Source organism: Pongo pygmaeus, chromosome 10 (genome assembly GCF_028885625.2).
Source record: "Pongo pygmaeus isolate AG05252 chromosome 10, NHGRI_mPonPyg2-v2.0_pri, whole genome shotgun sequence".
NCBI classification, from domain to species: Eukaryota; Metazoa; Chordata; class Mammalia; order Primates; family Hominidae; genus Pongo; species Pongo pygmaeus.
Genome location: NC_072383.2, coordinates 46,311,099 through 46,513,021, shown reverse-complemented (window position 1 = coordinate 46,513,021; position 201,923 = coordinate 46,311,099). Strand labels below are relative to the sequence as shown.

Genomic DNA, 201,923 nt, shown 5'->3' with positions numbered 1-201,923 from the left:
ATGGCTACTAACTGACAGTCCGTGAGGCGGTTCGGCCAGTTCGGACTGACTATGAGAGGACTGCATTTATGGTCTGTCAGGGAAGCTGACCCTCTCCACAGGGTACCAGTTATTCAATAACCCTTATAAAGAAATCCCGCCCCTTCGCCCAGATTTCTTTCTCTCTCTCTCTCCATATTTTCTCTGAACCTTTTCCCTTTTGCCCTTCCTTTATCTCTCTACCTCCCCCCCCGCCCAAACACACACACACACACGCACACACACACACACACACCTCCAGATTCTTCTCATAGCTTCACAGATCAGCTCTGGGATGGATGCAGAGGCTCCTGTTTCCATGGTGACGCGGGGAGGCTGGTACACCGCACGCCAAGTGTAGGCGAAGCAGAGAATTGGCTGAGGATCCAAAGGTGCCGGCAGTAACCAGGCTCTGGGAAAAGGGATCGATGAGAAAGCCAAGTCTGGATGACTGGACCTCCCTTGAGCTCCAGAAGGACCTCCACCCCCCCCACGCCCCCTGCCCTCCCCAAGCTCCTAATTTGGAAGTCGAAGACGGGAGAGCCGGGAAGAGAAGCGAGGGGGCTCCAAAGCAGAAGCCACCACCTCTAACTTGTTTTGAAGACGAAGCCTAATCGTCGGTGAGAAGACTGCCCAGTGGGCGATGGCCCCCTCCAGAGGCGCCTCCGCCTCGCTCCCTCCCTCTCCTGGCTCTGACCTCAGTCGGAGCCACCGGGCTCTCGGCCGGGCGCTGAAGGGGAGCCGGGCAGCCAGCAGGGGGCAGAGTCCCCCGCATTAAAGGCGTGTGTGGGCCTGCTTCCTCTGCTTCCACCTCGCCCCTGCTTTCACTGGGATTATTTTCAGCTGACAGGCTGCAAAGGCGCAGTAGGTGGATTTCAGGGCAGGAGATGGGTTCTGACAGGCGCTGTGAGCCTGTGAAGCGTTGGTCTTAAGCTGTGGGCCCCACTGAGGAGCCGCGTATTTGGGACCACAGAGTCAGGGGCTGAAGCAACGGGCACTTTAACTTTTTCTGGCAAAGGTTTCTTCTGAGGTTTTTCTCAATCCATTGAAAACATTTAAAACACTGTAATTCTGAAGAGGAGGCTCATTCATTCATTCAATAATGTTTATTGAGTGTCACCTATTATTGTCACAATGGATGCATCCAATCAAAAACAAGTGTTTACAGAAAGCTTACACACACTGCTTCTTAACCTTTTTTAGGGGGCAGGGGTGTCACATATCCTTTGAGAGTATGATATAAAAAAAATACAGATTATCTCCCAAAAAGAATGCACTATAAGCCTACAAACATTTTCGTGTGATTTTGGGAGCATCATGAACCCCTGGCAGCTCATCCACGGGCCCCAGGGCATAAACCCTGGTCTATTTTGAGCTGGGCTCTGGGCTAGGCACTAGGGATGCAACAGCAAATTAGATAAGCATGCTCCCTGCCCTGCCTGAGTTCTGCAGGCAAGTGGGAGGCACAAAGAGATGCTTAAAATATAGCGCCAATACCTGTGCTGGAAGACCCCAAAGGAGGGCCGCTTACCTAGACCCAGGGGCTTCACAGAAGGCTTCCTGGAGTGACAGGTAAGCTGAGAGACCTAAAGAAGAAGTCGGAGCTGGCCAGGCGAGGACCTGAGGAGGAGCACTTTGGGCAGGAGGGAAGCACCTGGAAAGGCCCTGAGAGGGAACAGCAGACCTGAGAAGCTGGCAGCAGGCCCTCGTGGCTGGCTCAGAGATGCCAGGAGCAGGACTGGTGAGAAATGAGGCTAGAGTGGTAAGTGCCATATGTAGGCCCTGGGATGCAACAGAGAACAGGCAGACAGCTGCTCCCCTCAAGGACACTGACAAGAAAGCCGGTGGTTATGATGCAGAAGTGTTAAGTTCCACATTGGGAATGAGCATTGGGTGGTATGGGAGTATGTGGATGAGCACTGAATTCAGCCATGGGGATCAGGACCAAGGCTCAGAAAGCGGGGCTCCAGGTGCAGATGGATCAGTGATATATTTAGTGTATTCAGAATACTCTCAGACCCTGAAAACAGCTGGAGGGAAGAGGTGAGGGGAGAGGAGGAGGGAGAGAGAAGGAAGGGGATTCACCAATACACCTTGATCTGACTGCAACCTACCATTAGGAATATCTGTTATTCTGGGGGTGAGGAGGGCTGGGTGGGGATGAGCTCAGGTCTACCTATTCCCTTTTTTATGTTGCCCAGGCTAAACTCAAACTCCTGGGCTCAAACGATCCTCTCCACTCAGCCTCTTGAGTAGCTGGGACTATGGGTGCATGCCACCACACCTGGCTGTTTTTTTAAGTACCAGAGTTGTGACCGGAGGAAGCCTTGGACAAAAAAGTGGTGAGTAGCGATAACAGCAAGCTGGGCCTCTTGCTCCCTGCTGTAGACCTAGAGATGGGACTGGGAGAGCGTGGGATGAGCTAGGAAAACAGGAGATGTTGTAGTGATTTATTGCTGGTGATTTCGTTTCAGAAACACTCTGAGTTGGGCACAGTGGCTCATGCCTGTAATCCCAGCACTTTGGGAGGCCAACGCAGGACGATCACTTGAGCCCAGGAGTTTGAGACCAGCCTGGGCAAATAGTGAGACCCTGCCTCCAAAAAAAAGAAAAAAACAAAAACACTCATATACAGTAGCCCCTTCTTATCTGTGGTCTTGTTTTCCATGGTTTCAGTTACACGGATAAAAAGGGGCTACTGTATATGTCTATGTATGTAGTCTCACCTTCTGTGGTCAATCATGGTTTGAAAACATTGAATGAGGCTGGGTGCCATGGCGCATGCCTGTAATCCCAGCACTTTGGGAGGCTGAGGTGGGTGGATCAACTGAGGTTGGGAGTTTAAGACCAGCCTGACCAACACAGAGAAACCCTGTCTCTACTAAAAATACAAAATTAGCCGGGCATGGTGGTGCATGCCTGTAATCCCAGCTACTCGGGAGGCTGAGGCAGGAGAATCGCTTGAACCTGGGAGGTGGAGGTTTTGGTGAGCCGAGATCACACCATTGCACTCCAGCATGGGCAACAAGAGTGAAACTCTGTCTCAAAAAAGAAAAAAGAAAACATTAAATGGAAAATTCCAGAAATAATTCATAAGTTTTAAATTGCCACCATTCTGAGTAGCGTGATGAAATCTCACACCATCCCACTCTATGCTGCCTGGAATGTGAATCATCTTTGTCCAGTGTAGCCACACTTTAGATGCTACCTACCCATTATCACTTAGTAGCCATCTCAGTTATCAGATCCACTGCCTTGGTATCACAGTGCTTGTGTTCAAGTAACCTTTATTTTGGCCAGGCATGGTGGCACACACCTGTAATCCCAGCTACTTGGGGGACTGAGGCACAAGAATCACTTGAATCCGGGAGGCGGAGGTTGCAGTGAGCCGAGGTCGCGCCACTGCACTCCAGCCTAGGAGAAAGAGCAAGACTCTGTCTCAAAAACAAAACAAAAGAAAAACCCTTATTTTACTTTATAATGGCTCCAAAGCACAAGAGTAGTGATACTGGCATATCATTATAATTGTTCTAGTTTATTATCAGTTATTGTTGGTAATCTCTTACTGTGCCTAATTTAAAAATTAAACTCTATGCCGGACGTGGTGGCTCACGCCTATAATCCCAGCAGTTTGGGAGGCCGAGATGGGCAGATCACGAGGTCAGATCGAGAGCATCCTGGCCAACGTGGTGAAACCCCATCTCCACTAAAAATGCAAAAAATTAGCCAGGCATGGTGGCACACGCCTGTAATCCCAGCTACTCGGGAGGCTGAGGCAGAAGAATCACTTGAACCCGGGAGGTAGAGGTTGCAGTGAGCTGAGATCACGCCACTGCACTCCAGCCTGGGCAACAGAGTGAGACTCCATCTCAAAAAAAAAAAAATTAAACTTTATCATAGGTATGTATGTATAGAAAAAAAATACATGGTCCATATATAATTTGGTACTATCTGCAGTTTCAGGCATCCACTGGGGGTCTTTGAATGTATCCCCTGAAGATAAGGGGGGACTATTCTAGTACTTATATGCCAGGCTCTGCCCTAAACACTTAGCAAATATTACCTTATAACACTCCTAGAAGATAAGCATGGTCATCCTCATTTTACATATGAGGCATGAAGCAGTTCAGTAACTTGGCAAGGTTGAACAGCAAGTAAGTGACAAAGCCAATGTCTGAACCCAGGCAGTCTGGCTCCAGAGTTTGTGCTTTCACCACCAAACAACGCTACCTCTCGAGAGGGAAGGCCTTTGCAAAGGCAATGAATTGAACCTGAATGTCCCACACAAGACATGAGAATTCTACCACTCCAGCTCCTGGGGACACTCATAAAGTACAAGGAGCACCTGCTACCATGAAGAGGTCCTGGGGAAGCAGGAGGAGCCATGCGGAAATGGTGAGGCCTTGCACCTGCAGGGAGCTGGCGGAGACCAAGGCCTAGAGGCCTAGGACTGGAGAGGGACAGCTAGTTAAGAGATAAGGTCAGGCTGGGGGCGGTGACTCATGCCTGTAATCCCAGCACTTTGGGAGGCCGAAGCAGGTGGATTACCTGAGGTCAGGAGTTGAAGGCCAGCCTGGCCAACATGGTGAAACCCCGTCTCTACTAAATACAAAAAATTAGCTGGGCATGGTGGTGCATGCCTGTAATCCCAGCTACTCAGGAAGGAGGCTGAGGCAGAAGAATCTCTTGAACCCGGGAGGCGGAGGTTGCAGTGAGCCAAGATTGCGCCATTGCACTCCAGCCTGGGCAACAAGAGTGAAACTCCATCTCAAAAAAAAAAAAAAGAGATAAGGTCAAGTTGAGCGTGGTGACGCATGCCTGTAGTTCCAGCTACTCGGGGGCTGAGGCAGGAGGATCGCTTGAAGCCAGGAGTTTAAGGCTGCAATGTGCTATGATTGCATTCATGAATAGCCACTGCATTCCAGCCTGGGCAACACAGTGAGACCCTCCCCCAACATTTCTAAATATTAAAAAGAGAGAGAGAAAAAAGGTCAGGGTATTAGGCAGCATGGAAGCTCCTACTGTCGCCTATGAGATCTAGCCCTGCCTCCCTTGTCAATGTCATCTCTCGCTGCTCTCCCCTCACTCACAATTTTCCAGTCACACCGTTCTTTCCTGCCCTAGGGCCTTCTTCATTGACGTTGCTTCTACCCGGAACCCTTCCCTATAAGCATACACATACACCTGCCCTTTTCCAGGCTGACCCCACTCATCCTCCAGATCTCGGCCTCACGGTCAGTTCCTCAAACAATCCCTCTGGATTAGATCCCTTCTCTTAGTCTCTCATAGTAGTACCCTATTATTTTTCATTGTAATCTGTATCACAATTTGAAATTATATATTCAGTTGTGGGCTAGGTGTGGTGGCTCATGCCTATAATCCCAGCACTTTGGGAGGCCAAGACAGGAGGATTGCTTGAGGCCAGGAGTTTGAAACTAGACTGGGGAACAAAGCCAAGACCCCTGTCACTAAAAAATAAATACATAAAAATAAAAATATATCAGTTGTATTTATTCAATGCTTGACTCTCCCATTAGACTATAAGCTCTATGAGGGCAAGAACCCCTGCTATAAACTTTGTTTCTGGCATAGTGCTGGGCACATGTAGATACTATATAACATTTTGCTAAATGGGTTTATAAATTTAGAGAAATCTTAGAAGTCTACTTGTCCAATGCTTCTTTCCTTTCACCATATGTTCAATAGGCTATTTACCTTCTCCTTGAATATTCCCAGCAGCAGAGAACTCACTACTTCACCAAGAGGCCCATTTGCTTTTGGAGAGATTTAATAGTTAGAAAGTTCTTCTTATTGAAGAAAACTCTGACCACCTGTCACCCCTCATTCCTAGACTGGCCCTCTGGACCTATGTCCTTGAAACAGGCACAGACAGCTGTCCTGCTGGCCTCTCCCTCTGCCCTCAGCTTTCACTGTGCCATCTCAACCGTTCTTTCAGCTTAGGAAGGCTTGGATTCTCAACCCTTTCCTCCCCTTCTCAAGAAACTCCCTTCTCTGCCCTTCTCAAGAAACTCCCTTCTCAACCTTTCTTCTCTTTCTTTTTTATTTTATTTTTATTTTTTTATTTTTTGAGATGGAATCTCGCTGTGTCACCCAGGCTGGAGTGCAGTGGCACGATCTCGGCTCACTGCAACCTCTGCCTGTCGGGTTCAAGCAATTCTCCCATCTCAGCCTCCCGAGTAGCTGCGACTACAGGTGCCCGCCACCAAGCCTGGATAATTTTTGTATTTTTAGTAGAGACGGGGTTTAACTGTGTTGGTCAGGCTGGTCTCAAACTCCTGACCTCAGGTGATCCACCTGCCTTGGCCTCCCAAAGTACTGGGATTACAGGTGTGAGCCACCACGCCCGGCCTCTACCCTTCTTCTCTACCCTTCTCAAGAAACTCCCTTTGGTCAGCACCAGATTTGCCATCTATTCTCATTCCCCCAGGCTCTCCAGTAAATGCAATACAGATGTGGCAGGATGAGGGAGGAGAAAGTGAGAAAAGAATGCTGTTTCTTTCTCACTTTGTAACCAGATATATTTCCCAGAAAACACCATTATTACTGTTGGCTGGGTCCCCAGGCTAATCCTGAACTAGATGTAGCATTGTCGGCTAATTCTGGGTCAAGTGGCCTTTCTGGACCCATTTAACTTTTTTTTTGTTTTGTTTTTTTTTTAGATGGAGTCTCACCCTGTCGCCCAGGCTGTAATGCAATGGTGCGATCTCTGCTCACCGCAACCTCTGCCTCCTAGGTTAAAGCGATTCTCTTGCCTCAGCCTCCCAAGCAGCTGATATTACAGGTGCGTGCCACCACTCCAAACTAGTTTTTTGTATTTTTAGTACAGACGGGGTTTCACCATGTTGGCCAGGCTGGTCTCGAACTCCTGACCTCCTGATCCACCCACCTCGGCCTCCCAAAGTGCTGGGATTACAGGCGTGAGCCACCGCGCCTGGCCCATTTAACATTTTATCTCTGGGAAAAATGTGTTTGGGTTCCAAACAACCAAGTTATATATAAACCCTTTAAATAACCAGCTTGCAAATTGGGAACTGCTTCTAGAGAAGTATTTAGGTAACACCGAGTGGGAGAGGGAAGGGAGAGAACAGAGTGGGCTCGTTTAGAAAAGTTTCCAAGAAGTTTTTGAAGCAAATGTAGGAAAAATGGGAAGATTCAGACAAACCTGGGTTTAATCCCAGCTCTTCCACTTACTGGCTGTGAGTGAGTGCCTGATTTACCTAAGTTCCCCTCAGATTCCTCTGTCTAGTAAAAGAGGACAGTCATTTTTTACCTCACAGAGTTGTAGGGGGCATTAAGCTAGAGACTGTATTGCCTTCAGCACAGTACCCGGCACATAAGTGGATGATCTGTGTTGTGATGTTTTCCAAACGGGAGTCTCTCCTCTCAAAGTGAAGTAACAGGATCCATGACCTGACGTCCCTGAACCCTGCATGCAGCTCTCCCACCTGTGGGAGCCCACGCTTATAAAAGAGAGGACTGCCCTCTGCCTTCCATAAACATTCCAAAGGAGGGAGACTAATGGGCTCCAGAGGAGAGGCTGGAGACAAAGGAGCAGGGGATCCAAGTGTCCTCAAAGATCAGTGTTTCTGTAGGAACACCTGTGTGTCCTGTGTGATCACTGTGACTGTGTGTGTCAGTGTGGCAATGTATGCAGGCCTGCTGCTTGTCCTGCTTGTTAGTGGGACCATGGAGATTCCCCTTGTCTCTGGGGCTCCATTACTCAGCTCTCTGCGGTCCCAGGCCTTATCACTTAGCTGTCTGCCCTCTGGCCTCTTCCCTTTGTTTACCAACTTGGCTGGCTTTCTCCTCTGGGAACAAAGGAGGTGTTCAGTTCTGGGCAGTGCCTGGCTCCAGCTACCCGCCCCCATCGCCTTCCCTTTCCAGGAGGGTTGCCCCTGTCTCAGACCCCTTGGCTCTGACAGACCCATTCCCACAGCTCCAGGGAGAGAGGAGGCTGAGCTTCTCATTTGGCACCCCCTTTTTTCTCACCCTCTGGCCCCATTCCTGTCCCCAGCAAGGCCCCTGAAGCTTCACTCGTCTAGGCTGGAGACAGCTCCTCTCCCCGTTGTCTGGCCAGGATTTGGAAGCTCTGGTTTCCATAGCAACTCCTGGGCATTTAATTAAGGGAGGAGGCCTTCATCTTCCAGGCTGGGCAGTTCCAAATCTCAGCCCGAAAAAGGATACCCTGAGGGGGTGAGGAAGAAGTGTTGTCCTCCAGTATAGCACAATTCTGGCTTCCCCACAAAGTCTGTTATGGCTTTCCCAGCCTACGCCCTCCCAGCTGCCACCCCGATCGCCACCTCATGCCAGAGCAGGCTGGGGAGGCCTCTCAGATCAGCTAGGGCAAAACCCAGGTCGCAGGCCAGTAGAGATTTCAAGGAAGAGATGGTGTGCAATTGCTGTAAGCCACCCCTCCCCCATATGCACTGTCGCTTTGTTTACTGGACTGTGGGGTCAGGGATAAGGGTGGGACACCATTCAACACTGGCCTAGTGTCCAATTTCTTGGCTGTGGAATGGGCTGCAGGGCTCTTTGAACTCCCTGAAATTGAATGTAACATGTATAAGTTCATTATAAGGCTTTTTCCTAGGTACTGGGTACATAGCTTTCATTAGATCCCCAGGAAAGGGCTCTGTGATCTCAGAAAGGTTCCTAGCACTGCCATTTGCAGGCTGTGAGACCTCAAATTGCTTAACCTCTCTGTGTCTCTGTGTCCTCATCTATAAAGTGGGGATGATACTACTTCACAAGACTGTTGGCATCTTAGTAAGGGGTTATTGTTAAGACAGTTATGATTACTCTGAGAGTGGGCTAAATAGAGGGTCCCCGCCTTATCCATCCTATACCCACATTCCCTGGAGGTAACAGGTCTGCCCTCTCAATAGGGGGCATTCACTTCCTCCTGGCTCCTTCTCTTATTCCCTCTCTGCTCCACCTCAGGCTGCTGGAAAGTGCTCCAGACGCTGATGGGAAGCAGTCGCTCTCCAGAGACTCGTCATGGGGTGGAATTTCCAAGCTCAGGTCACTGAGTTATCCCAGTTCCTGAAACTCTTGTCTCAGATTTCTGAGCCATCGCTGTGATCACTTTTCCCCATTTCTGGTTAGGTTAGTTTGTGTGTGTGTTTCCTTTTCACTGTATTTTTAGCCTTTGGAAAAAATAAACACATTTCACACGCTAGCACCTTCCTGATCTTTCGGTTCTCCGCAGGCATGGGGGTGGGGCCTCTTCTTCCCCTGACCTTTCTTCAATCCTGTCTCCTGTTCCCAGACTCCCACCCCCCAGCACACATCCTTATCTTCTGTTGAGAATTCCCAGACTTACCCCACCCTCCTTCCATCTCTCTGTCTCTCCTGTCCCCTCAGTACTGAGTATATCCCCACCCAGGCTGGACTGATATGTGCAGATTGTGACACAATTCTGAGTCTCTGGGTTCCTTATCCTTTTTATCTTGTCTCCCTTCTAGAAATTCCTCCTCCTTTCCCACTGTGACATTTTCCCCTTGTTTCAGAAAAGGCAAGTCTATCCCTGCGGTTCTGGCTTGTCCCACTGCAGTAGCACCCTGATTCAAACGAGCTGTGAAGTTGTTGCCAGAAAAAGGGGTCCTCATCCAAACCCCAAGAGACGATCCTTGGCTCTTGTGCAGGAAGGAATTCAAGGCAAGCCACAGGGTGCAGTGAGAAGAGATAGTTGATTGAAAGCTACTCAGTTACAGAGTAGGGCATCCTTAGAAAGCAGTAAGAGGAGGAATGTGCCGACTCTTCTTTTTTTTTTTTTGAGACTGAGTTTCACTGTTGTCACCCAGGCTGAGTGCAGTGGCATGATCTCTGCTCACTGCAATCTCTGCCTCCCGGGTTCAAGTGATTCTCCTGCCTCAGCCTCCCATGTAGCTGGGATTACAAGTGTGCACCACCACGCCCAGCTAATTCTTTTTGTATTTTTAGTAGAGACAGGGTTTCACCATGTTGGCCAGGCTGGTCTCAAATCCCTGACCTCAAGTGATCTGCCTGCCTCAGCCTCCCAAAGTGCTGGGATTACAGGCATGAGGCACCATGCCCAGTCAACTCTTCTTATATATGGGTCTTATCTATGTAAAAACTAAGCTATGTCTACATATGGGTGGGCCGATAGCATGGCAAATTGTGTTATTCTGTTGATTTAAAGAAAACTATCCTTATTATTATTACTTTTTTAGGGCATAAGTACATAAAAGCATAACCATGACTATCTTACAAGCATAATTGTTATCCAGTCTCAGGGTATCTAGACATTCTGTTGTGATAGGAGTTTGTCCTTGCAGGCATTATTAAGCTGCTTCCTTAGCCATAAACATCTTATGACCATGGGTTGTGACTGGCAAGGAATGTGCCTTGCTAGTTTTATTTTTATTTATTTATTTATTGAGACAGGGTCTCGTTCTGTCACCCAGGCTGGAGTGCAGTAAGTGGCATGATTTCAGCACACTGCAGCCTCCACCTCCTAGGTTCAACTGATTCTCCTGCCTCAGCTTCCCAAGTAGCTGGGATTCCAGGCGCCTGCCACCATGTCCGGCTCATATTTGTATTTTTGTAGAGACGAGGTTTCACTGTGTTGGCCAGGTTGGTCTCTAACCTCTGACCTCAAGTGATCTGCCCCCCTTGACTTCCTAAGGTGTTGGGATTACAGGTGTGAGCCACCGCGCCTGGTCCATGCCTGGCTAGTTTTAATATGGAGTTGATTTTAAGATGGTGTCACCCTGGTTCTCCTATGCTGTTTCCCTAACAGAGTCAGATGAACCTAGAACTCTGTACCCCACCAATTATGTTTAGGTTTCATCATTGATACAATAGTATTATACTTAGTAGAGTTGCAGAAAGGTTTATATGAGATCATGCAAGGAGGGCACTGTAGGGGCCACGAGAAACTTTTCCCTTCTTCCTCTAAGGGTTCGCTGAAAAATCAAATCACAAAAGGCAGATTAATTGGAGGAAAAGCATACAAATGTATTTAACACATGTACTTGAGAAGAATCACAGTGATTGCCCACTCCCTGCTGGGATTCAGGAGCTTGTATCCCATCCTGGCAAAACAGACGATGGGCGGCAGGAGAAGAGGAATTCTGTTGAGGAGATTTCTAGGGAGAAGGAATACATCCAGGGAACAGAAACTACCTGTGCATTATCTTGCAAAAGGGTCTGTTCAGGTGTGGTTACTTAGGTTCCTGTTCTTACAGAGAGGGGAAGAAAAAACAGTTGTTCCTTTTGGTGGGTCTGGATCTTAGGCAGATAAAGGAAGTTCACTTTGGGAGACGATGGGTGGGGAGAGGGTCAGAGAGACCTTGAGGCTTCTTCAGTTCAGCATGACAAAACACTGTATTTTGGGATATTGGTTTCTAAGCCCCAACAGCACTTAGCACAGTGCCTTTCAGGTGGCAAAGACCTCAGGAATGGAGCCATTGATTCCCTGGATCTGAGAGGTCTAAGGGACACAGGGTTATTTCTCAGCCCTCTTGCTCAATTCAGTTCAAACCCCAGCCAAAGGGGTTTGAAGCTGGACTTGGTGTTGTCAGTGTCAGAAGACACAGGTGATACAGGGAGATGGCAAAGGAGAGATGTGGGAAAGGACTGAGAATTAGATTTTTGAGGGCAAGAGAGGGATTTTTTGGTTGGGCGCAGTGGCTCACACCTGTAATCCCAGCACTTTGGGAGGCCGAGGCGGGAGGATCACCTGAAGTCAGGAGTTCAAGACCAGCCTGGACAACATGGTGAAACCCCATCTCTACTAAAAACACAAAAATTAGCCGGGCATGGTGGCAAACACCTGTAATTCCAGCTACTTGGGAGGCTGAGGGAGGAGAATCACTTAAACCTGAGCCGAGATTGTACCGCTGCACTTCAGCCTGCGCAACAAGAGTGAAACTCTGTCTCAAAAAAAAAATAAAGAAAAAAAAAAGGATTTTAATTATTCAACCTGGAGAAAGCTGGAAGAGGAAAAAAGATTTTTTTTTTTTTGGAGATGGAGTTTCACTCTTGTTTCCCAGGCTGGGGTGCGATGGCGCGATCTTAGCTCTCTGCAACCTCCACCTCCCCAGTTCAAGTGATTCTCCTGTCTCAGCCTCCCAAGTAGCTGGGATTACAGGCACCTGCCACCACGTCTGGCTGATTTTTGTATTTTTAGTAGAGAGTAGAGACGGGGTTTCACCATGTTGGCCAGGCTGGTTTTGAATTCCTACCCTCAGGTGATCCACCCACCTCGGCCTCCCAAAGTGCTGAGATTACAAGCATGAGCCACCAAGCCCAGCAGATTTTTTTTTTTTTTCAAGACAGGGTCTCACCGTGTCACCCAGGCTGGAGTACAATGGTGCCATCATGGCTCACTGCACCCTCAACCTCCTGGGCTCAAGTGATCCCCCTGCCTCAGCCTCCTGAGTAACTGGGACCACAGGTGCTCACCACCATGCCCGGCTAATTATTTTATTTTTTGTAGAGACAAGGTCTCCCTATGTTGCCCAGGCTGGTCACAAACTCCTGGGCTCGAGCCATCCACCCACCTCGGCCTCCCAAAGTGTTGGAATCAAGAATCTTGGCCAAGCCACCACTCCTGGCCAAGATTCTTAATGGTAACAGAATTTAGGGCTCTCTGTGGCAATTCTGTTTTCTCTCCTTCAGGGAAGAGAAAGTGTTGAGGTAGGGGAGACTGAGGCTAGCTGTCAGAACTTTCCAGCTGTGGATAAAACCCTGGCACAGAAAATCCTAAGTGCTTGTGAGAAAACTGAGGCTCCCAGAGGTTGTGGCTTATCTAAGGTCACAAGTTAGTTAAGTGCTGAACCCTGGACTCAGACCTCAGCTTTGAGCCTTCCAACCGGCAAACTGTACTCAGAGGCCAGCAGCCCACAGGGTCAGGTAGGATGGAAGCCAATGGGAGATTCCAAGTTTGTTTAGCATTCCTAATCCCCAGGAAAGCTTTCCAGAGATGTGCTGGAAAGAGCATGAGTTAATGCAATGAATGTACCCCCATTAAGACATAAGAAAGCTAACGCTGGGTGCTGTGGTTCACGCCTGTAATCCCAGCACTCTGGGTGGCTGAGGTGGGCAGATCACTTGAGGTCAGGAGTTCAAGGCCAGTCTGGCCAACATGGCGAAACCCCATCTCTACTAAAAATACAAAAATTAGCCGGGCGTAGTAGCACACACCTGTAGTCCCAGCTACTTGGGATGCTGAAACACGAGAATTGCTTGAACCTGGAAGGTGGAGGTTGAAGTGAGCTGAGATCGCGCCGCTGCACTCCAGCCTGGGTGACAGAGTGAGCGAGACTCCATCTCAAAAATAAAATAAAATAAAATAAAATAAAAAAGAAAAAAGACATAAGAAAGCACAGTGAGGGCCAGGCATGGTGGCTCACACCTGTAATCCCAGCACTTTGGGAGGTCAAGGCGGGTGGATCATGAGGTCAGGAATTCGAGACCAGCCTGGCCAACGTGGTGAAACCCCGTCTCTACTAAAGATACAAAAAATTAGCCGAGCATGGTGGCGTGAGCCTGTAATCCCAGCTACTCAGGAGGCCAAGGCAGGAGAATAGCTTGAACCCAGGAGACAGGGGTTGCAGTGAGCTGAGATCGCACCATTGCACTCCAGCCTGGGCGACAGGGTGAGACTCCAACTCAAAAAAAAAAGCACAGTGTGAGGTTGAGTGATTTACTCAAAGTCATACAAAGTCATATAAGTAGTAACTGGCAGGGCCAGGATTTAAACCCAGGTATTGTGGCCCCAGCCTGCATTCTCCACCTGTGCTGCCTCTGCAAGTGTTGTAGTAGATTTTGAATGTGATCTGGCTGACTCCAGAGCCAGAATGCATCATGATGTTTGGTACCACCTCTTCCACCCTCAGAGGACCAAGCACTGAATGAGACAATGCAGGCAGAGCATTTAGCACACGGGAAGTACATCAACACGGTTGTCTTCATGATGTCTGGCTGGCCCCAGTTCTGCCTTTCCATTCTTTGTTTTGTGCCTGGGTTTATATCCTTGGCTTTCAGCAGCCTGGAAGCAAGGCCTCCTCTCAGTATCTGGCTTCAGTTAACTGCTTGGCCATCTCTGTCCCACCCACTGGCCCAACGCTGGGTTTCTGGAGCACATCCTCTGGTGCTTCTTGGAAAACTGGGTTGATAGAGCTGGAGGGGCTCTTGGGGAGTGGCTCCAACCTCACACTGTATAGAGGAGAATGCCGAGGCCCAAAGAGAGCAAGAGTCTTGACTAGGCCCATTCCCACAGTCTACTAATAATACCAAGTACCTGCTATTCCCAGGCACTGTTCTAGGTATGATACCAAAGTGAGAAGGTCACTGCACCTACAGAGTCCACCTTATCATAATGAGGGAGAAAGACAATCAACAAAAAAATAGGTCAACAAAAAACATAAACTAGAAAAATATCAGAGTGATAAAGGCCATACTGAGAACATGAAAGAGAAGGATCAGGTGGCTACTTCAGGCTAGGTGACTTCTCTGGACAGGAGACACTTAACCTGAGATGTAAAGGATGAAAAGGTGCCAATGGGGGCAGTCAGGGGAAGGGCATTGTTGGTAGAGGGAACAGCCAGTGAAAAGGCCCTGAGTATAAGCTTGGTGCGTGAGCACAGTGGATAGTGGAATCAATGTAGTGAGTCCTGACAAACATTCAAAAAATGAAGTAGCCAGGCACAGTGGCTCACACCTGTAATCCCAGCACTTTGGGAGGCCGAGGCGGGCAGATCACGAGGTCAGGAGATTGAGACCATCCTAGCCAATATGGTGAAACTCCATCTCTACTAAAAATAAAAAATTTAGCTGGGCATGGTGGCGCACTCCTGTAGTCCCAGCTACTTGGGAGGCTGAGGCAGGAGAATCACTTGAACCTGGGAGGTGGAGGTTGCAGTGAGCCACTGCACTCCAGCCTGGTGACAGAACGAGACTCCGTCTTAAAAAAAAAGGAAAAAGAAAAAGAAGTAGAAAAGAAAATATCAGAATGCATTGTAAAGGTAAATGTTTGAGGAAACTTTAGGAGACATATATATATATATGCATGCAGAGATATATATGGTGTGATATATATTGATATATCTATATCTCTAAATATAGCATGAGTGTATGTTTTGGATTGTGATATAATATGTATTTCTGACTGTGACTTGTGAACAGAAAAGTTTTAAAGCCATTATTGGAGGAATTTTTAAAAGTTCAATATGGCTGGAGAGAGAAGAACTGCAGGAGATGAGGTCAGCCATGGGGCAAGCATAAGTCATGTATGGCTCTAGGAACCATGATAAGAAGTTAGATTTTATTCAAAATGGACTTGATGGCTGGGCTCGGTGGCTCATGCCTGTAATCCCAGCACTTTTGGTGGCTGAGGTGGGTAGATTGCTTGAGCCCAGGAGTTCAAGACCAGTCTGGGCAACATAGGGAGACCCCTGTCTCTACAAAAAATACATTAAAAAAATTAGCCAGTCATGGTGGCTCATGCCTTTAGTCCCAGCTACTCAGAAGGCTGAGATAGGCAGATTGATTGAACCCAGGAGGTTGAGGCTTCAGTGAGCCATGATCGTACCACTGCACTCAAGCCTGGTTGGCAGAGTGAGACCCTGACTCCATTGAAAAAAAAAAAAAAAAAAAAAAAAAAAGCTAGGCAAAGTGGTTTAGGCCTGTAATCGCAGCACTTTGGGAGGCCACGGTGGGAGATCCCTTGAGCCCAGGAGTTCGAGACTAGCCTAGGAAACATACTAAAACCCCATCTGTACAAAAAATACAAAAATTAGCCAGGCGTGCTGGTGCACGCCTGTGGTCCCAGCTGCTTGGGAAGCTGAGGTGGGAGGATTGTTTGAGCTCGGAAGGTGGAGGCTGCAGTGAGCCGTAATCAAGCCACTGCACTCCAGCCTAGGTGACAGAGTGAGACTGTCTCAAAAAAAAAGTGGACTTGATGCCACAGGAAGACTTTAAGCAGAGGATGAACGTTATCTATGTGGTTTCTTGTGTTTTGTTTGTTTGTTTGTTTGTTTGAGACAGAGTCTTGCGCTGACGCCCCAGGTACAAGTGATTCTCCTGCCTCAGCCTCCGGAGTAGCTGGGATAACAGGCACGTGCCACCATGCCCAGCTAATTTTTTATTTTTAGTAGGGGTTTAGCTGGGATTACAGGCATGAGCCACCGCGCCCAGCCTCTTGTGTTTGTTTTTAACCTAGCCATTTAGAAATAGAGAAACTAAATCTCCTTACAGCCATTTTCCTACCATAGCTGGTTTACCTCGCTTTTGCAGGCGAGAAATCCAGGGGTGGGCAGGGGAGGGTTAGACTTATGTCCACCTTTGCCAGATCAAGAAAGACCTCCCAGAGGGGCCCAGGAGAGTAGATGCAAAAGCTTCCCCAGGGAGGCTGTCACAGGGGGTGAGAAGAAGGAGGATCAAAAGAGGGTAAAACAGGCCAAGCACCGTGGCTCACGCTTGTAATCCCAGCACTTTGGGAGGCCAAGGCAGGCAGATCAATTGAGGTCAGGAGTTCAAAACCAGTCTGGCCAACATGGTGAAAACCCATCTCTACTAAAAATACAAAAATTAGCTGGGTGTGGTGGCACCTGCCTGTAATCCCAGCTACTGGGGAGGCTGAGAAAGGAGAATTGCTTGAACCCGGGAGGTGGAGGTTGCAGTGAGCCAAGATTGTGCCATTGCACTCCAGCCTGGGCGACAGAGCGAGACTGTCTGAAGGAAAAAAAAAAAAAAGAGGGTAAAACAGGCTGAGGGAATTGCTGCTACCTGGGAGGATGAGGAGGTGAGAACTGAAGAGGAAGTAGGCCTGGCTCAGGGTCCACATCATTTCCCAACTCACTTCTGTGCTCCTGAGGTCCTTTCCTGCCTTGGAATTACTCTCTCCCACTCACCCAGCAAGTGTTCACCTTAGTCTTGGCCAAGCCCTGGGGTACTGGCAAGAGAAGGCAGGAAGGCCTGCATGTGTGGTCTCCAGTCTCCTGACTCCAAGTGTGGCTACTCTGAGCTCCCTTCAGCTGCCCTCTGCTCCTCTCTGTGCTTCCATTCCCTACCCCCAACTCAGCCAGAACCAGACGGAACACAGGCTTCTTCACCACCACTATCTTCACCGCCTTCTTCTGTTTTTGTTGTTGTTGTTGTTGTTGTTGAATTTAATTTTATTTTTTGAGACAGGGTCTTGCTCTGTCACCCAGGTTGGAGTGCAGTGGCTCCATCACAGCTCACTGCAGCCTTGACCTCCTGGGCCCAAGTGATCCTCCCACCTCAGCCTCCTGAGTAACTGGGACTACAGGTGCATGCACCACTGGGCCCGGCTAGTTTTTCATTTTTTAATTTTGTAGAGACAGGTCTTACCAGGTTGATCAGGCTGGTTTCCAACTCCTGGGCTCAAGCAATCCTCCCGCCTTGGCCTCCAAAAGTGTTGGGATTACAGGCGTGAGCCACTGTACCTGGCCCCTTCCTCTATTTTCACTCTGGCCCCATCCTCGGCCACCTCCATACCTTCCTCCTAATTTTTTTTTTAGTTTGAGAAGGCTCCAGTCTTCCCTCCTCATTCTTCTTCTTCTTTTCTTCTTCTTCTTCTTTTTTTTTTTTTTTTGAGACAGAGTCTCACTCTGTCGCCCAGTCTGGAGTGCAGTGGTGCAATCTCAGCTCACTGCAAACTCTGCCTCCTGGGTTCAAGGGATTCTCCTGCCTCAGCCTCCCGAGCAGCTGGGATTACAGGCACACACACCACGCCCGGCTAATTTTTGTATTTTTAGTAGAGACAGGGTTTTTCCATGTTGGCCAGGCTGGTCTTAAACTCCTGACCTCAGGTGATCTGCCCACCTCAGACTTGCAAAGTGCTGAGAATACAGGCATGAGCCACCGCGGCCAGCCTCCCTCCTCATTCTTAGTCCAGCTCAGGTGGCTTGTTTTGTTTTGTTTTTTTCTCCTCCTATTCACACATGCATACACACACATGCACTGGTCCTCTTCCCCAGGCCTCCTTCTCCTGCTTCCAAGCCATCCCATTCTCCTAGAATATTCCCTGTACTCTGGCCCACCTCTCAGCATCCTATTCTTGCTTTGCCTCATAGCTCAGTGCTACTTTTTCCAGAAAGTTTTACTGGAAAATTCTCCTTCTTTTTGTTTTTCCTTTAGCTCTCTCACCACTTATGTAATAATGCTCAGCTCCCAGGAAGAGGAGCAGAAGAGGAGCTGAGAAGGAGAAAGCACCTCCCGGCAGCCAGGAACTTGCCTGGCAGTCTCAGCAATGCTTTGGTTTTCTCGTAAGCATTTCACAGAATACCAACATCAGGCAAGGCAATGCTGTGACCGACCTCGAGAGATCCAGACAGAAACAAGATCTCTCAGTAATCATATCTGAACAAAGACAGAAACAAGAACATTGTCCAAACCACAAGAATAACCAACCATCTATGCATCCAAGCTAACATGGGCCAATGCTGCTTCTTTACCAATCACACTTAGCCTTGCTTCATTCCTCCCACCTTGTACAGAAGATTTATTGATACTCCACTTTCTTTTTCTTTTCTTTTCTTTTTTTTTTTTTTTTTTTTGAGATGGAGTCTCGCTCTGTTACCCAGGCTACAGTGCAGTGGCACGATCTCAGCTTATTGCAGCCTCTGCCTCCTGGATATCTCACTTTCTGACCAGCATCCAATCCTGAGAAAAGCCTCACTTCCTTGACCTCTCCCCCAAATCACCAAATGTAAGCTCAGATTCTAAGTCCTTTCTAACACTAATTTATTGGATGTGCCACAGTTCCACCATGGCATGTGTTCTTATTGAAATTAGTCTGCCAGGCACAATGGCTCCCACCTCTAATCACGGTACTTTGGGAGGCTGAGGTGGGAGGATCACTTGAGCCCCAGGGTTTAAGGCTATAGTAAGCTATGATCTCGCCACTGCATCACTCTAGGCTGGGCGATGAATTGAGACCCAGTTTTTGCTTTGTTTTTTGTGTTTTTTGAGATGGAGTCTCGCTCTGTCACCCAGGCTAGAGTGCAATGGCACGATTTTGGCTCACTGCAACCTCTGCCTCCCAGGTTCAAGTGATTCTCCTGCCTCAGCCTCCCGAGTAGCTGGGATTACAGGCAATTGTCACCATGACTGGCTAATTTTTTATTTTTAGTAGAGATGGGGTTTCACCATGTTGGTCAGGCTGGTCTCCAACTCCCGACCTCAGGTGATCCGCCTACCTCGGCCTCCCAAAGTGCTGGGATTACAGATGTGAGCCACTGCGCCCAGGCTTTGAAGTGCTTTTACAGATATTTTAGCTGGTCACGGTGGCTCATGCCTGTAATCCCAGTACCTTGGGAGGCCAAGGCAGGTGGATCACCTGAGGTCGGGAGTTTGAGACCAGCCTGACCAACGTGGAGAAACCTCGTCTCTACTAAAAATATAAAATTAGCTGAGTGTGGTGGCACATGCCTGTAATCCCAGCTACTTGGGAGGCTGAGGCAGGAGAATCACTTGAACCCGGGAGGCGAAGGTTGCGGTGAGCCAAGATCGTGCCATTGCACTCCAGCCTGGGCAACAAGAGCGAAACTCCGTCTCAAAAAAAAAAAAAAAAAAAATTAGCAGATTTTTCTTTCTTTCTTTCTTTTTTTGAGAGGGAGTCTCACTCTGTCGCCCAGGCTGGAGTGCAGTGGCATGATCTCGGCTCACTGCAACCTCCGCCTCTTGGGTTCAAGTGATTCTCCTGCTTCAGCCTTCCAATAGCTGAGACTACAGGCATGCGCCACCACGCCTGGCTAATTTTTGTATTTTAGTGGAGACAGGGGTTTCACCATGTTGGCCAGACTGGTCTCGAACTCCTAACCTCAAGTGATCCACCTGCCTCTGCCTCCCAAAGTGCTGGGATTATAGGCGTGAGCCACTGCTCCTGGCCGGCTTCTTTCTTGTCTCCCTGCTTAGCTGTAAACTCCCCCAAGGCAGTACTGTGTCTTAGAGTGCTCAGTTAAAAGATCAGCAGTCAAAAGGTCAGGTGTTCCCAGGTGCCAGGGACCAGAGACCCCTGAGATCACAAGTTAGTGCTTACGACTGAGGAGTGGAGCACCTGCGTCATATGAAGGGAAGGGGATAATGGGCCTTGTTCTGGGAGATGCAGGTGGCAGCGTGCCTGGGGGCTCTTTGCAAAGAATCCCTAGGGCAGAGAAAGTATGGGGCTTGTGTACTCTCTAGTACAAGTCAGCATGAATATTAATTTGTTACAACCCTGGACATCTTTGTATATTATGCCACTGTCCCAGATAGGGAACTTATCAGAGTAATCAGAACCAAAAAAGATAGGGCAGCCCTGAACTTTGAGCATGTGGTATACACACACATATTTGTGCTAGAGGGTATTATCCAGACCAGTAGCTTCATTTTATTTTATTTTATTTTTTAAATTTTATTTTGAGACAGGGTCTCACTCGGTTGCCCAGGCTGGAGTGAGGTGACATGATCACAGCTCACTGCAGCCTCAACCTCCCCAGGCTCAAGCAATCCTCCCTCCTTAGCCTTCGGAGTAGCTGGGACCACCGGCACAGGCCACCACGCCCAGCTAATTTTTGTATTTTTTGTAGATACAGAGTTTCACCATGTTGCCCAGGCTGGTCTTGAACTCCTGAGCTCCAGCGATCTGCCTGCCTTGGCCTCCCAAAGTGTTGGATTACAGGCATGAACCACTGTGCCTACCCTGAATTCACCAGTTTGAACTACACAATTCGATGGTTTTTCAGTCACTCCCCATTTCCTCCTCAACCCCACAGACCTAGGCAACTATTAGTCTACTTTCTGTCTTTTTGGATTTGCCTATTCTGGACATTTCATATAAATGGACAGTCTATATGGTCTTTTGTGGTTGGCTTCTTCCACCTTGGCATAATGTTTTCAACTATAACCTTGTTTTAAATTTTTCTGATCTTGATAGGGAAGAGCCACCTTTCCTTTTTTTGTTTGTTTGCTTGTTTGTTTGTTTTTTTGAGACAGCATCTCCCTCGGTCGCCCAGGCTGGAGTGCAGTTGCGCAATTTCGGCTCACTGCAACCTCTGCCACCCGAGGTTCAAGCTATTCTCCTGCCTCACCCACCCGAGTAGCTGGGATTACAGGCACCCGCCACCAGCCTGGCTAATTTTTGTATTTTTGTTAGAGATGGGGTTTCACCATGTTGGCCAGGCTGGTCTTGAACTCCTGACCTCAAATGATCCACCCACCTCGGCCTCCCAAAGTGCTGGGATTACAGGTGTGAGCCACTGTGCCTGGCCCGGAGGAGCCACTTTAATGTATTAATCTGGCTACAGACTTTTATTTGATTTTTAAATTTTTCTTGTAGAGATGGGGTCTCACTCTATTGCCTAAGCTGGTTTTGAACTCCTGGGCTCAAGTGATCCTCCCACCTCAGCCTCCCCAAATCCTGGGATTATAGGCGTGAGCCACAACACCTGGTCTTGGCTATGGAGTTTGAAATAAAGTTATTTAAAAGAGGTTTAAACAAATTTGGAGGAGCGAGTCTAACTGCTAAAAAATAATAATAATAATAACATCTAGGCCAACCGCGCTGGCTCACGCCTGTTATCCCAGCACTTTGGAAGGCCAAGGTGGGTGGATCACCTGAGGTCGCGAGTTCCAGACCAGCCTGACCAACATGGAGAAACCCCGTCTCTACTAAAAATACAAAAATTAGCTGGGTGTGATGGTGCATGCCTGTAATCCCAGCTACTCGGGAGGCTGAAATAGGAGAATTGCTTGAACCTGGGAGGGGGAGGTTGCGGTGAGCCAAGATCGTGCCATTGCACTCCAGCCTGGGCAACAAGAGCAAAACTCTATCTCAAATAAATAAATAAATAAATAAATAAATAAATAAACTAAATAACATCTAAAAACTCCTTCTCTAGTTAAATCCCTCACATTGCATTTAAGGAAATAGGCACCCAGAGAGGGAAGTAACTTACCCAAAGGCACACAGCTTGTTAAAGGCAGAGCGAGGTCCAAGGCCTAGACCTGCTGAACCTTAGTTCCATCCTTTTCCTGTTACCTCCCTGCCCACTGATCTAACACACACGCTTTCATACACATAACACCCTTTCCACCAAAACTCATAAACATATGACCCACAAAATATCTTTGGAGACACATCTTGGGCCTCAGCCATGGTGGAGGCTGCTCTGTATAATGGCTCGGGCCGGCCTTCTGCTACTTGACCCTGAAATGCAGCCACCCAGGGAAGTATCAGTGTTGGCACCAGCTCTCAGAATTTCTGTCTTGGAGGAGCTCAGGAATAGCAATGTTCTTAGAAGCCAGAAGAAGCTGTTTGCTTAGCAGGAACAATTTTTACTTATTATTTTTACTTATTCTGAAAGTTTATTTGGAGTGGTGGATGAATGGTGTGTGTAGGGGGAGGCTGGTAGAGAACATGGAGAGAAGGCTAACACCTGTGGGGCTGTGATTGGAGGGAACTCAGTTAAGGGTTACGAGGATGTATGGGGGATTGGACGCGGTGGCTCATGCCTGTAATCCCAGCACTTTGGGAGGCCAAGGCAGGCGGATCACAAGGTCAAGAATTTGAGACCAGCCTGGCCAACATGGGGAAACCCCGTCTCTACTAAGAATACAAAAATTAGCTGGGCGTGGTGGCACATGCCTGTAATCCCAGCTACTCAGGAGGCCGAAGCAGGAGAATCGCTTGAACCTGGGAGACGGAGGTTGCAGTCAGCAGAGATTGTGCCACTGCACACCAGCCTGAGCAACAGAGCAAGACTCTGTCTCGGAAAAAAAAAAAAAAAAAAAAAAAAAAAGAAGATGCATGGGAACTCTACTGATGCTTCCAGAACTAAGTCCAGATGAGATTGAAGGTAGGGGACAGGAGGATACCGAAGGAGAAGGTCAGGCTGAGGGAAAGGACTCCAGATTGAGGCAGTCTATGATCTTACAGCTGTTCCTGGAACTCTCCCAAACCCCACTTAGAGACAGCTCACAGAAGCTGTCAGGCTGCTGGAAAAGGGCAAGAAGAGGACAAATTCTATCCACAGAACATTATCTGAGGATGGAGGATGAGAGGAGGTAAAGGGCAGATACCTTCAGAAAGCCTGGGAGAGACGGCAGCCAGCTAATGGCAACACCTGGATAACGCCTTTCCACCCTGAAGTTTCCCTCAGGCAATTCCCCATCCCTGGAAGTGAATGGAGCTTAGGACATGGGTGGAGAGCAGGTGTAGGCCTTGGCCCCAGAGCCACGAGGTTTGACTGGAGGAACACTGGTTAGGCTGTATTCCCAAAACAACATCCACTCTCCTACTGCCTGTGGTGGGCACTAGAAATCTCACTCTTAGAGATCTGTCCCTTTGGGTCTGTGAAAGGCTTTCAAGCATCCTTTATCACAGGGAAACTATCCCTGGGTGGGGCAGCAACAACTGTGAATTAAGAGTAAAGCTCAGGCTGGGGCACAGTGGCTCACGCCTGTAACCCCAGCACTTTGGGAGGCCGAGGCAGGTGGATCACCTAAGGTTAGGAGTTTACGACCAGCCTAGCCAACATGCCGAAACCCCAACTCTACTAAAAATACAAAAATCAGCTGGGTGTGGTGGCAGGCACCTGCAATCTCAGCTACTCGGGAGGCTGAGGTAGGAGAATCGCTTGAACCCGGGGGGCAGAGGTTGCAGTGAGCCAAGATTGCGCCACTGCACTCCAGCCTGGGTGAAAGAGAAAGACTCTATATCCAAAAAAAAAAAAAAGTAAAGCTCAGATGAAACAAGGGCCGGGTCACACTTCAGAGACGCTGGGCTTGACAAGGTAAAGGGACTACTCCCAATTTTGCCCAAAGTTGGTCTTCCTTCAATCACAAATCTCCAGGAGTCCTTATTTGTATGGTCTTGATTCCTGGACAATCAGTGGTTTATTTAAGCTGTGGACAGCCCATCGTTCTGTCTAGTAGAGGCTCCCCAAAATACAGGGGCCCCACCGGTCAGGGCTGTTAAGAAGTTATGAAGCTCGGCTGGGCGCGGTGGCTCACGCCTGTAATCCCAGCACTTTGGGAGGCCGAGGTGGGTGGATCACCTAAGGTCAGGAGTTCGAGACCAGCCTGACTAATATGGTGAAACCCTGTCTCTACTGAAAGTACAAAAATTAGCCAGGCATGGTGATGTCCGCCTGTAGTCTCAGCTACTCGGGAGGCTGAGACAGGAGAATTGCTTGAACCTGGGAGGCAGAGGTTGCAGTGAACTGAGATCGAGCCACTGCACTCCAGCCTGGGTAACAGAGCAAGACTCCATCTCAAAAAAAAAAAAAAAAAAAAGTTATGTAGTTCATCTCAACCTTAGATTGTCCTCCAGCTTCTAATCCCAAAATCCTAGGCCCAGTCTGGACTTTAACCAGGTGACACACATTAGTGCGTCAGTTTCAGTGGGCGTTAACATGGAAGTGGACCTGTGCCTGATTCATCCAGGAAGCTGAGCCTAGGCCGCAGAACAAACACCCCTAAGCAGCTTCTGCTAGGCATGGGTGAGAGGCTGTCTGGCCAAACAGTGACTGTGTTTGCTTTGTCTTCTTCCTCTCTCTCACCCCCACTTGCCAGAGTCCCTCATTTCTCTCTGCCCATCACTGGGTCAGGTGCTGTGTGTTTTTTTTCTGGATGACTCTAGAAAGCTTTCTCTTTCTCTCTCTCTCTCTCTCTTTGGTGGTGAAGGTGATTCTTGAAGAAGAGAAGACTTTAAAAGGGGCACAGGCCGTGCATGGTGGCTCACGCCTATAATCCCAGCACTTTGGGAGGCCAAGGTGGGCGGATCGCCTGAGGTTGGGAGTTCGAGACCAGCCTGACCAACATGGAGAAACCCCGTCTCTACTAAAAATACAAAATTAGCTGGGCATAGTGGTGCATGCCTGTAATCCCAGCTACTCGGGAGGCTGAGGCAGGAGAATCACTTGGACCCGGGAGGTGGAGGTTGCAGTGAGCTGAGATCGTGCCATTGCACTCCAGCCTGGGCAACAAGAGCGAAACTCCGTCTCAAAATAAATAAATAAATAAATAAATAAATAAATAAATAAAAGAGGTACAGCAGGAGCTGATATTGGGAGGGGAAATAAAGGGAAGTAAGAACTGGTTTGGATGCGAATTAGAAAAAACAAAAAAGTCAGACATCAGGCCAGGCGCTGTGGCTCATGTCTGTAGTCCCAGCACTTTGGGAGGCTGAGACAGGTGGATTGCTTGAGCCCAGAAGTTCAAGACCAGCCTGGATAACATGGTGAGACCACTGTCTCTACTTAAAACAAAAGATGTAAGGAAAAAAAGAAAAAAAATGTCAGAGAAGTTCTGGGCCACCTCCCCCACCCTCCCGCAACACACACACACACACCTGTCTATAGTCTAAGCAGGTCCTGCTCTTCTAACCCACCCGGGACAGTCCCTGCAACTCCAGCCTGACCTCACTTCCTGCTTCCATGGCTAGTTTGTTTTTCTGACACTTATTGGTAGACACTCCAGATCATTTCATTTTGTTTCCAGTACCGTTTCCCCTTCCTAATACAAATGCAAAACAACGTGGGAATCCCCTTTCAGGGGGAAACAACGGTGCAGCTTTAAGAGAAAGAGAAGGGAGGAAGGGGGCGCTGACTCAGATCCTCAGATCCATTGGCTGTTGGAGGGAATCCCACCTCAGGGATTGGGCGTAACAGAGTCCGCCTCCTCTTGTGATTGGCTCAGCCAGAGAAATAAAAGGCGGCTGTGCCGGCCTCATCCTCAGTCGGAGGGAGGCAGGGAATCTGGCTGGATTGGGGTGCTGAGACGCACCTGGCGCAACCCTCCCTTCTGAATCGAAGTTCAAGTCCCGCGGACACTGCAACCATGAAGGAGAGACGGGCCCCCCAGCCAGTCGTGGCCAGATGTAAGCTCGTTCTGGTCGGGGACGTGCAGTGTGGGAAGACCGCGATGTTGCAAGTGTTAGCGAAGGATTGCTATCCGGAGGTGAGCTGCCCGCCCGCCCGCTGGCCGGCTTTTCTCCCTGCCTGCCCGCCTTGGGGTAGATTTCCACCTGCCCAGGAGACGTGGCTCCCCCAGCCCCAGCCCATCCTCAGCCGCTTTCTGAGGCTTTACCATCCTCAGCTGCTTTTTGGCTGGAGGACTGCCCTGCCTTAGCTTCCCCTGAGACCTGTTCCACTTCTGCCGCCCCGCTGGCTCCTCCTCACCTCTTCACCCAGAGGACCCATCAGATCCCCTCCACCTTCCTGCGTCCCTGGAGTCTGCTCTCAGGAGAGGGCACTGGAGGCATTTGAGAGTCTGGAGTTTCTTCTTGACGTAATCCCTGCCTATCCGCTCACCTGCTCCTCAAAGGCTCTATGCCTGTGCCTCCAAGCAGGCTTCTGCAGCCCCTCTGTTCACCTGGCCGGGAGTGGTTTGAGAGGAGATGAGCTAGGATTGGCTTTGGCCTGTGGCTCTCTCAAATTGGGAAACACAAATCTGGGGATGGGAGGAATCTGTGTGTGTGTGTGTGTGTGTGTGTGTGTGTGTGTGTGTGTGTGTGTGTGTGTGTGTCCCTGATCGCTTAGGATATGGGGGGCTTACCCCTGGTGCGGTGGTGTGTGTGGGGGGGTGTCATTCACATTTCTCACTGCTGCAGAGCAAAGTGCCTGGTCCTCCACAGTCCCTTCCCTCCTGCTCCAGGCATCTCCTCTGGTTTCTTGTCTCCTGTGACTTTACTGCCTCTCTGGTGAGTGTGTGTGTAGCCAGCACTAACCAGGGGATCTGAGGGTAGGGGTTCCCGGGGTGAATGTTTCCTCTCTTTTCACAGACCTATGTGCCCACCGTGTTCGAAAATTACACAGCCTGTTTGGAGACAGAGGAACAGAGGGTGGAGCTTAGTCTCTGGGATACCTCAGGTAAGAATTCGGCTCCAAATGCCCCTTTCCCACCCCCACTGGTCTGCTGTGTAGCTGCTGTCTTTTAGAAATTGTTTTCCCCTTTGGTGGGGAGAAGTGAAAAAAGAGGATCCGAAGACTCATTAGTTGTGGGGAGGGCTGACAGTTGGTCGACTCAGTTGCATGGTCCAAGGGTGCAGAGTGGGTGAACCCCAGGAGCCACTCTCTTCCCTGGGTCTAGTTCCACCCTTTAGAGGGCTGGGATGGTGAGGCGAAGGGACCTATAAATAGTCCTGGGGGTGGGCAGTAAAACAGGACTTCTCCATTTCCATTCCCTACCACCCAACACGTGCGTGTGCACACACACACACGCACAAACACACACCTTTTACTTCCCCAGAGCAAAGCCAAATAAGAGGCAAGTGGCAGTGCTGCTGGAGGCAGCGTGGTTGGGGCGAGGAGACAAGTCTGCTTTGGGGAAAGATTGCTCAGACTCAGTTTTGTCTCCTGCATTCCATCTTGGGCCACTGCTGTCCTCCTGCCGCAGCCCAGCCCCACTCGTCACACCGCTGCAGCTCGGGGATGAAGCGATATCATCGATGTTTTGGAGGGTGGGGGAGATGGCTTAATATAGGGCATAGTCAGTTGTGAATAGTGGCCGGCAGGGCAGAGGGGAGGTTGGCTCTGACTGCTTTCCCTCTACTGGGGTGAGGTAGAATATGCCCTGTCTCTCTAGAATGTAGAAACAATGTTTTTCCAGCCTCTCAGCCCCAAGCCTTTAGTGCTAGGCTATCCTTTGCCTTGATTCTGACCCCTTCCCATTATCTCTTTACCCCAGACCTTTTTCAATAGACTGGCTCAGAGTCATAATTAAGGAGTAAAAGCCGGGAATAAGAGAAAGAAAATAAAATCCACCCCTCCCCAAAAATGCATATTCAGGCTGAGTTTAAAAAGGGACCATAAATCACTAGGTGTTTCCTGCTACATATAATAAATATGCTGTCCTGCTCCTCCAACAGCCGTTGTTCCCATGCTCTAATTCTGAGGTCTGAAAAGATTGGGGCTAGGGAATGGTTAGAAAGAAAATGAGCCTTTCCTCCCCAAACAAAAATTCCCCAATCTGGTATGCTTTTCCCTGTTGCAGTTTCAGGGCTTGGGAGGCAGGGTTCTGGTTCTCCTGGGCTGTGCTATGCTGGCTAGATCGGACTAGAATGCAGCTTGACTGCATGAGGTATAATTTTTGGTTTTTCATCTACTGTACCCTCCCACCTTCCAATCTTCCCAGAATCTTACTGCCGCTCATCTCTTTCCACTACCACCGCCCAAACGCCCTCCCCCCACGTCCTCCCTCCTTCGACAGTCAGAATGCAGCCCTCAAATCCCAAACCAGATCATGGAAAATCAGCAAGTGTTGTCTCTATTCCCTGTGTCACACCCCCACCCCCCAGTTTCCGAAAGGATAAAGGCTGTCAGTTATTCTCAAACTCCCTCTTTCAGATTAGGTTCCCATAAGGAAGGAGGAAGTGGCCGTGGTGTGTGGGATAGGGTTCCCCAATGTTGGGGTCAGGGTTGACCCTGTTCCCATTATTTACTTGCTAGTCTTAGGGGAGGGGGATTGCTTGGAGCCAAAATGGAGGCCTCCTCCCCTCCCCCTTCCCCAGTGCTGCAGTGCTTCCGCTCCTTAGTGCTGCAGTGGTAAGACCCCACCTCAGAAAGGGATGTGGGAGGCTTGCTAAAGGAGCAGGCAGCTATCCCAACTCCCCTGTATTCCTTTTTTTTAATGACCAACATCCCCCCACCAGCCTGGATTCCCCCGTTTCCATGGCGATTGCGGTGCAGGGAGAGGGGCTGCTTGCTATTCTGAGCACGGATTGTCTGGGTTCCAAATCCGCTACTGCTCCTTCCCCAGGGTGGAGGGGTAGGCTCAGCCCCTAGCATTCTCCCATATGGGACCACCTGGGTCTGCATTGCCTATTTCCCTCCCAATGAAGGACTCTTGCTCTAGCCTCTGAATCCCCAGCCATCGGTGCTGCTGTCTTTGAGACTGCCTTCCTGAGATGGGGTGGGGGGGGCGGTCAGGAGGTACAGCTTTCCTTTTGCCCTTTTCAGTGTAAGCCGACCTGGGTGGGTGAAGAAGTGGGGCACTGAACCCTTGATTCTCTCCCTCCCCTGCTAGCCTCCTAAAGTTCTGACCCCATGGAAAAGCAGCAGCCAGGTTATGTAACAAGGAGGTTTGTCTCTTCACTGGGGAGACCCTGGAGCAGAAGGGAGTGAAGTTGGGCAGCAGGCAGGCTCTAGAAGAGAGGAACCCTGAAATAAGCGCTGTCTCTCTACAGGGCTGGAAGCATCTTCTGGGACTCAGAAAACTAGTAGATCTCCAATTAAGCCTGCTGTAGGAGACCCAAACAGGGCCAAATTATACTCCACCCACTTTATTTTGTCTTCTTTCCCTTTTTCTGGACTAAGGGGGATGATATTCTTTCATGACCTTCTGGCAGGCGGTCAGGTCCCAAGCTTCCAGCCGCAGCACATTCTCCCTGGGAGATGGGTGGATCCTCAGGGATCAAGGATGGTATTCCCAGGGCTTTAGGGCTTAGGCCTATTGGGGAGGGAAAACACCATGGCTCACCATCAGCTATTTCTGGCCTACACCAGGATCTCCCTACTACGATAATGTCCGTCCACTCTGCTACAGTGACTCGGATGCAGTATTACTATGTTTTGACATCAGCCGTCCAGAGACAGTGGACAGTGCACTCAAGAAGGTAAGACTAGATCAACTCTCTAATCTCTAACTCAGCATGAGGACCAAGAAGGAATCGGGACCTTGTCATGAATGCCCTCTTGTATAACATCAAGAAACGGAAGCCAGGGAAGGAAGAGATTTGCCCAAGGCCACACCGTTAGCTACAGCTCTGGGACTGGAACTTGGGTCTCCTTACCCCGCTGCCTCCCGCCCTTTTTGTTATCCCATGCTGCCTTGCCAGAGGCCCCGCAGGGGAGGGTGGTATTGAAGACTCAGGGAGCAGAGGATGGAGAGTCAGAGAACCTTTAGGTGATACGGTCTGAGGGTCAGGCATGGGACATTTGGAGGCAGCTTCTGTGGACCCTGATCCCAGTCCCACTGAGAATGGGCAAGCCAGGCAGGTCTGAGCTGAGCTGCTGGTATGAAATACTTGGGTCTGGGCAGATCCGCCAATGCTGAGGAGTCCTAGGAAACCTTGCATATCTAGCATAGTATAGAAGATGCTGGGATCATGTTCTTCCCTTGAGAAGAGACTGGTTGGCTTCCCCCTGGCATTCTGGACTTGTGAGGCCCTTTGGGGTGAGGGGGCAGATCCATGCCTGTATGGTTGGCAGACAGTGGGAGGAGAATTGCCCTTGTGCCCTCTCTGGTGACTGGGCCACAGACTGGGGGAACAGGCTCCTGGGTCAGCACTCTGGGGGCCCCAAAGGCCTCATGGGCAGGAAAATGATGTAATTAGTGCAACAGTGATGCTGTGACTCAGAGGGAGGACTGGGCTGGTGATAAGTGAGGTGATGTGTGTGACGTTGCCAGCCAAGCTTCTCCTGGTATCTGTCTGCCACTAACTCTCCTTCCTTCCTCCTTCTCCTACCCTTCTTCCTGCTCGACCCCTCAGTGGAGGACAGAAATCCTAGATTATTGTCCCAGCACCCGCGTTTTGCTCATTGGCTGCAAGACAGACCTGCGAACAGACCTGAGTACTCTGATGGAGCTGTCCCACCAGAAGCAGGCGCCCATCTCCTATGAGCAGGTGTGTGCTTGCGCAAGTGCGTGTCGTGGGGTGGAGTGAGGAAGGCTAGAGGCAGACAGCTTGAAATATGGCCCTGGCTCAAATTCTTCCACTATGGCAAGAGAGAATTGCTGTTATAATTAGCAAATGAGTCACCTGGAGAGAGGTGGTGGGCACCTGCTTACCCAGATGTATGCTATCAGTTAGCAGGTGAGTTATTCCTGTGTGTGCCCACATTTCTAAGATTGTATTCTGACCACCTGCATTAGAATCATTAGAGGTGTTCGTTAGAATTTCACACACACAAAAAAAGAGGCCAGGTGCAAGGTGGCTCATGCCTGTAATTCCAGAACTTTGGGAGGCTGAGGCAGGAGGATAGCTTAAGCCCAGGAGTTTGAGATAAGCCTGGGCAACAAAGCAAGACTGTCTCTACCAAAAAAAAAATAGCTGGGTATGGTGGTGAGTGCCTGTAGTCATAGCTACTCAGGATGCTGAGGTGGTAGGACCGCTTGAGCCCAGGAGGTTGAGGCTGCAAGGAGCTGTGATCATGCCACTGCACTCCAGCCTGAGTGACAGAGTGAGACCCTGTCTCAAAAAAAAAGAAAAGGAGGAGGGGCACTGGGTGCGGTGGCTCACGCTTGTAATCCCAGCACTTGGGAGGCCAAGGCCGGTGGATCACTTGAGCTCAGGAATTCAGGACTAGCCTGGCCAACATGGCAAAACGCTGTCTCTACTAAAAATACCAAAATTAGCTGGTTGTGGTGGCATGCACCTGTAATCCCAGCTACTCAGGAGGCTGAGGCAGGAGAATCGCTTGAACCTGGGAGACAGAGGTTGCAGTTAGCTGAGATCGTGCCACTGCACTCCCACCTGGGTGACAGAGTGAGAGACTCTGTCTCAAGAAAAAAAAAAAAAAAAAAAAGGCCAGGTGTGGTGGCTCATGCGTGTAATCCCAGCACTTTGGGAGACCGAGGCAGGTGGATCACTTGAGGTCAGGAGTTCAAGACCAGCCTGGCCAACGTGGTGAAACCCCGACTCTACAAAAAATACAAAAAATTAGCCAGGTATGGTGGTGCACACCTGTAATCCCTGGGCAACAGAGTGAGACTCTATTTCAAGAAAAAAAAAGTGTGATCTGCCTAGGCTGGAGTGCAGTGGCACAATAGTTGTTTATGCAGCCTTGACCTCCCGGACTCAAGTGATCCTCCCTCCTGTCTCCCTAGTAGCTGGGACGATAGGTATGGGCCCCACGCCTAGCTAATCTTTAACATTTTTTGTAGAGACAAGGTCTCATTATGTTTCCCAGGTTGTTCTTGAACTCCTGACATCAAGTGATTCTCCTACCTTGGCCTCCCAAAGTGCTGGGATTACAGGTGTGAGTCACCACACCTGGCCTGGAATCTGCATTTTTTATAAGACCCCTGGATAATTTCTTATGTGCATGAGAGCATAGGGTTCGGGGACCAAGTTTTGCTCTTGTCACCCAGGCTGGAGTGCAGTGGTGCGATGTCAGCTCACTGCAACCTCTGCCTCCTGGGTTCAAGCGATTCTCCGGCCTCAGCCTCCCGAGTAGCCGGGATTATAGGTGCCCGCCAACACGCCCAGCTAATTTTTGTTATTTTTAGTAGAGATGGGGTTTCACCATGTTGGCCAGGCTGGTCTTGAACCCCTGACCTCAGGTGATCCACCTGCCTTGGCCTCCACTGCACCTGACCTGGGGAGCTCTTAAGAATACTAATACCGGCCAGGCGCGGTGGCTTACGCCTGTAATCCCAGCACTTTGGGTGGCTGAGGCAGGCGGATCACAAGGTCAGGAGATCAAGACCATCCTGGCTAACACGGTGAAACCCCACCTCTACTAAAAATACAAAAAATTAGCCAGGCGTGGTGGTGGGCACCTGTAGTCCCAGCTACTCAGGAGGCTGAGGCAGGAGAATGGCGTGAACCCGGGAGGCGGAGCTTGCAGTGCGCCGAGATCGCACCACTGCACTCCAGCCTGGGCAACAGAGCGAGACTCTGTTTCAAAAAGGAGAAGAAGAAAAAGAATACTAATGCCTTGGCTCTATACCCAGAATTTTTTTTTCCTTTTCCTTTTTTTTTTTTTTTTTTCCCGGAGACAGGGTCTTACTCTGTCACCCAGAATGAAGTGCAGTCGTGTGATCCTAGCTCACTACAGTGCAGAACTCCTGGGCTCAAGGGAGCCTCTCTAGTATTTGAGACTATAGTTGTGTGCCCACTTCCAGCGAATTTTTAAACATTTTTAAAAACTGTTTATTATTATTATCTTTATTTTTGAGATTTATTTTTGTAATTCCAAAGTGCTGGGATTATGGGTGTGAGCGACCGCGCCCGGCCGCCTAGGCTGGTCTTGAACTCCTGGCCTCCTCAAGTGATCCTCCCATCACAGCCTCCTGAGTAGCTGGGATTAGAGGCACTAGCCACTGCCCCAGCTATCCCCAGAAATTCTAATTTAGTTTGGCATCAATACAGTTTTAAGAGTATTCCAGATGATTTATAATGTGCAGTCAGGCATCGTCGTAAGAAAAAGAGGCATCATCAGACAGGGTGTATGCCAAAAAAAAAAAGAAAAAATAATCGAATAATCTGCAGAGGGTGGTGTTTGGAGACTGGCAGCTGGGTCCCCTCTGGAGTGGCCCTGGGGAGTGACACACAGAGGCAGCGTCCCAGAACCATTTTGGCCCACTGCATTAATGCCCTCACCCCCTCCTGCAGGGTTGTGCAATAGCGAAGCAGCTGGGTGCAGAAATCTACCTGGAAGGCTCGGCTTTCACCTCAGAAAAGAGCATCCACAGCATCTTTCGGACGGCATCCATGCTGTGTCTGAACAAGCCTAGCCCACTGCCCCAGAAGAGCCCTGTCCGAAGCCTCTCCAAACGACTGCTCCACCTCCCCAGTCGCTCTGAACTCATCTCTTCTACCTTCAAGAAGGAAAAGGCCAAAAGCTGTTCCATTATGTGAAGTGGAAATTGGAGGGGGGAGACAACCCCCTACTTCCTCCCTTGGGGTGCAGAGGCACGGGGAGAGGGAGGATGAGACAATTTAGGACACTGGACATGAGTTTTTCAGATGGCCACGGTGAGGGCTTGGAAGGAGACAGGAATGGGGCGAGGAAGGAGCCAGGCCCGGCATGAGGACCTGACACTGAGAGAGAACCATCATACCCCAAGCCAGGCACTAGATTGTGGAGGGGCGACTACCCCAGTGCCCCGCCCCCGCTCCAGAGGAAGGAAAGCTGTGGGGGATGGGGGGCATGCTGGCCTCATGGGCTTGGGGGCCTACAGCAGCCTCACCTTCAGCATCATGCCTCTTCCACACAGCGTTTCCATGCAGGTCAGGGGATGGGAGGGGTCCCTAAGCCCTTCCCTTCCCCTCTAAGGAGGCAGCAATGGAGAGTGGGGAAGCCGCCGAGCGGCAGCTCCCTTGGGGGCTTAGCCCAGGTGCTTCATAACTGCAATTGGAAGTGCAGGAGCTGGTCAGAGCCAATGAGAAGGAAACCTCATCTTTGCATAGCCCATGCCTCATGGAGAGGTGACATCATACATTCACATGCTTCTCACCTAAGTCCCCAGGGTCCAAGGGAGAAGCCCCAGACCCCCTTCTCTTGCAGAGTGTGGGGGTGGTGGTGCTGCAGGGGCAGGGCTGGGTGGGGGTCACCAGACTTTTTCTGCCCTTAGGGCAGTACAGCTGGCATTTGTTTTATAGACTCTTGTCTTTGGAATTGGGGGGAGGGAGGGAGTGTTTCAATCTGTTATATGTTCTGTGTTTAATGAAGAAAACCTATTTATTAATGAAAAATATAATACATATAAAGAATTTGGCTCCGTATTTTTTTCTGTTTTCTTTAGTTGTTACAATTGGCATTTTTTTTGTGTGTCTTTTTTTTTTTTTCCTTTTTGTGGAGAATGGGGTCTCGCTATATTGCTCAGGCAGGTCTCAAACTCCTGGGCTCAAGCTATCCTTACATCTCTGCCTCCCTAAGAGCTGGGATTACAGGCATGAGCCACTGTGCTTGAGCCCTTTGGTTGATGATAATGAGAGAAAAGCTGTCCTGGGGCCCTTTCTGTGGGTTGCAGAGGGGCTGCCTCCACCATTCCCCAGCTCCTCCAAGAAGGAGCTTCTCGCTTCCCCCATCCCCCTGCCCTAGCCCCACGCAAGACCTACTAAACCAAGGAAGGGCTCCTTAGCCCTAGAGCAGGGGTGCAGGGGTTCTCAACCTTGGAACTATTGACATTTTGGACTGGATAATGCTTTGTTGTGAGGGACTGTCCTATGCAGCCCAAGATGTTTAGCGGTGTCCCTGATCTGGTGGATGCTAGAAGACAGCACCCCACTCTCCAGCTATCACACCCAAAAATGTCTCCAGACGTTGCTAAATGACCCCTGTGGAAAAATTCGGGTTGAGAACCTCTGCCCTGGAGAGTCTAGAGGAGAGAAAAAGGTTGGATGAAATCATCAGTAGAGGATCCAAGCTGCTGAGATCCCACCCCACATAGAAGGTGGACAGACTAAGCCAAAGCTGGGGGAGACTCCTGGGATTCTGGTCTCCTCTGAGTTCAAGGAGAGGTGACATTTGCCTTCATGACCTTCCAATTCTGATGCCTACTGATGGCAGCTCAGGGACCTTAACTCTTAACTTCCTTTCTCAGTGACTTATAGCTCTTGTTTTCCAAGTGCCATAGTGTAGTGCTAGTGCTAGAAATAAAGTTAGCATGTACTAGGCCAGGCACGGTGGCTGACGCCTGTAATCCCAGAACTTTGGGAGGCTGAGGCGGGTGGATCACAAGGTCAGGAGATCGAGACCATCCTGGCTAACACGGTGAAACCCCATCTCTACTAAAATACAAAAATTAGCCAGGCATGGTGGCACGTGCCTGTAATCCCAACTACTCGGGAGGCTGAGGCAGGAGAATCGCTTAAACCCGAGAGGCAGAGGTTGCAGTGAGCCAACATCGCGCCACTGCACTCCAGCCTGGGCAAAAGAGGTAGACTCCATCTCTAAATAAATAAATAAATAAAGTTAGTATGTACTTAATGAGTGTTCAGCACTGTGCACTGTGTTGAGGGCTTTACATGATCACGTTTAGCCTCATAAATGATAAGAGCTGACATTTGTTAAATGTTTACTTCGGGTCGGGGCACTTACGAGATTTTTTTTTTTTTTTTTTTTTTTTTGAGACAGGGTCTCACTCTGTTGCCCACGCTGGAGTACAGTGGCATGACCACTGTTCACCGCAACCTCACCCTCCTGGTTCACTGTCCTGATCACCCTCCTGACCCTCCTACCTCAGCCTTCTGGGTAGCTAGGACTACAGGAGTACCACAGTAGTAGTCTATTTTTTGTGGAGATGGGGTTTCACCATGTTGCCCAGGCTGGTCTTGAACTTCTGGGCTCAAGTGATCCTCCTGCCTTGGCCTCCCAAAGTGCTGGGATTACAGGCATAAACCACGGTGCCCGGCCCCACTTATGAGTTCTTTCTACGTTATTTATTCCTGTGATAACCCTATAAGCCTATGAGGTTCTTTTTTTTTTTTAGACGGAGTTTCACTCTGGCTGGAGTGCAATGGCGCGATCTTGGCTCACCGAAACCTCCGCCTCCTGGGTTCAAGTGATTCTCCTGCCTCAGCCTCCCAAGGGACTACAGGCATGTGCCACCATGCCCGGCTAATTCTGTTTTTGTTTGTTTGTTTGTTTGTTTTTTAGTAGAGACGAGGTTTCTCCATGTTGGTCAGGCTGGTTTTGAACTCCCGACCTCAGGTGATCCACCCGCCTCGGCATCCCAAAGTGCTGGGATTACAGGTGTCAGCCACGGCGCCCGGCCGCTCTCTACTTCATTTTACAGAAAAGAAGACTGAGGTTCAGAGAGATTAGGTAATGTGCACAAGGTCACACAGCTAGGAAGTGGTTGAACATGGATACAAATCCAGGCAATCTGGCTTCACATCATGCACTCTAACCTGCTCTGCTGTCCTGTCCTGTGAGGGAAGTGGTATTATTATCTCTGTTTTGTAATGAGGAAAGAGAAAAGCCAGAGATGCCATATAATTTGCACAAGATCACAGTACTAGTAAGCAATTGAGCCAAGATTCAAACCAGATCTCACTGTTCACCAAAATCCCATGGACACCTTACTGGTAGGCATGTTGTACCTAAATAGGTATCTCCAGTTATGGTTCTTACTAGAACACCATCCCTCTGTCTCTATCTCCAAAGATGATGGTTTGGGTGTGGTGACTGGTGCCTGTAGTTCCAGCACTTTGGGAGGACGAGCCGGGCAGATTGCTTGAGGCCAGGAGTTTGAGACCAGGCTGGACAACATTGCAAGACCCTGTCTCTACAGAAAATAAAACGATTAGCCAGGCGTGATGGGGCGCACCTGTGGTCCCAGCTACTTGGGAGGCTGAGGCAGGAGGATCACTTGAGCCCAGGTCAGGGCTGCAGTGTTTGTACCACTCCACTTCAACCTGGGCAACAAAGTGAAACCCTGTCTCAAAAATAAATAAGTAAATAAGCCAGGCACGGTGTCTCACACCTGTAATCCCAGCACTTTGGGAGGCCGAGGCAGGTGGATCACGAGGTCAGGAGATCGAGACCATCCTGGCCAACATGATGAAACCCCGTTCTTACTGAAAATACAAAAATTAGCTGGGTGTGGTGGCACGTGCCTGTAACCCCAGCTACTTAGGAGGTTGAAGCAGGAGAATCGCTTGAACTAGGGAGTTGGAGATTGCAGTGAGCCAAGATTGCACCACTGCACTCCAGCCTGGCGAAAGAGTGAGACTCCATCTCAAAAATAGATAAAATAAAATAAAATAAAAATACAAACAAATAAGAAAACAAAGATGCATGTTTGTGAGAGAACTAGTGGGGCAAGACAAATAACAAGTATCCTTGAAGGCCAATGTTTTACATGTGTCACGAGACGTGTGCACAAGTACTAGAGGAACTCTGCCACTATGAACTGGGACAAGCTTTATCACCCTCCAGGAGCTCAATTTAAAGAGAGTTGAGATGGCAGCCTGAAAATGGGGAAAGGTAATGGACTCTGAAGTTAAATGAACCTGAATTTTGGCTCCATTCTTTTCTTTTCTTTTTTCTTTCTTCTTTTTTTTTTTTTTCCAGTCAGGGTTTTGCTCTGTCACCCAGGCTGTAGTGCAGTGGCACGAGCATGGCTCACTGCAACCTCAACCTCCTGGGCTCAAGCGGTCCTCCTGTCTTGGCCTCCCAAAGTGCTGAGATACAAGCATGAGCCACCTCACCTGGCCCATTCTTTTAACTATGTGGCCTTTGAAGGCATAATTACTCTTTCTGGGCCACAATCTCCTTACCAGTAAAATGGAGATAACACTCATCTCATACTGCTATGAGAACTAAGTAAAACAAATAAGGTAGGTTAAGTGTCCAGCCCAGAGTTTAGCACTTAGAAGATTCTCAATAAAAAGTGGCTGTAGTTTTTGAAGATTCTGGCCTACCATGGTTGGTCTGATTCTTAGTTTAATCTGTGAATCTGTGAATCGAGCGCCCTCTCGTGCTTTTGTGGTGAATTACACCTAACAGATCTCAGAGCTCTCTTCTTTCCCTTCGGTTCTCTGGAGAAGCTGAGAGGTGAAAGGCTGCAGGTTCTAAGAGAAGTGTGTGTCTCCGAGGGTTACTTTGGACCATTGTACGTGATGCTCAGGGCTTTAGGATTACTTGGGTCTATCCTGAGGCTCTGCTTGAGAGCTTAAGGCATATTCAGAGAGAAAAGGCAGACCTACAGCCATGTGGAATTGAAGCATCAAAACTGCTGCTGGCAAAATGGGAAGGGAGGTCCGAGATACTTCTGGTTATATAAACAGTTTCCGCAATTGCAATGTTTTGTTTTGTTCTGAGGGAAAGAGTTATGAACCCATAAGACCAAAGAGAAACACAAAGTGAACTTACGATTTGAGGTTAAAACAACAACAACAACAACAACAACAACAGCAACAACAACAAAACTCAGTGGAAGACTGAAGTAGGGGAATCTGGGGGAAGAAAGAAGCAAAAATACCAAGATAGCTCAACAGTTGGTCACATTCCAAAGGGCAAGAAATTGAGGAAACCAGGGTTCTATCTGGAATGCTGAGAAAACAGGTGCTAGAGCCCAGGAGATACCATCCTTCCGGGAGGACTTTAGAGTCCATTGTGTGGGCTCATTTGGAGCTGTAACAATAACTGGGGGTTGTTACGGTATTCACTCGGCTGCAGGGGCCAAGGTTGCTAAAATGTCCTCCTAAGCCTGGGATAGTTCCACAGACAATGGAGAATTGCATCACCCTCCTTGTGAACCTACTCCTGTAACCTAATCTTTAGTTTGTCCAACTGTAAAATGGGGCTAGCCCCATTCTCACAGAATTGTTATAAAAACCGCTTTTCCACAAATGGTATTTATTGTTGTTACTGCAGTTGTTAGCTATAATTACTTGCTATAGATATCTCAGGAAGCCCTTAAATTCCTCCACTGTAAGCCACGGGCAACGATAGTCACCGACTGTAGTTTCTAGGAAGACCAGCCGATTCCAAGAAGGGTGCTCGGCGGGAGAACCTAATGCCGGAAGCCTATTCGCGAAAAACTCTTCCTTCCCGGACGCTAACGTCTGGCAAACCACATTGCCCGGCAGACCCCCGCAGCCTGGGGCCGGCGCTCAAGCCGTGCATTCTGGGATTGGTAGTTCCCAGGCCTCAGTGTCGGTCTGTGCCGCCCAGCTCCAGGAACTCGCCTTACCAGCTTGCCTCGCGGCCGGGGAGGGGGGGGTTCATCTCCGCGACCAGGAAACGGGAAAGATGGCGACCGCTCCGCGACGTTGAGGCCTCGCTGGGCGTTCAGACTCAGGGTGGTGAGTCCCGGACGGTGGAGGCGGTTCCCACGAGCTTACAGAGAGGGCTAGAGTCAGGGCACGGCGGTGGCCCCTGCCTCCTGGACGAGGCGGGAAAGAACGCCTCAGAGAAGGGGCATGAACCCAGGAAGCTCGGGCGGGCAGGAGTGAAGGGGCGCGGGCCCCAGGGGTAGTGTTGGCTCCTCCGGGCACAGGCCACGTCCCTGCACGATATTTTCCTCCCAGGACTCTGCCTATGGGCACAGCGCCTCTGATACCCCCAGTCTGACCTTATTCTTTCATGCTTAAAGTAGCCTTTGGTGCAGCCAAACTGGAACTCTAGCTTTTCTCTCGCAGTCAGTCCATGTTTTCCCGCCTCTGCGCTGCCCGTATTATTTCTTTTGCCGGGAATGACTTCTTTTCCGCGTCCTAAGTTACGTATCTTCAAATTCTACTTATACTTAAAGGCTCAAGCGTCACTTCCTCTACCAAGCCTTCCATATCACCTTTTACAAGTGAAAGGAAACGCCTTTGAACACCTGTATTACTACATCTGAGCCTTGATACTCTTCTTGGTATGTGTCTCATACCCCCTATTGTTCTTTTTTTCTTTTTGAGACGGAGTCTCGCTCTGTCGCCCAGGCTGGAGTGCAATGGCACGATCTCGGCTCACTGCAACCTCCGCCTCCCGGGTTCAAGCGATTCTCCTGTCTCAGCCTCCCGAGTAGCTGGGATTACAGGCGCACGCCGCCACGCCCGGCTAATTTTTTGTATTTTAGTAGAGATGGGGTTTCACTGTGTTCCCCAGGCTGGTCTCGAACTCCTGAGCTCAGGCAATCCACCTGCCTCGGCCTCTTAAAGTGTTAGTATTACATGCGTGAGCCACCGCGTCTGACCTCATAACCCTGTTGTTCTAAACACTTCCTGTGAACAGAATTTATTTTTGTAACTCACATAGCACCTAGCACTGTGCCTTGCGTTCAGTAGATGCTTGTTAAATACGTCATTGAATGAAAAAAAAGAATGTGCCCCTGCCCTGCAAGAACTGAGGACCTGAAGATCTGGAGGTTTGAGAGGAAGGCTGCTGGGAAGCATGGTCAGAGTCAGCCTGGTTATTTGGCCCTTGTGATAATAGAACCTGTAATAAAAGTTGCCTGTATTTACTGTCTTCTTCTCATTTTTCATTCTCTTCCAAACTCATTCCACTCAGGCTTCCATTCCCGCAGTGCCACTGAAACAGCTCTTGTCAAGGTCACCAATAATCTCCATTTTTCCAAATTCAGTGGTTACTTCCGTGTCCCTTATTCCCTCTCCACTTCGGTGGTACTTGACACAGTTGACCCCTCCTTCCTTGAAACACGTTTTTGGCTTCTTCGTTGCCATGCTTTTCTTTCTCTTTTCTCACTGGTTGCTATTTCTTTCCAGTCTTTTTCTCTGGTTCATCCCGTGGCTAACTCCTGTAAAAGTGTTCCAGAGCTCACTTCTGGAGCTTCTCTATTTTTTTCTTTCACTATGCTGCCTACTTAGGTAATATCATTTAGTGTCCCGTGGCTTTAAAAGCTATCTGTGTATTGGTGACTCAAGTTTTTGTCTAGAGACCCCCTCCCCTAAGTTCAGATTTGCATTTCTCTTTGCTTTCTGGGAATCTCCACAGGTATTCTCACACTCAACCTGGCCAAAATGAAGCGTTTGATTTCCTCTTAAATCTGTTCCTTCCCTGGTCTTCTCCAGTTTGTTTGCTATGGCACCACAAACTATTAGGTTGCTGAAACTATAAATTTAGGAGCTATCTTTGTGTCTGCTCTTTCAGTTTTTCCCTTCAGTAAGTCCTGTCAGCTTTGCCTCCAAAATATACTCTGACACTGCCTACTTCTTTCCATCTCCATCGCCACGTTCCTAGAACAAGCCACTGCCATCTCTTGCCTAGAGTACCATAATAGCACTCTCAGTGGTTGTGTTTTCACTTTGTCTCTCTACTATATATTTTCTTGCAAGTCACCAAAGTATTAGATTGCTTCCTGTTTAAAGCTCTTCTAAGATCCCCATGGCAGTTAAAATCCAAGTTAACTCTACTCTGACCTGTAATACATTTTCATTATCTGACTCCTGCCCAGCTCACTGAACTCATCTTGAATTAGTATTCCTCCTGCATCAGTGCTTCCCAGGGTCAAGAAGTCTTTCCACCTCAGCCTGGGCTCAGGTGATCCTCCCCAGGCAGGAGCAAAGGGGCATGGGCCCCATAGGTAGTATTGGCTCCTGGGGGCACAAGCCGTGTTCCTGGATGATATTTTCCTCCCAGGCCTCTGCCTATGAGCTCTTGAGCACTTTTGAGCTCAGGCATTCCACCCACCCTCAGCCTCCCAAAGTGCTAGGATTACAAGTGTGAACCACCACACCTGGCTGATTTTTTTTTTTTTTTTTTTTTTCTTTCTCTCGAGGCAGAGGGTGTCTTGTTCTGTCACCCAGGCTGGAGTGCAGCGGCGCTATCTCGGCTCACAACAACCCGCACCTCCTGGGTTCAAGCAGTTCTGCCTCAGCCTTCCGAGTATCTGGGATTACAGACGCCCGACACCATGCCTGGCTAATTTTTGTATTTTTAGTAGAGATGGGGTTTCCACCCTGTTGGCCAGGCTGGTCTCGAACTCCTGACCTCATGATCTGCCTACCTCAGCCTCCCAAAGTGCTGGGATTACAGGTATGAGCCACTGTGCCTGGCCTCCGGCTGTTGTTGAACTGTTTATAAATGTAAAATTTTATTGTTCAAAATAGACGGGAAGTCTTGCTGTATTACCCTGGCAGGTCTCGAACTCCTGGGCTCAAGTGATCCTCCTGCCTTGGCCTCCCAAGGTGCTGGTACTACAGGCATGAGCCACCAGGCCTGGCCACACAAATATGTTTTTAACTAACAAACATGCAGTTGGGTTCACACCTGTAATACCAGCACTTTGGGAGGCTGAGGCAGAAGGATCCCTTGAGCCCAGGAGTTCAAGACTAGCCTGGGCAACAAATTGAGACCTTGTCTCTAATAAAAATTTTAAGAATTAGTTGGGGCTGGGCACGGTGGCTCATGCTTGTTATCCCAGCACTTTGGGCACTCAGGGCGGATCACCTGAGGTCAGGAGTTTGAGACCAGCCTGGCCAACATGGTGAAACCCCGCCTGTACTAAAAATACAAAAATTAGTCAGGCATGGTGGCACGCGCCTGTAATCCCAACTTCAGGAGGCTGAGGCAGGAGAATCACTTGAACCTGGGAGGTGGAGGTTGCAGTGAGCCGAGATCATGCTGTTGCACTCCAGCCTGGGCGACAGAACAAGACTCCATCTCAAAAAAAAAAAAAAAATTAGTCAGGTGTGGTGGCATGCGTCTATAGTCCCAGCTACTTGGGAGGCTGAGGCAGGAGGATCGCTTGAGCCTGGGAAGTCAAGGCTGCAGTGTGACGTGATTGTGCCACTGCCCTCCATCCTGCGTGAGAGGGTGAGACCCCATCTCAACAACAACAACAACAACAACAACAACAAAACAAACCTGACAAACATGCTAAGCTAGTTCACATTTCTTGTATCTAACAAGGGTTTTTTAGCCTGATCTTTTCATGGCCCTCTTTCCCATCATTGAAGTCTCAGCTTAAATGTCAACTAAAACTTCTTCCCTGAGCCATCTATCTCTTGTTTATACCCCTACCTGTCATATCACTGTTTTATTTTCTTCATTAGCATTCATTACGATTTAAAATCCTTTCCGCTACACTAGAATTTAAGCTTTATGAAGTAGGAGACTTTGTTTTCTTTTTTTTTGTTTTGTTTTTGAGATGGAGTCTCACTCTGTCACCCAGGCTGGAGTGCAGTGGCACGATCTCAGCTCACTGCAAGCTCTGCCTCCCGGGTTCACGCCATCCTCCTGCCTCAGCGTCCCGAGTAGCTGGGACTACAGGCGCCCGCCACCATGCCCGGCTAATTTTTTTGTATTTTTAGTGAGATGGGGTTTCACCCTGTTAGCCAGGATGGTCTCGATCTCCTGACCTCTTGATCCGCCCGCCTCAGCCTCCCAAAGTGCTCAGATTACAGGTGTGAGCCACCGCGCCCGGCATGAGACTTTGTTTTCTTTACTGCTTTGTCTCCGTTACCTACAACAATTTCTGGCACCTCGTAGGTGCTTGGTGAATATTTGTTGAAAGAATGAGTGATATCCAGGATGCTGTACAGAGAAAATAGCCTTCCTTTGGGATTGTTTTCTTAGGGCTGTAAGTGTTCTTTTTTTTTTTTTGTGACAGGGTTTTGCCCTGTCACCCAGACTGGGGTGCAGTGGCACAATCTCGGCTTACTGCAGCCTCTGCTTCTCGGGCTCAAGCAGTCCTTCCACCTCAGCCTCCTGAGTAGCGTGTACCACCATGCCTGGTTAATTTTTTATATTTTTAGTAGAGATGGGTTTTTGCCATATTGCCCAGGTTGGTCTTGAACTCCTGGACAAGCGGTCCACCCACCTCAGCCTCCCAAAGTGCTGAGATTACAGGCATGAGCCACCACACCCAGTGAAGACATAGGTATTTCTTTCTTTTTTTTTTCTTTTTGAGACGGAGTCACGCTCTGCTGCCAGGCTGGAGTGCAGTGGTGTGATCTTGGCTCACTGCAACCTCTGCCTCCTGGGTTCAAGCGATTCTCCTGCGTCAGCCTCCTGAGTAGCTGGGACTACAGGCACGTGCCACCATGCCCGGCTAATTTTTGTATTTTTAGTAGAGATGGGGTGTCACCGTGTTGGCCAGGATGGTCTCAATCTCCTGACCTCGTGATCTGCCCGCTTTGGCCTCCAAAAGTGCTAGGATTACAGGCGTGAGCCACCATGCCCAGCCCAAAACATAGGTATTTCTGTGTGATATCCATGATGTACTGATACAGAACAGTCAGTCATTTCTCAGGTGATTGTGAGATAAAATGGGTTGTCTTCACCTTTTGAAAGTGCTTCTTGTTCATTTTTCTTTTCTTGTCTTTATACAATCTTTCTTAAGGATATATGGCAGGGAATGGCATGAGAAAGGGGACTTGTAAGCTAAAGCTTAAGGAACCATTGGAGCTGAACCATTTGGGGATAAAATAAGTTGCAAGAAATGTATCCCAAGTCTTTGGGATGATGATGAGGTGGTTGCAGATTCAGGCTTGCTGCAGTTTTAGCTCCTGGCTGAACTAGATTTCATAGTCCAAAGAATAGTTGACAGTGTGGGAGTGGTGTTCGGTGTCTCCCAGGTAGGAGGGAGACAGAAAAAATTCTGCTGAAACCTTTCACAAAACTGGGTTATGCAGATGACCAAGGTTGTGAAAATCTGAATAGGGAATGTCAGTCAGGACTTCTGCAACCTCTAGTTTTGGGTATTTAAAATATATATCTTTGAAATAATTATAGTTTCACAGGAAGTTAAAAAATGTGTCTAGAGGTTCTGTGTACCCTTCACCAAGTTTTTCCCATTGCATAATTAGAGGTACATTTCTTTTAATCTGAGTAAAAATGTGTTTCTCCACTTAAATTCAGGTTTTCCTTGTGGTGCTGCTAATTATAATGTAATCCAGATCTCAAAGTTAAACTTTTTTCTCCATTGAGCTTTCTTTATGAGCTCAAGAAAATTTCTCTCTCTCAGATGTATGAGTGCTAACTGATCCTAGTGGGTTGGCAGACCTAATAAACTTCAAAGTAAGCAATATAGGATGTTTCTAGAAATAGTTGGTACACTGTTCATACACTAACACTTCTTTTAATACTCTTTTGTAGTCTAATTACAAAAATATGGTATATTCACTGTACGTATTTAGAAATGAATATATAAAAAGGAATCGGCCAGGCACTGTGGCTCACGCCTGTGATCTCAGCCTTTTAGAGGCTGAGGCAGGAGGATTGCTTGAGGTCAGGAATTTAAGACCAGCCTGAGCAACATAGTGAGACCCTGTCTCTGCAAAGAATAAATTAGCCAGGTGAGGCAGGAGGATGGCTTGAGTCCAGGAAGTTGAAGCTGCAGTGACCTATGATTGCACCACTGCACTCCAGCCTGGGTGACAGAGTGAGACTCTGAAAGGAATTACAGGGAGACAATATAGTGAGTAACGATGCCTGTGGAGGCAGACTGCCTGCAACTCTGCCACTACCTGTCTGCCCTCAGACAAGTTCCTTTATATACCTGAGCTTCAGCGTTCTCATCTGTACGGTAGACATACTAATACATCCACCTCATAGGGTTGTTTTGAGGGTAAGTGAATTATATATAAGCAGTTTAGAGCAGTGCCTAGTACATTGTAAGTACTCTTCCTACTTTATATACCTGAGCTTCAGCGTTCTCATCTGTACGGTAGACATACTAATACATCCACCTCATAGGGTTGTTTTGAGGGTAAGTGAATTATATATAAGCAGTTTAGAGCAGTGCCTAGTACATTGTAAGTACTCTTCCTACTTTATATACCTGAGCTTCAGCGTTCTCATCTGTACGGTAGACATACTAATACATCCACCTTATAGGGTTGTTTTGAGGGTAAGTGAATTATATATAAGCAGTTTAGAGCAGTACCTAGTACATTGTAAGTACTCTTCCTACTCATTACAGATGGCAGGAGAGCTGGCTGACAAAAAGGACCGTGATGCATCACCTTCCAAGGAGGAAAGGAAGCGATCACGGACTCCTGACAGAGAGCGGGATAGAGACCGGGACCGGAAGTCTTCCCCATCTAAAGATAGAAAGCGGCATCGTTCAAGGGATAGACGTCGAGGAGGCAGCCGTTCTCGCTCTCGTTCCCGTTCCAAATCTGCAGAAAGGTAAAGTAACTTTGTATGTTATTACATGGGAAGGGAGAGTACGTTTCAGATTTCTTCCTTCTTGGTTCTTCTGATGCCTCCAGTATTAGGCATCTACTTTTTTTTTTTTTTTTTTTTTTTTTTTGAGACAGAGTCTCGCTCTGTTACCCAGACTGGAGTGCAGTAGCGTGATCTCAGCTCACTGCAAGCTCCGCCTTGCAGGTTCATGCCATTCTCCTGCCTCTGCCTCCCAAGTGAGTAGCTGGGACTACAGGTGCCCGCCACCATGCCCAGCTAATTTTGTATTTTTAGTAGAGACGAGGTTTCACTGTGTTAGCCAGGATGGTCTCGATCTCCTGACCTCGTGATCCGCCTGCTTCAGCCTCCCAAAGTGCTGAGATTACAGGCGTGAGCCACCGCGCCCGGCCTTTTTTTTTTTTTTTAAAGATGGAGTTTCACTCTTGTTGCCCAGGCTGGAGTGCAATGGCACAATCTCGGCTCACTGCAACCTCCACCTCCCGGGTTCAAGCAATTCCCCTGCCTCAGCCTCCCGAATAGCTGGGATTACAGGCATGTGCCACCACACCTGGCTAATTTTGTATTTTTAGTAGAGTCGGGGTTTCTCCACATTGGTCAGGCTGATCTCGATCTCCTGACCTCAGGTGATCCACCCACCTCAGCCTCCCAAAGTGCTGGGATGACGGGCGTGAGCCACCACGCCCGGCTAGGCATCTACTTTTTGTACATTAATCTACTCCTAGCCCAGTTGGACCTGCAGGTGTTTTCAGTTTTCCTCAGTGACCCAACTCTTAAAAGTTGAGAGGGAGCCGGGTGTAGTGGTTCACGCCTGTAATCCCAGCACTTTGGGAGGCTGAGGCAGGTGGATCACGAGGTCAGGAGATCGAGACCATCCTGGCTAACACAGTGAAACCTGATCTCTACTAAAAATACAAAAAAAAAAAAAAAGTTGAGAAGGAACTTGTAAGGTAAAGGTCCAGGTTATCAAGGAAGGTTCATCTGTGGCTGGGCGCATGGCTCATACCTGTAATCCCAGCACTTTGGGAGGCCGAGGTGGGTGGATTAGTTGAGGTGAGGAGTTTGAGACCAGCCTGGCCAACATGGCAAAACCCCGTCTCTACTAAAAATACAAAAATTAGCCGGGCATGGTGGTGCACGTCTGTAATCCCAGCTACTCGAGAGGCTGAGGCATGACAATTCCTTGAACCCGGGAGGCAGAGGCTGCAGTGAGCCGAGATCCCACCACTGCACTCCAACCTGGGCGAGAGAGTGAGACTCCATCTCAAAAAAATAAAAAAGGAGGGTTCATCTGTTCACATAGTCCGTGACCTGTCATTGCCATTAATATTTAACAGTACATCTCTGATCTATAAAAGCTTCTTAGAATTCCCTCGTTATTTCCGTGAGAGATACATTCTCTAATTTGTAAAACATTACTTTGGGACGAGAGTATAGGAACTTTCTCAGGGCTGCAGTGAAGCAAGATACTTTGGAAATACCAAGTGAATTCTTAAATTTGCGGTCTTCCAGAGAACGACGGCACAAAGAACGAGAACGAGATAAGGAGCGGGATCGGAATAAGAAGGACCGAGATCGAGACAAGGATGGGCACAGACGGGACAAGGACCGTAAACGATCCAGGTACATGAAGGAATGAGAGGGGGCTTTAGGGGAATGCTCCCATTTCTTCTCTGCACCTGAGTTGGCTTAGCTTCTTATGAAAGTAGATTTCTCGCCAGGCGTGGTGGCTCACGCCTGTAATCCCAGCACTTTGGGAGCCTGAGGCAGGCAGATCACGAGGTCAGGAGATCGAGACCATCCTGGCTAACATGGTGAAACCCTGTCTCTACTAAATATACAAAAAATTAGCTGGGCGTGGTGGTGGACGCCTGTAGTCCCAGCTACTCAGGAGGCTGAGGTAGGAGAATGGCGTGAACCTGGGAGGCGGAGCCTGCAGTGAGTCGAGATCACGCCACTGCACTCCAGCCTGGGCGACAGAGCAAGACTCTGTCTCAAAAAAAAGAAAGAAAGTAGATTTCTCTTAACAGATTCTGTTGGTAGTTATTACAGAGCTCTCTTTCTTATTTATTTTTATTTTATTTATTTTTTTGAGGCAGGGTCTCACTCTTTTGCCCAGCCTGGAGTGCAGTGGTGTGATCACAACTTGCTGCAGCCTTGACTTCCCCAGGCTTAGGTGATCCACCCACCTCAGCCTCCTGAGTAGCTGGACTACCGGCATCTGCCACCAGATTTTGGTTTTTTGGGGGGTGTTTTTGAGACGGAGTTTTTGTCCTGTTGCCCAGGCTGGAGTGCAATGGCACGATCTCGGCTCACTGCAACCTCTGCCTCTTGGGTTCAGGCAATTTTCCTGCCTCAGCCTCCTGAGTAGCTGGGAATACAGGCATGCGCCACCATGCCTTGCTAATTTTTGTATTTTTAGTAGAGACAGGGTTTCTCCATGTTGGCCAGGCTGGTCTCAAACTCCTGACCTCAAGTGATCCACCCACCTCGGCCTCCCAAAGTGCTGGGATTACAGGCATCAGCCACCGCGCCTGGCCTCTTTTTTTTTTTTTTGAGATGGAATCTCTCTTTGTCACCCAGGCTGAGTGCAGTGACATGATCTTACTGCAACTTCCACCTCCTAGGTTCAAGTGATTCTGCTGCTTCAGCCCCCCAAGTAGCAGGGATTACAGGCGCGAGCCACCACACCTGGCTAATTTTTGTATTTTTAGTAGAGACAGCCATTTCGCCTGTTGGCCAGGCTGGTCTCGAACTCCTGACCTTAGGTGAACCGGCCACCTCGGCCTCTCAAAGTGCTGGGATTACAGGTGTGAGCCATTGTGCCTGGCCTGTGTACAAAGTTCTTATCAGGCCCTGAAAGTATAGGTTAGAATTCAAGGCAGAGGACAGAATGCTCCTAACAGAAACTCAGTGGGGTTGTTTGAATTATCTTGTAGATTAAGCTTAGAGCAGGTATGGGGAAAGGATTGTTGGGCTCGATGGGAATGAAAAATGATGAGGGAATATAGATAGCAGTATCTTCTTGGCTTGTGGTGGTGGCCATGTAGGCTAAATTCATTGTATATTAAAGAGTTAAGGAGGGCCAGGCGCTGTGGCTCACACCTGTAATCCTAGCACTTTGGGTGGCCGAGGTGGATGTATCACCTGAGGTCAAGAGTTCGAGACCAGCCTGGCCAACATGGTGAAACCCCGTCTCTACTAAAAATATAAAAATTAGCCAGCGGCGGCAGTACTTGCCTGTAGTCCCAGCTACTCAGGAGGCTGAGGCAGGAGAATTGCTTGAACCCAGGAGGCGGAGATTGCAGTGAGCTGAGATCACACCATTGCACTCCAGCATGGGCGACAGAGTGAGACTGCGTCTCAAAAAAAAAAAAAAAAATTTCCTCTAAACAACCACGCCTGGCTAATTTTTGTGTATTTAGTAGAGACAGGGTTTTGCCATGTTGGCCAGGCTGGTCTTGAACTCCTGACCTCAGGTAACCCACCTGTCTTAGCCTCCCAAAGTGCTGGGATTACAGGCATGAGACACCGTGCCTGGCCTAGGGGAAATATTTTTGGCATCAGTAGTAAAGTCCCACTTCCCAAAAGAGATTAGTCTCAAAAGGAGATTTGGGTAGAAAGGGGCCAAGACAGGGCCGTAATTAGGTTTCAGAGCTGGCAGAATGACCATGCCTGCTAAGAGTTTCAAGACATGATAGATGACCATGGGCCAGTCTTGTTGAGTCATGGGGAAACTTCCATTCTCTTTTTGGGGCTCTACTTGAACCTCATCCAGGCACTGAAGTAAGAGTGATGTGGACCTTTCTTGTTCCTTTTCCTCAAAGCTTATCTCCTGGTCGAGGAAAAGACTTTAAATCTCGGAAGGACAGAGACTCTAAGAAGGATGAAGAGGATGAACATGGTGATAAGAAGCCTAAGGTAAATGAGAGGAAGGATATTTTTCATCTTCAACTCGTGAGTTGCTTTGTTGATCTTTAAAGGGAGAGAGCCTTTATAGACTAAAGTTCTGTGTTTTATCTTCAGGCCCAGCCATTATCCCTGGAGGAGCTTCTGGCCAAGAAAAAGGCTGAAGAAGAAGCTGAGGCTAAGGTAAGTACTTGGGGGTCTTCATTCATCTGCTCAGGCTGCCATAACACAATACCACAGACTGGGTGACTTCAACAACAGAAATTAATTTTCTCACGGTTCTGGAGGCTGGAAGTCTGAGAGCGGAGTGTCAGCAGGGTTGTTTCTTCTGAGGCCTCTCTCCTTGGCTTATAAGGCTGTCTTCTTCCTCAGCTCTTCACTTGGTCCTCCCTCTGTACACATGTACCCCTTGTGTTGGATTAGGGCTCACCCTAAAAGGCCCCCCCCTCCTTTTTTTTTTTTTTTTTTTTTTTTTTGGAGACAGAGTCTCACTCTGTTGCCCAGGATGGAGTACAGTGGCATGATATCGGCTCACTTCAACCTCCACCTCCCAGGCTGAAGCAATCCTCCCACCTCAGCCTCCCAAGCATCTGGGACTACAGGTGCGTGCCACAACGTCCAGCTAATTTTTGTGTTTTTTGTAGAGTCCAGATTTCACCACATTGTCCAGGCTGGTGTCGAACCCCGGGCTCAAGTGATCTGCCCTCCTTGGCCTCACAAAGTGCTGGGATTACAGGCGTGAGCCACTGTGCCCAGCCTAATGGGCTCATTTTAACTTAATCACCTCTTTACATGCCCTGTCTCCACATATAGTCAAATTCTGAGGTACTAGGGGTTAGGGCTTCCACATAGGAATTTTGAGCTGGATACAGTGGCTCACACCTGTAATCCCAATACTTTGGAAGGCCAAGATGGGAGGATCACTTGAGCCAGGGATTTTTAGACCAGCTGGGCAACACGGTGAAAACCCATCTCTATAAAATTTAAAAAATTAGCCATCTGTAGTAGCATGCGCCTGTAGTCCCAGCTACTCAGGAGGCTGAGGCAAGGATATTGCTTGAGCCCAGGAGGTTGAAGCTGCAATGAGCCATGATGACACCACTGTACTGCAGCTTGGGCAACGGAGCGAGAGTCTGTCTCAAAAAATATATATAACACATACATTGTTTGTTTGTTTGTTTGTTTGAGATGGAGTCTCGCCCCATTGCCCAGGCTGGAGTGCAGTGGCATGATCTCGGCTCACTGCAACCTCTGCCTCCCAGGTTCAAGCAATTCTCCTGCCTCAGCCTCCTGAGTAGCTGGGATTACAGGCACGCGCCACCATGCCTGGCTAATTTTTTGTATTTTTTTAGTAGAGATAGGGTTTCACTGTGCTGGCCAGGCTTATCTCGAACTCCTGACCTCGTGATCCACCCATCTCGGCCTCCCAAAGTGCTGGGATTACAGGCACAAGCCACCACACCCGGCCACATTTTTTTTTTAAGAGATAAGGTCTTGCTCTTTTGCCCAGGCTGAAGTACAGTGGTGCAATCACGGCTCACTGTAACCTCAAACTCCTGGGCTTATATGATTTTCCTGCCTCAGCCTCCCGAGTAGCTGGGACTATATGCACATGTCATCATGTCTGGCTGAGTTTTTTTATTTTTGTAGAAACAAGGTCTGCTATGTTGCCCAGGCTGGTCTTGAACTCATGGCCTCAAGCAGTCCTCCCATCTAGGTCTCCTAAAACACTGGGATTACAGGCATGTGCCACCACGTCCAGCCTGAAAAAACATATGAATTCTGTAGGGGACATAGTTCAGTCCATAACCGAGTCCAAGGCCTATTTATGTTTTCCTCAACAGGCTTAATGCCTGAGCAAATACTTCTGGGTTCCCTGCCATCTCCCCATCAGTGATGTGATTGTACCCTGCTCCCAGATCCTTTTTTGACAGTTCCAATCTCTTTTGTAGCCCAAGTTCCTCTCCAAAGCAGAACGAGAGGCTGAAGCTCTAAAGCGACGGCAGCAGGAGGTGGAAGAGCGGCAGAGGATGCTTGAAGAAGAGAGGAAGAAAAGGAAACAGTTCCAAGACTTGGGCAGGAAGATGTTGGGTTCGTTTTTCTACCCCGTGTAGCCCCTAGATGGAAGAGGAAAGAGTGGGATGAGATACAGTGTCTCTTAGGAGAGATAGAAACCTGTTCACTCTGGAGTTTGGAAAAGGGAAAGATGGTGGGAGTTTATGAGAAAACATTTTTCTGTTAGATCTCCATTTACCCCATATCATGAGTCTACCCCTTTTTTCTTCATTTGGTGTTCCTCGTCTGGATTCCCTCCATTCTCTCTCCTCTTTTCTTCCATGAGCTCTTCTGCAGCTTTGCTTTCTTTGGTCTGCAGAAGATCCTCAGGAACGGGAACGTCGGGAACGCAGGGAGAGGATGGAACGGGAGACCAATGGAAATGAGGATGAGGAAGGGCGGCAGAAGATCCGGGAAGAGAAGGATAAGAGCAAGGAACTGCATGCCATTAAGGTGCAGGCCTTGGCTCCATCTTCACTTCTCTCCCACACAAAAATGAGGTTTAGTTATTTGGCCATTGTGATCTCTGCATGTGAGAATTGGGCCTCAAAGCTCATGTGCTTTGTGTTCTGTCCCTGGGCAGGAGCGTTATCTGGGTGGCATCAAAAAGCGGCGCCGAACGAGACATCTTAATGACCGAAAATTTGTTTTTGAGTGGGATGCATCTGAGGACACATCCATTGACTACAACCCCCTGTGAGTGGCTTCAGGCCTGAGTTCTAGGTCTTTTCCACTAGGCAGTCCTAGGGAGCTGATGACTACAGAGGTGGAGAAAGTAAGATAAGCTGGGATGGAAAATTGGTAGACTGGTAGTCAGCCAGCCCTCTGGTGGAAGAAAGACCCTGTCCAGAAAGAACTGTTTCATACTAGTAGTCTGCCCTTCCCTTCTACTGCCGTAACAGCTCCTTCTTTTTTCTTTTCCTCTATCTCAATCCCAGGTACAAAGAACGGCACCAGGTGCAGTTATTAGGGCGAGGCTTCATTGCAGGCATTGACCTCAAGCAGCAGAAACGAGAGCAGTCACGTTTCTATGGAGACCTAATGGAGAAGAGGCGAACCCTGGAAGAAAAGGAGCAGGAGGAGTGAGTGATCAAGGCTAGGGTGGCTGGACAGAGCCCAGAGGCTCTACAGAAAGGAGTTGGAGGGCACTGATTCTACTTACTCCTCACACTCTGCTCCAGGGCAAGACTCCGCAAACTTCGTAAGAAGGAAGCCAAGCAGCGCTGGGATGATCGTCATTGGTCTCAGAAAAAGTTAGATGAGATGACGGACAGGGACTGGCGGATCTTCCGTGAGGACTACAGCATCACCACCAAAGGTGGCAAGATCCCCAATCCCATCCGATCCTGGAAAGACTCTTCTCTGCCCCCACACATCTTGGAGGTCATTGATAAGTGTGGCTACAAGGTAAGGAGGGATAGATTGGCCCAAGAGATCTGACATGTTCCTACACTAGTTTGGGAATAGAGAACTTTGTTCCTTGACTATTTGGAACCATCGCTGCTAGTGGGCACCAATGTGACCTTTTCCGTCACTTTCTGGTAGAAGTGTTGGCTTTTAGTGATTAGGTTTCTTCTTGGGGTCCCTATTTCTGTGAACTGTACTTGGCATCCTTCCATTGTGCTAGCAGATGTGCCTACTACTATCAGTGGTTGCCCAGGTGGTATAACTCTCCCTGTACCTATTACTCTTTCTTGGGGTCACTGCAGGAACCAACACCTATCCAGCGTCAGGCAATTCCCATTGGGCTACAGAATCGTGATATCATTGGTGTGGCTGAGACTGGCAGTGGCAAGACAGCAGCCTTCCTCATCCCACTGCTGGTCTGGATCACCACACTTCCCAAAATTGACAGGTGAGGTCAGCTAGCACCAGCTGGAGTGGGTTTGTCTGGGTAGGAAAGGTGAAAGTGGCAAATGAATGTTTGATTTTTGTTTTACGTCTATAATCAGAAGCTTTCTTCTTTATTCTTGGTTGGATATTAGGGAATAATTGGATCATGATATCAAAGAAGTATATGTTGCTGGCAAAGACCTGGAGAACTTTGCTGACCTGGAGAACTTTGCTATCCTGGAGTCTCTGTTTATTTTATTTTATTTTATTTTATTTTATTTTATTTTATTTTATTTTATTTTATTTATTTTTTTGAGGCAGAGTCTCTGTCACCCAAGCTAGAGTGCAGTGGTACGATCTCGGCTCATTTCAACTTTTGCCTCCCAGGTTCAGGTGATTCTCCTGCCTCATCCTCCTGAGTAGCTGGGGATTACAGGCATGTGCCACCACATCCAGCTAATTTTTGTTTTTTTGTTTTGTTTTGTTTTTTGAGACGGGAGTTTCGCTCTTGTTGCCCGGGCTGGAGTGCAGTGGCGCAATCTCGGCTCACTGCAACCTCCTCCCAGGTTCAAGTGATTCTCCTCCCTCAGCCTCACAAGTAGCTGGGATTATAGGCGCCCGTCACCACACCCGGCTAATTTTTTTGTATTTTTAGTAGAGACGGGGTCTCCATGTTGGTCAGGCTGGTCTCTAACTCCTGACCTCAAGTGATCTGCCTGCCTCAGCCTCCCAAAGTGTTGGAATTACAGGCGTGAGCCAGTGTGCCTGTCCTTAATTTTTATATTTTTAGTAGAGATGAGGTTTCACCATGTTGGCCAGGCTGGTCTCAAACTCCCGATCTCAAGTGATCTGCCTGCCTTGGCCTCCCAAAGTGCTGGGATTACAGGCGCGAACCACTGCACCTGGCTGAATCTCTGATTTTTATTTATTTATTATTTATTTATTTATTTATTTTTTGAGATGGAGTCTCGCTCTGTTGCCTAGGCTGGAGTGCAGTGGTGTGATCTTGGCTTACAGCAACCGTTGCCTCCCAGGCTCAGATCCTCCCACCTCAGCCTCCCAAGTAGCTGGGATTACAGGTGTGTTCGAACATGGCCAGCTAATTTTTGTATTTTTTGTAGAAACAGGGTTTCACCATGTTGCCTAGACTGGTCTCAAACTCCTGGGCTCAAGTGATTCACCCATCTCAGCCTCCCAAAGTGCTGGAATTATAGGCTTGTGCCACCTTGCCTGGCTTCTGGACTTTTTTTTTTTTTTTTTTTTTTTTGAGACAGAGTGTCTCTGTCACCCAGGCTGGAGTGCAGTGGCGTGATCTCAGCTCACTGCAACCTCCGTCTCCTGGGTTCAAGCGATTCTCCTGCCTCAGCCTCCCGAGTAGCTGGTATTACAGGTGCCGGCCACCACGCCTGGCTAGTTTTTGTATTTTTATTAGAGGCAGGGTTTCACCATGTTGGCCAGGCTGGTCTCAAACTCCTGACCTCAGGTGATCTGCCTGCCTCGTCCTCCCAAAGTTCTGGGATTACAGACATGAGCCACCATGCCCAGCCTCAGCCTCTGATTTTTAAGTGAGATCATTGCATTCTTTTCTCATCATCCTCCCCATTCCCATCGCTCCCCGTAAGAGTGACTTTGTCTTGCTCTGGCTTGTGGTTGGATAAGAACCAAAGCTCACGAAACTGTGGGACGCCCCATTTACCACAGGATCGAAGAGTCAGACCAAGGCCCTTATGCCATCATCCTGGCTCCCACCCGTGAGTTGGCTCAACAGATTGAGGAAGAGACCATCAAATTTGGGAAGCCGCTAGGTATCCGCACTGTGGCTGTCATTGGTGGCATCTCCAGAGAAGACCAGGGCTTCAGGCTGCGCATGGGTTGTGAGGTTTGTTTTTCTATCTAGCAGCCAGCGTGCTGTCTGGGAAGGCTATCTTGGGGCTTTGTTTCTAGTTTCTGGAATATATGTGCAGTAGTATGAAGAAAGGAGCTGGTTTATATATATGTGCTATTTATTGAGAACTTATGCACCAGGGTTTATATCACAAATAGTATATATCATATATATTAGCTCATTAATACTCACAATAATGTATGAGAGTGGTATTTCCTTGTTACAGATCAAGCTGAGGTTCAGGTTAATAACTGTCTGAAGTCACAAACAGCTGGCAGTGAGCAGAGCTGAGATTCATATCCATAGCCTGTGCTTTTAGTTACTCTTTACTCTGCCAGACCAAATCTTTGACTTTGTGCATTGCCTTCATCTCAGGAAAGTGGAGGAGAGCTTTTTATGAGAAGTCTGCTGTAGAAATTTAGTCTTTTTACAATTTTTTAAAAAAATTTAGTCTTTATACAACCCCCGTCATAGTATCCCTTAGTCTCTCCCATCTAAGAAATTCCTTCTTCAGGATCTGAAATGATTTGCCAAAAAAAAAGTTTCTACTGATTTTGCCTCCTCTGTCTAATCCCTGCACCTTACTCAGAGACCTCATTCATTCCTGAGAAAATCCAGGCAACAAGTGATTTTATGCCAGTTTGCAGGAGCCTTTACTGCTAAACATAACCAGAGGTTGAGGTCCAAGTTCCTCAGCATTGGAGGTCTGTCACCCAAGTGGGTGGATAATTCACAGGAAAGAAAAGAAGGGGCACCTGCTGGGCTATAAATGATTATACTGTACTCCTCAGATTGTGATTGCTACCCCTGGGCGTTTGATTGATGTGCTGGAGAACCGCTACCTGGTGCTGAGCCGCTGTACCTATGTGGTTCTGGATGAGGCAGATAGGATGATTGACATGGGCTTTGAGCCAGATGTCCAGAAGATTCTGGAGCACATGCCTGTCAGCAACCAGAAGCCAGACACGGATGAGGCTGAGGACCCTGAGAAGATGCTGGCCAACTTTGAGTCGGGAAAACATAAGTACCGCCAAGTAAGGCTGCTTCCCTGGGCTGGGAAAAGTTGGACAGGCCAAGGTGGGTGGATCACTTGAGCTCAGGAGTTTGAGACCAGCCTGGGCAACATGGCGAAACTCCATCTCTACAAAAATTACAAAAATTAGCTGGGCATTGGTGGTGCACACCTGTGGTCCCAGCCACTCAGGAGGCTGAGGTGGGAGGACCTCTTAAGCCTGGGAGGCAGTGGTTGCAGTGAGCTGAGGTGGTGCCGCTACTCCATTCCATCCTAGGCAACAGAGTGAGGCCCTATCTCAAAAAAAAAAGAAAAGAAAAGTTGTACAAGTTTGCCAACCTCCTGTTGGGCCTTTCTTGCCTTAGGTGGACTCAGAGTACATGTTTCTAGAATGAAGTGTGCCTAGGTACAGTCCTCTGACAGTCCTAAGGGTGGAGCCATTTAGCTTAGCCCTGGAAAAACGATTCCAAAGACTCATGCTGCTACCAGGACCACAGGTGCTAGCAAATGCTCTCAGTCCTTCCTGTCATCATAAGATGGAAAGTGCCTTGATGAACAGGTACTCGGGAAGGATGGGAATTCAGAGGACACTATTTTCTAAGGTGGTGGCTATCAAAGCCTATACTGTGGCACATTTTAGATTCTTTAGTCTGGGCTGACCTGCCTTCGGTGACAGTGGGATATATGATTATTCCTGCCTGGGTGCAGGGCTGAGCCTCCTGTTTTCGTAGACAGTCATGTTCACGGCCACCATGCCCCCAGCGGTGGAGCGTCTGGCCAGGAGTTATCTTCGGCGACCTGCTGTGGTGTACATTGGCTCTGCAGGCAAGCCCCATGAGCGTGTGGAACAGAAGGTCTTTCTCATGTCAGAGTCAGAAAAGAGGTATGAGGGCAGCTGAGCCAGGGGAAACAGGATGGGGAATGAAATGGCTCTGAGAACTTTTTTAGTGCAAGTGCAGGGCAGGGCAATTGCTCTGCTGTGTTGAAGAGCTGCTGTTTTCTTGGGCAGAATGTCATGGGCATTGAAGACCCTGAAAGTAGTGTTCATAGATGAGGGTTGGGCATTTCACTTGGAGTGGGAGGTATTATGCATCTTGTTTTTCTCCTCTTCCCTCCAGGAAGAAGCTGCTGGCAATCTTGGAGCAAGGCTTTGACCCACCCATCATTATTTTTGTCAACCAGAAGAAGGGCTGCGACGTGTTGGCCAAATCCCTGGAGAAGATGGGGGTGTGTCTGTCAGGGGAGAACAAAGTCTGGCCTCTGTGGCACTGCTTTCTGAATCTAGCAGGGCCCCCTAGGCTCTTCCTTTTGATTCTCACCCTTTCTTTAACCTGTCCAGCAATCAACAAGTTAGGACCAGGGTGAAGGGTGGTTTGAGGGAATAAAGAGAATGGAGTCAATTGCTGGGACTCCCTGTCTGCTGCAGTAATGCCAGCCAAAGCTGCCTTGGGTCTTCATCCTGGTGAGGTGGAGCCAGGGAAAGGTTTGAGACCCATATCCTGGCAGAGTCTGAGGATGTAGAAAAGAGTAGGTGAAAACTGTGCTTAGGTATGTTGAGGAGATGTGGTGATATGGTCAGAAGGGAGCTGATAATCAGTGTCCTTTACTCCTGTTACTTGTGCTTGAGGGGAAGGGTGTGTCCCTGCCACTCAGCTCTTCAACTTCCTTAAACTTCTTGATCCCTGCTTTCTACCCTGATCTTGCCCCTAATTCTCTTTGAGGACTTCTCATCTGTCTGGCTCCACCGCTCTCCCAGCTGTTTTGCCTTTGACCTTACTCTGTGTGTCCCTGCAACACCACACCTTTTTCTCTCGTCCCTCTCTTCAGCTCACTTGTTCTCTCCTTCCTTTCACTGCGGTCATTCTTTCTCTTGTTTCCTTTCCTTTCTCCTACTCTGCTGCTGTCTCCAACCCTCCCTTCATCTCTGTCCCATTCCTCTGAACTCCTGTGTCTCTCCTTGATCGCATTGCTCACTCTTCACTTCACCATTCTTCCAACAGTACAATGCTTGCACACTGCACGGTGGAAAAGGCCAGGAGCAGCGAGAGTTTGCATTGTCCAACCTCAAGGCTGGGGCCAAGGATATTTTGGTGGCTACAGATGTGGCTGGTCGTGGTATTGACATCCAAGATGTGTCTATGGTTGTCAACTATGATATGGCCAAAAATATTGAAGGTAAGTTCCAGGGAAAGCAGCTTCAATCCAGGGTGAAGTCAGATTCCTTATGGTGTTCCACTCGAAGTCAGGGTGCTGTCTATGGAAGGCTGTTACTGCCTCCCTCAGCTCCAAGTCTGGGATTGCTTGCTCCCATGAGAAGCACTCCTGTCCTTTATCTTACCTGGGTTTGTTGTCCCAGCAGCTGGGATGACACTTGTGTCCTCAGGAGTGTGAAGAATGAAGCTAGGCAGCTGTGGGTCTTAGTGTGGTAGGGACCACAGTCAGTAGGAGGACAGGGGAGATGAGCACCTGGAGAGGGCACTGTGGGCGCCTCAGGTTCAGGCAGCACGTGCTGTATTCCTGCCTTTGGAGATGGGGTGGGAAGGATGCCTCTAGAAGTGGAGGCATCAGACACGGCTCCCCAGGGCATCTGGGCTATGCTGAGTGACGTTCTTCCCATTCCCCAGATTACATCCACCGCATTGGCCGCACGGGACGAGCAGGCAAGAGTGGGGTGGCCATCACCTTCCTCACAAAAGAGGACTCTGCTGTGTTCTACGAGCTGAAGCAAGCCATCCTGGAAAGCCCAGTGTCTTCCTGTCCCCCTGAACTAGCCAACCACCCAGATGCCCAGCATAAGCCAGGCACCATCCTCACCAAGAAGCGCCGGGAAGAGACCATCTTTGCCTGACACAGCACTCTTCCTGTGGGCTGAGGGCATCTCCGAAGCTGCCTGATGCCTGTTCTTCAGAACCCTCACATCCCTCTTTCCAGGTCCTCACTCTTGGGATATGGGGGCTTAGGAAAACAATCCAACTCCCTAGCCCAGACTCTCAGGTCAGGAGGCCTGCGTGTGGGGCTGCAAAAGGAGAGGACGACGCTGTTGGAAGCAGGGAGAGCAAATTACCACAGCTTTTTGGCCCAGTTCTGCCCTTCTTTGCTTTGGGATTGCACTGGGCCATCAGCTCATGCCAGGCTATGGGGGCAGCCAGTTGGCATTGCTCCCCAGACTGAACAGAAACCTGGCTGCCTGATGGGACCTCCTGTGGCACAGACTTGACTGTGTAACTGTATAAACTGCAGCAGCATCATTGCCCTAGATGCCCCAGGAGACCTGGCACCATGAGGATTACGGACAGTGGAATCTTACTGTCATCTGGACAGCTGTTTTCCTGTTTGGATGGTAAAGAAAGTCGAGAGTCTTTAGATCTGTGCACAGCCCTGCACCAAGGGGTGCTGTATGTTCTAGGCATCCCCTCCCCCAGGGGATTTTCTAAGTAGATGGGGGGACAGGGTGAACTGGCTGTGTCCATCTTTGTCACTGAGTGAAATCTCTGTTTTCTATTCTCTGAGAAGATAAGTTTGTATGTTCTGAGAATAAATACATGAATATTAAGGCTGTTAGATCTAGTTCTAGTTAAATTTCCCAGCTTCTCCCTGGCAGGAGGGACACCACTGGGTGCAGGGTGGGTTGGCTTGGAAAATGAGAGACAGCCACATTAAGAGAAGAGTAGAGGGGTCTCTGCTGATAGTCTTGAGTCCATAGGTGGACTTGAGGGGAGATGCAGAAGCCACACAGGAATGTAATGCATCTTCTGCCCCTGCTGTAGCCTCGCGTAATGTGTGGCCCTGGCCTGGACACCCTCTAGGGAGCTTTAGGCAAAGGTGAGAAGGGAAGGCAGTTGTGAAATTTTGGCAGGTGAGGCAGTTGGAACCACTCTGCCGCTGTGTGCCCAACGCCTGGTCTCAGGATCTTTGCTTGTGGTTCTCTAGTTGGACCCATTGCTCCTGGGAGGGGATGGTGCAGGACGGGTGGACCCAGCTGTATTAGGCTGTGGTGAGAGGAACGCAGGGCTGCAGTCCTCCCCCCATACCCCTCTTGTTGCACCAGGCCTTTTTGGCCTGGTGCAAAGATACTGTAAAGCCGTGACCAAGTGTCTTCTTCCCCACATCCCAGGACAAGCCCCTTCCATGCTGCTGGATGTCTCCCTCTTGACACCTGGGCATGAGGAGTGGGGATGCCTGGGAGTGGAGTGCCTCCTCAGCTCTGCCTTTGTCCCCTTCCCGCTGGACAGATCCTCTGAGAGAAGGGCGGCCCAAACACATCTTTCCCTCCACTAGACTTGGGCCGCATCACAGACAGAACAGAAGCCGGAGGGACTGTGCATGATGTTTATTAGTGATGACAGTGAGGTGAGGCAGGGGCTTGTGGAGCATGCTCTGTAGGTCACACACTAGAGCCATAAGGCAAGAGTAGCCGGGGAAACAGGTCCTCTGTGCCCTGTCTCTCCCCATCTAACCCTAACCTAACAAGCGGCAGCTATGAGTCAGGGAACAAAGTCTGGAGCCCGGTTCTCCCAGGATGTATGAGGGACAAGAACAGAAATGACAGGATGCAGGGCAAAAGAATGAGAAAGGCAAAGAGGCCCCCCTAAGTTCTCTGCTACACACGCCTTCCTTCCCCAAACCCCCATCCAGGTTGGCTCCCGTCTGCCACTTGGCTTCACCATGCTCCTGGTCCCTGGTCCTGTCACATGTTAAGAAGCTTCTTGGCAGGGTGAGGAGAGCCCTTCCCTCCAAGAGCTTCGGCTGTGAGCTCTCTCTGGCCCGAGTGTGGCCAGCCTGCTGCTCCAGTCTTGGATGTGGCTGCCACACCCCAGCAAATGGATGGGTGTGCCACCCTGGGGGGCTATGATTGTCTCATTTCTAATGTGTGGCAGTGAGGTGACTGGAGGCCCTGGATGCCAAAGCAGTCCCTTGATTGTCAGGACTTGTGCCTGCTCAGGGACCTTGTTTCTTCCTCATGCCATGGTGCCCACACCCCACCTTTTTGCCACTTTAATGGGGCATCCCTTCCCTGAGTCTGGTGGGAAGGACCCTGCTAAGGGGATCCTGGCCTGAGGGCACTGCCCAGTGGGGCAGCTTCCTGTGTGGGAGGAGAGGAAGGTGCCAGGGGTGCAGAACACACAGCTAGTACCTGGAATGGGAGCCTAGTAGGGGTCACTGCCCAGGAGGTGAGGGGGCCCCCTGTTTCTCCCAGAACCTTGGGACCACAGGCAGCCCTGAAGCTGGGGCTGGGCAGGGGGTTTTGGGGGCTGAGCCTAGTGCCAGCCTAATGCCAGTCTAATGCCACCCTGCCTGGAGTGGGCCCCCCAGCCAGCTGCGCCTGTGCCTGCCAGGGTAGGGCAGCAGGAGGCTGTCAGTAGCTATCCTTGGGCCAAGGCCGGTTGCGCTGCCAGTTCCGGTCATTGTGGTTGTGCTCCGAGTCCTGGGCTAGAAGCCGGTCTTGGGGGTCATGCCCGTTAGCACTAGGCAGCCCCGAGGTGTGTTGGCGGTGAGGCTGGTACAGGTCCTGGTAGGCATCTGCATAGTCCTCCTCCAGGTGGCGGGAGCTACGCTGTGAAGATCCTGTCCAGGCTTGGCGGGAGCTCTCGCTGGCCTCATCAGAGGGCATCAAGCTGTCCCGCTCGAGGGGGGAGTGCTCCTCGCCACGCTCCCCCAGCAGCTGCTGGTTCTGGGGGCCATACAACAGCTCTCAGTGAGGCAGTACAGACCTCACCTTGTCTTCTGGTGAGGTGCGAGATTCTTCCCCCCTCAACTCTCAATTCCCTGGTACAGGAAATAGTGCAAGGAAGAAGCATGCTGGAGCATTTTTCCTCTTCCGAGAGAGAAAACTGGAGCTTCGACTCCTGCAAAATTCAGGCTCTGCCTTCAAGGCAGCCTGGGAGAAGGTTTGGAGATTGTGTTTCTCTTGACCCCTAGGAAACTAATCTCTGACGTATCCATCTCATTGATTGATTCCCTCTCTCCTCAGGAAGTTCCTTTGCCCGTCTGTACTAGCTCTGTAGAGCAGAGCTGAGAATTGTACAATCCTTTGGCATGCTGAACTGGAGGCCAAGGACAGTCCTCTGGGCAGGGAGGGGCAGTGCCTTGGCTGGCTTAGCTTGAGCATCTCTGCCCACTGGAAATGGTTACCTGAAGTCCGGGGATGGCACTGGGAGGACCCAGAAGTCCGGGGCCAGGAGCTGGGTGGTGCGTGGCCCGCCAGTAAACCTCCAGGTACTCAGCCAGGTGCTCACAGGCATCCTCCAGCTGGTTCTCATCCAGAATCACATCAAATGACTCCTGGGGAGGGGGAGGAAGGTGCAACGTTGGTTTCCCCTCAGCAGCAGCCCCCCACCCATCTCTATCACTGCCGCAGCCCTGGGGGAGTGGGCACAGGAGCAGCTGACCCAGGCACTCACCGGTGGGCACTGAACCAGCTTATCATATGCCATCATCTGTACGGTCAGGTGCTTCATCTGTGACTTCCCCCGGGAGCGAATGAGACGCTGGAGTACCTGAGCCAGGAGGGCAGAGCTAGGCCTGGAGTCTCTCAAGACTCTGGGCAGAGCTGAGCCCGGGCAGAGCTGGGCATTTCCTCCACTTGTGGCATCAGTAGCAGGTGAGGATGACTCAGAGTTGTGTTAAGGGCAGCAGGAAAAGGGAACTCAGGTGCCCCAGGCAGGGACCAAGTAGAGTCATGCCACATTCTAGTAGGACAGCCCTGTGGGCCTCCTCCATGAGCCCAGCTGACTTACCTTTGGTGAGGACACTTTGACAAAGACGATGATGGGGGCCAGCGAGGTCTTGGCCAGCTGTGCTGGGTGGTTGATGGTGTCAGCGTCCAACACTACTAGCTGCAGGGATTTGGCCAGCTCAAATATGCGCTCGATCTCACTCTGCACTTCCGCTATGGAGGGAGGCAGCAGCAGTGCTCACCAGGAGCTCTGCCCACTGCTCGCTCCAGCAGGCTTTGAGGGCTCCCGAATGGTGGACATGAAGGAATTGGAGGAAAAGGGCATTCATCAAAGCCTGGACAGGCAAAGGAATGGGAATTGAGGAGGAGGGGTGTGTTCTTGCCAATCCTGGGGGCAGGTAGAGGAGTTGGGCAGAAAGACAAGGAGGTAAGGAAGAGAAAAGGGAAGAGGGGCCAGGCATGGTGGCTCATGCCTGTAATCCCAGCATTTTGAGAGGCCAAGGTGGGCCGATCACTTGAGGTCAGGAGTTCGAGACCAGCCTGGCCAACATGGTGAAACCCCGTGTCTACTAAAAATGCAAAAATTAGCCAGGCGTGGTGATGGGTGCCTACAGTCCCAGCTACTCGGGAGGCTGAGATGGGAAGATTGCTTGAACCCAGGAGGTGGAGGTTGCAGTGAGCTGAGATCTCACCACTGCACTCCAGCCTGGGCGACACAGCGAGACTCCATCTCAAAAAAAAAAAAAAAAAAAAAAAAGAAAAGGGAGGAGGAAGGTTCTCACTGGCACTTGGGTGGGCACAGAAGCAGGTGGTGGGGACTTCTCACCAATGCTGGAGCGGGCAGAGGAGCGCTCAATGATGGTCCTCTTGCCAGGATTGTTGAGCACAGATCGCTTTGCCAGGGAGAGGTCGGCTGTGACTCGGGTGATGGAGATCCTGGGGTGGGAGTGGAGAATCACAGCTTGCTTCTAAACCTGTGCTTCAGCCTCTCCTTACTCAGCTCCCACTAACTCTTCCCTTAGAGAAGACTAGCTACAGGCATCTGGAAGTAGGCCATGAGCTTCTCCTTGGTTCTCAGGCCACCTCAGGCCAGGGCAGCTTACCTGCCATCAAATCTGTGTTTGAGGAAGTCGAAGAGAGCCTTCTGCATCATGTCTGTGACCTGGGGGAGGGCATGGCACTGATGAAGGGCCCTTTTGGAGAGAAGCAGCCTCCCCATGCATGGCTCCAGAGTCAATGCCCTCCACATACACACCGTGGAGGGAGGAGACACACCCCTTCCACTTTCCCTAGGGACTTCCTGTGGCAGGCTTGGTAGAGGCGACTCTTTGGGGTCAAGGACCTCCTCTCACCTCGTAACCTTTCAGAGAGGGTCCCACCAGCACCACAGGCCGCATAGAGGGCACCACGTCGTATGGGGGAACATGTTCCGCCTGCAGAATGGACATGAGGTCAGTAGAAACCATGGCCCTGGTGCCTGTCTCATGCCTGGTTGGCGTCAGGGCAGATCCAGAGGTTCTGGGCTCCCTCCCCTCTCTGTTCTACCCTCCAACAATGACTGCCTAGAACACTGTCCCCAGAGTCATAAGCCATGATCCCCCCAGCCCAGGTCCCTTCCTTGACTCACCTGCTTTTGCTTCTGCTTGGCTTTTTGGAAAAGGAAATATAAGATTAAAGTTGGTGAAGGGGGAAAGGTCCCTGGGGGCATGGTATCCCCGTCCCCAGGGGACATACTGGCTTCTCCCCACCCCTTCTGATCCCTCCACAAACCCTTCCCACACAGTTCACTTGGGCAGGATCCCCCCTTTCCCTGTGTCTTAGCTACCCACCTACCCAAAATGGGTGGGTTGGGGGGAGGCTACCTAGAGATGGTGGAGGCGAGCGTCGGTTGCCAATGTCACTCAGGCTGGAAGGGTTCCCAGATCTCCTGAGAAGAAAGGGAGGCGAGAGAGAGGGAGAGAAGAATGTGTCTCTGTGTATGTATGTTCTATGCATTATTTAATAATTGTACACAATTCCATATGCTTTATCTAGTGAGACAGGTGTACATGCAATGTGTGTGTGTGTTTGTAGATTTATTTAGTGTGAGTGTGGAGAGCTGGGCATATGTGTATGTGTATTTCAGGGGGATATGCATGTGTATGGCATGCACGGTGACGTGTCCTGTGGGTGCAGTGCAAGTGTTTGGGGTGTGTTTACTGACTCATAGCTCAACTCTCACCTGGCCTTCTGCTCCTGTTTGAGCCGGATGCTCTCCAGGCGCTGGGGGCTGGGGATGAAGGCGATGTCCCCGCCCTCTTTCACTAGCCGCCCGATCCACCAGTCATTGCTGTACTTCTGGGGGTAGGTGGAGCAGGAAGAGGTGGTGAGAGGAGCGCCCCGCCCCAGTCCTGGCTCTTCAATGTGAAGGAGCCAGCGAGGCAGTCACTGAGCTGGTCTGAGGAATGCAATGCAAGGGGCTGTGGGCAAAAGGGGCCAGGGGAAAGGACAGCCAAGTTCGGGCCACCCAGGATTTCTGAGTGAGGCACTGCAGCTGTCACAGGGGACCTCGGAGGCAGCTAATCTAACTGCTCACTTGACAGACATGAGGACTGATGCCCAAGCCAGGTCTCAGAAGGATGGAGACCCTGGGGATGAGATCTTAGATATGAGGGGTGGACAGGTGTGTTAAGGAGAAGAGCTGATTAGCTTGGGGAATTAGACTGAGGATTGAAGTCAGAAGCATTGGGATCTGGAGCAAGAGCAAGAAAATGAAGTGTTAGAGGCTTCTGGAAGTAGGGGGGTCGATCACCTCTTTAATGTGCAGAAAATCTTTGGCCTCAAAGTTGACTCCAGAGCCCTGGACTGGGCACTCCTCATCCAGTACGCCACAGTAGCTGACATTGGTCCTCACCGCAAATGCCACAGGTTTGTGCTGGAGAATTTGGCCATTAGTGCAAGTGAGAGAAGCCTCGAAGCACCCCTTCCAGCTTCAGTGCCCCAACAGCAGAAGGCCGTGGCCTCCGCCCATCATATACACCCTCTCACACTCAAGGACATCCTGCCCAAGGACCCCTTGGGACTTAGGACCGAGTGCAGGTTTCCACCTAGCTTGGCCTCCTGTCTTGCCCCATGCCCAGAAAGTATACCTTGGCCCTTTCGAGCTGCTGCTGAGCCTGGCTCTCTACTTCACGCCGGGCACTCTCCCGGTCCTCCTCCAGGGAGACGTCTGAGTCCAGAGATGGGCGGCTGGTATAGGAGTCGGCTGAACCCTGGGTTGGGAAAGAGGCTGTGACTCCCAGGCTCTGGCATGAAGGATGCTATGGAGGCACCCTCCTCACCTTACAGTGTTGCCTCTATTGCCCCCAGTTTCTCCATCTCCAAGGGGGTGGCTGGGTCCCTATGGCCCCTCCTATCTCCTGAGAAGGGCCCCAGTGCCTCTGAGGCTACAGGAAAGCTGGCCCAATCCATAGGTGCAAAGATCTGGGCCCCTCCTCCCCCAAGCCTATTAATAATGCAGCTTTGAATAGAGCCTTCACTTCTCTCTTTCCTCCCTTTTCTCCCCTCTAACATGTCCTCTGAGCCGAGGGAAGGGAGGTATGCTGAAGATGATGTATTAGAGATGATTCTGGATCCAGGAGACCCAGCCCTCTTGTTCACAGCAGCCTGCAAAGCAGCCTGGACATCATCCCTTTAAGATGCCTGGCAGGAGTCCAGCCAGCCGCAACAGTCAAGAGACACTGGTTGGCACAGCACCAGTCCTGAGTATGGGGATCCAGCCATCTGCCCCCTAAGATCCCACTTTCCCTACTCCAATAAGGCTCTGAAGGCTCCCAAATGGTGAGTCCTTACCCTTCCAGGGTGAAGAGGAGGACACAAAGCTGCCAGCTCCTAGAAGTTGCCTCCCCTTTGCTCTCCCCACCCCCTACTTTTCTTCCTCCCACACCTGCTGGGGCATCTGGCCAGGTGTGGGCAGCAAACAAGACACAGACCAAGAAGAACACAAAGCTGTCTCCCTGGGCGCAGGTGAGGCTGGGCCACGCCTACCACTTGGCCTACATCTCCCCACTCCTTTCCCAGGCCCAGGGGACATCAGCCCTAGAAGAAGGCTATGCTAGTGCCAGGCAACCTAGCTACGGAGCAGGACCCCGGGGATGTGGGGAGGGGGTAACATGAGCAAGGAGAGTCTCTGAGTCCTGCCCATAGGAAAGGTCTTGGGCAATGAGGGTGCATTTGACGGTCACAGAGCTCAGCTTCAAGGCCATGAGGGAGAGGCACAAATGAGTAAGGGACGCTGGACTCCGAGACAAGAGCCCAGAGGTTAGGATGTCTGGGTTTCCTCCTCTGTCTAGGGAAAGGGAGTCTTTCGTTTCCTGCCTCAGTTTTCCCTCTCTGTGGGGAGAAGCCTCAAGTGATACTTCCCACAATTCTGAGATGCCAGTGGCAGAGAGAAGGGATAAGCCTAGATAAGGGGTTCATGCAGGAGTATGTGTGTGTATAGGGGAACGGCCTTTCGAATGTCCTCGGGTGGAGGAACATTCTCTCACGCTCACTGGGCATGACCACCTACGGAAGGCAGCAGAGGCCAGACTCTTAGAGGAGAAGGCAAAATCACATACCTGCTGTCCACCATGCCCTCTACCCCCACCTTGCCTTGGGCAAGAGGGCTGTTCAGCTAGGGGTCAGCTCAGGCTCTCGAGCCTTAGGCTAAAGACAGTGTCTATAGTAGACCAAAGGCCTGAAGATAGCACAAGGGGGAAAGATCTTTCATTTTACAGAAGAGTAGTCCGCTGGCTGTTCCTCATCTCTCCTGAGAACAAAATGAGGCTGGATGGCAGCAGGATAAGTGGGGGTTGAACCCCAGAAATAATGTTTGCACAGGGTGAGGGACCTCCTTCCCAGGGGTCTTAGGACACAAGAGAAACCTCTGTGGGATGTTGGTGTCTGAAGCGACCAGACAGGGGCCAACAGGCTGGGAGGCAGGAGGCAAGGCAGATGACCACTCACTTTGGTACAGATACATCGGGTACGTCCCAGAGGCCCAGCACCGTGCTAAAAGAGGAGTCTGACCTTTTCTGCCTGTGCTCCAGGCTCTCAGCCCAATTTAGTAATCTTTATTTTTATTATTTTATTTATTTACTTAGAGACAGGTCTTGCTCTGTCACCCAGGCTGGAGTGTAGTGGCACAATCGTAGCTCACTGCAGCCTTGAACTCCTGGGCTCAAGCGATCCTCCTGTCTCCTGAGTAGCTAGGACTACAGGCATGCGCTACCATGCCTACTAGTTTTTTGTAGAGACAGGATCTTGCTATGTTGCCTAGGCTGGTCTCAAACTCCTGGGCATAAGCCATCTTCCTACCTTAGCCTCCCAAAGCGTTGGGATTATAGGCATGAGTCTCTACGCCTGGTTTAATTTAGTAATTTTTTTTTTTTTTTTTTTTTGAGATAGAGTCTCACTGTGATGCCCAGGCTGGAATGTCGGCTCACTACAACCTCTGCCTCCCGGGTTGAAGCAATTCTACTGCCCTAGCCTCCTGAGTAGTTGGGACTACAGGCATGCGCCACCATGCCGGGCTAATTTTTATATCTTTAGTAGACACAGGGTTTCACCATATTGGCCACGCTGGTCTCCACCTCCTGACCTCAAGTGATCTGCCTCGGCCACCCAAAGTGCTGGGATTACAGGCGTGAGGCATTGCTGGCGGCCTAATTTAGTAATCATAACGCCTGGGGCATCTGGGTTACCTGACCTCTCACCCTGGGATGGGAATCACAGGATCTCTCCCTAAATATTTAATGAGTTGTGCTCAGAATGGAACCCCCTTTCCATTACTCCCAAGTCCTCCAGGCTCACTCATCTCTAGTGCTCCAGTATTACTTGGGGAGGCCAGGGCTGCCCTGCCAAGCATGATCTAGGGTCTTACCTTTCCTGTACCCTGCTACGCCAAAATAGCCAGAGTCTCAGTACTTTGGAGCTGCCAGGAGTTGGCACAGTGCCCTGGTGGTGCCCCCCTTGCCTAGTGAGTGTGTGGGCAGGCTGCAGCTCCTCTCTTGCCTGGCACGGGGGAAGGAGAGGAGGGAGATGAGCCGTTGGATTTATTTAGAGCCTGATCTCCCTCCTACTGCTTCAGAGGGGGCCTCAGGGAGAGCAAGGAGCCAGGCAAGAGAAAGGGAAGTTGGGGAGGGCAATCAGGAGCCAGAGAGAGATGGGAGGGAGCAATGGGTCAGCAGGCTGCCCTCCAACACCATCCACATGTCAGTCTGTTCCTTGCAATAGCCCTTGCCTTCTCACCAGGGATGGGAAGAACCTCCTAGGGCCATCCAGCCCCACAGAGAGGTTTGTTCTCAAGCTCACCTTGGCACCCTGGGCTATACCAGCTGTCCCTTCAACTGTCACAAAGAGGTGTCCACCAGAGCCTTGAAAATGATCTGCTCTAGCGGCAATGTAATTAGCCGCAGAGGCCCCATGGAGAATTGGGCCCAGAAGGAGCCCAGTCCCAGAAAAGGACAGTTGCCTATTCTGAACATCAGCATTCATCTATCCTGGGCCTGGCAGCAAGTGATGGGAGAAGACTTGAACATGAACTCCTCTTTCCGACCCAGGGGTGCTCCAACCTATCGGGGCCCCTTCCAAGTCATCTAGTGGTCCACTCCTAAGGAGGCCTTCTTACAGGACATTTGAGGGAAAGTTGGCAGCTCCAAGGGGCTGAGAAGCTGCTCCGCATTCTTGCCCCATCTTTCCAGGCACTCTCCCTGCTGTCTGAGCTCCGGGAATCACTGCTTAATGAGCTGATTTGTCTCAGTGGGTCAGGAGATAAAAGCAGAGAGGAGAATTAAATATTTATCGGTTGCCTGTTCCTCTGAGCAAAGCGCTTCCTCTCCATCCCCAGGCCCTCAGCTCCTCTGGCCTCACCTCCAGGCCCTCCATGCTGGGCAAGAGCTCAGGATGCCCGCTGCTCAGAGGAAGCCTCAGCAGGGGGCTGTGGAATAGATGGGGCTCAGTCACCTGGCCTACCCATGTGCTGGGCGCCCAGGTTTCAGCCTGGGAGAGAAACTGGGCTAGAGAAAGGGTGAGGAGATGAGGCAATGAGCAGAGATGGAGGGGGTGGAAGGGAATAATGGAGCTCCTCAAGTTTTAGGATCCGTCTGTCTGAAGACGCTGGTCCCTGGCTCCCTGATGTCCTCTCAGCTCCCTGATGTGTCGTTTGCTTGAGGCACAAGAGGTCTGGAATGTCTGCCTCCCCAGCCACCTCGGCGGCTCTCCTAGCTGTTGTGTTCAGACCCCAGAAATCCAGAATTTGGAACTCCAGACATGGCGTGTTCCCTCTCCACAGCCTCTGTGCCCTTGGCCTCCAGCCCTGCCTTCTCCCACCCCTCTTTCCTGGGCCGTGGAGCCACCTGCTTGAGCCCTTCCCCTATACTGCCCCCTCTCTGCACACACCCGATGCCTGAGGGTCTGAGTCTGGGTCGCTGGGGAACGCTTGGCATGAAAATCCATCTCCCCACGTTCTTAGAGCGCCCCCCTACAAACCCTGCCCTGCCACTGAGGCGTTTTTCAAAGTCCTGAACCGGGGAGAGGGTTGAAGGGAGAGGAGGTGTCACCCCAACTTCCCCGCCCCCACCCTCACCGTGGGCACTCACCGCCTCCGAGTCCTCAAACCCGGGCACGTAGGAGTCGTCATACATGGGGGAGTCCGGGTGGGGGGAGCGAGCGGCGCCGGGGGCGGGAGCGGCCCGGAGGCAGGGGCAAGGACTGCGGGCCGCGCCCGGGAGATGCCACCGAGCCCCGCAGCCCTGCGGGCGGCGGCAGGGAGCGAGAAAGCGCGAAGGAGGGAGCGAGCCGCGAAGACCAGCTGCTCGGAGCTCAAATCACCGCTCCCCCCACCCCACCCCCCAAACCCAGCCGGTCCCACCCCGAGCGCGGCTGAGGAATCTGGCGCCGGCTCCTACAACAATAGTGCCCGCCCACCTGACCCCCTCCCCGGGAGAAGGCGGGGGCGGCGGCCACAGGGGAGCCCGGGCCAGGCCGGGAGAGGGGAACGGACCCGTGCTGGGTGGAAGGTGGGTCCCCGAGCACCTACGGGGCCGTAGCGGCGGGGAGGAAGGGGAGGAGAGGCTGCGGGCAGGGCGGATCCAGGCAGGGAGGAGGCGGGGCGAGGAGAGATGCGGAGACAGAGACGCTCGGCAACCCAGGAACTACTCCGCCGGGAAACAAAGGGCTGCGGCGGGGGAGGGAGGGGGCGCTGAGACCGCGAGGGAGACGCGACCAGGGCGGAGACTGGAGAGGGCGCAGGTGTCGAGGAAACCGGAGAGAGAGAGGCAGAGGGAGGACGGGGAGGACAGGAAAATGGGGAGACCCTGGGAGACAGAAGAGGCGCGGGAACGAGCGGCAGACGGGGGAGGGGTCCCAGGCGACAGCAGTGCGGGTCTGGGCCCGTGCGTCCCAGAGGCTCCGAAAGCAAACCCAGCAGTGGTCCCGGGGGGGAAATGGGCTTGGTGCCCCCAGGCTAATGACAGGACGGCAGCTCCTGCCCAACAGGTGCCCGGCCCCCTCAGTACGGGGACGCTGCGGCAAAGGCGGTGTTGCCCAACCCTTGAGAAGGGGGGAACTTTCCGTGAGCTGGGTAGGCCTCCCCACACCTGTTGCACGGATAGATTTTGTCTTAGTCCTGCCAGGATGGGGCTTCCCTTCCCCACTTCCCTGCCAAGGATTGTGCCAGACAGTGCCAAGGCATCCTTGGGAACTGGGGCAGAAAGGGGCTGTTTTAGGTGAGCCTAAAGGGAGGGGGAAAGAAGCCAGAAGGTGGAGGTAGGGGGATAGTTGTGGGTGGGATCCTGGCTGCACTGGGGTTGGGAGAGGAAAGGGCCAGTCTCCTCGGAGTCACTAGGGTAAGGCCAGATTCTCCCCTTAGCAGAAGGGCTTGTACCACTCTGCACCACTCAGTCTCCTTCACAGGAGCATTGAGATTTGAGGTAAGAGAGCCGCAGCCCTTATCTTGAGGAAACTTTCCCCAAAGATCCACCCATTTGAGCTTCTCCTTTTTTCATCTCCTGAGCAAAATTCCTTCTTTGATTTTTGACTGCCTACCTTTGTGCCCCACGAGGAGGATGTGCGTAGACAGGGGTTACACTTGGAGGCCTCCTGGTGCCCATGGTCTTGGCCCTGAGCTCAGTCCTTTTCCTTTCCCAATTTCTCACACCCAGGAGTTCAGCAATCTGCTCATCCCTCCTAGGCTTGAGGAGAATCAGAAATCCAAAACTCTGACATGGCTTAGTAAGATCTATGGTAGAAAGCACTGTGCATGGGAGAGAGAAAGCCCACCCAAACCAGGTGGCTTTCCACCTGGGTCACTTATCGGTGTTATCTTGGCAAGACAAAGAAGAGCTGCATCTTCAGACTGACATCTTTAGTCCGTCTACTGTGGGTGGCCCAGAGCAGCCTTGCCCAGCACCTTCCTCATGCTGGGTTTGACAAGCAACTTTGTTGCAGCCCCTGTGGCTGAAGGGACCGTCTCCTCTCCTGAGTCCAGCACCAACTGGGGTTTGGTCATATACTGGATTCTTCTGTATTGGAAGTTCCCAGACACTGCCCACTTTTGTGCCCTCACCCAGTTACGCAGTATTCCTAGTATCCCCCTCTTTCATCCTTTCTCTTCAATTCCCTCTGCCTTTCAGGGGCCTGGAGAGGTGTCAAAGAGTAAGACCCTCAAGGTGCTCTTCTCCTGGGAGATGGCTCTAGTGAAGAAAGCAGTGGCGGAGGCAGCTGTTTCTCTTCCCATCCCTGCGTCCACTCTCCTGGCCTCTCCTTTTGGGACTCTCTCCACCCACAGAAGATCCTGGGGCTGTAGGTAACAGCGGATCTGCCATCGGCAGCACTCCTTCCTCACACTCCTTGTAATCTCCCGCGACAAGGTTGTCTAAGTCTGCTCCTGAGGCATGTGTTGCCATGCCAACCATCCCCAGGAGATGGGTTCAAGTTCCTCATACCTGGGCCCATCCCCTGGGTCCTGCAGGAGCTTCAGAGCTTCCCTCCTTCTTCTCATATCTCTGGGTTGCTATCCAATGCCCCTTTCATTTCTCATCTCACCCACACCTGCCCACTCCAGTTCTAATGCCAACTTGGTGACTTCTTGTCCTGTGACAGGACATGTGCCTGTCAGTATCCATGTAGCCCTAACCTTTTTTCTTTTTCATGGCTGGACATAAAGGGAGAGAGCTGAGGGCAATAAAGGATCAGGGGAGAGGCTCCTCCTGCTGATTCTTTCTAGGAGACAGTTGTTAGACTGGCAGCTGGCAGGTACCCAAGTCATAGAAGCAAGACATAAGAGGAAAAGCCTGAATAATCAGGTTTGGGAGCTGGAATATATGGAAACCTTCTTGGGAGGTTTCAGAATATATTCTAGCTTCTCCTCTAAGTGTACCAGGAAGCTAGGCAGATCCCAGTCCCTGGGCACTGAATGGGGAAACTGAGGCAGAGGCTAGGCCTTCTGGGAAGACTTAAAGACTCCTCCCCAGCAGTTTTTAAGATCTGGACCAAGTGGAGGCCCCTACCATTCTGGCTGCTAGGCTGCCAGGGAACTCAGGGACAGGCGCTAGGGGAGCTTGGCAGAGCCCTTCTTGTAATCTAGCCCCTTTTTTCTGGCTACTCAGTCAGTCCTCTCCTCCCATCCAATCCCAGTACTAGGAAGCTGCCAGCTCTGGCCGCTCCCTCCTCTCTAACCCGGTGCCTCTTCCACCCCTGGCCTCACTTCCTCCGGTTTCTCTCCCTCCCCATCGGTGCAGTCTCCCCCAAACGCGTGCCCCCTTCCTAGCTTGGAGCGGAGCTCTCCTCCCGCCCAGTGGGGAACCCCTTCCCACGACCCCGCCCCCCCCCACGGTTACCTCGTTCAGCAGGAAGGTTGCACTGGAGTCAGAAAAAGACATAGACCAGGCTAGCGGCCTCTCCCTCTCCCCCGGGCCGGGGGCTCCGAGGCGGGAGCACAACCCGGCCGCTGCTCTGCACGCTGCTCCCGCCTGCACGCCTGGCCTCGCCCCATGCCCGCCCGGCTCCGCCGCCTGCTCTCTTCCCTCTCTCCTGGTTCCCTCCCTCTTTCTCCTCCCTCCTCCCTCCCTCCCTCTCCCTTCCTTTCTCGCCGCCTCTGTCAGTCTCTGGCTCTCCCTGCCTTTCAGCCCAGCCTCTCTCCACTTCCGTCTCTCCTGTCTAAGGTCCCCGTTCTGTTTTTCCGTGTGCCTCCCACTGTCCTTCCATTCCCACGTCGCACCCTCGCTCCTCGGCTTCCCCTGTCCCTCTGCTTCTTCCCTAAAGTCCTCCCGAGAAAGAGTAGGGACTCTGGAGCTTCCGTCGCCGCAGGCAGAAGGGCAGGAAGAGCTCCAGGGCTGTCCCAGCTCCTGAGCTCTTGGCGGAAGCTTCTGCTCCCTCCTGGCCCTGCTCCGTGCGCCGGGCGCCCATCCTCCGGCGGCGGCTGCTTCGACCCCGACCTCGGCGGGGGAAAGGACCGAAAAGCAAGAGTGCTGGTGCTCGGCTCGCCCTCCTAAGCGTCAAGGCGCCCATCCACCCGTCCCCGGCTCGGCCCTGTGTCTCCAGCGGGATCGGCATCCCTGTGGGGAGAACCCAGCTGGGATCGCCCCGCGCCTTTGGAGTCTCTGCCGTCTCCCCTGTCTCCTGGGTTCTGGTGCCGCGGGTCTCAGCTCCGCGAAGGGGAAGGGCGAGGCGAAGCGACGCGGCTCCTTCTCGACCGGCTACAGCGCCCCCCTGGGCTCGCTGGCCCGGCGGCTACACGCGCCCTCCAGGTGGCGGCACCGCCTGGTGTCCGGTCCCCGGGCCGCGGGGTCCGGCCCTGCCAGCAGGCGGCGCTGCCTGGGCCAGAGCAGGAGGGACGCACCCCGGATCCAGACACCGCCCAAGCCCAGGACGAACCCCTCTCCCCCTCCTTTCTCCAGGAACTGCAGTCCCAGCTCGAGACCCCCAGTAGGAGACCCCAGGCTGCGCTCTACTTATTCCCACCCCGTGGGGCTCCTTCGAGACACCCGCGCCCTTCCGGGACCCTAGCCCGTCCCTACCTCCATCCTGGTCTCGAGGGGCGCCTCAGCTAAGCCGGGCAGCGTCCTGGCCGGGACTGGGCAGCAGGGAGTACAGAGTCGCGGGACCGCTCCTCGGGTCATTACCCCTCCCGCCCCTTTCTGCGGGTGCGTCAAACAGGACAAGCCCAAGTTCTGGCGGGGGAAGGGGGAGCGGGGGTGTAGTCCCAGCTGGCTCTCTCTCTGGACACTTCTGAGCGGACAGACCGCTGATTGGTCCCTTCACACCCCCAACGCCCCCAGGCTGGACCCTTCTCCAGACCAAAGACGGCGCCTGGGGCGGGGAGAGACGGACCCCCTTCATGGAGACAGACGCACGCTGACTCCGATTGACCCAGGTCCCCAACTTCCCCTCAGCATTAACTAGAACGCTCTCCCTTTCCAGTGGAGGGCGTCCCACCCTTCTTCCCGGCCGTTCTTTTAACCCACTTCCCCTGGGAGTTTCCGGGACCCCTCCCCTCAATCCTCCCATCCCCGGGATCTCGGGAGACTGTTCTTCCCTCTCTGCTCAGCTGACCCTCCACTTGCCCCCATTTCTGAGGGAGGTAAGTTGGGGGAGAGTAAATTCTCTCTCCACTCCCGGCTCCTCCTGAGGCTGGATTTAACCTGGAAAGTGCTTTGAGAAGGCACCTCCTCCCCAACTCCCTCTGCAGTCAATTGGATCACGGAGCCCCTACCACCCACCCACCCCCAAGTTGCTCAGCTTCGACCATTCAGAGGAAAGAGGTTATGTTATGTGTGCGTGTTAAAAATGTGTGTGGAGGTTTTTTATGGTTTTGTTTTGTTTTTTGACTCTAGTAGAGGGAGCAAACGCTTTGCCTTTCATTTGGCAAGAAGACCTGGAGGGAGAGAGGGCCCTCCCCACCTACACTCCCCTGCTGACCACAGCTAATGGACTAGCTCCGCTGGGCCCTGCGGCAGCTTAAGTTTCCGTAGGAGAAGGGAGGTGGGGGAAGAGGGGATGTTGGCCCAGGCAAGCAGTTGTCCCTGGCTTCCCGCACCTTCTCTCCTTCCCTCCCTCCACATTCTCTGCCTGAACCTATAGCATAGAAACCATCTCTCCACCTTCCACTTTATTTTTATTTATTTATTTATTTTTGAGACGGAGTCTCACTCTGTCGCCTAGGCCGGAGTGCAGTGGCGATCTCGGCCCACAGCAACCTCCCCCTCCCAGGTTCAAGCGATCCTCCTCCCAAGTAGCTGGGGCTACAGGCGCGCCACCACACCAGGCTAATTTTTGTATTTTTAGTAAAGACGAGGTTTCACCATGTTGGCCAGGCTGGTCTCCAACTCCTGACCTCAAGTGATCTGCCTGCCTCGGCGTCCCAAAGTGCTGGGATTACAGGCGGGAGCCACGGTGCCCGGCCCACCTTCCACTTTAAAATAGAAGTATCAATTACTTCTCCCTGAGGTTGGCGCCGAGGCTCATGCCTATAATCCCAGCACTTTGGCAGGCCGAGGCGGGCAGATCACCTGAGGCTAGGAGTTCTAGACCAGCCTGGCCAACATGGTGAAATCCCGTCTCTACAAACAATATAAAAATTAGCCGGGCATGGCGGTGCACACCTGTGGTCCCAGCTGCTTGGGAGGCTGAGGCAGAGAATTGCTTGAACTCAGGAGGCAGGCCGAGATCGCCCTACTGCGCTCCAGACTCTGGGGGACAGAGTCTCTGTCTCAAAAAAAAAAAAAAAAAAAAAAAAAAAAAAAAAAAAAAATTACTCCTCCATGAGCCTATCACAGGAAATCTGAGGTGCACAGGGGCAGTTCCCCACCCCTTACTTTTCTCATTTCCTCTGCTCTGCAGAGAAGGTAGGAACTTCAGAGCTAGAGCCAGCAGCCCAGCCTCCAGGTCCCCAGAACTGCCCTCTCCCAGGCCCTTCTCTGTGACGTGACTGGTAGGATTATCCTTCTCCAGGGCCTGCCCAAGACACATATCCTCTTCCTCCCCACTCAAGCTCCCTCAGGGCCCTCATCTCTGGCTCAAACCTCATAGTAGCTGGGCAGGGCACCCTGCTGAGAGGGGCCTCTACCCTGGATCCATTCCTGGAAGCTATGCCCTCTAACTTGGCCCATATAGGCCCTGAGTTCTAGCAAACAGGCCCCTAGGGCTTCCCAGGCAGCCTTCATCCCTTCTCCCTGCTCACCTTGTCCTCAGACCCCCAGATTGTCAGGACTTGGGATATCTGGCAGGGCGCCTGCAAGCCACTCTGGCTAGTCTGTACAGACACAGCTCTGCAGCAGGAGATAACTGATCTAGAGCTGGATTTCAGTCTCCGTTTACCTCCTCAGCAAGGCATAATCTGCAAAACTGTGCTTGATATCAACAGTGGCCTTGATATTTGAAAGTCTGTATACTACAAAGATAGAGATCACCATGTCCATCCCTTTTTATCTTTTCTACCTAGACCAGAAAAAGGTACCTATCCCTTCTCTTCTGAGAAAATCCTGTGGAAGTAGCTTCCACAGGGAATCCCCATTGCAAGTTCCAGATACTACTCTGGGGGAGGTTCCTCCAACATCAAACCTCAATCTCTCCTGCTGCAGTGCCTTCTTTTTCTGGGCTCTGCCTCTGGACTCATGGTGTTATTTGATGCTTCGAGGCACTTTCAGATTCCATCCCCTGATGCAGCATTTGCTATAAATATGTCTGAAGGGTTTCTTGCTGACAATGCCCAGCAAGATTGCACCCTCTTTCCCAAATTAGGCCTCTGGATGGACTGGGGAGTCAGCTGTGGGTTCAAGACCTAACTCTTGCTCACTCTGGGACAGATAGTATGACTGCTGTGTGCATTTGGAGGTTCCTCCTGGTACCTGGGAAGGAGGGGAAGGTGAGAGGGCTGAGGTGTTTGGCTTCATGCTCTTGCTGCCCAGAATCCGGCTCAGCCTAGCACATAGTAGGTGCTTGATAATATGTTTCTTTTAGTCTTAGGTCCCAGTTTCCCCTCTGAGTCTGCTGATGCACATGATAGGTGATTCCAGTCTCACAGAATGGATTGCAGTGAGCAATGAGCCTGGAACATGAGTGGAACTCTAGGGCTTCCCCACATGGAGGAAGGGGTATTGATGGCAGGTCTCTAGGGTGGCCAGGAGAATGTGGGGGCTGGCCTAGAATTTACCATCTTCTCTCCCTCACTAGAAGCAAGGAACTGCTCTTGCTAAATTCCTAAAGCTTTAGGACTCTGAATCACAGCATAGCCCAAGGGGTCAGTTCAAGTCCTTCCTCCACCCCCACACGTTTACAAGCTTTGTAAACATCAGAGGTTAGTCAGGGAAGCTGGGCTGAAAAGAGATGGAGGTGGGGGTTAGGATCCTTGGAAGAGGTTCTGCGATGTTTGACTCAGATTACAGGCACATGTGGTGGGAGTTCTTTGGGGAAAGACTTCCCCAAGTGGGGGCAGCTGAAACATGCCAGCTGGAGCAGAGAGGACTTGGGCCTTTAGGAGGGTGGGGCTGCTGACAAGAGGCTGAGGATGGCCTTGAGAAGGTCAGAGCCGTGAGGGAAGAGGCTGACCCTGGCATGTACAGCTGGAGGGAGGGGGAGTGAGGCAATGTGTTTGGATTCTTCCTCTCTGCCCCTCTGGCTCATGGCAGTTTGCGTGTTCCTTTATCTCACGGGATCCCTGCTCTGAGCCCACATCAGGGCCCCTCTCTAACAAAGAGGTGCCAGTGTCTGGCCTGCAGGCTGGGCACCTTTCTACTTGCTCCCACTAGCCTCTGCCCCACCCTTGACTCCCACCTTTCTCAGTTTAAGGATCTGAGCTGTGGTAGCCATCTCTAGCTCAGGGTGAGGGCATGGTGCCTGCAACCTCCCTGGGAATGAATTATTGAAGACAGAGTTGTGCTAGCTGTTCACAGCTGCTGCCCCTTGGGCCCACCATTGCCTCTTACTGTGCTTCTCACTGCTGTAAGGGGGTATGAATCCTGGGGCCTGGGAAGAGGGTATTGGGGAGAGGCAGGGACTGAATAAGGTTGAGGAGGTGGGCCTTGGAGAGAAGCCTCCTGGGGTGGAGGGAGGTGGGCTGGCAAAGACTTGTGGCCCCTCATCATGGATCAGGAGGGTAGTCGTAGGACAGAGGGAGCTGGCAACCACTTGGTTGCAACCAGGTTGGGAAGTGAGACTGGAAGACTTGACCGGAGTGGTTTCCCAGGGTTGCAGGTCTGGACTCTCATATGCTTCTGGGGTAACAGAGCCAGAAGGAGTCTGGGTTTTTCCTTGAATGACCTGAAGTTGCACCGGTAAGGGTCATTCAGGGATGCTCTGTGCAGAGAGGCCTCTGTCTCTTCCCTGCAAATAAGGTCTTGCATGTGTGGTGTGAGGAGTGTAGTTAGTGTCACGGTCCTAGACAGGCCTCATCTGGCACCTTGGAAAGAATGCAGGATTTAGAGCCTGAAGACCAGAGGGCAAGTCCTAATTCTGTCATTTGCTGATTGTGGGCAAGCCATTTATTATCTCAGAAACTCAGTTTCTTACTTTTATTTTTTACTTAAAAAAATATTTTTTTAAGACTAGTTAATTGCAATAGTGAGAAGGGGGGAAGAGTAGAACAAGGAGTTTGACTGGTACCAAACTGACTCTGAACAATCAATTCAGATTGCTTGCTACCTTTGGACTAGCCTCAGTTTCTTTTCTTTTCTTTTTTTTTTTTTTTTTGAGTTGGAGTCTCACTGTGTCTCCCAGGCCGGAGTGCAGTGGCATGATTTTGGCTCACTACAACCTCCACCTCCTGGGTTTAAGGGATCCTCCTGCCTCAGCCTCCCGAGTAGCTGGGACTACAGGTGCGTGCCACCACACCCGGCTAATTTTGTATATTTTTAGTAGAGATGGGGTTTCACCATGTTGGCCAGGCTTGTCTCAAACTCCTGACCTCAGGTGATCTGCCTGCCTCGGCCTCCCAAAGTATTGAGATTACAGGTATGAGCCACCGTGCCCGGCTCCCACAACCTGTTTCTTATTATTATTTTATTTATTATTTATTTATTTATTTTTTTGTTGCCCAGGATGGAGTGTGATCTCGGCTCACCACTGCAAGCTCCGCCTCCCGGGTTTAAGCAATTCCCCTGCCTCAGCCTCCTGAGTAGCTGGGATTACAGGTGTGTGCCACCACGCCCAGCTAATTTTTTTGTATTTTAAGTAGAGATGGCATTTCACCATGTTGGTCAAGCTGGTCTCAAACTCCTGACCTTGTGATCCATCTGCCTTGGCCTCCCAAGTTCTTTTAAAACTGGAAAAGAACGATGGTGGCTTAACAAGAGGTTCTGTGAGAACTCAAGAGGAACACTTGGGCTTCATGAGATATAAATTGCTGTACCAAAGTTAGTTGTTATTGCGGGTAAGAGTATCATAAACAGGGAAGCAGCACATAGTGGAAAGAACCTGCACAGGGTCAGTGGCCTAGGTTTTGGCACCTGCCCTGTGACTAACCCATGGAAAGACCTCTTAGGTCCCTTCCACTTCTGAGATTAAATGACTTCTCAAAGGCCACAATTAGTCAACGCTTGGATCTGGATTCAGACCCAGATCTTCAGAATCTACCTCCTGGGTTTTTTCCCATTACAGCCCATGGGCTGGGTACTCTAGTCCACCCTGACCTTCCATGGGCTCAACACACTGGGACCTCCCCTGAAAGTCCCCTACACACGGATACCACAGTGACTAGCATTTCATTCCTTTGTATTATGCATGGGAGGTGCATAATACAGGTGGATCCTCCCACCTAAGCCTCCCTAGTAGCTAGGGACTATAGGCACATGCCACAATGCCTGGTTAGTTTTTTTTATTTGTTATTTTTTGTAGAGATGGGGTTTTACCGTGTTGCCTGGGCAGGTCTTAAACCCCTGGGCTCAAGCAGTCCTCCTGTCTCGGTCTCCCAAAGTGTTGGGATTACATTCGTGAGCCACTGTGCCTGGCCAATTTTCATTTCATCTAATCGTAGTCTATATTTAAATCTCCCTGGTTGGCCCCAAAATGTCTTTTTTTTTTTTTTTTTTTTTTTTTTTTTTGAGATGGAGTTTCACTCTTGTTGCCCAGGCTGGAGTGCAATGGCGCAATCTCAGCTCAATGCAACCTCTGCCTCCTGGGTTGAGGCCATTCTCCTGCCTCAGCCTCCTGAGTAGCTGGGATTAGGCGCGTGCCACCATGCTTGGCTAATTTTTGTATTTTTAGTAGCAACAGGGTTTCACCATGTTGGTCAGGCTGGTCTCGAACTCTTGACCTTGTGATCTCCCCTCTTTGGCCTCCCAAACTGCTGGGATTACAGGCATGAGCCACCACACCTGGCCAGCAGCCTACTTTTAAGGAAGAGAGAGAGAGAGAGCATAGAAGTCACAGTCTTTTTGTAACCTAATTTTGCAAGTGGCATCTGATCACTTTTGCTGCATTTTATTTCTTAGAAGTGAGTCACTAGACCCAGCCCATGCCCAGAGTGTGGGAGTTACATAAGGGCCTGAATATCAGCAGTCAGAGATCATTGGAAGCTATTTCAGAGCTGCCTACCAGTATATTATAGGTAATATTCCATATTTTATCACATGGGAAGATACATAGCAATTTATTTATATTATTATTATTATTTTTGAGATGGAGTTTCGCTCTTGTTGCCCAGGCTGGAATGCAATGGCGTGATCTCAGCTCACTGCGACCTCTGCCGCCTAGGTTCAGATGATTCTCCTGCCTCAGCCTCCCGAGTAGCTGGGATTACAGGCATGCGCCACCATGCTAGGCTAGTTTTGTAGTTATAGTAGTGAAGGGGTTTCTCCATGCATGAGCCACAGAGCCCAGCCTATTTTTATTATTTTTTTTGAGATAGAGTCTTGCTCTGTTGTCTAGGCCAGAGTGCAGTCGCACGATCTCGGCTCACAGCAGCCTCCTGGGTTCAAGTGATTCTCCTGCCTCAGCCTCCCAAGTAACTGGGATTACAGGCACGCACCACCACGTCTGACTAATTTTTGTGTTTTTAGTAGAGACAGGGTTTTGCCATGTTGGCCAGGCTGGTCTCAAACTCCTGACCTAAAGTGATCCACCTGCCTCAGCCTTCCAAAGTGCTGTGATTACAGGCATGAGCCACTGCACCTGGCCAGATACATAGCAATTTAAAAGGGCCTTTTGGATATATGTTATTTGAACTTTAACAACTCTGTGAAGGCAGATATTGTTACCTCCATTTTATCAATGAGAAAACAGCCTTGAAGAGAGTTTCCTTTTTTACCCTACCTAAAGTAGGCCCCTTCAGTTACCCTTTATCAGACATTAATTTCCTGCAACACAGTTTTTAAAAAATAGACTCTCTTTTTTTTGAGACATAGTCTTGCTCTGTTGCCCAGGCTGGAATGCAGTGGCGCCTCTAGGCTCACTGCAAGCTCCGCCTCCCAGGTTCATGCCATTCTCCCGCCTCAGCCTCCTGAGTAGCTGGGACTACAGGCGCCCGCCACCATGCTTGGCTAATTTTTTATATTTTTTAGTAGAGATGGGGTTTCACTGTGTTCGCCAGGATGGTCTTGATCTCCTGACCTCATGATCTGCCCGTCTCAGCCTCCCAAGGTGCTGGGATTACAGGCATGAGCCACCGCACCCGGCCTAGAAGTTTTAAATTCACAGCAAAATTGAGCAGAAAGTCCAGAGTTCCCACCTACTTCCTGCCCTGACACGTGCACAGCCTACCCCCATTAACATCCTGCAGCAGAGTGGTAAATTTGTTAAAATGAACCTACATTGACACATCACTGTCACAAGTCCATAATTTACACTAGGCAGGGGAGAGTTCTAATTCTACCACTGAACTGCAAGTGCTACAGTTTTACTAGGGTTCACTCTTGGTGGTGTACATTCTGTGGGTTTGGATAAATGTCTAAATGACATGTATCCACCATTATAGTATCACACAGAATAGTTTCACACTGCCCTAAAAATCCTCTGTGCTCTTCCTCTTCATCCCTCCCTACGCCTAACCCTTGGCAACCATTGATGTTTTTACTGTTTCCAGTGTTTTGTGTTTTTCAGAATGTCCTATAGTTGGAGTCATGCAGTATGGTTTTTTTTGTTGTTGTTGTTTGTTTGTTTGTTTGTTTTTTTGAGACGAAGTCTTGCTCTGTCACCCAGGCTGGAGTGTGGTGGCGCGATCTCAGCTCACTGCAAGCTCTGCCTCCCGGGTTCACGCCATTCTCCTGCCTTCCTAGTAGCTGGGACTACAGGTGCCCACCACCACGCCTGGCTAATTTTTTGTATTTTTAGTAGAGACGGGGTTTCACCGTGGTCTCGATCTCCTGACCTTGTGATCTGCCCTTCTCGGCCTCCCAAAGTGCTGGGATTACAGACATGAGCCACCGTGCCCAGCCATCATGCAGTATGTTAACCAGATTCTGCGACACACTTTTCAGGCTGTATAATCTCATTCCTTTGTCTGCTTGTTTATTACCTGCCTCTCTGGATGAGACTGCAAGTTGCCTGAGGGCAGAAACTTTGTCTGTCTTCTTTACTTACCACTGTATCTCCAGTGCCTAGAATTGTGCCTGCCACCTAGTGAGCATTAATGAATGTTTGTTGAAAGGAAGAATGTTTCTGGCTGGGCATAGTGCTTCGCACCTGTAATCTCAGCACTTTGGGAGGCTGAGGTGGGCGGATCACCTGAGGTCAGGAGTTCAAGACCAGCCTGGCCAACATGGTGAAACCCTGTCTCTACTAAAAATACAAAAATTAGCCGGGCGTGGTGGCAGGCACGTGTGATTCCAGTTACTCAGGAGACTGAGGCAAGAGAATTGCCTGAACCTGGGAGGCAGAGGTTGCAATGAGCCGAGATTGTGCCACTGCACCGCAGCCTGGGCGACAGAGCAAGACTCCATCTAAAATAATAATAATAATAATAATAATAAGTTTTGAAGTTTGTCCTTGTCACATTCCAATTGGTTGGAATCCAGGTCTCCTTGACTTGACAGCCTAGACTGATCTGTTCATTACACCACACTGGGAAGGAAGAAAGCTGTGTCTGAGGGATCGGGTGGGAATAGAGCCCAGAGAAGGAAGACAGCAGGAGGAGTGACAACCAGAGAGGAGGAGAGGAGGGGGCAAATGGCTTTTCTGTAAAACACAGTTGGCCAAGGGGGCAGCTCAGAAGGCTCTCTTTTCTCCTTAGAATTCTGCCCTAAAGTGGGCATAGTCCTCCTGTCTTGGTCCTTCTCGACATACTGAGAGAGGCTCACTTTAAACAAGTGAGCAAGAAACTTTACCTAATACTAAGGAAACACAAAAAGAAAATAAGCAATGAAAATACATGAACTCTAAAACAGCTCAGCGTTGTCTGAAGTGTAAAGTTTCCATTCTTACTCCCTGGACTCTCAGACTCGGGTCCTTTGTGCGTCTTGCCTCCTAGATAACTGCTGCCCAATTCCAAAGGGCTTTTCACAATTTTCCAGTCTCCTAGTTTCCCTGCCTCCCAGCTCCCAGCCTGTTTGCCAGGACGGGTATGGGGATACATTAAGACTTTTATTTATTTTTAAAAACATTTATTTTGAGGCAGGGTCTCACTCTGTTACTCTGGCTGGAGTACAGTGGTGCAATCATAGCTAACTGCAGCCTCAAACTCCTGAGGTCAGGCGATCCTCCTGCCTCAGCCTCCTGAGTAGTTGGGACTACAGGTGTGTGTCACCATGCCTGGCTAAAGACTTTTAGATGCACTAAGAACTCAAGAGACTATGATGATCCCCATGCAGTTGAAAACAATTTAATTCAACAAACAATTCAACTGTAAAAAAAAAATTTAAGAATGCTAAAAATGTTCTGAAAATTTCCATGACAAATTTGACATTTTGGGGAAAATGTCAAGTATCACATTATTTCTAAATAAATATTACTCAGTGCCCCTGCTTTGCTGGCACTTAACACTCAGGGTGCCTATTAGGTAGATACTCACTCTTGCCCCTATGCCCACCCGCATGGGAAATATGAAATGTAGAGAAATCACAGTACACTGTTAATTTCCTCATTTGGAGTACTTTCCTGCTGGCATAAAAACTGTGAACGCTTGGCATCTCCCTAACTTTTTATCTTGAACATTTTAAAAATGTAATTAATTAATTAATTAAAAAAAATTTTTTTGAGACAGTGTTTCACTCTGTTGCCAAGCTGGAGTGCAATGGCATGATCTCAGCTCACTGCAACCTCCACTTCCTGGGTTCAAGCGATTCTCCTGCCTCAGCCTCCTGAGTAGCTGGGACTATGGGCATGTGCCACCACACTCAGTTAATTTTTGTATTTTTGGTAGAGATAGTGTTTCACCATGTTGGCCAGGCTGGTTTCAAACTCCTGACCTCAAGTAATCTGCCTGCCTTGGCCTCCCAAAGTGCTGGGATTAAAGGCATGAGCCACCGTGCCTTGCCTTGAACATTTTTTTTAATTTTTAATTTTTTTAAGAAAGAGGTGGAGTCTTGCCTTATTTCCCAGGCTGGTTTGGAACTCCTGAGCTCAAGCGATCTGCCCGCCTCAGCCTCCCAAAGTGCTGGGATTACATGGTGCCTACCCATGAACATTTTAAAACCTACAGAAAAGTTGCAAGAATAATACAATGAACACATAAACCTTTCACTTAGATTCACTGGTTGTTAACATTATCCCACATTTGCTTTATCACTATGTAGGTGTGTGTTTTTGCTGAACTATGTGAGAATTAGTTGCAGACATTAACTTCCTTCCTAAAGACTTCATTTGGTATTTACCAAGAACAGGGGCATTTCTACATAACCACAAGATAATTATCACACTCAGGAAATCTAACAGTGATATACCATTATCTAATCTACATTTCCCCAACTGTCCCAATAATGTCCTTATAATTTTTTTAAAAAAATCTGGGTTCTGACAAAGCATCATGTGTTGTATTTAATTGTGTCTCTCTAGTCTTATTAAAGTTTCCCAATTTTTTTCTTCCATAACTTTGATATTTTTGAAGAATACAGGCTAATTGTCTTAGAGGTGTCCCTCAATTGATTTCCTCGATTCAGGTTAAACATTCTTGGTAAGAATACCACATAGGTGGCCTGGTGAGGTGGCTCACGCCTGTAATCTCAGAACATTGGAAGGCCGAGGCGGGCGGATCACCCGAGGTCAGGAGTTCAAGACCAGCCTGACGAACATGGTGAAACCCAGTCTCTACTAAAAATACAAAAAATTAGCCAGGTGTGGTGGTGCACACCTATAATCTCAGCTACTTGGGAGGCCGAGGAAGGAGAATTGCTTGAACTTGGGAGGTGAAGGTTGCAGTGAGCTTTGATCGCGCCACTGTACTCCAGCTTGGGTGACAGGGCAGGACTCCCATCTTAAAAAAAATACTACGTAGGTGATGTTGTGTCCTTCCCAGTGCCTCACACTGGGGGCATATGATATCGGTTTGTCCCATTTTTGGCACTCTTAAATTCGATCACTTGGTTAAGGCAGCGTCTGTGGCATTTTTCTTTTTTTTTGAGACGGAGTCTTGCTCTGTTGCCCAGGCTGGAGTGCAATGGCATGATCTCGGCTCACTGCAACCTCTGCTTCCCAGATTCAAACGATTCTCCTGCCTCAGCCTCCTGAGTAGCTGGGATTACAGGTGCATGCTGCCACACCCAGCTAATTTTCGTATTTTTAGTAGAGATGCGGTTTCACCATGTTGGTCAGGCTGGTTTTCAACTCCTGACCTCAGCTGATCCAACCCACCTTGGCCTCCCAAGGTGTTGAGATTACAGGCGTGAGCCACCGTGCCCAGCCCGCCTGGCTAATTTTTAAAATTTTTTTGTGGAGACAGAGTTGTGCTCTGTTGCCTAGGCTAGTCTCAAACCCTGAGCTCAAGCAATCCTCCCACCTGAGCCTCCCAAAGTGATGGGATTACAGGTATGAGCCACCACATCTGCCTCTGCTCTTTGGTATCCTCATTTCTCTCCTTCTTTCTAAGGTAACATCCTCTGTAATTAAGAAAAATACCACTGGCCCAGCACGGTGGCTCATGCCTGTAATCTCAACACCTTAGGAGGCCAAGGTGGGTGGATCAGCTGAGGTCAGGAGTTGAAAACCAGCCTGACCAACATGGTGAAACCCCATCTCTTTGGGAGGCCGAGGCGGGTGGATCACAAGGTCAGGAGATCGAGACCATCCTGGCTAACATGGTGAAACCCCGTCTCTATTAAAATATTAAATTAAATTAAAATAAAAAAAATTAGCCAGGTGTGACGGCGGGCACATGTAGTCCCAGCTACTCGGGAGGCGAAGGCAGGAGAATGGTGAGAACCTGGGAGGCGGAGCTTGCAGTGAGCCGAGATTGCGCCACTGCACTCCAGCCTGGGCGATAGAGCAAGACTCCGTCTCAAAAATAAAAAATAGGCCGGGCACGGTGGCTCACGCCTGTAATCTCAACACTTTGGGAGGCCAAGGCAGGTGGATCACCTGAGGTAGGGAGTTCGAGACCAGCTTGGCCAACATAGGGAAACCCCCTCTCTACTAAAAATACAAATAGCAGCCGGGTGTGGTTGCGGGCGCCTGTAATCCCAGCTACTTGGGAGGCCGAGTAATGAGAATAGCTTGAACCCGGGAGGCGGACGTTGTAGTGAGCCAAGATCGCGCCACTGCACTCCTGCCTGGGCGACAAGAGCTAGAGTCCATCTCAAAAAAAAGAAAAAATAAAAATTAGCCAGGTGGCCGGGCACAGTGGCTCAGGCCTGTAATTCCCGCACTTTGGGAGGCTGAGGCAGGTGGATCACCTCAGGTAGGGAGTTCGAGACCAGCCTGACCAATATGGAGAAACACCGTCTCTACTAAAAATACAAAAATTAGCTGGGCGTGGTGGCAAGCGCCTGTAATCCCAGCTACTCGGGAGGCTGAGGCAGGAGACTCGCTTGAACCAGGGAGGCGAAAGTTGCATTGAGCCGAGATCGCGCCATTGCATTCCGGCCTGGGCAACAAGAGGGAAACTCCATCTCAAAAAAAAAAAAAAAAAAAAAAAGAAAAAAAGCTAGGCATGATGGCACTTGCCTGTAGTTCCAGCTAATTGGGAAGCTGAGAGGAGAAGATCTCTGGAGCAGGAGCTTGAGGCACCTCTGCACTCCAGCCTGGGCAACAGCGATGATGCCCTGTCTCTAAAAAAACAAACCATCACAAACAAACAAAACAAATAGGAGAGGCCCAGAAGGGAAAAGCTGTGATTGTTCATAGTTTTTCCTGAGGACATGACTGCATGACGTGACTAGGCAATTCCTGCTCCTTGCTGCAAAGGCAGTGAGCCTTGGATCCAGTCTGAAGCAAGCCCAGTAGTAATTGAAAATCTTCCTCTTCTTTGCTTCTCTTTTCCCAAGCTCCAGTCCTAAACTAAGGACTGAGTTCCAACTGACTGAAAACCAAATTAAAAGAGGAGCCTTGCTCCCTTCCTTGTGCTTGGCGTTGAGCCCCTGCCGCCGCCTCAGCGGTCGTCCCTGCCCTGTCCACCCCGGGCTGCACCCCGCAAGGCTCCTGCTGTTGTCCCCGGAGCATGGGAGGCTGCTGGGCATGAGTGGCTTGGTCCTGCAGAAGCTGTGTGGCAGGGAGGGGGTCCATGGCTGCAGCCAACAAGGGCAGCAAGCCCAGATTCTGGAGTGTCCACTTTGTGACAGGCCACGATGCAGAGGGCTGCCAAAGCCACGTCCACTTTGATGAGAAGTTGCAGGACTCGGTGGTCATGGTCATCCAGGAGAGCGACAGCAGCTTTCTGGTCAAGGTTTCTGAAGATCCTGCACAGGTATGAGATTACCTTTGCTCCGCCCCAGTGCACAGGCTGAGCAAGGACGTCCGCCACGCACTTGTCCCCAGCCCGCACCTGAAGCTTCTCAGCGTCCTACCCTTCCCTGAAGGTTATAGTGTCAAGTGCGAGTACTAGGCGCACAAAGAGGGGGTCCTCAAAGAGGGGATGCTGCTAGTCTGGGAAGGTGGCACCGGCACCTGCGTGCGGGGGAGGTGCAAGCCTGCATCATGGGCTGACAACACGGCACGTGCATGCTGCTGGATGGTGTCAAATGCGTGGGTGCCAAGCTGGAATACCACTCGGAGCACAGCGACTGTCACGGCTTTGACTGAGGCCTGAGGCCCTGCCTGCCCTGGGCCGCCCTGCCTGCCCTGGGCTGCTCAGCCTTAAACCCTGTCTTGTTCCCCCATACCCGACATGTTGCCTGATGGTGTGGCTTCCTTGCCCCTCTCCAGGGTGGGTGGGACGGAGTGGCATTGCCCGCACCTGTCACCTCTGTCTTCATTCGAGCCACCACCCTGCCTCTCCTGCATCCTCCTCTTCCACTTCCTCCTCCGTGTGCCTCATTTTCCTGCCAGAAGAAATGGCTTGAGCCCTCAAGGAGGCTGTCTGAGGAAGGGAGGAGAGGGCCTGGGGTGGGTACTCCCACTCCCCACCCCAAGCCATAGAGGCTTCAACCAGGGTCTGGGAGAGGACGGAGCTGGTTCTCTGAGGTCGTGGCCCCGTTACCTCTGCTGCTGCCTTGCTTCAGCCACCTCTCCTGCCCCTCCCTTGTTCACACTGCTGTCCTCCACGAGTGGCAGGGAGGTGCAGTCCCCAGCTCCTACCCCTCAGGCCTGTGTTACTTGATTTTTAAGCGACTTGTTGGGATAGAGTCCTAAAGAAATAAAACTTCCAGTGTGGGGGGCGGGGTGGGGGGGAGACGACCCTTGTCCCCAGTGTTACTCCCAAACATTTGTGTGATATGCTGGCAAGGATCTGGGAGATAACCGATTTCAGTTATCTGCACTCAGATACAGGCCCTTTGAGGCTTGTGAGATAAGAAAGTTTGATATTGTTAATCTTTTCAGTCTCTCTCACCTCTTACACACATATACAGAGCTGGCTTCCTGGACCACTTCTGGAAACAGCAAAATCTACTTTTTCCATGGCAACTATTTAGCCAAGGAGACTGGGAGTAAAAGGGAGGATGTCCCTATGACCCTCTCCTTACTACACTAAAATATCTTTTTTTTTTTTCTTTTGAGATGGAGTCTCATGCTGTTGCCCAGTCTGGAGTGCAGTGGCGTGATCTCGGCTCACTACATCTTCCGTCTCCTGGGTTCAAGCGATTCTCGTGCCTCAGCCTCCTGAGTAGCTGGGGTTACAGGTGTATACCACCACACCCAGCTAATTTTTGTATTTTTAGTAGAGATGGAGTTTCAACATGTTGGCCAGGCTGGTCTTGAACTCCTGCCCTCAAGCCATCCCCCCACCTGGGCCTCCCAAAGTGCTGGGATTACAGGTGTGAGCCACCATGCCTGGCCTTTCTTTTTTTCTTTTTTGAGTAAAATATCTTAAAGAAAAGTGTGGGCATCATGATAGTCCACCAAGAAATACTTTAGTAGTATCACTCAGAAAGAACATATTTCAACCACCATATGATCTGGCAATCCCACTATTGGGTATATATCTGAAGAAATAAAACCAGTATGTTGAAGAGATATCTGCACTCCCATATTTATTGCAGCTTTATTCACAATAGCCAAGATATAGTAACTGGGCACAATGGCTCACATCTATAGTCCCAGCTACTCTGGAAAGCTGAGGCAGGAGGATTGCTTGAGTCCAGGAGTTGGAAGCTGCAGGGCACTATGATCATGCCTGTGAATAGCCACTGCTCTCCAGCCTGGGCAACAAAGAAAGATCTGTTAAAAGCAACATCTGTTTTAACATCTGTTAAAAGCAAGATCTGTTAAAAGCAACAAAGCAAGATCTGTTTAAAAAAAAAAAAAAAAAAAAAAAAGGCCAGGCGCAATGGCTCATGCCTGTAATCCCAACACTTTGGGAGGCCAAGGCAGGCAGATCACAAGGCCAGGAGTTCAAGACCAGCTTGACCAATATGGTGAAACCTCGTCTCTACTAAAAATACAAAAATTAGCCTGGTGTGGTGGCGAGCGCCTAGCTACTCGCGAGCCTGAGGCAAGAGAATTGCTTGAACCCAGGAGGCAGAGGTTTCAGTGAGCCAAAGTTGCGCCACTGCACTCCAGCCTGGGCGACAGAGTGAGACTCTGTCTCAGAAAAAAACAACAACAACAACAAAAAACAACACACACAATAGCCAAGATATGGAATCACCCTGAGTGTCCATCAACAGATAAATGGATAAAGAAAATGCAGTATACGGTATATACATTATGTAATAATATTCAGCCATAAAAAAAGAGAATGAAATTTTGTAATTTATGGCAACGTGGATGAACCTGGAGGATATTATATTATGCTAAGTGAAATGAGCCCGGCACAGAAAGACAAATGCAACGTGATCTCTGTTTTTTTTTTTTTTTTGAGATGGACTCTCTCTCTGTCACCCAGGCTAGAGTGCAATGGTGTGGTCTTGGCTCACTGCAACCTCCACCTCCTGGGTTCAAACGATTCTCCTGCCTCAGCCTCCCAAGTAGCTGGTACTACAGGTGCATGCCACCACACCCGGCTAATTTTTGTATTTTTAGTAGAGACGGGATTTCACTATGTTGGCCAGGCTGGTCTCGAACTCCTGACCTCATGATCTGCCCGCCTCAGCCTCCCAAAGTGCTGGGATTACAGGCTTGAGCTATCGCGCCTGGCCGTGATCTCATTTATATGTGGAATCTTAGGAAGTTGAACTTGTAGAAAAAGTAGAATGGCGGTTACTGGAGGCTGGGGAGTGGGAGGATTGGGCCGAAATGAAGTTGGCCAAAGGATACAAAATCTGTTAGACGAGAGGAATAAGTTCAAGAGATCTATTGCACAACGTGGTGAATAGAGTTAATAGCAATGCGTCCTATACTTGAAATTGCTGAAAGAGTAGATTTTAGGTGTTCTTACCACCAAAAAAAAAACATAAGCATGTGAAATGATGCATATGTTAATTAGCTTGATTTAGCCATTTCACAATGTACACATATTTCAAAACATGTTGTACACAATTTATGTATATATATATAATTTTTATTTGTCAATTTAAATAAATAAATAAATGTTAAAATTAGGGGGAATTTCTTAGTGTCAAAATAACATTACCCAGCCAGGCGCGGTGGCTTACGCCTGTAATCCCAGCACTTTGGGAGGCTGAGGCGGGCGGATCACACAGTCAGGAGTTCGAGACCAGCCTGACCAACATGGTGAAACCCTGTCTCTACTAAAAATACAAAAATTAGCCGGCCATGGTGGCGCGCGCCTGTAATCCCAGCTACTCAGGAGGTCGAGGCAGGAGAATCGCTTGAACCCGGGAGATGGAGGTTGCAGTGAACTGAGATCGTGCCACTGAACTCCAGCTGGGCGACAGCGCGAGACTCCGTCTAAAAAATATATATATATATATAAAAATAACATTACCCTTCCCTAACACAATTAAATATAATTCCATCTAATATCCAGTACATTTTCAAGTTTTATCATTTGTAAGAGGGGTTAACTTTGATGGGTTTGGGTGGGGGAAGAATTTAAAAAGCCCTCAAGAAGGAAGTGGCATTTTGAGGAGTCCTTGAAAGATGACTAACAGCTACCACATTGTGGCAGGCAAACCTGAGATGGCCACAAATGATCCCCACCTCTTGGTATTCATGCCCTTGAGTAATCCCCTCCCCTTGACTGTGGGCTGGCCTAGAGACTTACTTCTGATCCATCAGAAAGTGATGGACGGCACTTCTGTAATGAGGCTATAAGAGACCATGACTTCTGTTTGCTAGCGGACTCTCTTCTTGCTGGCTTGGATGAAGACATACTGCCATGTGGCAGAGGCCTAAGGGAAAGGTGCCTGAGGCCCTCAGTCCAGCAGCCCAGCCCATATGGAACTGAATCCTATCAACGACCACATAAGCTTGGAATTGGATCCTTCCTTATTCCAGCCATAGATGAGACTGAAGCCTCAGCTAACATCTTGCTTGTAGCTTTGTGAGACCTTGAAGTAGAGGACCCCACTGAGCTATGCTCAGTCTCCTGATAGACAGAAACTATGAAACAGTAAACGTGTGTTGCTTTAAGCTGCTAAATGTGTGGTAATTTGTTACACAGCAATAGAGAACTAATACACTTGTTTAATAAAAATGGCCTTGTGCAGGGAAGTCATTGCTATCCTCCCTTTTTTACTAAGGGGGAAACTAAGGCCCAGAGAGGCTTGATGAATTGCTCAACATACCAGTCATCTTGATTGTAAAAACAGAAACAGACTCCAACTAATGTGAGCAGAAATGACATTTGTTGGAAGGATAGTGAATAACTTGCTCACAGAACTGATAGAAAGGCAAGAGTATCAGGCATAAAAAACAGGCAGGAACAAAGAGAAATTAGGCAGCAGGAATGCTAGGAGGGTCAAGTTCGGGCTTCTGACACTGCTGCTGAAAGCAGAATGAATTCTAAACTGCTCTTGCTTCTTCACACCCCCCAGCTCCAAACTCTAAGCTTTTGGTGGGAGGGGCCAGTCATCTGAGCTTGGGTCAGCGTGTTGGTGACTGGGATCAGTTCACAGTAGGTGCTCAAACATGGTTAATTCAACTCATAAAATACGAATCTGGCATTGCCTATAAAACTAGATGGAGGGTTAGTTAGCTCATCCCTCCAACACCCAGAGACCAGTGTTCCAGCCCTTCCCTGATTTCCAGAATTTCCCATACTGCCCCTAGGAGCTGTGAGCCAGACTGAGTAGTGAAAAGTTGGGGACTAACTATGGGCTGCAGTGCCACGATTGTGCCACCAGAGGGCATACAAGACCCAGACATTTACTAAGGTGGGGACGAGGGTATAGGTGCCGGCGGAATGGGATAGTGAAGACTGAGGAAGTCTGGGCTCTGGAAACCCAGAGAAGGACTAGCAGTGGTGTGGGCACCAAGAATTGCCTCATCCTCATGGCCCTAGCTGTACTCCTCTCCACTCTGGAAGCTTTGGGCTCTCCTGGTCTTTGCTCTGAGACCTTAAAGAGGACTTTGGACTCTTCTTTTTATGGCATCAGTTCTCCAGCTGTAAATACTACTCCCACCCCATCAATTCCAGATCGGCATTGGAATAGAGTGCAGGGGTGGGTAGGGTGGGGTAATGGGTGTGCCTCTCGCCCTGCAAATGGGGTGGGGTTGGGATGGGCAGTAGCTTCCTCAAACTAGAGCTCCTATGGCAGTAGGGCAGAAGGAGGTGGAGTGGGCCTTCTCCTCTGGGCTGTAACTTCCAGTGCGTAGCACAGTGCCTGGGACGTGGTAGGAACTCAATAAATATTTGTCGATTGTTGATAATTATTTGATATGCATAAACCATGCAGAGAGAGCCAAGGCAGGTCATTAGGGTACTCCAATTCCAAAACATTTCCTGAGTCCTTCCACTTCTCAACAGCCCCGCCCTCTATCACCATCCTTGTCCAAGCCACTGTTTCCACCTGGACCACTATAATAGCTTTCTAAGTGGTTTCCCTTGCGTCCCTTGATCCCACAATTTATTCTCCACTCAGCAGCTACCATGATCCTTTAAAACCATAAATCAGATCGTGCCACTTCCGAGCTTAACACCTTCGAAAGGCTTCTTATTACACTTTGAATGAAATCCAAACTCCTTTCCCTGGCCTAAGAGCTTCTCCACTAGCTAGGGCATGCCTCCCTTTCTGACCTCATCTTATACTTTCTTCCTTCAACACATGGGCTTCAGCCTCACTGACTTTCTGTTTCTTAAGCACCGTGAGCTTGCTATTGCCTTAGGGCTTTTGCATTAGCTGTTCCCTCTGACTGGAATGCTCTTTACCCAGATTCTTTGCATGGCTGACTCCTTGTCATTCAGGTCTGCATGTACATAGCACTTCCTTATAGGGACCTTTCTTGACAGCCCCAACAGGCAGGAACCTTTCTTGACCCTTCTAGGCTTCTAGGTTTCTAGGTTGCCTTTCTTGACCTTTCTAGGTTTCTCCCCCAGTCACTTCCTATCGATCCTGCGTTCTAATTGTCATCATAGCACTTATCATCAACTATCTTCTCATCTATTCTTTTTTTTTTTTTTTTCCGAGATGGAGCCTTGCTTTGTCACCCAGGCTGGAGTGCAGTGGCGGGATCTCAGCTCACTGCAACCTCCGCCTCCAGGGTTCAAGCAATTATCCTGCCTCAGCCTGCTGAGTAGCTAGGATTACATACACCAGGCTAATTTTCGTATTTTTAGCAGAGATAGGGTTTCACCATGTTGGCCAGGCTGGTCTTGAACTCCTGACCTTGTGATCCACCTGCCTCGGCCTCCCAAAGTGCTGGGATTACTGAGCCACCGTGCCCAGCTTTTTTTTTTTTTTTTTTGAGACAGTGTCTCGGTCTGTCACCCAGGCTGGAGTGCAGTGGTGCAATCACGGCTTACTGCAACCTTGCCCTCCTGGGCTCAAGTGATCCTCCTGCCTCAGCCTCCTGAGTAAGCTGGAACCACAGGTGCACAGCAGCACATTTGGTTAATTTTTAAAATTTTTTAGTCGAGATGAGGTCTCGCTATGTTGACCAGGCTGGTCTCAAACTTCTGAGCTCAAGCAATCCTCCTGCCAAAGTGCTGGGATTATAGGCACGAGACGCTGCACCTGGCTCATCATTTTTTCATAAGTTTTTAAATAATTTTTTTTGTAGAGATGAGGTCTCACCATGTTGCCCAGGCTGGTCTCAAACTCTTGGGCTCAAGTGATCCTTGTGCTTCAGCCTCCCGAAGTGCTGGGATTGTAGGTGTGAGCTGCCACGCCCAACCTCATCTATTCATTTATTTCTTGTTTCCTCCCACTAGAAGGTAAGCTTAATGAGACTAGGAATTCTGTTTGCTGAGTTCAATTACTGTATCCTCAGCACCTATTAATAGAAGAGTGCCTAACACACAGTAGCGAGAGTAGGTGACAGGGCGAGACTCCATCTCAAAAATAAATAAATAAATACATAAATATTTATGGGATGAATGAATAATGGATCTAAGAGGATGGGGAAGGGATTTTGTATCCTTCCCCATGAATGGGCTCACATGGAGTTGAGCCCATTCTCAAGGCTGGTGGTGGTGGTGGCGGTGGAAATGGAGTTGGCCAGAGCCTATTCCAACCCTGGGAGTAGAAGGGGTTGTGAGTCTCTGGACTGGTGATGGTGGTGGTGGTGGTAGCAGCAGTGATGTTAGGGGTAGTGAAATGGACAAGGCGTATTTGCTAGATTGAATGAGTGTGTGTGTTTTTTGTTTTTTGTTTTTTTTTGAGACAGAGTCTCACTCTGTTCCCCAGGCTGGAGTGCAGTGGTGTAATCTCGGCTCACTGCAACCTCTGCCTCCCGAGTTCAAGCTATTCTCCTGTGTCAGCCTCCTGAGTAGCTGGGACTACAGGCGCGTGTCACTATACCTGGCTAATTTTTGTATTTTTAGGAGAGACGGGGTTTCACCTTGTTGGGCAGGCTGGTCTCAAACTCTTGACTCAGGTGATCTGCCCGCCTTGGCCTCCCAAAGTGATGGGATTACAGGCACCAGCCACCGCACCCAGCCGTGAATTGTTTTTATATGTCTTTGTTTTTCTTACTTTCAGAAAATAAAATGTGCAGACTTTTGGTGTTTTTTCTTTTCTCTTTTTTTTTTTTTTTTTTGAGACAGAGTTTCGCTCTCGTTGCCCAGGCTGGAGTGCAATGGCGTGATCTCGGCTCACCACAACCTCCGCCTTCCAGGTTCAAGCAATTCTCCTTCCTCAGCCTCCCGAGTAGCTAGGATTACAGGCATGCACCACCACGCCCGGCTAATTTTGTATTTTTATAGTAGAGACGGGGTTTTTCCATGTTGAGGCTGGTCACAAACTCCTGACCTCAGGTGATCCTCCCGCCTCGGCCTCCCAAAGTGCTGGGATTACAGGCGTGAGCCACCGCGCCTGGCCAAATTGTGCAGACTTTTGATCTTTAAGACAGAAAAGCTAGGGAATGGTTGTTTGCATTGTAAAAGAAATCTTTGCTTTGTAAAAGGGCGTAGGCAGAGGCTAGTTTAGCTGTAACCCAAACAACCCAAGGAAGGCTCAGGGCACTCAAGCCTATCCATTAGTTACATTGCAGGGTGTTTTCAACGCTGCTTATTTATAGAGTGTTGTCCAGATACACTTTTGGCTGTGTGAAGCTTGCACTTACATATAATACATTCTGCTTGTAAGAGTTTCCTCTTCCTGAAAATGAGAGATTGAAAATACATCACTCTTGTGACTATGGTCTGTATTATTAAAAAAAAAAAAAAAAAAAAAAAAAGGTCATTGAGATCAAGCAAGCTAGACGTGGAGAAATACAGTTCCTGCTGACTGCCTCTCTCTCTTTTTCTTCTCTTTTTCAGAGTTAAAACCTTCCAATTGGCCAGGCGCAATGGCTCATGCCTGTAATTCCAACACGTTGGTAGCCCACAACGGGTGGATTGCTTGAGCTCGAGTTTGAGACCAGCCTGGACAACATGGTGAAACCCTGTCTCTACTAAAAATATAAAAATTAGCCGGGCATGGTGGCAAGCGCCTGTAGTCTCAGCTACTTGGGAGGCTGACGTAGAATCGCTTGAACTCAGGAGGCAGAGGTTACAGTGAGCTGAGATCGTGCCATTGCACTCCAGCCTGGGCAATAGAGCAAGACCCTGTCTCAAAAAAAAAAAAAAAAATAAGTCCTAATATTCTGTAGTACTAGAAATAGATTTGATGGTGGCCCTGCCCTCTCGGAACTTAAGACTGTAATATTCATGTCCGGCATGCACCTGTAATCCCAGCTACTCAGGAGGCTAAGGCAGGAGACTCACTTGAACCCAGGTGGCAGAAGCTGCAGTGAGCAGAGATCGTGCCACTGCACTCTAGCCTGGGCAACAGAACGAAACTCGGTCTCAAGAAAAAAAAAATGATTCTAAGGCCAGACACGGTGGCTTCACGCCTGTAATCCCAGCACTTTCGGAGTCTGAGGCAGGTAGATCACCTGAGGTCAGGAGTTTGAGACCAGCCTGGCCAACATGGAGAAACCCTCTTTCTACTACAAATACAAAAATTAGCTAGGTGTGGTGGTGGGCGCCTGTAATCCCAGCTACTCGGGAGGCTGACACAGGAGAACCACTTGAGCCTGGGAGGTGGAGGTCACAGTGAGCCTGGGCAACAGAGCGAGACCTTGTCTCACAAAAAGAAAAAAAGAAAAAGAAAAGTCATAATATTCTATAGTGCTAGAAATAGATTTGACGGTGGCCTGCCCTTTAGGAACTGAAAATGGAATGCAGGACGCCAGACTAACACACCAATCACACACTAGGGTAGAGATGGCCGGTGTGATTTACAGTGCCTAGAGAAGGACCCCTAGCATATTTCTCCAGCGTACTTGGATGGTGTCCAATTTTTTTTTCTCATTTTAAAATAAAATGAAGGACGAGGCCTTCCATTCCAAAATACAAAATTTCTTTGTTTTTGAGATGGAGTCTCGCTCTGTTGACCAGGCTGGAGTGCAGTGGCATGATCTCTGCTCACTGCAACCTCCACCTCCCAGGTACAAGTGATTCTCCTGCCTCAGCCTCCTGAGTAGCTGGGACTACAAGCATGTATCATCACGCCCGGCTAATTTTTTTTTTTTGAGACAGAGTCTTGCTGTGTTGCCCAGGCTGGAGTGCAGTGGCGCAATCTCGGCTCACTGCAACTTCCGCCTCCCAGGTTCAAGCGAGTCCCTTGCCTCAGCCTCCCTAGTAACTGGGATTACAGGCGCGCACCACCACTCCCCGATAATTTTTGTGTTTTTAGTAGAGACGGGGTTTCACCATTTTGGTCAGGCTGGTCTCGAACTCCTGACCTCGTGATCTGCCCGCCTTGGCCTTCCAAAGCGCTGGGATTACAGGCATGAGCCACCGTGCCCAGCTAAAATTTCATTTTTTTTTTTTTTTTTGAGACGGAGTCTCGCTCTGTCGCCCAGGCTGGAGTGCAGTGGAGCAATCTCGGCTCACTGCAAGCTCCGCCTCCTGGGTTCATGCCATTCTACTGCCTCAGCCTCCAGAGTAGCTGGGACTACAGGCGCCCGCCACTACGCCCAGCTAATTTTTTTTTTTTGTATTTTTAGTAGAGATGGGGTTTCACTGTGTTAGCCAGGATGATCTCGATCTCCTGACCTCGTGATCCGCCCGCCTCAGCCTCCCAAAGTGCTGGGATTACAGGCATGAGCTACCGCGCCTGGCCTAAAATTTCATTTTTTAACGCATATTTATCTCAATTGTTTTTTGCATTTTCCCCATGTGGCTCATGAGCACATTATTCTAAGCGTAAGTGGTAGATAACCTGATTCAGGTATTTTGAAGAGGAAATTTTGATAGCAAAAACAATTTTTTTTTTTTTGAGACAGCGTCTCGCTCTGTCTCCCAGGCTGGAGTGCAATGGCGTGATCTCGGCTCACTGCAACTTCCGCCTCCCGGGTTCAAGCGATTCTCCTGCCTCAGCCTCCCGAGTAGCTGGGACTACAGGCACCCGCCACCACGCCCAGCTAATTTTTAATAGAGACGGGGTTTCACCTTGTTGGCCAGGATGGTCTCCATTTCTTGACCTTGTGATCCGCCCGCCTCGGCCTCCCAAAGTGCTGGGATTACAGGCGTGAGCCACCGCGCCCGGCCAGCAAAAACAATTTTTAAGGAAATTTTGAATTGAGAAGTCCGGCAAAGAGGCCCCAAAGATCAAATTACAGGCCAGGCCCGCACAACTGAGAAAATGAGAAAGTACCACTTTCCCATTTTCAAACATTATAACAAACATTTCTCTGTCTGATTCTGAAAACCCTGTAAGAAAGACAAGGCAGATGGTTTTATTCCCATTTCAAGAGAGTGATGATTTACCCTAGGTATATAGTTTGCAGGTACACGTGGCTGATAAATGTTGGAAAGTGGCTTTCCCAACTCTTCTCTTTTCCTTGCCTGAAGCTCTGTCCTGGACTTAGGAATCCCAGTGGTGATTTGGAGTGGACAAGACTTGAGCCTTGTAGGACAGGACTGCAGGGAGGGCTGGTCTTGAGGAGGAAGCATCTTCAGATATCTAGGTCTTGGGATCTTGGGTGGGGAATAGGCTGCTTGGGGAAGGGCTGAACTGGGAGGAGCTAGAGGTCTGACTGAGGGAATGGAGAAGGGGCCTCAAAAGGAAGCCAGGCAGGCTGCCTTCTTCCCAGCTCCAGAATGGCACCCCCTCTAAAGTCAGACTCACCTACCTACATCCTGGGAGTGAAACCCCTTCTCCTTTCTGCTTCCACCATTATTCTAATCCTCAAAGGGTTAACCAGCTTTCACACGATTTTCCCATCTCCCAGGTAACTTGGGCAGCTGCTCCGTGCTGGAAATAAATAAAAGTCCCAGTTTCTCAGTTCGTGCACTTAGCAATGCACCCCAGCAGCCCCTCCAACCCCCAGCAGAGAAGCACAGCCCTTTGGGTAAAAGGTGCCTGGGGGTGAGGCTGCAAGTTGGCAGGTGCGGGGGAGGGGCTCCCAGAGGGTAGGGCGGGGGGGTTGCGGGGGCGGCAGGGAGAGTGCCCCTTCCCTGGGTCCCTCCACTGGGCTCTGGGTCCAGCAGGTTCGCCTCGGGGCCGCTGCCCCAGAGGCTGGGGGGAAGAGGAAAGAAGTGTGCGGGCAAGCAGGCCGCACACACCTGGCGCCTTGTGGAATGAGAGCTTAATTAATTATTAAACTGAGTTCCCGCGGGAGGGCGCAGGGCCGTGACAGGCAGGGCGGGAATGGCTAGGTGGGGGCTGGCGCTGGGGCTGGGGCAGGGGCAGGGAGGAAGTGGGGATGAAGAGTGTGCGCGGGGCGCCGGCCCAACCCCTGGGACCCTGACAGGAAGGAAGGCGACCCTCGGTGGGCGGGGCGGGGGATGTAGCCGTGAGGGGTGGGTTTGCGGGCGCGCTCGGGGACCCCCGGAGTGAGGGCGGGAGAGGAATGCCGGAGGAGGCGGCCGGGGTGAAGGGAAGGGGACCGGGCTGCGAGGTCCCCTCCCCCCGGGGTCCTGATCCCAGAACAGTAGCTGCTTGTCTTCCCAGGACTGGGGAAGGAAGCGGCCGGAGGAGAGGAGGGGGCGCGCGGAGGGAGGGGTCCCATTATTTGGCCTCCTTCGCCCTTACCCGGCTGCTAGGAAGGGGAGTGGGCGACTCGGCCCCCGCTTCTGGGGAGGGGGAGGGGGATGCCCAGACAAAAGGAGCTTGTGCCTTTAAGGCGGGGAGTCCGGGAGCCAGCGGGGAGGGGACTTCTGGATCCGGGGTAGAGGGCGGCTGCGCTGGACAGCTCGGGAGGGGGCGAGGGCCGGGCGGACGGCGGACGGCGGGCGGGACGGCCAGGACGCGCGGGCTCGGAGGACCGCGGGACTGCCGGCCGGCCGGCCGGAGCCCGCGGGGGCGGCGGGGCGGGGGCCCAGGGCAGGCGCGGAGCCGGGCCGGCAGGTGAGCGCGCTGAGGGCTGGGGGAAGTGGCCGCCCGGGCTCCTGGGGCGCCGGGATTGGAACGCACCCGAGCGGCTCTCGACAAGAGTTTGTGGGTGGGGGCGCCGAAGCCTGGGACGGGTCGTCTCGGTAGTGTTGCCCGAGGGAGTTGGGGCTGGCAAAGGGAAGTCATGGAGGCAGTGGGATCGAGGACTCCTAGGTCCGGCGCTCGCCACCCGCGTCGCCCGCCGCCTGCCTCCCTCCACGGGGCGAGTTCCAGGCTGGCCCAGAGGCCAGGAGGATCTGGCACGTACTGGGGGAGGGGCTGGCCTGAGTTTTTTGCTGCGGGGCTGTGGGGTGTCTCCGAGTTTGGGGGAGATTCCATTTAGGGGAGAGGAACCGGCCTGGGCAGAGGGAGGTATGCCCTCTGTCTGCGGGAGTCCCTCTCCTTCCCCTCACCCCAAACCTTGGGAATGAAAGGGGTGGGGTCGGCTCCCCACATGCCCCAAGGCCTGCCGCAGGCTGGGCAGGGGAGCTGACTTTATTCAAAGCAGACTCTGGGGCTCGACTGAAAGGCTAGAGGTGGAATCAGGCGTGGGAGCCTCTTTGCCCATATCCTCCCCTTACCAGATTACCCCTGTGAGCTGGAGGGACCTGGTGGGGGTTGCATAGTAAAGGGTGATGTGGGAGCCCTCTGTAATCTTTAGGGAGAGTGAGAACTGGGGATGGGAGAAGGCGGCAGCGGGCACTGGACCGACAGATACAGGCCCTGGGTAGGCTCCTCTACATCTGGAAAGGCCCAGAATTGAAGAATTGAGGCCCACGTCCGAGTATGGTGGGTGGTGCTGGCACTGCTGGGCCCCGCCTGGGCAGTGCCTCTTGCCATGAACTTTCTGAAGTCGTTTTTAATCCCCTGGAGCCTCCTTTTGCCAAGGAGGGCAGGGGCAGATGGGCCCTGGGGATGGGATAGACAGGAGGTGGCCAGGAAGGCTTGGCAAGGCAGTGGGCAGAGCCATCCTTAGGGCTGGGCCTTGGCCTTAGCTGGTTCCAAACTCTGGTCTCAGCCTGATCAGGGTTTGGGAGGGACTTGAGGTCTGGGAGGCACTGAGCCTGGGCCTGCCAGGCTGAATGGGACATGGCTCTGGCTGTGGGAGCCGGTGGTATGAAGAACAGCAGATCTGTGAGAGAGCAAATGGACCAACACTCAGGGGAGGAGGAGATCAGAGGCACAAGGCTTAGGAGCCTGACTCTGGGGAGGACGGAGGTGGTCTGTGTTCCCAGGGCTCATAGTGATGGGTTGCTGGACAAAGTGGGTTGGGGGACCATATAGAGAAGTTTTGTGGCTTGGAACAGTGCTCTCCCCTGTTCCCTGCCATACCAGTCTGGCATGGGGTGCCAGAAATGCTGGGAGGCCGGCAAGTTCTGCGGGATGGGCAGTGCCTGGAGTGGAGCCCAGGGTGAGATGGTTGCAGTTGGTTGGACAATTACACAGCTCTGAAGCTATCCCCTTGGGGGGGTCAGAGTGTTCCTGGGAGGGTCATGCATTCTCCTGGATAGTGTCTGCCCCTTTCTCTGTGAGTATGAGCCAGATGCTAGGATGTGTTTCCAGGGGGCTTGGAACATGGCCAGAAACTAGTCCTTTGGGAACAGGTCCAGGCCAGTGGTGGTGGGGGGCGGGGGGTGGTGTGTGGGGGGATAAGAACAGGGAAGGGGACTGGTGATGGAGGAGGCTGAAGCAAAATGTTGTGGGTGGTGGATGGTGGTGGGAAACCTGCTCACTCTGGGCTCTGTCTCCAGCAGCTCTGGGGACTGACAGCCAAGGACACGGGGACTGATAGAACCAGGCATCTGACTGGCTAGAAAGACGTGTGTTCTTGCTCATGATTTTCTCATCTTTCCATCTCTTGACGCTGACAGAGGTTTGGGTTTAAAGTATTGTAGAGTGAGGAGAAAAACTAATATTTTTCAAGTGTGTACTTCTTGACAGGCATTATTAGATTCTTTCCTGAGGACCATTATCATTTCCATTTTGCAGATGAAGGTACTGACACAGAGAGGTTAAATAACTTGCGCAAGGCAGTGCGGCTAGCAAATAATCACGCTAAGGTTTGGAACCTGGTCTCATGCCAAAGATCATGCTTCTAATGAAGTATTTTGAAGAGCCAGGCTTTCTTTGGTGACCTTTTCCAAATGCCAGCCTGACCAAAAGTCTTGTATTCCTGATCTGTCCTTCCAGATGGTGCTGTTGGTGATGTTAAGAGGTTGAAGGGGCCAGGCATGGTGGCTCATGCTTATGCTCCCAGCACTTTGGGAGGCCGAGACAGGCGGATCACCTGAGGTTAGGAGTTCGAGACCAGCCTGGCCAACATGGTGAAACCCTGTCTGTACTAAAAATACAAAAATTAGCCGGGTGTGGTGGTGGGTGCCTGTAATCCCAGCTATGGGAAAGCCGAGGCAGAATTGCTTGAACCCAGGAAGCAGAGGTTGCAGTGAGCTGAGATTGCGCCACTGCACTCCAGCCTAGGTGGGGCAGAGTGAGACTCTGTCTTAAACCAAAAAACAAAAGGAGGTTGAAGGACATGCTGCTCTGTGGGATATAGGAGAAGGGGTGCCGACAGAACTTGGCTGAGGGTGACCCAGGGATGGGAGGTTTGGGGTGTGCAGAGAATTCCCCAGCCTGCCTTCTGCTTGTGGGTCCCTGGGTGTCTGCTTCGAGTGCTGCCCATCTGGCTTGAGCTCTCATTCTGTGGCCACCTGGGGCAAGTGCTGAGTATTCCTCCATCCTGTCCCCTAGTGAGTACAAATGTCAGTGCTGCTAGCTCAGCAGGTTTAAGCACAAGGGACCCCTCAGGGTACTCTGTGAGCATAGAGGAGTGTGGCCCTGGTGGGGACACAGGCATGCATGGATGACAGTGCTTTCAGCCTCATCTTATTCTGACCTGGGCTCAGCCAGGAGTCACATTAAAGGTATCATCATGGAGTCCTCCCACCTCAGTTAATGACATTTCCTCCAGGAAATGTGGGATCTGGGACTGATTTGGTTACCATGATGTCTATAACTTGGGCCAGCCATATAAAACTGCCATGGACTTCAGTTTTTGTTTATATATATTTTTCCTTTCAAATTTGTCTTGTGCCCCAGGGGGCGACAGGACCAGTTTCTCAGGGTTTTGGTGAAGATCTGACGGAATTAGGGACGTGAAAAGATCTTGAACAGTTTAAAGCATAGAGAAAGTGCATGGAGTATCATTCGTCCATCCATCCAGTCATCCATCTACTCAATGAACATTTATTATTATTATTTTATTTTTTGAGATGGAGTTTCGCTCTTATTGCCCAAGCTGGAGTGCAATGGCGTGATCTCAGCTCACTGCAACCTCTGCCTCCTGGATTCAAGCGATTCTCTCTCCTCAGCCTCCTGAGTAGCTGGGATTACAGGCACGCGCCACCACGCCTGGCTAATTTTGTATTTTTAGTAGAGATGGGGTTTCACCATGTTGGTCAGGCTGGTCTCGAACTCCTGACCTCAGGTGATCCACTTGCCTCGGCTTCCCAAAGTGCTGGGATTACAAGTGTAGGCCACCATACCTGGCCTCAATGAACACTTGTTTAGGTCCTTCTAAGGGGTGTGGATACAGCAGTGAGCACAGCAGGTCAAAATCCTTGCCTTCATAAAGCTGACATTCCAGTCAGGAGAGACAGAAAATGAACACATAAGAAAAATATATAGAATGGCAGTTGCTGATTAGAGCTATGGAGAAAAAGCATAAAGCTGGGAAAAAGATAGAGAGCTCCAGGAAAGGGGGTTGCTATTTTAGTAGGGTGGTCAGAGAGAGCCTCACTGATAAGGGGACATTTGGGATGTGACTTGGAGGAGCTCTTGTTCCAGACAGAGGGAACAGCAGGCACTGAGGTCCCAGGCTGGCCTGTGCGGGGTGTGTTGGGAAACAGCAAAGAGGTTCTTGTGACTAGGGTGCAGTGAGGAAGCTGAAGAGCCTTAGGATTATCACTGTTAGCTGGTGGCAGATCATGAGGTCAGGAGATCGAGACCATCCTAGCTAACACAGTGAAACCCCGTCTCTACTAAAAAATGGAAAAAATTACCCGGGCGTGGTGGCAGGCGCCTGTAGTCCCAGCTATTCGGGAGGCTGAATGGTGTGAACCCGGGAGGCGGAGCTTGCAGTGAGCCAAGATCGTGCCACTGCACTCCAGCCTGGGTGACAGAATGAGACTCCGTCTCAAAAAAAAAAAAAAAAAAAAAAAAAAAAAACTCCAGATTTTTTCTTCTGCTTCTGTTGAGAAAAATCAGATCGGGCCCCACTGGGACCCAGTGGCAACAGTCTACAGCTGCTGGGTGGTGCCTGCCCCATGCACAGGGTATGAACTCTTTTCCTCCCAGTTCTGAACCATAAGCTGCTTCACTCATTGACTTGAGCACTTGAGTTTGTGACCACCAATAAATCAGTGCCTTTTAGGGAAATTTTCAAGTATACTGGCTTTGGGGTCAGACAAATCTGGTTTAGAATCTTGGTTCTCTCCCTTATGTGGCTGCTGGATCTTTGGGCAAGTCTTTCTTATTTTATTTTATTTCCCTCCCTTCCCTCTCTCCCTCCCTCCCTCCTTTCTTCCTTCCTTCCTTTTTTTTTTTTTTTCAGGCTATGGCTGTAGCCCAGGCTAGAGTTCAGTGGCGCACAATCCTGGCTCACTGCAGCCTCCACCGCCTGGGCCCAAGCAATCCTCCCGCCTTAGCCTCCTGAATGGCCCGGTCTATAGGTGCATACCACCACACCAGGCTAATTTTTATTTTTTTTGAGATGGAGTCTCACTCTGTCACCCAGGCTGGAGTGCAGTGGGACGATCTCGGCTCACTGCAACCTCTGCCACCCGGGTTCAAGCAATTCTCCTGCCTCAGCTCCTGAGTAGCTGGGATTACAGGTGCCCGCCACCACGCCCGGCTAAGTTTTGTATATTTAGTAGAGACGAGGTTTCACCATCTTGGCCAGGCTGGTCTTGAACTCCTGACCTTGTGATCTACCCGCCAGGGCCTCCCAAAGTGCTGGGATTATGGACGTGAGCCACCACGCCTGGCCCAGGCTAATTTTTAAAAATTTTAATAGAGGCAAGGTCTTGCTGTATTGCCCAGGTTGCTCTGACAATTCCTAGCCTTAAGCTATCCTCCTATCTCGGCCTCACAAAGTGCTGGGATTACAGGTGTGAGCCGCTGTACCTGGCTTTGGGCAAGTTTCTTGTCCTCACTGTGTCTTGGGTTCTTACCTGTTGATTGGGGATACCCTTGTTGCCTACCTCCAAGTAATTGTATGAGGATGAAACTCATAGCTTGTCAGTGGGAAGTGCTTAGGTAATCAGCTACTAGTGGTGGCAGTGGCTGTGATGGTGGTATTAATACTACTCCTATTGGATGGTCTCTAATACTATCTCCTTCCTTCCCTACCAGCAACATGTCATGGTTTAGTGGCCTCCTGGTCCCTAAAGTGGATGAACGGAAAACAGCCTGGGGTGAACGCAATGGGCAGAAGCGTTCGCGGCGCCGTGGCACTCGGGCAGGTGGCTTCTGCACGCCCCGCTATATGAGCTGCCTCCGGGATGCAGAGCCACCCAGCCCCACCCCTGCGGGCCCCCCTCGGTGCCCCTGGCAGGATGACACCTTCATCCGGAGGGGCGGCCCAGGCAAGGGCAAGGAGCTGGGGCTGCGGGCAGTGGCCCTGGGCTTCGAGGATACCGAGGTGACAACGACAGCGGGCGGGACGGCTGAGGTGGCGCCCGACACGGTGTCCAGGAGTGGGCGATCCTGCTGGCGCCGTCTGGTGCAGGTGTTCCAGTCGAAGCAGTTCCGTTCGGCCAAGCTGGAGCGCCTGTACCAGCGGTACTTCTTCCAGATGAACCAGAGCAGCCTGACGCTGCTGATGGCGGTGCTGGTGCTGCTCACGGCGGTGCTGCTGGCTTTCCACGCCGCACCCGCCCGCCCTCAGCCTGCCTATGTGGCACTGTTGGCCTGTGCCGCCGCCCTGTTCGTGGGGCTCATGGTGGTGTGTAACCGGCATAGCTTCCGCCAGGACTCCATGTGGGTGGTGAGCTACGTGGTGCTGGGCATCCTGGCGGCAGTGCAGGTCGGGGGCGCCCTCGCAGCAGACCCGCGCAGCGCCTCTGCGGGCCTCTGGTGCCCTGTGTTCTTTGTCTACATCGCCTACACCCTCCTCCCCATCCGCATGCGGGCTGCCGTCCTCAGCGGCCTGGGCCTCTCCACCTTGCATTTGATCTTGGCCTGGCAACTTAACCGTGGTGATGCCTTCCTCTGGAAGCAGGTAGGTGGCCAGGGAGGCAGGGATGGAGGGCAGCAGGTGGGGAATTTCTCACCTCATAAGCAGGTGGGGGCTTAGTGAGGAAGGGCGGGTGAGTCATGGGTGGAAGCTGGGTGCAGGGATGTCTGGCTGTATCTGGGAGGAGGAGCAGGAGGTGGGAGGCGAGGGTTCAGGGGTCTGCCTCCATGTGGGATCTGGGGTAGAGGGCACTGCTGAGGGAAGGGAGGGCCGCAGGACCCAAGCCTGAACTCTGTCACCATGGGCCCTCGTCTTTGGCTCTTTAGCCCGCTAAAATAGTGCAGTCTGTAGAGACAGAATGTGGGGCTGGAGGCAGGGGTGTGGTATATAGCCCCAGGGCCACCGTGGGGCTGAAAAGGCAGTGCAGGCTGTGTCCAGGCCTTAGCATCTCAGCTGGCAAGTTGACACCAGAGACTCAGGCGCTGGTGCTATCCCTGAAGAGCAGCTCTAGGTGGTGATCTGGAGATACAGAGCAGGTTTTGGATGTTGTCAGCAAGAGAGGAGTCCCCTCTTTCCTGGACCAAGGCCACTTCTGGGAGGACAGGGAAGGTGAAGAGCTGGGGTCAGTTCTCTCTGGGCTGGATGTGGTTTGAATGGGGTTGGACTGTTGAAGAGAGGAGCGTTAAGTCTGATTGTATCCCATGTTCCCCATGCTGGGCACCAGGGACCTGGGCGCCTTTCCTTGAGGTTCTCCGTCCATGCCTTTTGCTGCCTCCAGGCTCCAAGTGTGTGTGAGGTGGGACTCCACGGCTCCGTGTGGAGTGGCTGTAGGCTGACCTGCTTATCCAGTGGGCTGTATTCTTTTCTGTGGGATCTTAGACAACTAGCCTCACCTCTCCTAGCCTTAGTTTCCCAGTCTGCAAAGCTGGAATAGAAATAACATCTAGCTCATGTTGCGGTTGGGGCCCCACCCTTTCCTAGAGTGGAGTAGAACCCGACTGGGCAGTGTTCGCACCTGGGGGCAGGGAGGTGTGGGGAGTGCTGGAAGGCATGGTACCCAGCGAAGGGGTTTCTGGGAAGTCCCTTTCAGAGAGACATTAGTTTGTGGATCTGCCATCTCATGTTACCCCCCTGCCCAGGGAGCTGAGGCCAGGGTCCTTCAGGCGCTGCTGTAGGCACAGCCCCACCATCAGCACAGCGCCTTGGTCCTCCACTGGACCCTATCTAGAGAGTGCTATCTTGCTCAAGGTTTTGAAGGCTTGTGGCCTGTTACCCACCCTGCCTCAGCCACAGAGAGGAAGTTGCCTGGGGATTCCAGGGTGAGAAGCTAGGTTCTCTGGCATGATGCCCTTCTCCACCCAGCCTGTGCTACAGAACAGAACTTACCTGTTTTTTTTTGTGGTTTTTTTTTTGAGACGGAGTCTTGCTCTGTCGTTAAGCTGGAGTGGTGCAGTGGCGCGATCTCAGCTCACTGCAACCTCCGCCTCCAAGGTTCAAGTGATTCTTCTGCCTCAGCCTCCTGAGTAGCTGGGACTACAGAAGCGCGCCACCATGCCCAGCTAATTTTTGTATTTTAGTAGAGACAAGTTTCACCGTGTTGGCCAGGATGGTCTCGATCTCTTGACCTCGTGATCCACCGGCCTTGGCCTCCCAAAGTGCTGGGATTACAAGCGTGAGCCACCGCACCTGGCCAGAATGCCAGAATGCCAGAACGTACCTTTTTAAAAGTAACTTTATAGCCCGTTTGTTTGTGGAGCACGTGCCCTTAGGGCACTGTCAGACATCTTAAAGGGCCAGGTCCTTCCGCCCCAAAGCTTCTCTTCCAGGCTGGCTCTCAACCAGGGCTTTATGGCTGGACTGCCCTCCTGGGGAAGGAGCTTAGAGGTGGTGTCTCCTTTTCCCCTTCCTCTCTGGCCAGGCATGGGCTGGGTGGGCATCTGTTCCCTGCAAACGACTGGCATGGTGCCCAGAGCCAGGCCCGGTGCCTGACTGGGGAGATGCAGTCCCAGGGAGGCCAGGACTGTGCCTGTCTCCCCAGGAGTGCCCAGGAGTGTCTGGCTACAGCCTCACCTAATGGATCTCGATAGGCACATTCTTGGGGCAGTGGCGAAAGTCACTGCTGCCCCTGTGCCAGTCCTTGGGGCCAGGGCTGCCCGTACAACTTCTCTGGGCTGAGAAACATTCCCTGTGCCCATTCGGGTATGTGGGTTTCTAGATGGGTGTGGTTTGTGGCCTTCTTCCTCGTCTACTTGGGCAGCCCCTTCCCAGATCCACCCCTACTCATAATCACAGGAAGGAGCCTTTGTCCCCTACCCACCCACTCATTTAGACATACTGAAAAGTGTCATCCAGTGACCCAGGCCCAGCTTGGAGTCTCCTCCGGTCCCCTGGCATCCATTTTTTCTCACAGTCAGATAGGGACATGTGTGTACAGAGTTATTTCAGTCTCGTCCCCCTTCCCCTTCCCTCCACCGTGACTCACATTTTCCTCTTGGGCTCCTGGGGCCAGGAAGGGAAGTTGCCTGGTTTGCCCCCCTTCCCTTCTCCCCCACTGGGGGCTATTCTTAGAAACCCCCAAGGGAGATAGTGTGCCCCTCTCTTCACCCCTGCTGCTGGGAGGGGGAGCTCAGCCTAGTTGATCCTGGGCCTGTGAGCTGGACTGGGAAGGGAAGCTAGGAGGCCCATCCCAGAGGCTGGAGCTGGAAATGGCTAGGGGTGAGCCAGGCCTCCCCCTCAGTTTTACCCAAGAGGAAACTGAGGTCCCACAGTTTAAGTGACCTGCCCAATTTTGCAGGACTAGTTCTAGTTCAAGGCAGAGCCCAGAACCTCTGGCTTCCAGGCAGTGCTTCTGCCGTTTCCCTCCCTTCTCCTTAAACCAGAGCCTTGCCCCATCCAACTCTGGGGTGGAGCTGCAAGCTGCAGGTTAATTCCTGAGTTTCCAGAAACACTGAGGCTTGCTAATTTTTGTATAGTTTTTTTTTTTTTTTTTTTTTTAAGATGGAGTCTCACTCTGTCACCCACACTGGAGTGCTTCCTTAGACTTGCTCTCTAGCCAATGCCACTGATGATGATTGGGGGCTGAACATTCCTAAGGTGGAGGCCCTAGGCCTAGGGCCTGGCAGGGCTGAGTGTCAGAGGAAGTTATACCTTGAGGGGTGACCAGGCATGGTGGACCCCATCTCCAATAGGGGACATCCTTTGTATCAGTAGAATTGATGACTCTCAAGCCAGGGCTCTGAGGTTGGGCTTGAGAGCTTGACTCAGTAGAGTGAGTAGGAATCTTGGAAACCTGGAATGCACTACACTGTATGGAATGCAGTAGATAGATAGTAGGATTAGGTCACAGGATTTGGAATCTGATTGTCCTGGGTTCAAGTGTCACACTAGCCACTAACAGCTGTGTGATCCTGGGGAAGTTACTTGGCCTTTCTGTGCCTGAGTCCCTTACCTTTAAAATGGGATGTTGTTACCTATTTCATAGAGTTTTAAGAAATGGGTTAGGGGCCAGGCGTGGTGGATCATGCCTGTAATCCATGCCCATAAGCACTTTGGGAGGCCGAGGTGGGCGGATCACTTGAGTTCAGGAGTTCAAGACCAGCCTGACCAACATGGTGAAACCCCGTCTCTACTAAAAAACTATACAAAGGCCGGACGCGGTAGCTCATGCCTGTAATCCCAGCACTTTGGGAGGCCGAGGCGGGCGGATCATGAGGTCAGGAGATCGAGACCAGCCTGGCCAACACGATGAGACCCCATCTCTACTAAAAATACAAAAAATTAGCCGGGCGTGGTGGCGGGTGCCTGTAATCCCAGCTACTCGGGAGGCTGAGGCAGGAGAATGGTGTGAACCCGGGAAGCGGAGCTTGCAGTGAGCTGAGGTCGCACCACTGCACTCCAGTGTGGGTGACAGAGTGAGACTCCATCTTAAAAAAAAAAAAAAAAAAAACTATACAAAAATTAGCCAGTCATGGTGGCAGGTGGCTGTAATCCCAGCTACTCCGGAGGCTGAGGCAGGAGAATCGCTTGAACTGGGAGGCGGAAGTTGCAGTGAGCTGAGATCAGGCCACTGCACTCCAGTCTGGGTGACAGAGCAAGGCTCTGTCAAAAAAAAAAAAAAAAAAAAAAGAAAGAAATGTGTTAGTCAGTGTATAGAAGACACCTACAGAATCCTGGCACATGGTAGGCAGCCAACAAACTAGCTACCATAATAATAATGACAATGGTGATTATTGTTACTAAGTTATGTCAAGTCAGGGAGAGGCTTTAGAGATCTTCTCATTCTTCCTCTTTGGGTTATAGATGAGCAAACCCAAGAGAGAGAGGAGGTGACTTGTCCTGGGTCACTCACAGGAGGATGTAGAGCTCAGATCTCCTGGGTGCTGTCCTTAAGGAGGAGCACCTGCAAAAGGAGCAGCGTTTGTCTTTTGTGTGGGGTGTTTGAGGAGCAGGAGATACAGGGTGCTGGGGCTGGGCCCCATGACTTACCTGGCCCTAGTTGGTCTTCTGCTCCCAGAAGCTGTGAAAAGATCTCGTTTCTAGTCATGGAGGATTCAGGCAGTTGGCTGGGATCTGGGGTCCTGTGGGTAATGGGAGAGATATATTGCAGGTGTGGCAGTAGCTTGAGGACAGACAGGGTGCAGGACCCTGGCTTTCTTCCTCAGAGAACCTTGCTAGCAAGTTGTGTGAATGTGTGTGTGTGTTTGGGGGGGGCGGGCAGAGGAGATGGTCACCGTCTGCCTCTGCCACCTCCTGCAGCTCGGTGCCAATGTGCTGCTGTTCCTCTGCACCAACGTCATTGGCATCTGCACACACTATCCAGCAGAGGTGTCTCAGCGCCAGGCCTTTCAGGAGACCCGTGGTTACATCCAGGCCCGGCTCCACCTGCAGCATGAGAATCGGCAGCAGGTGGGGCTGCTCCCCATGACCAGGGCCTGCCCCCACCTTACCCCCAAATAACTTGCAGATTGGATCTCCTGCCTTGTCCAGTTCCGTGCAGCACAGTGTGATGGTTCCCCTGGGTTGTGCGTCACAGAGGCCCTGTGATACTGGGGTTTTGTCCTGTCCAAGGGAAGGAGGGTGTAGACAGGAGCACATCTGGGGGCTCAATGGAGGGTGGTCAGAGGGGGCTCTGATGGAGGAAGGTCAGGCCACAGTCCAGAAGGGAAGATCAGGTCTTCAGAGAAGTCTAGGAGGGCTCTGGTGATGTGGAGAGACCAGGAGGGATTGAAATGTGAGGCCAAGAGTATAGTGATGCCCTGTTGGAACCACTGGGCTAGGAGCGGCTGCTGCTGTCGGTATTGCCCCAGCACGTTGCCATGGAGATGAAAGAAGACATCAACACAAAAAAAGAAGACATGATGTTCCACAAGATCTACATACAGAAGCATGACAATGTCAGGTAGGGTGAGGGTAGGAGGATGCCAAGCAGGGCGGGGGGTCTGGAAGTCTTTGAGGGCTATGTGGCCTGTTCATCCTCTGTTGTCATCTACAGCATCCTGTTTGCAGACATTGAGGGCTTCACTAGCCTGGCATCCCAGTGCACCGCGCAGGAGCTGGTCATGACCCTGAATGAGCTCTTTGCCCGGTTTGACAAGCTGGCTGCGGTGAGGGTGCTGGGCCTTGGGATTGGGCCTGGGTGTTGACCGTGGTGAGAGCATAGCTTTGCTGGCAGCAGCTGGGGATTTGAGGGCAGATAGAGTGTGCGTCGAGGGTGGTGGGCCATGCAGGCTGGGTGGGCAAGAGAGTAAAGGTTACCCTTCTCTCCAATTCTTTCCCATTCAGGAGAATCACTGCCTGAGGATCAAGATCTTGGGGGACTGTTACTACTGTGTGTCAGGGCTGCCGGAGGCCCGGGCCGACCATGCCCACTGCTGTGTGGAGATGGGGGTAGACATGATCGAGGCCATCTCGTAAGCAGTGCCCCATTCCCAGGCTTCCTGGAATTGCGGGCGCCCCAGACTGCTCCTACTTTTTGATGAGACCTCAGGAGATTTCCTCAGTTTTGGCTTTCTCTGTCTTTGAGGTCTGTCTGTCACTGGGAAGGGGAATCTTTCTCCAACCTGTGCAAAGACCCATGTGGACCCTTAGACTCCCAGCCAGCCGAGATGGGGCCGGGAGAGCCTGTGCAGTAGGGCAGTTGGGCTAGAGGGAATGCCATCTGTGCAGGCCAGAGGGGATAACAGTGATTCCTCTTCTCCTAGCTCAGTTCCACAAGATGCTGCTGGGCCCCTGCTGGTGAACACAGCCTTAACATTTGTCCTTGAGCCCCATGCAGCCTTCTGCTCATGTCCAACCAAGGCTGTGCTCCCGTCCCCTGCATCTGGGTCTGTCCTTGCCCGCTGGGCCCTGAGGGGAGTGAAGGGCCTGGGTTGTGGGCTGGGGGAGGGGAAGACTGCCAGGAGCTGATCTGGGGCTGCATCCTCCCAGGCTGGTACGTGAGGTGACAGGTGTGAATGTGAACATGCGCGTGGGCATCCACAGCGGGCGCGTGCACTGCGGTGTCCTTGGCTTGCGGAAATGGCAGTTTGATGTGTGGTCCAATGATGTGACCCTGGCCAACCACATGGAGGCAGGAGGCCGGGCTGGGTGAGTAGGGGGGTCCAGGTTGGGGGGATGGGAGCAAGGTGGAAGAGCCAGGGTCTCACCCTCTTGGCCGCATATAGCCGCATCCACATCACTCGGGCAACACTGCAGTACCTGAACGGGGACTACGAGGTGGAGCCAGGCCGTGGTGGTGAGCGCAACGCGTACCTCAAGGAGCAGCACATTGAGACTTTCCTCATCCTGGGCGCCAGCCAGAAACGGGTCAGGGCCAGGGCAGGGCTGGGGGCAGGGGAGCAAGAAGAGGGACAAATGGGGAGGAGCAGGCCAAGGCCTCCTCTGGGCCCCTCTTCTGAGCCTGTACCCATACTGCCCGCACAGAAAGAGGAGAAGGCCATGCTGGCCAAGCTGCAGCGGACTCGGGCCAACTCCATGGAAGGGCTGATGCCGCGCTGGGTGCCTGATCGCGCCTTCTCCCGGACCAAGGACTCCAAGGCCTTCCGCCAGATGGTGAGGGGCCCTCAGCACCAGACCTAGGGCCTCATTTTCTTGGCTCCCTCAATACCCTGTCCCTGACCCTGTCCTTTCTTGTGACTGCCATTTCCATGTATGCTTTCTGGTACTGGGGCAGTGAGAAGATTTCATCTCAGGGGTCCCAGTGCCTCCAGAGGATATGGTGGGGACACCCTCAGCACAGTGTTGGGGTGGGGGAAGGGGCTGCAGAGATGAAGGTTGTTGGCCCTTCACCTCACTCCACACTCTGTCCCTTTCTCCAGGGCATTGATGATTCCAGCAAAGACAAGTAAGTCAGGTTACTGAGGAGGGAGAAGGCACTTGCACCCTGGGATGGGGCTGGGGGAGCCAAGATCCTCCTTTTCCCTGACCTTAGGAGTGTTGTGTGGGAGCAGGAGCCACCCCCCTGGCTCTCCCTCCCTCCCTCGGGTGCTGCCCATACCTTTCCTTTCATTGTTTCTCACATGGCCATGCCCATGCATCTGGTGAAATCATGTCTCCTGCCCTCAGCCGGGGCACCCAAGATGCCCTGAACCCTGAGGATGAGGTGGATGAGTTCCTGAGCCGTGCCATCGATGCCCGCAGCATTGATCAGCTGCGGAAGGACCATGTGCGCCGGTTTCTGCTCACCTTCCAGAGAGAGGATCTTGAGAAGAAGGTTTGAGTGATACAGGGCAGAAGGACAAGGGCGGGGAGAGGGGCAGGTCGCAGCAGGGAAGGCTGAGCACAGGTGAGGGCACAGCTGTTTCTGGGGGATGGAGAAGGGACCACAGAGCAGAGTGGGGATTTCGTCAGTTGAGCCAACTGCATCTCCTCCCTGTTGAGACCCCTGGTAGTGCCCTGTCCTTGCTGTCCCTGCCTGCCTTAGGGAGGGCCCAGCACTCAGCTCAGCCTCCTCTCCCTCAGTACTCCCGGAAGGTGGATCCCCGCTTTGGAGCCTACGTTGCCTGTGCCCTGTTGGTCTTCTGCTTCATCTGCTTCATCCAGCTTCTCATCTTCCCACAGTGAGAGCCCTGCCCTTCCTCTCTTAGCTTCTGTCTTCTCCACCACTTCCCAGAAGCTTCCTAAATACCCACACGAGCCCACAATCCCTGGAGCCTGCATCCCTGCTTGTTCCGGAGGGTGGGACAAGAATGCCCAGATCTTCCAGAATTAAATGATTTTTCTGGCCCTGTTCTGCCCCAGCTCCACCCTGATGCTTGGGATCTATGCCAGCATCTTCCTGCTGCTGCTGATCACCGTTCTGATCTGTGCCGTGTACTCCTGTGGTTCTGTACGTAAGGGGACTTCTGAGGCTGTTGGGGAGGGCAGGCTGGACCTCACACAGGGAGGAGGTCACATGGGGAGAGGGAGGAGAAGGCCATGCCTCTTCCACTGGGCCCCATCCCTGGTTGGCCTTCCTCCTTGGCTGATACAACCTTCAACTCTTGGTCTCTTGATGCCTCTAGCTGTTCCCTAAGGCCCTGCAACGTCTGTCCCGCAGCATTGTCCGCTCACGGGCACATAGCACCGCAGTTGGCATCTTTTCCGTCCTGCTAGTGTTTACTTCTGCCATTGCCAACATGGTAAGGGTCCAGTGGGAATTCTCCCACCTCTGCTCTGTGCCAAGCACTGTCCTGGACTCTGGGGGTACAGAGGAGAAAAGGACATATTTTCTGCCCTCAGGGAGCCCCCTCCCAGAATAGGGGAAGGTTAACTCCAGTTCTCCTTCCTTGTTCTCCCAACCTCCTGTCATCCCTGAGTGAGTACTAAGGCCCATGGGGTATAAGGTACCTGGGCATAGCCCAGGTTAGGGTACATGGCTTCACCAGGTACCTTGCAACCCTTTCCCTCCTTGGCTACCCTGATATACCCCTCCACTTTTGCAGTTCACCTGTAACTACACCCCCATACGGACATGTGCAGCCCGGATGCTGAATTTAACACCTGCTGACATCACTGCCTGCCACCTGCAGCAGCTCAATTACTCTCTGGGCCTGGATGCTCCCCTGTGTGAGGGCACCATGCCCACCTGCAGCTTCCCTGAGGTGTTCGAGCAGTGCTCAGGTGGTGGGGGGGCTGTTCTGGCACAGACATTGGCCCTTCTGTGCCAGGCCTGGTGATGGGCGCTGGGGACCCAGGAACTCACCAGAGTCTTCCACACTAGGAGCAACCAGGGGCTCTGGTGTGTTGTAGGGGCTGGGCATGGAAGGTGGAGGATATGGGGGTTTGAGGGGTGTGGCGGGAAGGTTAAGTCAGGCAGGAGAGTGCAGGGCTCTCCCTGCCCAAGGGTGCTGTGGCCTCTGCCTTCACCCAACGCTGCCTCTGCCACCCCCGCAGTACTTCATCGGGAACATGCTGCTGAGTCTCTTGGCCAGCTCTGTCTTCCTGCACATCAGCAGCATCGGGAAGTTGGCCATGATCTTTGTCTTGGGGCTCATCTATTTGGTGCTGCTTCTGCTGGGTCCCCCAGCCACCATCTTTGACAACTATGACCTACTGCTTGGCGTCCATGGCTTGTGAGTTTATTCTCAAGTCCTTTAATACACCAGGAGCTTCCCTCACCTTGCTAGGTCACTGTGAGCCTCTCTGGTGCCCAGGCCCCTTGTGCCTTGGAATACCACAACTCCCCTGTTGGGGAAAGGGAGGAGATGGAGGAGCTCCCAGCATGTGACCCCAAATAGTTACCCCCAAGGAAACCCTAGTCCTGGGAAATCCTTGTGTCTTTAGGCTAGACATTAAAAAAAAAATTCCCTCTTATATTTGCATGGTGCTTTCATATCCACCATCTTAACCACCCATGGGACATACAGCTGCTTGGTGGCAGGGCTCTGGTTAGGAACCAAAGCTTCTGACTCCTGCTTGGGGGCTTTGCCTGGGATACCACACTGGCTTTTCCTCTGCAAAACCCCATTCCTTTGATATGTGGCCATAGCTGCTTGTAGTAGAAAAAGCCTCTGGTGTCTGCTGGGTTTGAATCCCTGCTCTGCTGCTCATTAGCTGTGTGACTTTAGACAGGTGAGTTAGCTTCTCCAAGCCTCAATTTCTTCATCTGGAAAATGGCAATGTCACCTAAATCACAGGGTAGTTGTAAAGATTATAGTAACTAACATTTATGGAAGGCTCACTATATGGCAGGCACTGTGCTAAGCCTTTTACATAAATGATTTAGATCTGATCCCTGTTGTACTGATGAGGAAGGAGGCTTAGAGAGTTAAGCGACTTGTCTCAGGTCACATAGCTGGTAAGTAGAGGAGTCTCTAAGGGCAGAGGTTTTCTTAACCTCTACTCTTAATGAGTTAATTAATGTAAATAAAAGCCCTGGCCCAATGCCTGACTTACAGTGTGTGCTCAGTAAATGCAGTCTCTTGTCTCCCTTTCCATGTGCCCACCCAGCAATCCAGGAAGCACTGATGACCTTGTCTCTTCTATCTTCTTACCAGGGCTTCTTCCAATGAGACCTTTGATGGGCTGGACTGGTAAGTGAGGGCTCCAAGGCAGCAGAGGGTAGAGCCATTAGATGCCTCCTTCAGACACCAAGCACGTCTCTGCTTATCCTTAGTCCAGCTGCAGGGAGGGTGGCCCTCAAATATATGACCCCTGTGATTCTGCTGGTGTTTGCTCTGGCGCTGTATCTGCATGCTCAGCAGGTGGAGTCGACTGCCCGCCTAGACTTCCTCTGGAAACTACAGGTGACTGTGTGGGCCTTTGGGGGAAGAGGAGGAACCTAGGGGTGGAGCCTGGGCCAGGCCAGAAATGTATCTTGTGCTAGCTGGCTAAGGCTCAGGCTGCACCTAGGCCCACCCTGTTTCCATTCCTTCTCTGTGCCCATCCCTTACTCCCTGCCCCATCCTGTACCTGCCTCCTTTACCCCTTTGCCTGTTCTTTAGGCCTCATCTGTCTGGGCCTTTCTTCCTCTATGTGATTCCCTCTGATCCCCACTTCCAAGCCTTGGCCACCACACCCACCCCTTGTGAATGTCGGGCAATGGGTGATGGGTGTGGTGTCCACAGGCAACAGGGGAGAAGGAGGAGATGGAGGAGCTACAGGCATACAACCGTAGGCTGCTGCATAACATTCTGCCCAAGGACGTGGCGGCCCATTTCCTGGCCCGGGAGCGCCGCAATGATGAACTCTACTATCAGTCGTGTGAGTGTGTGGCTGTTATGTTTGCCTCCATTGCCAACTTCTCTGAGTTCTATGTGGAGCTGGAGGCAAACAATGAGGGTGTCGAGTGCCTGCGGCTGCTCAACGAGATCATCGCTGACTTTGATGAGGTACTTTTCCAGTTGGCTGGTGGTGGCAGAGAATGGGGGGTACTTGGAGACCTGGGATTGGAAGGGGTGAGTGGAACTGGGAAGAGAAAGAGAGATTTGATGGGACCCAGAGGCATCAGGGGTAAGGGTAGGCACAGTGGAGGCAGAGGCAAGAACCCATGAAGGTGTCAGAGGCAGCAAGGGGGTCAGCCCTAGTGGGGCAGGGTCATCACTGTTGGGGAGCAGGGGAGGACTTGATCTGTAGGGGGATAGGATAGGTACCAGGTGGATGTCACTGAAGAAGAAGGCAATAGTCTGTGGACAGAACCTCATGAGACCAACCAAGCAAGATGGTCCTCTGAATAGAGAAAATTGAAGCAAAATGTGAGGTAGTGTCCTGAACATCCAGATCAGGAATGGGCTGTTCACTGTTCTGGAGGGAAGTCACTTGCTCACCCTGGGACTCAGTATCCCAAAAGGTAAGGATTGGAGAAATTGCTTAATATCGCACCTGTGGGTCTGTGTTCTGTGAGTGAGCTACTGGAGGGACCTTCTGAAGCTGTATGCCCAAGTCCTGCCTGGAGTCCTAGGCTGCCTGTTTTCCCAGCTCCTCAGTCTTACACTGATAGCAGCAGCTGGAAGGGGGCTCTTGAGACAGGGAAGTGGGGAAGGCAGCCAAGGTGTGGCAAGAAATGAGTGTTGGGGCAGGGCTGGGTCTGGGGTCTTTGCCTTGACAGCCAGGGCCCCTTGTGTTGTTCAGATTATCAGCGAGGAGCGGTTCCGGCAGCTGGAAAAGATCAAGACGATTGGTAGCACCTACATGGCTGCCTCAGGGCTGAACGCCAGCACCTACGATCAGGTGGGCCGCTCCCATATCACTGCCCTGGCTGACTACGCCATGCGGCTCATGGAGCAGATGAAGCACATCAATGAGCACTCCTTCAACAATTTCCAGATGAAGATTGGTAAGAGGGCTTCGTTGCTTGGCAGGTTTTCCCAGAACTTTTTCTGGGTGAAGCTGGGATTATAGTCTGGGGATGGGATCACAGATTTCCCATCAGGGCTCCTGTGGGGTTTTCTTCCCTCTGACCTCCTATATCAAGTCTGATATTAAGAACAGAGATCATTGGGCACTGTCCTATACATTTTTGAGCATATTTTAATCCTGATATTATTATCGCCTTTCATTGGTTAGAGACTGACTCTCAGAGAGATTAAATAACTTGCTCAAGATCAAACAACTAGTAAGTGGCAGAGCTGGGATTAAAAATCAGGTTTATATAAATTTGAGTACTTCTGTCCTTATCTGTGACCAGTCCAATAAGAGGTATTTCCTCTCAAATGAACTGGTGGATGGGAGTGGTTAATAGCATGGCTACTAGAGACGGACTATCTGGTTTGAATTCTGGCTGCTCCATTTACTGGCTTATTTGAGAAGTCTTCTAACTTCTCTAAGCTTCAGTTACCTTATCTATAAAATGGGGATAATAATACCTACCTTTTAGAGGTGTTGAAAGCCATGCCGGGCACGGTGGATCATGCCTGTAATCCCAGCACTTTGGGAGGCCGAGGTGGGCAGATCATGAGGTCAGGAGTTCAAGACCAGCCTTACCAACATAGTGAAACCCCTTCTCTACTAAAAAAAAAAAAAAATACAAAAATTAGGCCGGGCACAGTGGCTCATGCCTGTAATCCCAGCACTTTGGGAGGCCGAGGCAGGCGGATCATGAGGTCAGGAGATCGAGACCATCCTGACTAACACGGTGAAATCCCGTCTCTACTAAAAATACAAAAAATTAGCCGGGTGTGGTGGTGGGTGCCTGTAGTCCCAGCTACTCAGGAGGCTGAGGCAGGAGAATGGTGTGAACCCAGGAGGCGGAGCTTGCAGTGAGCCGAGATGGTGCCACTACACTCCAGCCTGGGTGACAGAGCGAGACTCCATCCCCCAAAAAAAAAAAAAAAAAATTAGCTGGGTGTGGTGGTGCATGCCTGTAATCCCAGCTACTTGGGAGGCTGAGGCAGGAGAATCTCTTGAACCTGGGAGGCAGAGGTTGCAGTGAGCCGAGATCGTGCCACTGCACTCCATCCTGGGCAACAGAGCAAGACTCCATCTCAGAAAAAAAAAAAGAAAGGATGAAGCCAGGTGGAATGCTTACTAGAGTGGTTGATGTGGAATAGGCATTCAGGAGATTACTGTTATAGCATGGCTGTCTTGACTCGGGGGAGCTCCTAAACTGAGGTGCTCAGGTCTTTGGGTATTTTTGTTTGTTTTTTGGGTTTTTTTTTTTTTTTTTTTTTTGAGACTGGGATTTGCTCTGTACCAGGCTAGAGTGCCAGGGCACAATCACAGCTCACTGCAGCCTCAACTCCCAGGCTCAATCAATCAATCTATTCTCCCACCTCAGCCTCTAAAGTAGCTGGGACTACAGGCATGTACCACCATTGCCCAGCTAATTTTTGTATTTTTTTTGTAAAGATAGGGTTTCACCATGTTGGCCAGGCTGGTCTTGAACTAGATCGTTCTTTACAACCAGGAGACTTGTCCTTTTTCCATTTTTTTCTCTGGGTCCTTCTACCGGTGCCAGGAGGTGGGATGATTCCCTGGGTTGACCCTGGAGCATCCACTAGTCTCTTGCTGTTCTCTCCACCTCAGGGCTGAACATGGGCCCAGTCGTGGCAGGTGTCATCGGGGCTCGGAAGCCACAGTATGACATCTGGGGGAACACAGTGAATGTCTCTAGTCGTATGGACAGCACGGGGGTCCCCGACCGAATCCAGGTGAGGGGGATATGAGCAGGGGCTGGGAGGAACATGGGCCCAGAGGGCTTCCACAGGTGTCTCTGCAGTCTGCTAGGACAGGGGTAGGGTGGCTAGTGTTCTGTGTATGGTGGGGCAGGGGTTGGGGGAAGGGAGCTAGCCTGACTAGAGAACCCCTGGGCCCCTGCAGATGCAGCAGGAAGGATTCCAGGCTAAGCGGGCTACCCTCCCACTCCCCCAGGTGACCACGGACCTGTACCAGGTTCTAGCTGCCAAGGGCTACCAGCTGGAGTGTCGAGGGCTGGTCAAGGTGAAGGGCAAGGGGGAGATGACCACCTACTTCCTCAATGGGGGCCCCAGCAGTTAGCAGGGCCCAGCCACAAATTCAGCTGAAGGGACCAAGGTGGGCATTGAGTGGACTCTGTGCTCACTGGGTGGAGCTGTGGCAGGGGGCACTGAGCCTCCAGACCCTGCTAACCACAAAAGGGAACATCCCAGCAGGCTGTGCTTGGATCATGCTCGTCTGCCCTCAAGCTGGAAAACAAGGGGCTACCTACCAAGAGGATTATGCCAGTGACTTTCTTTCTTACTTGGGGTAGGGCTGTTCCCTCTCCAATCTTCCAGCCGTTAGGAGCAGGGGAGGGGTCAGTAGCAGAAGCAGAGGGAGGCCTCTTGCCTGAGGGATTAAAATGGCAGCTTGCCATGCCTACCCTTCCCTGTCTGTCTGGGCAGCAGGTTCAGGGCTGAGCCCTTCTTTTCCCTCTTTTTTCCTGGGAATATTTTGTACAATATTTTGTACAAAGACAGGCATGAGGAGTGCCTATTCCATGCTTGCCTTTGCAATACCTGCATCCCCAGCACTGGTCCTGGGCACTTCCCCACCCCGGCCAGGTGTCCCTCCTACGCACAGGGCAGAGGAGGGGGAAGCTCTGGGGAGCCAGCTTTGGCCATATTTCAGGAGAATGTTTCCATGTGCCAAATCCTAGTCCCATGATCTGTCCCCAAAGGGGAACAAAGGGACCTCTGACAGCTTAGATTTAGCCCCAGTTCCTGCATGCTCCAGGGAACGGGGTGTCTGGTCTCACTGGTACTGTGAAAAATGCTCAGAGAGCAAGCCTGTGTGTGGGGATGTCAGGTCAGGAGCTGGAAGTTCACCTGCAGGTGCCAAAGAGCAGGCCGGCCAGGGCTGGGGCAGTGCCAGACTCTGATCTGAGGACCCCGTCGGGGTCCGGATCAGGTCACTCTGCCCCAGTGCTCTCTTGCTGACTGCTGGCAAGGGGGCGTGGAGCATCTCTTCCTCTTCTGTTGCCAAATAGAAAAGGGTCAGGGCGTGGAGAAAGATGACCCTGATCCCAAACCTGCCCTCCCAAGTCTCTGGTGTTGGGGAGGGCCTGTGTGTTTGTGTAACCGTGTGTGCATGTTGGTCTTTGTGTGCATATCTGTTTTCCAGGTCAGTGTGAGTCCTTGTGCTCCTGCTCCTCAGCTCTCCACCCCAGGTTGCCTCTCTCCTGTGGGCCTCTGTCTTCTGGGAATAAAGCAGGATTTCCTATTTCAGGGGATGTAGAGAGATGCCCAGGTTGCACAGGAGTGGGATAGGGTGTGGTAGCAAAAGGAGGGAGAGGAGCCCTTTTTGTGCCAAATCCCTAAGTGCCGTTTGGGGGCCATGTGTGCAGCATGACTCTCCCTGTCTGTGGCAGGGACCCAAGCGCTTGCTTGAGCCCCAGTGCTCCATGCCAGCACTTCAACTGTCTGGGGTTTGATGGGCAGAGGCTCAGGAATTTCCTGGCTTCCCCAGATAGTGTCCTGGGACATGGTATGCTTTGGGGCTGGGGTAGCATGGAATCCCTCTGAGGACCTGGATACTGGTACTACGGGGTGGGGAAGAGGAACCTTAAACTTGGCTTTCCCCAGTCTTCAGCCTGAGTCTAGCATGTTTCTGGCTCCCCAGCCCCTTGTGAAGCCTTGAGGGCTAGCCGAAGGGTTAGGAGGTTGAACTCTAGATTCCCTTCCTATCTTTGCCTTCCTTTTACCCCTTTCCCTGCAACCTCCTTGACTCTGGCCTGAATTTGTTGGTGCCTCAGTTTCTCTGTCTGTACCTATTTAAGCCAAAGGCACTAGCCTGAATTTTGCTTGAAGATCACTTTGTCTTGGAAATGACTAGAGAGGCAGAGGAGAAGGGTTTCCAGAGTTGCTAGGTTTGGGAGTGGAAGGGGCAGGCAGTGCGCTTGCCCCTCCTATGCCTCTTCTGACACCAGCTCCCTGTGGAGGCCTGGTTTCTGGGTACTGCCTCCCTTGGGCATCTTCATGCATCAACCAAATGGGCCATCAGGTACTTCATTAGTCATGGCAGAAGGAGGGGAAAAGACTTGTTTTTCCAGACAGAAAATCTACTCCCCTGTCCCCAGCCATATCCCTGGATAGGAAGGGATAGGAAGAGACTACTTGGTGCCATGAAGTAGGGGTGAGGGGATAAGTAGATCAGAGTGGGAAGACCTCCGCCTTGGGTGGCTTGTCTCTGCTTCTTGCCAGGTGGGAGGGCCTGTCCACACCCTGGCTCCCCGTACCACAGTGCCAGCCATGCCCTTCCCCTGGGCTACCATTGTCCCTTTCCTCACCCAGTTGGTAGAGGAGTCAGGAGGTGGGAAGCCATGGGCTTTGGTTTTATAATGTAACCACTGTGGGGTGGGGGAGGATGGTGAACCATGTATTTCAGTGAAATATTTAATATATTTAAATATCAATAAAATCAAACTCTTTGTAAAATTCTCTGTTCTCTGTAGCTGTTCTGGGCCCTGGGTGGGTCAGAAGTGACAGAGCCTGGTGTAGGAGGCGACCTCCTGCCCCAGGGCTCCGTGGGCCTCTTGTCTGTGGTCAGAGGACTTCCTGTGGCTTTCTCCCTGCTAAGGAGAAGCTGCAGTATCTTCAGAGTGTGACTCCTCAAGGCCTTTCAGCATCATGAGCTCCAGTGTGTGCCTTCCCAGATTTGTGTGTGACCCCTGCCATGCATGAGGCCTGTGGTTCTTTCCAGTGCCTTGGCCCCTCACAGACCTCTCACTCCAAGGTCTGGCTTATTCAGGAATCTTCCACACACCAGCTCTCACAACAATCTGGACACTGGAATCACTCCCACCCTGACCCCACAGCTCCCCCCGTGCGCACAAGCAACTTTTAGTCCAATCTGTTTACTCTGCTTTCTACATCTCCTCCTCCCATTAGTCAGCCATCGGAACTGGGAAACCTCCTTCTTTTCCCCTCTTCACTCTTGCCACAGTTCATCTTGTCTTTCTGCAGCCGTATCTTCTTAATACAGACTGAAGGTTCTGTCATTGAGAATAGAGTGATCCATAAACCTGGAAAGAAGAGATTCAGAGAGAGATTCAGCCAGGCCAGGCTGGAGAGCAGGAGATCTTTAAAAATAGCTCCCAAGAGGCTGGGCGCGGTGGCTCACGCCTGTAATCCCAGCACTTTGGGAGGCCCTGGCGGGTGGATCACAAGGTTAGGAGTTCAAGACCAGCCTGGCCAAGATGGTGAAACCTCGTCTCTACTAAAAATATAAAAATTAGCCGGTCGCGGTGGCGGGTGCCTGTAATCCCAGCTACTCGGGAGCTAATGTAGGAGAATTGCTTGAACCTGGGTGGCAGAGGCTGCAGTGAGTGGGATAGTGATGGAAAAAGTAGGGCTACTGCCAATGAATGGTGATTTGAGGGGTGGAGAGGTAGCGACGAAGGCAGCATTGGGCTGCCACAGGATTACTATGGACACTTGTTTTGCACTAGCTCAGAAGTCACACTCACAAGGAGGAATACAAAGACACAGACAAATCTCTAACTCCTTTGAATGCCATCACGGCCCAAATTCTGGGGCCAGTTTTCTCTGGTAAGACTCAAATCTCTCCTAATTCCCTAACTGACTGGAGATGAAGTAATCTCTAAGAATTGAAGTGAAGGGAAGGAGTACTCCCCTTGACCGCCCCACCCTTACCCCTCCCAGCCTAACCTGGTCATTGCGCTTTTTATGAGACAGTGGCATGGGCTCCGGATCCATGGCATGGTTTCCTCTGGACGCACTCCTGGATCATGGGACCACCAGAAGCTGAAGTTCTGAGCATCAGTCAAGGGGATTCTGAAGACCTGATTGGGAACTGAATGGGTGAGGGGAAGGGCAGGTTATCTAATTTCCTTCAAGTTCTCTGCTCACTGTTCTGCCTCAGGGCAGCAATAGCCCAGCCCAGCCCAGCAACTGCTTGGCTGGACCAGGTGCTGAGAGGTCCTGGGAGTATGGTCACCACACCCTGCTTCACTTCCGGATTCCAGCATCTCACACCCTTCATGGTCAAATGAATCAGTCTTGGTTCTTCCTGCTGCTAGTAAGCCCATCTCCAAGAGAGCTTTCCCCAAGTGCTAAGATGGTAGAAAAACAAGTGGTCAACCCACTTGGGAAATGTGTAAGATGGGGTCCACTGATCTATTGTTTTTCTTTTTTCTTGGCTTAATCATCCTCATTCTCTTCCCTCGTCTTGGAAAAAAATGGCTTCCTTTGCTCACTCCAAGTAATTCTCTGAAACCTAACTAATACCACCTCACATTTAGATGCTGTTAATAGATGTCATTTATCTAGTGCCTATTATGTTCTAAATGTGGTATTAAATATTCTTAAATTTTCGTAATAATATCAGACTTTGATGCTGTTTGAAAAAGTACTTTTGGGCTGGGCACGGTGGCTCACGCCTGTAATCCCAGCACTTTGGGAGGCTGAGGCAGGCAGATCACCTGAGGTCAGGAGTTCGAGACCAGCCTGACCAACATGGAGAAACCCCGTCTCTACTAAAAAAAAAAAAAAATACAAAAAGTAGCCGGGTGTGGTGGTGCATGCCTGTAATCCCAGCTACTCGGGAGGCTGAGGCAGGAGAATCACTTGAACCCAGGAGGCAGAGGTTGCGGTGAGCCGAGATTGCGCCATTGCACTCCAGCTGGGGCAATAAGAGGGAAACTCCATCTCAAAAAAAAAAAAAAGTACTTTTGGCCGAGTGAGGTGGCTCATGCCTGTAATCCCGGCACTTTTAGAGGCTGAGGCAGGTGGATCACTTGAGGTCAGAAGTTTGAGACCAGCCTGGCCAACATGATGAAACCCATCTCTACTAAAAATACAAAAATTAGCAGGGCATCGTGGGGGGTGCCTGTAATCGCAGCTACTCAGGAGGCTGAGGCAGGAGAATTGCTTGAACCCAAGAGACGGAGGTTGCAGTGAGCTGAGATCGTGCCTCTGCACTCCAGCCAGGGTGACAGAGCGAGACTGTCTCAAAAAAAAAAAAAAAGTACTTTTACTATTTATTTGGATAAGTCTAATTCTACCAGTATAAAATTTGTATATATTTAAAACTTAGAATTATAGCCTAATATTCTGGATTGCTATATAGTGTTTATAATAATTTTTTAAAATCCCTAATAATTCATTGAGTAGATGTTACATTTTTGGCTTATTTTCCTATTAATTAATAATAAGCTATTAAAAAGTTTTGCTATTAGAGGCCGGGTGCAGTGGCTCACACCTGTAATCCCAGCACTTTAAGAGGCAGATGGATCACTCCAGCCCAGGACTTCCAGAACCAGCCCAGGCAACATGTTGAAACCCCATTTCTACAAAAAATACAAAAATTAGCCCAGTGTGATGGTGCACGCCTGTAGTACCAGCTGCTCAGGAAGCTGAGGTGGGAAGGATCATTTGAGCCTGGGAGGTTGTTGAGGCTGCAGTGAGCCATGATTGTGCCACTGCACTCCAGCCTGGGCAACAGAGCAAGATTCTGTCTCAAATAGATAAAAATGGAAAAATATTAAAGTTTTGCTATTAGAAATAACTTACTACCCCTCTTTCCACATGTGCCTGTTTTGATTTCTGAAAGTATTTTAGGTTTTAAACTTTAATTTTGTTATAATTGTAGGTTCACATACAGTTGTAACGAATAATACGGGGAAACCAGGTGCAGTGGCTTATGCCTGTAATCCCAGCACTTTGGGAGGATCACTTGAGCCCAGGAGTTCAAGACCAGCCTGGGCAACATAGCAAGACCCTGTCTCTATTAAAAACAAAAACAGGGAAATCATGTGTACCCTTTACTCTTCCCCACAATGGTTACAGCTTACAAAAGTACACTACCACAACATGATATTAATATATTGAATATATTGATACAGAACAGTTTCATCACCATCCATCCTGGAGTTGGCATTTTATAGCCATCCTCCCCCACTGCCCCGCTTTGGAAATCAGTGATCTGTTCTTCATTTCTGTAATCTTGTCATTTCAAGAATGTTACAAGAGCCGGATGCGGCTCACGCCCATAATCCCAGCACTTTGGGAAGCCGAGGCAGGTGGATCATCTGAGGTCAGGAGTTCAAGACCAGCCTGACCAATATGGTGAAACCTCGTCTCTACTAAAAATACAAAAATTAGCCAGGTATGGTGGCGGGTGCCTGTAATCCCAGCTACTTAGGAGGCTGAGACAGGAGAATCGCTTGAACCCGGGAGGCAGAGGTTGCAGTGAGCCGAGATCGCACCATTGCACTTCAGCCTGGGCGACACAGCAAGATTCTGTCTCAAAAAAAAAAAAAAAAAAAAAGGCTGGGTGGGGTGGCTCACGCCTGTAATCCCAGCACTTTGGGAGGCCGAGGCGGGCGGATCACGAGGTCAGGAGATCAAGACCATTCTGGCTAACACGGTGAAACCCCGTCTCTACTAAAAACACAGAAAATTAGCCAGGCATGGTGGTGGGCACCTGTAGTCCCAGCTACTCAGGAGGCTGAGGCAGGAGAATGGCGTGAACCTGGGAGGCAGAGCTTGCAGTGAGCCAAGATCGCACCACTGCACTCCAGCCTGGGCGACACAGTGAGACTCTGTCTCAAAAAAAAAAAAAAAAAAAAGAATGTTATGAGTGTTATATAAGAATGTTATATAAGAGTGTCATATAAGAATATTATAAGGCCTGGCATGGTGGCTCACACCTGTAATTCCAGCACTTTGTGGGGCTGAGGCAGGAGGATCGCTGTGTGGGAGATAGCCAGACCTTGTCTCTATTAAAAAAAAAAAAAAAAAGCTGGGCATAGTGGCACATGCCTGTAGTCTCAGCTACTCAGGAGGCTGAGGTGGGAAGATCACTTGAGCCCAGGAATTTGAGACTGTAGTGAGCTATAATTGCACCATTGTACTCAGCCTGGGCAACAGAGTGAGACCCTATCTAAAAAAAAAAAAAAAAGAATGTTATATAAATGGCATCATACACTATATGATGTTTATTTTTATTTGTATTTTTTATCAGCTTACATCATGCTTTGATGTCCTACGTGCTTTTTAATTTTTTTTTTTTTTTTGAGACAGGGTCTTGCTCTGTTGCCCAGGCTGGAGTGCAGTAGCACTATCACAGCTCATGTCAGCCTTGACCTGCCAGGCTTAAGTGATTCTCCCACCTGAGCCTCCTGAATAGCTGGGACTACAGGCGAGCACCACCATGCCCTGCAAATTTTTTTTTTTTTTTTTTTTTTGAGGCAGAGTCTCGCTGTGTCCCCCAGGCTGGAGTGCAATGGCACCATCTCAGCTCACTGCAACCTCTGCCTCCCGGGTTCAAGCGATTCTTCTGCCTCAGCCTATCAAGTATCTGGGATTACAGGCGCCCGCTACTATGCCTGGCTAACTTTTTTTTGTGTTTTTAGTTGAGACGGGGTTTCACCATGTTGGACAGGCTGGTCTCGAACTCCTGACCTCAAGTGATCCGCCTGCCTTGTCTTCCTAAAGTGCTGGGATTACAGGCATGAGCCACTGTGCCCAGCTGTATGCTTTATAGATGGGATTTCACCATGTTGCCCAGGCTGGCTATATGCTTTTTAAAATGTACCTGTTCTCTCTTGACAATAGTGCTAAAAATTATTCTTCCAATTTCCAGATGGTTCAGAGAGGTTGTGGTTAAAGGAACTTGCCTAAAGTCACAGAATTTGTTTGCAGTTTAAATCCAGTTCAATAAAATGCCAAAGCTGGTGCCTACTATTCCTCAAAGGGATAATGCTGATAATATACAATATACTTTTTTCTCCCAACAATTTTGAAAGATTAGTAAAACAATAGCTCAGGCATTTTCTCTTCCCAATATCCTCACCTTTAAACCAATGAGGGGCCCGGAGTGGCGTCTCACACCTGTAATCCCAGCACTTTGGGAGGCCGAGGGAGATGGATCACCTGAGATCAGGAGTTCGAGACCAGCCTGGCCAACATGGTGAAACCCTGTCTCTACTAAAAATACAAAAATTAGCCAGGTGTGGTGGCGCACTTCTGTAGTCCCACCTACTCAGGAGGCTGAGGCACAAGAATCACTTGAACAGGGGAGGCGGAGGTTGCAGTGAGCCAAGATCGTAGCACTGCACTACAGCCTGGGCGATAGAGTGAGAATCTGCCTCAAAACAACAAACAATAACAAAAACAGCAAAACCAATGAGGGAGTAGGTTAATAAAGGGTAAATGGGCCGGGTGTGGTGGCTCACACCTGTAATCCCAGCACTGTGGGAGGCCAAGGTGGGAGGATCACGTGAGCCTGGGAGTTTGACACCAGCCTGGACAACATAGCACGACTCCCTCTCTACAAAAATGTTTTTAAAAAATTAGCGAGGCTTGGTGGTGCATGCCTGTAGTCCCAGCTACTCAGGAGACTGAGGCAAGAAGATCACTTGAGCCCAGGAGTTCGAGGCTGTAGTGAGCTATGATTGCAGCACTGCACTCCAGCCTGGGTGACAGAATGAGATCCTGTTTCCAAGAAAAGAAAAGAAAAGGTGAAACATCAAAAAAGAGGCAGAACTAGGACTCAAACATGGATCTTCTGCTTCCAAGTCTAATTCAAATTTCATTTTATTGATGGGCATGGTGGCTTACACCTGTAATCCCAGCACTTTGGGAGGCCCAAGTGGGTGGATCACCTGAGGTCAGGAGTCTGAGACCAACCTGGACAAACAAACCTCTACTAAAAATACAAAAATTAGCCAGGTATGGTGGCAGACACCTGTAATCTCAGCTACTCGGGAGGCTGAGGCAAGAGAATCGCTTGAACCTGGGAGGCAGAGGTTGCAGTGAGCTGGGATGGCGCCATTGCACTCCAGGCTGGGTGACAAAGCAAGACTTGTCTCAAAAAAAAAAATTTTTTTTTCATTTTATCATATCGTGCTTACCCCACCAAGTCTACTTTCTCCCTTTTCCTCTCAGTCTCTTCTCTTGGCTCTTTTTTTTTTTTTCCTGCCTGATAACCATACCCAACCACATCCCAGCCATTCTTTTTTTTTTTTTTTTGAGACGAAGTGTCACTCTGTTGCCCAAGCTGGAGTGCAGTGGCACGGTCTTGGCACACGCAACCTCCAACTCCTGGCTTCAAGGCCTCTTGAGTAGCTGAGACTACAGGCACGCACCACCATGCCCGGCTAATTTTTGTATTTTTAGTAGAGATGGGGTTTCACTATGTTGGCCAGGCTGGTCTTGAACTCCTGACCTTGTGATCCGCCTGCCTCGGCTCCCAAAGTGCTAGGATTACAGACATGAGCCACCAAGCCCGGCCTCATTCCAGCCATTCTTTAGGAACTCAGACATACCTTTTTTTCTCCTAGCATGATGCCCACCCCAAGGTACTTACATGTCTTCAACAACACCTTCCGGACAGCTTCGTGGTATCTTGTATGGCTATTCTGGTGCACAGAATAATTCCCATCTTTTGAGATAATGGGGGGAAGCCTAGTAGGCTCTGGTTCCTTCTGGTCTGAAATTAGAGTAGACTTGTTCTGAGTACTTGGCAAATGACTATTTGATTCTCTGATTCCCTGGTCTCCATGCTAACCAGGTGCATGGCAGGGATCTCTCCTAGCCACTCACATCCAATTTTCAGGACCTCAGGAATCCAATCACCATGGCTGTGACAGAGGAGAGGGAGAGAACGCAGTGATCACAAGACCTCCCTTACCACTCTCTTGCTTCTCCCTGACTCCTGGATTTTAAGAGGTCATCTTCTGGAATCAGGATATTGGACACATACTTAGGGTTAGTGCAAGTGAAAAAGGCCCTTATCTGGGTAGACATTCCTTTCCTGGGATTGGCATATTTGCAGAACTTCAAATGGTCTAATAGTGGAAGTCATGTTTGAGCTAAGTCTTGGAGGAAAAGAAGGAGGTAGGTTACAGTAGAATCAGGAAGAGCATTTCAGACAGCAGAATGGCAAGTGTTTAGAAGCATTAGAAAGGCATCAGAGAGCTATTTGATTTGGAGCCTGGAGTGCTGGGTGAAGAGGAGAAGGACAGGAGATGGGGCTGGTAAGGTAGTGTAGTATAGCGGCTACCTAGCATTCATTATATTTGGGAATCACTCCCTATGAAGCAAAACCTGTATCTCACAATACAGACTGAATAGACTAGTTCTTCCTTATCCAACCTCTCTTTCAGCAAGGATATGGACAAAGAATTTTGGCTCGGCCAATCAAACACATCTGTTTCAGATTTTGAATCAAAGAAGGTTGCAAGGAAGCAGTGGCCATAGAAAGTTATCTGCTGGCGACAGGAGGTGACAGCAGTGAAGCTGCATCCTGTTTCCAGCAGCAGTATTCAGGGCCCAGCATCCTCGGTGCCAGTAGTGCCCACCACAGCATTGAATGCAGTAGTGTCTGTGCCAGACCAGGTCTGTGGCATGATTCTGAGCATTGTTTCTGGTTACTATCCACCATGTGTAGTTTTCCATTCCTACTGCAGCTTTTCGGTGCTTCCCAATATTTTCTTATTTTCTTTCTCTTTTTATTTATTTATGTATTTTAAGAGGGTCTCCCTCTGCCACCCAGGCTGGAGTACAGTGGTGCAATCGTAGCTCACTGAAACCTTGAACTTACGGGCTCAAGCGATCTTCCCTCCTCAGCGTCCCGAAGTGCTGGGACTACAGGTATGAGCCACTGCATCCATCCCCACATATATATAGTTTTTCTTTTTTTAAGATGGAGTCTTGCTCTGTCACCCAGGCTGGAGTGCAGTGGCATGATCTTGGCTCACAGCAACCTCTATCTGCCGGGTTCAAGCAATTCTCCTACATCAGCCTGCCAAGTAGCTGGGATTACCAGCGTGTGCCACCATGCCCAGCTAATTTTCATATTTTTAGTAGAGATGGGGTTTCACCATGTTGGCCAGGCTGGTCTTGAATTCCTGGCCTCATGTGATCCTTCTGCCTCGGCCTCAAAATGCTGGGATTACAGGCATGAGCCACCGCACCTGGTCCCATATATATATATAATTTTTTTTTTTTTTGAGACAGAGTGTCACTCTGTCACCCAGGCTGGAGTGCAGTGGTGTGATCTTGGCTCACTGCAACCTCTGCCTCCTGGGTTCAAGCGATTCTTCTGCCTTAGCCTCCCAAGTAGCTGGGACTACAGGCGCTCACCACCACGCCTAGCTCATTTTTGTATTTTTAGTAGAGACAGGATTTCACCATATTGGCCAGGCTGGTCTCGAACTCCTGACCTCATGATCCACCTGCCTCCACCTCCCAAAGGGCTGGGATTACAGGGGTGAGGCACTGCGCCCAGCCAATATATTTTTTAATACATTCATATTCTGCTTAAATAGGCTAGATTTGGCTTGCATCTCAGACTCCTGAACAAGGGAGGATGAGTTTGAAAAAAATTTAATTTTTTTTTAAGTCTTTCAGACACTTGGTGAGGGAGTGAGAAAAGGAAAGCTGTTTAGGGTGGCTTCAAGATTTCTGTCTCTTGGCTGTTCCATCCATTCTGTCACCCAAGCCAAAAAGGCACTAGGCCCCTTTCCCTATCTCCTCCAGCCAGTCTCAAATGCAGAGTAAAATCCAGCTCTTGGCTGGGCATGGTGGCTCATGCCTGTAATCCCAGCACTTTGGGAGGCCGAGGAAGATGGATCACCTGAGGTCAGAAGTTTGAGACCAGCCTGGCCAACATGGTGAAACCCCATCTCTATAAAAAATACAAAAATTAGCCGGGAGTAGTGTGCACGCCTGTAGTCCCAGCTACTGGGGTGGTTGAGGGAAGAGAATCGCTTGAATCCAGGAGGTGGAGGTTCCAGTGAGCCAAGATGACACCACTGCACTCCAGCCTGGGAGACAAGAGTGAAACTCTGTCTCAAAAAAAAAAAGAAAAAAAAAATCCACCTCTGCATCTGACGTTTTCAGTGCCTCGATTCTGTATTCCTGGAGCAGAAGTCATCCCATTCCTCAAATTTTTATTTTTTATGATTATGGATGCTTGTCAGGAACCGGATCAGTTTACCATTCTCTTTGGAAATTGCCGAGGATTGCTGACTAATCTCTGGTGGAGTGCGGCGATGCCACTTCTGTTCTGGAGTTCTTCCCCAGCTCCTGCCTTTTTCTTTGCTTCCTGGCTTGGCCTCACTCATTCATCATCTCTGTCCCTCATATCTCTCGTTTGCCCTCCAGTTAAATCTCTTTTAACATTTTCTATCTGAAATAATGGTACCAGCAGAGTGGGGCACAGTTTGAATCCCCTCCCTGTACAGTTGAGGACTTGGAGAAGCAACAGTACTGAAGCCTTGGTTAGCATATAAAGTTCTGGAAGCCTGGACTTCCAGAGTCCAAACCACAGGGCTGATTCGTGCTTCATCACAGGTTATAGCAACGAGGTCATTTCCTGGAAGCAATATTATTGAGCTTGGGCAAGGCAGGGGTGGTAGGATGTCCTTGGACAAATAGAAATAGACTGAGAAGGCCGGGCACGGTGGCTCACGCCTGTAATCCCAGCACTTTGGGAGGCCGAGGCAGGCGGATCACGAGGTCAGGAGATGGAGACCATCCTGGCTAACACAGTGAAACCCCGTCTCTACCAAAAACACACACACACAAAAATTAGCCAGGCGTGGTGGCCGGTGCCTGTAGTCCCAGCTACTTGGGAGGCTGAGGCAGGAGAATGGCGTGAACCCAGGAGGCTGAGCTTGCAGTGAGCTGAGATCACACCACTGCACTCCAGCCTGGGCAACAGAGCAAGACTCCATCTCAAAAACAAAAAAAAAAAAGAAATAAACTGAGGAGAAAGAACAAGCATATTCCTAGTGGCCAGTGAGACCTAGACTGAGAATAATTATTGGTCTGAGCTCAGGTGACAGTTAGGAAACCTGTCTGTTCCCGAGGCCTCAGGCTGATTGTCAAGGGTACAGGCAGATGATGTTCTCTATTATCTCAACGTGTCCAAGTAGCAGGGTCCCGGCTTCCCATATGAATGGTCAGTGTGTGCTTGGAGGTGTGCTGGACAGTATCACTCACCTGGATGCCTTCATATGGAATCAAGCACCAATTGGCATATACCTTGCATCCATTTTTGGCAAGCTGGGAGATATTCTTGATAACCCATAACTTCCCCAAGCTGCCAAGGTTTGGAAGATACCTGGGGTGAAGGGGGCAGGGCTTGGAAAGAATCATGCCACAGCTACTGGGAAAGGGCATGTTCTGGGTAGAGGGACGCAATGAGCTCTTTATAACCAAACTCCACTGTGGTAAGGTAGATGAATCAATTATTCTGTCAGTAGGTGATACAATAGAGGTCCTTCATCCACCCAGTTAACGCCATGCTCTGCATGGTCTTTGTTGGTAAGTAGATATGAAATACCCTAAATAGCTTCTAGAACTGGGCCACAAATTGGGGGTTGCCATAAAACCACCTTTAATGCTTTGAACAGACTATGAAGGACATGTAGGGTGATATAAAAGTACTTGAGTGGATCTTCCATCCCTCCAAATTAATGGTGCAGATTTCTCAGTATTACAAGCTTCCCTGTGACTTGGGGTGGTCACACAATCTTAGTTATTCACTACTTTGCCCATTGCCTCTGTTTGTTGCAACTGGGGCTGATTGGCCACATGTTTTCAGGTTGAAGAATTTTTAGAATGAGTCTACCTTTGTGCCTCCCAGAAATCTACCTTCTAGATTAGGGTATTTGCAGCCAGCCATGGTGGCTAATGCCTATAATCCCAGCACTTTGGGAGGCTGAGGTATGGTGGCACGAGCCTGTGGTCCCAGCTACTTGGGAGGCTGAGGTGGGAAGATCGCTGAAGTTCAGGAGGTTGAAGCTGCAGTGGGCTGTGATTGTGCCACTGCACTCCAGCCTGGGTGACAGAGCAACACCCTGTCTCAAAAAACAAAAAACAGGCCGGGCACGGTGGCTCACGCCTGTAATCCCAGCACTTTGGGAGGCCTAGTCGGGCGAATCATGAGGTCAGGAGATTGAGACCATCCTGGCTAACACAGTGAAACCCCGTCTCTACTAAAAATACAAAAAATTAGCCGGGCGTGGTGGCGGGCACCTGTAGTCCCAGCTACTCGGGAGGCTGAGGCAGGAGAATGGCGTGAATCCGGGAGGTGGAGCTTGCAGTGAGCTGAGATCATGCCACTGCACTCCAGCCTGGGTGACAGAGCGAGACTCCGTCTAAAAAAAAAAAAAAAAATGCCTCAGGCTGGGTGCAGTGGCCCAGGCCTGTAATCCCAGTACTTTGGGAGGCCAAGGCAGGAGAATCACTTGAGTTTAGGAGTTTTAGACCAGCCTGTACAACAGAGTGAGACCTCATCTCACTCCTGGGCTCAAGTGATCCTCCTGCCTCAACCTCCTGAGTAGTTGAGACTACAGGCATGTGCCACCATGCCTGGCTAATTAAAAAAATTTTCTTTTTGTAGAGAAAGGGTCTTGCTATGTTGCCCAAGCTAGTCTAGAACTCCTGGGCTCAAATAATCTTCCTGCCTCGGCCTCACACAGTGCTTGGATTACAGGCATGAGCCATCACACTCTCACACTCTGCCCCAAGGTACATTTCTCTAACTTCAGAAGGTTTATCCATTTGGAAAGGCAGAGGGGCTCAGTGGCTCTGGCCAATTCATTCTTGGCTGAATTGTGCCACTTATGCTCCTGTTTAAAAAGCCAGAATGGGCCGGAGACAGTGGCTCATGCCTGTAATCCCAGCACTTTGGGAGGCTGAGGCAGGTGGATCACTTGAGGTCAGGAGTTCGAGACCAGCCTGGCCAACATGGCAAAACCCTGTCTCTACTAAAAATACAAAAATTAGCTGGGCATTGTGGCACACACCTGTAGTCCCAGCTACTCCGGAGGCTGAGGCAGGAGAATCGCTTGAACCCGGGGGGCAGAGGTTGCAGTGAGCCGAGATTGCGCCACTGCACTCCAGCCTGGGCGACAGAGTGAGACTGTCTCCAAAAAAAGAAAAAAAAAGAGAAAAGAAAAAGAAAAAGTAAAGAAAAGCCAGAACAACAGTTCCCTCTGCTGGAGAAGAATGGGATCTCCAGCTGTCTCCTAACAGGTGGTTCACCAAAGAGGCAGCTCAGAGAGGCAAGGAGACTAGGAGATTGAGCAGAAGACATTCCAGCCAGGCTTGGGAAGACTACCTTTTGTGTCCTCTAACAGGATCCAGGAAATGAGAACGTAAGTAAGACGAATTCAGCTTTTACCAGAAACTCAAGGTTGAGCCTTTCTTTAAAGAAATTCATTTGGAATTGGAAATGAGAGCAACTCTGAGGACTCATTAGTGAATTCCTCAGGGAAGGGGAATGATAAGGGCAGCAGTGGGATAGGCTGGAGTGAGGCCCTTTGGATGTGCACAGCATGAAGGTCAGCGTGTCTGTGGCTAGAGGGCAGTCACTGGAGAGTCTGGCAAGGAGAGGTCATTTGTCTCAATTGTCTCAAGACAAGAACACCCAAATCTCGCAGAGATTTTCTCTGTGACTCCAGTCAATGAACAGTATTCTGCGTGCCTGGACTTGTGTTATGGTGAGAGCTAGGCTGACACAAGATTTTCATACAACAAGGCAAGGAGTTGTCTCAAAGAAGGGCCAGATTAGACGGAATTTGTCTAGAGTAAAGAACAGGGACCTCCTGGACCAAGAGGAGTGTCAGGTATGAAGCTAAGAATAAATAGGGTGGCCGGGCACAGTGGCTCACGCCTGTAATCCCTGCACTTTGGGAGGCCAAGGCGGGTGGATCACCTGAGGTCGATAGTTCGAGACCATCCTGGCCAACACGATGAAATCCCGTCTCTACTAAAATACAAAAAATTAGCTGGGTGTGGTCGCATGTGCCTGTAATCCCAGCTAGTCAGGAGGCTGAGGCAGGAGAATCGCTTGAACCCGGGAGACGGAGGTTGCAGTGAGCCGAGATCGCCCCACTGTATTCCAGCCTGGGCAACAAGAGCAAAACTCTGTCAAAAAAAAAAAAAAAAAAAGAATAAATAGGAGAGCAGTGTTCAAAGCTGGTGTTGAGAGAGATTCAGCAAAGGAAAGGACTGATACAGGATTGTGCTTCCCTGGGCAGGACAGAAGGGAAAGCTTGGGCACTCAAGACCCCAGAGTAGAAGGTGAACGAACCCTGGAAGCTGGGTTGAGTCTGCAGAAGCAACCAGTATTAGAAAGAGGAAGGGTGAGCCTGGGAGGGACAGGAATCTCCCAACGGTAGACATAAGAGTTCTGGTCACTGGTCGGGGTGCTCTTCTGTGGGCAGTGAGTTGACTAGCCTCTTTCAGGGCCTAGATGAAATATCCTTTGAAGCCAGCCAGCATTTTTTGTACCTCAAGGAATCTTATGGTTAAAAATATTGTTTTCCAGGTATCCTATCCTGGCAAGTATGTCTTGAGTAGTGGACAACGATATTCTAGTCACAGGAAAGGTATATGTTCTATATGTAATAGTGAACTTACATATGATTTATAACTTTTCCTCCATCATCTGTTGTAAAGTTTTATGTGCTAGGTCTTAGGTACGTTACATACATTATTTTATTTAACGTCCACAATACATCTTTTTTGTTTGTTTGTTTGTTTTTTTGAGGCAGAGTCTCACTCTGTTGCCCAGGCTGGAGCACAATGGCATGATCTGAGCTCACTGCAACCTCTGCCTCCCAGGTTCGAGAGTTTCTCGTGCCTCGGCCTCCCAAGTAGCTGGGATTACAGGCGCCTGCTAACACATGCGGCTAATTTTTGTATTTTTAGTAGGGATGAAGTTTCACCATGTTGGCCAGGCTGGTCTTGAACTCCTGACCACAGGTGATCTGCCTGTCTCGGCCCCCCAAAGTGCTGGGATTACAGGTGTGAGCCACTGCACCCGGCCTCTCCACAATAAGTCTATAGGGCAGACATTATTGTCTCCATTTATAGGTGAGGAAACTGAGGCACTATGAATTTGCTTAGTGTGAGTTAGCCTCCTGAATTTGAACATCTTTGGATCCTTGATAAACTGAGTTTCTTTTTGTTTTTGAGTCAGTTTCACTCTGTCACTAAGCTGGAATGCACTGGTGCAATCATGGCTCACTGCAGTCTCAACCTCCTGGGCTCAAGTGATCCTCCCGCCTCAGCCTCCCAAGCACCTGGGACTACAGGCATGCGCCAACACACCTGACTAATTTTTTGTAGAGACAGGGTCCCACTGTGTTGCCCAGGCTGGTCTCAAACCCCTGGGCTCAAGTGATCCTTTTGCCTCAGCCTCCCAAAGTGCTGGGATTACAGGTATGAGCCACTGCACCTGGCTTAAACTGAGTTTCTGAAGTCAAGGATAGACCAAAGTATGTTTTCCACACCCATTTGCTTCTTTGATTTTTCTATTTTGATTCTTTATCAGGAGGAAAAAGTAGGAAGGAGGCAGGGACTGGCAGAATGTTTGATTATACGTGTTGACTCACCTCTGTGAGTTTTCATTATGACTCTAATAAGGAAAGCTTGAGTGGGCCCTTTTGAGTTGAATGTTAATACACTCACACCTACTAGGAGGAAAAAAAGCCTACCGTTCTTCAAGGAAAAATTGTGAATGACTTAAAAATATCATGATAGTTAGAGTGTTAAGAATGAAAAGTGTGACTATTAATAGGTTCATTTTTGTAGTTGCTGTTAAAGGCCTAGCTCAGGGACCAGGCAAGGAATGTGGCTGATTTGAACCACGGAATGGTTGAAGTGCTAAAACCAGATGGACAGAAAGGTGTCAAGCAGTTTGAGTGAATGTATTAACAAGGTGAAATCAACCAGGAAGAAACTGGGACCAGGGAACCATTCTGGAGACAAATGAGAGTCTTTCAAGATTGTTTAGCTTGTGGAAAAGGGTGAGTAGAGATTCAGGAATTGTGGGTTCCCTGAATTAATGGACATAGAATTTGGGATGAGAAAGACCAGGGTAAGCAAGGTAGATGTGGGCTTGCTAGGAGACGAAGAGAATGCTGTATTTTACCCATAATCTCCCTGCCCCACATTGTGAATTTCCCAAACCAGTTCTGAGGTAATAGAAAAATAGGAGGCATGTTCCCCATGGTGGTCCATAAGGTCAAACCCTTCCCAGCTAGCCACGTATTTCAAGAAACCTCAGCAGCACCAGGATTCGGAATCATCTGAGCTCTGTTGCACTTTTCTGCCCATATGTTAAAGAAAATGAGAACTAAGAGTTTACCATTTAACTTAGCAATATGTGAGTCATTGGTAAATGGATACAGCAGGGTTTTGTTTTGTTTTGTTTTGTTTTGTTTTTTAGAGAGAGAGAGTCTCATTCTGTTGCTCAGGTTGGAGTGCAGTGGCGTGATTATAGCTCAATGCATCTTCAATCTCCTGGGTTCAAGTAATCCTCTCTCCTCAGCCTCCCTAATGGCTGGGACTAAAGGTGTGTGCCACCATGCCCAGCTAATTTTTTTGATTTTTAGTAGAGATGAGGTCTCACTCTGTTGCCCAGGCTGGTCTAAAACTCTTAAACCCAAGCGATTTTCCTGCCTCGGCCTTCCAAAGTACTGGGATTACAGGCCTGGGCCACTGCACCCAGCCTGAAGCAGTTTTAATGGTGTGGTGATGGCAAGTGCCTGGGTTGGTGTGGGCTCAAGAGAGAATGGCAGATCTAGAGACAAGCTGGGCATGGTGGCTCACGCCTGTAATCCCAGCACTTTGGGAGGCCGAGGCAGGCAGATCATGAGGTCAGGAGATTGAGACTATCCTGGCTAACACGGTGAAACCCCATCTCTACTAAAAATACAAAAAATTAGCCGGGCGTGGTGGCGGGTGCCTGTAGTCCCAGCTACTTGGAAGGCTGAGGCAGGAGAATGGCATGAACCCGGGAGGCAGAGCTTGCAGTAAGCCGAGGTCACGCCACTGCACTCCAGCCTGGGCAACAGAGCAAGACTCCGTCTCGAAAAAAAAAAAAAGAAGAACCAGAGACAGAAAAAACAACTCTTTTTTTTCTTTTTTTTTGACACCGAGTTTCACTCTTGTTGCGCAGGCTGGAGTGCAATGGCATGATCTTGGCTCACCGAAAGCTCTGCCTCCTGGGTTCAAGCAATTCTCCTGCCTCCTGCCTCAGCCTCCTGAGTAGCTGGGATTACTGGCATGTCCCAACATGCCCGGCTAATTTTTTATTTTTAGTACAGACAGGGTTTCCCCATTTTGGTCAGGTTGATCTTGAACTTCTGACCTCAAGTGATCCACCCACCTCGGCCACCCAAAGTGCTGGGATTACAGGCATGAGCCACAGCGCCCAGCCAAAACAGACAACTCTTACGTCTACGGGAAACAGGGAAATAGGAAATGAGGGATTTTAAGATGGAAGAATTTTTTTTTTTTTTTGAGACTGAGTCTCACTCTGTCGCCCAGGCTGGAGTACAGTGGCATGATCTCAGCCCACTGCAGCCTCCGCCTCCCAGGTTCAAGCGATTCTCCTGCCTCAGCCTCCCAAGTAGCTAGGACTACAAGTGTGCACCACCACGCCCAGCTAATTCTTGTATTTTTAGTAGAGATGGGGTTTCTCCACGTTGGTCAGGTTGGTCTTGAACTCCTGGCCTCAAGTGATCCACCCGCCTCGGCCTCCCAAAGTGCTGGGATTACAGGTGTGAGCCACTGGGCTCAGCCGGAAGAGGAAATTATAGATGGACAAATTAATGCAAGAGTGAGAAGAATTATTGGAGTGGTGTTTTGGAGAAGGCAAAAAGAAATGGGATCTGGTCAAAAATGGAGGGGGTTTGTCTTAATAGGTGCGTGGGCCATTCATTCATGATAATAGGAGATATATGAGCACAGATGCAGGTAGATGGATAGATGTGGTTTGTGATAGCTTATGGAAATTATCTACCAATTGCTTCTGTTTTCTCTGTGAAATAGAAGGCAACTCATTATGTGAGAATGAGGATTGGGGAGGAGGTGTTGGAGGTTTGAAGAAACAGGAGAAGGTAGGAAAAGGCCTCCAGGAGACTAGGAGAGTGAATGGAACCAGGAAATGTAGTTTGACTTCTGGGCAGCGATAATCACTAAACTCAAGCGGACAACAAGACCCGCTTGAGTTTGGTGATCATGAATTTAAAGCAAGGGCAATGGGCATGCTTTTTTTTTTTTTTTCTAGACTGTGAGTATAAACTTCTCTTTCCAGGAATTTTGATATAATCAGGATGGTAGTGGGGAGAGGAGGGTGGAGAAAGAAATGAGGGCAATAGCTTGAGGGGACCACGTGGCCAAGGGAGGTTTCTTCCCTTGCCCTTCCCCTGCCAGATGGAAGAGATTATAGCATATTTGTATACTGACGGAAATGATCTGGGAAGAAGGAGAATCTTGAGGGAGAAGGTGATAGTTTTAGGAGCAAAATCCTTGAGTAGATGAGAAGGGATGGGCTCCAGTACACAAAAGGAATCAGTTTATTCACTGAACCAGAGGGAATGGAGTGGAATGTTAGATGGGATGATGGAAAGTCTCTGATTCCTTCTAACTTTCTTAGTGAAATAAGGAACAAGGAAGTTAGCTCAGAGTGAGAATGGGAGAGGGGCTTCAGAGATTCAAGGAGGCAGATGTGAAATAGTTGACTTGAGGACTGGGAGAGTGACTAGGGGAATATGATAGGATTGTCAGGCTGCCCTGAGTTCCCACTTGACATCTGTGGTTATGGTACTCATCACTCTAGTAAGACTAAACATCTTAGATAAAAGCCAAATACAGTCACCTTTGTCTCGACAGGTTTCTCTGGAGCACAACACTTTTCATGGCCTTATAATGAACTCCTAGAGGTCAGCCTGTGTAGCTCACAGCTTGGCCATGTGGGCACAGACTTCAACTCTGGGGCAATTCAAGTGGCTTCAAGAAAATACTAGGAATAGAACAAAATTACCACTGAATGTAATTTTCAGGTGACGATTGAATGATATGGTTGAAGCCAAACTTGGCAGAGGGTAGCCAAGTTGCCTGCGTGTCTTTGTGAAAAGGATAGTGGCATCAGAAATACTATTCTATGGTTCCTTTTGTTATGAGGTCATGGATGATGGGCACAGTGCATAGCTATGCTAGGATCTGAACTATTAAAAAGGCTGTCAGAACTGGGAGATGAATGTCAAGGCTGGGATGCAATGAAAGCAGTCTGATCAAAGTGGGAGGTGGAGGTAACCTGCTACAGTTTTGGCTTTGAATTTTTTCCCAATTTTGAATCTGCTCTTATGAAGATGAAGCCCTAGGCTTAGCTCTATACATGACAAGCCCCTCATTCTTCAGGCTGTTGCTTAAACATTAATTCATTGAATTCTCTGTCTAAAGAGGGCCTCTTGTTGGGCATGGTGGCTCATGCGTGTAATCTCAGCATTTGGGGAGGCTGAGGCAGGAGGATCACTTGAGCCCAGTTTAAGACCAGCCTGGGCAACATAAGGAGACCCTGCCTCTCCAAAAAAAAAAAAAAAAAAAAAGTTAAAAAAATAAAATAAAATAAAGTGGGCCTCTCCAAGTTACTCTTCATTACGGCATCGTCAAACTCAGTTGTCCGTAAGGGCCAGGCAGATAATGCTTATGAGTAAAGCAAGCTGGATAAGAAAACTGTACCATCTGAAGGGGAAGCTGCTACTTTATTCTAGCTGTTTGTTGTCACTTACAGCCACAGTTTAGGGCCAGTGTGGCCAAATCTAATTTTTTTTTTTTTTTTTTTTTTTTGAGATGGAGTCTCACTTTGTTGCCCAGGCTAAAGTGCAGTGGCACAATGTCGGCTCACTGCAACCTCCGCCTCCTGGGTTCAAGTGATTCTCCTGCCTCAGCCTCCCGAGTAGCTGGGATTACAGGCATGCACCACCATGCCCAGCTAATTTTTGTATTTTCAGTAGAGACAGGGTTTTGCCATGTTGGCCAGGCTGGTCTTAAACTCCTGACCTCAGATGATCCACCCGCCTTGGCCTTCCAAAGTGCTTGGATAGGCTGGGCATGGTGGCTCATGCCTGTAATCCCAGCACTTTGGGAGGCCAAGGCAGGTAGATCACGAGGTCAGGGGTTCGCGATCAGCCTGACAAACATGGTGAAACCCTGTCCCTACTAAAAATACAAAAATTAGCTGGGCATGGTGGCAGGCTCCTGTAATCCCAGCTACTCAGGAGGCTGAGGCAGGAGAATTGCTTGAACCTGGGAGGCGGAGGTTGCAGTGAGCCGAGATCGTGCCACTGCACTCCAGCCTGGGCGACAGAGCGAGACACCGTCTCAAAAAAAAAAAAAAAAAAAAAGGAATTATAAAGTGCTTGGATTACAGGTGTGAGCTATTGTGCCCGGCCCCCAAATCTAATTTTTAAAGAGAAGTCAGAAATGTTGGTTTTACATAAAATCTCTGGATTTTTAGATGTTGGTCTAAATTTTTTTAAAAAGCACTCTGCAAGCTGAGCATGTCATCAGGCTACATGTGGCCCCCAGGCCAGCAGTTTAGGACTTCTGTTCTATTGCATTGCCCCTTTATTTTCTCCCTAGCACTCGGCACAATTTGTATCTTGTTTATTTATTTACTAGTTTTATTGTCTGTGTTAATCGCTGTTGTATTTCCAGTGTCTTACACAGTGGCTGGCACAATCAATTCCCAATAAATAAATAATTGATGTTGGATTAGAGGGGGAGTCTGGCTTGGTGCTTTACTTAGAAGCTTTTTATATATTCTTAATATTATTGCATACATGATTTATACACATGAATATATAAGTATGTATGGGTTTATATATGTGAGTATATGTGCGTGTAGATGTACACCCATCTATATATGGCAAATATTTTCACTCAGTCTCTCTCTTGATTTTAACTTTATGATGTCTTTTGATACACAATTAAATAATTTTTTAGTAAAAACTGTCAATATTTTCTTTTAGGCTTCTGGGCTTAATGTCTAATAAAGAAAGATTTGCAAAACCCTGCTAAGAATATGCAAATATTCTATGTTTTCTTCTAATATTTCTGTAGTTTTATTTATTGAACTCTGTAATTCATCTGAAATTGATTGATTGAGACAAAGTCTTGCTCTGTCACCCAGGCTGGGAGGCGCGATCTCGGCTCACTGCAATATCTGCCTCCTGGGTTCAAGTGATTCTCCGGCCTCAGCCTCCCAAGTAGCTGGGCTATGGGCATGCACCACCAAGCCCAGCTAATTTTTTTGTATTTTTAGTAGAGACGGGGTTTCACCATGTTGGTCAGGCTGGTCTCGAACTCCTGACCTCAAATGAACTGCCTGCCTCAGCCTCTGGAATTTATTTCTGTGTATGATGTGAGGTAAGGTGGGAGGTGTTTATTATGCTAAGAAACATTTTTTTATTCTTTTTTTTTTTTTTGAGACGGAGTCTCAAACTGTCCCCCAGGCTGGAGTGCAGTGGCGTGATCTCGGCTCACTGCAAGCTCGGCCTCCTGGGTTCAAGCCATTCTCCTACTTCAACCCCCCCAACCCCAAGTAGCTGGGACTACAGGCGCCCACCACACGCCTGGCTAATTTTTTTGTATTTTTAGTAGAGACGGGGTTTCACCGTGTTAGCCAGGATGGTCTCGATCTCCTGACCTCGTGATCCACCTGCCTCGGCCTCCCAAAGTGCTGGGATTACAGGTGTGAGCCACCACGCCCGGCCTCTTTAATATATTTTTAAATTTGGTCTGCCAGTGGGTTTGTTCATTTATATTTACATTGATCTATGGCTTCCTCTTTTCTACATTACCACTGCTGCTGCTGCTTCTTTTTCTTTCTTTTCTTTTCCTTTTCTTTCTGCTTTCTTCTTTTTTTTCTTCTTTCTTCTTCTTCTTCCTTTTTCTTCTTCTTTCTCCTCCTCCTCCTCTTCCTCTTCCTCCTCCTCCATCTTCTTCTTCTTCTTTATTATTATTATTATTATTATTATTATTTTGAGATGGAATCTCACTCTTGTCACCCAGGCTGAAGTGCAGTGGCACGATCTTGGCTCACTGCAACCTCCGCCTCCTGGGTTCAAGCAATTCTCCTGAGTAGGTCGGATTACAGGTGTGTGCCACCATGAAGCTAAGTTTTGTATTTTTAGTAGAGATGGGGTTTCACAATGTTGGCCAGGCTGGCCTCAAACTCCTGAGCTCAGGCAATCTGCCCACCTCGGCTTCCCAAAGTGCCAGGATTACAGGCGTGAGCCACCGCAACTGGCCAGCCCACAAGTGCCCACAATCTTTTGTTTGTTTGTTTATTTTTGGGAAACAGAGTCTCACTCTGTCACCCAGGCTGTAGTACAGTGGCGCGATCTCAGCTCACTGCAACCTCCACCTCCTGGGTTCAAGCGATTCTCATGCTTCAGCCTCCCAAGTAACTGGGATTACAGGCGTGTGCCACACTTTTTTTTTTTTTTTTTTTTTTGAGAGGGAGTTTCACTCTTGTTGCCCAGGCTGGAGTGCAATGGCACGATCGTGGCTCACCACCGTCTCCACCTTCCAGGTTCAAGCGATTCTCCTGCCTCAGCCTCCCTAGTAGCTGGGATTACAGGCATGCGCCACCACGCCCGGCTAATTTTATATTTTTAGTAGAGATGGGGTTTCTCCATGTTGGTCAGGCTGGTCTTGAGCTCCCAACCTCAGGTGATTGGCCCTGCCTTGGCATCCCAAAGTGCTAGGATTACAGGCATGAGCCACCGCGCCTGGCCAATTTTTTGTGTTTTTTTTTTTTTTTTTTTTTTTTTTTGAGATGAAGTCTTGCTCTTGTCCCCCAGGCTGGAGTGCAAATGGCACTGCCTCAGCTCACTGCAACCTCTACCTCCCGGGTTCAAGCGATTCTCCTGCCTCAGCCTCCTGAGTAGCTGGGATTACAGGCACCTGCCACCACGCCCAGCTAATTTTGTATTTTTAGTAGAGATGCGGTTTCACCATGTTGGCCAGGCTGGTCTTGAACTCCTGACCTCAGGCGATCCGCCCACCTTGGCCTCCCAAAGTGCTGGGATTACAGGTGTGAGCCACAGCACCTGGCTATTTTTTGTATTTTTAATAGAGACGGGATTTCATCATGTTGCCCAGGCTGGTCTTGAACTCCTGAGCTCAGGCAATCTGCCCGCCTTGGCCTCCCAAAGTGCCAGGATTATAGGTGTGAGCCACCATGGCCAGCCTCTCAAGTTTTAATTCATGCTTGCCAAAAGTCAGTTGTGATTCCCCTTCTCCCCCGACAATTTATGCTAGTTTTACCATGTACCTGCAATTTTGTAATTTAATGAAATAATATTTGATTGTTTGTTTTTAGTTTTAGGTTTTTTTTTGAGACAAGGTCTTGCTCTGCCACCCACGTTGGATGGAGTGCATTGGTGCCATCACGGCCCACTGCAGCCTTAATCTTCCCACCTCAGCCTCCCAAGTAGCTAGAACTACAGGTGCTTGCCACCACGCCTGACTATTTTTTTTTTTTTTTTAGTAGGGATGAGGTTTTGTCACGTTGGCCATGCTGGTCTTGAACTCCTGACCTCAAGTGATCTGCCCGCCTTGGCCTCCCAAAGTGTTGGGATTACAGGCATGAGCCACCACGCCCAGCCTTATTTTTGTATTTTTAGTAGAGACAGGGTTTCTAGTAGAGACAGGCACCATGTTGCCCAGGCTGGTCTTGAACTCCTGGGCTCAAGCAATTGGCCCACCTCAGCCTCCAAAGTGCTGGGATTATAGGCGTGAGCCACTACACCCAGACAAATGAAATATTTGAACTGATGGAATATGTGTGGAGAAAAAGGGCTGTGGCTTTTATTTTAATTTTATTTATTTATTTATTTTTTTAGATGGAGTTTTGCTCTTGTTGCCCAGGCTGGAGTGCAACGGCACAATCTCGGCTCACCGCAACCTCTGCCTCCTGGGTTCAAGCAATCCTCCTGCTTCAGCCTCCCGAGTAGCTGGGATTACAGGCATGCGCCACCACGCCCAGCTAATTTTGTATTTTTAGTAGAGACGGCATTTCTCCATGTTGGTCCAGCTCTGGTCTCGAACTCCTGACCTCAGGTGATCCACCTGCCTCGGCCTCCCAAAGTGCTGGGATTACAGGCGTGAGCCACTGCGCCTGGCCTGGCAGTGGCTTTTATAAAAATGAAGCTGAGGCCGGGCACGGGCCTGTAATCCTAGCACCTTGAGAGGCCGAGGCAGGCAGATCACGAGGTCAGGAGTTTGAGACCAGCTTGAGCAACATGATAAAACCCCGTCTCTAGTGAAAATACAAAAATTAGCCGGGCGTGGTGGCAGGCGCCTGTTATCCCAGCTACTCGGGAGGCTGAGGCAGGAGGATTGCTTGAACCCGGGAGGTGGAGGTTGCGGTGAGCCGAGATCGTGCCATTGCACTCCAGCCTTGGCGACAGTGTGAGACTCCATTTCAAAAAAAAAAAAAGAAAAAGAAAAGGAAAGAAAACAAAAATGAAGCTGAATGTTTTGGAAAAACTCAGAAAAGGTGGGTCACTTAAAAGCTGGGAGCTAGGTGAGGTGGCTCATGCCTGTAATCTGTGCTTGTGCCAGGCAGAAGGATTGCTTGAGGCCAGGGGCTCGAGACTAACCTGGGCAACAAGTGAGACCCTGTGTCTACAAAAAATTTTTTAAAAAATTGTAGTAAACTTTGAGTTAAAATGGATTGGAGTTAGAAAATCACCATTTTGCAATTATCACAGAAATAACAGATTCACACAAAACCATCAATGGATACTAAAATCAGTGGGTGAAAGTTTGATGAAGAATAGGATAGTTGGCTGGGTGCAATGGCTCACACCTGTAATTCCACCACTTAGGGAGGGTGGGGCGGGAGAATCGCTTGAGCTCAGGAATTTGAGAATAGCCTGGACAACATAGCGAGACCTTGTCTCTACTAGAAATCAAAACAATTGGCTGGGTGTGGTGGTGTGCATCTGTAGTCCCAGCTACTTGGAAGGCTGAGGTTGGAGAATTGCTTGAGTCTGGGAGGTCAAGGCTGCAGTGAGCTGTGATCGTGCTACTGCACTCAAGCCTGAGCAACACAATGACACCTTGTCAAAAAAAAAAAAAAAAAAAGAATAGAATACTTACATTTTTCCAAAGAATCTTACCAGAAATTATTGGTTACAAAAGAAGAATGGTAACTTGACAGTGAAGAAAACCAACAATTACACCTTAAGTGGTCAAAGTTCACATTACCAGTAATGGGACAAAATGACATCATGAGCCTCCCGATATGATGTACTGAAGATATAATATCGCTTATTCCTGCCAAAGGTGTTTAAACTCAATCTAATCATGAGAAACATCCAAATTATGGAATATTCTACACAATGTCTTGCCTATACTATTACAAAAATGTCAATATTGGCCGGGCATGGTGGCTCATGCCTGTAATCCCAGCACTTTGGGAGGCTGAGGTGGGTGGATCACCTGAGGTTGGGAGTTCAAGACCAGCCTGACCAACACGGAGAAACCCCCATCTCTACTAAAAATGCAAAATTAGCCGGGCCTGGTGGCGCACGCCTGTAATTCTTGGGAGGCTGAGGCAGGAGAATCACTTGAACCTGGACTGAGGAGGTTGTGGTGAGCCATTGCACTCCAGCCTGGGCAACGAGAGCAAAACTCCATCTCAAAAAAAAAAAAAAAAAAAAAAAAAAAATCAATATCATGAAACGAAGGTGGAGGAACTATTCCAGATTAAAGGATACTAAAGAGACATGCTCACTAAATGCAATGCTTGATCCTTAACTGGATCCTGGAAGGAAACATTTTGCTCTAAAAGACATTAATGGCCAGTCTGGGCAACATAGTGAGACCTCATCTCTTTTATTTTTATTTTTTAAGATGGAGTCTCACTCTGTCACCCAGGCTGGAGTGCAGTGGTGTGATCTTGGCTCACAGCAACCTCCACCTCCCAGGTTCAAGCGATCCTCCCACCTCATTGTCCTGAGTAGCTAGCATTAGAGGCACCGGCCACCACACCTGGCTAATTTTTGTATTTTTAGCAGAGACTGGGTTTCACCATGTTAGCCAGGCTGAGACCTCCTCTCTTAAAAAAAAAAAAAAAGTTGGCCAGGTGTGGTGGCTCATGCCTATAACTCCAGCACTTTGGAAGTCTGAGGTGGGAGAATTGCTTGAGCCCAGGAGCTCAAGGCTGCAGTAAACCATGATCACCTCAATGCACTGCAGCCTGGGAGACAGAGTGAGACCCTGTCTGAAAAAAAAAAAAACACAAAAAACGAGAGACATTTATGAAACAATTGGCAAAACTGAGAAATGCACTGTAGGTAATTATATAACAGCATTGTATCAGTGTTAAGATTTGCTGAATTTGATACCTATATGGTGAGTTGTTGTTAGGCGATATAAGCTTATTTAGAGGGAAAGAGGTATAATATGAGCAACTTATTCTCAACTATCTGAGAAAAAATAGATATTAGAGTAGAGACAAAGCAAAAAAGAGAGTGGCAAAATTAACAATGGGTTAACTTGGGTAAAGGGTGTAGAGAAATTCTTTCTACAAGTCTTACACATTTTCTATAATTTTGAAGTTACATTAGCAAGAAAAGTTTTTTAAAATGGTAGATTGACCTTATTGGTTTATTTCCTTTTCCTCCCAAATTTGCTAAAATGACATTATCATCATCATCATCACAATGATATTAACCTTCAAGGGCAAAGAGAATGGTCAAGGATACAAGAGCATATGAGATATTTCAGTAGAAATATCTTTTGGAAAATGCAAAGTGGACAGAAGGGTGGCAACTAACCTAACAGAGTAAAGAATGTTATTACCTAAGTTTCTGTAGTGGAGGATACATCTAGAATTGAGCTAATTCATCTGAGGAATCACATGATTCACTGTGAAGGCTGCTGATATGGTTTGGATTTATGTCCCTACCCAAACCTCATGTCAAATTGTAATCTCCAGTGTTGGAGGAGGGACCTGGTGGAAGATGATTAGATCACGGTGTCGGCTTTCCCCCTTGCTGTTCCCATGATAGTGAGTGAGTTCTCACAAGATCTAGTTGTTTAAAAGTGTATAGTACCACCCACCACCCCTTCTCTCTTCTCTTTTTCTCCTACTCCAGCCATGTAGGACATGCCTGCTTCCCCTTCGCCTTCCACCATGATTGTAAGTTTCCTGAGGCTTCCCCTGCCATGCTTCCTGTACAGCCTGTAGAACCATGAGACAGCTAAACATCTTTTCTTTATAATTACTCAGTCTCAGGTAATTCTTTAAAGCAACGTGAGAACCGACTAATATAGCTGGCACAGGTATAGGACAGAAAATCTGGTGATTAAGTTAAAAAAGTCAGGATCCTCAAAATTAAGACCCTCAAAACCTTCTTCTGTCCTAGCCGCAGCATGCTAATAGATAAACATATAACCAATACCCAGAGAAGGAATAATAGGATTCTTCCCTGGAGAAATTATAGAGAGCCAGAGGAAAGCTCTGGAATGAAGCCCATAATGGACAACTCCCTCCATCAGCTTCTAGTTAGCTTTTTTTTGTTTCTTACTCTTAAATCAGAAGGAAAGCCAAGGATCACTAGTTATTTGAGATGAGTAATCACCGAGAAAAACAGAGACCAAAATAAACTCATATGAAAAAGGGCTCAGAGGGAAAAAGAGTCAATGCAAGGAAAAGAAGAGAACTTCAAATAAAGTATATATTCATGGAGAAAAGAGAGAAAATATAACAAAGGAAAATCAGAGGACCAAAAATGGTCCTTGGAAATTAAAATATAATAACCAAGATAAAATGTTCTTATCTACTGCATGAAGAAAAAAAAGCAAAAAAAAAAAGTTCTGATATGAAGGTGTGCTGTTTTTCACATATTTCCACAAATCCTTTGATATACCTCCCCTCAAGAAGTGGAGCTTAGTTCCCCTTCCTTTGGGTATGGGCTGGATTTAGTAATTCTCTTCTAACAAATAGAAGAGGTGATGCGACAGTCACTTCTGAGACTAAGTCATAAAAATGCATTTTGGCTCCCTTCTTTCTGATCACTTGCTCTGAAGAAACTTAGGTGCCATACATGGTGGCGGGCGCCTGTAGTCCCAGCTACTCAGGAGGCTGAGGCAGGAGAATGGCGTGAACCCAGGAGGCGGAGTTTGCAGTGAGCCAAGATCGCGCCACTGGACTCCAGCCTGGATGACAGAGTGAGACTCCATCTCAAAAAAATATATATATATGAATATTCAAACAGCTTATGGAGAGGCCCATATGATGAGAAACTGGGGTGTCTTGTCAATACCTACAGAGAAACTAAGGCCACCAGATATCCTGGAAATGGCTCCTTCAGCCCCCACCCACTCTTCAACCATTATATGGCTACAGCCCCTGCTGACATCCTGTCTGCAACCATATGAGAGATCCTGAGCCAGAATTATCAGGATAAGTTGCTTCTGAATTAACAGAAACAGTAAAATAATAAATATTTGCTGTTATAAGCCTGTATATTTTAGGGTAATTTGTTATACAGCAATAGCTAATTAACACAAGGTTGCAAGATAAAATTAAGGAAGCCTTCCAAAGAATAAATAATAATAATGATGATGAAGATAAATAAAATTAAGCCAGACATGGTGGCTCACGCCTGTAATCCCAGCACTTTGGGAGGCCAAAGTGGGCAGATTGCTTGAGCTTAGGAGTTCGAGATCATCCTGGGCAACACAGGGAGACTCCGTTTCTACTAAAAAATACAAAAATTAGCCAGACATGGTAGTGTGCACCTGTAGTCCCAGCTACTCAGGGAGGCTGAGCTGGGAGCATCGCTTGAGCCTGGGAGGTTGAGGCTGCAATGAGCCATGGTCGTTCCACTGCACTCCAGCCTGGGTGACAGAGCAGGACCCTGTCTCAAAAATAGTAATTAATAATAATTATAATAATAATATCAAGATTAATGTTAGAAGATCCATTTGGGAGACTTTATAGCTGACAAATGGTAGTTTGAAAAAGAATAAAGGAAACAACAAATTAAAAACTAAGGCCGGGCACGGTGGCTCACGCCTGTAATCCCAGCACTTTGGGAGGCTGAGGCGGGCAGATCACGAGGTCAGGAGATCGAGACCACCCTGGTTAACACGGTGAAACCCCGTCTCTACTAAAAATACAAAAAAATTAGCCAGGCGTGGTGGTGGGCGCCTGTAGTCCCAGCTACTCGGGAGGTTGAGGCAGGAGAATGGCATGAATCCAGGAGGCGGAGCTTGCAGTGAGCCAAGATCACGCCACTGCACTCTAGTCTGGGCAACACAGTGAGACTCCATCTCAAAAAAAAATAAATAAACAAATAAAAAATAAAAAATAAAAAATAAGGCTGGGCACGATGGCTCACGCCTGTAATCCCAGCACTTTGGGAGGCCGAGGTGGGTGGGTCACCGAGGTAGGGAGTTCGAGACCAGCCTGGCTAACATGGGGAAACCCTGTCTCTACTAAAAATACAAATATCAGCTGGGCGTGGTCGCAGGCGCCTGTAATCCCAGCTTCGTGGGAGACTGAGTAACGAGAATCGCTTGAACCTGGGAGGCGGATGTTGTAGTGAGCCGAGATCACGCCACTGCACTCCTGCCTGGGTGACAAGAGCGAGACTCCATCTCAAAAAAAAAAAAAAATTAAAAATTGAAATAAAATTTCTCAGAAATGGAAAGCATAAATTTCCAGAATGAAAGAGCTCACGGAGTGTTCATAACAATGAATGAAAAAAGACTTACAATAAATTCCATCATTTTGAAATTTCAGAATACTACAGAACAAAAAGAAAGTCAAAAGTTTCCAGAGACCAGGCGAATTGGCTCATGCCTGTAATCCTAGCACTTTGGGAGACTGAGGCAAGCAGATTGCTTGATTGCAGGAGTTTGAGACCAGCCTGGGCAACATGGCAAGACCCCATCTCTAGACAAAAATACAAAAAATTAGCCAGGCATGGTGGCGTGTGCCTGTAGTTCCAGCTACTAAGGAGGCTGAGGTGGGAGGATCGCTTGAGCCCAGGAGGCAGAGGTTGCAGTGAGCCAAGATTGTGCCACTGCACTCCAGCATGGGTGACAGAGCAAGACCCTATCTCAGAAAAAAAAAAAAAAAAAGCTTCCAGAAAGAAATGAATTAGTTACATACAAAGGAATGTAACTGGAAGCTAGAGGACAATAAAAACATAGCTTCAAAATTTTCAGAAAATGATTTTCAACCTAGAATTCTCTATCTGGAAAAACTGTCAATCAAGTGTGAGTGTATAGAATAAGGCCATTCTGGACTCATAAACATACCTCCTATGCATTCTTATAAAGCTTCTTGGCATATTGCAGGAACAGGAGGGAGTAAGCCAAGAAAAAAAAAAACATGGGATCCAGGAAACAGGGAATACTACCTTGGAGAGAGGCAACAGGCTTTGAGAATGAACAGTCTAGACTACCGCAGGATAGGCAGTTTGGGAAAAAATGGAACTGACAGATTGCTGTGTTTTGAGTGATTGAAAAAAATATCATTGGGCTTTTGGCAGAGCTGTTGAAGTGTTGGGGAAAGAAGTAACAATCAGTACATACAGAACCAACAAATGAAAACATGATGGCAGTTCTTTTTTTTTGTTTTTTGAGACAGGGTCTCACTCTGTTGCCCAGGCTGGAGTGCAGTGGTGGGCAATCTCAGCTCACTGCAACCTCTGTCTCCCGGGCTTAAGCAATCCTCCTACCTCATCCTCCAGAGTAGCTGAGACTACAGCCATGCATCACCATGCCTGGCTAATTTTTGTGTGTTTTTTTGGGGGGTAGAGACGAGGTTTCCCCATGTTGTTCAGCCTGGTCTCTAATTCCTGGGCTCAAGGAATCCACTCACCTCGGGCTTCCAAAGTCCTGGGATTACAGGCATGAGCTACCATGCCAGGCCAGGAATTCTTAACTCTAGGGATAAACAAAAAGTCTCTAGGGATAGGAAAAATGAAAGGAAAAGTTACAGTGACATTATTTGGCTTAGCAGTGAACCTTTTTTACATAGTTATAAGACTGCAAGACTACTGATTTAATATCACATTAATTTTCTATTGCTGCATCACAAATTATCATAAATTTAGTGACTGAAAACATCTATTTTATTTTGTTTTATTTCTTAATTATTATTATTATTATTTTGAGAGGGAGTCTCCCTTTGACACCCAGGCTGGAGTGCAATGGCATGATCTCGGCTCACTACAACCTCCACCTCCCGGGTTCAAGCAATTCTCCTGCCTCAGCCTCCCGAGTAGCTGGGATTATAGGCGTGTGTCACCACGCCTGGCTAATTTTTGTATTTTTAGTAGAGACGGGATTTCGCCATGTTGATCAGGCTGGTCTCAGGTGATACAACCTCCTTGGCCTCCCAAAGTGCTGGGATTACAGGTGTGAGCCACCATGCCCAGCCTTATTGATTTGTATTTATTTATTTATTTTTGAGATGGAGTTTTGCTCTTGTTGCCCAGGCTGGAGTGCAATGGTGCAATATCAGCTCACTGCAACCTCCATTTCCTGGGTTCAAGTGATTCTCCTACCTCAGCCTCCTGAGTAGCTGGTATTACAGGCACCTGCCACCTTAGTAGAGAGGGGGTTTCACCATGTTGACCAGGCTGGTCTCAAACTCTTGACCTCAGGTGATCTGCCCACCTCGGCCTCCCAAAGTGTTGGGATTACAGGCGTGAGCCACTGCGCCCGGCCTGAAAACAACATCTATAATCTCACAGTTCTGTAGGTCAGAAGGCTGGAGCGGCTTGATTGAGTTCTCTGCTTAGAGTATCACAAAGCTGAAATCAAGGTTGGCTGGGCTAGGGTCTTATCTAGAGACTGTAGAGAAGAATCTACTTCCAGGCTCATTCAGGTTGTTGGCAGAATTTAGCTCCTGGTGGTTATAGCGCTGATGCCTTGCTGGCTCTCAGCCAGGGGCCACTCTCAGCTCCTAAAGGCCACTTGCATTCCTTGACATGTGGCCCCCTCTTTCCTCCTCCTCCTCCTCCTCTTTTTCTTCTTCTTTTTTTTTTTTTTTTTTTGAGACGGAGTCTCGCTTTCTCACCCAGGCTGGAGTGCAGTGGCGCTACTCGGCTCACTGCAAGCTCTGCCTCCCAGGTTCATGCCATTCTCCTGCCTCAGCCTCCCCAGCAGCTGGGACTACAGGTGCCCGCCACCGCGCCCGGCTAATTATTTTTTGTATTTTTAGTAGAGACGGGGTTTCACCGTGTTAGCCAGGGTGGTCTCGATCTGCTGACCTCAAGTGATCTGCCCGCCTTGGCCTCCCAAAGTGCTGGGATTACAGGCGTGAGCCACCGCACCCGGCCAAACTCTCTGCTTTTAAAGAGTTTATGTGATTAGATAAAGCTCATTCAGATACTCTCCCTCGTTCCATATAAATTAACAATCACAGAGTGGTATCTCAGTTTTTCAGAGGTTCTACCCACACTCAAAGGGGAGGTGATTACACACAGGCAAGGTTTATTGAGGATAATTCTTAGAATTCTGCTTATCTTGAACCTAAAATTATGATATACCTATACTGGAAAAAGAGCGGGGGATGGAAAGTGTGTGGTATAAGAAAGCTAAATTCTTAGCTGTCATAATGGCAAGGCAATATATAAAACCCAGAATGAAGCTGGGCACAGTGGCTTGCTCCTGTAATCCCAGAACTTTGGGAGGATGGGACAGGAGGATTCCTTGAGGCCAGGAGTTGGTAACCAGCCTGGGCAACATAGTGGGATCCAGTCTTTACAAAAAAATTAGCGGGGTGTGGCTCTGCTTAGAGTATCACAATACCTGTACTCCTAACTGTTCAGGAAACTGAAGTGGGAGGATCACTTAAGCCCAGGAGTTCGAGGCTACAGTAAGCTATAATAGTGTCATTGCACTCTAGCCTGGGTGACAGAGCAAGACCCAGTCTCTAAACAAACAAAAAACATCCAAAATGGATAAATAAATATATACCACATAGGCTGGGGGGGGGGGATGGCTCACGTCTGTAATCCCAGCACTTTGGAAGGCCGAGGCGGGCGGATCACTTGAGGCCAGGAGTTCGAGACCAGCCTGGCCAACATGGTGAAACCCCGTCTCGACTAAAAAATATAAAAATTAGACAGGTGTGGTGGCATGTGCCTGTACTACCAGCTACTCGGGAGGCTGAGGCAGGAGAATCATTTGAACCTGGGAGGCGGAGGTTGCAGTGAGTAGAGACTGAGCCACTGCACTCCAGCCTGGCGACAGAGTGAGACACTCCATCTCAAAAAAAAAAAAAAAAAGAATCTGCATTTACACATACAGTAGTCCCCTCTTATCCTCGGTATGCATTCCAGACATTCCAAGACTCCCAGAGGATACTTGAAACTTCAGATGGTACCAAACTCTATATACACTATGTATTTTTTCCAAACAGTAACAGGTGGATAGTGAATATGCTAGACAAAGGGATGATTCTCTTCCCAAGTGGGATTTTCCCAAGTGCAAAATTTCATCACTCTACTCAGAAGGGCATACAATGTAAAATTTGTAAATTGTTTACTTTGGGAATTTTCCGTTTAATATTTTTGGATCACAGTCAACCATGAATAATGGAAACCTTGGAAGACAAAACCATGAATAAGGAGGGACTACTATATTAAGTCAAAGTAAAATTTAAAGTTCATTATGTGAGCTGGGCTTGGTGGCTCACATCTGTAACCCCAGCACTTTGGGAGGCCGAGGTGGGCGGATCACTTGAGGTCAGGAGTTTGAGACCAGCCTGGCCAACATGGTGAAACCTCATCTCTACTAAAAATACAAAAATTAGCCAAGCGGCGTGGCAGGTGCCTGTAACACCAGCTACTCGGGAGGCTGAGGCAGAATTGTTTGAACCTGGGAGGCAGAGGTTGCAGTGAGCCCAGATTGCACCACTGCACTCCAGCCTGGGCGAAAGAGCAAGACTCAGTCTCAAAAAAAGAAAAAAAAAAAAAAAAGGTTAAATTGTGGATTAAGAAAAGACATACACTGAACTTTTCTCTTTTTGAGATGGAGTTTTGCTCTTGTTGCCCAGGCTGGAGTGCAATGGCACGGTCTCAGCTCACCACAACCTCCGCCTCCCAGGTTCAAGCGATTCTCATGCCTCAGCCTCCTGAGTAGCTTTGGCCTCCCAAAGTGCTGGGATTACAGGAGTGAGCCACCGCTTCCAGCCACAATTTAATCTTTTAAAAAATTAACTCACAAATGATTAGACTGTGATGAGTCTACTGTAATTACATTCAACTTTCTTTCTTTTTTTTTTTTTCAGATGGAGTTTTGCTCTTGTTGCCCAGGCTGGAGTGCAATGGTGTAATCTAGGCTCATTGCAACCTCTGCCTCCTGGGTTCAAGTGATTCTCCTGCCTCAGCCTCCCAAGTAGCTGAGATTACAGGCGTCCGTCACCACAGCCAGCTAATTTTTGTATTTTTAGTAGAGACGGGGTTTCACCATGTTGGCCAGGCTGGTCTTGAACTCCTGACCTCAGGAGATCTGCCCACCTCGGCCTCCCAAAGTGCTGGGATTACAGGTATGGGCCACCGTGCCAGGCCTCAACTTTCATCATATAGTATTTGTTAATTGATCCAAGCTTGCTAGCTTGATGCCTAGTAGCAAGATTATGCCAGGGGTGTGTAGTTGGTAGGAATTCGTAGGTGCTGATTAGGTGAGCGAGCCAGACCCCAGCAACAAATTGGTCACATTTAGTTCAAGATACCTCTCAGAAGGATGGGATTAGTGGTAACTGGTTGCCATGTCAAATGGTGATTTCACTAAATTCTTGTCCCAGAAGGAAAATTCCTATTTTCTTTGGAAGAATATGTTTGAACTCCTATATTGAGTTTTCAACAATAACTCCAATGGAGTTTGAGGGGCTTTTTTTTTTTTTTTTAAGACAATCTTACTCTATCGCCCAGGCTGGAGTGCAGTGGTGCAATCTCAGCTCGTTGCAACCTCCACCTCCTGGGTTCAAGAGATTCTCGTGCCTCAGCCTCCAGAGTAGCTAGGATTACAGGTGTGTGCCACCACCCCTGGCTAATTTTTGTATTTTTAGTAGAGACGCGGTTTTGCCATATTGGCAAGGCTGGTCTTGAATTCCTGGCCTCTAGTGATCTGCCCGCATCAGCCTCCCAAAGTGGTAGGATTACAGTTGTGAGCCATTGCGCCTGGCCAAAGTTTGCGTTTTAAACACAGGAAACAAATCAAACTATTGTTTTGGTATTTGCATATAGTAGTTGGACTATATAATTATGATTCTCTGATGTGTGTGCAGATGTGTGTGTATGTAAAAGAGAGAGGGAGAGAGATGAGGGATCACAAAGAACCCATCCAGTTACTCTTTCTCTTGCAGAACACTATTCTGAAGTTGTAGAATGTTGTTAACTCTCAGGAAGTTGCCCAGGGGTTATGGGAGGAGGCTGCAAGGTTTTGACTCTATACAGTAGTTAAGTCAAGAATTCTGGCCATTAGCAAAGTTACCTTTTAGCTCCAGTGAATGGTGAGCTCCTAAGAACCACTTGCTGGGGAGAAGTGAATAATTCTTTTTTTTTTTTGAGATGGAGTCTCGCTCTGTCACCCAGGCTGGAGTGCAGTGGCACAATCTCGGCTCACTGCAAGCTCCGCCTCCTGGGTTCACGCCATTCTCCTGCCTCAGCCTCCCCAGTAGCTGAGACTACAGGCACACGCCGCCACGCCTGGCTAATTTTTGTATTTTTAGTAGAGAAGGAGTTTCTCTGTGTTAGCCAGGATGGTATCGATCTCCTGACCTCATGATCCGCCCGCCTTGGCCTCCTAAAGTGCTGGGATTACAGGCGTGAGCCACCGCGTCCGGGCGTGAATAATTCTTTATGAAAGCCCAACCGACATTTGAATTCAGGGTTTGGGGGTTAACAGATTCACCTAGAAAGGTTGACCATCAATCATTTGTACAGTGGCCTGCTTACAGGAAAAAGACCTGCATCATTTGTCCTCATAAATAATGTGTTTAAGAGCACAGACAGATAAGTTAGACAATTTGGAATCAAATTCTGGCTCTATTGCTGTGGTCTTGCATAAGTAAGTTAACCTCTTTGAGCCTCAGTTTTCTTTTCTTTTTTTGGGGGGCGGGGACAGAGTTTCGCTTTTGTCGCCCAGGCTGGAGTGCAATGGTGCGATCACGCCTCACTGCAACCTCTGCCTCTTGGGTTCAAGCAATTCTCCTGCCTCGGCCTCCCGAGTAGCTGGGATTACAGGCATGTGCCACCACACCTGGCTAATTTTTGTATTTTTAGTAGAGGTGGAGTTTCACCACATTGGCCAGGCTGGTCTCAAACTCCTGAACTCAGGTGCTCCATCCGCCTTGGCCTCCCAAAGTGCTGGGATTACAGGCGTGAGCCACCGTGCCCGGCCTGAGCCTCAGTTTTCTTATTGATAAAAGGGAACAGTAATACCTACCTCACAGGAATGTTAGAGTATTAAATGAAATTAAGCATGTAGCGTGCTTAGTACAGTGCCTGGTATACTGCATAATAAGTAGTTGTTTATTATAAAGTGCTTGAGCCAACAAAAGTACGGATTAATTAGAAACTGGCAAGTTGAAATCCTTTGTCCATATTTTGAGAGAGTAACTGGAGGATGTAAAATTGGGGTGGAGGGGAAGTGAGCAGGGAGTAGGGGTGGCATATTTGATGTTCAATCTTCCCTCTAACTTTACATTCCACAGGTTTGGCCAAGCCTCCTGCCTCTGATTTTCTGCCACCAGAATGAGAAAACTTAGATAGTAGATGATATCGGGATACTTCTCTGTCATCCCACAGAGGGCTCTGGTTTTTATAAAGTAAAATCTTCCGCTTTGTCTAGTCTATAAATAAATGATGCCCAGGCCTCTTTGGATTAGTATCAAGTCTTGTTCAACAGTGCTTAAGTAGCTAACTGGGTAGGACAACTGGTCAGCTGTATACTCAGTTTCTTCGTGGTGAGAGAATTCTATCTAGTAGGGGTAGGTAGGATTGGAGCAGCCAGGAGAGGCTTAATCTTGGCCTGGAAAAAGGGAAATTTGTAGGTTTCCCAAAGAGTTTGTTTTTCTGAAAGAGGGTAGAGAAGAGCTCCTCTTTATTTGGAGATAAAGACAGTCCCATGGCATAATGCTGGGACTCAGTTGGGGTTGGGAGGGGAAGGGCTTGTATAAGGATATTAAGGGGTCTCTAAGGTCCATCAGGGGTACCCTTTGTACAAATCTTGCCTGGAAGCTGGATAGTAAAACAGAACTTCTTTGATGGAATTGCAGAGGACAGAGAGTGACCAATGGAGGCCTGTGTAAGATTGTTCTTTACAATCTTTTTTTTTTTAGATGGAGTCTTGCTCTGTTGCCAGGCTGAAGTGCAGTGGTGCGATCTCAGCTCACTGCAATCTCCGCCTCCCGGGTTCAAGCGATTCTCCTGCCTCAGCCTCCTGGGTCGCTGGGATTACAGGCATGCACCACCATGCCCAGCTAATTTTTTTTTTCTTTTTTTTTTTTTTTTTTTGAGATGGAGTCTCACTCTGTTGCCTAGGCTGGAGTGCAGTGGCTCAATCTCGGCTCACTGCAACCTCCACTTCCTGGGTTCAAGCGATTCTCCTGCCTCAGCCTCCTAAGTAGCTGGGGTTACAGGCGCACACCACCATGCCCGGCTATTTTTTGTATTTTTAGTAGAGATGGGGTTTCACTATGTTGGTCAGGCTGGTCTCGAACTCCTGACCTCGTGATCCGCCCACCTCGGCCTCCCAAAGTGCTGGGATTACAGGCGTGAGCCACCGTGCCCGGCTCTTTTTTTGTATTTTTAGTAGAGATGGGATTTCACCATGTTGGCCAGGATGGTCTCAATCTCTTGACTTCATGATCTGCCTGCCTCAGCCTCTCAAAGTGCTGGGATTACAAGCGTGAGCCGCTGTGCCCGGCAACAATTCATCTTTTAAGATGTAAATCAATTGTCATATCTCCTGTAAAGCCTCCCCTAGCTTCCTGTTTTACAATTATTCAAACTTATTGTTTCATCCATTCACCCTACAAATATTTATGCAACCTCTATTATGTGTGAGGCATGGCTAGGCATTTTGAATTTAACGTAGATCTGCTCACTGCCTACTAAAAATTCAATGGCTCTCTATAAAGTTAAAATGCTTAGCATGGCTAACAGCATCCTCAATTATCTGGCCCCTTCCTAGTTTTCAACGTCTGCCTCCCAGCACCCCTCCACTTTACCCTTTATCTGTACCCACGAACTTGGAATTCACTTAATAAGGTTCTCTCTTAGGTCTCTGTTCCTTTGTCTGTGCTATATCCCCTTCTTTTTTTTTCTTTTTTTTTTTTGAGACAGAGTCTCGCTCTGTCGCCCAGGCTGGAGTGCAGTGGCTCGATCTCGGCTCACTGCAAGCTCCGCCTCCCGGGTTCACACCATTCTCCTGCCTAAGCCTCACAAGTAGCTGGGACTACAGGTGCCCGCCATCACGCTCGGCTAATTGTTTGTATTTTTAGTAGAGACGGGGTTTCACCGTGTTAGCCAGGATGGTCTTGATCTCCTGACCTCGTGATCCACCCGTCTCGGCCTCCCAAAGTGTTGGGATTACAGGTGTGAGCCACCGCGCCCAGCCATCCCCTTCTTTTTAGTGAACTCCAATCATCCTTTAACACCCAGTTCTGGAAGCATTTCCTGTGTGAAGTCTTCTCTGAAGGATTCCCCCATCCTCCACTCCACCGTTCTTATTCCAAATCCAATAGTATCAGGTACTTCCTTCTTAATGGCTCTAGAACATTCCATATTTAATGTAATCATACAATATATTGCAATTTTTGTTTGCACATTTATCTTTCTCATCAGATAGTCGCTTTATAGCAGAGGTCTTAACCCTAGTCACCAACATAATGCCTGGCACATAAAGCCTGGTGCTTAACAAGTGTTGGTTAAATGAGCAAATGAATGACTAAGAATACACTTATTTGGTTGAACAAATTGTGTGTCTTTTTTTTTTTTTTTTGAGATGATTTCACTCTGTCGCCCAGGCTGGAGTACAGTGGTGTGATCATGGCTCACTTCATCCTTGACCTCCTGGGCTCAAGTGATTCTCCCACTTCAGCCTCCCAAGTAGCTAGGACCACAGGCATGCACCACCACACCCAGCTAATTTGTGTAACTTTTCACAGAGATGGGGTCTTACTATGTTGCCCAGGCTGGTCTGGAACTCCTGGACTCAAGCAATCCTCCTGCCTTAGCCTCCCAAAGTGCTGGAATTGCATGTGAGCCACTGCACCTGGCCCAAATTGTGTGTCTTAATAAGGATAGTAAATGACAGGAGAGCAAAGCTGAAAGGATATTGTCCCTATTCCACAATTTTAACTAGTGTAACTGTTGGTCTTGGAGGATAAATCTCTAACCCCAGGTAGGAAAATAAATAGCTAGGAAGTGGCTATGAAGCGTCTAGGTAAAGAAGTGGCCCTTCTAACCCTCTACCCTATGTTCCCCTTACTTGTTTCTTCAGTTGTGTTCCTTTTCTTGTTCCGAAAGGAATTTTGATATCCCAATAGATACAAGTTGAAGAAGGCCATCTCAGATCCTCCCTGGCCTCTTCTGGAATGTCCAGGTTGGGGCACTGGACTCTGTGCCTGGTAACCATGGTAATGTCCTAAGAATTACCACAACTGACACTCCCTTTGTCTAATGAGGCACAGGATTTATAGGTTCACAGTGGAGCTGGAGTGGGAGTGCGTTAAATAACTTCAGGAAAATGGAGGAATCAATTGTCAGTACACCTTTTCTTGACCTAGTCTTCCAGTGTAAGCTTCAGAAGGCAGTGAGTAGAAAGAGCACTGACCTGGGCTCATATCTTAATTATGCCATATTCTAGGTGTCTGCCTTTGAATAGATTAACTAAGCCTCCATTTTTAATTTTAAATTAAAAAAATGACAATGACAATATCTGACAGTTATGAGAATCAAATGAGATAATATATGCATATTTCCTTAGAACAGTGTTCAACACATAATGGAAACTTAAATTTTTTTTTTTTTTTTTTTTTTTTTAGAGTCTCCCTCTGTTGCCCAGGCTGGACTGCAATGGCGCCGTCTCGGCTCACTGCAACCTCTGCCTCCCAGGTTTCAAGAGATTCTCATGCCACAGCCTTCCGAGTAGCTGGGATTACAGGGGCACGCCACCATACCTGGCTAATTTTTGTATTTTTAGTAGAGACAGGGTTGACCAGCCTGGTCTTGAACTGCTGACCTCAAGTGATCTGCCCTCCTCGGCCTCCCAAAGTTCTGGGATTACAGGTGTGAGCCACCATGCCCCACCAGTATTTAAATGTTAATAGTTATCCAGCCTTATATTCAGGAAAAAAAAGAAATCTGAATAGGATACTTTCAATGAGTCTTTGTTTCAGCAGTGGTGTGCCAATCCATAGTGACTTTTGAAAGCTTGTTAAATTTTCATTAATTTTGTGAATTGGTTGTTAAACAAGGCATTATTAAAAATCAAATTAACTAAACTTACAATTGAATGTTATATTAAAAATAAAGGTAGTACACCGGATGTGGTCTCACACCTGTAATCCCACCACTTTGGGAGGCCGAGACAGATGGAGCTCTTGAGCTCACAAGTTTGAAATCAGGCTGGGCAACATGGTGAAACCCTGTCTCTACAAAAAAATAAAACCCACAGAAATTAGTTGGGTGTGGTATGTGGCTGTAGTCTCAGCTACCTGGGAGGCTGAGGTGGGAGGATGGCTTGAGCCTGTGTGGTGGAGGTTGCAGTGAGCCGAGATTGTGCCATTGCACTCCAGACTGGCAATAGAGCCAGATCTTGTCATAAAATAAAATAAAATAAAATAAAAGTAGTAAATACTAACAACTCATCTCTTCCTGATTATTTTACTCTTATCTATGTTCGTGAGTTTATTTACTTCCATTGCATCTGGATATTCCACTCTTTTTTCAGTCGTTTTTCTCTTTGCTTTTCAGTTTGGGAAGTTTCCTATTGACATATTTTCAAGCTCACTGATTTTTTTCCTGTGTCATGTCCAGTCTACTGATAAGCCCACCAAAGGCATTCTACATTTCTGTTACAGTGTTTTTTATTTCTAGCATTTCCTTTTGATTCTTTAGAGTTTTCATCTCTTTGCTTACATTACCCTTTGTTCTTGAAGTTGTCCTCTTTTTCCATTAGTGTCCTTAACATATTAATAGTTATTTTAAAATCTCAGTCTGATAATTCCAAAATTTCTGCCATATGTGAGACTGGTTCTGATGCTTGATTTGTATTTTTTGAGATGGAGTCTCACTCTGTCACCCAGGCTGGAGTGCAGGGGCACAATCTCAGCTCACTGCAACCTCCGCCTCCTGGGTTCAAGCAATTCTTCTGCCTCAGCCCCCTGAGTAGCTGGGATTACAGGTGTCCGCCACCTTGCCTAGCTAATTTTTGTATTTTTAGTAGAGAAGGGGTTTTGCCATGTTGGCCAGGCTGGTCTCGAACTCCTGACCTCAGGTGATCCGCCCACCTCAGCCTCCCAAAATGCTGGGATTACAGGCATGAGCCATTGCTCCTGGCCTTGCTTTGTCTTTCTAGATTATATATATATATATATATATAGTTTGTTTGTTTACATTTTAGCATGCCATATAATTGTTTTAAGTTGGACATTATGTATTGGGTAAGGGTCAGGTTTTGTGTTTATACGGCTAGGAATTAGGTTGTGTTTACTGTTTGCTATAGCTGTAAGTGTTAGATGCTAAAATTTCCTCTGGTGTCCTTGTTTTTGCCTCGCCTGCTCTTTGACTTTCCTTAGAGACTCTTCCTGAAATAGGGTCTGGGCCTTGCAGTTTTTTTCAGTTGTAATCCCATTATTATACAGGAGCCCTATTAAGGTGGATGGGGGGAAGGCATTCCGTAATTCTATTATTAGGTCTGTCTTTTATTGCACGTGTGTCCCTGGGCTGTGACCTTCACAACTGTCTCATTTTTTCCCTCTCTCACATGAAACAGGAAGACTAGAGGAGGCTTCTGTTGAGTATATCCTTTCTCCCACATTGGTTAGGCTCTGTTCAACAGTTTCCCTTGAAGGCAGGCCTTTGTTAAGGAGCACAGAATGCTCTGGGTGTATTTCAAAATGGCTGACTTCTCTCTCTCCCTGTTGGAAGCAAAACTCACAAAAATGTGGGGGACTGCTTAACACTGGGTCCCTAGGAGTTTAAAAAAATATCTCAAGCTAGTCCATGTTCAGTCTCCAGCAATTAGTCAACTGTCCTATAAGTATTTCTACCAGTTGCTGGTTCCAGTAGTAGTTTTTCCTCCAACTAAGTCATGATTCTCTGTTCCACCTATTTTGAGTCCAAATGTCTCTCCAGATTTTGGGGTGAAGGTTGGCCCTGGAACGTTGATTCTCTGAAGGGTCTAAGAAGGGTTGTTAAGTTTCAGTTTGTTTGGCTTTTTCCTTCTTGTGAAAATGGGAGTCATGACTTCCAAGCTCTTTACCTGTCAGACTGGAAACTGGAATGTCCTATCTATTTTATCTGTCTGGAGAAAATACTATGTGATGGTGTGTGCCTCTTTTCCCAATTTTATGATCAGTGATGTCATATGGGCATATTGAAATCAGGCATGGTGGGAGGATTTATATCACAGAAATTGGCAAATGTTACGAACAAAGCTTGATTTATTCATTTAGTTGATTGTTTGAACTTTAGAAAGTGATAGAGAAAATGTTAATAATTCAGATTAAGTTTTAAAGCCTGTATCATGTCTGGCTGGGGGTGGTCGCTTACGCCTGTAATCCCTGCACTTTGGGAGGCCGAGGTGGTTGGATCCCCTGAGGCCAGGAATTCAAGACCACTCTGGGCAACAAGTTGAAACCCCATTTCTACTAAAAATACAAAAATTGGCCAGGTGTGTTGGTGTAGGCCTGTAATCCCAGCTACTCAGAAGGCTGAGGCAGGAGAATTGCTTGAGTCTGGGAGGTGAGGTTGCAGGGAACCGAGATTGTGCCACTGCACTGCAGCCTGGGTGACAAAGCGAGAGTCTGTCTCAGAAAAAAAAAAAAGTACATCATGTCTAAAGCCATTACATTGTTACATTGTTGCTAGCACAAAAATTTGACATATTGTTCCAGTATTTAAAAGCTATTATCTAATTGGATGTGGTGGCATGTGCCTGTTGTCCTAGATATTTGGCAGGCTGAGGTGGGAGGACCACCTGAGCCTAGGAGTTTGAATCCAGGCTGGGCAACATAGCAAGATCCCATCTCTAAAAACAAAAAGGGGGGCACACATTCTTAGGACCTTCTGAAGCTGTTTCACAGAAAAAATAAAAATTTAAAAATAATAAAAACAAAACCTCGGCCAGGTGCGGTGGCTCACACCTCTAATCCAGCACTTTGGGAGGCTGAGGCGGGTGGATCACCTGAGGTCGGGAGTTCGAGACCAGCCTGACCAACACGGAGAAACCCCGTCTCTACTAAAAATACAAAATTAGCTGAGCATGGTGGCATATGCCTGTAATCCCAGCTACTCAGGAGGCTGAGGCAGGATAATTGCTTGAACCCAGGAGGTGAAGGTTGCAGTGCGCCAAGATCGCACCATTGCACTCCAGCCTGGGCAACAAGAGCGAAACTCCATCCAAAAAACAAAACAAAACGAAACAAAAAAACAGACAAACCCAAAACACCATGAAATATGGTAGAATCCTATACCCAGAAAAAGACTAGTCTCTAGTAAATAGGAGGAGTAGCCCTATAGGTATGGCTTATAAGAAATGGAGTAATATTTACATTTTTTAAAAAAGGAAAATTCCTCTGGTTTAAGATTTTGTCAATTGTTCTTTAAGAGTAATGTATCTAAAGGTTAATGTATGCCCTAAAGAGTGGCATACTTAACCAAGATAGCAGACTCAATATGGAGTAATTAATCCAAGAGATTAAGTGGAGAACCAAGCACAGGTCAGAAAATTAGACAACAGGAATCTGGAATAAATGATCTTGGCTATTGATATGGTTTGGTTCTATTTCCCCACCCAAATCTCACCTTGAATTGTAACTCCCACAATTCCCACATGTCGTGGGAGGAACCTAGTGGGAGGTGATTGAATTATGGGGCAAGTCTTTCCTGCACTGTTATCATGATAGTTAATGAGTCTCACGAGATCTGATTGTTTTAAAAAAATGGGAGTTTGCCTGCACAAGCTCTCTCTTTGCCTGCCACCATCTACTTAAGATGTGACTTGCTCCTCCTTGCCTTCAGCCACGTGGAATTGTGAGTTCTCCATTAAACCTCTTTCCTTTGTAAATTGCCCAGTCTTGGGTGTGTCTTTATCAGCAGTGTGAAAATGGACTAATACAGTAAATTGGTACCAGGAGTAGGGTGTTGCTGAAAAGATACCCAAAAATGAGGAAGTGACTTTGGAACTGGGTAACAGGCAGAAGTTGGAACAGTTTAGAGGGCTCAGAAGAAGAGAGGAAAATGTGGGAAACTTTCAAACTTCCTAGAGACTTGTTGAATGGCTTTGACCAAAAGCCTGATAGTGATATAGACAATAAGGTCCAGGCTGAGGTGGTATCAGATGGATATGAAGAACTTGTTGGGAACTGGAGCAAAGGTGACTCTTGTTATATTTTAGCAAACAGACTGGCAGCATTTTGCCCATCCTAGAGATTTGTGGAATTTTGAACTTGAGAGAGATGATTTAGGGTGTCTGGTGGAAGAAATTTCTAACCAGCAAAGCATTCAAGAGGTGACTTGGGTGCTGTTAAAAGCATTCAGTTTTATAAGGGAAGCAGAACATAAATGTTTGAAAAATTTGCAGCCTGACGTGATAGAAAAGAAAAACCCATTTTCTGAGGAAATCTGCATAACTAAAGAGAAGCTGAATGTTAATACCCAAGACAATGGGGAAAATGTCTCCAGGGCATGTCAGAGGCCTTCATGGGAGCCCCTGCCATCACAGGCCCAGAGGTCTAGGAGAAAATGGCTTCAGGGGCCAGGCCCAGGGTCCCTGTGCGTGCTGTGTGCCGCTTAGGGAGTTGGTGCCCTGCATCCCAGCCACTCCAGCCATGGCTGAAAGTGGCCAACGCAGAGCTTGGGCTGTGGTTTCAGAGGTGCAAGCCCCAAGCCTTGGCAGCTTCCACATTGTGTTGAGCCTGCAAGTGCACAGAAGTCAAGAATTGGGCTTTGGGAACCTCCGTCTAGATTTCAGAAGATGTATGGAAACACCTGGATGCCCAGGCAGAAGTTTGTTGCAGACGCAGGGCACTCATGGAGAATCTCTGCTAGAGCAGTGTGGAAGAGAAATGTGGGGTTGGAGCCCCCACACAGAATCCCTACTGGGCCACTGCCTCATGGAGCTGTGAGAAGAGGTCCATGGTCCTCCAGATCCCAGAATGGTAGCTCCATTGACAGCTTGCACCATTTACATGGAAAAGCCACAAACAGTCAATGCCAGCCTGGAAAGGGAGATAGGAGGGAGGCTGTACCCTGAAAAGCCACAGGGGCAGAGATGCTCAAGACCATGGGAACCCACCTCTTAGATCAGTGTGACCTGGATGTGAGACAGGGAGTCAAAGGAGATCATCTTGGAGTTTTAAGATTCGACTGCCCCGCTGGATTTCGGACTTGCATGGGGCCTGTAGCCCCTTTGTTTTGGCCAATTTCTCCCATTTGGAATGGTTGTATATACCCAATGCCTGTATCGCCATTGTATCTGTGAAGTAACTAACTTGCTTTTGATTTTACAGGCTCGTAGGTGGAAGGAACTTGCTTGTCTCAGATGATACTTTGGACTGTGGACTTCTGAGTTAATGCTGAAATGAGTTAAGGCTTTGGGGGACTGTGGGGAAGGCATGACTGTATTTTCAAATGTGAGGACATGAGATTTGGGAGGGGCCAGGGGCGGAATGATATAGTTTGGCACTGTGTCCCTACTAAATCTCATCTTGAATTGTAACTCCCACAATTTCCACATATGGTAGGAGGAACCCGGTGGGAGGTGATTGAATTATCGGGGTGGGTCTTTCCTGTGCTTTTCTCATGACAGTGAATGAGTCTCATGAGATCTGATGGTTTAAAAAAAATGGGAGTTTGCCTGCACAAGCTCTCTCTTTGCCTGCCGTCATCCACATAAGATGTCACTTGCTCCTCCTTGCCTTCCTCCATGATTGTGAGGCTTCCCCAGTCATGTGGAACTGTGAGTTCTCCATTAAACTTCTTTCCTTTGTAAATTGCCCAGTCTTGGGTATGTCTTTATCAGCAGCATGAAAATGGACTAATACAGCTATTTAAAAGATAACATACATGACTACATAACTGAAAAAGTGCTTATTCTACTAAAAAATCTATTTTATAAGTGCTTATTCTCTTAATAGTAAAGAGTCTGTGAGGGAAGAAATTTGAAATCCCAAGTTCTTTTACTTTATAACTAGAAGTAAGTCATTTAAATCTTCCTGAACCTCAATTTCTCCAGGGTAAAATGGAGCTAATACTAACTACAGGCAGTATATGGCAGAGGTGACCTGAATGGAAAGAAACACTTCTGAGAATGAATGACAATCAAGCATAGTAAGATCACCCATGCCTAGAAATGACAAAACGCAAAATATTATCAAAGCAAGATGAAGGATTCTAATATTATCCAAATCTATCTAAAATTACCCATCTTTAATCAAGGTAAACTGAATATGGTTCCAGAAAAGCAGGAATACAGCTTGCGTGAATGGAAAGATCAATGGAATTAGATTTAAGATCTACACTTATTAGTGGTGTAGTGAGGGCAAACTCCCAGAGCCTCAGTTTCTGTATTGTGGGTGTTTTGCACATTTATCTGACAAAGATTTATGGACTATTTACTAGGGCCAGGGCTTTACTAGGTAGGTGCCATACAAAAATGAAGGCATTGCTCTTGCCTTCAATTTCAATACAATGTAACAAATATTATAACAATAAGGGCTATTGAATATTTTCTAAGTACTAGGTACTATTATAAATACTTTTTACTCATTAAATCTTTACTCCCTTTCACAATCTAAAACATAGGTATTATCGCAGAAAAGAGGCATAGAAAGGTTAACTATCTTGCCCAGCACCAAACAGTTATCAGACGCTGGAGCTGGGATATATCTTTCTTTCTTTTTTTTTTTTTTTAAGAAGGAGTCTCGCAATGTAGCCCAGGCTGGAGTGCAGTGGCGTGACTTCGGCCCACTGCAACTTCTGCCTCCCGGGTTCGAATGATTCTCCTGCCTCAGTCTCCCGAGTAGCTGGGAGTACAGGCGTGTGCCACCACGCCTGGCTAATTTTTGTATTTTCAGTAGAGATGAGGTTTCACCATGTTGGCCAGGCTGGTCTCGAACTCCCGACTTCAGGTGATCCGCCCGCCTTGGCCTCCCAAAGTGCTGGGATTACAGGCGTGAGCTACCGCGCCCGGCAAAGGAGCTGGGAAATATCTTGACAGAGGGCAAGAACTTGCTAATCTGTGCAAGTGAGGGGTAGTGGTGGAGGCTTTCCACACTCAAGGAGCAGTTTCAGTTCACCCATTCGCAAACATACTTAAAAATTACCTCTTAGAGTTGTGCTGAATAAATGAAACAGTATATTTAAGTCAGTATTGTGCCTGGGACATGTAAGCTCTTAATTAATGTTATTAATTTCATTTTATTCCTTTAAGTTGGATCACTGTGGCGAAACGTGAGAATGTTTTCATGCCTTTGGCTACACATTAAAGCGACCTCTCCAAATGGGTTGTCGCATTTTACATTGCTACCAAAAATGTAACAGCTTTCTAGTTGCTTTATGTTCCGATATACGAAAGAGCGCCACCATTTCATTCTGTTTTTCAGTTTCCGACAGCCTCACCTACTTTCTCTTTCAAGTTCATCTGCCACATTTTTATTTATTTTATTTTATTTTTTTGAGACGGAGTCTGGCTTTATCACCCAGGCTGGAGGCTGGGGTGCAGTGGCATGATTTCGGCTCACTGCGCTCCTGCCTCAGCTTCCCGAGTAGCTGGGACTACAGGCGCGCGCCACCACACCCGGCTAATTTTGTATTTTTAGTAGAGACGGGGTTTCACCACATTGGCCAGGCTGGTCTCGAACTCCTGACCTCGTGATCCGCCCGCTTTGGGCTCCCAAAGTGCTGGGATTACAAGCGTGAACCACCGCGCCCGGCCCGTCTGCCCCATTTTATATCACCACTGCCGTCACAAACGAAGTTCTCGTAAGAACCGCCAAGCGGCGCGTGGGCGGGCGCCTCATTCCACTACAATTGCGGCCTCGCAGCCTAACCCGGGGCGCCAACGCTCAATCCGGTTCTCGCGGGAAGATACACGGTTTTTAAGCGAGAACTTCTAACCCCACTCCGCCTCCCAAGGGTCACGTGACGCGCCTGTGTCCTCGCCTCAAGGTTTTTTCTGGTCGCATATTGGCTGTTAACTCGGCTACGGGGTGTCGCGAGGTGCATTCCGGAAGTAGGTCCTTTGACTTTTTCTTCTTCTACGGAAGCGAGTCACAACCCCGCGGTGGACGCTTAGCGGAAGTTCGTCAAGTCGCAGTTGCCACTGCACAGCGGATGTGGGTCGCCTCTTAGGTGACGCTGGGAAGTGCCTGCAGCCTTCGCCGCTGCCTTCTGGTTGAAGCACTATGGAGGGAGAGAGGAAGAACAACAACAAACGGTGGTATTTCACTCGAGAGCAGCTGGAAAATAGCCCATCCCGTCGTTTTGGCGTGGACCCAGATAAAGAACTTTCTTATCGCCAGCAGGCGGCCAATCTGCTCCAGGACATGGGGCAGCGTCTTAACGTGTATCCTTGCGGCCTAGGCCTTCGGCCTTGGAGTTGGTCCCGCCATGCTCTGGCGTCCAGGTCTCAGGCTCTGGTGGGGGACGAAAGTGGGGAAGAAGGTGGGCAGAAGCTGGATGTCTAGTTGGGAGAGCCCACGATGGGGCGGGCTGAAACTCAGTTCGCGCTAGGGAAGCGAGGCGGAGTTGATTTCCCGCTCGCTCACCCGTGCCGCCAACCTTGCTGGGAATTCGTATCCTTCCCGGCTTTGTGTTTTAACTAGCCCTTCCAACTCTCTCTTCATTGTTTTCTGATCTGCTATTCTCATTTTCCGCTGTGCCCTAGGGGACTGGGTCTGGCAGAGGTTTCTCTGTTGACGGCTGCCTCCCAAACCTAGTGTGTACATTTCGAGAAATTCAGTACCTGAAAGTCTTATAAAGGGTGGACTAGAATTAATGCCTCAGCCTTCGTCCAAAATCCATTCCTCATCTACTAGCTGTTTAAGTGACCTCTCAAATTCTTGGTCGTCTTGTCTATAAAATGGGATGATACCTCTTGTGTTTGATTCTGTGTCCATCACAGTGCTTTGCATTCAGATGCTCAATTAGTAGCTACTGTTTTGTAGAATTTCAGAGGAAAGATGTTAGTTTACGTTTGTAGGGGATACCCACGAATCTGATGTTTTAAATAGTTTATAAAATAGTGGGTCCTTAAGTTACTTAGAGTGATGGTATGTATTTCATTTTCTATTTCAAAAATGAGGTAACGGCTGGGTGCGGTGGCTCACGCCTGTAATCTCTGCACTTTGGGAGGCCGAGGCGGGTGGATCACCTGAGGTTAGGAGTTCGAGACCAGCCTGACCAACATGATTAAACCCCTGTCTCTACTAAAAACACAAAAAGTTACCCTGGCGTAGTGGCGGACAGCTGTAATCCTAGCTAGTTAGGAGGCCGACGCAGGAAAATCGCTTGAACCCAGGAGGCGGAGGTTGCAGTGAGCCGAGATCGCGCCACTGCACTCCAGCTTGGGCAACAATAGTGAAACTCCGTCTCAGAAAAAACAATTAAAAAAAAAATGAGGTGATCTCTCCCACATATTTTTGTCAGGAAATACACTTATTTTGTGGTGGAGAAAACTAGTATGGTTTTAAAGTTCTTTCCACTCTGCGTGTGAAAATTTTCTTGGGTGCAGCTTCTATTTAAATGTGTGGCTGACAGTAATGTGTGTATCTTAAGGGTGTGTTCATCTCAAAATGGGTGTCTGTTTTATCGCCAGTTTGTTTCCTGCTGATGTCCGGGTTGGTTTCCTGCTGATGTCCAGGTTTGTTTCCTAAGCATCCTGTCAGTACGGAGTTAAATCTTTTTTTAAGGATACACTGAAATTCTATTTCAGTGTATCCTTAAAACGCTTTCCTTTTTGTATGTGTGTTGTCATTAAGGTTGTCAGCCAGGCGCGGTGGCTCGCGCCTGTAATACCAGCACTTTCGGAGGCCGAGGCAGGTCGATCACGTGAGGCCAGGAGTTCAAGACCAGCCTGGCCAACAGGTGAAACCCTGTCTCTACTAAAATTACAAAAAGTAGCCAGGTCTGTTGGTGGGCGCCTGTAATCTCAGCTACTGGGGAAGCTGAGGCAGGAGAATCTCTTGAATTTGGGAGGCAGAGGTTTCAGTGGGCCGAGATGGTGCCACTGCACTCCAGTGTGGGCGACAGAGCGAGACTCTGCCTCAAAAAAAAAAAAGGCTGTTGTAATTTGGGACTGCATCATATCTCTACCCTATATTGTCTGTTGAAGTTTTTAGAAGTAAGGCATTTACAAGTTTTCTTCTTCAGTGAATGAATTATCAAATCATTTCAAATGTTTCCTGTCCCATGGATCACCACATGAGAAGGCTTGGTTGCCAGAGAGAAGTGGAACTGAAAATAATTTAGGCCAGGTGTGGTGGCTCACGCCTGTAATTCCAGCACTTTGGGAGACTGAGGCGGGTGGATCACTTGAGGTCAGGAGTTCCAGACCAGCCTGGCCAACATGGTGAAACCCCGTCTCTACTAAAAATACAAAAATTGGCCAGGCGTGGTGGCGCAGCCTGTAGTCCCAGCTACTTGAGAGGCTGAAGCAGGAGAATCGCTTGAACCCGGAAGGTGAAGTTTGCAGTGAGCCGAGATCGTGCCACTGCACTCCAGCCTGGGCAACAGAACGAGACTCCGTCTCAAAAAAAAAAAAAGAAAATAATTTAGTTTAGCTGATGGAATTTAGTAGGTGAGAGAGGTAGTGGAGACATACCTATGGGCCAGATCAGGGTGGGTGCTGTAAATCACGTTAGATTACAGATAACTGCCACCACGCCCGGCTAATTTTTGTGTTTTTAGTCAAGGAGGGGTTTCGCCATGTTGCCCTAACTGGTCTCGAACTACTGACCTCAAGTGATCCACCTGCCTCTGCCTCCACCCAAAGTCCTAGGATTACAGGCGTGAACCACTGTGCCCAGCCAGGCCTTATAAATTTTTTTTTTTTTTTTTTTTTTTTTGAGATGGAGTTTTGTTCTTGTTGCCCACGCTGGAGTGCAGTGGGTGATCTTGGCTCTCTGCAACCTCCGCCTCCCGATTCAAGCGATTCTCCTGCCTCAGCCTCTCGAGTAGCTGGGATTACAGGCATGCCCCACCACGCCCAGCTTATTTTGTATTTTTAGTAGAGACGGGGTTTCTCCATGTTGGTCAGGCTGGTCTTGAACTCCAGGCCTCAGGTGATCTGCCCCCCTCAGCCTCTCGATTAGCTGGGATTACAGGCATGCCCCACCACGCCCAGCTTATTTTGTATTTTTAGTAGAGACGGGGTTTCTCCATGTTGGTCAGGCTGGTCTTGAACTCCAGGCCTCAGGTGATCTGCCCCCCTCAGCCTCCCAAAGTGTTGGGATTATAGGCGTGAGCCACCGCGCCTGGCCGCCTTACATAGTTTTTTAAAAAATTTGTCTAGATCCATACATCCTGAGATGTTTGTTTATTCATTCAGTACATTTATATTAAATATTTGTTATGTGTAAGGCATTGTGCTAAGCGTCAATTGGCGATTAATAATTTGGTGAAAGAAAACAGACATATTCTTTGATTTGGAGAGATAAGTATGATTTTCATTTAGTAGCATCTACTTGCTTGGCCATTTCATCCTTTTGGGAGGGAGATAGAGGTTATCTTTTCCAAAATTATACCTGCCTGTTTTTGGATCTTAACTTGAACACTTCAGCTCACAATTGACTATCAACACTGCTATAGTATACATGCATCGATTCTACATGATTCAGTCCTTCACACAGTTCCCTGGAAATGTAAGTATAATTTTTTTTATATGATGTAATCCTTTTGTGATTGATTTCAACTACCTATTTCATTTGTGGTTGGTCTTTGCTACTGAACTGTAACTCGAACTTTAGAATTTAGGGTTGATCACTTTCATTATGTGCTGTGTTGCTGTTCTGAATCCAGCTTTTCAGTTTTCCTGTTAAGTGTCTACTTGTCTAGTGGATTTAGTACATCCATGTTGATTCTCTAAAGAAGTAGATTAGGCCGGGTGCAGTGGCTCACAACTGTAATCCCAGCACTTTGAGAGACTGAGATGGGAGGATCACTTGAGCCCAGGAGTTCAAAACCAGCCTGGGCAACATAATGAGACCTCATTTCTACAAAATATCAAAAACAAAAACAAAAAGCAAGTAGCTGGGTGTGGTGGTATGCATCTGTGGTCTCAGCTACTCCAGAGGCTGGCAAGAGGATTGCTTGAACTCAGGGAGTTGAGGATGCAGTGAACCAAGATCGAGTCGCTTCACTCCAGCCTGGGCATCAGAGTGAGACCCTGTCTCCAAAAAAACCCCCAAAAAACAGATTATCAGACATCTAAAGTCAACATTTTGGGATTGGAGGAGTAACATTAAAGGGGAAATCGTGGAATTTAGGTATAGCTTTCTTTTTCTTGATGGGGTAGGGAGACAGGCAGGGTCTTCACCTGTTGTCCATGGTGGAGTGCAGTGGTTTGATTATGGCTCATTGCAGCCTTAACCTTTTGGGCTCAAGCAGTCCTCCTGCCGTAGCCTCCCAAGTAACTGGGACCATAGGCCTGCCAACATCCCTGGCAATTTTTAAAATTTTTTTTGTGGAGATGGGGTCTCCCTATGTTGCCCAGCCTGGTCTCAAACTCCAGGGCTCAAGGGATCCTTCTGCCTCCGCCTTCTAAAATGTTGGGATTACAGGCATGAGCCGCCATTCCTGGCGTTAATTTTGAAGTAGTTTATAAAATATGGTCACAGCAAAAGAAGTAAATGTAAGTTACTTAGATTTTCCAAAAGCCTTTGATAAAATTCCAGTCAGCAATTGGAGGGGAAAGTACATTATGTAATAATAGCTGGGAAAATTACTTTTAAGTACATGAAAAATAGGCTATGCATGGCGGCTCATTCTTATGTATAATCACAGCACCTTGAGAGGTTCAGGTGGGAGGATTGATTGAGCCCAGGAGTTGGAGACCAGCCTGGGCAACATGGTGAGACCCCGTTTCTACAAAAAAAAAAAAAAAAAAAAAAAACAGTAAAAAAATTTTAAAAAGAACAGGAAGAATGAAATTATACTAATAAAGAAATTTTATTTTTTTGTACAGAATTATAAAATCTTTTCAGTGTAACTATTTGAAATGGTCCTATTTAACATTATTATAAATGACTTGAAAGTGAATGCATAGTGATATCCCATTTCTAGGAAGGACTGTATTTACTTAATAAAACGCCAAGGTAATAGGGATAAACTTGATGAGTACTTCATATGGATTGATTTTTTTTTTTTTTTTTTTTGAGATGGAGTTTCGCTCTTGTTGCCCAGGATGGAGTGCAATGGCATGATCTCGGCTCATTGCAACCTCCGCCTCGCAGATTCAAGCAATCCTCTTTCCTCAGCCTCCCAAGTAGCTGGGATTACACGCATGTGCCACCACACCTGGCTAATTTTTGTATTTTTAGTAGAGACGAGGTTTCACCACGTTGGCCAGGCTGGTTTTGAACTCCTGACCTCAGGTGATCTGCCCGCGTCAGCCTCCCAAAGTGTTGGGATTACAGGTGTGAGCCACTGCACCGGCTGTATACTTCAAATGGATTTGTGAGTCGAATATTTCACTGCTTTTTTTTTTTTTTTTTTAAGAAAAAGGTTATCCTGCCAGGCACGGTGGCTTACGCCTATAATCCCACAACTTTGGGAGGCTGAGGCGGGTGGATCACCTGAGGTCGGGAGTTTGAGACCAACATGGAGAGACCCCATCTCTACTAATACAAAAATTAGCCAGGCGTGGTGTCTCATGCCTGTAATCCCAGCTACTCAGGAGGCTGAGGCAATCACTTGAACTGGGGAGGCTGAGGTTGTGGTGAGCCGAGATCGCTATTGCACTTCAGCCTAGGCAACAAGAGTGAAACTCTGTCTCAAAAAGAAAAAGGTTATGCCTTTGAGGATGCTTATTTCATATCCTTAGAATGGTGGGTTTTCAGAGTTATTATTACTTTTTTAATGCTGTAGAAAGAGAGTTTATGACGCTAGACATAGCTCCTGAAATGTAAGAAACTGGCAGAAACAGTATTGGGAGTAACTGCACAGGAAACTTTATGGATTTGTGAATTAGGATTTTTGTGGGCTGGGTGCGGTGGCTCACGCCTGTAATCCCAGCACTTTGGGAGGCCGAGACGGGCGGATCATGGGGTCAGCAGATCAAGACCATCCTGGCTAACATGGTGAAACCCCGTCTCTACTAAAAATACAAAAAAAAATTAGCCGGGCGTGGTGGCGGGCGCCTGTAGTCCCAGCTACTCGGGAGGCTGAGACAGGAGAATGGCATGAACCCGGGAGGCGGAGCTTGCAGTGAGCCGAGATCGTGCCACTGCACTCCAGCCGGGGCGACAGAGTGAGACTCCATCTCAAAACAAAAAGAAAAAAGATTTTTGCTGATGATCCACCCAGGTTGGCTTTCTTCTGCCCTTAACCCCTGTACCTCTAGTCATGCCCTGGAGCCTTGTTCTGGCTCTGATTGCAAGGAGTATACCCTTCTTATTAAAAGAGAGAGAAGCCTGTTAGCATTTAACGAGGCTATCTGATAGCACCAGAATAGAAGGTAGTGAGTAGTTAAAAAGTGAAATTTGAAGAGGAAATTCGTAGCCGTTTTGCCAGTTCTGAAGGTTTTCTATAATTCTTCCCTTTTATTATGATAAAGACTTGAAATCTGGGGTGAAGTAAATCTCAAATCAAAAAAAAATCTCAAATCAGTTTGTCCACTCTTCATATATAGGTTAATATATATTTTCCCGTGCTTTTAACTTTTATTTATTTATATATTTATTTATTTATTTTTGAGACGGAGTCTCACTCTGTCACCCAGGCTGGAGTGCAATGGCGCCATCTCAGCTCACTGCAACCTCCACCTTCCAGGTTCAAGCGATTCTCCTGTCTCAACCTCCCAAGTAGCTGGGACTACAGGCACCCGCCACCACACCCAGCTAATTTTTGTATTTTTAGTATAGACAGGATTTCACTATGTTGGCCAGACTTGGCTTCAACTGTTGACCTCATGATCTGGCTGCCTTATCCTTCCAGGGCTGGGATTACAGGTGTGAGCCACCGCGCCCAGCCTTATCTTTTAAATTATATCTTTTTTTATTTTTTTGAGACCTGGAATCTCATTCTTTCCCCCAGGCTGGAGTGCAGTGGCTGCGCCATCTCAGCTCACTGCAACCTCCGCCTCCTGGGTTCCAGCAATTCTCCTGCTTCAGCCTCCCGAGTAGCTGGGATTACAGGTGCCTGCCACCACACCCGGCTGATTTTTGTATTTTTAGAAGAGACGGGATTTCACCATCTTGGCCAGCCTGGTCTTGAATTCCTGACCTCACGATCCAACCGCCTCGGCCTACCAAGTGCTGGAATTATAGCCATGAGCCACTGTGCCAGGCCATATCTTTTTATTTCTTATCTGTTAAGCTTAAAAAGGACAGAGATTCCCTTTTCTGTATATTCTCTAAAGCACTTTCAGTAAACTTATTGAATGAATGGATGATCTGGTAATTATCCAATATAGAGATATTCTTTCAAACATTTTTATATATATTTATTTTTTAGAGAAGGGAGATCTCGCTCTGTTGCCCAGGCTGGTCTCAAACTCCTGGCCTCAAGCTATCTTCCCGCCTTAGGCTCCCAAAAGTGCTGGAATTGCAGGCATGGGCCACTGCACCTGGCCAGTATAGGGATATTCTTTTGGATGTCATGCCTTTTTCAAAATCCATTGATTAATTTGAAGTTGTTGATCCTTTTTAGAGGATTGATTTTAGGCACATTTTGGAATCAACAGATTCCAGATTTAATATCACCTTTTAACATGCTAATTCTAAGTTTAGCTGTGATGAATCCAAATTTAAATGTGCGAGGACTTAATACATTAAGTGTGGCCTAATAATCAATGTGGCATTGATATGTTATGTATCCTGTCAAGTCCTCAGGCATTTTTGTATGTGTGTGTGTGTTTTTCTTATTACAAAGGTATTAGAGGCTGGGTGTGGTGACTCAGGCCTGTAATCCTAGCACTTTGGGAGGCCGAGTTGGGTGGATCAATTGAGGTCAGGAGGTCAAAACCATCCTGGCCAACATGGTGAAACCCCATCTTTATTAAAAACACAAAAATCAGCCAGGCATGGTGGCGTGCACCTGTAGTCCCAGCTACTCACTCGGGAGGCTGAGGCAGAATTGCTTGAACCCAAGAGGTGGAGGTTGCAGTGAGCTGAGATCGCGCCGTTGCACTCCAGCTTAGGTGACAGAGTAAGACTCCATCTCAAAAAAAAGAAACCCAAAGGTATTATAATAAATTCCCATGGTAAAAATTAAGACAGTACAGAAATGTATGTGGAAAGTGAAAACTACTCTGTAATCCCACCCAGAGATAACAATTGATAAATGTTTGGTATATAGTGGCCCAGACATTTTTCTGTGCGCGTAAACTAGCATTGATGTATTTTTATTTAAAAAATCATATCTTGCTATGCTACTGTTGCACAGCTTGCCTTTATCATGTAATAGTATGTATCGGACATCTTTACATATTTCCCATTATTATTTTTTGGATTTCTTATTATTTTAATTTGCCACATGGTATTTGTGTAGTTACTGTAGTTTATTTAACCAGCTTTTTATTGATAGCTATTTGGGTTGTTCTAGTTTATTATATTGTACGTTATGTTTCATGGGATAGTCTTGTATATATATAGTGCACTTATAAGCATTTTAATACAAGTTCCTATAGGTGGAATTGCTGTGCCCAAAGTGTACAATATATAAAAATTTTTATAGTGTCAGTTTGCCCTACTGAAAGATTATACATTGTTTCCAGCACTGTAGATGAGGGCCCTTTTCTTTCCACCCTAACAAACAACAAATATTCATTACCTCAAGAAACATTTATTGGGTTCTTTTTTTTTTTTTTTTTTTTTTTTTTTGAAACGGAGTCTCCTCCATTGCCCAGGAGTGCAGTGGTGCCATAATTTAGTTTAGTTTTATTTTGGTTTTATTAGTTTATGCCATACTTTAGTTTCTAATAGGCTTGAAACCTTAGAGTAGTCTTTGACTTGTCCTTTTCCCCTTTGTTCAGTTAGTTATAGTCCCCCCCACCCCAAGATAGGGTTTTACTCTGTCACCTAGGCTAGGCTGGAGTGCAGTGGTACAATCATAGCTCACTGCAGCCTCCATGTCCTGGACTCAAGTGATCCTCCCACCTTACCAGGACTACAGTGCCACCACGCCCAGTGAATTTTCCTTTTGATTTTTTGTAGAGATGAGGTCTTGCTATGTTGCTCAGGCTTGAGCTCAAGGGATCCTCCTGCCTTGGCCTCCCAAAGTGCTAGGATTATAGGCAAGAGTCTGCACCCAGCCTATAAAGTCTTGCTAATTTTATAATGTTACCATTTTTTTCCTCTCCTTATAAGTATATACTTTTTAAATTATCATAAAATTGGAAGAGGACAGGAAATAAAGAGATAATGCTGTGAACATTTTAGAGTATATCCCATTAGAATTTTTTCTTTGTATGCAAGTACATGTACATATATTTAGTGCAGCCCTATTAGTTTTACAAAGTGATGCCTGTGTTTCTTTTTTCCTTTATTTCTACTGCTAGTGTCTAACCTTTTTTTTTTTTTTTTTTTTTTTTTTTTTTTTTGAGACAGAGTCTCACCCTGTGGCCCAGGTTGGAGTGCAATGGCGTGATCTTGGCTCACTGCAGCTCCCACCTCCTGGGTTCAAGCGATTCTCCTGCCTCAGCCTCCCAAGTAGCTGGGACCAAAGGCGTGCGCCACCACTCCTGGCTAATTTTTGTATTTTTAGTAGAGATGGGGTTTTACCATGTTGGCCGGGCTGTTCTTGAACTCCTGACCTCAGGTGATCTGCCTGCCTCGCCCTCCCGAAGTGCTGGGATTACAGGCGTGAGCCACCACACCTGGCCTTCTCTAAACTTTTTAAAATTCTTTTTTCTATATTTTAAAATAATTTTTAGAAAAAGAGAGACAGAGTCTTACTGTGTTGCCCAGGCTGATCTTGAATTTTGGGCTCAAGTGATTCTCCTGCTTTGGCCTCCCAAAGTACTCTAAACTTTATGTCCTAATGCCTAAATTATTATTTAAGTTAACTTTTATTTTATTTTTTGAGACAGTATTGCTCTGTTGCCCAGGCTGGAGTACAGTGGCATGATCTTGGCTCACTTCAACCCCTGCCTCCTGGGTTCAGGCAATTCTCCCGAGTAGGTGGGACTACCCTACTACAAGACTCCCGAGTGGTGGTGTGTGCCACCATGCCTGGCTAATTTTTGTGTTTTTAGTAGAGACGGGGTTTCACCATGTTGGCCGGGCTGGTCTTGAATTCCTGATTTCAAGTGATCCGCTGCCTCGGCCTCCCAAAGTGCTGGGATTACAGGCGTGAGCCACGACACCCAGCCTGAATTAACTTTTAATGTATCCCATCCTTTTCTCCTAGTTCTACCTACCACCAGATTACTCCTTCTAAATATTACTTTGTTTTAAAAATTTATTTTTATTGATTATCATGGGTACATAATAGTTATATACATTTATCATAAACATTTCTTAAACTATATTTTTCAAAATCTTTAGTGTCACTCTTGTTAAGAATCTTGGTTGGGTGAGGTGACTCACACCTGTAATCCTAGGACTTTGGGAGGCAGAGACAGGAGAATCATTTGAGCCCAGGAGTTTGAGCAGCCTGGACAATGTAGGGAGACCCCATCTCTGTTAAAAATAAAAATAAATTAACTGAGTGTGGTGACGTGTGCCTGTGATCCCAGCTACTTTGAAGGCTGAGATGGGAATATCTCTTGAGCCCAGGAGGTTGAGTGGAACTGTGATTATGACGCCACTGCACTGCAGCTGGGTGACAGAGTGAGATGCTGTCTCAAAAAAAAAAATAAAAGAAAAAAAATATTTAGTGTTCCACATCCGATTATCTAATTTATTTAACTACTCAGTTTAGTGTTGAAAATGTGCTTTACGCCTAGATCACCATACCTTTGTTCATATCCATTTTTCTCTGGTCCTGTTTTGTTTATCCTAAAGTCTGAGGAATATATATGTAGTATGCTTCATATTCATCTGAAACAAATGTGAAGGAAAAGAATCACTATGTTTACTTAAAACAATTTTTTCTGTATGTGTATGGAGATGGAGTCTGTCTCACTATGTTGCCCAGGCTGGTCTCGGACTTCTGGGCTCAAGTGATCCCCCGCCTCTGCTTCCCAAAGTGCTGAGATTATAGGCTTGAACCACTGTGTCTGGCCTAAAAAAATTTTGTTTTAAATTATTTTTGTCTCCGATGGTCTTGTCTGAAATAATTACTATGAGTTGAATTTGTGGAGAAAAACTTACTCTAGAAAAGTATAGCATAGGTGACATCAGGGTTACAAATAAGTATTAGAATATCAGTTCTAGTCAGTAAAATGAAATACATATTTAAATTCTGTAAAATTATTTATGTATTTCTTTGACTCCTCCTCTTAGCAGGAGTAAGAGTAATGCTCTTAGCATTACTATCTTTGAGTCACTGAAATGTTCTTAGTATTCAAGAAAAGTTCTATTTCCTGAAGTTTCCAAGATCACCAGGCTACATTTATGTCATATTGCTCTAATCTTTTATAAAGTTTGTTATCTACTTGTATATTGACTTCAATTTTTCCCTCTTAATGCTTTCTATAATTAATGTCTTGCATATAATGCCATGCTTTGTATTTTTGAAAGGTTTGATATGTATAAGTAATTGAGATATAATTCATGTACAATGAAACTCATTTGTTTAAATTATATAGTTCACTGGTTTTTAGTATATGCACAGAATTGTGCAACCATCAACACAGTCTAATTGCAGAACATTTACATCACCCCAGAAAACTCCTCACCTATTAGCAATTATTCCTATATTCCTCTCCCCCTAGCTCCTGGCCACCACTAAACTTTTTCTCTATATGGATTTGCGTATTCTGGACATTTCAACTTACTCCTTAAAAAATGTATTGAGTGATTTGATACAAACTTAATAAAGAATCTCATTTTAAATAGAAAACTGTCTGTTTACATCTAGTAGCTTCTCCCATAGACAGCTTTTAATGACAGTTTGTCAAAGAATTGGTGTTTGGAAGTGGAGATGGATTAATGGGTAGGAGAGGAGAAGATGGTAGAAGATGGGGGGAAAGGGTAAAGAGGTGACAAAGTTGAGGCAAGCAAATAACTTGATTTGAGACTTAGCTCCTCTTTAGATCTACCTTACTCTATGAATGAATAAATTGATAATAAATATGATTTATTTTCTCTCCATTCAGTCTGTGGCTCCAGCAGCCTTGTTTCTAGCGGCTAAAGTGGAGGAGCAGCCCAAAAAATTGGAACATGTCATCAAGGTAGCACATACTTGTCTCCATCCTCAGGAATCCCTTCCTGATACTAGAAGTGAGGTAGGAGATTAATTAGACATCTGTTTTTCTTAATTTTTTTCTTTCTTTTTTTTTCCCTACTCCTAAGCATGCCTGGATCTTTATGTATTTCGATGCAACTTAATTTTATAACTTCGATTTATTGAAGTTTAGATTGGGGTTGTTAAAAGAACATTTTAGTGTTTGTGTTTTTCTTAACAGTAAAAAAATCAGGCCAGGTATGGTGGCTCACACCTGTAATCCTAGCACTTTGGGAGGGTAAGGTGGGAGAATCACTTTAGGCCAGAAGTTCAAGACCAACCTGGATAACATAGCAAGACCTTGTCTCTATATTTAAAAAAAAGAAAAAAAAAAAAAAGCCAGATGTGGCTCATGCCTGTAATCCCAGCACTTTGGGAGGCTGAGGCAGGAGAATTGCTTGAGTCCAGTTCGAGACAAGCTCTGGCAACAAAGTGAGACCCCATTTCTACAAAAAAACAACAACAACAACAAAAAAAAACAACTGGGCATGCTGGCTCACATCTTTAGTCCCAGCTACTTGGGAGACTGAGGTGGGAGGGTTGCTTGAGCATGGGATGTTGAGGCTGCAGTGAGCCATGAACACACCACTGCAGGCAACAGTGCCAGGACTCTGTCTGAAAAACGAAACAAAACATAAATTTTATGGCGAAAGTTTTGTATTTGTTGCAGTAAAATTTGAAAATACAGAAAAATTCAAGAAGAAAATATCTCAGATATATTCTAGACCAATGGTCCCAGACCTTTTTTGGCACCCGGGACTGGTTTCATGGGAGACAGCTTTTACATGGACAGGGGGTGGGGTTGGAGATGGTTTTGGGATGATTCAAGCACATTACATTTATTGTTCACTTTATTTCTATTATTATTACATTGTTATACATAATGAAATAATTACATAACTCACCATAATGTAGAATCAGTGGGAGCCCTGAGCGTCTTTTTTTTTTGAGACGGAATCTTGCTCTTGTCGCCGGGCTGGAGTGCAGTGGCGCAGTCTCGGCTCACTGCAACCTCCGCCTCCCAGGTTCAAGCGATTCTCCTGCCTCAGCCTCCTGAGTAGCTGGGACTACAGGCGTGTGCCGCCATGCCCAGCTAATTTTTGTATTTTTAGCAGAGACGGGGTTTCACCATGTTAGCCAGGATGGTCTCGATGTCTTGACCTTGTGATCTGTCCGCCTTGGCCTCCCAAAGTGCTGGGATTACAGGTGTGAGCCACTGCGCCCGGCCACCCTGAGTTGCTTTTCCTGCAACTAGATGGTCCCATCTGGGGGTGATGGGAGACAGTGACAGATCATCAGGCATTAGATTCTCATAAAGAGCAGGTGATCATTTCACCTCAGCCTCCCAAGTAGCTAGGACTATAGCTGCATGCCACCACTCCCAGCTAATTTTTATTTTTTTGTAGAGATAGGGGTCTTACCATGTTGCCCAGGCTGGTCTTGAACTCTCGGCCTTCAAAGAATCCTCCCACACTGGCCTCCCAAAGTGTTAGAATTCCAGATGTGAGCAACCATGCCTAGCTACATTTTTTTTTTCTTTTTTTGAGATGGAGTCTCGCTCTGTCGCCCAGGCTGGAGTGCAGTGGCGCAATCTCAGCTCACTGCAACCTCCGCCTCCCAGGTTCAAGCAATTCTCTGCCTCAGCCTCCTGAATAGCTGGGATTACTACCTGCATTCACTCTATGGAACAAGCCAAGGTTCACGCCCACCATCACGCCCAGCTAATTTTTTGGTATTTTTAATAGAGACAGGGTTTCACCGTATTGGCCAGGCTGATCTTGAACTCCTGACCTCGTGATACACCCGCTTTGGCTTCCCTAAGTGCTGGGATTACCGGCATGAGCCACCGCACCCGGCCCATTCTTTATTTTTTAACTGTCTAAAAAATCCAGTGTATTTTATGGTTATAGCACGTTTCAATTTAGACTAGCTACATTTCAAGTGATGAATGGCTACATGTGGCTAGTGACTATAGCTTTGGCTAGCACAAATCTGAGCCAATTTTCTTACTACGTTTTCCTTTGAACTCTTGTTACTTTTTAGAAACCTAGCATGGCCCCAAAGAGGAAGTTCTAATAGGAGCCATATGTTCAGTATTAAATGGTTACAGTACTGTAGGAAGGTTCTGCAAATGTATTTTGGTGCTGTTGAAAAATATATACTTTATGGCCAGGCGCGGTGGCTCATGCCTGTAATCCTAGCACTTTGGCAGGCCAAGGCGGGCGGATCACCTGAGGTCAGGGGTTCGAGACCAGCTTTGCCAATATGGTGAAACCCCGTCTCTACTAAATATACAAAAATTAGCTGGGCGTGGTGGTGGGCTCCTGTAATCCCACCTACTCGGGAGGCTGAGGCAGGAGAATCGCTTGAACCTGGGAAGCAGAGGTTGCAGTGAGGCGAGGTTGCGCCACTGCACTCCAGCCTGAGCAGCAGAGTGAGACTCTCTCTGAAAAAAAAGGCCGGGTGCGGTGGCTCATGCCTGTAATCCCAGCACTTTGGGAGGCCGAGGTGGGCGGGTCATCTGAGGTTGGCAGTTTGAGACCAGCCTGACCAACATGGAGAAACCCCGTCTCTACTAAAAATACAAAATTAGCTGGGTGTGGTGGTGCATGCCTGTAATCCCAGCTACTCGGGAGGCTGAGGCAGGAGAATTGTTTGAACCAGGAGGCGGAGGTTGCGGTGAGCCGAGATTGTGCCATTGCACTCCAGCCTGGGCAACAAGAGCGAAACTCAAACTCAAAAAAAAAAGAAAAAAAGCAAAAAATATATACTTTTCATTTTCTTATGTCTAAATCACATGAACCATAAAACCTTAAATATTAACCTGAAAATGAACCAAATATATGGTGCTTTTTCTGTAGCCACATATAAAGTGTTACCTCTCAGCATACTACTTATTTATTTTTTAAAGAAAATGTGTACTGAATGGGCATAAGGGATAAAGATTGTATTTCACAAAAAAATTAGCCGGGCGTGGTGGTGTGCACCTGGAATCTCAGCTACTTGGGAGGCTGAGGCAGGGGAATTGCTTGAACCAGGGAGGTGGAGGTTGCAGTGGGCTGAGATCACACCACTGCACTCCAGCCTGGGTGACAGAGGGAGACTCTGTCTCACAAAAAAAAAAAAAAAAAAAAAAAAAAGATTGTATTTCAGTTCTTAACTCTACCTCCTAACTCCACTCATGCCTTTTATTGTTTTGGTTTCCTTGGAAGGGATTGTTAGAATTGTTTATACTTTATATATTGTGCCTTTGTAGGGAATAATTTCTGTCTTCTCACTTTTAGGCTTATTTGCAACAAGTTCAAGATCTGGTCATTTTAGAAAGCATAATTTTGCAGACTTTAGGTAAGTTTATTTTCCTTTGAAACATTTTTTTAAATTATGCAATAAAATGATTTGATTTTAAAAATTTGCTATATAGGAAGAATATTTCTTGGGAAAGTTTTTGTAGTGTCCCTCTGTTTCCAGGTGATAGAGGTTGTAGACCTGAGTTTAACCTTGGCCTGTTCCATAGAGTGAATGCAGGTAGTACAGCTGACCTTTGAAACAGCAGCCAGTGGGTTATTATTTTTTTTCATTCTAGGGTTCATTATTTGCTTTTTAAGTTTTGGTGATTTTTACCCTCAAAAATTATAAAAACTGTCTAAAGAATGTTTTTCCTTCCGTGGATTGTTATGGCCTGTAACAGCATTTGTTTTTAAAATTGGTAACTAGTGTTTAGAACAGCAGAGTGAAAGTGGGGGAACTTAAGCTTTAGTGGTTGCATGGGCAACTCTGATGATATTGTGTTATTATCTGTTATTTTCATCACATAGGCTGCCTTTAAAAGTTTAGAAAATATGAAAATACAGATTTTTTTTTCCTGGTTCTTTTGGGCTATCATTTTTCTCTTCTAGGTAGGGTAAGATTTCATGAGTTGTATGTCAAAGTTATTGGCATAGACACAATTTTTTTTTGCACATATATATATATATGATGAGTTCTTTAAAGTTTATCTCTCAAGTTAATTTATTCTAGTTAACTTTTTTCTTTTTCTTTTTTTTTTTTGAGACGGAGTCTCGCTCTGTCGCCCAGGCTGGAGTGCAGTGGCACAATCTTGGCTCACTGCAACCTCCGCCTACCTGGGTGCACGCCATTCTCCTCCCTCAGCCTCCAGAGTAGCTGGGACTACAGGCGCCTGCCACCACGCCCAGCTAAATTTTTGTATTTTTAGTAGAGACGGGGTTTCACCGTGTTAGCCAGGATGGTCTCGATCTCCTGACCTTGTGATCCGCCCGCCTCGGCCTCCCAAAGTGCTGGGATTACAGGCTTGAGCCACCATGCCCAGCCTCTAGTTAACTTTTTTTCTTAAAATATCTTCAAATTATATTTCATGGGACAATGATATTTTTCTGGTGGAATAAATTTCTATTAATATTTTAATGTGGAAACCAGTAAGGTGTAATTCACAGTTATCCTTTTAGAATAATTTGTAAAATGTAAACTTCTTAATAGTTTTTTAACCAATTACTTTTTCTTTTAAGGCTTTGAACTAACAATTGATCACCCACATACTCATGTAGTAAAGTGCACTCAACTTGTTCGAGGTAAGGAATCCCAGCTTATGAAGACTATCTCAAATTGTTTTCCCATTTAGAGGTTGTGGTTTGTGGTGGACAATACATAACAGTTCTGCTTTGGCCAAATTTAAAGGCCTACTTGGCTTAACTCAAAATGAGTTGTTCTGACTTGATGTTTTTCTGTTGGGTTCTTAAAAGTAATGTTTTTAGATGATCTCTAGTTAAAGAGAGCTAACCTCTTGAGAATGTTTGTCAAAGTTGGGCAGGTTGTGAAGTTATTTAACAGAAATGTTATGAAAGTTGTGAGGAGTGGGTGATCTTATTTTAATTCTGGGGTTGATTAAAGGCCACCTAGAGGATCATACAGAATTTATTTGGGCTTTCCATGATATACAATCCCTTGGCAGAACTTTTCTTTTTAATTCTAATTTAACAATATTAGGTATAATTGAATGAAACTCTCTTATTTAGTTTAAGTAGTATCAAGAATATCTGAACACTATTGTGCCTTTAAGTACCTATTATGATTTTGTAGGCCAAACTGATAATTGGTCTTATTTTACATTTTACTAATATGTGTTTCATGTGAAAATTCCCAAATTTTCCCAAGTTCTTTATATTTGAAAGTATTAAAATGTTATATTGAACAAGGGTAAGACTAGAGATGGATGTATGTTAATATTGAGAAGACTGTGTCCTGAGGAAGATAAAAATTTGCTTTGTCACCCAGAACAGTTTGTTTTGGAAGAAGTTAAATTTTTTCATTGTAATATATTACAGTATTTGATGATTTGGGGATTAATTAATTAAATCTTAATTTAATTAAGGCTACTTAATTAAAAACTTTCTTTTTTTTTTTTCTTTGAGACGGAGTTTTGCTCTTGTTGCCCAGGGTGGAGTGCAGTAGCACGATCTTGGCTCACCACAACCTCCCGCCTCCCCGGTTCAAGCAATTCTCCTGCCTCAGCCTCCCGAGTAGCTGGGATTATAGGCATGCGCCACCACCCCAGCTAATTTTATATTTTTAGTAGAGATGGGGTTTCTCCATGTTTGTCAGGCTAGTCTTGAACTCCGGACCTCAGGTGATCTGCCCACCTCGGCCTCCCAAAGTGCTGGGATTACAGGCATGAGCCACCGCGCCCGGCCTTAATTAAAAACTTCCTTAACAGCAAAAGTCACTTTTCCCAAATATGTCAAAGTCTTCTAGATTCTGATCTTGCTTCTAGATCATCTTAGTTCATCCTGTAGTTTAGTGTTTCTCAGTGAATCCTTACATCAGAATCTCTGGGTTACTTGTTAAAAAACGCTTGCACCCTTCTCTAAACATTTTTTTTAGGGAGCAGGTCTAAGAATTGCATTAAACAAGTACCTCAGATATGTGGCGTGCAGAATTAGGCTTGAGTACCTAGATCTGGAAGCAGCATAGTTATTAATGTTAAAATTACAAATCATTGATCTGTCTGCTTTGGCAGAATGTAAACGTCAGGTTTACAGGGACCGTGTGTGTCTCATTTGCCACCATATTCACAGTACCTTGCAAATATTAAATGCTTACTAAATATTTGTTGAGAATGAATGGAACTAATAACTTTTTTCCTCCCCACCCCTGACTTTTTTTTTTCTTTAGCAAGCAAGGACTTAGCACAGACTTCTTACTTCATGGCAACCAACAGGTTTATATTTTAATTTTTTTTTTCTCTTCGATTTTTGGTATAGGACTTTACTTGGGTTTGATACAGTGTGCTGTAGATAATTCTCGTGAATATTGATTTTTCTGCACAGTTTTCATGTTGTACTTTAAATTTCCATGGTACTTTTTAATTTTCTAAGGTTATGTAATTATTTAGTACTGATTTTTTTGATAACCTCAATTCTGCATGATAGTGACTGAAAATCTAATTTGGAGGATTCTGCAATAATTACATATATATATATATATATATTTTTTTTTTTAATTATTATTTTTTTGTGAGACAGAGTCTTGCTCTGTTGCCCAGGCTGGAGTGCAGTGGCACGATATCAGCTCACTGCAAGCTCCACCTCCCAGGTTTATGCCATTCTCTAGCCTGCCGAGTAGCTGGGACTACAGGTACCCGCCACCATGCCCGGCTAATTTTTGTGTTTTTAGTAGAGATGGGGTTTTACCTTGTTAGCCAGGATGGCCTCGATCTCCTGACCTCGTGATCTGCCCACCTCAGCCTCCCAAAGTGCTGGGATTACAGGCATATATATATGTATATATATATAATTTTTTTTTTTTTTTTAAGACAGAGTCTCACTCTGTCTACCAGGCTGGACTGCAGTGGTGTGATCTTGGCTCACTGCAACCTCTGCCTCCCGGGTTCAAGTGATTCTCTGGCCTCAGCCTCTTGAGTAAGCTGGGATTATAGACTGGCGCCACCATGCCCGGCTAATTTTTTTGTATTTTTAGTAGAGATGGGGTTTTGCTATGTTGACTAGGCTGGTCTCAAACTCTTGGCCTCAAGTGATCTGCCTGCCTTGGCTTCCCAAAGTGCTGGGATTACAGGTGTAAACCACTGCACCTGGCCAATAATTATATTTTAAAATATTCCTTTTTCTTTTCCCTCTATCAATCAATGGGCACTTACGGATGTAAAGAGTTTCAGTCTTTTTCCTTCTTCCCTTTTTAAAAAAAGTAAATGAGACTGGGCTCAGTGGCTCATACCTGTAATCCCAGGCTGAGGCTGGTGGATCACTTGAGGCTAGGAGTTCGAGACCAGCCTGGCCAACATGGTGAAACCACATCTTTACTAAAAAATATGAAAATTGGCAGGGCATGATGGCACATGCATGTAGTACCATCTACTCGGGAGGCTGAGGCATGAGAATTGCTTGAACCCAGGAGGCAGAGGGTGCTGTGAGCCGAGATTGCCCCACTGCACTGCAGCCTGGGTGACAGAGAGAGAGACTCTGTCTAAAAAAAGTAAATGATCAGTACATAACTTGTATTACCAAATGACTTGCCCAACATTGTTAGTTTAATGGAAACCAATGATATCCCTAGTAACTGTCAGGGCTAAGAAGTTCATTTTTATAGCCTGTTATGAAAAAGTTTTGAAATAAACCAACATATTTATACTTGAGAGAGTAGTTGTCTATTTATTATTTTAAATAGACCAGAACTATGATTGGTGAGAGACAAATTGTTTTTAATATATTTCCTTAAGTATTTGATTTACGGATTACATAGACCAAAAAGCTTAACAATTTTCCTTAGGATCTGAGCTTAGTCTCAGGATAATAGGTAATAAATATTGACTTCTAGGCTTGAATACTGGCCCAGAAGTCAATGTTTTAAAGAACTTGAATTCCCAGCCTTTTTCCTTTTTTCCTTTTTTTTTTTTGGCTCTGGTCAATGTGTAGATTAAGTGATGTGTATTCAAGAGTTTTTAAAATGTTGTTACCTGAACAGGTGGGTTAATAGGAAATTATATTGAGTGCTAGATCAGAGCATTGCATATTTCTTACCCTTCTTACTCTCCTGTGTATTTTTAAGCCTTTTTTTTTTTTTTTTTTTTAAATAATGGAGAGTTTTAGCTTTGGGTTGAGAATTGAGAGCTCATGACACTCTCTGTTTTCTTCCCTCTGATGTCAGCCTGCATTTGACCACATTTAGCCTGCAGTACACACCTCCTGTGGTGGCCTGTGTCTGCATTCATCTGGCTTGCAAGTGGTCCAATTGGGAGATCCCAGTCTCAACTGACGGGAAGCACTGGTGGGAGTATGTTGACGCCACTGTGACCTTGGAACTTTTAGATGGTAAGTTTTAGAGTAAGGGACCTTGAAAAGCACTTGCTATTGATCTGTCACATAGCTGGCCAAAGGTGACTTGATTCAGATGAAAATAGTTAGTTAGTAGTTGAGGTTATTCTTGTTTCATTACTTCTGTTTCTCTCAGTCTTTCTTGAATGTTCTGTTTTACTTGTAGAACTGACACATGAGTTTCTACAGATTTTGGAGAAAACTCCCAACAGGCTCAAACGCATTTGGAATTGGAGGGTAAGCATCATTACTGTCAGCTTGTGGAACAAAATCAATTTCTTTTGACTGCACCAGTGAATATACCAGTATTGAATATGTACCCTAGGTTTGGAATTGCCCTTTTTATAGTTCACAGTAATCATGACTTCCACTTCATACCTTGGATACTGTTGTAAAAGGCAGTGTCTCTATGGGATAGCAGGATTTGCTTTTCATTGTGTAACTCCTGTGATATGATCATTTGAGCAGTAACACTGGTTCAGTATTTTCTGTGTGGAAACTGGTAGGGAAAAAACATGGCTTCTCTGAGTCAGAGTATTGGCTTCTGGTAGAGGCAAGATAGAGAATTACAAGGTTAGAGCTGGTATCATAGTTTTGTGTTTGATATTACCTACTTTTAAAATGGATTTTAGAATTTTGTTTTTATATAGGTTGTAGTCTGAAGTTGTATTTAAATACTTGTCAAAGTCTTACTCAGGAATAATGGAATCATTCCTCTTTTTTCTGTCAGATATAAAACTTGTTTTAAAATGTTTCCATTGTTTTCTCATAAATCCAGACAGATAAAGTTAATTTCATTCTCCTGAGTTGAGTGAGTGGCAGAGAGTGAGTTTGCCTCTTAGAAGCCTGAGATTAGAAGTAGGCTTGAGAGGCCGGGCATGGTGGCTCACGCCTGTAGTCACAGCACTTTGGGAGGCCAAGGCAGGTGGATCAACTGAGGTCAGGAGTTCGAGACCAGCCTGGCCAACATGGTGAAACCTCGTCTCTACTAAAAATACAAAAATTAGCCAGGCATGGTGATGCACACCTGTAGTTCCAGCTACTCGGGAGGCTGAGACAGGAGAATTGCTTGAACTTGGAACGTTAGGTTGCAGTGAGCCGAGATTGTGCCACTGCGCTCCAGCCTAGATGATAAAGTGAGACTCTGTCTCAAACAAACAAACAAACAAAAAACAGCAACAACAAAAAAGAAGTAGGCTTGAGAGCACATAGTTCATCTTTTACTTTAGCATAAAACCTCACCAAAATTTCTAGAATTCGGTTATGGACTAACTATAATCATAAGCAGAAGGCATGGATGTTCATGTATGAATTTTAGATAAGTATAGATTCTTTGTTGTTGTTATTGCTTTGTAACATTTGGATAGATTGCTGTGACTCTTAATTGAAGGTTTTAAAATCTTCTCTTGATGGTAATATTTACTGGATTTCATGTTAGGATGGCCTCCTGCCTGTGGCCCATCCAGAACTTCCAGTGTTGCTGCAAGTACAATCTACTCATCTCAGTGTTTTTTTATTTAGTAAATTACCTAAGTAAAGAGATGCTATTTGCTTCATTCCAGGCATGCGAGGCTGCCAAGAAAACAAAAGCAGATGACCGAGGAACAGATGAAAAGACTTCAGAGCAGACAATCCTCAATATGATTTCCCAGAGCTCTTCAGACACAACCATTGCAGGTTTAATGAGCATGTCAACTTCTACCACAAGTGCAGTGCCTTCCCTGCCAGTCTCCGAAGAGTCATCCAGCAAGTTAACCAGTGTGGAGATGTTGCCGGGCAAGCGTTGGCTGTCCTCCCAACCTTCTTTCAAACTAGAACCTACTCAGGGTCATCGGACTAGTGAGAATTTAGCACTTACAGGAGTTGATCATTCCTTACCACAGGATGGTTCAAATGCATTTATTTCCCAGAAGCAGAGTAGTAAGAGTGTGCCATCAGCTAAAGTGTCACTGAAAGAATACCGCGCGAAGCATGCAGAAGAGTTGGCTGCCCAGAAGAGGCAACTGGAGAACATGGAAGCAAATGTGAAGTCACAGTATGCATATGCTGCCCAGAATCTCCTTTCTCATCATGATAGCCATTCTTCAGTCATTCTAAAAATGCCCATAGAGGGTTCAGAAAACCCCGAGCGGCCTTTTCTGGAAAAGGCTGACAAAACAGCTCTCAAAATGAGAATCCCAGTGGCAGGTGGAGATAAAGCTGCCTCTTCAAAACCAGAGGAGATAAAAATGCGCATAAAAGTCCATGCTGCAGCTGATAAGCACAATTCTGTAGAGGACAGTGTTACAAAGAGCCGAGAGCACAAAGAAAAGCACAAGACTCACCCATCTAATCATCATCATCATCATAATCACCACTCACACAAGCACTCTCATTCCCAACTTCCTGTTGGTACTGGGAACAGACGTCCTGGTGATCCAAAACATAGTAGCCAGACAAGCAACTTAGCACATAAAACCTATAGCTTGTCTAGTTCTTTTTCCTCTTCCAGTTCTACTCGTAAAAGGGGACCCTCTGAAGAGACTGGAGGGGCCATGTTTGATCATCCAGCCAAGATTGCCAAGAGTACTAAATCCTCTTCCCTAAATTTCTCCTTCCCTTCACTTCCTACAATGGCTCAGATGCCTGGGCATAGCTCAGACACAAGTGGCCTTTCCTTTTCACAGCCCAGCTGTAAAACTCGTGTCCCTCATTCAAAACTGGATAAAGGGCCCACTGGGGCCAATGGTCACAACACGACCCAGACAATAGACTATCAAGACACTGTGAATATGCTTCACTCCCTGCTCAGTGCCCAGGGTGTTCAGCCCACTCAGCCCACTGCATTTGAATTTGTTCGTCCTTATAGTGAATATCTGAATCCTCGGGCTGGTGGAATCTCCTCGAGATCCGGCAATACAGACAAACCCCGGCCACCACCTCTGCCATCAGAACCTCCTCCACCACTTCCACCCCTTCCTAAGTAAAAAAAAAAGAAGAGGAGAAAAAAACTTCTCTAAAAAAACACATACTTTTTCTTTTTTTTTTGGACTAAGAAAATTACTTATGAAATATGTCATCCTTCTTGGACTAGGGAATAAATTGATATTGAGACATAGTTAGGAGGGTGGTAGAAGGCCTTGGCTATTATATCTGCTGTCTCATGCATTTAACTATTTTCTTACAGTTTTTACTGGTATTAGAGAGGTTTTGAAGCTGTGAAGGATTAAGGACACATTCTGAATTCTTGGCCTCTCTACCATCTAATTAGGTTGATTGGAGTTGGTATCTTCCCTCTTCTTGCCAGAGCCGGAAAATGGAGGGTTTGTTGTATCAGACAATTGTGGATCCTTTTGGTGTTTAATATATCAGAAGAGAGGAAGTATTTAAACGTCAAATCTTTTAATAGACTTAAATAATTTAAAGAAAGTAAGTTATCTGTTTAGTTTTTTTATATAATTGGGAAGGGGATAGGGATTTTGCTGTGTGTATGTGATACATAGCAGTGACTCCTGGTGGGTGGGATTGGAGGGTGGGAATGTGTGAGGGTGGGTGGGAGGCTAGGTTTTTGGCTAGGAGTTCTGGAATAGGCTCAGGCCACTTTTTTCAGACTTTTAAGTGTGTATGTAAGTGTGGGTATGTGTGTTTTTAAGCGTGTATGTTTAAAAATCATGTTTTATCTTTCCCTCCCTGTTCCTTACCATTTTCATTTTCCAACAGTCTACTAGAGAAAAACATGGTTGGCCTTGAGAACATAAAGGAAGAGGCATGTATTTGACATGGTATTTTTCCCTTTCTTTATGTTATAATTGAGTAGTAGCCCTCTAATTTGTAGTTTGGGCAAGTACAGCCAACACCCTGACTCTTAACTTCATTATGAGATCTTCCTTTTTACCCCTTTTTTTGTTTTTGTGCAAAACAGAGATGGGGTTGAGGAAGCAGGGTTGGTGAGCAAGGCCAGCTTCTGCCCTACAGAATTGGGTGTGTCTTTTTTTCAAGTGAGGCTTTGGGAAAGTGTTCAAATGAGGGCCAGTCTTAAGGTCTCTAAGAGATGGGGAATGTGCTATGTATATCCTGCCTGTGAAAGCCCAAACCATATGGGAGAAGCTAGAGGATACTAAAAACAATGAAATTGTGATTTGGAAGTTTTAGAACATTGTTTTAAAAATTACATTATAAATGTAAGACATGCTTTTTATGTGTATATCCCAAGGGAAACAGCTACATCCTTAAGTTTTTGCAGCCTATATGACTTAAGATTGGAGCTTGTGAATTTAACAGTACTGGTGCCATGAGAATGAGCAAAACCTAGCCAATGGATACTACTTTATGTTTAGATTGTTCATCTTTGGTAGCTTTAGGTTCTTGATCGAGGTTCTTAAGATTTCCGAGTCCTTTATAAAAATAGGTCAAGAGTCCTGTTGTTATGGAGGCTTGATTATCCCAGATATTAGGAGTGAACATTTTTGATAAAGAAATCTTTCAGAAAATCTTGGCTACAAAGAATTCTAAGTTAGTTGTCTAACCACTGAAAACTACCTAGCCAGAGATCATTTAATGGGATATTCTTTGATCTTCATTGCATTTTTTTTGCTCTGGAAAAGATGGTGCAATTTGAATTTGTTTTCGTGATTTGATTGTAGCTTACTTCATGCCAAGTATTTTTTAGGGAGAGGTTGAATTATTTTTCATTTGGAAGTCATAGGGAGACAGGAGTTGTACTTACGCTGCTACTTGCCAGGAACAGGTTGGGAAGAAAATTGTGGCTGTTGGAATTGATGACGTACTGGCCTAATATAGAAAGGAATTTGTAGGCAGGAGTAAACGTTAACTGACGGTGGGTTAGTGCCCTGCATCTTGCATATTTGAACTGTCTAGAGTTCCTGCCATTGCTGGGTATAAAATGAGGAGCTCTCTATTGACCTGTAAATCATTAATACTTCTTGACTTGGAGTGTCACTTCACTTTATAGATGACGTTTTCCTCTTTCCGCTTGATATTTTCTGTGTTGTGTTAGATAATTGGTAGATATATAGTTGTGGCTTAGTACATTTAGGGCTTCTATTTATTTAGATTTTGTTTGGTGGAGTCTGTTTCCAAAAGGGAATGTGCCATTTAGTCTGCATCTGTATCTTTGTGGAATTGATGATCACTGGTTTGATTTTGAAAAATGTCTTTTCCAGCTTTTAGTTACTCTCATCAAATGTCACATATTTTCTAATCACATGCACTCCTTTACCACAGAGGCACATAATCATTTGGCCTCATAGCAGTTATCCATGGCCATGCTGTAGTAAAGTTCCTTAGAACTTTGTCAGGAGTGAACTAGAAAAAAGTGCTTACTAGGGCCTAAGAGTTGCTTTGTGCTGTGTAGTCTGGCCTTTGCACTAGTAGATCATTGCTGACATAGGTCAGTTTAGAGACCTTTCTGTGTTAATGTCTCCTGGTACTGTCTTAAGATACATACAGTGTCTGTTTTTAGATCTATGCATATGTCATGAAGCTCTTTGTGGGCTCTGCATGAAGCTGCTGCTTTGTTTTTGGGTTAACAGATGTGCCTGTCAACTGGCATGTGTATTGTCCAACTTCCATAAACTTAGGGTTTTTAAGGGCTGTGTGGTTTCTGAGCTCTATGTGTCTTTCCTATCCTTGCACCTTCAAAGGGTGAGAAATGAGATTTATACATCCAAAGTTAGTCTGGTAAACATGGCTTTTTGTTTCTTCATGTAACCTAGACTGTCAAAAATAAGTGGTGATGATAAGTAGGCCTGGAGTCTCAGCTTCTGTAAATCTCATTCCTAAAATTTTGCTAGACTCGTGTTGGCAAAAACAAATACCTGTGGATTGTCCTTAAGGCTTTTAATCAGATACTTGTGTTGCTGTTAGTTGAACTGTAGTGAAGCATCGATCCAAATCGGTCTTTTGAAGTATCAGTTATGCTTTTGAGTTTAGAAAATACTTAGGTGTTAGTCTAGTCTTCCCATTCATGAATCAGTGTATGTCCATATCAGAGAGCCTCAACTTCTTTTTTCTTCCTTTTTAAAAATGATTTTAGTGTTTTGATTTAGTGTATACTACACAGTTCAGTATTATTGGCTTTACCAGTGTTGACAGAAAAATTTTAAATCTCCAGTTGCAAACAGCAATGGATTAGGATATGGAAATAAAATCATGGTGACATCACTGCTGAGTTATCTTAAACCTCTGCTCCCTAATTCTCCATATTGAAATGCATACTCCTCCACATACATGGCTTCTAGGTAAAGGCAATTGTAGAGGGGCCCTGTCTATACCAGTATGGTTGGATTTTAAACATATCTGTGTTTCCGTTATTTTGGGAACTGATTAATATTTACAATTTTTTTGTTTATGAGTTATTTTGATACTAATACTAAGAAAAGAGAGAATCTTGAAGTTGAAATACAAATTTTATTCATTTGGTCTTGGGAGAATTTAAGCAGTCTATGCAACTCATCAAATGGTGAGAAATAGCCCTCCGAGGTTCCAGTAAGCTTTCAGTGACATTGATACCTCCCCAAGTTTCTTGAGTTGCTGCTCGTTAACACCCAGCTTTTAACTGAGTGTTTGCTCTTGATGGTTTAGGAGGTTTTCATGTTGTATCACACTGTCAAGTTTTATTTTGTCTTTTTATCCCTCCGTGGATGTGAGTTTGAAACAAGCACGGTACAGTAATCCTGCTTGATAGAGTAGTCTGGAATGAGAATTACTTTTTGGGTGGGAGAGTTCTCCATTTTAATGTTTCTAAAGTTTTTCATATGAACTTGGCATTGGAAAAGGGAGGTAAAGAAAAAGTGCGTTTACTAAAAGCAGTGTCTACTCTTCCCCTTTATGAGTGTGTATTCATGGCTAATGAAAAAGAAGGACTCTTGGGTTTTGTGTTGCCATGTTAAGCATGGAGACGGATGCTTGACAGCATGCTAATTGAAGCCAGAGCAAGTATGTCCTTCATCAGGTAATCAGGAACTCTTCAGTTGAGGCTGAGGAACTAACTGATTAGTTGTGATCATAATGTAATTGGTTACAAAGTGGAAGTGCTGGCTGGCTTAAGTACCCAAAGAAAAGAATGCAGCAGCCTAATTTAGTGTTACCATATGTTACTGAATTCGAAACTGACCTTTTTTCCCACCCTACTTCACATACCTAAAACTGTTTTCTTGTCAGACCAAAGAGCAAAAAGAAAAAAAAAAGTAAAACACTTTACCAGTCTATGTCACTCAGGTACAATTTTGTGGTGAGATTTTTGTCTGTTCTCTTTGTATTGCTCTTAAGAGTCCTTTCTCAGCATATTATTCTGCCATTGCCTCTGTCTTCCTTGGGGCACCTCAGCTCTGGATGCTACCCCTGGGATATCTACTGCTGTTATGTGAATGATAGGAGGTAAGTGACCATTATAATAAGGGCTCTTTGTAAAAAAATACAAAAAATTTAAAAAGGATGTATACATTTTATAGTCTGGCTATCAGTTTGATATCTTGCTGTCAAGTATGTTTCTCAATCTGTATTTATCCATCCCATCAATAAATGTTAATGGTAAAACACTCATTTGATTGTTGTTTATGTGTACTGTCCTCAAATTAGTCCTTAGTCTTTTTTTTTTTTTTTGAGATGGAGGCTAGCCCTGTCGCCCAGGCTGGAGAGTACAGTGGCCCGATCTCGGCTCACTGCAACCTCTGCTTCCCGGGTTCAAGCGATTCTCCTGTCTCAGCCTCCTGAGTTGCTGGGATTACAGGCGCCCACCACTACGCCCAGCTAATTTTTGTATTTTTAGTAGAGACAGGGTTTCACTGTGTTGGCCAGGCTGGTCTCGAACTCTTGACCTCAGGTGATCTACCCACCTCGGCCTTCCAAAGTGCTGGGATTACAGGCGTGAGCCACCGTGTCCAACCTAGTCCTTAGTCTTTAACTGTAATTTTATTGATATGTTTACAATTTTGTTTCAATTTTGGTATTAGTATGTTTTCTTATTGTGCAAGATCCTGTGGGAATTGAGTCCATTGGAAAGACCCAAGATTTGTCGATCAGTAAACCCAGTAGTATAAAGTATGTTATAGTCAAAGGGAAGAAAAAAAACCCTCACTCTATATTGTTACATGAATACCTGGAAGAGTAACTTGTACAAAAAAAAATTATAGCACTAACAGATGATGGCAGCATGTACTGCTTATCTAGCAAGCATTATCAACATGATTCATAATTGTATACGTGGTTCTTTGAAAAGCCTGACATGTTAGTACAGACATAGCATTGTATCTGGAAGAAAATACACTTTGAAGAAAAAAACATTCTCGGTAAAATTTTTCCTGGAAAAATTGATAGTGAATACTCATC

General features: G+C 48.2%; 6 protein-coding genes, 1 long non-coding RNA gene and 1 pseudogene across 15 annotated transcripts; 5 read left to right on the top strand and 3 right to left on the bottom strand.

Annotated features, from left to right (window-relative positions):
- The first annotated feature begins 25,748 nt into the window (after positions 1-25,748).
- On the top strand, positions 25,749-34,450 carry RND1 (Rho family GTPase 1). Its single transcript, XM_054442212.1, has 5 exons — positions 25,749-25,971; positions 26,795-26,882; positions 29,517-29,626; positions 30,503-30,637; positions 33,350-34,450. Exons 1-5 carry the CDS (start codon positions 25,852-25,854, stop codon positions 33,593-33,595), a joined length of 699 nt encoding a protein of 232 aa, XP_054298187.1. The 5' UTR covers positions 25,749-25,851; the 3' UTR covers positions 33,596-34,450.
- Positions 34,451-39,346: 4,896 nt separating this feature from the next.
- On the top strand, positions 39,347-60,535 carry DDX23 (DEAD-box helicase 23). Of its 2 annotated transcripts, XM_054442206.2 has the most exons (18): positions 39,377-39,493; positions 41,915-42,167; positions 46,057-46,265; positions 47,793-47,903; positions 50,108-50,201; positions 50,307-50,372; positions 52,142-52,280; positions 52,564-52,697; positions 52,828-52,940; positions 53,183-53,326; positions 53,426-53,651; positions 53,954-54,099; positions 55,779-55,956; positions 56,754-56,996; positions 57,706-57,857; positions 58,093-58,201; positions 58,975-59,149; positions 59,599-60,535. In XM_054442206.2, exons 2-18 carry the CDS (start codon positions 42,078-42,080, stop codon positions 59,820-59,822), a joined length of 2,553 nt encoding a protein of 850 aa, XP_054298181.1. In that variant the 5' UTR covers positions 39,377-39,493; positions 41,915-42,077; the 3' UTR covers positions 59,823-60,535. The 2 variants fall into 2 exon arrangements, with proteins under 2 accessions (XP_054298182.1, XP_054298181.1); XM_054442207.1 differs by lacking the exon at positions 41,915-42,167 and having other exon boundaries at positions 39,347-39,493.
- A 754-nt stretch (positions 60,536-61,289) lies between these two features.
- On the bottom strand, positions 61,290-76,061 carry CACNB3 (calcium voltage-gated channel auxiliary subunit beta 3). 4 transcript variants are annotated; one of them, XM_054442208.2, is made up of 13 exons: positions 75,689-76,061; positions 66,779-66,901; positions 66,442-66,564; positions 65,872-65,987; positions 65,513-65,577; positions 65,278-65,297; positions 65,003-65,083; positions 64,754-64,812; positions 64,477-64,586; positions 63,712-63,863; positions 63,376-63,471; positions 63,107-63,256; positions 61,290-62,645 (listed from the first exon to the last, which is right to left on the bottom strand). In XM_054442208.2, the coding sequence occupies exons 1-13, from the start codon at positions 75,788-75,790 to the stop codon at positions 62,331-62,333; spliced, it is 1,512 nt and encodes a 503-aa protein (XP_054298183.1). In that variant the 5' UTR covers positions 75,791-76,061; the 3' UTR covers positions 61,290-62,330. The 4 variants fall into 4 exon arrangements, with proteins under 4 accessions (XP_054298183.1, XP_054298185.1, XP_054298184.1 ...); XM_054442210.2 differs by lacking the exon at positions 75,689-76,061 and adding an exon at positions 74,510-75,372; XM_054442209.2 differs by lacking the exon at positions 75,689-76,061 and adding an exon at positions 71,270-71,856.
- A 13,186-nt stretch (positions 76,062-89,247) lies between these two features.
- LOC129009384 (adipose-secreted signaling protein-like) lies at positions 89,248-89,768 on the top strand (annotated as a pseudogene).
- Positions 89,769-91,132: 1,364 nt separating this feature from the next.
- LOC134740373 (uncharacterized) lies at positions 91,133-101,806 on the bottom strand. The gene is made up of 3 exons (XR_010127798.1): positions 101,711-101,806; positions 100,444-100,930; positions 91,133-91,324 (listed from the first exon to the last, which is right to left on the bottom strand). It is a non-coding gene; the product is annotated as an uncharacterized LOC134740373 (long non-coding RNA).
- Positions 100,708-125,089, top strand: ADCY6 (adenylate cyclase 6). 4 transcript variants are annotated; one of them, XM_063672719.1, is made up of 22 exons: positions 100,708-100,907; positions 107,459-108,326; positions 113,037-113,186; positions 113,558-113,679; positions 113,773-113,884; positions 114,063-114,190; positions 114,708-114,866; positions 114,944-115,085; positions 115,203-115,331; positions 115,598-115,623; positions 115,845-115,992; positions 116,241-116,338; positions 116,520-116,607; positions 116,783-116,899; positions 117,203-117,361; positions 117,654-117,832; positions 118,757-118,792; positions 118,876-119,005; positions 119,327-119,590; positions 120,330-120,534; positions 122,223-122,347; positions 122,568-125,089. In XM_063672719.1, exons 1-22 carry the CDS (start codon positions 100,777-100,779, stop codon positions 122,691-122,693), a joined length of 3,642 nt encoding a protein of 1,213 aa, XP_063528789.1. In that variant the 5' UTR covers positions 100,708-100,776; the 3' UTR covers positions 122,694-125,089. The 4 variants fall into 4 exon arrangements, with proteins under 4 accessions (XP_063528789.1, XP_054298178.1, XP_054298177.1 ...); XM_054442203.1 differs by lacking the exon at positions 100,708-100,907 and adding an exon at positions 101,385-101,447; XM_054442202.2 differs by lacking the exon at positions 100,708-100,907 and adding an exon at positions 101,848-102,025.
- SPMIP11 (sperm microtubule inner protein 11) lies at positions 123,718-164,116 on the bottom strand. The gene is made up of 4 exons (XM_054442205.2): positions 163,970-164,116; positions 131,985-132,107; positions 126,323-126,467; positions 123,718-125,676 (listed from the first exon to the last, which is right to left on the bottom strand). Exons 1-4 carry the CDS (start codon positions 164,046-164,048, stop codon positions 125,628-125,630), a joined length of 396 nt encoding a protein of 131 aa, XP_054298180.1. The 5' UTR covers positions 164,049-164,116; the 3' UTR covers positions 123,718-125,627.
- Positions 164,117-172,698: 8,582 nt separating this feature from the next.
- Positions 172,699-201,137, top strand: CCNT1 (cyclin T1). Of its 2 annotated transcripts, XM_054442198.2 has the most exons (9): positions 172,699-173,272; positions 176,486-176,567; positions 185,126-185,254; positions 188,538-188,598; positions 189,777-189,839; positions 191,440-191,485; positions 193,429-193,592; positions 193,762-193,832; positions 195,158-201,137. In XM_054442198.2, exons 1-9 carry the CDS (start codon positions 173,112-173,114, stop codon positions 196,559-196,561), a joined length of 2,181 nt encoding a protein of 726 aa, XP_054298173.1. In that variant the 5' UTR covers positions 172,699-173,111; the 3' UTR covers positions 196,562-201,137. The 2 variants fall into 2 exon arrangements, 1 of the variants encoding a protein (XP_054298173.1); XR_008492763.2 differs by lacking the exon at positions 193,429-193,592 and having other exon boundaries at positions 172,867-173,272; positions 195,158-195,235.
- The last annotated feature ends 786 nt before the right edge of the window (positions 201,138-201,923 follow it).

Bases quoted from the DNA above. Each gene is read 5' to 3' on its own strand.
- RND1 (XM_054442212.1), top strand. From the start codon at position 25,852: ATGAAGGAGAGACGGGCCCCCCAGCCAGTCGTGGCCAGATGTAAGCTC. The intron at 25,972-26,794 runs GTGAGCTGCCCG...CTCTTTTCACAG, and splicing joins CGAAGGATTGCTATCCGGAG to ACCTATGTGCCCACCGTGTT. The intron at 26,883-29,516 runs GTAAGAATTCGG...GGCCTACACCAG, and splicing joins TAGTCTCTGGGATACCTCAG to GATCTCCCTACTACGATAAT.
- DDX23 (XM_054442206.2), top strand. From the start codon at position 42,078: ATGGGGTTTCCACCCTGTTGGCCAGGCTGGTCTCGAACTCCTGACCTC. The intron at 50,202-50,306 runs GTAAATGAGAGG...TTTTATCTTCAG, and splicing joins ATGGTGATAAGAAGCCTAAG to GCCCAGCCATTATCCCTGGA. The intron at 50,373-52,141 runs GTAAGTACTTGG...TCTCTTTTGTAG, and splicing joins AAGAAGAAGCTGAGGCTAAG to CCCAAGTTCCTCTCCAAAGC.
- CACNB3 (XM_054442208.2), bottom strand. From the start codon at position 75,790: ATGACCCGAGGAGCGGTCCCGCGACTCTGTACTCCCTGCTGCCCAGTC. The intron at 65,988-66,441 runs GTGATCGACCCC...ACCTACCCCCAG, and splicing joins ATTTTCTGCACATTAAAGAG to AAGTACAGCAATGACTGGTG. The intron at 63,257-63,375 runs GTGAGTGCCTGG...CCCCCTCCCCAG, and splicing joins AGCTGGTTCAGTGCCCACCG to GAGTCATTTGATGTGATTCT.
- ADCY6 (XM_063672719.1), top strand. From the start codon at position 100,777: ATGGCACCCCCTCTAAAGTCAGACTCACCTACCTACATCCTGGGAGTG. The intron at 115,993-116,240 runs GTTTGAGTGATA...CCTCTCCCTCAG, and splicing joins GAGAGGATCTTGAGAAGAAG to TACTCCCGGAAGGTGGATCC. The intron at 119,591-120,329 runs GTACTTTTCCAG...TGTGTTGTTCAG, and splicing joins TCATCGCTGACTTTGATGAG to ATTATCAGCGAGGAGCGGTT.
- SPMIP11 (XM_054442205.2), bottom strand. From the start codon at position 164,048: ATGGCCTTCTTCAACTTGTATCTATTGGGATATCAAAATTCCTTTCGG. The intron at 132,108-163,969 runs GTAAGGGGAACA...CTCTAATTTCAG, and splicing joins GAACACAACTGAAGAAACAA to ACCAGAAGGAACCAGAGCCT. The intron at 126,468-131,984 runs GTAAGTACCTTG...TCACCCATTCAG, and splicing joins GAAGGTGTTGTTGAAGACAT to TTCCCAATCAGGTCTTCAGA.
- CCNT1 (XM_054442198.2), top strand. From the start codon at position 173,112: ATGGAGGGAGAGAGGAAGAACAACAACAAACGGTGGTATTTCACTCGA. The intron at 176,568-185,125 runs GTAAGTATAATT...CTCTCCATTCAG, and splicing joins TCACACAGTTCCCTGGAAAT to TCTGTGGCTCCAGCAGCCTT. The intron at 185,255-188,537 runs GTAGGAGATTAA...TCTCACTTTTAG, and splicing joins TTCCTGATACTAGAAGTGAG to GCTTATTTGCAACAAGTTCA.